The sequence below is a fragment of the Myotis lucifugus genome, unplaced genomic scaffold (assembly GCF_000147115.1).
Source record: "Myotis lucifugus unplaced genomic scaffold, Myoluc2.0 scaffold_59, whole genome shotgun sequence".
Classification (NCBI taxonomy): domain Eukaryota; kingdom Metazoa; phylum Chordata; class Mammalia; order Chiroptera; family Vespertilionidae; genus Myotis; species Myotis lucifugus.
In genome coordinates this window covers 4726927-4979151 of record NW_005871107.1, presented here as the reverse complement: position 1 = coordinate 4979151, position 252225 = coordinate 4726927, and the positions used below count along the sequence as shown (strand labels likewise).

Genomic DNA, 252225 nt, shown 5'->3' with positions numbered 1-252225 from the left:
AGATCCAAGCGTGGTTATTTCCTAAACTTTCACAGCAAAAATATTCCCCAATCTCTTGCAACTCAACTCTGGGGTTGGTGTCATTAAAAAAGACTGAAGGAGTTGAAAACAACACAATTCTGTCTCATTTTTTAGTTTTTGCATATACACATGTTATTTACTGCTCATATAAGCAAATGACCAAAAGATAGTAAATTTTAAAAATATATATTTAAGCACTTTTTCCTTAGACTTACACAAAATTTGGAGGCAAAAATGTCCTCATAAATTATGCATTAAACATAATAATGGCGCGCGCGTGTGTGTGTGTTTTGTGTGTGTGTGTGTGTGTGTGTGTGTGTGTAAAAAACACATAATAATGAACGTGATAGTTGGAGTTGTACACTACTGCAAAAGTCCACTTATCCCTCTGAATGACACTTCTATCACCTGTCAAATTGCTGTATTAATTCCTCCTTCACAGTTATATTTCTGTGGATATTATATTTCTATGCTGAAAGTGGTAGAGTACTATATAAATATCATTTAACATCTATATATATAAAAGCCTAAGCAACTGAATGACCAAACAACCGAACGACTGGTCGACTGGTTGCTATGACGCACACTGACCACCAGGGGGCAGATGCTCAATGCAGGAGCTGCCCCCTGGTGGTCAGTGGGCTCACACAGTGGGAGTGCTGCTCAGCTGACTGATAGGCACCAGATGCTGGGCTCATGGCTGGCTAGTGCAGCTGCAGCTGCGCAAACCTCTCCCACCTCCACAGCAGCACTACCGAGTGGCAGCGGCAGTGGCAGCAGGCACAGCAGAGCCAGGATGAGCAGGAGCGGTATGGCCTGGCACCTGGCCTGGGCTCAGGCTCCTCCCCGGCCAGCCGCCTGTCACTTCACACACTACTACATCCCCTGAGGGGTCCCGGATTGTGAGAGGGTGCAGGCCAGGCTGAGGGACCCCACTGGTGCACAAATCCGTGCACCAGGCCTCTAGTCGAATCATAAAACAGTAAAGGAAAATAGTTCAATAATATGGAATTTTCTATATAGTCCCTCTGAGATAAACTAACTTTTAATAGAAAGGTGATGATAACACATCAGTTCAAATTATTCAATTAAAACAATTATAGTTAACCTAACAAAACCTAACATCCATGTGTGTGGTAAGCAGCCTCTAAAGTGGCTCCCAGTGATACCTGTCTCCTGGTATTCACACCCTTGTGTAGCCCCTTCCCTTATATGTGAGCTGGACCGAGTGACTCACTTTAACAACTAAAATATAACAAAAGTGATAGGATGTCACTTCCAAGATCAGGTTACAAAAAGACTCTTTTCCTGTCTTTTTCTCTCTCTCCTGCTCTGTTGAGTGCACACTCTGGTCGAAATCAGCTTTCATCTTGCAAGTTGCCTATGGAGAACTCCTAGCAGAAAGGAACTGAGGGGGGTCTCTGGACAACAGCCAACAAAGAACTAAATGTTGCCAATCGATAGCCATGAGTGAGCTCGAGAGTGAGTTTGGAAGCAGATCTTTCCCCAGCAACACCCTGATTGCAGCCAGGGCAAGACCCTGAGTTGCACCCACATTGTTGATCCACCAAAGCTGAGAGTTAATAAAAGTTTGTTGTTTTAAGCCATGAAGTTTTGGAGTAATTTATTACACAGCTACAGGTAACTAATGCAATCCATAATTAGCTGTGTCCAAGGAATAAAACTGAGAGTAATTAAAAAGATTTCAGTGTTTGCAACTGATATGTTATAGTTATCAATTTCCAAGTAATTTTGGTTGAGAGCCCATGTCCCATAGGAGTGCAGAAGCCAACAGAGCTCCATGGAATGGAAGCAGACCCTAAATGGGCTATCCTGCCTTTTTATTATTATTAAATAATTATAAGCATTTATTTAAGCAAAAGGAGCTGCAGCCCAAGTAACACAGATTCAGGTACTGACATAAACTGAGTTCCCTGAGCTATCCTGCTTTTGTCCAAGGAAATTTATCCCATCAATTTATGTTATACATGGTAATTCATAAATCTATGCCTGGTTTGTATAACAGCATCTATAGGGTCTTCTTTTACTTAGAAACACCCTTCTGTAAAACTTTTGCCAAGATTTCTGCCAACCTAATGTATATCACCAGGAAGACAAGACTTCCCAATAAACGAAGGGTGGTTACTTACTCCTCTCTTGGTGCAATTGTATGCTGCCTTCTGCCAAAAGAAAAAAAATAGAAGCTCATAATCATAATATATTATTTGCCTTTACTGCTAGAAAATTTAGAGTTAAATTTAGTATGGAAAAATAACAAAATGTCTGTCCTTTGTATTTCTAAAGTAGAATAAGTAGTAGATCATCTATACCCTGTCTTGGGCTAATGACAAACATTTTTAGAACTCCTAATTGGGTTTATCAAGAGGACATGAAAATACTATCCACTTATTTTGAAACAAATATCTTTCCTCTTTAGTACCAAAAAGAAATAATGCTAATCTTCTGTTCCCCAGTTGTAAAGGAAATGAACTCACAGAAAACTTCTCTCAAAATGAAAAGCAAAGTTGAGGAATCAATGAAAACAAGATAGACCATACACAAGTCTGGGACTAGAATCTGCTGCCATGCTGACTTTAGTCTCTCAGACAAAAGCTATCCAGGCAGTGACCAACATCCAATGATGACCATAGGGACCCAAATGGTATTTAAAAAGAGAGAAAAGTGTAACTGGCAGATGAAGAGTCTGCTTCAGGGAGTATCACACAACACTGAGCAATATAAACCAAAGCTTTAGGATTTCCATATAATTTCTAAAATATCTAAAATGTCTATATTTTTCTGAAGATCATAGGCTGATGTAAAGGAAATGTTTCATCATTAAGGGACTAGGGAATATCTAGAGACGATTCTTTCTAATGTGTTAATGAGGGTCCAGCTGACATGTAGATGCTACCAAAAAATGTGCCTTTCATCAAGGCTTTTCTAACCACACGCCCACCTCCCACTCCCTGAAACAGAACTTCTCTCCTATTTTCTCAGTATCTTTAGGCTTTGGGGTATCCTTGGAGACAGACTTAGCTGACAGGTCTTAGTAACACAAGTGACCACAGTTAATTCCTCTCTTCATTTCTATGATCAAAAGCAAGAGCTGTGAATTGATCTATTTTGTTAAGAACAGGTTAAGATCAAACTTTTGCCTTGATTTATTCATTAAAGGAGGATTTCTGCATTTCAAATACTATTTAAAGTTGAACATAGTTTGAAATCAGTGAACTGCCAGCACATTTGTCTCTGAGGCCAGCTTAAGTTGGGGAAACATAAGGATAACTAAGTATTAAAGAAGGATAAATTGTATTACCCCTGGATGGTTGCATTCTTCCTACCAAACTTATCACATATCCTAAGTTACACAAAAATTGTTGTCGTTTTGAACAAGGCAGTAATATTGACCTTGGTGGAGTACAATACAGGGGGCAGGATTCGTCATTGTAATCTGCCAACCGTCTAGGAAACTCCACAGTCAACACATATTCCAATGACTTAACTGAATGCCCATTCAGGTTGTATGAGTTTGCAAGAGCTGCCATAACGAAGTGCTACAAACTGAGCAGCTTAGATGACATAAACTTACTGTCTCACAGTTCTGAGTCCGGAAGTCCAAGATCAAGGCATCCGCAGGACCATGCTCATTCTGAAGGCACAGAGGGAGGATTTATTCCCAGTGTCTCTCCTGGCCTCTGATAGTTTCTTGGCTTCTGGCAGCATAACTTTAATCTTCACATGGCATTCTCCTGGTATGCATATTTGTGTCCAAATTTCCCTTTTTTTAAGGACACATGTCATAATGGATTAGGAGTCTGCTCTACTCCAGTATGACCTCATCCTAACTTAACTAATTACATCTGAAACTACCCTCTTTCCAAATAAAGTCACATTCTGAGGTGCTGGGTGTTAGGACTTCAACATACAAAGGGAGCACAATTCAACTTATAACAAGGGTCACTAGGCATTTTTGCTGATAAGCAATTATGTGAGCCTTGATAAGCCACAGTGACTACCTTGGGGAGGAGCGGGGAGAAGGAGAAGGTGACACTGCAAGAAACGTTCCTGGAAGAGAAGCCTGACCTTGTAGCCAAGACAGAAAGGTGAGATTTACCTACACGGAGGATATCCTGATTTCTCTTTAAAAGTCAGAGGTAAACCGTGGGGTAAAATTGAGTACTCAGTGGGCCCCAGGGGGAACGGGGCAGAAAAGAAGAACCAGCTGACTCATAGAATTTATAGAAGAAATATTAGAACCACTTACTTTTTCAGATGAGGAAACTGAATTAATGAGTGGTAGAACTAGGACTAGATTCCAGATCTGTTGATAGTCTATCCTGTGTCCTTTTCTCTACACTACAAAGATTAGAACTTCAAAATGAGTCCAGGATACCCAGACTCAAAAAAAGTGCCAACACATAATTACTTATCCTTGCATGTCTAGAACTCAGGGAGAAGTCAGATGCCCAACACATTCCCTGCTGTTTATTTCATTTGGCCTAGGACACCCACCGGTTTCAGGGCTGATGCGAAAGTTAACACTGCCCTCTAGTGGCCTTGTGCCAGCTGCCCACTTGCCTGTCTGCCATCACCAGGCTTAGCCTCAACTCAGAGCATGGCAGTCACCAGCAGCCCTTTCCTAAGTCTGGGTTTCTCCCAGCAGCACATTCTGTGCGTAATTAAATACACACAGTTCCCAGACTTGAAGGCAAAAGTATGTTTTCTCAACATGGGGGATGGTTATCCCTCATTTCACAGGAACTTTGCATAATTCATTTGAATGCTTTTATCTGGTCTTAGTTCCATAAACTGACAGAAAACAAAAGCCAACCCCTAAATTTGCAGGGGGAAAAAATCCATTTTAAGTATGCACAAAATTAAAAGGAGGTCAGAGTATTAAACTTAGAAAGAAAACAGGTTGCTATCAACACATCTCAGAGAAGAGAATGAGCTAAAATGTGGCCGAGTAGAACCCCTTCCAATGTGATGCTTCTCAGTTTCCTCAGCAGAATTTCATTAAAAGCACCTAAGAAATCAATACTTTAGCTATTGTTTTGCTCATTTAGTTTGAATCCTTTTCAGCATATGGCAAAAGGAGAATTAAACTGGCAATCAGGAGTCCTGGATTCTGCAACCATTTCTTCTGCTAAAAAGATGGGTGGCCTTAATCAACTCCTTTCACATCCTGAGTCTGAATTCCTTCAACTTTAAAACAAGGGGCTAGCCCTAACCGGTTTGGCTCAGTGGAGAGCGTCGGCCTGCGGACTCAAGGGTCCCAGGTTCGATTCCGGTCAAGGGCATGTACCTTGGTTGTGGGCACATACCCAGTAGGGGGTGTGCAGGAGGCAGCTGATCGATGTTTCTCTCTCATTGATGTTTCTAACTCTCTATTCCTCTTCTTCTCCCTTCCTCTCTGTAAAAACATCAATAAAATATATTTTTAAAAAATAAATAAAACAAGGGGCTGGTTTAAATGACCTCAAAGGAAATTTGCAGCTTTAACCCTCTAGAAGTCCCTAATGTCAAGTTCTGCTGGATACCAAGTCCTAAAGTCTGGCATACCCCATGGTCTGGGACATTCCTACTTGCACACCATATAGGGGCCTACAGTACAAATGGGGTTGCCTTGGCAATGAGCCAAAGAACTTGAGCAATCATAAATGATGACGCCTAAGTAATTATTTTAAATATTGAAAGCATTCCTTCTTTAAAATTTATATCATTTGGAATAAGAGCAGTTTCCCTAGGAATTTGCAAACACTCAAAAACATCTTGTGATGTTGCCCCATACCTTTTGACCTGACCAGTAAGCTGTTGGGCAGCAACTTCTTCAATGTAGCAAACTGCCACGTTCACAGTGAGCAGCTGTGACCACTAATGGGAATCCAAAGCTCCTGCTGGTCAAACTCATAAATATCACACACACACACACACACACACACACACCAAAAAAATCTGAGTTCATAAAGCAGAATCAAATACCTTTATTTCCACACAACTATTCCCAAATTGTTTCTAAATTATTAAATTAGTGACTGCTTCCCACAGTAGCATCTGCAAGCTACAAAATTATAGGCAGTAAATCTAATGTGCAATTCATCTTTGGGGTTATTTTTGGACAAATGAATTGAAGCCATTGAGGAATGACTCCATGTGTTACCAACAAGCAATTAATTAAATTCCCCACAAGCTCTGGCAGGGCAATTTGCTATGCACTTATTACCTATTAAAGACAAGAAAAATATGCAAGCATTTCTGGTGATGTGGTCAACTCCAGTTCTGAAATGTTTTGCTTCTAGAATACTTATATTCTCAGATTTCCCCGGGAAATATAGGTCAAACAACTAGAGACTCCACTCCAAACCCAAAAATGCCAGTAACATAAGAGCTCATTTTCCTGTTTGTCAAACAATGGTACCTTATGATTCATGTGGCAGAAAACCTAAGGTTTCGATGGTGGTCCCTAGGAAAAACTGAGCTGAAGGATGGGACTAGGAGCCTGAGTTATGAGTCAAACATGATCGGAAGTCCCAATTGCAAAGAAAAAGGACATATAAATCTTGTGCTCAGTCAAGACTGATGGCCAAAACCCAAAGATCAACATGATGAGAAAAGCCAATAGCAGAAGTCTGTGGGGTGCATCTGTACTTTTAGTCTGGCGAGTGAAAGCATCCTGGTCCATTGAAGCCCATCCCTGTGAAGTCAGATTTCAGACAGTGAGTGGAGATGTGGAGACTATAATCAGTATTTGTTGTGAATAGAGAAGTAGGGAGCTTACGATAGCTAGGTCAAAGGTCAAGTTCTTTTAGTTCTAGAGTAGAGAACTGTGGCATCCTCAAGAAGCAGAAGAGCCTAGGAATTGAAACTTATAAACCAGTATATCCAGAGCCTTCCACAAAACCAGCAGATTCTGGAATTAGGGAAGGAATACAGATCCCTCTCACCCACCTACCGACCCATCCTCACCCCCAGGATGGTGGGGATGGAGCTTTTGATGACTTTCCGGCTTGGCTTCCATTATCTCAAGAATTCCAAACAGCTGATGCTAGGAGAAAAACCTCTTGACACTAAGGCTTGAGATGGTGCCTGGCAGGCAGGAACTGACACTGCTTGTGAATAACCTATTAACAGTCCACTCCTTCCTCTCTAACCTGTAATCTGCCTTTTTCCCTCTGTCAAGTTCCTCTGATGAAGTAGGGGGAAGAGCTCAAGTGGAGAACAAAGAGGAAATGGAACTTGTTATTAACAACCATTCAATAGCACTAGCAAGAGTCCTCGACTGTTAAGCTGAAATGTTTTAAAAATTAAGGCGTCCCATCCATTTGTTTCTAAATGAGGAAACCAAAGCACAGAGAGCGACTTGTCTCACTCATATCCGAACACCCTGTGGGTCCCAGGACTAGACACAAGGTTTCCTGCCTCTTAATCCAATATACATCCCACCAGGACTTTTCCCTGGAGTTAGGGATTAACAGGACTAAGGAAGAGAATAACTTTGCTTCATTCACACACACACACACACACACACACTAACACACCCCACACACAACCACACACTCCTCTTTTGTACCCTCACTGCCGCCTTCTTCCTGCCTCTGTAGCTGGGGTGTAATTGACCCGTTCGTTAATGAAATTTCCTCTCCAGGTGTCTGGTTATGGGCTTGCTCTCTAGCACTTTAGCCAGGCAGGATAAAATTCACCTGAACAAGACATAACCCAAAGGGAACAAAGCATGAATGTACTCACGACACCGATAACTCCAATATCAGTGACCACCTGAGAAAAGAGAATTAGGGGAGAGGAAAGAGAGCACAAGTGATATCTAAGAGAGAGAAAGAAAAAAAAAGATAGGAGAGAAAAGAAAAAGGAAAATATCTATATAATAAGAATCATGGTGCCATAGATAGTTCTCGATGGTGTAGTTGAATATCCAACTCCAAAGTTTTAATCCCAACCCCAGAAGGCTGGGCTCTTCTCCATCTCGCAGTCCCCATGCCCAGGCCTCCGTCTCGACTTCTCACTCCTGAGTCTGCAGCCCATCGTCCTGGGGCCCAGTTCCATCCTCTCGTCGGTCCTCAGTGGTGACTCCTGATTAGCCTCCTCCCCGTACCACTCCAAGGGAGGCCTTCTTCTAGCCAATTCGTTCTTGGGTCCCCTCGAGGGGATATCAAGAGTCTAGGCTGGGACCCCTGCTCCCCACTTAAACTCCCATCACCACAGCCAGGAAAGCCTCAGTCAGGGGACCTGCTTCCTCGCCTGCTGCCTCCAACAGCCCCACTAAGGCCAGAGCCCGCTTCCGTGGGCACTGCCCCGGCCCCAGGATCCAGCGTGCACAGTGGGCAGCCAGCCGAGGCCGGCCCAGGCGGAATACCTCACCCACTGACTCTGGGCCACCTTGGGATCCCAGGTGGATACGGCCCACAGCCTCTTCCAGTTCCTCCTCCAGCCCAGGCAGCAGGAAACGGTCAGCAGCCTTCAGTGCCTCCTCCGCCTCTGAGCCCAGCAGGGGCTGGCCTGGCGTGGGAATGGGCCCCAGGGCTGCTCCACAGCCCCGGCAGCCATGCAGGTGATGCATGATAGGCCAGGCTGCGCTGGGTGATAGGTCTCGGAGAGGTACCAGGTCCATCTGGGCTTCAGCAAAGCTGCCAGCTAGCAGGGCCTGGAAGAAAGGGGAGGCAGTAGATGAGGCAGCTCGCTGGGCGGGGAGCCGGAGGCCTGAGTCCAGGAGGAAGTGCAGATCCGGGGCTGGGCTGGGAGCTGGGCCCAGCAGAGGTTCATAGTGGCAAGGGGAGGGCGCGTCTATGTCCAAGGGGCTTGCGGTTGGCGGGGCGGGGCTCACCGTGGAAGACACCAGGCTGTGGAGGCAGGAAAGGGAGTCTGTAACAAAGAAGAGGAAGAGCGGGTGCGGGGCGGGCCGCGTCAGCGCCGTGACGAGGAGTCGGAGGCCGCCCTGGTCCAGAAGTAGCCGGCGCCACAGAGAGGGCTTCCGACAAATGAAGGGCAAGGTCAGCGCACAGGCCACACGGTCCTCAGGACTCCCGGAGAGCAGCAGGTGAGTGAGGACCCCCACTCCGAAGGGCGACTCCGCCTGCACCGTCAGGTTCTGCAGCAGCATTTCACCCAGCTCCCGGTGCTGGCTGCGCTGACGGGAGGGCAGGGCACGCAGCGTGGGCCAGTCGTCCGGGGCTACACCCAGCACCAGCCAGGCTCGCAGCAGCGCGGCACCATAGCTGCACACGAAGGCCTCGAGGCAGGCAGGGTTGCAGGTGAGGCGCGCCAGGATGCTCAGTGCGCGCAGGCTCGGTGGGCCCGGCACCCTCGTCACGTAGGCCAGCAGGCCGCCCAGGACCGGGCCTGTCACCAGCACCCCGCTTGGGTCTGGCGCCTGGGAGAAGTGTGAAAGCAGCAGCAGCGCTGGCCCCTCACGGCCCCAAGACTCCTTGGTGGCAGGGCTGCGGCCTCGGGGCATCCGCACCAAGGCTGGGCCCCGGGCGGGACTGGCCACCTGGGCCTGCTCAGGGGGCGCAGGCGGTGGAGGAGCCCCTGGACAGCGCTCTGGAGACCGGTCCGGAGAGATGTCTTCCGGGCCTGCGGCGTAGCCCTCGGATATCAGCCGCGACCTGAGGCTTCCGGAGCTTCTGGCTTCTACCTGCTCAGGGGTCCGCTCCCCAGGAAAGTCCCAGGAAGCAGCTTCTTTTCCCTCTCCTTCCGCATCACCAAGCTCGCCACACAGCTGCCCGGCCAAGAGAGGTGCAAGCCCCAGAGCCTGCAGTTGGCCCAGGGCCCCTGGATCATAGAGGAAGCGCTCAAGGGCAGCCACGACATAAGGGTGCCAGGCGCTGGCATGAGGATCCCGCAAGAGTCCCATCAGCAGCTCCAAACCACCAGCATCCCGCAGCCGGGCTCGGTTGATGGCCTCCCGGCAAAGTAGGCACACAGCCTGCACCAGGGGCTGCTGGGAGGCTGGGCCCGCCCCACCGGGACCTCGGCGTTGCCTGAGCTCACCCAGTAGCACCTCCACACCACCAGCATTGCCCAGGGCAGGCCGTACCAGGCCCTGGGCACACAGGTTGGCAAGGATCAGGACAGCTGACTCGCGGACTGTCCCTTTGGGATGGGAGGCTAGACTGACCAGTGGGCCTAGTCCTCCACCCAGACTTAGCTGCTCAGCACAGGCACGGGAGCAGCCTCGACTCAGCTCTAGGAGGGCACGGACTAGGGCCAAGGTCAGCGCAGGGTCCGGGGCAGCAGCCAGAAGCTCAGCCAGTGGGCGCACTGCTCCCTGCTGTGCCAGGGCCAGGCGGTGCTGGGGGGAGTCCGCCAGGTTGCCGAGGGCGCGAATCACGCTCTGCAAGCAAGGTGAGTCCTGGTAGGCCGTCAGGCTCTCAATGAGGAGGGGAACAGCACCAGCAGAATGGATGTCCGCACAGCTCTCAGCTTCCATGGCTAAGTTGCCCAGAGCATGGGCCGCTCGGTTCTGGATGCTGTCTGTCTTCACACACTCCAGAAGAGTCACCAAAGACAGAATGCCTCCGAGTCTGCGCACTTCAGTCCGGCACGCCCTTTCGGTACAGCAGTCGGCTAGGATGCTAAGCACCAAGTCCAGGGTGGACAGGGATGCAGAGGAGGGGGAGGGGCCAGCCGAAGCCGCCGACTGGATCGACGAAGGAGCGGAGCCGGGGCCAGCCAGGGACCGGGCGGGACCGCTGCGGCTGGAGATGCTCGCCGCAGCAGCACCAGAAGGGGGTGGAGCCCGCCGCGTGCCCGGAAGCGCTCGATTCCTCCCGCTGCCTTGACGTGGCGGGTGCGGAGAGCTAAGAGCGCACGGCCCAAGGGTGTCTCGTTGGTAGCTGTGTCCTTTGTCCAACCTAGACCCTCCCTGGCCGCCGCCGTCAGCTGCGCGAGGCAGGAAGAGAGCGAGTCCGAGTCCGTAGGGGTTGGTTTCGCAGATGCCATCTTGGCTCAGGCCTAAGGCTGCGCCCCCTGTCTGGCCTCTGTTCTGAGGGATCGGAACTGGAACAGAGGGATGTAGCCAAGCACCTCCTCTCTGAGGCTTTTTCAATAGCGCCACCGCAGTTAGTAAGCAAGCCGGAAGTTGTAGTTCTCGGTCCCGGAACTCTTGACTCTTGCACAGTTGCGAAAAGCACTTCGAGGGCAGGAGTTATCTAATGGTTGCGCGAGCCCAGGTGGCGAGTGCGGTGCATGCTCGGATGGGCAGTCCACGCCAGTTTACACGCCCGGTCTTGCTGGTGCGTCTGGAGTTCCCAGACAGGCGACCATGGAGTCTCAGTATCCTGCTGCACCTGGTGATGTGGGTAGGCCGCCCCCAGGGTGTCTTCGCAGCAACCACCTTCTCCTTCGGGCTTGTCTCGCTGGTACCGAAGTCGGCTCTGAAGCAGAGAATCCCCAGCCGGGACCAAAGTGTTAAATACTTGACGGCGGCGCCTGATTGGTCAGTCGAATGAGAGGATTAAACCAATAGAAACCATTGGCTGCCACGTCCTAGAGCAGGGGTGGACAACCTTTTGGTGAGTGCGTGCCAAAACCAGCAAAATCTCTGACTCAAAATTCTTCTACGTGCCATCCCAGGGACTGTGGCTACTTGTCCCACTTGACAATGAATTTATTGGAGCTGAGTGTATTGTTTTCTAATTATTGCTGTGCCAAAAATATCTTATAGTTTTTTAAAAACACATCAGTCCTAACACTACATTTCATGAAACCTAGAAACAAACAAACAAAATAACAGATGGACTTGGATCTGCTGCCTACAGAACACCCGGGAGGAAAATGACAGAATCTCGGAATGCAATGGCGTGCAGTCAGCCTAAGAAGCTCCGGGGGCCCAGACTTGTGTGTCAGAGATGACACGCTGCCAGGCACACCCTTAGAACATGTTCGGAGCTTGAAGGGCACCTTTGAAAGCCAGTCATCCAAAAGCATTTTTCACATAGAGCACTTACAAAGATTTGTTCCTAGAACAAGCTCACATTTTTCTAGTTCCCAAATGTGATGCCAAGACTTGAGGGGGGGGATTAGATGGCAGCAACATATTTTGGAGTGGACCTAGTATATTCAGGTCAACAAAGTAGGATCCCAGATGATTCCTCGCACAAATCCTAACGTAAGCGGTTGGATGGAGGAAACCTTGGTTTCCAGATGAAACACCAGCTTTACAAGCCAAACTGATTCTACATCCCAGATGGGATATGACGGGACACTATAGGCAATGGATGGAAAAGATATGTTTCCCCTTCTCCTGCCAGGTCCCTGTGGCCGAGTCAGGACACCCACTGTACATGCCCAGTCACCTCTGCTGCCTCTGAGGAGTTTCTGTCTTGCATCAACTGCTTGACCAGGACAAGACTTAAGCTCGTTGCTGTGTGAAATATACATCAGGAATCACCAGTTAAAAGTTCTTGGCAAAGTGCAGCAATGCTGAGCCTGTCCCCGGATTAATGATAACACATTGCTCCGCGATGATCAGGGAAAAACAGCTTCTTAGGAATATTGACAACTCGAAGGCAAATAGGAGGTTGAAGCCCTTATATAGGAAAGCTGGTGGTTGTTACGGTTGTTGTTGTTGTTGTTGTTGTTGTAAGAGAGTAGCTTCCCTGAGGAACCTAGATGCCTTGTTCAGAGAAGGGGAGAAATGGTAATACCAAGGGGCATTTTATCTCTCGGCTGTACATTCCTCACATCCTGAGAAGGGGCTTCCTGTGAATTCTTTTGATCGCCACTCTGGAACACAGAGCACCTGTCAGGTGGACCCAGCCACAAGTGAAAGCTACATAAAGGAAAGGCAAATAGGGGTAGAAGTAGTACTCACAACTTGCAACATATGTTGAGTAAGAGCTTTCTCTGTGGCCAGAGGCGATTCTACGCTCCATTCTAAGGAGTGCCCAACCCCTGTCTACTTGTAGTTTTTGCTCAGATGTCGGGGGAATTTGTTTTCTTTTTTCTTTTTCTTTTTTCCTGGCTGCACTCAACAAATATAGGGGAAATTTAATTTATTCACTGGTTCAAATATTGTAATCTGCTTCCTTCAACTTTATTCCTGCCAAATCTAGTACTAGCAGTGGAAAAATGTTTAGTAGGCACACAGAAACACGGTAAAATTTCAGTAATTGCTATGTAATGCTCTACCTGTCATTAAAGCACTTGATAGTTGAATGCAATGCAATCAACTTTCTATTATTCTAAAATGAGGATGATTCTCCTAAAACAGCAATTCTCAAACTTTAAAGTGTTTTGGACTCATCTGAAGGGCTTCCTAAAACATAGATTTCTGGTTCTTACCTCCAGAATTCTGATTCAGGAGGTCTGGGGTGGAACCCAAGAATTTGCATTTCTAGCAAGTTCCCACATGATGCTGATGCTCCTGGTCCAAGGACCACATTTGGAGACCTACTGTCCTATAATATCCTACCAGACTCTCAGGTTATATAAACAAATTCTAAGAAGTTTAAGTCTTGTTCAACTATTCTTTTCAATTTTTGGTGCAAATTGTGATTATGGCATAATAAGAACTATTATATTTTTTAAATTTATTTTTATTGATTTTAGAGAAGAAGGGAGAGAGAGAGAGAGAAACATCAATGATGAGAGAGAATCATTGATTGGCTGCCTCCTGCATGCCCCACACCAGGGATTGAGCCTGCAACCCTGGCATGTGCCCTGATGTAGAATCAAACAGTGACCTTCTGTTTCATAGATAGATGCTCAACCATGAGCCATGCTGGTTGGGCAGGACTATTATATTTTTAAATGCAGTGGGTGAACTTGGGCAGGGTTTCTCTCCTGTATATTGTATGTGTGTACGCACATAAGTATGTATGCTAAGGGACACTGGCACCCCAGACTTCAAAAGAGTGCAGAACTGAAACCTTGAACTGGGAAGTTTAGGATCATCCAATGGTGCCCCAAGGCATCCTTTGCCAGCAATCTACACCTCTGCTGTGGAATTCATCTCAGATCAGGAACCAAGTCTAAAAGGAAGATCCTCAGCAAGGGAAGTTGAATAAGGAAAGAGTCAGCTTACGGAAGTTGATATTTGCCTTAGATTGGATAAGATATCCAAAGTAAATATTTTCCAGATGCTAAGAAAACAAGATAAAACCGGAGGGCTGGGGGCGGGGGCGGGGGGGGGGGAGCTTCCCTATAAACAGACAAGGTATAGGCAAACATATGGCAGCCTATTTGGAGCTAGAATATAATCATTATCTTAGGGTAAGGGAATGTGGAGCACAGTCCAGTTTACTGCTGCTTTTATTGGAACACAAAACTGTGTTTTGAAAACTTGCTTATTTTTATGACATTTATCATTTTTGTGGTTATTGCTAGTCCCTCCTGGTTTTTCCTTTCTTTGGGTTTTTATTGCTCTTTGTATTATTTATTAGAAAATAATTCTAGTCTCTTTCAGCTGATGATAGTAGAAGCAAAGAATTCTTTTCCATATTTAGGACAAAGAGAAAAACTGAACTCTGAGGATCAAGAAGTGCGGTGGGAATCAAAGTGATAGATGCCCCAAGGAAAGGCAAGAACTCGGCAGGAATGTTGTAGAACACTTAAATCTCACTCTTGGCTATTTCCCCAGAGGGTTTTGTTTTGTTTTTTACTCAATCCCTGGAGGGGTTTTTTTAATTTTTATATAAGGAAGCCACTTATTTAGACCATAATGGTGCCCTAGGTTTCCTTGTTTCAGATCAGGGGTTTCCAGTAAGAAAGGGTGCATTTTATTTCCTCAGAGTCTTAATGTGCAGAAGATGTGGTGAGTAAATATTTGCTTAACAGCTACTTGTTCTATGTGCTGGGTAAACAGTATTGGAGAAGAGGGCATACAATTCCCCAGCCTTCAAAGAGCTTACAGTCTAGTGAGGTAGATAGCTCAGTGAACAGATTGTTATTATAGTCTGTTAAATTCTACAGTGAGAGAATAATAGGAGGGCTACAAACTAAACACATGGAATAGTAGGTAATTTTATAGAACAATTTCAATACATGCTGACACGTGAAGGGTAAATTGGAGAAATAGCAACTGGTCCAGCCAAAAGGGTGAGGCAGGAGAGAGTGCCAAAAGCCCAGAATTAATTGATACTATAATGAATAAAGGGAACTGGAAGGAATTTAATATAACCAGGGTGCAAAACAAGTGAGGTTTTATAAGTAGAGTGACCATGTAAATTACCAACAAAGCATTTGGAAATGGAATGGAGTTGCTATTAATAAACACACTGGAACAATAATGGCTTAAACTGAGATGTATGATCACTCTAATTATGGTTCACATTAGGGAGGTTGCACTTTATTTACAAGATATATCCTTAGGAGAATTATAAACAAGGACATGGCATGATCATAATGCTATTTTAGAAAGATAATGCGGGCATCTGAGTAGAGAATAAGTTGAATAATGGGAGAAGACAGAACAGTTAGAAAATGGTTTTAATATTTCAGGAAAAGATGATAGTTATCTGAACTAGAGAAGTGCCTTAAGGAATGGAGAGTAGTGGGTGAATTCCAGGGAGTTACCGAGGCTGACTGGGAGTCTATCCGAGAGCCACGGAAATTGCTAACTGGCCAGAGAGAGGGCTCTCTTGAAGATGCTTTGACTTGTTTTGCTTTCAAAATCTTTGCAGGCCATTCATGGTCATTGATTAATTTTGATCCAGCTTGTATTTTAAATGAGTGAGAATCAATCATGTCACATATTGAAAATAGATACAATTATATTGCTAACTCCTGAACTCTTACAGAAATTCAATTGATACTGAAATAAAATTACATATATATATCTCCTATCTAATAAAAGAGTAATATGCAAATTAACTGTCACTTCTCAATAAAGATGGTAGCACCCACAGCCAATAAGGAGGGAATATGCAAATTGACTCGACAAAGATGGCAGCGCCAGCCGGAGCCATGGAGCCGGCCATGGGGCGACCCAGCCATGGGGTGACCCAGGAATGGGGCTAAGGGCAATCAGGCCAGGAGGAGAGGGCAGTTAGGGGTGATCAGGCTGTAGTGGGGGACGTTAGGGGCGAGAAGGCCGGCAGGGGGGCCAGTTGGGGGCAAGCAGGCTGGGGGGGGGGCAGTTGGGGGTGATCAAGCTGGCGGGGGGAGCAGTTAGGGGCAATCATGCCAGCAAGGGGGGGTAGTTGGGGATGAGAACGCCAGTGGGGGGTCAGTTGGGGCAAGCAGGCTGGCAGGCAGAGTGGTTAGGGGCAATCAGGCAGGCAGGCAGGTGAGCAGTTAGGAGCCAGCGGTCCCGGATTGCGAGAGGGATGTCTGACTGCCGGTTTTGGAGAGAGTGCAGGCTGGGCTGAGGGACACCGAATTTCGTGCACCGGACCACTAGGATATATATATATATATATATATATATATATATATATATATATGTGTGTGTGTGTGTGTGTGTGTGTGTGTGTGTGTGTGTGTATTATGTTGGGATGACTAGATGTCTCAATTTTCTGAAACCATTTTTTATTTCATTTAAATTCACCCTGGTCAATCTTGGTTAAAAATCGTTACCCATCTTGGGTTAAGGATAGATTTCTTTGACACAATAAAATTTTTAAAAACATGCATAAAAGAAAAAAAAATGGTATGTTGGACTTCATCAAAATTAAGAATTTCCGTTCTTTAAAAGACATTGTTAAGCAACTGACAAGAAAAGTCACTGAGTGGGAGAAATGTTTTCATATGACATATCAAAGACTTCTGTTCCAAATACATATTTTTTAAAACCCTCAAAACTCAATAATAAGAAAACATACAATCCAATAAAAGATAGACAAAAGTTTTGAATAAAAACTTCACCAAAGATGATATATGAATGACAAGGGTATGAAAAGATGTTTGACATCATTAGTTGTTATGTAAATGTAAGTTAAAACCACAAAATTAAAATCACTCCAAATTTATTACAAAAGGACTGACTATGCCAAGTGTTGGCAAGGATGTAAAGCAACTAGAATTTTCATCATACACTGCTGATGGAAATGTAAACTGGTGCAGCTACTTTGGAAAAACAGTGTGGCAGTTGTTATTATTGATTTTAGTTTAAATTTTAATTCAATTTATTTAAACTAAAAAATTATCATTCATTTCTCTCACCCTCGACTACCTACCTCTGGCAACCATCAATTTGTTCTCTATATCTATGAGCTTGATATATATATATATATATATATATATATATATATATATATACACTAGAGGCCCGGTGCACAAAAATTTGTGCACTCAGGGGGGTCCCTCAGCCCAGCCTGTGCCCTCTTGCAGTCTGGGACCCCTTGGGGGATGTCCACCTGCTGGCTTAGGCCCGTTATCCCGGGGGATTGGGCCTAAGCTGGCAGTCAGACATCCCTCTGCATCCCGGTAGCCCTCAGGAGATGTCCACTTGCCAGCGGGGAGCAGGTGTAAGCTGCAGTCGGACATCCTTAGCGCTGCTGAGGAGGTGGGAGAGGCTCCCGCCACCACCGCTGTGCTGGCAGCCATCAGCCTGGCTTGTGGCTGAGCAGAGCTCGCCCTGTGAGAGTGCACTGACCACCAGGGGGCAGCTTCTGCATTGAGTGTCTGCCCCCTGGTGGTCAGTGTGTGTCATAGTGACCAGTCATTCCCAGTCTTTCTGCTGTTAGGGTCAATTTGCATATTACCCCTTTATTATATAGGATATTAGAGGCCCGGTGCACGAAATTCGTGCACTGGGGATGGGTGGGGGGTCCCTTAGCCCGGCCTGTGCCCTCTTGCAATCCAGGACCCCTCCCTCCTTACTGCTCACCTGCTTGCTGCTTCCTACCACTCGGCTTGCTGCTCCTTAGTGCTGCCACGAAGGCTCCCGCCACCGCCGCTGCACTCGCCAGCTGCCCTGGCCCCTGCTGTGGGTTGGAGCTCCTCTGCTACAGCAAAGGTTTGGGTTCCATTCTGCCAGGGCACCTACTTTGGTTTCGGGTTGATCCCCGGTAGGGGCTGACTGCTGCTCAGGAAGTGACTGAGGACCCTGTGCTCTAGTCATTTGGTGGGGAGTTGGGGTTCCATTGCCAACCTGGCTGACTCTGATCCCCGCTATCCCCGCTCCTACATCAAGGATGACTTCAACTATGGCAGCTGCGTGGCGGCCGCCAGTGTACACATCCGCATGGGTAGGTCACCCTCTCCGTGGCTCGCCAGGTGCGGCTGCTGCACAGTCGCCCCAGAGGCGGATTTCCGGGTTCCCAGGGAGAGCGCCCTCCATGCCGGACTCCTAGGGAGAGCTGGGTTGGAGGAAAAGCACTTCGCCTGGAGCAGAGCACCCGTCTTGTGCAGGGCTCGCAGGGTTTGTGTCTCTGATCCTGCCCTCAGCAGCCCCAGCACTGTGGTAGTGGGGCTTGGTGCTGCTGGGTTCAGGGCCCCCCTGCGGGTTTGTGCCTCTGATCCGGCCCCCAGCAGTCCTAGCGCCATGGTGGCAGGGCTTGGGTCTGCTGGGTGCAAGACCCTCCTGTGTGTTGTGTCTCTCATCCGGCCCCCAGCAGCCCCTGCAAGAATAGGGCTTCCTCAGGCCAATCGCGCCGCCAAGCCCCGCTGCCCAGGACGGTACACTGGGGTCCCACCCACCCAGGGTCGCACTCGGGGGCCTGCTGCCCAGGGCTGCACACGGGGTCCCGGCTGGGGGCGGGGCTTAGGCGGTGCATTCCAGAACAGAAAAATCACCCAAGTAACTTTTTTTAATGTCAAATTAGGCTTCAGAGCATCCAGGAAGAACTGTTAACCAGAATAAAGTTTGATTTCCAGAATACAAACAAGATAAAGAAAGCAAGATAAAACTGGACTTTAAATGAAATATCAAAATATTAACAAAAGGATCAACATTCATTTCAAGGATCAATGGCACTTTCATGCATTCATTTAGTGCCCATAAACTGTCAGGGACTGAGCTGAATACTGGGAGTACACAGTTTGAATGAGTAGCATGAGTAAAAAGGATGTCTATAAAGCAGACAATGTTTAAAAGAGGTACAGAGATTGGGCCAGCTAGTTTAACAGTGAGATTATTTCTAATGGTGTCAAAATGTCTTGAGGACAAGGGTAAAAATCTGTTGCAAGAATTTCGAGCCTTCCGTTTCTTTCAAAGAACTATTTTGTTTTGCCAATACTGGGCACTAACTCAATTTTTACTCAATATTTGGCAATATTGGGCACTAAGTAAATATTTATTGAAGAACAAATTAGTTAATTAATTTTCTTCCAATGACTCTTTAGGCTAAATTAACAGCTTTTGCCAAAGGTAAACATCTGTTGTTGCCAGGACAAAGCTTCTGTATTAGAGAGAGAGAAAATGGGAGAGAGAGAGAGAGAGAGAGAGAGAGAGAGAGAGAGAGAGAGAGAGAGAAACATCAATGTGAGCGAGAAACATTGATCAGTTACCTCTCATACATGCCCCGACTAGGGATCCAACTCTCAATCTAGGTATGTGCCCTGATCAGGAATTGAAGCCACAGCTTTTTGGTATATGAGATGACGCTCCAACCAACTGAGCCACCTGGCCAGGGCAATCTTTCATTTTCAACTAACTAAACCAGATATGGTTGCTAACATTGATGACCATAAATATGAATCTTGTAATTAACCCATCTACAATAATATCTATTAAATATAACATAAACTCTAGGGGATACATCTGAATGCCATAAATTAATTGGTGATTATTTAATTCACCTCAAGTCTCACTCATAATGATGGGGAATTCTATAATTCCAAAGAAACTATGGGAGTCAACATGGTTGAATTAGTTTTGTTCACTTCTCTTAATTTATAGGTACAAGTAGAGCTTTTCAATTCTACTATGAATCTTATTAGCATCTCTAGATGACCAACTACATATGAAAATAGAAAAAAATAAGCAGGTTGCAAGGAGCCTGATCAAGCCAATCAAAATGCACAAACAACAGCACAGCACACTTTTCTGACTACTCTGGGAGGTGAGCGCACCAGTGGAATTGAGAATTCTCCAACCGGATTTATAATCATCTCAAACATTCCCAGAACACGGGATTACAAACATCTCAAAGGAGACAATGTTCTCACAGCTCTCTCAAAGAGCTGGGAGACACTTGTAGACAAAACTGTATTTCACTCCACTGTTTTAAAAAATAATTCTTAAACTTTAAACTGCAGGGTTCACATAAATAAGTACTTGAGCAATTTCTCCATTTCTCTGAATAATACATTTCTGCTCATTATAATTTATGTTAATTCCCTGCTACGCTAGGACATCATTTATGGTGTAAGAAATTTGAGGGGAATGAAAGGTCAGTCTAGAGTTCGATGTGGTAGTGGAAAAATATCTGGCTGGTATATTTCATGGAATGTTTTGCAATCACTTTGAAAATCTCTGGAAAGCTAACGCTGAAGAACTTTATAGAAATTAGGGAGTTACTGGCAAGGCCTGTTCACTGAAACAGCTCAGTGGAAATATACCAATCCCCCAAAATCATCGTAATTCAAGTTCTCCCTCGTCTTTCTCCAGCGATCGCCTGCCATCTAGTGGATGTAATGCAGCCTAGTCATGAATTGCTTTCTCTACAATCTGCAGTACTCATGCAATAATGTGATAATGTTTTTTAAATAAGAACAGAGGCAGGAGCTTATATGACTACACATACCCGAAAATAAACAGAATATAGTAAAAAAAAGACTTAAGAACCATCATGGAGTCCTTTCTTACCAAGACTTTAAAAAAACAGATGATTTTTGTGCTTGACTAATCAAAAACTAATTCCCATTAAACCCAAGCAATATCAAAGTAAGTTTAAAAAGAGAACTGCTATTTTGCATACTACTCACTTTGAATGTCATTTTTGCGCTTATTCAATAAATGAATTTATCTTGTATCATTATACCATAATTTTAACATGTATGCTAAGAATTATATAATCAATAATTACATATTGAGCACCTCCAATGATAGATGCTGTGGAAAATACAAAAATGTAGGAGATGCAAGCCCATCTTTAGATTTACAATCTAGTCAGGGAGAAAAAAGTAATCCAAACGCAACCATTAGTAGTCATGCTAACTTATGTGGTCCAAAGGAAGGAGCAATCAGAAAAGACTTGAAAGAAGAAGGGAAAGTTTAATAATGACACTTTAAGTGTGTTTTAAATATAATTTTTAGACAAATGATCAAACCCCTGGACCTGGAGACAGTGAAGATGCTTTGTTTATGGCAATGGAAAATTTATATCTTAATGTAAAGGGAAGGAAAACTGGATCTGCAATGAAATAAAAGTGGCCATACTCTGTGAGTACACTGAACAAAATCACCTGAGCAAGATTTGCAATATTGTGAAGATCTTTATAAAAGAGTTAAATTATATTGCAACTACCATCTGAGTGAGTCATTAGACCCTTCCTTATTTGCCTGCAGTTGGGCAACTAGAGGCTAATTATAAATGAAATCAAATTCCTGTAATTGGACTCTAAATATACTCTTGTAAGCCTACCTATTAACCAAAGAGAACCTCCTGGTTGCCAGACTCTTAAAGTGTCTGGGAAAGGAAATATGAGTTTATAGAGCCAGGTGCATTGGAGGACTCCCCACTCATCCCTCCAGGTGTTCTCTTGGCCAAAGCATGGGGCCATCTGCCCTCTAGGGACCCAGACTGCTCCCTGGAGAGCCAGGATGAGCCTCTCACCCTAATCAAGGGCCAACAACTATTTTCCTTCATTCCCCCTCAAAAGGACTTTTGTTACTTTAAACAACTCCTTATCTCATATTAACATGAATTTTTACATTTTTTAAGTTTCTGTGTCTGTTTTTTTTTATTTTTCAATCATAGTTTGCACTCGATATTAGTTTGTATTAGTTTCAGTTGTATAGTATAGTGGTTAAATAATCATATACTTTACTAAGTGTTCCTGCCGATATTTCTAGCACCCACCTGGCACCATACACATAGTAACTACAATATTATTGACTATATTCCCTATGCTGTACTTTATATCCCTGTGATTATATTATAACTACCAATCCCTTCACCTTTTTTACCCAGTCCCCCAAACTCCATCCCCTCTGGCAACCATCAGTCTGTTCTCTGTATCTGTGAGTCTGTTTCAATTTTGTTTGTTCATTTACTTGGTCTTTAGATTCCACATATAAGTGAAGTCATATGGTATTTTGTCTTTCTCTGACTGACTTATTTCACTTAGTATAATAACTTCTAGGTCCACCCATGCTGACACAAATGTTAAGATTTCATTTTTCTTTATGGCCAAGTAATAGTCCATTGTATATATGTACCACTACTTTTTTACCCAATTTTCTATTGAGTTGCTTCCATAATTTGATTATTATAAATAACACTGCAATGAATACATGAGTGCATATATTCTTTCAAATTAGTGTTTCAGGTTTCCTCAAAATACACCCAGAAGTGCAATTGCTGGATCATAAGGCACTTCCACTTTTAATTTTTTTAGAAACCTTACATTTTTTAGAAACCATACTGTTTTCCATAATGGCTGCACCAATATGAATTCCCACCAACAGTGAATGAGCATTCCCTTTTCTCTACATCCTCAACACTTGTTTGTTGATTTATTGATGGTAACCATTCTGACAGGTATGGGGTGATGTCTCATTGTGATTTTAATTTGCACTTCTCTAAGGATTATTGACACTGAGCATTTTTTCATGTCTATTGGTCATCTGTATGTCCCGATTGGAGAAGTGTCTATTCAGTTCCTCTGCCCATTTTTAAATTGGATTGATGTTTTTTATGTTGAGTTGTATAAGTTCTTTATAAATTTTTCATATTAACCTCTTATTGGATATATCATTGGTGAGTATCTTCTATTCAGTATGTTGTCTTTTCATTTTGTTGATAGTTTCTTCGCTGTGCAAAAACTTTTTATCTTGATGTAGTTTCATATTTTCTCTTTCGTTTCCCTTGACTGAGGAGATATGTCAGAAAAAAAATATTGCTAAAAGAAATGTCAGAGATTTTACTGCCTATGTTTTCATCTGGGCATTTTATGGTTTTGAGTCTTACATTTAAGTCTTTAACCCACCTTAATCCATTCTTGTATATGGTGTAAGTTGGTGGTCTAGTTTCATTTTTTGGCATGTATCTGTCCAATTTTCCCAACACCATTTATTGAAGAGACTCTTTATCCATTGTATGTTCTTGCCTTCTGTGTCAAATAGTTGACCATATATGCATGGGTTTATTTCTGAACTCTCTATTCTGTTCCATTGCTCTATATGTCTGTTTTATTCTATTACTATGCTCTCTTGATTACTGTAGCCTTGTAGTATAATTTGATATCAGGTGGTAGTGTGATACCTACAACTTTGTTCTTCTTTCCCAAAATTAATGTCACTATTTGGGGACTTTTATGGTTTCATATAAATTTTCAGATTATTTGTTCTAGTTCTGTGAAAAATGCCATTGGTATTTTGATAGAAATTATGTTGAATCTATGGATTGCTTTGGGCAGTATGGACATTTTAATAACGTTTATTCTTCTCATCCATGAGTACAGTAGTATATGCTTCCATTTATTTGTATCTTTTCCCATTTTTTTCTTCAGAGTCTTATAATTTTCTGAGTATAGGTATTTTACCTCCTTGTTTAAATTTATTCCTAAGTATATTTTGAGACTATTGTGAATGGGGTGTGTGCCTTACATTTTAAAATAATTGATCCTAGAATTATATTTTTCTGTTCTCATCTACTTATTCATTGACTTTGTTGCCTCTTCCTATTTATAGGATCCAAATTCCAATAATTATAATTACCATTTGTTTTCACTATACACCCTCTTACACTTACAGTTTTATTCATATGCTCTTCTATTTAACATTAATAAAAGCACTAGTAGGTTATTATTGTCTCACTTTTTAAATAAGAGAGGTAATGCAAATTGTAAAACATTTCACAGATATAAACAAGGTAGGGACTTGATTTTAGATCTTTCTAGCTTCAAATCTTATGCTTGTGTATTGTTTGTTTTACTGGACTCTCCTGCTTTCTGCTGAAAAATATGTGTTACAGAAGTATTTGATCTTCTTTGACCTTCTCCTGCTGGAGATTATTATCTGAGTACATTCCCTTGCAGTTCACAAACCTTGATTTAATCAGATGAATTCGATATGGGAAAAGACCTCTTAGGTCAGGGAATACAGCTTCCTGCCAAAAATAGAATTCTTCCTTTAAAAGCATTTATTGCTCCAAACACAGTTATAATAAATATCATATTTTCCTATTGCATGGCCCCTACGAAGCCATCCTGCCAATATCCAGGATTGCCATGTAAATACTATCAACTATTTCCCACCTTCCATCACAAGCCTCCTGCAGCTACAGTACCCCACTCTCCAACTGCTCTGCTTACCAGATGGAAATATTCTGCCATTTCTATTTAGAAGGATTGTTCCTTCAGTGGCTGAGCTGACATTTGATTCCAGTGGAACAACAAGGTTAATAGAAACTTTCTATCAGCAAAAGACTTTGACAAAGAAAAAAGAGGCCTGACTCCTCACCTGATGAGAGGCTAGGTACTCTCAGGAGCCCTGTTAGCAATCACATTTCTGGCAAGCACTTGCTCCTAAAGGTCTTTCGGAAAGAGGTGTGGGGAAAGGGCCCATGTAAGTCCCCTGGTCCTCATGGCATCACTGGCTAGCCCCTTGAAACAGTGTAAGTCAGTGAAGGGTTCCTATGGAGAAGAAAGTTCTAGCTCCCTTTGATTGTCTCCCAAATGTTACAAGAACTATTTCACTGGGCCATAACCACACAAATTACACTGAGAACCAGTTTGTATTGTGTCCCAAGCAACTTCTTCCAGGATGAGGGTAGCTCAAGCTTGTGCTAGGAAATGATCTCAAAGTCAAAATAGCAGAATCCACCACTAGGATCTCTTAATTAAGCAAGACATTTACAAAAAGGTACTGGAGATTTAGAAGACTTTTTAAAACTTGCAGTAATGTTAAATACACACTCTAGCTTAGCTCGCTGAACTTGACAGGAATACTAAGTCAACTTGGTGGGGGTGAATCACTTTGGTGATGCTGATCTGCATGGAGATAGCAGCAAAGATCATGGAAAGCAAAAGCCAGAATTGGAGCACAGAAGGCAAGGTTGCTACCTCTCTATTAGTGCAACTAACAAAAGTTAAAGACTTTTCAGGAACATAACTGAGGTGAGGTGCAGGGGGTGATCTGGGGAGAACCCACACTTGAAAGTTGCCATACTGGGAGCTACGAAGAATCTGTTAGGAAATAGCTTGATGATAGCTAAGAGTACACAGAGTCAGACAGCCCTGCGTTCAAATTCTAAATCTGGTATTTACCACCCAAGGAAAGTAACTTGACCTCTCAGAGCCTCAATTTCACTCCCTGAAAATTGAGATGTTGTGGGGATTAAGTAAAATAAAGTCTGGAAGCACTTGGCACACCACTTGGTACATTCTACCTCCTCCTAAATGAAACTTACAGAACTACAAGGGGCTATAAGTGTTGTGGCCACCACTCACTGTCCACTGACCAAACAGAAGCAGATCTAAAAATTTAAGCCAGTAAAGCAAAGCCTTGCTCCATCTTTACCAACCAAACCACCCTCTCATGACACTCTAGAAGGTTGCTTGCTATCTCACTCACCTATTGCCCCCAGAATCACATCAAGTAGGTCCTTTCTGTACACTCATGCACAAAGTCAGCTTCAAATCTCTAAAAAGTACTGCAGGTCCCATCAGAATCTCTTACTTATAAAAGTTGCTAAAACCTCATCTGGCAAAGATCATCTGAGACAAAGTCAAATTTATTGACTAGATGCAGCAAGGGAGGGTGCCTCAGAGCGACCATGGAGTGCTGGCGACATGGCGAGAGGGAGGAGAGAAGGGTCCTATCTAAAGTTTGGTTTTTGTGAAAGATTCTATGGCATATCTAAGAAAAGTAAGGGCCAGTTCTCTATTGGTTGATGTTTCTGGGGAAAGATGAGGGAAAACAGGGATTAACAAGGACTGAATGCTGTCATGAGGTGAGGTGGGTTTAACAACTGGATAGTCCCAGTAATAATAGATGGGTATAAAAAGCCGACCCAGGGACATTATTTAGAAAAATGCTGTCACTCAAAGACCGCATTTGACAGCTGTTGTATGACCTATTAATGTTGCAGCTGGCTTATCTGGGGGTGTCCTCCCAGCATGGTGAACAACAGGTTGCATTTTCCTTTGTCACTGAGTTGATTTCACTTTTTCTGTCCTGAATAGATGTTTTCCTCTTTCTAAGTGGCCCCCTAAAAACTGGGCGTGGGGTTCAAAGTACCTCTGCAACTTTTCTGCAACTCTAAAACTATTCTAAAATAAACTGTTTTCATGTTATGGAAACAGTCAAAACAATCCATAGGACAATTTTTTAACTGTATTGTTGAAAGTATTACATAGGTCACCTGTTTTTCCCCATTGACCCCTTCTAGCCCACCCCTACCCTGGACCTCCAGTACACTATTGTCTGTGTCCATGAGTTATACATATATGCAAACAAGTTTAGTTTTAAAGTGGTCCCCTACACAACTCCTGACAAATGCTCACAAGTACTACTTTACAGGGAAGTAACTCCATTCCATGTTTTAATGCCTAAAATTTTTAATTTTTCCTCATTTCGGCCAAAATCTGCTTTGTCCAAAGTTTCCATTCAAGGATCCCACATAGATGTCTGTGAAGATACATGAACTAAGTTCACCTCCTTTTCCAAAATAGTTGTTTTTTATTATTATGATCGTATCCCTAAGAATCTTCACCTCACCCCCCTATTCTCTGGTTTCACAAGTTTCCAATGACCCTCAGTAAACGAGGCACTCTATTGGACCAAACACCCCTGGTTTGGGGCATTCCCCCGTGGTAGTAAGGCCACGCCCACAGCACCCTTTTCAGCAATCAGTTATGCTGTTGGCTCCTATTGCTTGAGCAACAAAATAGAAGAGAACTAAGATTCAAATTCCAAGTGCAAATTCTCGCTTTCTGACTACTTGCATAATTAAGCAAGTTAGTTGATTCCTCTGGGTCTCATTTCTCCATTTGTAAAATAAGCGTGTTGCTATTAGACCGTCTCTAAGATCTCTTCATCTTTCCCCAGGAGTACTAGGAGTCATTCTATTGTACTATGTTGCATATTCGTTTTACTGATGAAGAAACTGATTCAGGGCGGTCATTTAATCTGCCCAACATCATAGAGTTCTAGGATTCTAGCAAGCACCGTTTTGAGTTGCTTTTCCCCAACTCAAAACAGCATCCCCTTGACCTTGTTCAGTTCCCTTGCATCATCCATCTCTCCTCTGCTTCTGCACACAAGGCTACTGAGAACCTTCTTAGCCTAGAAAATGTCTGCCCCTGGGGAACCTCCACTAGCTACTCCATTCTGTTCCTTCTCTTGCCCATCTGCTCCTCTATTTGCATCTCACCATTCACTTGTCTCTTTGTCCCCTGACAATCAGGCTTGTTTTCCTGCACTTTACTGAAGCGGGTCTCTCAGCCAGTAGACTCAAGAGCCTTATCAGACTCATTCTCATCATTGACCTCTCTGACCCCATTTCCTTCTCCTCTGGGTTTTCCTCAGGTTTTGATTTGAATTCCCCTCCTATTTAGAAAGCTTCCACTCTCATCTCTACACAAATGGTTCCCAAATCTCATAATTTCCCCTAATGTTCAGACATATATTATAGGATTACTCATTGTGATACTAACTCAGATGGACAATCCTTGCATTTTTCTCTTTATTTTATTCCAAACAGATAGCTTGGCCCTTGGAAATCCCATGGAGAATTCTGCTGTATGGAAATCTGAAGGCCCTTCAGCCCCTGCTCAAGTCTAACCTCATTTGCCAATACACCCTACTAGACAGAAATTCCATCCAAAGGCTGTAGGCAGGCCTGTGGTAACCTTTGTCCAAAGCACTATTAACAGCTAAAAAACTATAAATCAGGTAAATGTCCACCATGATATTTAGCAAGAGGTCAGAGAGCTAACAGGCATTTTGCCAATCTCTCATAAAAGTACAAAAATATTCCCTTTTCATCTAGAAGATGAAGTGATAAAGTTTAAGAGGAGGTCTGGTTACCTAGAGGTGTAAATAAATACTGTATGGTTTGTTTTAGAGCTGAGAACATTTTTTAGAATCCTTATCCATTTGCATGTTATGGAAATAGTCAAAACAATCCATATGACAATTTTTAGTGCAAACAAGAATGTGCTGTACACATTGCTGAAGGAAAACAGAAACACACCAAGAATAAAATGGGAGGAGGGCTCAACTGAGGACTCAACACTTGTAAATAAAGAAGAAAAACCCTCTTCACTCAATGATGCACTTGTGAACACTGGTTAAATGTCCTTCAATGTTCTGGGAAATAGATGGAAACTTTGTTTTGTGTAAAGATTTAGAAATAATACAAAACTGAAAAACAAAGCATAGAAACCCAGAAACTCCACCATCACCACATAACCCAACCCCCAAAGTTGATATTCAATAAAAACTAAATCTTGGTCTTCGCGGAGAGTGGCTGTGGTTTCCTGCTTCAACAGTGCTTGGATGGAACCGGTGCTCACCACCCCAGCCGGCGAACCAGGCCAGCCTTCCGCGCCTCCTCATAGCACCCTCAGATCCTGCAGACACCCCAAGGCCCCCACTTCCCCTCTGCACAGCCGCCTCTCCTTAGCTGCCCACCATGACCATGACCGGGTCCACCTCCAGGTGCGCCAGAACTACCACCAGGACTCGGAGGCCTCCATCACCCGCTGGATCAACCTGGACCTCTAGCTTCCTATGTCTACCTGTCCATGTCTTACTATTTTGACCTTAATGATGTGGCTTTGAGGAACTCTGCCAACTATTTTCTTCACCGATCTCATGAGGAGAAGGAACATGCTGAGAAACGGATGAAGCTGCAGAACCAATGAGATGGCCCAATCTTCCTTCAGAACATCAAGCAACCAGACCGTGACGACTGGGAGAATGGGCTGAATGCAATGGGGTGTGCATTACACTTAGAAAAAAGTGTGAATCAGTCACTAACTGGACTTGTACAAACTGGCCACTGACAAAAATGACCCTTATTTGTGTGACTTCATTGAGACTCACTACCTGAATGAGCAGGTGAAATCCTTCAAAGAATTGGGTGACCACATAACCAACTTGCACAGGTTGGGGGGGTGGGGGTGCTGAAACTGGCATGGCAGGGCATCTCTTTGACAAGCACACCCTGGGAGACAGTGATAAGAGCTAAGCCTTGGCTGGTTTCCCATAGCCCCGGGGGAGACTTCCTGGTCACCAAAGCAGGACCTGCATGTTGGAATTACCTTTACCTTTTCTATAACTTGTACCAAATCATCCATTCATGTCTTTCACTTGTACCATTCCTTCACATAAACTAATTTGGTACAAAACACACACACGAAACTAAATCTTAGAATATTTCCTGAAATTTTTTTCATTTATATTTTCTAGAATATTCATGCCTGGGTGAAGACAGTAGTTTAAAATCTGTACCACATGTGATAGTTTTTTTTTTACTTTTTTAAGTATAGATTTTTAAGGTCAGATTAATTTTTTATTTCTCTTGAATTCATTTTTTCATTAAGAAAATATATTCATGCCCTAGCTGGTTTGGCTCAGTGGATAGAGTGTCAGCCTATGGACTGAAGGGACCCGGGTTTGATTCCAGTCAAAGGCACATGCCTGGGTTTTGGTCTCGATCCCCAGTAGGGGGTGTGCAAGAGGCAGTCAATCAATGATTCTCTCTCATCATTGATGTTTCTATCTCTCTCTACCTCTCCCTTCCTCGCTGAAATCAATAAAAATATATTTTAAAAGAAAGAAAGAAAACATATTCATGGTAATAGCACCATACTAATGAAGAACTTCCCATGTCACTTGCTGAGTTAGAAATCTTACTACCTGAGGTGGGCCTAGTTTGTCAGTCATGGAGTACATTTCAAATGGGGAAGTTGAAAGTGTTATGTATATGAAAATATTTTAAAACTAACCAAATAGCATCAGTCCTAGTAGAAATTACAAAATATGGATCTGGCCCTCCTGGGGACAGAAAACATGTGAAAGAAAAGTGGTAAATTTGGGTTAGAAAAGTAAGAAAGAATTTGTAATGTATTAAAGCAGAGACATGAAGAAAGAAGGCTGGTGGGAACATTCAGAGAATGTAAGTGGTCCCTAAGATCATCTTTCCCCTTCTTTCAGGATAATTCACGTTCTAGCTGTGCACATGGTCACAGAGAACAGACACTACATTTCCAAGAAGCTGGAGGCAGCTAGCTATGTGACCTTTAAGTTCTACCCAATGAGACTGAAGTAGAAGTGTCTGTGACGGCTTTCAGGAATCTTCCTTATGAAACTTTTGGTATTAGCCCCAACCTGCTGTTGGAACACAGATGTCATGGTTTTAATCCCCACGTCAAACTATGAGGACAAGGAGTACATCCTCAGGTTGGCAGAACAAAAGGCTAGAGGTCTCAGTCATGAGGACTTAGCGGAACAGAGCTGCCATGTGAGCCCTGGATTGCTGCATTCGTTCCCAAGCACTGCCATACAAATTGCTAAAAACTGAGTGGCTTAAAACAACAGGAAGTTATTCTCTCACAGTTCTGAGGCTAAAAGCTCAAAATCAATGTGTCATCAGGGCCATGTTCCCTCCAGGGCCTCTAGGGGAGGAACCTTCCTTGCCTCTTCCTAGTTTCTGGTGGTTGCTGGCACTGGGGAAATGTAATCAAAACAAAATATCCTCCCACCCCCAGAAAACCTCTCCATAAAGGTAGAAGAGAAAGGAACAATTTCATTATTGAATGAGCATTAAACCAAAACATGATGCCCACCACAGACAATCTACTAAGAGATTGCGAAGACATAAAGAATCTCACCCTTTATGTAACCAAGGAGCTACAACCCATTGCATACATGCTCTTGAGATCAAGAATGACTAGTCCTCAAGTAAGAGGACTTGAAACTTCATTTGTCACACACAGGTCATCTAGATTCACCTGGTAACTGGTCTGTGTTTGCTAATTGGCTTTATCCAAAGGGAAAATAAACTTCTCATGTCTTTATGATAGGAGGTAGTTTTGGAGCAAGGTGCCTGCTGAAGTTAAGCACCTGCCCTCCCAAAGAAACAAAGAAATGGGGAGACTGAAATGCTATTTTCCTTAATGATTGAATTTCAAAGTGATGGCTCACAGGTCCTTGAGAAAGACATTCCTGGTGGGCAGAAAGCTGGCAAGAAGCTTATTACGCTTTTAAAGAGACTTACATACATTTCAAAAAAGTAGAGAAATACGTTATAATTCAAAGTCTTCTAAAGTAAATGCCTTAAAGTAGGGGGAGTCTTATTTTCAGATGAAGCCTCTTATTTTCAATCTGTATTTGCATGTACATCAGCAATCCTTGGCATTCCTTGGCTAATAGTTGCATTACTCCCAACTCTGCCTCCGTCCTCACATGGCACTCTCCCTGTGTGTCTCTGTGTCCAAACTTCCTTCTTCTTATGAGTACAGTAGTCATTGGATTAGGACACAATCTCATCCAGTGTGACCTCATCTTAACTGATTATGTCTGCAAAGACCCTGTTTCCAAGTAAGGTTATATTTATAGGTAACCAGGGTAGGGTGAGGGGGAGTTAAGACTTCAACATATTTTCTTGGGGGACACAATTCAACCCACAACAATAACCTACCTACAAAACTGTATGATGGAGAAAAAAATCTAACTTGGTTAAGGCAGCATTATTTGGGGTCACTGCCAAGTAGTTCTGGAAGTATCTGGTGACAAATTAAAGATTCCCCACTTCCCCCCTCCACCCCAAAAAAAGAATCCCATCATCCTGTATTACATCAGATGAGCTCCTCTCCCTTGGAGTGCAGGGAACACTCTGGAAAAGATGCCCTGGGCCATCTCTTGTGTCACTTACCCAATCCCCATCCCAGTTCCCCTTAAAGTACCAAATTAGTTGTAACCTTAAGATGTTGCCTACATTTTTATCTCCTCATCTAGCTGATACCCTGACATTGCTTTAACAAGAAAAATAAAACCTTTTAATTTCTTAATTAGAGTGAAAGTTCTAAAAGACGTATGCTAATTGTGGTAAGGCTTTAAAGAGAATGAGTTTCAGTCAAACAGTAATCAAGCTATCATTTAACAGAGATAAATTAATGAAGTTAAATTCTTGGCTCTTTTTTTAGGGAGAAGCAAGTGTTGAGAACAAGAAAGTTTTGTTTTTCAAAGGTCATATCCAGAATAATATGATTAAAGTAAAAGCAATTTTTGAAAAGGTAAAATGGAAAATAGACTCAAACTCCTAAAATATTTAAATATTTAGAATTTATTACTAGACCAACTACTGAAATCCTGAACATGCCATAACAACAACACAAAAAGCCCCTTTGTTTGGGCCCCCGTGATTCCAAAGGGCCTGAGGCAGACCTACTCCTGTCATTGCTATAAGGTTATAGAACACAATGCATGCCAGGGCAGAAAAGTAAAGGACTCAAAGTGAAAGCAGATCAGCAGAGGTAAAATGTGCGTGCAAGTCGTCCAGAAGGAGGTCATCTACTGCAAACAATGGGAGATGAGCATCTGAGTTGAGCTCCTATTGCTTAAGGAAACACTTTTGAAAGGCCCAAAGGTTTAAATACAAATGATCTCAGATTTCTAGAATTGTACTGTAAGATCCAAAGAGATACAAATAATAAAAATTGACTGTTCCTCTAGAAATCATATATCCCAAATGCACAGAGGGGTTAGAGAGCAGCTGGATGGTCAAAAAACCATGAGCAATGACACACAACACACAGCTGTGGCAGAGATGGTGAAACTAAATATATCCCAGGTCATCTTAATCTATCTATGCATTTCCCACCAAAGCTCCTGACTTTTTCAGGATTCCCACAACATCAAGCCATTTTCCAACTAACCACATTAAAAGGCATCTCCATTTATATAATAGATGTGGTCTTGAAAAAAAGTTGTTTTGAATTCAATGTATTATCAAGTTGCATTCCATTTTTAATGTACTAAATTTGTTTGCTTTCACATAGTAGTATGCTAAATCATTTTGGAATGCAAACAACACTACTGTAAAAAATATAATTATCTCCTTCCTTTGCTGTATAGGTTCGAACTGTCATATTTGCATTTTGCTTAGCAGACAAGAGACACAAAAGGGCCTCTCCAAGAGGGTTTTTTTCACATAAAGAAATTAAAAACTCTTTGTGGCAAAAATAATAAAATTGGTACTACACAATAGGGATTTGGGATCCTGTAACTCTTGCATTTCACTTGGATTAAAGTCTCCAGGTGTCTTATTGTAGTGACCCAGTGGACTGCCATTCTTAAGTGCCATGCTAAAATCTCTCTGAATGAAAACAAACAAAAAGGCAGATGGAATTTTAGTGGTTAGAGTAAAAAAGGTCTTGTTTACTTATGAATACAATTGTTCTCAACACGTTAGATTAATTCCAGGAGCTTGTTGGAAATGAGAGTTGGAAATCCTGACCTTCACAGTTTCTGATTCACAAGGTATGGAATAAGACCTGAGAATCTACATTTTAACAAGCACCCCAAGTAATCTGCTACAGGTGATCATTAAACCGTACTTTAAGAAATAGTGCTTTAAACTTGAAAAATTTGAGGTTGCAGTTTACTTGTAATGAATGTGTAGCCCTAATACTATGTCCCACCACCATCCCAGGAGTCAGGTTATCTTTCACTTCCCACCACACACACACACATACACACACACACACACAGTGATTCTGAGTTTATCCACTAGTTCATAACCTTTCTGCCATGAACTGGCACAATCTGCTATCAGGTGGTAAAAATAATCTGGTGAGTTCTTGTCTCTAATAATTCACTATTTAATAAATGTCCTTAAAATCTAATTCACTTAATGTCAATATCTTGCTTTAAGAATTTAACTAATTAATTCAATCAATAATTTACCCAATCAAAGGAGTACCTATGTATACAGTGGTTCAAGTAATAGTCTTACCCACAGAAACTCTTTGGTGATGAAGAAGATTAGCAGCTGATGTTAATACACTCATACACTCTCCTTTAAGTCCTTGATTCCTGACCTTGAACTTTAATTGGAAATTATTATCAGCTTTTGGGGTTTTTAATCAAAAGATCATCTCAGAATCCTGCAGGACTTGGAATGGTATTTCCAAACTGCCTTGTGATACCAAAATTTAAAGTAGGTATATTGGAGAAAGTAGGTGGCAATTTTCCTTCATAAATCTGTCTTAAGCAAAACTTTATCTGCACAATCAATTAGTTATATTGAAAGAGTTTAACAACAAAATCAAAATCAAAAATACTATCAAACAGACTAACTTTTGGCATCAGAACATGAGAAAATCAACATGTGCTAAAATTCCACAAAGTAATAAAGCATATTCAAAAGTTTAAATTCATGAATAAATAATCTTTAGCATCCAAAAAAATCACCCTAACTGAGTTTTCAGACTCATAATTCATTTTGGTAGGATGAACAAAACCGCGTCCCTACACATTTCTGTTGAGAAGACACATAAGACAATTTTAACCCTCCAATATGGGAGTAGCAAAGTAATAGAATGTCTAGATATTTAATCTTTGAATGTGTATTTTTATATTGCCTTAATCATCATCACATTATTACCAAAATATAGATTAAAATGCTGCTCATAGAATGGCTATAAAAGATAAAAATGATACACAATAAATCTAAAGCTTCTAACATGATTTCAAACATCTTAATAATATTGGTTAAGGTCCCCAAGACAAAAAGAGATTCCTGAAATATAAAGTAAGAGTAAGTAATATGCATGGATATGAAAGAAATTACTTTTACATTTTCATAACTTGCAGAAAATTTGTATGGAGGCCCCAAAACAAAATGTTATCATCTAGAAAATGAAGTGTTTTTTAAAAGATAGAATTGACTGAATGACTTTATTTATGCCATTAAAATGTCTTCTGGTCTTTAATTTAGGGAATAGCATTAACAGAAATTATGTTTATTTAAAGCATCTCTAAAAAATACAGGTAACTATTTTGACAGAAAAAGTTATTAACATTCTATTAGAATGCCTCATGCTGTTTGTATTGCTACAAATCTTTAATGAGAAAAAAAATCTATATATATAAAAGGCTAAGTGTCTGTCTGACCGGTAGCTATGATGCGCACTGACCACCAAGGAGCAGATGCTCAACACAGGAGCTGCCATGATGTGCACTGGTCATTAAAAATAAACGGGCACCACGGAGCTGGAGCCAACAAACCAACACTCGGCTTCCCCCAAGTGGGACACGGGCCCCACCACCACCCTGGAGCAACAGCTACCAAATCACAGCCAACGCTGCCAAGACCCTATGGCACAAAATGCGACCCACAGCCCAGCCCAGCCCAGAAACGGTCGCTGTGGGCACCGGGTAATGATGTCACATAGCAACGCCTGGCTTCCTCTCTCTAGTGACTAGCCTCCTTGCAGTTTCTTCTGCCCAGGAACACGACTTGCTTTATAGCCAGGTGCAAACATTTTACACTTTAACCAAATGTCTGTGAAGCATTTTCACGTGCCTCATCTCATTTGATCCTCCCAGAAGTCCTGGAGTAGGTAGATAGGAGACTCGGTAGGGTCCTATTTTCTTTTCATTAGCCAGAAAACGGAGATTTAGAAAGTTTAGAAACTTGACCTGACTGAAAAGAAGTAAGAAATGGTGGAACTTGAAAATGACTTCAGGTTTTCTAACTGCACAGAATATAGTCAAACACTGCTACAGTTAAATATTTTACCCTTTGTTCTCCTTGTGTGATCTACAATAATAATGTGTTTCATGTTGATATTTACTGCTGTGTTGCTGACAATCCTGAAAGAGAAGTTGGGGTGCTTCACTGGGCTGGAAAAAGTTTAGCTAAATCAGAAAGCAGGTCTAATTAAGCAAGTTTATCAATATATATAAAACTCGCGCTGAGGCCAATCGCACGTGTGTGTTTCAATCTGTCATTGTTGATTGTGACTTTGGTTGACACTTCTGTTATAGAGAAAGGGCGAATAGCAATATTAAAATATTTCTTCTAATTAATTTCCTTTCAATGTGCATGATTCCGTGCACCAGGACACTAATCCTATCTAATAATAGACAAACATGGTAATTGACCATACCTTCGCTACACCTCCCATTGGCTAATCAGTGTGATATGCAAATTAACCCAACCAAGATGGCGGCCAGCAGCCACGCAGCTGAAGCAAGCAGGAGGCTTCCTTGCTCCAGTGATGGAGAAAGCCAAAGTTCCCCGCCTGTCACGGCCCAGCTCTGAGCTCCGAAAGCAACAAAGTTTCAATTATAGAAGCTAAACAAACCCCAGATACCTGCTTTCAGCAGGCCATGGCCTCAGAGCTGGAGTGAGCAGGAGCCGGCTCTCAGCTCCAGTGATGGCAACAAAGTTTCAATTATAGAAGGTAAATAAATCCCAGAATAAAAAAAAGAAAAAAGAAAAAAAGGAGAGGCTGGGAGCTTCAGTCGCCTGCCAGCCTGAAAATGGCCCTCAGCCCCTCATCCAGGCTGGCCAGGCACCCCAGTGGGGACCCCCACCCTGAAGGGGGTGTGACCAGCTGCAAACAGCCATCATCCCCTTACCCAGAATGGCCAGGCACCCAAGTGGGACCCCCACCCTGATCCAGGACACCCTTCAGGGCAAACCAGCCGGCCCCCACCCGTGCACCAGGCCTCTATTCTATATAGTAAAAGGGTAATATGAAAACTGACCCTAACAGCAGAAAGACTGGGAATGACTGGTCACTATGACATACACTGACCACCAGGGGTCAGACGCTCAATGCAGGAGCTGCCCTCTGGTGGTCAGTGCACTCCCGCATGGGGGAGCTCTGCTCAGCCACAAGCCAGGCTGATGGCTGCCAGTACAGCGGTGGTGGTGGGAGCCTCTCCTGCCTCCTCAGCAGCGCTAAGGATGTCCAACTGCAGCTTAGGTCTGCTCCCAGCTGGCAAGTGGACATCCCCCAAGGCTGCCGGGCTGCCAGAGGGATGTCTGATTGCCAGCTTAGGCCCAATCCCCCGGGGAGCAGGCCTAAGCCAGCAGGTGGTCATCCCCTGAGGGGTCCCAGACTTCGAGAGGGCACAGGCCGGGCTGAGGGACACCCCCCCCCCACCAAGTGCACAAATTTTTGTACACCGGGCCTCTAGTCCTATTATAAAAGACTATGGCAAAAATAGTAAAAGCACTATAGAATGCATTTTCATTTACAAAAAGAGCAGGTACTATTAAACATGAGGCACAGCCGAACAAGCAAATATCATGTTATATACCTTTCAGTCTGATTCTCCTTTCTGAACCACAAGACTTTAAACATAAACTAAGATTTACTCATTTTACCCATCTGTGGACCTCTCCCTGGATGTCTACCGGTATACTTGTAATTCAAAGCCTTATAAAGAAAACAAAAGATTGCTGGAGAATTATAGAACCTGCACTACTAAGTGCATTGTGGATGCTTTCCAAATACTTGTTATTTAAGCAAATACTACAAAAGACAACAAAAGCAATATAAGTTATATATACCTATTAAAGTCTGGTGTTACTACCAATTCTTTATAACTGGAATATCAATAAAATCTTCATAATAAAATAAGTAAAGTATCCCCTGAACCTGTTCAGATCCTCTTCTCACAGCATTCATGCCATTACCATTCCCAAAGGATAGATTATTGGAAACACATTTGTCAAAAAAGAATGAGCCAAATGTCAAAAACTGAGAAAGCCAAGGAAATTGCAAGCTAGAGGAACTAATGCAAGGCAAGACAAAATAACAACAGGAGGTCAAGTGCAAGGGAAGCCAAAAGTTAGAGAAAGTCAGGATTGGAAATGAAGACAGACTGGTTGGTGGCAGCTCTGGGAATGCCAATTGTACGATTAGCATGTGTGAGTCAGCATGTGGCACTGGAATAAAGCTTGACTAGTGAAGGAGTTAAATGTGCCCAGGCACCACCTTTGCCCTCAGGCTTCCTACCACCATCCAAACAGCTAGCAGCTAGACAGACAACAGGGAGAGGCAGCTCTTTTCCCAGTTGCATCTTTTGAAAAGCCCCTCTATAGTGGCGGGCTCCTTTAAGTTCAGCCAGAGAATCCCACATATAATTCGTCCTGCATCTCTGAAGGCCCACAAGTCCTACTGGACCAGTTCTCTTTAAGCTACAGCTCCCAACCAGCTCACTTCCTCTAACCCTGTGGAATCCTTTGGCCCACAGGCCACTCCTGGCAGTTCCTGTTCTGGCATCTCTACCCTGATGACTGGAGTGGATGGAAGAATGGACTGGAACCTGCTCATTGGGCCTGGCTGAAAGCAGTGAACACATGGATAAGGAAGCGGAACATCATAGAAGCAAGCGTAGGAATTGTCCTTTCAACCATAAAGGGCTGGGGGACACAGTTATGACACAGAAAAGACACCTAATCTGGCTCTCCTCCCAATCACTGCCCTATGTTTCCAGGTGTTAATGGCCACGGCCTAATGCCAAAAATGCTTCACAGAAAATGTAAATTTTACACAGGTTGTCTTAGTTTAAAAATTTTTTATTATAAGTTTATGCACAGCAATCAATAATGGTGACAACCACAAATACTTGAGCCATGATCACAAACCTCTCTATAAAATATCCTCATACCTTCTGCACATTTTAAGTTTTATTTACTTTTTATTCCTTTCTTGGGTGGCCAACAAGGAATACCATTTGCTTTGTCTCATATGAGAAATAAATGGGTTGAAAGAACGTAAAGTTTCCTATCACCTCTAGGTCATTTATATTCAACAAAGATTTATCGAAAACTAATAATGGCCCAGGCAATATGCTGGGGATTAAATCCTCAATCTTTAGAGATTCAAAACATGACTAAGTCACAAACTTTTGTTTTGATTGGCCAATACTTGAGAAACAGCTGTCTTAATCCTCTGGGCAAGAAGCAAGGCTATCTGGCATCCTGGTGGTTATTATGCTGAAGGAATTCAGTACCATGTGGGCCCTCCCAACCTCTCTTTTCCATGACCTCTTCCTTTTTTCATAACTTTCACTTCCACCTTTCTTCCTCCATTTCCTCCCTGTCACTGGCTGGCATCCTGTCCTCAACTAGCTACCACTGAAGAGTTATGTTATTATGAGAAAAAAATAAATAAAATAAAATAAAACAGAAGAAGAGGCAGGGAAATTTTAGAAGAGTGTCCAAAGTGTGAAGGGCTTGTTCCTGTTACCACTAATCATCTTCAGTGCGCACTTCTGAAGCTGAGTGAGAGGTGGGAGAGTCAGCGAGCCACATGCAGCTCTTTGGCCCCTTGAGTGTGGCTCTTCCACAAAATACCGACTTCTGCACATGGGCCACGAAGTTTCAATCACACTGTACGTGCACGCCCACACGTGATATTTTGTGGAAGAGCCACACTCAAGGGGCCAAAGAGCTGCATGTGGCTCGTGAGCAGCAGTTTGCCGACCACTGGCCTAGTAGATCCCATGAATTGAAATGTAACTAAGAAAATAATCCGTAATTTCAATGAAAAATCACTGAATTGAACTGCATTTTCTTGGAAGAGTCTGAATAAGTTTTCCACGAGCAGTGGAAATTTAGCTCAGCATCTATATAATTGCATTCCAGAAGTCTTGTACTCAAATTTAACTTAATATATTAAATGTATATCTGTTAAATAAGAAAATCATGTGTCAAATTAAATTCCTTACAGAGGAAACTGAGAAGATCAATCAAAGCCTGTGACTCTACCAGAGTGGGATTTCAAGTCATGAAGTTACAAATCAAGTATTTTACTATAAATATTAGTGTATTAATTTCATTAACAATTAGATTACTAAAGTTTTTTTACACCAGAGTCATTAAAATTGATTACACTGTAAGAAGAAAACAAAATTTAAAAAATTAATTCACGACCTGCTGGTGTGGCTCAGTGGTTGAGCGTCAACATATGAACCAGGAGGTCATGGTTCGATTCCCAATCAGGGCACATGCCCAGGTTGTGGGCTCAATCCCATTGTGGGGCATGCAGGAGGCAGCCAATCAATGATTCTCATCATTGGTCTCTCTCTCTCTCTCTCTCTCTCTCTCTCTCTCTCTCCCTTCCTCTCTGAAATCAATAAAAATATATTTTTCTTATAATTCGCCAACCCATCCAACGCATTGATTGGGTTGATTTATTGTATAGCTCATTGACAGGGATGGACATGACAAAGTCCCTAAATTCCAGTAGGTCATTTTCCACTTTATAGCACAAGCATGCATTAAAATTGTAAATAAGAATAAATACTGCCAACATTAGGAATGATACATGAGGGGAAAGAAGGGACATCTGTAATACTTTCAAAAATAAAGATTTTTTTAAAAGAAAAGGAAACGATTAATAACATCTAAAAGCAAGGCAAAACTTCATGAAGGACTCAGGAACCAAACTGAATCTTGAAGGAGAGATTTAGGATAGTTCTGGAACAACCAATACACTATAGAGAAAGAATTAAAATCAAGGATGTTATATCTCTACTTTTAACTTTATCATGTATGGCAATTTTCATAAAAATAAATGAAAACTAATGAGTACAATTGGGTATATTTTATATTTTAGCACCTACCACAGATCTACAGATTAAATAAAAATAAAAGAAAAAATAAAGAGGGAAAAGCAGGTAGTTGCATGTAAGACAGAAAAGTTCTAATTTTAAGAGAATTTTTAGAAGAGAGTTTATTCCATTTTGAAGTCCTAGAATCTTAAAATAGGAATCACGTCAAAACATTACTCATATATGTCTATTTTTAAGTTTTCTTGTGGGGATTAACTACATCTATAATCGGAAAAGAAGAAAACTCCCCTAAATAAAGCCCCTTATTCTGTGTATCATACCCCAAGGGAATAGTATAAATGCTAGTGCTTGAAACTTCTTGAATGAACCAAGATTATCACTGGTGAAAGCATTGCAGGGACCGCTCTTGCATGAGGCAGGAGAATGAAACCAGATGATATAATGGTGGGTCTTCTCCTCATCTAAAAATGATGAGTCTGTAAAGTGGGTGAATCGTTTTTTAATGACCTTTTTTTAAAAAATTGAGACAAGAAGAATGAAAGTAACTGTTGTGCTATTAGAATGCAGCTGAATTTGAAATGCACACAAGGGAGAATTATATTCCAATAAAAGGCAAGAAGCCATCATTATTTTTTTCTCCTTTTGCCTGGGAAAGAGGAAATGGAAAGAAAGAAAAAATGGAAATAGCCAAAAGCAGTTCTGGTTTACATGCTGTCTGCTAACGTTTCAGCTGGGATGGAGACAGGAGGGATGTGGGTTTGGGAAAGATTACATCATGAAGAATGCAGGAAACAAAAGTAAAATTAGATGTTTCCATTGTCTATAACTGCTTAGATAAGTAGATTTAACAGAAAGCGAAAGTTCTAAAACTTGTACAAATGAATAAAGTACAATAAATGTAAGTTAACCTTTTTGTATTTGAACCAGGTTCTTATAAATATTTGTTTGAACTACATATTCTAAAGATAGCATTCTAGCAACAGAAGCGGTGCTAAGATTGCATGGGACAAGGCTCAGGGGATACTGTACCACTTAGCCTGAAAATGACCCTAAGATCCAGAGTTTTTGTTTGATTTTTCACTACTTGCCTCTTTCTCAGGAAGATAGTATAAAGTGTGTGTAGCAATGTCACTTTTGAAGCATAACTCATCTGGAATCTGTACGCTATCAAATATGATACTCAATTTTTTTATTACGTGACCCTGAGTCAGCTTTGTCTCTCACCACTCCCCTACTTGAGTATTTAACACCAGCAGGGCTGTCCATCCTTGCCAGTGGAAGCAGCTTGTTCTCTCAGGTCTAAGGTGACTAGCCATGTCCTTCTTGAAACTCATTTAATGCCTCACCTAGGGCAGATGTCTTACAAGAAGTGCACATTCTCATCCAGACCCACCCCAACTATTCCTTGTTTTTATCAGTCCAGGGAGGGAAGGACAAAGTTTGATATAGGAAGAAAGAGCTTATATACCAAAGGATTGCAAGACTATGTATAGCCTTAACTGGTTTGGCTCAGTGGATAGAGCGTCGGCCTGCGGACTGAGGGGTCCCAGGTTCGATTCCAGTCAAGGGCATGTACCTTGGTTGCGGGCACATTCCCAGTAGGGGGTGTGCAGGAGGCAGCTGATCAATGTTTCTCTCTCTCTCATCGATGTTTCTAACTTTCTATCCCTCTCCCTTCCTCTCTGTAAGAAATCATTAAAATAAAATAAAAAATTATCTCTTTAAAAAAAAAAAGACTATGTTTAAACTTGAGCCCAAAGGGAACAGACTAAACTGGGATCAGGCTAAATGTATTGATTTGGGCATACTAATCTGAGATTTTGGGTTTAATGCTGTAGCCTATGCAGCAGGAAGTGGTTCCAACACTTTACTTGGTTGTTGGCTAGAATCCTCTCCTCCAGCAATCACAGTCACAAGGTCAAGCAAGCCACAAGGCTGAAATCTCAGGCATCTTCATGGACAGAGTCTAAAGATTCTTCTGAATCACTTCTGAACCATCAGTTATGCATAGCAGCACGGGTGACCTCTCCTCTTTCGTACCCATGCTGACAATTTTGACTTTATAGCATCATTAGGGCCAAACAATGGAATCAATATTAAAGATATGGACTCCATTTCCTGTTTATTTTTCCCTTAGTTGACTTTCCCATCAAGTGAAGTTAAACGGCCTTTCCTGAAAGGTAGACAAGTTTTTGACAGAGAAATGTTGCCTATCTGTGCAAAAAGCCCTCAAAATACATGAAAAGAGTATAGCAATCTATTTTAGCTTGGAAATTTCTATGATCTATTCTGACATACTTGGCAATTGCTACTATTTCTCATTGCATTGCCTATAAAATGACATTCATTCTTTCCCAGAAACATTTTTTTTACTGCTACATGATGGTATAATCTTTTTTTAAAGACATTTTATGTGATAATTAAGGATCCAGATTTAAAACTCAACCATGTGTGTACTTAACAATGGCATCATTATACTGAGGTGGTAACCATAAGAAATGATTACATCTGTGCATAGCATGGCTCTTGCATGTACAATGATAACTAGGTCATAAGTTTTTCCTACATCTGGCAGACAATTTTTTCCACATTGCACTCTAGTTGCAGATACATATTTAGAAGAGAAAAATGTACATCTTAGAACTGTGGGAACTTGATATCAATATATTTTTTTAACCTAGATAAAATCATATTCCTTTTTCAGTTAATAGATACTCATCTTTATTTCAGTATACATAGCTCTACATATTCTTTCCAAAGGATAATTTTATAAAATGTATATAACATATTTCCTTAACAATTTTTCAATTTATCCACATATGAGGGATTTCTTACATTGTTAGTTTCAATTACAGGTAATTTTAAAATGAATATCCTTGTAGAAATACTGTAGAATAAATTTCTAGAAAGGAAATTATTGGTTTCAATGTTTTTAATGTGTTAATGAGAAAAAAGGGGGACATATAAATTGGTATCACCAATTTGCCCACCAAAAATGCTGTATTAATTTACTCATCATCCAAGTCTGTGAGAGTGTATATTTCTACATATGCTTGCCTCCTAGCAATATTGTCAAGCTTTAAGATGTTTACCAATTTTATGAGCAAAAAATATTACCTCATTTTCCTTTATTTTACATGTATTTAAAGGTTGTTGTTTTTATTTTATTTTTTGGCCAGTTTTATTTTATCTGAATTGCCTATTCATATCTTTTATACATTTTTCTGTTAAATTGACAACCTCTTTCTTTATTGATAACTATGACATCTTTATATTTTTGCATATTAAGTCTTTGCTTTATGCTACAAATACGCAAACTTGAATCTGTCAATTGTTTCTTAACATTGATTATAGTGTCATTTGCCATGTTAAAGTTTTATATTTTATGTGAGTAAATCTGTCAATATTTTTCTCTGAGGCTTTCAGTTATCTAGATTTCATAAGTTGTCCTTATCCCAAAACCATAAAAATAATCATTTCCTAATAAATGGTTCTAAGACTAAAATATTTAGTTCTATTTATGGAAATCTTACATGCTTATTGTGTTATTAAATGGTCTAATTTTTATTTATTCCTAGTAGATAATTATTTTAATTTTTATTTAACTCTTTAGTAAAGAAAGCTTCAAGAGAAATATTTTTTTAAATTTCCAAATGTACAGGTTGGGATTTTCATTAGTTTTTATTCTCCTTCATGTGTTCAGAAATGTAGTATGTATGATTTTCACTTTATGGAAATCACTGAGATTTTTGTGTGACTAACACATGGTCAAATCTGTTCTCTAACCTAACATTATGCAGGGCATGATTTTCAAAATACTTTTTAATTTGCATTAAAATATTTATAGCAGTGCCTTCCTTAGTCTCCAGGATCTGTCTCTTGATTCAACAGGTTTTTTTTAATAGAACAGATCCAGGGATGCCCCTTCTTCCTACTTCCACCACCTTCCAACCTCTTTTCCAGTCACAACCCTTGGAACCATCTCAACCATCCTTAGCCTCTGAGACCACCCAACCCCGTATTTTAAACTTAACTCCTTATTGCCAAGCTACCATGAGCTCCTAAATTCATCAGAATTATTTCACCGAGGTGGAGGCCACTGTCAACTGCCTGGTCAGCCTGCCATGACACAGTAGCTCTGAGGGGTGTGGGCTACATCTTCCCAGAGCTGGCCAAGGAGAAGCCAAAGGTGCCAAGCTCTCTTGAAGACACACAATGAGCACTGCCTGCCGAAGCTTTCCCAAGATGAATGGGTAAAACTCAGGATACCTGGGAAGCCACTGAGGTCCTGGAGAAGAACCTGAATGAGGCCCTTTGGATCTGCATGCCCTTGGGTTCTTCTCGAACAGACCCTTAGCTCTGTGGCTTCCTGGAGAACCACTTCCTGGAAGAGGAAGTGAAACTCAGCAAGAAGATGGGGGACACTGACTCACCTCCACAGGCTGGCCGGCCCCCAAGCTGGGTGGGGTGAGTATCGCTTAGAAAGGCTCACCCTCAAGCATAACTAGGAGCCTTTGGCGCTCAGAGGCCTTTGAAGGGCATCCTGCATCCCCCTGGTGTCTGGCTTCTGCCTGCAAACATTAGGCTTCCTTTTAACCACCCTGGAGCCTTCTCACATGCCCTGGGCCAAATGAAAAACATAAAGCTTTTTTTTTTTTTTTCAGAAGGAAGAAAGGACCATACATATTCTCCCGATGTTCCCATTTTAATAATTAATGGCTGAAAGTCATATCAGCCATTTTTGTTTTAAGAAATAAGGTGAATGTGCTGAAACCAGTTTGGCTCAGTGGACAGAGCGTCGGCCTGCGGACTGAAAGGTCCCAGGTTCGATTCCGGTCAAGGGCATGTACCTGGGTTGCAGGCACATCCCCAGTAGATGTGCAGGAGGCAGCTGATCGATGTTTCTCTCTCATCGATGTTTCTAACTCTCTATCTCTCTCCCTTCTTCTCTGTAAAAAATCAATAAAATATATTTTTTTAAAAAAAGAAATAAGGTGAATGTGACAAAAAATATTTTATCAAATACATAAAATACTTTTTGTAAGTCATTTATATTATCATATTTATCAAATCCTTTACACCCCTCTTTGCCCACACCCCAACAGGTTTCATGAAATCACGTGATCTTGTGAAATAAGATGAATACACGCAGAAGAATAGGGTTTGAGCCCTAGTTTGCCACAAATAATTGCATGACTCTTGGCAAATCATTTAATCCCTTTGAGCCTTGGTTTTCTCACCAAAAAAAAAGGGAGGAGGGGAATACCCACCGAGAATGTCTGTGGTGATGATCAGTGAGAAATTATATTATTGTACTATTTAATGTACACCATGTTAAATAATAATCAGTGACAGCTTAATACTACTGGATAATAATGAAGACCACCCATTAGACTGGTAATCAAGATTCTTACTTATTTAAGTCAACCCAGAGAAGGCGCCTGGCTGTTTCCTTCTGAGGTTGTCAAAGTAGCATCCTGCCACTCCCTTAGCATATTATTTTAGCAATTAATGAGCAAGACGGATAAGGAATAAACCATGGGTGACATATTATACCATTTCTAGATTAATTTTTATGTGGGCAAAAAGTCATCAAAATTATCAATCTTCATTCACCTAGATGTTGCTTTGTGATTGGTATTTGGTTCCTTGACCTGTCAGTAGGTCTGTGTTATGAGGAAGCAGCACACTTCAGATTACAAATTTCTTTAAATATTGTATCTAAAATACCATCTCGCCGAAACCGGTTTGGCTCGGTGGATAGAGCGTCAGCCTGCGGACTGAAAGGTCCCAGGTTTGATTCCGGTCAAGGGCATGTACCTGGGTTGCGGGCACATCCCCAGTGGGAGATGTGCAGGAGGCAGCTGATAGATGTTTCTAACTCTCTATCTCTCTCCCTTCCTCTCTGTAAAAAATCAATAAAATATATTTTAAAAAAAATAAATAAGTATCTAAAATACCATCTCACACCTGTCAGAATGGCTATCATCAACAAATCAACAAACAACAAGTGCTGGCGAGGATGTAGAGAAAAGGGAACCCTGTGCACTGCTGGTGGGAATGCAGACTGGTGCAGCCACTGTGGAAAACAGTATGGAGTTTCCCCAAAAAACTAAAAATGGAACTCCCATTTGACCCAGTGATCCCACTTCTAGGATTATATCCTAAGAAACCAGAACACCAATCAGAAAGAATATATGCACCCCTATGTTCATAGCAGCACAATTTGAAAACAACCTAAGTGCGCATCAGCAGATGAGTGGAATAAAAAACAATGGTACAGGAGAACCAAGATGGTAGCATAGGCAAATGCCTGCACTCGCTGCCTCCCACAACCTCATCAAAATTACAACTAAAATACAGAACAACCATAGAACCACTGGAAAGCTGGCTGAAGGGAAGTACTGCAACTAGAAAAGTAAAGAAGAAATCACATCGAGACTGGTAGGAAGTGCGGAGGCGAAGAATGGGCTGGGTCGGCACCCAGGTGTGCCACTTTGTTAATCAGGAGGGAGATTGTATCTGTGGAGGCCTCCTGGAGGAGCAAGGGGCCCAGTCCCACACCAGATGCCCATCCCAGAGTCCCAGAGCTGGGAAACGAAGTCCCTACGGGCAGTAAGAACTACAGGCTGTAAAAACCAGTGGGGATTGGGGCTCAGTGAAACACAGGCTGCTGGAGACCCAGCTGCTCCTCTTAAAAGGTCGGCACCATGAACTAAACTTACAAGCTCCTGCTTCCTCTGAGCTCCAGTGCCAGGCAAGACTCTGGAGGACCCAGACACATTCGAGGAGAAACTGGACTGTATGGCATGGGGCAGAAACTCAGGGGCAGCTTTCTTCCAGATGGAGATGCTCACAGCAGTCATTGTTCCCATGCTGGGACCTCCCCAGTTGCAGGACTGACTGGCAGCCATTTCTATTTGCTCCACCCTGTTGATTCCCTGAGACCCCACCCCACCCAATTTACAACCCCACCCAAGCTATGGGCAGCAGCTTTTGTATATGATGGCCTGTCCTTTCTCAGGCTAAAAACCTGTCAAACAAGCTGCAGCTGGGTCAGGGAGCCACAAACCTATCAATAAAAGGCACCGAAACCCAGCACCAGCACCAGCCCGCCTTGCTTCACAGCTGGGCCTCATCTGGGCACTTCCAAACATCATACAAAGAGGAGGAATTTACAGATCTCTCTGTAGTTCCTGCTGGGTGGCCCCAGGCAGTGGCTGACTTTGCACCTCCCTGGAGACTCAGGAGCCAGTGTACCCAGTAGTCAGTGTGAGACCACACCAGATTACAACTCTTCACATCCATAAGCGATACACTCAAGGGGCAGACTCAGTGAGCACCAAAGCCCTACTAAAACAAGTCCTGCTCCACAAGGGTGTCTCCTGCACAGCAGCTCTCCCACTATAGGCGCAGTTGGTCCCCACAGACAATTCCTCCCAGTGACACCAACAGCAATCAAGGCTCAACTAAAACAAGACAGTGCACACAGCCCACAAAGGGGTGCACCTAGAGTGTCCACCTCAGGTGACTGGGGAGACTGAGCCACTGGGCCCTAAAGGACACCTACTACACAAGGCCACTCTATCAACTCAAGGAGACTTAGCAGCTACCCAATACAAAGAAACAAACACAGGGAAGCAGCCAAAATGTGGAGACAAAGAAACATGTCACAAATGAAAGAAATGGAAGAAAGCAAACTACTGGATATAGAGTTCAAAACCACCGTTATAAGGTTACTCAAGAATCTTCTAGAAACCTCCAAGGGACTTAGTGAGATTTTCAAGAATCTTAGTGAGAATGCCAAAAAAAAAATGGAAAAGGACCAGTCAGAAATTAAGCACACATTGACTGAAATAAAGAATAATATACAGGGATTCAACAGTAGACTAGAGGATCCTGAGAATCAAATCAATGATTTGAAATATGAGGAAGCAAAAAACACCCAACCAGAAGAGCAAAAAGAAAAAAGAATCCAAAAAATATGAAGATAGTGTAAGGAGCCTCTGGGACAACTTCAAGCGTATCAACGTCCAAATTATAGGGGTGCCAGAAGAAGAGAGAGAGCAAGATATTAAAAACCTATTTGAAGAAATAATGACAGAAAACTTCCCCTACCTGGTGAAAGAAATAGACTTACAAGTCTAGGAAGCACAGAGAACCCCAAACAAGAGGAACCCAAAGAGGACCACACCAAGACACATCATAATTAAAATCCCAAGGGCAAAAGACAAAGAGAGAATCTTAGAAGCAGCAAGATAAAAGCAGTTAGTTACCTACAAGGGAGTGCCCATACAGACTGTCAGCTGATTTCTCAACAGAAACTATGCAGGCCAGAAGGGAGTGGCAAGAAATATTCAAAGTGGTGAATAGCAAGAACCTACAACCAAGATTACTCTACTCAACAAAGCTATCATTTAGAATTGAAGGTCAGATAAACAGCTTCACAGACAAGAAAAGCCAAAGGAGTTCATCACCACCAAACCAGTATTATATTAAATGCTGAAAGGTATTCTTTAAAAAGAGGAAGAAGAAGAAAAAGGTAAAGGTAAAAAAAATATGAACAACAAAATGGCAACAAATACATGTCTATCAACAATTGAATCTAAAAATCAAGTGAATAAAAAATCTGATGAACAGAGTAATCTGGTGAAATAAATAGAATCAAGGGCATGGAAATGGAACAGACTGATGATTCTCAAAGAGAAAGGGGTGTGGAGTGCGGGAAGAGATTAGACAAAGATCTTATATGCATATATGCATTACCTATGGACACAGACAATAGGATGGTGAGGGCCTGGGGCAGGGTAGGAACAGGGTGGAAGGGAGCTATGGGGCAGGGGGGGGGGGTGACATCTGTAATAATCTCAACTATAAAAATTAACTTTAAGAAATAAAATAAATTAAAAACAGTGGTACATCTACACAATGGAATACTACACTGCTGTAAAAAAAAAAAGGGAATTCTTACCATTTGCAACAGCATGGGTGGATCTGGAGAGCATTATGCTAAGCAAAACAAGCTGGTCAGAGAAAGAAATATCACATGCTCTCACTCATTTGTGGAATATAATGAACAACATAAACTGATGAACTAAAGTGGATCCAGAGACATAGAAGCATTGAACAGACCATCCAACCTCAGAGAGAAGGCATGTTTGTGTTTCGGGGGGCGAGGGGGGTGTTGAAAGATCAACCAAAGGACTTGTATGCATGCATATAAGCATAACCCATGGACATAGTCAGTGGGGGGCATGTGCTGGGGGGTAGAAAGACCAGGGAGGGGTCAATGGGGGGGGGAGGAGACATATGTAATATTTTAAACAATAAAGAATTAAATTTTTAAAATAAAATAATAAAAAATAGTCTACCATGCAAATTAAAGTACAATCTTATTCTTGTACCGTCTTCTCTTCTTGGATTCTTTTTCAGTAGTCTGCATAAACTATACTGACTCCAAACAAACCCATTAAATTCAGGAACCATGCCTCACTCATTTTTTTCTTTCCATACCTAAGCAGAATATTTAGCACATAGTGGAATTCAGTGGAACTGAGCAACAGTATAGCAGCATTTAACTTACATGAGTTTCAAGCATATGGTCTCTGGAAAAAGAGAAAGAATGAAAAGGAGAAGGATGAGGATAGAATTAGCAATTATATAATATAGGTAATTCTTCCACCCATTCTACTGCATATCTATGTATCTACCTACCTATCTAGAGAGAGAGAGAGAGAGAGAGAGAGAATAAGAGAGAGACTCTGAGTGTGAAATGGAAGGTGTAAAACTAATTGTACCCCTGTTCTTAGTTTCTGGCAACCTCTCAAGGTATGAGCATGTCACTGAACTGAGTGATTTTAGCCTTGAAATATTCATATTTTCCATATAGGATGACCCCAGAGCAAAGCCAAATATGTTATCTATTGCTTTAAAAAAAAGAGAGAGAGAGAGAATTTTCTGTTTCAACACCAGAGGTAAAACTGGCTGAGCTCACCTTCATAAGGGATGTGAGCTCATACGTAAAGTGGCATTTTCTTAAGGGCTTTGACTCTTCACAACCTGGCTTTCCCTATTTTTTTTTTTTTTTTTAGTTTTAGAAGCTATGCCATATGGCTCCTCTTTTGCTCCTGTGTCCATCCTACCCCCATCTCCTCCTCTGTTCTGTATTTCAGGGAACTACAGTTACCAAGGTCCCTTGCTCTCTGCCTTTATTAGAGAGAAATGCACTCTTCTGCCTTCCAGGTAGGTCTGGCCAGTGGGAGGCACTGACATAGACTGCAGAGCTAAAGTAGCTAAGGCCAAGTCTGTCTCCCCTACTCTCTGTTTTTGATGGTGCTAATGGCAATAGCTAGGCCTCTTCTGTGATTCCAGCTCTCACTAGACATCCTCCATGAGGTTTCTAGATCCTTCCACAATGCCCCAAATTTTAGGATCCTAAACAACACTTCCCCCACTGTCCCTCTGACGTGATGGCTGGAGCAGCATGCTGCACTCGCTATTCTCTGGATTGCCTCCCCATTCCTCTTGCTGCTGAGCTCTTTCTTCACGTATGTGACCAAGTCCCTTTACTAAATTTCCTCTGCTAAGAAGCCTAGAGTGATTGCATTGTTCCCTAGCTGGATTCTAACGGATAAAGAACCTGCTCCACACACACATGAGACTACCCTGCATAATGAGACTACCTCATTATGATTATTTTTTAAGTAGGAAAAAATAGATGCTGAGCAGAGGAATAAAGGGAAAAATATGAGCAATAACATAGCAGAGGAAACAACTCTATCTTTTCACTTTTGAATATCTTACAAACAATTTTAAGACCCTCATCTGGGAATAAACAACCCCATATGGAATCCAGATTCTCTTCCAAATTTGAATAACCAAATATGGAGAAATATTATTTTTTAAGTTGTTGGTTTAATGCCACATGATTAATTTGAATTGGATCGAACGAAAAATGTTAAGATTTTATTATTTTTAAAAGTCATTCAGGTTCTCAGGGATTCAGTTTCCTCACTATGTAAGCTAGGAAAGTTAGGCTAGATCAATGGTTCTTAAACTTTTGGGGGCTATCAACTCATTTGAGAACTTGTTCAGAGCTATAGATTCTGTTCCCAGAAAAATGAATTTAGTCACAAAATTTTTCATACCACTTCAGGGATTCTCGGCCCTTTGAAGCACACCCATGGTCCTTCATATGGTCCATGGACTGGCGTTTTGGGCCTGTGGACTACATTCTAGATAAATCCAAAGGTCTATTTAATTGTTAAGTTTTGTGAGTTTTCCTATATCAGGTCAGGAAAACAAGACAGAAGGAAAATGACTTGAGAATACTGCCATGGTTATCTTTGCTATTTCCCAATAGACTGTGCTGACAAAGATTTTCCCAGTCCTAGGACACACACGCTTTCCCAAGTGCCTGAGATGAGATCAGCTTTTTGGAGTTATCAACTCGCTGGCAGGCACACAGAGCGTGAGGGCCTCCCTGGGACTGACAATGGAGCAAGGCTGCTTGCCATTGCCTCCCCAGTCTGTGAAAAAGCAAGAGTAAACCCCTAGGGGAAGTGCAGAATGCTAATATTTCCAAACTCAGGACAGAAACAGGAAACTTTAATAAAGCTCAGGTTTGACTCAGCTGTTCCTACATCATTCTTTTGGAAGGCTCTTTCTCCATCTCCCACTCCTCCACTTTCCTCACTCCCATCCATAGACCTTCTGGTCCACATCTGTTTCTGAATTGCTTTCTTCATGGGCAGATAATGCTAAAATCTAATGGCAACACTTTACTGCCATGAAAAGCAGGCATGGTTCTGATAAAAAAGAAAATGCTAACAATTTTAAAGAGTATTATTCAGATAACAGCAAGAAGATAGAGCATCAATTTTGTAGTTCATTTAAACTTGAAAAATACAGGCTAATTCCTTTGTTTTGACATAATAAAAGTATGTGTTTTTTAAAAGCTCTGTTTTCAACATGTAAGTTCAACAAAATGTTTGAGAGTAACTCTGTTGGGTTTCAGAAGACCTGAGCTTTTCTTTTTTAATCCTCATCTAAGGGTATGTTTTTATTGATTTTAAAGAAAGAGGAAGGGGGAGAGAGAAACATTGATCAGTTGCCTCCCATACACGCCCTGACCAGGGGCTGAAACTGTAACCTAGATATGTTCCCTGACCAGGAATCAAACCTGAGACCTTTCAGTGTATCAGATGATGCTCCAACCAACTGAACCACCTGGCCAAGACCAGAAGACCTGAGCTGTACGTCTCAGGTCTACCACTAATTATCTGTGTGCCTTTAGACATTTTAAAGTCTCAAGATTGGGATAAATCTTCTCTCGACTATATTCCAGCTCTAAAAATGTTATGATTCAACCAGCATTTCTCAAAATATGCTTTAGAGAACAGTGGCCCTCAAGATGTTTCTTCAGAATAAAAAGTGTAAGTATGTAAATAACTTTGGGAGACCCTACAAATGTCTCCCCATCTCCCTCCTATACCCCAGTGGTTCTCAACCTTCTGGCCGAGACCGAGCTCGTTAAGGAGGACGTTAAGAAGCTCGTTAACTCAAATTACTCTGTCAACTCAATGCAAAAAATCAGCCAAGAGACAGCTGGTATATCAAAAAACTCGTTAGTCAGGATACTCATAAGTCAAGGCCCCACTGTATTAACAAAAATGTTGCTGTTTGCAAATTATGCTCAAGCAAGTGGAGTTATTAAAAATTGGAAGGAAGTGGAGGTTTCTAGATAATGTGTAATTAAATGGGAAAAGATCTAGTATTTTGTGACCCAGTCAATGCTAATCCAATTAAAGGGCATTGAGTAGATCCCTCAATGAAACATTAAACTGCTAATCAGGGTCACACTCTCTTGAAACTGAGAGGATTGGCTGGTAGGGCTGGGGTGAGGGGACATTTCTAAGAGATAACCCTGCCACCTTCCACTTTGCAGTTAGCAGTGAGCCAAGCTGTGGTATTATTCCCTGCACAAATACTTCCTGGCCACATAATGCCAGATGCAAGTGGGTCAGACATTCTTAACTTGGTAAAGGCCTTCGCAGGTGTTTTCATTTGCTAGGGCTACTGTAACAAGATGCCACAGACTGGTGGATTAAAACAACAGAACCTATTGTCTCATCATTCCAGATGGTGGGAGTCTGAAATCCAGGTGTGGGCAGGGCCATGCTCCCTCTGAAACCTGTGGGGGGAGCCATTCATGCCTCTCCCTGGCCTCTGGGGGTTTGACATCAATCTTTCGGATTTCTTGGCTTGTAGCTCTATCCCTCCAATCCTCCATCTTTATTTTTTCTCATTTTAAGTTTTTAATGAAAGTTGTATGTAAGATTATTTTATTCCTGTAATTTTAAAGAAAGGGGATGGGAGAGGGAGGAGATAGAATCATTGATGAGAGAGAAGCATCAACATCAACAACTACTGCCTCCTACACGCCCCCCACTGGAGATCCAGGATTTGAACTGGGACCTCCTGGTGCATGGGCCAATGCTCAACCACTGAATCACACCAGCTGGCTCCAATTCTTCATCTTCACATGGCGTTTTCCCTGTGTTATCACTTCACATGGCTGTCTTATATTCATCCTACTCAGTGTGACCTCATTTTAACCAATTATGTTTACAAAACAGCTCTATTTCCAAACGAGTTTACATTCTAGGGCATTGATGGCGAACCTTTTGAGCTCAGTGTGTCAGCATTTTGAAAAACCCTAACTTAACTCTGGTGCCGTGTCACATACAGAAATTTTTTGATATTTGCAACCATAGTAAAACAAAGACATATTTTTGATATTTATTTTATATATTTAAATGCCATTTAACAAAAAAATCAACCAAAAAAATGAGTTCGCGTGTAACTTCTGACACACGTGTCATAGGTTCGCCATCACTGTTCTAGGGTATTGGGGATTAGGACTTTCACATATATTTTGGGGCACACAATTCAATCTGTAACAGCAAGACTTTAGGACTAGCTCATAAAACTCTTAAATCTTTTTATGGAAGGCTTTCCCATGACCTCTAGTCTTTTATTTGTGATATTTATTGTCTTCTCAGCCTATTTCTATATGATAATACTGCAAATTATTGACTTTGGACTCTCATCTTAGAATATACACCCTAAATTTTACCAGTTGTGAAAGCAACTAAGTTTATCACCTTTTTGTTCACTTAGCTATTCACTTAGCAATGAAATATCTTAGGTTTTCTATATTGACTTTCTCCACCTAGAAGTTTTGAAGAGGCGTGAGGAGCAAGAAAGGGCATGAATTGCATTTGCTTTTGTTATGCACCTAAATAACCTTCTTTTTCATTATATTCAATTGGGAATGTTTGGGTGGGAGGTGAGGGGGGTGAGGTTTGTGCTGCCTCAATGAGGATCCAAAGATAACAGAAAACTCCAAACACCTTTCTAAACCTGTGTTTTTATGCTTAGTCATGGGATGTAGACATCTAGCCAATATGAGCCAACACTACTGAAATTAACCTTGTGAGCATCAGGATACATACCACTATCACAGAGCGAATGCAGAACTGTCATTGCCTATTTGTTTTGAATGCCCTTTTCCTATTTATATTCGTTTTCTATTGTTGCATAACAAATTGCCACAAACTTTGTGACTTAAAACAACACAAATTTTATTATCTCACAGTTGCTGTAGGTCAAGAATTCGGGAATGGTGTCACTATCCTCTTTGCCCAGGGTTTCACTAGGTTGAAATCAAGGTGTCAGCCAGGGCTACAGTTCTCTCTGTGTAAGTTCTCTCTCCAAGAGCCTCTTCTAAGCTCATTAGGTTTGAGCAGAATTCATCTCCTTGTAGTTGTAGGATTGAGGTCCCCAATTTCCTGATAGCTGTTAGCCAGGGTCCATTCTTGGAAGTCACCCCTAGTTCCTTACCATGTGACCACCACAAGGCAGTCACAGCATAGATATTTACTTCCTTCCAAACCATCCAAAGCATGTCTCTCTAACTTATTTTTTAGCCAGTCCAACACACACACACACACACATACACACACACACACACACCAAAAAAAAACCTCACACACACACACACAACCTTCTGCATTTAAGGGGCTCACATGATTAGGTCAGACCCATTCAGGATAATCTCCCTGTTGCTGTATAATGTAACATAATCATGCAAGTGATAGCTCATCATAGTCATAGGTTCCAATAACAAATAAACAAAATGCAGAATAAAAAATGGAAACTATAGAAACTTTGGAACTTTTTAAAATAAAATTTTATGAATAATTATATATTAATATTTTGAAACCTAGATAAAAGTGTTTAATTGCTAGAAATTTTTAATATGTCAAAATAGGTATGAGAAGAAATAGAAAACTGAAATAAACCAAAACGCATCAAAGAATCTGAAGAGTATTCAAAGATGTCCTCTCCTCCACGGCGAGTGCTGCTATGAACACAGGGGTGCATATATACTTTCTGATTGGTGTTTCTGTTTCTTGGGATATATTCCTAGAAGTGGGATCACTGGGTCAAATGGGAGTTCCATTTTTAATTATTTGAGGAAAGGCCATACTGTTTTCCACAGTGGCTGCACCAGTCTGCATTCCCACCAGCAGTGCAAGAGGGTTCCTTTTTCTCCGCATCCTCGCCAGCACTTGTCCTTTGTTGATTTGTTGACGATAGCCATTCTGACAGGTGTGAGATGGTACTTCATTGTTGTTTTGATTTGGATCTCTCAGATGATTAGTGATTTTGAGCATGTTTTGCCCAATTTGCATTTCCACCAACAATCACAAGGACTTACTTTTGTCCACATCCTCACCAACACTTGTTTGCTGTTTTATTGATGTTAGCCAATCTAACAGGTGTGGGGTGATATCTCATTGTGGTTTTGAGTTCCATTACCCTGGTGATCAGTGATATTGAGCACCTTTCCATGCATCTGTTGGCCATTTTGATGTTCTCTTTGGAGAAATTGTCTATTTAGTTCTTTAACTCATTTTTAATCGGATTATTTTGGGTTTGTTTCTATTGAGCTATAGTTCTTTACATATTTTGTATATTAACCCCTTATTAAATATATGGTTTGCAAATATTATCTCTCATTCTGCAGGTTGCTTTTTCTTTTCTTTTTTTATTGTTTTGCTATGCAGAAGCATTTTATATTGATGGAGTCTCATTTGTTTATTTTTTGCTTTTGTTGTTTGTGCTTTTGGTGTCACATTCAATAAATCACTGCCAAGATCAAATTCAAATAGCTTCTTCCCATTTTTCCTCTAAGAGTTATACAGAATCATGCCTTATGTTTAAGTCTTTAATCATCTCAAGTTAATTTTTGTGAGTGATGTAAAATAGGGGTCCAATTTAGTTTTTCTTCATAAGATCATCCATTTTTCTTAGCAATCAAACAGGGATGTAGACTAGGCTCTGCAGCCAGGCTTTGTTCTAAGGCTGCCCCGGGTCACTGTTTAATTTCCCTGCACAGATAACATATATGAAAAAAAAAGATTGATTTATCTCCAGCTGGGTGGCTCAGGTGGTTGGAGTTCATGGTACACATAAAAAGGTTACAGTTTTTATTCCGGGTCAGGGAGCATACCCAGGTTGCGGGTTCGATCCCTGATCAGGGTGTGATTGGGGTGTGTATGGGAGGAAACCAATGAATGTTTCTCTTTCACATTAATGTTTCTCCCTCCTTTCCTCTCTCTCTCTAAAATCAATAAACATATCCACAGGTAAAGATTTTAAAAAAAAGATTGGTTTATCACACTCATTCTGCTTATCCCAATACTATCCATTTTCCATGGGGTAAGATCCAAGGAAATTAAAAATGAAAGGGCACTGAGTGGTGATGTAGGCTTTGTTCCCAGCAAGACCGGATGCTGCATTGAGGTCAGGAGTCCTGCACTGGATCCCTGGAGTGACAACCCCGCTGACTGTGCTATACACTGACCCTGCTCACCTTCCAGAAGAATTGAACCACTAAAACACATTTATCACCTTCTACCCAAATGGCTTCTGGGGACCAAGAAGTGCTTAAATGCTATGACTGGGTTTTGGCTTTTTTTTTTTTTTTACTCTAGTCTGTCTGAGTAATTCCAGTTTTTAAGGAGGAAAGAAAGCAATTTTCTAAGAAGTCATTCCATAAGAAAGAAGCATTATATGTCCTTTTCCATATCCAGAAAAAAGTGGAGCCTGTACTTAGATTAAATATCAGACCACATCCTGTGTCACGTGGAACAGTATAGAGTCCTGCCTGATCCCTGGCACTGAATGGTAACTCTTTGGAAAAGAGTCTTGTTCATTCATCCTTTTAAAATGAAAAGGGGTCATTACTTTTAAAATTTAATGAAGCTAATTCTTCAAGAAAGAGGGCCAAAACAAATCTAGCCTGCCAGGCAGACAAAGCTGAATTTCTCAAATCCCCACCCCACACACACAAAGACACACGTGAACGTACAAACACCCACCCCAGACCAGAGAGACTATACCAGAGCATTCTCCTGGCACAGCCCCCAAGCCACACAGCACAGAGGAGACCAGAAGGCACCAAGGTTTGAGGCTGCCAAACCACATCTCAGGATTGTCTAGTTTATTCTCCAGTTTCTTTCTGCCTTTCAGGTGGAGGCCAAGGGAAGAATGATCTTTAGTTAGATGATGTTTCTAACCAGGAGTACCTTTGCCAGGACAAATCAACTCTACTCACCTGAGTAGAAAAAATCTCCCTCCTCCACCCCTCCCGCAAAGCTTACAGGGAGTCTGTTCCCTTGTAAAAAAAAAAAAAAAGGCAAGAACAGGAAATCCTAATAAAAAGAATCAATGGCAAGTTTAAGACCATTTAATATTGATTTCATTCTCATTTCCTCAAACTCTTTTTACAAAGATCAATACAATTTTTACATAAATTATACCATCCATAGGATTGTATGGCATGAAGAAGTCCAAATCAAGACATCTTGCAAATAAGGAAGTTATAGAAAGGCTCATAAAAGTTCCCCGTTGGGATGGAGGAGGGTAGGCAGGGCCAGAACTTAAACCCACATATTCTGACTACCAATCTAGAATTTTTTTCTCTACTCTGTTGCTTTTCTAATAATGATGTGTATACATATTTATGAAGATACTAGAGGCCCAGTGCACAAATTTGTGCACCAGTGGGGTCTCTCAGCCTGGCCTGTGGGATTGGACCAAAACCTGCTCTCTGACATCCCCCAAGATGTCCCAGATTGCAAGAGGGTGCAGGCCAGGCCGAGGGACCCCACCAGTGCACAATCAGGGCCGGGGAGTGATGCGGGAGGTTGGCCAGCTGGGAAGGGACTGTGGGAGGTCTCCAGGGCATGTCCAGCCCATCTCACTCAGTCCCAATCGGCTGGACCCCAGCAGCAAGCTAACCTACCGGTCGGAGTGTCTTCCCCCTGGTGGTCAGTGCATGTCATAGTAACTGGTTGACCAGTCAATTGTCTGCCCACTGGTGGTCAGTGCACATCATAGCGAGCAGTTGAGCAGCCTTAGCATATCATTAGCATATTATGCTTTGATTGATTGAATGGATGACCGGACACTTAGCATATTAGGCTTTTATTATATAGGATATTTTTAAAGGAAATATCTTTAAAATCATCATGCTTTAATGCACCAAATAATTTTTTGAATGATTAAAACACTTCTATGTCTCCCTATTAAATCATCAATGGTACTTAAAGCTTTACTTAAATAAACACGGCAGGAGTAAACGATATTTAACTAATCAGGTTTTCCTACCTGGGATAAGCCTTTTTTTTTCATTTATTTAGAGAAAAATTGACTTAATTTTTTTAGCATTTAGAAACATAAATTAAAAATTAATTCTTCAATATTGAATATAATATGTTACAGAGAAAGTAGGAAGGATCTAGTGTCTAATAAGAGTGAATTACACCTGTTCGGAGACCCTCCATTAAAGTTAAACATCATTTCACATCTTCATTTGTCATGTAGCTGTCCCAATCCACCACCACATCACTGAAAATGCTCTTTCAACTACTGTAGTCACTGAACATCGTCATTATTTTGTTTATTCATTTCTGATAGATTTTAAAAGGGAAGGTGGGCTAAATTGCCTTCATCTATAAATGAAGTATTAGCCTTCTACTATCTTCTACTTCAAACTCTTCTGTTAGCACACTTATCAAACCTAGTGTCAGGGCCAAGATAATAAGCAGATAACACTGAAAGCAATGACCTGCAGCTGGAAAGGAAAGCAGCAGCAACTTATTCTTTTGACTTAAAGGCATAAGTTCTGATTAAAACAAGTGATAAAAAAAAAAAGCAATCTTCAAATTTGGCTACAAATTTCCCAGTTTGCTTGGACTAGCCAACTTATGTCATCAACTAGGGCCTAAATGAAAGGAAAACTCCTGTACCGACTAGACAGCTGTCTATTCAACAAGAAAGTTTTTGGAAATTGTCTCCTATCTCATATTCCCTCTAAGCTCTTCCTATAAGACTGAGCCCTAATCAGTTCATCAACTGTCTTGAAAGGATGTCCTATTTTCTTCTAAAGAAATGTTTTAGGCAGGGAGAGGGTAGTGGGTGGGAAGAGATGAATCAAAGAACTTATATGCATATATGCATAACCCATGGACACAGACAAATAGGCCTGGGGTTGGGGGTTGGGGGGTGAAAGCGGGTTAGAAGAGGTCAATGGGGGGAAGAGGGGACATATATAATACTTTCAACGATAAAGATTTTAAAAATAAATAAAGACATTTTTTGGAAATCATAAAAAAAAGAAATGTTTTGACATGTTTGCTTATTTCTGCTCCTTTTTATTTGCTCTTACAAAGAGACCATCAGTACTCCAACTATGACTCCTGGCAGTAAAGGAAACTGAGATAAAGAGAGCCTTACACCAGGTCCATTGCTTGTTTCCCAACATTATGTCATTTTTTTCCCATTTTTAGGACTTACCACAATAATTTATGGTTAACTGGTAGCAACATGCTATAACAAAACTAGCTCAAGTTTCACTACCCTACAAAAAATATGTGTAAGCAGTTTCCACTCTTATCCAAATGGTCCAATTTTAAAATATGTAATAATAACATTTTAAGTCAAGAAAATATTTGGTGTCTCCTTATAACTAATTGTGAATGCGTGTAATTGATTCAACTACCACTTTATGAGTACCAGGCACTGTGCTAGGAGTTGGCAACCTACTACAAACAAGAGAGTAGACCACCAAGATGTTAGGTGAATTTATAAAGGAATTTATATCGCTCTGACTAATGACAAGAAGCACTGAAAAACAAATTAATGCAACAGAAGGTGATTGCTTCAGGGCTATGGATGATGGGTAAACAGAGAAGGCCTTTCAGAGGAATGACATTTAAGCCCAAACTTGAACAACAAGATGCAGGCATGATGAGCATTTCAGCAGAAGCAGCAGGGTAGGGTTTGACCCGTGCGATGGCGCAAATGCTCTTCTCTCCAAGGGGTTCTTCTCCTATGGACATAAGGCAAACTCTGCACCTCCAGGCCTGCTTCTGGGCAAAATTGAATGAAAGTGACATTTGTCCTGCAGGTCTGAAGTCCTTTCACCCATCCTTTTCTTCCCTCTGTACCCTTCATTGATGCCTAAGCTGATATCCCCAAATTACTCATCATCTTCTTCTTCTTTCCACCACCCATCTAGTCCTACATGTCAGTTACACTATGATACAGTGATTTTCAAACTATTCTACTGAAAACCCTACTGCCGAAGGACTTGAACCCATGCACATGGCCTGATCTGTTCTGTGAGCTGCTAGACAAACTTGGAGTGTATGGCCTAATTGGGAAGAATCACAAATAACTGTCAGAGCAACCTCAAGAAGATATGCATTTACCATGTGGTAGAGACCAGCCACATGGTTAAGTCACGTTAATAGGGGTTCCTGAAGAGGAAACATCACCATGGGTAGATAATGGCTGTATGAACCTAGACACATTATTTTGACCATGTGTTTTTTTAAGTTTTGTCTTCCTTCCTCAAAGATGGAAATCACATCTAATAATTCTAACTTTGAGCCCCACTTAGCATTTTCAACATCATGGAGGCTCTTATTTTTTTTAACTAAATAATGTTGAATAAAACTATCTTGCTATTAGAACAGCTTACCCAAGAGTTGCAGCAGTTTCACATAAAAGCCATACTTGATCTTAAAGAATGAGGAGGCCTGGCTGATGTTGCTCAGTGGTGAAGCGTCCACCCATGAACCAACCCATGGTTCGATTCCCAGTCAGGGCACATGACCAGGTTTCAGGCTCAATCTCCAGTAGGGGGCATGCAGGAAGCAGCCAATTGATGATGTTTCTCTCTTGTGGATTTTTCTATCTCTCTATCTTTCTCCCTTCCTCTTTCGCTAAAATAAATAAAAACATTTTTTAAAAAAATAATGAGGAAGAAAAACAATGGCATTAGGACATCATGTAGTCACAATGTAAGCATTGGCTTACACATACCCTGTTATAATTGCCTTATTTATCTTTACAGAAACTCTTAGGTAGTTATTACCATCCCATTTCATAGAGAGAGGAACTGAAGCTTAGAGAAATCCTATGACTGCCCAAGATAAAGGCAAACTCAAGCCTTGAGTTTGTTCTTTTCATGGGTATTGAATCATACTTATTGTAATTTATTTTTCTAGAGTCAGTGTAACATCAGATAACCATAAAAAGTAGTTAATGATGGATAAGAAAAATGCATTATAAGACATAACCAATAAAAGTTAGGATGAAACCTCAGAGGCAGAGAGTCAGAGCTACAAAGACTGGCAGACAGCACACACAGCTCCTAACAGCCTGAAGAGGCAGATTTTATAATTTTCCAAACTTACTTTAAAGTAACGTTGAAATTATCACCTGCACAAATTGAAGCGTTACCACTAGAGTAGTGACCGCAAGACTCTTAAAGGTCTCCAAAGAGTTTTATTACAGAATGAGCGAGGTGAATGGATCAATCACTGAAATCAATTTTAGCTCCATAATTGCATGATTAATTTAGCTCAACTGAATGCAAGAATATTCCCTTTGAAAAGGAAATATCTGGAAACTGTCTTCCAAATGCTTTAAATGTACTGTAAGTCAATAAACAAATGAGTGAGCCATAAGTATCTATGGATGCAGGGATTATTTTTCTGCTATGGAAAACTGCGAGCTGCAGTTTGCTGAGCCGCAGTTTGCCGACCACTGGTCTAGAGGTTTTATTTGGAGACCCAGTCAAAAGAGCACTTCCATCCTCCAGTTTTGATTGTCACAAGATAGTGGTGTTTCTATAGGCATAGCAGAAAAGAACTGTGCACAGGATCTACTTTTCTTTCCCTTTCTTCTTACTCTTTCTCTTCCTGATTGTCTTTACTTTCTATATTTTAATAATGTGCATTTATTACCTTTATAATACAAAACACCTCTTAAAAATATAAAAGCTTTGTTGATGAGTATGTGTGGCAATAATGGTAAGACACTCAGTATTACCTGTTCTCTGTCCCTCATGACAACTCAAAGCATCAGAGAGTCCCAGGTATACCAGGAAGGCTTCTCTCAAGTCCAATGTTCTCTCTGGCATTTAAGACAAGCTCACTACATGCAGCATTTCTAAGTTATTTGAGGTATTTCTGTTAAAATAAATATATTGAAATATGCAAGAAGTAATAAGCATAGTGGTAAACTACACGGAGAACATTAAGTGGAACTATCAAAAGCGGTTGGTTGGGAAGGGAGTTGAGGACAAGTAGCTGACTGTGTAGTCTATTCCCACTGGAAGAAGTCAAGGGCTCTGGATCCTAAAGGCCTGGATGCAAACCATTCACTCCAAGAAGAGCATTTAAGCTTGTTTACAAGTGCCTGGTCAGGAACTGAACTCTGAAAGAGCCTTTGATGAAACTTGGCTCGGCTTTCTCAGGTCTAAGAGAGTGGCATCTGGGGCTGTTTAAACAGATTGGGATAAGGAGCTATTTACATTTCAAATACATATTTGCTTTTGAAAGAATCAACTTCAGATGGTCTAGAGCCGTGGTTGGCAAACTGCGGCTCGTGGGCCACATGCGGCTCTTTGGCCCCTTGAGTGTGGCTCTTCCACAAAATGGGGGCGCACGTACAGTGCGATTGAAACTTCATGGCCCATGTGCAGAAGTCAGTATTTTGTGGAAGAGCCACACTGAAGGGGCCAAGAGCCGCAGTTTGCCGAGCCACAGTTTGCCGACCACTGGTCTAGAGGTTTTATTTGGAGACCCAGTCAAAAGAGCACTACCATCCTCCAGTTTTTTTTGTGTGTTTTTTGTTTTTTATTATTTTTTTATTTTTTAAATAATTTTTATTTCTTGAAGTATTACAAAGAGTATTACATTTGTCTCCTTTCCCCCCTACCTTGACATTCCTCGGCCTCCCCTATCCCCTAGTGTCTTGTGTCCATTGGTTATTCTTATATGCATGCATATAAGTCCTTCGGTTGATCTCTTAACACCCCCCCAAACCCTCCCCAGGCTTCCCACTGTAGTTTGACAGTCTGTTCAATGCTGCTCTGCCTCTGCATCTACCCCTGTTCATCAGTCTATACTGATCCCCATTATACGTTTCAACCTCACCAGGGCCGTCCCAACTCACCGGGGCCATCCTGACCTCACCGGGGCTGTCCCTACCTCACCGGGGCCATCCTCCAGTTTTGATTGTCACAAGATAGTGGTGTTTCCATAGGCATCCAGTGTCCTGTTGCACACAACCAAGAATTGTCCCACCCAAAATGCTCGTGACTAAGTAAAATAAGCCAGTCAAAAAAAGACAAATATTATTCCACTTATATGAGATACCTAGACTAGTTAAATTCAGAGAGACTGAAAGTAGAATGGTGGTTGCCAGGGGGTGGCAATAGAGAAGAATTGGAAGTTACTATTTAATGGGTACAGAGTTTGAGTTTTGCAGGATAAAAGGAGTTCTAGAGATTGATGGGGTGACGGTTCCAAATGAATGCATATAATACCACTGAACTGTGCACTTAGCCCCAGATGCCACTCTCTTGGACCTGAGAAAGCCGAGCCAACTTTCATGTGCACTTAGAAATTATCAAGATGATAAATTTATGTGTATTTTACCATAATTAAAAATATTTTTAAATGTTACAGTGCTTCTATTTGAGATACATTAAATCACAGTCCAACCCTGAATCTGCCAAATTGAACATCAGAACCAAGAACAGGCTCTATTCTCTTGATCACTTAGCACTAACCAGGGGTAGAGTGCTAACAGTAGTGGTCATACAAGGCCCAGTGCCAAATAGGCTAACGTCCCACGAAATATAAACAATAACAAGCTAGTACAATTCAAATCCTTGTGAGATATATGAAGAGACTTCCTTGCTTCTGGTCTAAGAACTCAGAGAACACCTCATTTGGTTCCAAATGTAATTGTGTGCATAAAAGATCTTTTTATATTGTAAAATAATATATAAATAAGGTATATTTATTTATTACTTCTTATTCAATACAGATTTTTCATTCTGTTCCTTTAAATTAAAACATTCTATCACAAGCCGAATTGGGGGGGGGGGGCGGTGGGGGAGAGGAAGGCTTTATCTTGCCTAAGTTTCTCGGAACACAATAGTTACTATACATTAGGAAGGGGGGGGAACACAATAATTTTGCATGATAGCATGCACTATCTAATTTGGTGTTTAGACTCATAAATCAGTAAGAAAAATGTGACAGGCCTATTGGGAAATGGGAAGGGACCTGAACAAGCAATTTTCTAAAGATATACAAAGGGACAGACAAATTTACAGAAAACTGTTCAATTTCATTAGTAATAAAAAACGTAATAATTAAATAATTAAGATATTTAGGCTTAGTGGCAAGATTAGAAGTGAAGTGACTGGATTAGTGGCTTTCCCGTGACCTTTCTCCAGAGGAAAATAAACTCATTGACTCAGAAAATCCTTGCTACAACTCTCACCACACAGATTGCCTTTGTATATGCGAAGAGTCAGAAAAGAGTTAGATCCTTCCCTATTCCTGCAGTCCCTAAGGTGTGTTATCTGGCAACAGGAAGAATAAGGTTACTAACTTGCACAGAGAGAGAGAAACAGCTTGCAAACTTTTTAAAATTTTATTTTATGTTTTTAGCTTGCAAATTTTAAGACAAGAAACCAATTTCATCTCCTTTAGGAGTTCAGACTATGCAGTGCCTGAGAATTAAAGCTTGATCTTGGGAGATATGTGAGTACTTGCTGTGTGTGTTTCACAGGAGTGAAGGTCTCCAGCTCACTCACCTTCCTCACCTTCCAGGCTCCAGAGAGGGCCCCTCACCCATTCTGGACCCACGGAGAGATATGTGCTCCCAAATTCCTAAGAAGGAAAAGGCTTAACTTCTTTTACTTGCTCTTTGGACTTTGGAGAAAATCTTAATAAATACATTGTTTTTCTCTCCCCTTCCTGTGTTTAAATTCCCCTTTTAGAAATGGACTGGGCCCTTTAATAAAGAATATTAAAAACACCTGAACAACCGAGTTGGTGTTTGGGGGGAGTCTGTGGCACAGGATATATATGAGAGGTCTCCCTGAAGCCCATGGGGTAGGGATGTCAGTCAGTAGTCTATCAAAGGACTCATGACTAAAGATTCCATTCAGAAAGCAACAGGAGGGAGGCCCCATCTATATTTGCCAATTTCCTACTGGCAGCAATTAAATCTTATTTTTATACCTTGTTCAGCATTAGACCCAATGCCTTTTCCCTAAGCAATGCTCAATTCTTCCTCAGGCCCACATTGGTGGTAACTATCGGGTGGCATTTTCCTTTAAATAACACAAAAAGCGACTCTTTTCCTCCAGATGTTTCCCTTCTTACTAGGAGTTTAGTAAATCGTGTTACTAACGAAAATATCTCAGTGACAGGCTACAAATGGCCCTGGAGACAGAACTGGGAAAGTCCCCTGAGACAGAAGCATCGCATCCCCATTTCTTCTGGGTTGAATTTCCTGGGGCCCAGTTTTGGTGGGACACCTTACACCACTTATGGATTGTAAGGCTGCATTTCATTAGGAGAAGGCTGGATGCTGGTCAGGTTCTGGAAGCCAAGTGCTGACAGTGGGTGAGACGCTTTATGCCCAGCTCTCCTGGGATGAAAGAAAACAGCTGTGTTTGTAGAATGCAGGTGGACATCATTAACATGATGGCCAAATAGTCATTGGATAAAAAGTAATTCTCTCCCTTTGCGGGAGGCAAAGAGATGAGTCTGTAAGGGAATGCTCCTTAAATTAGGGCCTAGAAATTTGGAGAAATTGCAAAATTTTCTTCAATACTACTGCCTCCCTAGAGTCTACAGGACTTAACAATGACACACCAAGTGGCTTCGATGCCATATGGCTTTGAGAAAGAAGTGGAATCCCCTGATGTAATATTTTCCTTTATTTAAAATGTTAGCCATTTGTCAAGGTCACTGTCTTAGCAACAGATGTCTAGAACTACATTCAGGATGGGTCATAACTCAGCCTAGGAGAGCATCTTTCAACTACCTGAGAGAGAAAAACAGATGCACATTCCAATGCTGTACATCAGAGTAACTCAAAGCATGCAAAGAATTTTCCATGACATCTATTACAACCATTCCACTGTCCCCTACATGATGCACCCTTCCCCCTCAAGAACCATTAGGGCAAAGAGAGAAGAGTGGGAAATACTCCTAAGTCTACAGATGTTGTCACCTATTCATTCTAATTCTTGGAAATGTTTCAAAAAATATGCTCTTTGTCCCTGCCACCTCCCTGCCTGGATTACTGGAAGAGCCTGCAAAAAAACCTACATCAAATCCAATCCAACTCTTCTGTGCACTCCAAATCAACTCACATACCACATTTGCTTTTATTTTTTTTAAAGGTTATGAAGTTCATTTTGACACTCCCCAATTCAATAATAAATAACTTATTAACTGAATGATTAAATAAATAACAACAAAATAACATTGCTTATAAAGTCCAAATGCACCACCACAACATACAATCTCACCCCACCCTTCCTTTCCTAAACGCCTGACCACAGATCTTAGGGTTGGATCCCTAGACAGAACTCACCTGAGTGCAGCTGAATAGACACAGTTTGGCCTGGAGTGGGATTGGATCTCTTTGAGCATTGATGTTCTAGTAAAGGTGAGTGTCTTCAATAAGCCTGGCCTTGCGTATTGAGGGATAGCTATGTGAAGGTGGGAGCAGGACTGCCCTGAAAGATAGCAAATTGTCTCACTCCAAGGGAATAACTATGCCCCCAATTGACCTTGAGCTTAATGGTTAAGCCCAATGATCGAGAGAACACAAAGCAAGGGAAAATTAAGGGGAACAACACTCTTTTTGTTTTTTTCCAGATGGAGGGAGCTCCAGTAGGGTGACACTTCTGACTTCCTGTGGCCACTTCCTTCTCTCAAAGCAGGTGAGATGCAGTGACTTCTATGATTAGCAAAATTAGGGAGCATGCCCAGCTCAGCTCATTCTTCCTCTTAGGAATGATCCATTGTGCTACTCTTCGAGGGGTCAGTTAGTAGGTCTTTCAGCTCTCACACTAAACTAGAACTAGAGATGAAGATGCTGTTTCTCATCTGCTACTCTCTTGTTTTATTTCTGCATGTTCAGCACTGAGGGAGGAAGGGGGCAACACTATTTATTGAGACTCCCACTACTCCTCTAACATTACTTGTCTGCCAGAGCCATGCCCATTGTTGATTCTAAGCCTTTTATTAGGTGACTAGAGGCCCGGTGCACAGGTTCAGATTCATGCACATTGAAAGGAAAGTAATTAGAAGAAATATTTACGGGAAGGGACCGTAAGAGGTTGGCTCCTGGGTGTGTCTGGCCCGTCTCACCCAGTCTCCAATGGGCTGGACCCCAGCAGCAAGCTAACCTATTGGTTGGAGCATCTGCCCTCTAGTGGTCAGTGCACATCATAGTGACTGGTCAAACGGTCAAACAAATGGTCGGACACTTAGCATATTAGGCTTTTATTATATAGGATTGTACTTTCCTCTAAATATTTCCCTCTCATTTGCTAATTCCTCAAGATTTACCAATTCCACAAATCCCTTCATAAACATTCCTACTCCTACCCCCCATCCCATCCAATTTCCACTCCAGAATTCATATTAATACAGAGCTATTTTATATGTCTTTGTCTTATTTTTCCAGGATACCTAGTTCCTAAGTACTGAAATCTTGCTTACATTTATTTGTACTTCTGTAATTCCTCCACCTTTGTGACACCCAACAAAATGTACTTGATATATTATTTTTTAATAAATGAGTACTTTCTCTGCATTTCTCTGCCATCTAAAAAATGCTAAATGGTTTCCTTTCTATTTAACACAATGATAATAATTTCAGAAATCTGAATGTTTGAACCACAAAAGACAAAATTTCTTAGGAGTGTATTGCTTTTTGCAATATGTATAAAGGAAGGGGGTGAAGTCCAAGGAATAATATATTTCTACAAACAAAACCTCATAAAATTTTTGGCTTTATTATGTACTTGTCTACTGAGTGCCTACTATCTACCTAGCCTCATTCTAAGAAAAGAGCATAAAAAAGAAGAAAATTAGAGCCCGGCTCACAGGGAAATGACCCTCCCGATGAGTGATATCTCAAAGTGCGGCCCAGAGACCATCTCATCAGAATTACCAGCCATTAAACATTCCAACTCCAGGTCCCAGGACCTACTGAACCAGAATCTCTGGGGGTGGTCCCAGTAAATGGATTCCCAGGTGTTCTTAGGCACACTGAGAGCCACTGCTGAGGAGCAAGATGGAGACAAGCAAGTGTTGTGATCGAGTTATGAACACAACACCGAAGAAGCACGAGGCGGAGCACCAGATCTTGGCTGCTCTAGAAGGGAAGCAGAGAATCTTCTGGAGGAAGAGATGTCCGAGCAGAGGTTGATGATGAGTAGGGTTAGCCAACTGACAAAAAAAGCAATAGCAAGCAATAGAGTTTTTATTTTAATCTACAATGGTTCTTACTCAAAATAAATTCATCCAACAGGATGTGGTGGTGGTGGTTGTTAACACCGTCTGACTGGGTAACACACCATTCCATTTAATCCTCACAACACCCCTCTAAGACAAGCAGAGCTGATAGTTTTTAACTTATTTTATAGATAAAAGAAACTGAGGTGAATAGTTTGTCTAATGTCATACACCTGGCAAATGCCAAAGCCAGGATCAGAAAAACTAGTGTTCTACTCCCAATACTGGTGATTTTTATTTCACCAGGATATGCTAACACTTAAAGAATTTGTACCAACTTCAAAATACATTCTATCACCCAATATTCCTCTTCCAATCAAGGATTCAAAAGGATTTATGCAAGCTAGATTACCTTTGATATCTACCCAAGCATTAACACTCCACATATCTGTGAAAAAATTTTAACCTTGTTAAAATAAGAGTTAAGGTCACCACTAGTAGACTCATGCACGAGATATTGCCCTTAGTTTCCAAACATGTGTTTATTTTCAGGCAAAGCCATGGTCAAATTGGGAAACACCAGCTGGAAAAAACATCAGAAATTAATGTTATGATTCAAGTAAGAGTGCAAAGATAAAAGAAAAAGGCCACCATGACTGACTATTGTGACATGACATGATGTCATACGAATATTATTCAAATACCAGTAAATTTTTACAAGGAAAATGTTTAGTTTAGATACTCATAGAATTAGTTTTGGTTTTGGAATCATTTGTTGGAATTAAGACACAGTTTTATTATTTTGACCTATTTCAATCTGACAAATGAGTAGTGAAAGACATACCCAAGTTTGTCTTTCAAAGAGCATTAGTGTTCATTTAAAGTGTGAATATTTTTACATTTTAATTCGTGTTAATTTTTAATTTCCAATAATGTAATGTGTCTCAATAAACTGATCTTTAAGATGAGAGATGGGAGAAAGAAAGCAGGATAAGGCTTATTATTTAATAAGCTTTTAACTTAACCAAAAACTTTGGCTCAATTGATTCAATCAATAAAGAATTTATTATCTCACATAGTAAGAAGTCAAAGAGAAAATAGTTCCAGGACTAATTGATTTACCAGCTCAATCCACTGGCACCATTAAGGATTGGTTTTTTTCCCTTTTTTTGCTCAGCTCTCTTTAACAAACTCACCTCATCCACAAGCTAATGGAAATCAGTTTCAAGACATCATATTTTTATTACAGACACAGACACAAAACTGTTTCTTCTCATGTTATCAATGGGTTAAGCTTTTCCCAGAAGCACTTCAGTAGACTTTCCCTCTCATCTCATTGGTCAAAATTGTGTCAGCTCCCCATGCCGGCACCAATCACGGGCAAGAGGAAAGGGGCCTCTGTGATTGCTCCTAGACTAATGGTTTTCATGTGGAACTAAGACTGGTGCCCCTTCAGCATGCTCTCTGACACTCCTCCCCTTGCTAACATGGGCATCTAGAAATGCTGGAGAACAATTTTAATTGTCACAGTGATGGGAAATGCTTTGGAATTTAGACAGTGAAGATCAGGGATGTCTAATGTCCCGCCATGCATGAAATAGTCCCACACAGCAAAGAATTCACCTGCCAGAAATGCCTACAGAATCCTCCTTGCAACTTTGAACATCACCAGCATTGCCCCCTGGGGCTGAATACAGGGCCTACCTCCCTTAAAGCACATAGTCCATGGACAGTGGGTTCTGGAAGGAAACGAGGGCTCTTCTGGGTGGGCGGCACCATTAGTACCTGCTGTGGCGTGCAAGCCAGTGAGAACATTAAAAGAGTGAGAATTCTGGAAGCGAATTCAAGCTATTCTTTCTTCCTGAACTTCGCATATCATGTCTTACACAATTTTTATACAATTTTATAACAATCAGCACTTCAAACATGATACATAATGAAAGTCAATGTTCTAATTGAATGAAAGGATGGACTTAATGACTGTCACATTTGGTCCATACTATTTTGACAAGCATGATAACTATCAGCGCCCTGCTTAGTTAATGCTACAAGGAAAGTATGTATTTTATTTATCCACAAGTGCCCACTTTCTTCCTTAGAAACAACAAAGTACCCTGAGGGTTGGCTATGGAATTTGGAGTGCATCTGCACTAGGCTGCCTGACAATAGGGGCTGCACAGAAGGGGGAGAGGGTGGGGAGAGCTACACCTGGCTGGTAGAACTAGCAAATCTTGTTCTGATTTATGGCAATTCCCTTTGTTTTCTTCCGCATCTGTTCTGCCTCTTGGATTGAGCCCTGGGCTACACTGATGAAAGATTCCACTTTATGTAAATAAGATCATATTGTCTTTAAATATTTAAAGGCTGGTTATATGGAAAGGAGATAAGTTACTTCTCTATGGCTCCAATGAAACCGGCCAGTATAAGTGGGTGAAAGCTATAAGGAGATAGTTTTCTAGCAGCCAGAGTTTTCTAAAGATGCAATGACTAGCCTTAAGTAGAATGAGGGTGTGGGTTTGGCAATGTCGGTAAGGCAAAGTTAAAGAATTTTGGACTAGATGATCTTTAAAGTGTCAAGTGACTTCTAGCCCAGAGATTAAGTGACCTTAATGAAAAAAAAATTGCTTTGGGAAACTACTACCTGGTCCCATATTTAATGGTAAACTTCATCATATCACTTCAGTTCAAATGCAAAAGATAGTGCTAATTTATATCACTTAAAAGAACTAGTACATTGCAGTAGAAATGAAAAGTTTAGCTACATGAAGAGAAAGGTGGTGGTTAGAATGTCCTGCTCATATTTAACTGGTGTTCAAGCAACTTTTACTATTACATAATAAATACAGGTGGGACAAAAGTAGGTTTACAATTGTAAGTACAAAAAAACACAGTTTATTCTTGTATTATTATTTATTAATTATTGTATTGCTTTCTAGATGAATGACTGTAAACCTACATTCGCCCCACCCTATACTGTACATAACTGTATAGTATGTTAAGGAAATTTTTCACAAATCAAATCCAAATTTGTTCAAATATTCTGCCTAAGACAGACCTTGGGAACCCATCCCAAAATCTCCTGAATCACATGCAGTTCCAAAGTGTCCACTTTTTATAGCCTCCAGTAATTTTTGGCATCTCTGGTCAGTTTTTAAAAGCATGACCTCATATATTTGAAACACTCCCTTAAAAAAGTTAGATACTTCACATTTCAATATCCAAGTTCTTCAAAGAGGACTGAGCACTAGGAAGTCACAAGCTTAGTTCAATACTCTGCCGAGTGTGCCCTTAACATGTGTATGTCAGGGTTTCTCCCAAACATTATTTGTTGTGTACAACTGGCCTTTATGTTGTTTAGCAGATGCCAGAAGCACATGCCCTTTACTCTGCTCTTCCCCTGTCATGAAAACCAAAACTATCTCCAGGCATTGTCAATTGTCACCTGGAAGGAAGGTAAAAATTTAAGAACCAATGGTATAGACAGAGAGAGAGAGAGAGAGAGAGAGAGAGAGAGAGAGAGAGAGAAATGTTTATTCATTGATTCTCTACAATTTTTTGTTTTTTCCTGTTAAATATCCGATTTTTTAAAATTTCAGAACATAATATATTATAAAGTTTGCCAAGAGACTAAGTTTCAAGGATTCTCACTACACACAAAAAATGGTAACTTATGATTTCACTTATATGTGGAATTTAAAAAACAAACAAAATGGAATCAAACTCATAGAGAACAAATTGATGGTTGCCAGATGGGAGGGGGGTTGGGGGAATGAGTGAAAAGGTGGAAATAATTAAGAAGTAAAAATTGCTAATTATAAAAATAGTCACAGGAAATATAGTCAATAATATTGTACATAATAACTGTACATATGGTGTCAGAGGATACTACAGAAGGTATGCAATGTGAATGATTATATTATTCACCTGAAACTAGTATAATATTATATATGAACTATAAGTGGAAAATAAATTCATTTTTAATGGTAACTATGTGAGATGATGGATATGTTAATTATCTTGGTTGTGATAATCATTTCACAATGTATACATGTATCAAAACATCACCTTAGCCCTAGCCGGTTTGGCTCAGTAGATAGAGTGTCAGCTTGTGGACTGAAGGGTTCAGGTTCAATTCCAGTCAAGGGCATGTACCTTGGTTGCAGGCTCCTCCCTGGCCCTGGCCCTGGTTGGGGCCCATGCAGGAGGCAACCAATCAAACATCGATGTTTCTCTCAATCTTTCCCTCTCTCTTCCACTCTCCCTAAGACTCAATGGAACAAATATCCTCAGGTGAGGATTAACAAAAACAAAATCACCTTAAATATACACAAATATATACATTAAGTATATACACTTATGCATCTTAAATATATACAATTTTTATTTGTCATTCATATTTCAATAAAGCTGGGGGAATTTTTTTAAAAGAAGTCAGATCTCTACAATTATTCAAAGTAGAATTTGTGCATAAAAGTAAATGAAAATAATAGGAAACTTTATTAATCTTCATAAAGCCCAGCCCTCATTCTGTACTTCCCCTACTCAAATGTCAGCAATCATTCCTACCAAAATTAGTTCAAATTTCTAGCCTGGCATTTGAGACTCAACACAATTTCATAACAACCTACCTTCTAGGCTGATCCTGAAAATCACCTGCTTGAATCAAGTCATCCTAAATAAAAGGTGCACTTAGGTGTCAGAGTCTATCCTCAGATCTCTAAACCAGTAACTTTGCAGCCTGAAGTGATAATTCTTCTTCTCTTGGCTGTGTAGGTAGCCTTGCAACTCCAGCAAAGGAGAAAGATAATTAGAGAGATTACAAAAAAGTTAATCACACAGTATTAAATCTGGGGGGAGGGGTGGCTTAAGTACTAAAGTTTGTAAGTTTTGTGATCATCGTACTACTCTGTGTATATTTTATTTTTTAAAGATTGTTTCAAACACTAAATATGATTTGATATACAAGTAATTGAAATTTAAAGCTTGATTTATAACATTTATGAGATACTAATAAACCTACTGTAAATGTATAAGATTGAGCAAAAAAGGGATTAGGATTCAAATTCAGGAGGAACTATGGTAGTGAAGGACTCAGAACATGCAAAATTCCTTAAGTAAAAATTTATTAACTTTAAATAATTGTGCCTATGTTACACATAATTTTTTTAAACTCTTTACACTTTTTGCAAAAAAATAGTAGATAGATGGATATATGTTACACATGAATGTAGTGTGTTATGTTAAAGCACATGTGTGCTATAATGTACAAATAAAATGTATTTTTAATATTACACATGTTTTTCTAATTATTTCATAACATTTAACAATACTTAATAATAGAGATTCATCTCATTATATTCACTTTATTCTTTAAGTCACAGCCCAGATTTTTAGTATTAATAGTTACACTACAAATGCTTAATGAAAATGTCAACTTTGATCAAGAACTGCATCTAATCAATCTAAAAAGCTAGCAGGCATCAAGTCCTAAAAATGTATCAAACCCATTCAAAGGCAGATGATTTGCACAAAGATATTTGCCAAGTTTAGCACTCGATCAGAACTCATTGAACTGAGCTTAATTCTGTGATGTTATAATTTGGCAACCCTTGACTAAGTTAGGACTTTTTAACTTCTGAATCACACTCCAAAATGGCCAAATTTAAACAATCAGGAAGAAGCCCATCACTCCTAGATCAAGTAGCTTAGAAAAGTAACCTTTGAAGATTTTAAGTGAAAACTAGGCCTTGACAACTCTATGATTCTGTTAGATGAATGAAAAATATAGGGATTCCATTTCTCCTTTAGGAGGAAGAGAACTTGGTTAGAACTTTGGATTTTATTTCATCTTAAACATTCGAAAAATTGAACTAATCCTCTAGAATCTGGGTTCATCATCAAACTCTTGTGTCCTGTACTATTTAGAAAGGGATATCGCATTTGGGAAATGGGACTGAAAGATTTCCTTTCCTATATAACAGGATGGAAAATTTGTTCTAAAGATAGGAGACAGTCTTTAATTTTAGTTTAGTTTACCATAGAGTTTCTCATAGTTGAATGTATATAGCCATTCTATTCCTTCTTGTTCCACATAAAAAGTAGAGAAATTTTACAGATTAGATAGGTAATAAAATTAGAATTAATGTGCTCCAGGCCAAAAAAATGCACCTTTGTTTTACTTATTGGTAGCACTAATTTTATTTTTAGATATCTTTCAGAGAATATGACAACATATTACTTCATTTAAAAAACATGTGTATAATTTATCATTTAATTATTCTGATATAACTGATTTTCCTCATTTAGAATGTGCATCATGGTCAGCACCCTAACCTGAGATTAAAATTCCTCTTTATAAAAAAATTAAATAATTTAATATAGAATTTGGAGAATATGCACTTGGCTATGTTTGCTTGATCACCATTATATACACCTTTATTTTCTCCTTAATGTATGGACATATTATTCATCTCTAGAAAAAATGTTTTAATATAATTACTATGGTATTGTAACCATGTGTAAAGGGGGACTTTAAAAAGATAATTATCCTATTTCTAGTATTCCAAAGGCTAGCCTTATGACTTTGGTTGAATAACTTTTATATTCTGTGTAATATTAAGGAGTGTACATGGCTTACAATAGGGCCATCTCTGCAGGTGTGAGCTCACTAACTTCTTCACTTATCTCCCACACCTCACACTTTTATACAAGGCAAAATGAACACCTGAGGCAGATTTGAAAGGGAAAAGGAATCACAAGAATCATAAAAGAAGAGCAGAGTTGAAAAAGGAAAGGGGAAGTTCCATTATTATTTTTTTTGAGAATGTTTTTTTTTGTATTCTATGCCAACATCTGGAAGACCCAGTGCTTCAGTGAATCTCTGCCAGCCACTCCTCCTCACCGCAGCACTTTGGTATTACTTGTCAGTGCATTTTATGGAGCACTTTGTCCTAAACAATATTCCTGAAGGTGCCAACTATAAAGGAAACAAACCCTTATCTATGCCTCTCTGTCTCACCGCCTCCCTGCAGAGGTCATTCTTTGGCTAGTCAAGCACTACTGTTATCTAAATAGTCCTGAGCTCACATGGAATACATAACCTTTCTTATTCACACCTGATTCCAACTTTTGCTCATATCCTAAATTTAAGGTACAAGCATAAATTTCTTATCTCTTCTTTATAATTTCAGTTACTCTATAATTCTAGCCTTAATGGAAATAAAGACTAACTGTCCTCCTGGCACATTCACATTACCTTTAAAGCCCAGTCTGCTAAGCAGATGCTTGTTGATTTGCAGGAGGTGGAAGAAAGGAAGCGTCAATGGACTAGGCAAGTCCAATAAAAGTCACAGGGAAGAATATGAACAGCATTTGAGCCAGGATAGTTAGAGATGGAAACCCCAAATGACAATATTAGATTCAAAAACAAATTCTGAGAAATAAGCCTAAGCCTAGAGCAGAGATCTCCAGAGCACCCCACAGATGCCTGTTCTGCATTCCATATGTTGTCACTCATGCCGGTCAAGCAGGTGTCTTCACTTAGCTAGAATTCACCATAAAGAAAATGTTTGGTATTCTGTTTTTATCCATTCTCCTCACATTTCTTGCTCATGAACATCAACTTGCTATGATTGTTATTTCAATTAGCTCAAGCTCTTACCTCCCATATTTACTGTTGGGAACTATAATACTGCTGTCTTCTTCGGGAAATCACCCAAAAGCAATGAAGAGAATGAGAAATAGAAAGTTAAGCTCCAGTTTTAATAAAATTCAGAGGCTTTTCTAATTCTAAAACATAATACATGAGGATGGGCTGCCAAAGGCACTAAAGGTCAAACAGAGGGAGAAAGGACACCCAAAGAAGAAATATTTAGCTAAGATCTCAAGCAAAGCTGTCAGAGCACGAGTCTCCAGGGCAACCGAAGAGGTGTGTAGGCTGTATCAAGAAAGAACAGGAAAGGTAGAAGTAAACCAGGATTCACTGTACTAGTATATACACTATATTTTAGGAAGGTTTTAGGAAGTAAGGCAGAATAGAGTACATTATGGACAGTGCTGTGGCTGACAATCTCAGGTGTCTGGGAAGAAATAAAGTTAAAACAATGTACCCATACAACCCTGTACCATAGGTCACAAGAATTTCACTTGTTAACAGTCATTTTCTACAAGCTTGAAAAATTCCCTCACCCCTCTTTTATATAACCCTCCTATAATATGTGTTGCAGAAAAGACTCTACCCATTTAAGAGTAAAGAAAAATAAAAAGCAACCACTGAATAAACATCAGCACAATACCACCAAAAAATGAGAGAGAGAGAGAGAGAGAGAGAGAGAGAGAGAGAGAGAGAGAATATGGAGAGATGGAAAACAAATGGCAAAGAATACTCACAAGAAAAATATTACCAAAGCAAAGTTTAAAACTTAAACTGCTTCTGTAAAACACAATCTCAAAGTGAGATTCAAGAGTTCAAGCAAGAGTTCAATCCATATCAAAATCTCAATGATTTTTTGGCAGAAATTGAAAAATCCATCCTAAAAATCATATGGACTCTCAAGGGACCCTGGAAAAAGAGGAACAAAGTTGGAGGTCACACATTTCCTGATTTTAAAACCTACTACAAAGCTATGGTACTAGAATAGAGACATATAGATCACTAGAAAAGAAAAGAGACCAGGAATATATCCTCACATATTTAATCAAATGATTTCAACAAATGTGCCAAGACCATTCAATAAGGAAAGGTGTCTTTTCAACAAATGGTGTTGGAAAACTAGGTATCCACATAGAAAAGAATAAATTTGAACTCTTCCCTAACACCGCATTCCAAAAAACTCAAAATGAATCAAATATTTAAATGTAAGAACTAAAATTCTTAGAAGAAAAAAAAATAAGGGATATAACACCAAAAGCACAGGCAACAAAAGCAAAAAATAAATAATATGGACATCAAAAGTAAAAATTTTGTGCATCGAACAACACTATCGACAGTGTAAAAAGGAAACACATAGAATGGGAGAAAATGTTTACAAATCAAATATCTAATAAGGGATTGATGCACAGAATACATAAAAAACACTACAACTCAACAATAGCAACAACAACAAAAAAATTTTTTAAATCAATAAATGAATAGACATTTCTCCCAAGAAGATATAACAAGTGGCCAATGACCTCATAAAAAGATGCTTAACATCATTAATCATTAGGGAAATGCAAATCAAAACCACAATATTATTTTACTTCACACCTATTTAGATGGCTGTTATGAAAGTAACAGAAAATAGCATGTGTTGGCAAGGAAATAGAGATATTGGAACCCTTGAGCATTGCTGGTGGAAATGTAAAATGCTAAAGCCACAGTGGAAAATAGTAATATGGCAATTTCTCAAAATATTAAACATAGGATTTTCATATGATCCAGCAATTTCACTTCTGGTTATATACCAAAAGAATAGAAAGCAAGGACTCAAAAAGATATTCGTACACCCATGTTCATAGCAGAATCATTAACAATAGCCAAATGTGGAAGCAATTCAAGTGTTTATCGACAGATAAACAAGTAAACCAACTGTGGTGTGTGCATTCAAGGAAATACTATTCAGCCTGTAGGTGAAGGAAATTCGGACTATGAAAACCTTACGCTAAGTGGAATAAGCAAGTCACAAAAGGACAAATACTATTGATTCCATAAATATGAGGTATCTAGAGCAGACAAACTCATATAGACAGAAAGAACAGTGGCTGCCAGAGGCTGAGGGGAAGAAGGGAGAGCTCTGGTATCATAGGTACAGAGTTTCAGTTTAGAAAGATGAAAAAAGTTCTGGAGAGGGATGGCGGTGATGGTCACACTACAGTGTAAATTACTTAATACCACTGAGCTTCACACTTTAAAAATGGTTAAAATGGCAAATTTTGTGTTATAAAAAAAGTAATTCGTTATAAAAAAAGTGATTCGTTATAAATAAGAAGTTCAATAAATTAAGCAAGGATAGAGTTATAAATGGTCTTAGAAAATGGATTAGAAAAGACAGTGGCTGCCCTAGCTGGTTTGGTTTAGCAGATAGAGTGTTGGCCTATGGACTGAAGAGTTTGATTCCAGTGAAGGGCACATGCCTGGGTTGTCAATCCACAGTAGGGGGCATGCAGGAGGCAACCGATCAATGATTCTCTCTCATCATTGATGTTTCTCTCTCTCCCTCTCCCTTCTTCTCTAAAATCAATAAAAATATATTTAAGAAATGAAAAGGCAGTGGCTGATACAATGGAAAGAACTCAGAAACTCTATTTCTCATCTCTACCCCTCTCCATCCTCTGCTTCCTTCTTCTCTCTCACTTAAGTCCTGGTTTGTAAAAGGGTGTCCCAGAATTCACGCAAGAAGTAATTTTGATAGAAAACACAGGTTTGTAAATAAAAATTGTAAATATTTTATTGATTCATAAAGTATACAGTATAGGGTTATGTATGGAATAGGATATCAGGTAAATGGCCTCCACAGCTTTGCTGGCACATACACATTCTTTTGTTGAAATTTTCCATGACCGCTTTTACATAAATGTGGCTGAATTTCAATGAGGCTCATTTTCATTTTGATGGCTTGGTTAATCGACAAAATTGTCGCATTTGGGGTTCAGAAAATCCACGAGTGATTGTTGAGAAACAAATTTATCCACAACGTATCACTGTTTGGTGTGGATTTTGGGCTGGAGGCATCATCAGACCATTCTTTGAAAATGCAGCTGCTCAGGCAATAACAAAAGAGTGCATACGTGCCAGCAAAGCCGTGGAGGCCATTAACCTGATATGCTATTCCATACATAATCCTATACTATATACTTTATGAATCAATAAAAATTTACAATTTTTAATTATAAACCTGTGTTTTCTATCAAAATCAATTCTTGCGTGAATTTTGGGACACCCTTTATCTTCTCAATTTGGGAGAATAGCCAACTGTCCAAAATCTCTTGGTCTCAGAGATTTTACAAGGGACATATTGGCCCATATTGGCCCAATTGGCTGTGAAGGCAAAGACATGTTGTATGAACTTGGCTGTTCCCACTATAATCACAAGGAGGTGGGGAGCAGGGAAAATGGATTGAAGGTTACCAAAGAAGGAGAAATGTGAGCTGGGTAGACAACTGCATAGCTATTCACTGCAAGGACACTTACATAGTTAGCTTTTCTTACTTTTCCAAATTTCTGTTTTTCTCTCCCCACCCCTTGCTTTTAGTAGCCTATTTTATTGAAGATTCTCATACCCTCCAAGCTCACCGGCCCACTCACACATGCCTAAAGTAAAATGCTCTGTACTGGTGATGAATTTACCTGTCTCAGTCCCTTTTCAACAAGGGTTTACCCCATTTTCTGCAACTCAAAGCAGCTCATTTGGCTAATGCAGCACTCGTAAGTTGATACATGGTCCTCCTGGGATGACCCTATTTGCATTTCCAGAGGACTGTCTGGGTATGATACTTTATTTCTCTGTGCCATTGACAAGTATTTTAAGGCCGGCGCTTCTCTGCCCCCTTCAAATCCTGGCACGCAGAAAAACTGACATTGGCAACTGAGTTTGGATCAGTTGTGTTTCCTGAACAATTCGTAAAGATAATTGTAGGACCAAAATTTTGTAAATTTATAATTACGTATGTGTATATACTTTTTAATGAAAATGTCTATCTTAATGCTCTATAAATTCCATTATTATAGCGAAAGAATAAGACTTAAAGGAGTAAAACATATATTATTAAATTAACTACCATAAAAAATGGTTTCCATAGAAAAAGAAACTCAAACAATGCAAATAGCATAGAGGAAAGAGTTTGAGCAAATCAAATCCAGATGATGAAAGCTGAATACCAAAGGAAGAAAGGATGGTACACAGATGGTCGAAGAGCAGAATAGAAGCAGCAAAATAAAATGCAGGACCACAGAGGCCAAATTTTTACTGCTCACAATTTTTCAGGGAAGCCAACTGATTGGAAAGACGTCTGTCCTAAACAAGAAAATAGCCAACTAGGGTGCTGACGTAACTCAGTGGTTAAGAATGTGGTCACTGGAGTCATAGTGTTGGGTACAAATAAGTGCTTACCTCATTTGGTTGCTGCATGTATTAAGAAGTAATACATGTAAATCATCTGCATTACATTTCGTTAAGTACTATTTCAGCAAGTAGTAGCTATATTCCTTGAAAGTAACATTGAGTCAAATATAGAAAATGACATCCTAAACCACATTCTTAAGTTGGTACCAGAGTGATTTTTATCATCAAACTACAGTGTTTACTCTGGATTGCTCTCCCCAAACTTCTATGTATGTGGTCATATCAGAACCTAAGGAATTGTGGACAAAATCTGCAAGATTTAATCTAGGTCCATAGGATTCTATGGAAGTCAGGTGAAAGCTAACAGGTCATAGGGTGGAGTGGTAGCTAGGATCACACACCATGGAATCAGACTGCTAGGATTTCAGTCCAGGTTCTCCACCTACTATTAGGTGATCTGTATTCTTAACTTCCTTTTGTCAGCATCTTCACCTGTAATATTGCACCTGTCAAGGCATTTGGAAGGCTTACCCAGCATAAAGCATGTAAAAAACATAGAACAATGCTGCACGCATAGTAGGCAAGCAACCAATGTTAGCTGCTGCCACAAATGACACATGCTGGCCACAGAGAGCTGCCATATGGGAGAGAGGACTGGATGGATGTTACGGAAGAACCACTGACAATGCCGTACAGTGATTTCTCTTTAACAAAGGAACAGAGTCAATAACCTGTGATTATTAAGTAACTGTCATCAGCATCTTGGGGTTCCTTTCCCAGGAGATAAACTGCACTGAGGAAAATAAAATGGAACGCCTGTTCAATGCCCTTTGTTTGGAGTTGAGATGGCTTGTTTCTTTCATGTCTAATTAAAAACAGAGCCCTGCCGGCATGGCTCAGTGTCGACCTATGAACCAGGAGGTCACAGTTCAATTCCTGGTCAGGGCACATGCTGGGTTGTGGGCTCCAATCCCAGTAGGGGGTGTGCAGGAGGCAGCCAATCAATGATTCTCTCTCATCATTGATGTTTCTATCTCTCTCTCCCTCTTTGAAATCAATAAGAACATTTTTTTAAAAAAACAACAGAATTTTGCCCTTCTGGGTACTGGATGAAGGAAAGGGTAATGATTTTATGTCCCCTGGCCCACCATTTCTTTCCTAAAGATGCAATAAAAAGAGACACAATCACACACACACGCACACACACTCCTCTGAAGCACTCATCTTGTCACACCCTCAGGGCTTAGCCATGGGGTGCAAGAGACCCTTTCTGTGTCTACCCCTTTAACCAATGAGCCACACATCTCTGGGTTCCAGTGTCCCTGAAAGAATTTCACTTTCAACACAGGGCTGAAGACTATACAATTAATATCTAATATTGTCTTGGTAGAAAATAAAGAACTAGTAGAAACCTTTTTTTTCTTTTTTTTCTTGAATTTATTGGGGCAAAGTCCTATATAATAAAAGCCCAATATGCTAAGTGTCCAGTCATCTGGTCATCCGTTCAACCAATCAAAGCATAATATGCTAATGATATGCTAAGGCCGCTCAACCTCTCTCTATGATGTGCACTGACCACCAGGGGGCAGATGCTCCGACTGGTAGGTTAGCTTGCTGCTGGGGTCCAGCAGATCGGGACTGAGCAAGACAGGCTGAACACGCCCTGGAGCCCTCCCGTGGTCCCTCCCTGGCTGGCCAACCTCCCATGTTCCTCCCCAGCCCCGGTCGTGCACTGGTGGGGTCCCTCGGCCTGGCCTGCGCCCTCTCACAATCCGGGACCCCTTGGGGGATGTCAGAGAGCTGGTTTCAGCCCAATCCCGAAGGCCAGGCCAAGGGACCCCACTGGTGCACGAATTCATGCACCATGCCTCTAGTTGGTTAATAAAATTATATAGGTTTGAGGTGCTCAATTCTATAATAATACATCATCTGTAGGCTGCATTGTTTGTTCACCACCCTAAGTCAAGTCTTTTTCCATCATCATTTATCTCCCCTGTACCCTCTTCTACCTCCCCCCACCACTCTCCCCTCTTGTAATCACCATACTGTTGTCTGTCTATGAGTTTGTTTGTTTGTTGCTAATCCCTTCACCTTTTCACCCAGCATCTAACCCCTTCCCCTCTGACAGCTGTCAGTCTGTTCTCTGTATCTATGAGTCTATTTCTATTTAGTTTGTTACTTTATTTTGTTCATTACATTACACATATAAGTGTCTTTCTCTGACTGGCTTATTTCACTTAACATAATCTCTCCAGGTCCATCCATGCTGTCACAAAAGGTAAGATTTCCTTCTTTTTTATGGCCTAGTAGTATTTCACTCTGTAAATGTACCGCAGCTTTTTTTAATCTACATCAAAATAAAAAGGTTTGCCTGGCAAAGGAAACCATCAACAAAATGAAAAGACAACCCACTAAATGGGAGAACATCTTCGTCAATGACACATCTAATAAGGAGCTAATATCTAAAATATGTAAAGAACTGCCCTAGCTGGTTTGGCTCAGTGGATAGAGCATTGGTTTGCAGATTGAAGGGTCCCAGGTTCGATTTCAGTCAAGGGTACATGCCCAGGTTTGTGGGCTCAATCCCCAGTAGGGGGCATGCAGGAGTCAGCTGATCAATGATTCTCTCTCATCATTGATGTTTCTATCTATCTCTCTTTCCCTCTCCCTCTCTGAAATCAATAAAAATATATTTTTAAAAATAAATAAAAATTTTAAAAATGTATAAAGAACTTACACAATTCAACACCAAAAACACAAACAATACAATTAAAAATGGACAAAGGACCTGAATAGTCATTTCTCCAAAGAGGACATACAGATGGCCAATAGACATATAAAAAGATGTTCAACATTACTAATCATCAGAGAGATGCAAATTCAACCCACAAGGAGATGTCACCTCACACCTGTCAGAATGGCTACCAAGAGTAAATCAACAAACAAGTGCTGGAGAGGATGTGGAGAAAAGGGAACCCTCATGCACTGTTGGTGGGGATGCAGATTGGTGCAGCCACTTTGGAAAGCAGTATGGAGTTACCTCAAAAAATTAAAGATTGAACTGCCTTATGACCTAGCAATTCCACCTCTAGGAATATATCTGAAGAAACTCGAAACACTAATTCGAAAGAACATATGCACCCCTATGTTCATTGCAGCGTTATTTACAATAGCCAAGATTTGGAAGCAGCCTAAGTGCCCATCAGTAGATGAGAGGATAGAAACCTTTTTTGACTGGTCTTTGACTCTCGGAGCCCTGAAACTCCTAACTCATTACGAAGTAAGCCTTGGCCAAGAACATGCCTATCTGAGGAAGTGTCAAACCACTTGAACACAGGAAACCTGAGTTTTGGCTCCTCACCCCAACTTTAACTCTGTAACTTCGGGTAAGTCACTTACGCTCTCAGAACTAGTTTTTTGTTACCGCACTTGAAAAGAGTTGGGTAAAGGAGTCAATTCTGAGTTGATATTAAATATAGATAAATCACTTATTAAAACTTCTCATCCTAGTAATCTATAGATTTGAAAGAACTTTGTCAAGGGCAAAGCTTAGGCAGCAGCCCTCTGTAGCACTTTGTGGGGGAAGAAATCCCCACCATGCCTCTGTCCACGTGTCCTGTTCTGCGTATCTGAGAGGACTCCCTCGCCCTTCAAGGTGACGATGAATGAGGGTGTCATGGAGAGGGAGGCCTGGGCCTTTGACTGACATCCAAATTCCTGCTTTCAATATCTCCTCTGCTAAAGCTTTCACACTGGCCTCACAGGAAGGCATGGTTCTCACCTAACAATTTCAAGTCTCCCTGAAATTCCCTTCTGTGAAACTGAAAAGAGCCAAAACGTTTAGAAATCACTGACATCTAAGAGGTAACAGGAAGAGAATAAGTGGCCAACTATATAATCAGTTTATGTGATATAATTTATTCATCTGCAGACTCCTCCCTCTGTCCCAGTCTTCCTCTGCTTGGCAGCAGCTGTCCTGAACCCCTCCTATCTGGGAACATCCTCAATGATGTCTAAATATCCAAAGTCCAGACCCAAGAGAGCCCATCCAGAGAAAGGCAAGAGTTCCCTCTCCCCCTTCTGATTCCCATTTTCCTGTCTAAAGACCCACAACTTCCCCAGATTATGCGCCCCCTCCAGGGAAATGCAACTCCCACCCAAGGACCTTCCTCGGCAGCAAAATTATACCACAAACAAGCATTCACTTTAGGGAAGGAGGAGGAGAAGAGGTGGGGCCCATGTGGGTAGGTCCCTTCTTAATGCATCAAATGCAAGAATGTACTTTTCTGTTAGGGACTTTCTAGAGAGATCTTCCAAAGGAGATTCTCATAAAACATTTTTATTCAGTTCACCATAAAAAGAACATGTGGGCGGCTGGTATATAGTGAAGACGGCCTCTAAGAAGCTCACAAGCTAACAAGTACATTTTGCTACCTTTTCAGTTATGTTTGTTCTAATTATAAAAAATAAAGTAAAATAAAACTATTAAAGAGGAAGGAAAGTACTTCAAGCACAAAACAAAAGTAGGAGGAAAAGAAGATAGTAATAAATACATGTTAGAGGCTTTATGGAGACTCTTTGATTCCATTAGGAGATTAAAATTCCACAAATTCTAGGTCAAACTTTACTTGCCATAACTTATTCCCTAACCAAAACAGGCTACAGAATGTCAGTAGAGTATGGCAATAGGATTGCTTTCTAAATTGTACAAAGGCTAATGATTTCTTAGGTTTTGAAAATCAGGATTTACTTTTATAAAATCAAAAAGCAGCTCCCACTCTGGATATGTTTTTTACTCTAAAAATAACAAATTAATATGTATAAATTACATGCTGAAGATAAGAATGCATACTAAAGAGTATATGGTAATAGGAGTAAGCACGATATTTTAATAACCTTATTATCTGTTTTCACAGAAAGAAGAAAAAGTGCTCAGATCTCATTTCATTTTTAGTACACAACAGGAATTTTTAAGTTCTGGCAATAATTTACAGGAAGTTTCTTTGCTCTAATCTTCTCCTGCCCCCTAGTGGCAGCATATTTTATGTAACATTTTCCCAAGCTTTATTGAAGTATTGACAAATAAAAATTGTATATATTTAAGGTATACAATGTGATTAGTTGATATAGGTATACATTATGAAATGATTGCCACAATCAAGTAAATATATCACCTCACATAGTTACCTTTTTTTTCTTGGTGTGGTGAGAACACTTAAGATCTACTCTTTTAGCAAATTTCAAGTATACAATATTATTAACTACTAGAGGCCCGGAGCATGAAAATTCATGCACTGGAGGAGGGGTACCTCGGCCTGGCTTACCCCCTCTCACAGTCCGGGAGCCCTCAGGGGCGGGAGGTGACCCAGCAATCAGGGGAAGGCAAAGCCCCTATCACACCTCTGCTGCTGCCACTGCTGGCAGTGCAAGCCTCGGCCGGCCCTGGTTACCTGAGCCTCGGGCGGCCCTGGGCAGCTGGGCAGCCAACATCCAAGGCTTGCCTGCGCCTTGGGCTGGCCCTGGGCGGCTGGGGGGCTGAGGGGACTGGGGGACTCCAGAGGCAGGCACGTGGAGCAGTTGGACGCGCCCCCAGGCAGGCCCAGGCTTGCCGCACACCTGCCACCCCAGTGGGGCTGAGGGGACTGGACGCTGCCATCTTGTGGCTGTGGGCACTGCCATCTTTGAGGGTGGGACAGTCAATTAGCATATTCCCTCCTTATTGGCTGTGGCACCGCCATCTTTGAGAACGGCATAAGGGTCAATTAGCATATTCCCTCTTTATTAGATAGGATAGTCACTATGATGTATATTAGGACCCCAGAAGTTATTTACCTTACAACTGAAAGGTTGCACCCTTTGACCAACATCTCCCCATTTTCCCCACACCTAAACCCTGGCAACCCCATTCTACTCAATCGTTCTATGAGTTTGACTTTTGTGCCTTTAGGAATATTTGGTTGTTATTTTTCCATCATAGAGTACTCTATTATATTTATGCCTACTATACACCTTAAAATCAACTTAATAGAACTCTTACCATTTGCAACAGCATGGATGGAACTGGAGAGCATTATGCTAAGCAAAATAAGCCAGTCAGAGAAAGATAAATTTCACATGATCTCTCATTTGTGGAATATAATGAACAACATAAACTAATGAACAAAAATAGAACCAGAGTCATAGAAGCATCAAATATACTGTCCAACCTATGAGGGAAGATGCGGGGTGAGGGGGTAAGAGATCAACCAAAGGACTTGTATGCATGCATATGAGCATAACCAATGGACACAGATGGGCGGGGGGTGAGGGGGAAAGGGCATATGCTGGGGGGTGGGAGCGGTTGGTAAGAGGTCAATGGGAGAAAAGGGAGACTTATGTAATACTTTAAACAATAAAGAATTTAAATTAAAAAAATAAATAAAATGAAATGAAAAAAACAACTTAATAAGCACATGTGACTGTATAAAAAAACATCATGATTACTTTATAACTTAATATGGTCTATTAAAATACAACATCTTTACCCAAAATATTTTTCCTGGAAAACTCAGAGAGAAATACTCTGAGAAAAGAACATGAATGTGCCTGGCTAAAGATTTGGAAAGCACAGAATATCATATCCTCTTAAAATTCAAAACATACAATACCATATTAAAAATAAATCCTCTAGCAGTGACCCTTTTGGTTGAGATAGTGGTTATTCAAATCTACATGTCTTAGTCAATTCGGGCTGCTCTAATAATCTACTATAGATTAGGCGGCTTAGAGACAATAGATTTTTTTCACAGTTCTGGAGACTGGGAGGTCCAGGATCAAGGTGCCAGCAGAGGTCTAGTAAAGGCCTGCTTCCTGGTTCCGAGGTGGCATTTTTCCTCTGTAACCCCAAATGGGGAAAGAAGGTAAGGGAGTTCTCTTGAGCCTCCTTGATAAGGGGACTAATCCCATTCATAACGCTATGCCCTTATGATCTAATCACCTCCCAAAGACCCCCACCTTAGGAGTTAGGTTTCAACATAAGTATTTTATCAGGACACATTCAGACCATAGCACTTAGAACATATCCTAGAATTATACACAAAGACATAAGAAAATGAATGCATGTAAAAAAAAAAAACATCATGAAAATGGAGTAAGATCTGTAGTTTAGTTAATTGTATGGTACCAATCAATGACCTGGCTTCCACAGTGTACTATAGTTATTTAAGATATCACCATTGAGGGAGCTGAATGAAGGGCATATAGAACCTCTGTGTAGCATTTTACAACTTGTTATAGTTTATAATTATTGCAAAATAAAACGTTTTTTAAATCAAATCCTAAGGTCGACACCAATTATTTTTTATATGAATTCCTTTGGATTTTTCTAAATTCCTCTAGATTACAAAAATATAGGCATTGTAGAGGAGTAATTAAATAGAGTATTGTAGCGGAATAATTAGTTAATATAGTGTTGTTACTTTTCACATTGACAGATTACTCAAGGTTCATAACTATATGCTGTTCTTCACAAGGAATGGAATGAGGTAAAATGACCCAAAATGGAATTCTTCACACACACACACACACACACACACACACACACACACACACACTTCCTCTTTCTCCGGTCTTCCTTCCTCTCAATAAATGCCTCTCCCCCATCACCTAGTTGCTAAGGCCAGACTTTTTGACTCCTCTTTTCCTCGGTTTCTACATCTAATCTATTCTGCAGCCTTCCTGATTAATACCTCCAAACTACCTCAAGTCTACGTTTCCAACATATATAAAGGGAAATGAGAATTCAAAGGAGACTGAGACAATACATCCTGACAGATGGGAGAAAAATCAAGAGAGTCTGCAAACATAGAAAAAAAGAAAGAAAGAAGATTCAGGGATTCAGGAAAAAGATTGGTCAATAGTGTCAAGTGCTACTAGAATATGGAGAAAAGAAGGAAGGACCCTGTCCCTTGGATGCAGAGAAAAAGAAGAGGTGATCCTTTATTTAGATGATCTTTTATAGAGTAAGTCCAGACTTCAGTGGTCTGAAGAATGGATTAGAAGTAAGAAAGTGTAGATAAAAAAAATATAGCTCTAGCTGGTATGGCTCAGTGGATAGATGATGTTTCTCTGTCTCTCCCCCTCCCTTCCACTCTCTCTAAAAATCAATGGGAAAATGTCCTCAGGTGAGGATTAACAACAACAAAATAATAATAATAAAGATAATAAATGTAAAAAGTTCTATGAGCCCTGGCTGGTTTGGCTCAGTGGATAGAGCATCGGCCTGAGGACTAAAAGGTTCCAGGTTCGATTCCGGTCAAGGCATGTGCCTGGGTTGTGGGCTCGATCCCCAGTCGGGAGCATGCAGGAGGCAGCCAATCAATGATTCTCTCTCATCATTGATGTTTCTCTCTCTCCCTCTCCCTTCCTCTCTGAAATCAATAAAAATATATATTTTTTAAATCCTATCAAAAAGTTTGGCTGTGAAAGAAGAGATAGACTTTAAGATTTTAAAAATTATCCTAGTAAGAAGTCATATTGCTATTCTTTCATAATATCACTCATTTTGTAATTAATTTAGTACTCTAAAAGCATATTTAGTAACTCAGAACAATGGTATTTTGTGCCACGCCAGCACAACCAAGCGTGATCCCGAGTGGGAGGGTGAAAGGATTAAGGAAAGACAGACAAGAGAATGAAAGCTGGGTCGGGTGGGACGCTGCTCCCTGATGAGGAGACAACGACAGCACCCACAAGCCGTGTCTTTATTTTATAGCAGATGCCACGAGACAAAGTAGTGGCGTGATCACGTTGTTTACAGCATTCTTGTGAGTTTCATCCTCACTTAACTACATGCACCCAAACTCTATCACAAGGCACGTGGGGCTCCGTGTTCGGACCATAGGTTCAAGCTTACAACCACAGCCGTTGGCTATAATTGTGCTGGGAGGGCCCTGCCCTCCAGCTGGGACTTGCACGTGGCAATGAGAGGACCCTGTCCTTTCATTAGTCCGAGGTTTGAACCTGGCCAAAACACCTGCGTGCCCCACAGTATTTATTACCAAAATTAGTTAAAACTAAGAAAAATCAAAACCTTCCTCCTGCAGACTTGAGCAAGGGCAGCAAGAAATTAGAGAATGCAGTAACAGAGAGCTGCATTTACTGATAACTTTATAAATTAAGATTAACTTTTTATTTAGCATTTAAAATACATGACTTAAATATCCATGGTGTTTGGGAATCAGCCAAAATTCTCCAAACCCCCATAATTAAAATTTAATAGGTCACATAATGGTTATTCTTGGAACTATTTCATATTTCTCTATCTCCTGCTTTTTTCCCCTTCCACCCTACCCTCCCTTCCACTATCTCTAGTCCTATATTTTCTTTTTTATTTATTCATGTGGAAAAGTTCTTAATTGCAGGTACTTCAAATTCTATTATTCAGCTAAATATTTCTGAATATCTACAGTGTTAAAAGTATTGTTTGTTTGGCTCAGTGGATAGAGCATCAGCCTGCAGACTGAAGGGTCCTAGTTTCGATTCTGGTCAAGGGCACTGTCCCAATTATGCCCCAACTAATTAATTATCTGTCTAGACTTAGTGGGACAAACGCAGGTGACCAGGAGTCAGCAATAATGGCCTGGTACTTCAATGTCCAGACAGCTGAGCCAAACCGGAACACATGAACACCCAAGACAGAATTATTATGCAATCACACAAGGTTTATTTACCTATTCCTAGTGGTCCTAGGCTCCAGCAAAGGACACCCAGCGATGCACACCAAAAGATGGATGACGAAGATGGAGACAGACAGGCGGCCGCAGTTGGTTCAGGCTCACACAGCAGAGCAGTCAATCAGGGGCTTGTCTCAGGGAGCGACGTGGAGTCCTCCTCTCATCAGGCAGGAGACGTCCACTGAAGAAAATCTGGTGCTTATATAGCCAGTAGTAAACAACTGGTGTCTTATCAGTGTGGGCCAGACCATGTGCCTTATGCTAGGAGCAGGGTGTTTATGCTTTAAGGGCTTAGGGCATTCACATCAAGATAGTGGGGTGTTCACCACATTTTGGAAGTTACATAGTATTGGGGTCTTCACACAGCAAACATTTCACACATTAATCATTTCACACAATAATTATTTCCACACATTAGAGGGGTTTCCTTATGACCATAGCATTATTATAACAGGCACATACCTCAGTTGCAGGCTCAATACCTAGCCTTGGTCCAGGCACGTGCAGGAAGCAACCAATCAATGTGTCTCTCTCACGCTGATGTTTCTTTCTCTGTCTCTCCCTGTCCCTCCCACTCTTTCTAAAAAACAATGGAAAACTATCCTCAGGTGAGGATTAACAAACAAAAAAAGTCCTGTTTGGTGCTATGAAAGCTAAAGCATGAGTGTGATATCATATGCCCCTTGTAACTAATATTTGAAATATTGTCATTTATAAGAAAAAGGTATATTTGGTCATTCAGATGACCAAAACATATTTCTCATATATGTTCGTTTTTTGTCCATGGCTCCTGCCTCACAGCTTCCAAAACCCTTGGAATTTCCCAAATGATGAGAGCGATAAAGGTGTCTTTTGTTATGTTAACGAAGTGACCTTTGGAAAGCACCTAGAGTAGTGGTTCTCAACCTTGGCTGCACATTAGAATCACCTGGGAGTCTTTTTAAAATCCTGATTTCTGGGCCTCATCCTCTGGAAATTCTGTTTCTTTGTTGCTAATATTTTGGCCCCACCCCATAACAAAGAAACAGAATTTCCGGAGGATGAGGGCCAGAAATCAGGATTTTACAAAGATTCCCAGGTGATTCTAATGTGCAGCCAAGATTAAGAACCACTGACCTAGAGTCAGGGGCTGGTTTCCAGGGGAGCCAACGACAGGATTAGAGGGTTGGAAGTTATAGCCCACTAGGAGGAGGGGCTGGAGATTGTGTTCAGTCACCAATGGTCAATGATTTAATCAATCATGCGTTTGTAATGAAGCCTCCATCAAAACCCCAAGGAAAGGTTCAGAGAGCTTCCAGGTTGGTGACTCCACGGAGGTGCAGAAGTAGCTCACTGGAGAGGGCATGGGAGCTCCACACACTTTCCCCATATCTTCCCCTGTGAATCTATACATGGGACTGTTCCTGAGTTATTTTCTTTTATAATAGACCAATAATTTACAGTTTCCTGAGTTCTGTGAGCTGCTCTAGCAAATTGATCTAACCCAAGAGGGGTCTAGGGAACCTCTGATTTATAGCCAGTCAGAGTCATAGGTAACAGCCTGGGCTTTTGACTGAGGTCTGAAGTGGGGTATGAAAGTGAGGAGGGCAGTCTTGTAGGACTGAACCCCTTAGCCTGTGGGATGTGATGCCATTTCCGAGAAAATGGAGCCAGAATTGAATTGAATTGTAAGACACCCAGCTGGTGTCTGAGAATTGCTTGGTGGTGGGGAACCCCACACACACATTGGCAAACAGAACAGTTAGGATCTAAATAAATTAACTGAAGTTCTGGAGGGAACCTGACAATGGACCTAAAATATAAATATTCTTTTCATTCAAAAAATAATTTTGGAATCTGCCAGATCATCTACTCTATGCCAAGCTCTACAGATACTGAAAATTAAAAAGGACAAAATCCCTGTCTTTCAGGAACCTGTTTCTCATTGCTTCTGATAAGCAGAGTAGAGAAAAAAAAAAAAAGGGCAGGGGTGATATTAGAAGTGAGCATGGGACTCTCAGAAGCTAATGAGAAAAATGACACAAACCTAGTCTGAATTCCCCAAGAACAGAGAAGATATCCTTTCCAGTGTGCTTCTTTAAAATGAAAGTGAAAAATAAAAACCTTCGAAACATGAGATGTACTTGCCAGTTTACCAAATTATCTTATATGCGTTAATAACTTCTCCTGTTCCTTATTATCTGTTAACCAGTTCCTAAGACAACAAAATGTATGATAACCTGCAGAGAAGAAAATTACACTAAAACTGGAAAGTCAACCCCTTTAAGAAAAAAAATGTTTTCACTCATTTGGAATGCCAATACTCTTAATGCACAACTTCATTATTTATTATTAACAATAATAAATATATAGTTAAGAGCCTATACAATACACTAGGTACATTAGTCGGATAGCATTTATCATAAATATGGAGGTAGATGATTGAGATAGATGATAAATAGATATCAAATACAGAAAAAGAGAGTCTAACAGCGGTTCTCAACCTGTGGGTCGTGAACAATGAAAATACATCCTGCATATCAGATATTTACATTACGATTCATAACAGTAGCAAAATTACAGTTATGAAGTAGCAACAAAAATAATTTTATGGTTGGGGGTCACCACAACATGAGGAACTGTATTAAAGGGTCGCGGCATCAGGAAGGTTGCGAACCACTGGATGGTATAGGGTAGAAATTTTCATAAATGTACGTTGATGATATAGTAAGTCAAGACCAACAATAAAAGCAATTGGTTCATAGTGCAAGCTAATATAACAAAATACTAAATTGTGTATGGTAGACTCTAAGTCAGGAATGGAAAATTCCCAGCTCAAGTGCCACCACCTGGCCCCGCCTCAGCCATGCACACATTCACAGCTGATCCCAGCTTTGTTCCCATTAGGTCCAAAAAGTGGCCTCAAAAATCCCTGGCAGAATCTCTCCAGCCATCATTATCAGGTGATTTTAGCCGGTATTCAAGAGGAGCTCTATTTGCCATCACTGCTATAATAGAGTTTATTAAAACAAACAAAAAACAGTGAGTGAATTAGCCTAGAATGGATGGTAATCCAGTCCTCCCACCTGTAAATGAAGGCCCAGAGGCAGGAATGCTGAGAGTGGAGGGTAAATGTTGGTGGCTTAGCCATTCACACTGGGCTCACAGGACAGGAAGCAGGAGCTGGGAAAGCCATCAACATGCTAGACTTCAAACACCAGGTAAAGCAGTGAATTTATTCATTCCGCAATATTTATTGAGTGTGTGCTACCACCACTGGCAAAAGTCCCAATTTTGCTCCTAAGAAGTTGTGAAGAAGTGGTTGGGGAGATGTTGTAAAACTTGGCAAGGCACTTAATGTCCCTGGGTCTTAGTAAAATTGTGCCAGAATTGAATCGAATTGTGTTGGCTTCTTAAGACTGCTGCAATCAAGTACCACAAATTGGGTAGCTTAAAACAGCAGACATTCATTGTCTCATAGTTCTGAAGCCTACAAGTCGGAAATCAAGGCTTTAACGAGGCCATGCTCACCTCTGAAACCTGTAGAAGACTCCGTCCTTGCCTCTTTCCAGCTTCTGGTGGTTTGCTGGTGATCTTTGGCATTCCTTGGCTTGCGGCTGCCTAAATCCAATCTCTGCCTTGGTTGTCACATGGCATTCCCTTGTGTGTCTCTGTCTTCACATGGACATCTTCTTATAATCTTATAAGGACACCATTCTTACTGCATTAGTAGTCCATCCTACTCTAGTATGACATTATTTAACTAGTTACACCTGCAAAAATTCTATTTCCAAATAGGGTCACATTCACAGGTACTGAGGGTGTTAGGACTTCAATATATCTTTTGGGAAACACAATTAAATCTGTAACAGGATCTCACCTAGAAAACCTTTTATCTCCACTACTAGAGGCCTGGTGCACGAAATTCATGCACTGGGAGGAGTGGGGGTCCCTCACCCCAGCCTGTGCCCTCTCACAGTCCGGGAGCCCTCGGGGGATCTCTGACTGATGGCTTAGGAGCAGGCCTAAGCCGGTAGTCGGACAGCCTTAGCACTGCCACAGAGGCAGAGAGGCTTCCGCCACCACCGCTATGCTCTCCAGCCATGAGCCCGGCTTCACCAGTATGGCTACTCTGCCCCATAGGAACTCCAGTTGGTCTACTTTCTTAAACTGTGACATTAATAGCCCAGTGTAACATCCTGAAACATGCAGGCTATACTAGAACTAACCCTCCCTTGTTCAGAAACTGGGAGTATTTGCTCTCTTGTCACTCACTCATACTTGTTTAACCATCAGGTCTTTTTCATGTATTTTGCCACTTAAAGTCTCTCTCATCCTGAACTCATGCAGTTTTCTGATCTTTCAGAGTATTGGGATAACATCAAAGAGAATAAAGGCCAACTACCAGTCAGAGTGGAGAATCATCCAAAGTTCTCTCATCACTCCTCCACCTTAGAGACATGACCTACCAGCAGAACCGGCAGAAGAGAGAAAGTTTTGAGTCACAGTTTATGTGAGACCAAGAGAAAACTGAAGGCAAAAGGGGAGACTTGGCACTTGCTGAATTCTAAGAGAAAGTAACTGATAGGAAAAGTGAAGATGGTAGGAATTTTAGAATGAAGAACAAAGGTAAAAGATGGAGGGGGAGGGGGCAGAGAAAAGGGAGATGGCCTAAAGAAAGCCATGAGAATCCACCCACGAGTTTCTCTGCTAACACAGGGAAGGTCCTTGTGGGGACACTGCAAAGGTCTGGGAGGTGATGCCTCATGTTCCTGTACAGCCAGATAAGACAATGTAATTAGATCAATGGGGACACAAAACCCTCACTTCTGAATCCCTATAATCTGGGTTTATCAGCAGTAACTTTGAATAAATTATTACTTGGCCCTAACCAGTTTGGCTCAGTGGATAGAGTGTTGGCCTGCAGACCAAAGGGTCTCAGGTTCGATTCTGGTCAAGGGCACATACCTTGGTTGCAGGCTCCTCCCCGGCCCGCACCCTGGTAGAGGCTCATGCAGGAGGCAACCAATCGATATGTTTTCTCTCACATCAATGTTTCTCTCTGTCTTTCCCTCTCCCTTCTACTCTCCCTAAAAATCAATGGAAAAATATCCTCGGGTGATGATTTAAAAATAAATAAAATAAAAATATTTCCTTTAAAAAAAATTATTACTTGAACCTTCTTCAAGGTCCCATTTGTGAATCACCTTAGCAGATACGATGAACCAAGCAGTAGCAGGAAGGAGAAGAAAAGTCATCCCCCTAAGCCAGTGGTCGGCAAACTGTGGCTCGTGAGCCACAATGTGGCTCTTTGGCCCCTTGAGTGTGACTCTTCCACAAAATACCAACTTCTGCGCATGGGCCACGAAGTTTCAATCACACTGTACATGCGCGCCCGCATGTGGCCAAAGAGCCGCATGTGGCTCGAGAGCCGCAGTTTGCCAACCACTGCCCTAAGCCAAGCACCATCTCTGGTCCATTGTGAGCATGAGAGGTAACGTCAGAACAGGCTCTGGACATCAAAGGGCCCAACCAGAGGCAACAACTCAGCAGGAGGGTAGGAGAGTTCCCTTCCTTCCCACCCCAAGGTATGCATACACGATACATAAAGAACTTAGACAATATCCACTCACATACACAGATATAAAGTTGCAGCCATAATTTAAGTACCTAATGTGTACAAGATTTTGCAAACCTGCCCAAGGTCACACTCTTGGTAGAGGTGTTGGGATCTCTGCAGGGAATGCAATAAGTAGTATCCTTCATCCTCACCCGGTATACAAAGTCAACAGATGAAGGAACCAAAATATTCACTCTATTGCTCCAAAAGACTGAGTTGGAGGGCACGGCCTGGTGTGAGAACACAGAGTGCCTGCCCACTGAAGCCCGGACTTCCTCACCCATCCCAGGCAGCACTGGGCCCAGCAACACCTAGGTCAGCACAAGAGAGCGGAGGAGGGTGGCAGTGTGGGACCAAGAAGGATAAGCAGAGAGATGCATTCACTGTCACCAGTTCATTCTTCATAACTTGACAATTCAGAAAAGGACTCTGCCCTGGCTGGTGTTGCTCAGTGGTAGAGTGTCAGCCCGCACATCGAAGGGGTGCAGGTCGATCCCAGGTCCTGGTCAGGGTGCATGTGGGAGGCAACTGATTGATGTGTCGCTCTCACATTGATGTTTCTCTCTCTCCCTCCCCCTCCCCCCTTCCACTCTCTCAGAAAAAAATAAATAAGTGGAAAATATATCTTCAGGCAAGGATTAACCAAAAAAAAAAAAGCGGGGGGCAGGAGGGGACCCTGTCTCCTTTGGGGTGGAGTGCGTTAAGGGAAAGAGAGAACCTAAGAACATTTAGGGGAAATTCCACCTCACATACACCAGAGGGGAAGAGGCTCTCCCCTCTGATAAGAGGCAGAGCCAAGATTTGAGCCCAGGCCTGCCTGGCACCAAAGCCCACACTCTTAACCACCATGGTATCTGTATACAAAATGTGTCTAGTGAGCTATTGGCAGGGTAGACTAGCAGGAGTCCATTATTCTTGAGGACTTTGAAAAAATTAAGAGAAAGAGAGAGAGATTGATGGTGTATGTCAGGAAAATAAGTATATTGGAAAGGCAGGATCTGTACCCCCACGGCATGGGCCCGGCCTCCTGGACTTGGGTCTGACCAGAGAGAGAATGAGAGACACAGCCAGAGACAGACTGTAAACAGAAATGGAAAGAAGAGTTTCTATTAAAAACTCTGTGAGTCCCCCAGCCGGTTTGGCGCAGTGGATAGAGCGTTGGCCTTTGGACCCTTTCGATTTCAGTCAACGGTACATACCGCAGTTGCAGGCTCAACCCCCGACCCTGGTCATCCCAACAGGAGGCAACCAACGATCTCTCTGTCTCTCTCTCTCTCTCTCTCTCTCTCTCTCTCTCTCTCTCTCCCCCTTCCCCTCCCTCCCCTCCCTTCCACTTTTTCTAAAAAATGAAAACAAAAACAAACAATAAAACCTCTGTGAGACCCAAGGCACAAGAAGCCACACTCGATCTAAGGCATAAAGTCTAGCATGGAGTCCGGGAGAGAAAACTCCCCACTTCAGTGTGGAAATCAGTGTGGAAATCAGTGTGGCTCTGGAGCAATGAGGACTCCAGAGAATGCAGCTCTTCCTTGGTCCCCTGACACCGTGGCAGTGGCAGTGGAGGGAGAGCTGGGCACAGGACTAATGCGAACGTGTGTACAGGCCGCTCAGCTACAGAGGAGATGGCAACGCCAGGTGTATCCGTTAGGAATAAGGTAGCTGCATGTAACATAATTTTTTTAAATCGGTGTATTAGTTTTCTCTGGCTGTGTAACAAGTCACCACAAACTTTGTGGTTTCAAATAACACACATTGCTGATTTCACAGTTCCTGTGGCTCAAGAGCCTGAGCGCCTAGCGGGTTCTCTGCTTAGGATCTCCTGTGGCTCTAATCAAAGCACCAGCTGGGCTGCAGCCTCACTGAGGACCCACTTTCGTGGGCAGAACTCAGTTCCTTACCGCTACAGGGCTTCTTGCTGGCTGTCAACTAGCAGCTGCCTTCAGCTTCTAAAGGCTGGTCTCAGGTCCTTGCTGCATAAGCCTCCCAACATAGCAGCCACGACATGGCAGTTCGTGTCTTCAAAGCCAGAGAAGGCAGGAGAGACGCCAGCAGGAGGGGCACTATAATCTTACATAGGTCCCGTCACCTTTGCCATACTCTGCCGGCTACACGCAAGTCACATGTCACACCCACAGTCAAGGGTGAGGATCCATAATAGCATGAAAACCATTACATATTCCAGTGGTTCCAAGACTGAAATGATCTTCAGAATCACCTAGAAACTTAAAATCTCAGATTCAGAACCCACTCCTACACCTGCTAAATTAGACTTTCTGGAAGTACACCCAAGGTTTTTTTTTGTTAAACCAAGTTCTTTATGAGAGTCTGATGGTGAACCAAGTTTAGAAGCTACCATTATAGACATTTTCAGTAAGTAATTACTACATCTTTTCCCAGTCTCCAAACTACGTTTCCTAGAGTTGAGATATAGATTTATTTTTTAATCTAAATATCTGTCCAGTGACTCTAATGACTCTATTATTGTGTAAAAATGGCATTAAATTAATCATATTAAATTAATTGATATTATTAGGTGATTACAAACCCCACTCCAACACCAAACACAAAGAATGAGGAAGGAAGTGAAGGGGGTTCATGATCAAGTCTCCTTCACCTCACTCAGGTCAAACTCTTGTCACACAATAATGCCAACTCTAACCTATCCTCAGACAACCCACTTCTCACAACGAAACATGTTTACAGATGTGCTATAGACATGATTTAAGGTAAAATAAAAAGAACACTGATAATAGATGGGCATTTTAATTTTTTACTGATAAACCATGATTTTTATTGTATACATAGTAGAGTACCATTAACAATAACATAACATTTAAAATTTAAACTTTCAGTATTACCTTGATCGATATATAAAGCTTTAGTTTTGGGGAAAAGAATGCTTCACTTCAACAGTATGTGTCACATATGCAAAACAGCTTCTCAAAATAGATTTATGGACAAAATTTTATAAACCTTCCTGTGTTCATAAGAAATTGACTCTACCACATCAACTGCAACCTCCTAAAAATCCAAAACATAAAGGCTTGAGGGACCAGGATAGAGCCATATTTTATTGAAGCTATTAAAGCTAAATCTCAAAGAAGAGTGGTAAACTGTGGCCTCATGACAACATGAAATAGAAATCTTCTTAAATATGTGGCTACATATATCAATATCATCCCTATTCCAGAGACATACACACACACACCCAGCATCCCTTGACGTGAGAAACTCAGAAATCATCTAGAAAATATCTATTTTCCTGTGTTAGAATAATAATGGGCATCAAAATGACAACATTCTATGGAATGATGCAGTGTGGCACTGTCTTTGGATGAGGCACACGAAAACAAAACTCATTGGCTAGAAATAATTTTGAAACAAGCCTACTCCCACTGGTATGGACTTAATAAAAAATGTATAGTTAATATTTAGTTTCCTGAAGTAAAACAACAGACCTCTATTCAAACTAGTGGTAAAAATAATTGCAACTCCAATTACTCCCAATGTAACAAGATACTTAACATAAATATCATTCGAATAGAAAATAGAAAAATTTTAAGTTCCTATAAGTATTATGCTTTACTAGAAGTTGAAAACAAAGGAAAGTGAAGACTATGCTCTTCTGTTTAACAGAAGCCTCTATGGAGAGTATAAAAGGTTCTGAAGCTTATCCAAGAGTGAATCCACTTACTATAAGTGTCTCAGATTTACAATGTGCAAGAAAATGATGCACCCAAGGATAAATATACAATGGCACCTGGACCCATAGTAGCCACTTGGCAAGCTCAAAATATCTATTGTTCTTATGTTAAGAAACCTTGTCAAGGCGATTTTTACAACATATTTTTATAGAAATCAGTATTAAACTTCAATAACTCAAATTATAAAAAGTAAGGCTGTTACAAATAACTCCAGATTATATACCAACAGTTTAATAAGATGGCTTCTTTTTTAAAGATGGCCCAAGGAAATCATAGCTCCAATTTTTTTTTAAAAAATGTCATAGGACAGCCAGAAATGTTTAATGAAATAAATGAATTATATCAAAATAAAGATAATTGATGTTATATTGCCAGACTATTTATAACTATATTTAACATAAACAGAAATTAGGGCTAAACATAACTTTAAAAAAAATAACTATACCCAGGTTTTAAAGAATGGGATCAGGGAGAATTATGTTATCTGCAATTCTGAAAATTTCCACATGTAGGATATGGTATTGCATATAGAAGTAACAAACTGTTAGGTAACAGATACATATCTGGATTTTATATTAGCACAATACTCCTTGAATTTTACTATAATCAACATACTAAAACAAAGATATTATTGTTAGAACATATGGAAAACATAAAGTACAATAGGTAGTAAGATGGTGAAAACAAATATAAAAGCATTGTTCTGTTCTTGAATTGTTTTGCTACTAGTTTTCCCAACATTCAGTCTCTGGCACCATTGTCCACTCCAAACTGGAAGTGAGGAATGCTGGTGTTACTTAATAAGGCTCCCAGTTGATGGAAAAAGAGGGGAGGGGGCAGCTTTAAATTAGTTCCTATCAGTAAATGAAATTGATGGCATCCTAAATGGAATTTAAGTCAGCATAAGCAAACTTACACATAAAGTGATTTTTTAATATTACTCGTAGCATGTGAAGAAAATAGTCTATACCATTAATGTTCACTACTAGATATCCTCCTTTCTCCTTATTTCTGTGGCTTTTTAATCACTTTTCATCCAAACCCATGGCCTGTAGCAGGCAAGTCTTCTGAGACATGAAGGAGGAAGTCCTAATTTTTAAATGAGGAAATATGGTCTAAAAAATATTCAAAGCCCGGCCCCATGGCTAAGTTGGTTGGAGCATCATCCCATGCACCAAAAAGTTGCAGGTTATGGAAGGCAATGGATCAATGTTTCTCTCACACATCAATGTCTCTCTCTCTCTCTCTCTCTCTCTCTCTCTCTCTCTCCCCCTCCATTTCCCTCCCCCTCCTTTCTTCCCTCCCTTCCTTTCTCCCTTCCTCTCTAGAATTAATAAAAAATATCCTCGGGTGAGGATAAAATAAGAAAAAGGTTCAAACTATCTTCCACTGGCCTATCCATTCTAGGGTTTTCTACTATATTACACTCAAAGTTCAGTATAAATTATTCACCAAAGAATATAAGGTATTGGTGGTCAGCAGGGCAGGGTAGGAGGTACCTTTGTCCCCCCCTACCCCCCATCGCCAGCTTCATTACACCATACAGGAGGCCCACACATGTGATATCCAATTACATATAACAATGCTTATTCTAGATCAGAGTGTTCAACAGTGTGACAGAACTTTTCCCCACTTGGAAACAAACACAGGAAAATTATTTGTTTGATATTTAACTGCTCTGTCTCCATAGACCTCTCAAACTTTAAAGCACTGAATGCTGGTGATTTCTACTTTGGTATCCAAAATATCCATAAACAATAATACATGAACATCCACTCGACTACACTTTCTTAAAGTTAACAAAAAATAAAATTGTCTTTAAAATTCATTTTAAAAGATATATTTGCGTACTTTATTTTTGACAGCTTTATTTTTAAACAGTTGAAAATATTGTAATGCAGACTCTCTGGAGCCCATGGCAATTATTTTTCCCAGGTCCTTGAGAGGTATGCCATGGACTTAAGGAGTAACATTAAAACATTCCTTAGAGTTAGTAAAAGTTCTTTCATTTGTTTTTTATATAGCTAATATATTTAGAAGGGGAAGTAGGAAAAAAGAAGGAAAGGGAAGGAAGACAGAGGGAGGAGAGAAAAGAGAAAGAACAGGAAAGGAATTCTTCTTTAAAGATTTCACCCAGATAAATGAATATTATGACCCAGGTGCTCACAATTCAGGAAATTTTTAAGCATTCGCAGCAAGCATCAGATGGCCCCAGATGGCCCACAGTGTGGTGCTCAGACGCTGGAGCCTAGAAGCGCTTCGGCAGGTCCCCGGCAATGCCCTACATACTTCACTTCAGCCATCACGTCACGACTCTGGTCCCTGGCAAACCTCAGCTGCTTTTGCAGACCAGAGAGGTCACTCAGCCATGACTTATTGAAGATTTTGTCATAGCCCTGGCTTATCACACCCTATTCCTAACAAAACGTGTGCCTCCTGGCCTAGGGCCTTCTAGTCTAAGTCACGTAAGGCAAGTATTGCAACGCGCTCCAACCCTCCCCCTGAAACAGAGCCAGCGTGTGGGCTGAGGACGGACGTGAGAAGAACAGCACACCCAGGACCCTTTCAGGTAGTTTTCTGGACACACCTCAACCGCTGCCCCCACCAGCAAAGCACAGGAAAACACATTCCCTTTCCCATTCTTCTCTCCAGAAGAAAAACAGAGGAAATGTAAAGGTATGTGGTATATGATTACATTTGGAGTGGAAAACCACATTTTGATTTTAAAAAAATTCACCATCTACATTGGAAAAAGGGGGATGTGATATGCAATGGCAAAGGAGGTACAGAGACCACGGCGGTGGGCTGGGCTGGGGAGTAGTGTTAAGGTGGATGTGGGAAGGGGACAGAACAAGCTCCTCCTTCTGGCTGTTTTCTCCCAGTTCTCCGGGAATTTGTCTTTAACACTAAAAACTAATATGACTGAAGCTATTTTAAAATGGAGTCAGAGCTGCCATCCCAAAGGAGCTGCCTTGCGAGCCTGAGGCCTCACACCTTCGGGAGGTTAACACAGGGCAAAATAACCTACAGCGGCTCTGTGTCTGCAAGGACAGCAAGGAAGCAGCTATTGTGACTACCACACTGATGGCTACGGGGCTGAAAATGAAACACATCGTTCAGAATTAAACATCGCTAGGTTAGCTCATCTGCACCAATAGGAGCATCTTCCTTCTAATGATGTCATTGCTTTCCTTCCCTTTCTCATAAATACCCCTTGTCTCTGTCTCCTAACCCGAACACTATCTGGGCTTCTGCCTGAATCAGTGCTTTCCGAGTAACGATTCCTTTTTATCTCAAATAAATGCTGATGCCTCTAGCCTTGGCCTTTTATTTTTAGGTTATCAATACTAAAGGAAAGACTGATGTTTAACAAGTCTGAAGAACCTCATTTCCTCTGGAAAATGAAAAGAAGAATGGATCTAAAATAACACATTTATTCTGGAGAAAACAACACCTCCTCCAAAATCCTAAAATATTTTAAAGAGGGGAAAAATAAAGATATACAGCTGCAATAATTCGACATTTTGTTGCACACGGAAGTCAGGTGAAGAAATCTATGCAGCCATACCTACTAGGACCTGTGGTACAGCATCCCCCTCAACCCCACAAAAAGAAGGAAAAAAAATTGTTTTTCAAAATAGTCAGAAGCAACATTGGATTATGAAAATAAGACAATCACGTGTGACTCTGGAAATGGGTTCCACGGAGCCCTTAAAAAGTCAGTCACAGCCAACGCTGCAAGGAGAACAGAAGCATGAAACAGAAAACAAAAACAACTGGGGAGTGATGGAGGGAGGCCGGCGCGCCGCTCTCGCTCTCGTAGGGGCAGCTACAGAGGTCACAGGAGGACAGCTTCACTTTGGAGTTGTAACTTCTCACCGCTCGTCTCCCTGTTCAAAGAGGAGGACATCAGTTTACACGTCTCCCTTGTTTAGAAACTTAAACTTTGCCAAAACTTAAAAGCATTTCAATACACTTTCCTGAGTTTTCCATTCTCCATACAATTTTATTTTTCTTTACAAGAAACAAGTGAAATGCTCCAGAGGGGCCCACACTGCTAACCAAATCCAAGTGGGAAACAGCGCTTTCGGTCCAATCTGTGCACCACCCACAGTTGCCGGCATGAACAGAGAAAACGGGCTGCAGCTGCCTGCTTTGGGGCAAGCCCACCCTGGAGCCTCCTGGAACGGGAAAGACTTTCAATTAAGGGTTGTTTCACTTCCTCCAGAGTTTCTTTTAGGGCGATATTGTCTGTGCATTCGAGTAAAGTTCTGATCATGAGAACTACTGAAAAGAGATACTTACATTGTATGTTAACTATAATTGAAAAATAAATTAATTTTTTTAAAAAACAGAAAGAAGATTTTACAAAGGGCTTTATTTAAAAGTACAAAAATATGAAGAAAACTCCGCTTATGCAATGCCTTGTTTCAATGCTGTAAAACGGTGATTTTCCAACTGGTGTGTCGCAAGAATTTTTAAACCATGCAATACCTCTCGATTGAGTCAGGGGCACTGACCTCCTTTCCCTTAGATTGCCAAGTAAAAAAAGGACAACAGTCAATACAACCATAGCTGTCCAATGTGAATGAATCAAAATTATACCTATTTTTTGTCAGATCAGCAAAAAATTATATTTTGGGGGGGGTGCAGCAGAATTTTAGTAATTAGTTTATGTGTGCCATGAGATGAAAAGGATTGAAAATTGCTGCTTTAAAACATTGAGAACATAATCTCTAAAAAGTACTCAGCTTTGGTAAATTTTATAGGATAAGCTAATATGAAACAAACTATATAAAGCACTTCTAACACTCTAATGAACTCATTATAAAACAAATTACTTTAATTTTTACAATTTTCAAAAATATCCTATCTTCAAATTCCTTCCTATTTAATTTTTTTAATGTTATAAATACGTTTTCTAACTTTAGGATTTTCAAAAATGAGATGGTGGGCTTTTAAAACTCTGATCTTTCCCACGTGTTCATTTAAAAATGTGCCTCTCATAAATAAGTTGTTTTCCACACACAAAAGTAAATTTACATAGACTGAACCTCTTTGGTTTCTTAAAGGTTGAAAATGTTCTCTGTAACACCTAAGGAACAGCACTTGGGAAATTCTGCAGCGAGGTCAAATAACAAAGTTGGATAACTAGGCACTATCCTTGCGTCTCCACAGCATATCCGGTCCTTCTGGCAGAAACAAGGTACAGCATCAGTGGTTCCCCAACATGTCCCCAAGGACCTTGCAAATGATCAGTTGTCTTCATTTAAATGAAAAGCTTACCTCCTGCTCCCCTACCCTCCTACACTTCCCCTAACAATACCCCCCACCACAAAACCAATCCAGTGGTGACCACTTTGAATAAATGAATTAATGAGTGAGTGAATGAATGAAGGGATGGATGGGTGGATGCCTAGCTTAACTCCTAAAGTAACAGGAAGTCAGAACGCACTTACTTGGTTCATAGTAATCCACTATGGACACAGAAGCATCTTGTGCATTTGAAACTTTAAAGTTTCTCACAGCGGGGATATCAACACAGAATTGGGTTTCATTTACCTTGAAAAATACAGAAGACTTTTAAGAAAATGGCAGACTATGTGTTCATGAAAAAGTAAAAGATATTTCTTTTTCTTATCATTTTAGGAGACAGATACAGAAACTAACACTTAGGGAGCACTTCTACATGCCCTGTACTGTGGTAAGCACTTTATATAAATTATCTCATTTAAGCATAAACTACCCTTACAGGACAGGTATTGTTCTTACTTCCATTTTACTGAGAGGGATAGATACTGAGTGGTCAAGCAGCAATCCCAAGGGCAAATGCTCCGAGGCCCTGGTGCCTCACCCAGACCCCCTGCCTCGGGCAGTGTTCCTGCTAATAGCTCACAGCAGCCCCTTATCTGGAGAAAGGCCCTCAGTTCACAGGAGCCACTTCTCCCAGTGAGTGAGGTAACCCTGGGGTGGACGGGTACACCGCGTAGGTGGGAGCACCCCGCAGCCAATGACTGATATGAAGTACAAAAGGCCAGCCTCCTTGCTTCTAAGAGGGGCAGCTTATGCCAAGTTGGCAAACAAAACTGGTTAAGGAATCTAAAATTGACAAATGCCTTCAAACATTCTATCATATACCAATTAGCAGTAAATAAAAGTTCAAATTAATCTGTCAAAACATAATGGACACTCAAATTAAGATAACTATTAACAAGCACATCTCGGGTATAGGACAAACTTCAAAACCAATTATGTTATTAAATAAAAACTCTAAATTTGTTCTTCAAGTTCTAAATCAGGCCTGTGGCTTTCAAGCAGTTATTTAGTATATGAAAATTCCTGAACAGCAAAAGAATCCTAGAGACCCTGAATTAATTTTAACAGGTTTTTAACCAGAGTGACTTTTGAAGTCTTAAAACAATGAGAACATTCAAGAACTAGCTTTTTAAAAGTAGATATATTGCTAAAGCAATATATTTCTGATTCATATTTGGCAAAACTGGAATAAAAAAACATACATATTCCCCCCATGTAACATGAAATCTAAAACACTTAGAACTCAAATTTCAATTCAACCTATGAATTTCATATAGATGTTAGAAGAAAAGAATAAACTTACAGACCAGCGGTTTTAAGACATAAGTAGAGTCTTGAATTCTTCACTTACATTATTCTCACATATTTTATGCACTTTATTCTTGGACCAATAATTTTCATACAGCAATGGGAAGTATGTATGAAAATTATGTAATAATTACATATAAAGACCAAACCTCTGAAAATATTCTGCTATGATGTAAGCACCTGACATCAATGCAGGAATATTGACCCACTTTGGGATTTATTTAAAGCTTCATAAAAGCATTTTAAAACATGTAATTAAAGCTTTCATCATCAGCATTTAAACAAATATGTTTAGCAATTCCCTGAGGCGAGGGAGGGGTTCTCAAAGTGAGATCTGGACTTGATTTTTAAAATTCTAATGTGGCAGTTTCTATATATTTATTTTACATCTGGCATGAAATAATGATTTGGTTATCAAGACTTTCATCGGGGTCATCATTAATAGCAATGCTCTTTAATTAAACTAATTCTATAATGATGTCTTTTTAATGAGAACAAATATAAGGTTGCTGTGTTAAAGTCACTCAGGGACACAAAACGCTGAAATAACAACTTAAAGAAAACATGCGTAAAGTAAGGGAGACTTTGAACACAAGAAATGGAGGCTCTGTCAATGGTCACCATGATGAAACGGGTTTCACTACTTACAGAATCCAAGTATAGGTTGAGTTTCCCCTGATTGGACTCCACTTTCTTCACTGTCTCGCTCAGAGGAATTGCATTTGACGGCACAGTGAAACCGCTGAGCAGGTTCACTTCCATGAGGGCCATGCCACTTCTTTCTGGGCCCAAAAACCTACATCGAAAGGAAAGGATGGAAGAAAAACCAAAAGCTGCTGGCAAACTATCTTCATAGAAAAGTTAAAACGGCCAAGTGTCATTTCAAATATTACTATATCGTTCCAATAAAAATCACCGCAGAAAACTGTAAAACAGGTCATCCCTTCCTTCCAGGGGTGAACGCCTTATCACTTTCAACCACAGGAGGAATAATGGTAGAAAATGTGTTCACTTCGCAGACAGTGTGAAATGCCTGCCATGCAACGGGCCTGGGTAGGTTGTGACAGGTACAACCTAGGTGCCCGTTCAGCAGGCAACTCTGTTTTCGAGTGGTGACTCCAAACTGAATTGCATTTTCTCAAAAGCTGACAGCCCGAAAGGTTCCCGCAGGAAGCCAGGACTGACACAGAGGCATCGTTTACCACCACTTTGCAGCAGAGCTAGGCCAAGTCTTTAGCAACCTTGCCTTCATCTGGTTTTACGTCCTTCCCTTTGTTCTCCCGCATACTTGGAGCACATCTTGTGTTTTCTTTGGCCACCCGGGGACAGGGACAAGCCTCGGAAAGTTTTATCACACCTCCTCGTTCCCTCACACTGCTGTACACAATGTCAGCATCAAAGCACCTGGGCACCAACAACATTTTGTCTCCTTTAAAGTAAATATTTTTCTAAAATGAAGAGCTGGCAAGAGCTTTCTGTTTGGAGCAGAAGGAGCCCAGCGTGGTTACGGGAAGGAGTGTGTCTCCAACATGAAAGGATCATAGCATTGTTAAGTGAATTCCTGGTGTCCTTTCCCGCAGCAAACCCCAGCAGGGCTGGCAGAAAATCTTGCTTTTTAGAGCAATGAACCGATGACCGATGGAAAAGCCATACAGTACAACTGCTGACTGCAGCTGCCTCAGCAATCCCAACTGTAAAGTCTCTTGATTCAAAAACTTTCTGCCTGGCCGGTGTGGCTCAGTGGTTGAGCAGTGGCCAATGAATTAGGAGGTTACTGGTTCGATTCCTGGTCGAGGCACATGCCCAGGTCATGGGCTTGATCCCCAGTAGGGGGCAAGCAGGAGGCAGCCAGTCGATGATTCTCTCTCATCACTGGTGTTTCTCTCTCTCTCTCTCCCTCTCCCTTCCTCCTGAAATCCATAAACAATGCTTTTTTAAAAAAGAACTTTCTAAAGGAGTGTTAGAAAGAGCAGAAAGCTGAGGACCACAACTTCACAGACTCGCTCCACTATACCTTTGAGTGGAGCCTTTTTTCCTTATGATTTAACAAGATCCTCGGATGCACTGGATACAAACCAAATTTACAAACACCTTACATGTACTCCCAGAAGCTATAACTGCCTAATTATCTACAGTGAGACTTTCTAAATTGGAATATTTTTACTACCTAAAAAAAGAAAATGAAACTATTCTCTTCATTGAACTTGCCTGCTCTTATGAAATTTTGAGTTAAAAATATAACATTCACCCTAACTGGTTTGGTTCAGTGAATAGAGTGTCAGCCTTTGGACCAAAAGGGTCTTGGGTTTCATTCCGGTCAAGGACACGCACCTTGGTTGCAGGCTCCTCCCCGGCCCAGACCCTGGTCAGGGCTCGTGCAAGAGGCAACCAATCGATATGTTTTCTCTCACATCAATGTTTCTCTCTGTCTTTCCCTCTCTCTTCCACTCTCTCTAAAAGTGAATGGAAAAATATCCTCAGGTGAGGATTAACAAATAAAATTTTTTTAAAAAATAACACTGAATACTAAATATGAACCTGGAATAATTGCTTAACATAAAACTGACATAAAAACAACCAGAAATAACCAATTTGGGTGTATTAAATGTGATTGGTTAATTTCCAGTTTTCATCCATTAGACCTGAGTTTTAGTAAATTTTTCCATGCAAAGTTCTTATAAGTACAAAGAAAACTTGTAAATAATGTTGGACACATTGAGAAATGCTTAAATATTATTAGCAGGTCACACATTTCTAGTTGAAGTCTAAAGTATAATGCATAACAAATCTTTGTTCAATGTAACTCCTTCTGTATTGATATAGTTAGATATATATAAATAATTAAATCTTCAAATCTTCTTTTGTAAAAGGGAATGAGGAGAGTTAAACAGATACCAACCTTGTGCATACATTCAAATTCAAATGATTGATATCATCTTCATTATCTTTTACAGCAACATCTAAGTCAAAGACTTTTTGACTTTGGATTGATTTTTGGTTTTTGGAAGACTCTGAATCTTTCACATTATAAAAAACATTTAGCTGCGAAAATAACAAATTAGCATTAATAACAAATTAGCAATAAATTGTTAGCAATAAATTACCATCATTATGTTTTCTAAATGTTAGGTAATGATTATCAACTACATTCACAAACTCCAACCTAGAAAAAAAATTAGTTTTACTAGCTAACAAAGTATCATTAGTAACAAACATTGTTATGAAAGTTTATAAGTAATGATTTTTAAAACTGAGAAAAGTTTGCTAACATTCCAAAACAAGTGTCATAGATTATCATGAATGATAGTCATGGGTATTGTTTTCTTCCAAAGAATGTAAAACATTCCCTATTGGGAAAAAGTGAAACTATTGCCAACTTTCTTTCTTTATTATTATTTTTTTCTTAATCCTCACTTTAGGGTATTTTTCCCCTTGAGTTTCAGAGAGTGAAAAGGGTTGGGGGAGGAGAGAGAGAAACATCTATTGCCAACTTTCTTAAGAGTGTCCACTAATTTCTGAACTCTGCTGCCCAACTGAAGTCATCTTTCACACACTGGAACCTTAGAAACTCTAAGATAAAACAAAGCTAAAACATCTAAGAGCCTTGGTGGGACAGAAACCTATTCAACTGCTCAGGATTCTTTTTTTATCATATATCTTTCAGAGATGATAAAATAAATAACGGTTTTCAAGTCAACTGTGTCTTTTCCAGCATATACATACTCTGCGTCCACCAATAATGTGAGGTGCTGTGTGGACACTGGGGAGTGTGAGAACCAGTGTTTTACTCAAATGAATCCTAAGATCAGAAGCTTGGGAAAATTCTCTAGGCCTGCCTCATGCCACGTTGAACTGGAATCTAAATTTTTTACCTCTTCCACATTTTTTGATCCAAGGTTCATAAGCCTTCCTATTGCTATGTAAGTTGTATTTTTTTTCTGCTTTATACTTAAATCACACACAGAGAGAACTAAACTCTAATACCCATTGTGGATTTACATACTATTAAAAATCCTTTCTCTGAGCCTTCATCTTTTAAACCTAAGATTTCCAACTTTTCATTCTGCCACTCCTAGCTCAAATCCTTCATCCCCTTGATCATTCTTGTTTTCTCACCCTGGAAATTCTCCAACTCTTCTTTAACTACAACTAAAATTATATAGAGTATTTTTGGAGCAGTTGAAGGAATGGTTTCATAAATTTGGAGAGATGATCGCTATTACTTTCATCATCCCTCTTCCAGTGGCATGCAATTGTCCTTTAAGAACCAACACCATCAGGACACAAACAAGGACTATTAAATTTGTCCTCTGGGACATAAGTAATGTTATCTATAACTAAGTATTAGGGTTTATGTTTGGCCCACAATAAAGTTCAACTGCTCACTCAGAGAACTTCAAAGGATCTTGCAGCTTATTTCCAACAGCTTAGCATTTTATTACTCAAAAGAAGTTAACATTTACTGTAAAACGGAGAGTTTTCTTTGCCATTCTTTTTCCAGGGCCCTTAGAAAAATATCAACTAGAGGAAATCTCAAGATTTATTCCAGCATGACCTTCTTTCTGCAGTGTTTTTCCCCATCATGCACAGTGCCTATTAGTCCCTACCTTTTGTTTTCTGCACGTTGATAAACACATAGGACTGATGAACATTCTGACCAGTAGGTGCCATATTTACCTCTGTGCCCTTCAAACCTCAAGTAAAAATCACTTGGCTTAAGGAATTTGTCTACATTTGGTTTATCGAGAATGAGTGCCAACCAATTTGGTGACTCAAATATACTTATATAATTTTCCAATTGTATCTAAAATATCCTGTGAATTTACTTTCAGATTTACTGTTTGCATTGAAAGATGGTTTAGGAATGAGAATTTTCACCCGGTCTTTGTTAGTAAAGACCAATACAAACTCTTCACTCTTTTTTCTTTCAATCTTTTTCATTGAATGCCATTCCTTTTAACTGTGATCATTTTTCCTTGATTTTTAAAAAACATTCACTTGTTCTGAGTATCAGAAAAATTAATCTTAGAATTATTTGGAAGTTCCCAAATTATACCTAAGCTTCTGCCTTACTTAGCAAGTGTTTCTGCTCTCTTGTCTAGAACAACTGTCCTGGTGTTTTAAAAAAGTCCATTTTCTGTATAATAGCCTCTCTTTTTTTACTTTCTCAGTAAATCTTTCAGGGTTTGTTTGGTTTGTTTTTTCTAATCAAGCACATAATCATTGTTGGTCCTATCACATATTATATTGGGTTTCTAATGAAATGATTTTTAGTTCCTATGATTTTAATGTATTATTTAGTATAATAATTATTTCATCCTATATTTCATCCTGTATTTTTCATGCTACTTTCATTTTATTCTAATCCCTATTGCATGATAAAAGGTAGATTTCTTTGGATTTTCTTCCTGTACCAGAACATTAACCATATCATGCTCTAGTACAGGACACATTTCCTATCTTTAGGTCAATTACTTGTAATACCATGTTGACCTTTATATTGTTTGATGAATATTAAGTTGTAAGTAAAATGCATATTTATTTATTAAGTCATAGCATTAAAATTCAGGGCTCTATTTTCATAAAATAATGTGGGAGTTCCCAACAAGTCACAGGAATAGTGTTGGAGGATTTTCGTCCTCACTTCAAGCTGTATATAATAACCAAGAAATATTTATCCAATAGATTATCAATCCATAGAGTTGCTGTCTATTCTCCAGCTAATAACGTCTCTAATAGTGATTTATCTTGCCTAACTCATATAAATAAATCATTAAGGATTCTATACATTGTCTAACTTAAAGATTTAGCAGTGCCCCAAACCAAAGAATTGTTATAACCAGTCATATTTAACCAAATATTATTACATACCTGACAAACAGCAAATCCATAACCATCTGCAGAAATATTAACTTCAATTGGCACTGCCACAGCAAGCTGAATAAAGGTGGGGGAAAGTGAATAAGGCGAATTTTCCATATCTAGGTCCTTCCAAGTAGCACAAGAGGTCAGTGTGATTCCTCATTAGGGATACAGTGTGAGCAATCTGTGGAAAGCTCTAAGAACTTTACAGGGCCTCACATATCAAAAGCTCTGGGTCAACCATGACAGAAGTGAAGTCAGAGAAAATAGCGCCCACTCTTCACACGCCCTCACCTCTGCCCTTTAGAAAAGCACATTAGCGCTAGGGGTAGGCCTGCCCTTCTTTAGGGGCTGATGAAAGACAAGAAACACGCCAGCTCTCTCCACTGACCTCCCTTAGTCAGTGCCTAATCCCTTGGTCATGCTGGGCACCCAGTGACACATCATCATTGCCTATGACTAAGGTTATTCGTTCTTTTCCTTTGCCATAGCCCCTCTTCCTCAGTTTCCAGCCTTGAAATTATTACTTTCATCCATTACCCTCAAGTTCCCACAAGGTTACCCAGGGAGATAAGGTTAGGGTCTAGCATAGGCCTTTATTCCATATCAAAGTAAGAATTCTATTACTGGTTTTATCAATTCTCTAATGAGGGCAGGTGGGGCAGCTGAAAAGAACATGGTCTTTGAAACCATGGGTTCAAGTCAGAGCTCTACTGTTGTTAGTAGCATGATCTTGAGCAAGTTCTTAACCTCTCTCAGCCTCAGTTTTATCATGAGTACAATAGGGATAAAAGTAAGAAAATATCTGCTGGATGGAACTTACTTCTTAGTGCTGGTTTGAGAAATAAGTGCAGTAGCACATGTAAAGAAATTGAGCACGATTCCTGCAAAGAATAGTATCTCAATGGGTGTTCATTCTGGTCCCAATATGTCAGTGCCCACGTTTTCTCCTTTTCAAAATTCCCATCCCCTCCTCCCTTCCCCAGCTCAGCAAATTCAACCAAAGGAGTGTGCTCCTTCCTCCCAGTCGCTACAGGGCTCTGGGAACAAGTCTTTGTTGAAGTCAATAGAACGGAGTTAAAACCATTTTCTACCCTACGGAGTCACCTGCACAGAATTTTAAATAACCACCCCTTGTCCACACCTCTGCCGACTGGAGGATAAAGCGGTTCTGTGTGTCAATCAGAAACTTTACAGGACTTGGTGCCACAGGCCCCGTTATGGTCACTTGCATATGTGTCCCTTCTGTGTTCATCAGGGCTGCAAATTCAGACAGGGCCTTCAAGGCCACAATGGTGTCCTGTTGAGAAAAGAAAACCATGTGTGTATATAAGTATACATCAAGGTCTTCCAAGGGTAAATACAGTAATGTTTAGGAACCCCGCTATACAGTCATCCCCCTTCCCTGAGAGTGGAAGTCTCCTTTATTCATCTTTGAATCTCCTTGAGAGGCTCAGAAAATATCGGCTGGACAGAACTCACCATCTACAATATCAGTTACCACAGATGGGAAAATGGCTAATACAGACGGGGAACTAATTTATTCCCTATAAATATCAGAGGCGATGTTTACATCCATGATGAGAAAAAGTTAAAATGAGTAATTTAAACCTTTGGCTTAAGTTACTTAACTTTTAAACTGCTAAGTAATTTGATGAAGTCATGAAAAAAAAGCAACTACATACTTCCTAAAGCTATGGATGGGTGGATGGATGGATGGATGGATGGATAATAAATTTAAAACTGTCATGACTGCCCTAGCTGGTTTTGCTCAATGGATAGCGCGTCGGCTGCGGACTGAAGGGTCCCAGGTTCGATTCCGGCCAAGGGCACATGCCTGGGTTGCAGGCTCGATCCCCAGTAGGGGGCGTGCAGGAGGCAGCCTAGCAATGATTCTCTCATCATTGATGTTTCTATCTCTCTCTCCCTCCCCCTTCCTCTCTAAAATCAATAAAATATATTGAAAAAAATAAATAAATAAAAACTGTCATGACTCACCTGGGTAGATACAAAACCTCCCAAGCTGTTTCTTTGCCTGCTCAGCCACCTCATAATTGCGATTCCATCAGAAATCCGATTCTGCAGGAAGTGTGAGTGCAGCGCATAGGCTGCGACTTCGATATCGAGGGATCTGGGCTGCCAGGACTCAGAAAGTCCAGACGCTGATGACACCCAGAATAGCATGTCTCCTGCAAGAGAAAAGTAATGCCAGAATGACCAATGACAGAAAACCTACATTTTATACCATTAAATATCCTTACACTGGTCCAAGTTCTAGTTGGCTAACATAAAATGACTTCTATTGCTTTATATGTATATATGTATGCCAAATAAAACATGTATATTTAAACACACACATGCATGCACAGATATAAACATGTACTTATACGTCACTTTTTAAACTATTGAAACATAAATTTTCATTCTTTCCCTATTGGTTATATGTGAGGATGTTTTGATGAAAATATTTTCCCAAAAGATATCCATATGTTTGGCTCTAGACTCAATAGCTATAAATAAAAGGAAAAAAACATACTATATTCCAGAAAATAATGTACATAACTTTTCTGAACAGGCCATCACAAAAATATTTTAGAATACATTGGAAAGAACCCTGCTCTGGGAATCAGCCATTAACCAGCTCTAATGTTCTGGGAAACCTCTCCTTCATTATCTGAAAGTTGGTGTTATAAGTTCAAAATCCAAGCCCCCAAGAAAAAAATGAGGGACCCTGGCCAACTCAACAATCTTCCTAGAGATATTCCTACGAGCCCCTGGAGGAGCATCCTATTTGGTGCCCCCCCCTCAAATATTACTGTTTAGATGATGATTACACTTGGGTGGAATGTGTAATAACTGCCAAGCAGAGAAGAAGAAACGTCAAGGACTGCTTCAGCCTCTGTGCAATAATCTTTATCCCCAGCACAACAATAGGTGATAAGGATTCAATCTGTTACAGCCTCAGAAGTCTCAAAATACTTTCTACAGTTATCCCTTCTTGAATCGACAGAGCTTTGAAACAGCTCTGTTTCAGCTCACTCATCCCCATATCTATCTATCTAACTACACATTCACAACCGCCTGCACACACACACACACACACACACCCTGAATCCCTGACTGTAGAGGCCATTTGGGAAGTGACAACATCTGTAGGTTTTGCCCTGCTGTAGCCCCTAAATCAGCGGTTCTCAACCTGCGGGTTGCGACCCCTTTGGGGGTCAAACAACCCTTTCACAGGGGTCGCCTAAGACCATCAGGAAAACACATATATAATCACATACTGTTTTTGTGATTAATCACCATGCTTTAATTATGTTCAATTTGTAACAATGAAAGTACATCCTGCATATCAGATATTTACATTACGATTCATAACAGTAGCAAAATTACAGTTATGAAGTAGCAACGAAAATAATTTTATGGTTGGGGGTCACCACAACATGAGGAACTGTATTAAAGGGTCGTGGCATTAGGAAGGTTGAGAACCACTGCTCTAAATAGTCCCCATTCAAAAATATGTATATTTTTGAATGGGGACTATATATACTAAAAAATACATATATATTCAAAAATATATATATCACTAACAGCATTTTTCTGGCATTTGTGTTTCTATTAATTACCATTGTGGTTCCCATTTTTAAACATGGACCATGCAGCAAGCACTGTGCATTATCTCATTTAATCTTCACAGCAACCCTTAAGTTGGTGTCACTCCAATTTTACAGTTCAGAATACTGCAGCTCACAAAGGGGAGTAGCAGAGGCAGAATTTGAACCCAAATCTCTCATAAACCAAGGTCTTAAAAACCACTCAAGGCCACCAAACCAGAAATGGTATCAGAAAACTACAAGGGTAACTGACATCTGGTAGAATGTATCCTAAAGAAGAAACTACCCACGCCCTGAAATTCTCTGAAACACTCTTGGGGAGAGTAGAAGCAACATGACCATGTCATAATCCTCTGTGCTTCATGCTTCATCCCATTTAGAAGATGTAAATTAATCAACTTCATATCTGGCTTACAAAACTCTCTCACATAATTTATATATCTCCTAGTGCCCAACAGTCTAACAACCTCCAATAGGACCTGCGTGTTACCCCCTTGTTTGAAATATATTTTTATTGTTGATAGTATTATAGATATCTCCCATCCCACCCCCTCCCTGTACTCCCCTCCACCTAGGCCCTGCTCACCCCACCCCCAGGGTCTTCAGTACCCCACTGCTCGTGTCCATGGGCTACGCATATACCTTCTAGTTCTGCTCTCTGAGTCAGGATATCCAAAGCTTCCGCGGCTTTAGGGCTCCCCAGGATGGACAGCGCATACGTCGTAAGAGCCAGAGTATAATTGTCTGGGATTCCTCTGAGGAACTCAGACTCCAAAAACTTGATAGAGTTTTTCACATCAAGATGAGGCTTGAAAGAAAAAAATATATATTTTACCATTCAAAAGAACCCCAAAAGTATTTTCAAGCATTTATTCAAAAAATAATTTCAGCGTCCAGGAAGCACCTGACTTTTGACCTAGGCAATGGGAATCAACAATGATCATTGACATTCATTGATTTGCCATGTGTTTAAACCATAACACTACTTTTCCGTTTTTGAAAGTAAACAGGCACCGTGCCTTACAGGAAATAAAAAGTAGAACTTTTTGCCAGGGTTTCTCCCGTTGGATATCATGAATTCAGATTCAAGCATACAATATAGTTAAAGAAAGATACTTCTCATATGTAATCTCAGGGGTTGAAGCTCTAAATTCAGGGGAAAGTTTCTCTTCTGCACACCTAGACCTGGGCTAGGAAAATAGTAGGAGCTTAATATAGAGAATGGCTGGTTTTGATCAGGTGAAATGCAGTCGGCATTAAGCAGTAAAGGCATCAATCATTGAGACAGTTCTGGAGCGAAATTAAGCTCATTAGCATAACTTTCCACGTACACTCATTCTCAACCAGACATCCATGCCCATTTAACACGCTTTTTAGAGTGTGGGTGTACTTTGTACTAAATGAGCAGACACTGTAATTGCTCCATAATATTTTAGAAATAAAAAAACCCTTCACAACCTAAATTTAATAAAAAGCACTCCCAAATTCTGAAGAATTGTCTGTCCCCTAAGAAATTAACCTTTCCAACAATAAAATAGGAATTGACTTAGCTTACCAACAGCAAGTACAACAACATTTATACTGGAAAGCATTTTTAGAATTCTCCTAGTTACTCTGAGAAAGTGGGTCAATATTTTTATTTTCAGATTTTGGAATGTGGTCACAAATGCAAAGCAAAAGGATGCCCAAATTCATACTTCAAATGTGATATAAAATACAAAATTCCCTAAGTTTCCAGACACATATTGGACCCATCCAAACCTACCTCTCCTGTGATTCCCCACCCATCATTTATGAAATCAAAGATGAAATACCTGATACTTTCTATAACCCAGGAGAGAAGTCACAATATAAGCTGTAAGCGTTACTGGACTTTTATTGCCACCTTGAAGCTCACTGTGGATCACTCTTCCTGGCTCCCAAAATTCACCATTGGATTTCTGACGTCCTTTGAGCCATGTATATATTCTGCGTAACACATTCTGATCAATATCTATGTAATGATCAGCTTCAAGGAAACATCGTAAAACAAAGGCTGACAACCTTGGGGAAAAGGGGTGGAGGGAAATGACATAAAATACAATTAATAAAGTCCTCCAAATAACGCTGAGCGAGAAAACACCAACAATAGCAACACTTTTTTCCCCATCAGAAGAGTCACCCCAGGGAGACTCCCCGAAGAAGAAACAAAGGGAAGGACACAACAAGGAGGTAACACGAACAACGCCGCCTCCCTGGTAGACCTAGTTCCCACTTGAGTGTGATCAAGAAATTTCAGGTCAACTCACATCATCTCAGACTTAGAAAGGAATTTAGAAATCATCTAATACAGACTCATTATTTGATAGATTGAGAATTTGACATTCCAAGAGAGTTAAATAAATTGTCCAAGATTACTCATCTTTGGACTGTTCTGGGTATTTACCAAGGATGAACTTATTACATACTTCTCTCAGCCCTAAAGATATGAATAAAGTATATATAGGTCACAAACTGCCATACTTTTAAGTAGAGAAAATTGATATTTTCTTTCCCATAGGACAGGAGGCAGCAAATTAAAGTCTATGGGCTAAATCTGTTGGGCTAGGTCTGGTCCTTGGGCCAAATACAGCAGAGTCTGTTTTGGGTGTTGTTGGGTTTTTTTACCTCTCCCCACTCCATCCTCCATCTAAAAATTTGTTTTAAAGATATAAAAGGAAAAAGAGAGGAATGAGAGGAGAGGGAAGAATATACTGCAGAGACACCATGTGGCCTATAATGCCTAACATACTTACTCTCTGAACCTTTACAGAAAAAGCTGGCTGATCCCCGCTACAGAACACTAAGTATTGAGGTGAAAAGAATGTCAAGCAATAAAACACTGAAACCTTTCTATTTTTGGATCTATATCCTGACTCATGCCAAAAGAAAATTTGAACCAGATCTGTTTCATCCTATAAAAGATTTAGTGTGGTAAATATTATTAATATTCAATAATATCCAGTTCCCTTTTACTTTCAGGATACAGAGGAATTCACTTTCTTGCCTCCCTGAAGTGAAACATGACCATGTGACCAGCTTTGATAATGATAAAGTGAAAAGAAATGGTACACCCAGGCTGAAGCATCCAATTGCCAGAGCTGCATATTAAAGCCTGAAGCTTCCCGGTGAGGTGAGATGGTGGCAGCTGAAGCATAGACTGCAGTGCCCCCTGCTGGCCCATAGTGGAAATGCAGCATGTGAAAGAAAACCTCTTGTAAATACTGTAAGCTACTGAGATTTAAGGGGTGGTTACCATAGCGTGCCCTGTCCAACCCAACTGATACAGTCAGTCTTTTTCTGAGTGAAATATAGAATTGAAGATAGTAAGGAAAGAGCAAGGAGAGAGAGCAATCATCCAAAATCAGCCATGCAGAGATTCCATTCTGGAAGAAACTCTAGATACTCATTACTTAATCCCACACACATAAAAATAACGTTAAACAAACTACACTGACTGCCTTAACAAAAAATTCATGTTGATCATATAAATTAAAGAAAAAATTATGTCATAATCACCCGGTATTTCTAACTGAATTTTCTTGTCAGCCCTACCATCATCGTGTGGTATTTTTATTTTTTGCTTTTTCCAAAAGAGGACTTATGACCTATCTTTTCTACACAAAAACACTTGCTTTGTTAGTGTTTTAAAATCATATTTAAAAGGAGAATCTCTTTTAAAGCCAGGCTATGGGGAAAACAGCCTCAGAGCCTATATATACAACACATCTACCAATTTCATGGCCATCGTGACCTAGTGAGGGCCCATTCCATGACAAGGATTTGCTCTGTTAGCAAGAACACTTACCAAGTGCTCCCAGAAGGGTCATCGTTCCCAAAGGCACTGAAAGAGCCATCTTCCCTTTGATAGAGAAGTTCTCTCTGGTAACCTGAAGACACCAAAATAGATCATCAATGTAATCAACTTGCAATGATTGGCAGTTTCTAATCATGTTTTCATACCGAGGAAACACGGGTAGAGAATAGGAAAGAAGACGAATTCAAATCAGCAACTAATATAAAATATTTTCCACGTTAAGTCCTGTGGAAAATGTAAAACACCAGCATTTTTTCAGCAGAATGCAAAAAATAACAACTGTGATATCCCCAAATTAAAGTAAATTCAGAAGAATACTATAACATAGACAATAATTCTAGCCATTCAAAAGCAAGCTAACTGAAGGCAGAGTTTTCTTTAACTCTGCAGTTTCCAGTACAATGCTTTCAATACTGAGTCATCAAAAACTGCTGGATAGCTAAGAAAAAAGTCTTAAAGTTTAAAGCTAAAACAGAAAATAAAAATGCTTTCTAGTTTTAGACCAGCAACAGAGGGATTTGGAGAAAGGGAGAATTATTAAATAATCGAAGACAATGCCTCTAAAATTTTTTTGCCGTGGCCAACTGAGGTAAATCAGAGACCAATTGGTCTGCTCAATCCTAAGTTCTCACTTAAGAAAAAACAACTTGATGGTGGTAATGAAGTCTCACTATAGAAGTAAATTGGGGAGGGGGTTAAGGTTCATGTGTCTGTTTTAATTAAAACAGATGTTTCATGTTTGCAAATAAATGGTTGCAAAAAAGAGGCACATGTTTCATAGCTGCCGAGCGAAATCATAGGCCCAAAACTAAAGACCCACCAAACAACCACAACAGACTAACTTGCTAAACATGAAATTAAAATAGCAATAATTTATCATTAAATATCAAGCATGAGCAACAGCCAAAAACATTTCCAACTCCAGGCATTATCAATGATTCTCTAATAACCAAGAATTCTTCCTGGAAATGGCAGGATTCCACCACAGGCAGGGGAGGGCACGCACTATGACCTTGCAGCGTCCATGTAGAGCCCAGCAACCATGAACATTTGTAATAAGTTGATCTTAATCCCTAGTGAAGTCTAGTAATAAAAATTTTTACTTTATAAACACCACATTTTAGAAGCATCAATAATTATAGTTATTCATATCTGAGTAACAAAACATAAGCATTAATGTTTTTAAAGTACAGTTAACCTGCTCTCGCCATGTCCCAAATTTTTCTCCATGAGTCTTTCCACAAGAAACCCTAGATCTGAGCAGCTGATTTAAACTACCGTAAGACAAAGCATTCAGAAAACAAGACACTGTCTCATGGTGATCTTTAAGACCTATGGTAAAAGAAATAAAGATACCATTTAAATGATGGCAGAATTTTGCTTAATCTGAAGAAGGGGATATTGGGTTATAATTTATATGTTTAAAACTAAAATATTGTGGCACGGTAATTAAAGAGCCAACCTTTATCCAACACTGATTATGTGTCAGGAACTGCTCAAAGCCCTTTCAGGACCAAGACAATCCTCAGGACAACCCGATGAGGTAGATGCCATTAGTATCCCTTTTCAAAGATGATAAAACTGGAACTTGGATACACCATGTGCAAGGTCACACAGCTGGTGGGTATTGGAGATAGGCCTTAGCCAAGATCTCTTTGTGCAACTGCTGTTTCCTATTAATTCAGAGACCTCTTTCAATGACTGATGTATGAAAAGTCCTTAGCACAGCACTTTTTCCAGGGCGAGCTCTCAATAAGCAACAGATATCATTTCAACCGCCCAGTTATTTTTCAAAATTGGTCAATCTGACTACAAAACACTTTATTTTAAATTTTTCATGGCAAACACACTATTAGCAAAGTTAAAAGACAGGTGATGAACTAGAAGAAAATATTTGCAGCCTGTAAGAGAAACAAATGGCTAATATCCCTAATAACAAATTTTATGTATATGTTTATATATAATTACAATGTATTTATTTATATGTATATATAGAACATTTTTAAATTTAAAAGGGAAAATTTTTAGATCCCTTATAGGGAAAAAAATGAATAAAAGACAAGAACAGACATTTTATAAAAAACAAAGAAAGATGGACCTTAATATGTGAAAAATATTCATCTTCATAATAAGCGAAATGCAAATTAAAGCTACACTGAGGTACCATTTCTCATCCATCACATTAGCAAAGATTCAAAAGCTTGACCATTCATTCTGTCCGGGAGGCTGTAAGGAGACCAGGGTCCTCATCATTGCTGGGGGGGGATTCAAAATGGTACAACTCCTGTGTAGGAAAACGTCTATACTTTGTAACCCAATAATCCTACTTCTAAGAACCCATCCTAAAGATACACCTCCAACAATATAGACATATTCATACAAAAGTTTATTCATTGAAGCTTTATTTGTAATTGCAAATATATTGGAAATGACCTAAATGCCCCCAAATTAGACTCTGGTTAAACACAATGCAGTACATCCTCACAATGCAGTACTATGCAGCTGTGAAAAAAGAACGGGGGCTATTTCTCTGAACTTATGTGTAGTAATTTGCCGGATATATTATTAAGTGAAAAAGGCGAAGTCTAAAATAGCATGTATAGCATATAACTTTTTGTGTAAGAAAAAGAACCAAGAAAACATATGCGTAGATGTTCATTTCTGCAGAAAGAGAAAGAAACTAGAAACTAATGAAGTAAGTTACCTACAAGGATAGGGAGAAGGGATACAAGAGTTACATATACCTTTGCATATACCTTTTAGAACAGGTTTGACTTTTGGAAGAATTGTTCTACATATTCAAAAAATCAAATAAGAATGAAAAAAAGTTAAATTTTTGGGGAAAAAAACACAGCAAAAAATCTCTTCCTTTTTCAGAGCTAGTCAGGGATCACAGAGAAGCAGAATAATGGTCTAATATTCACAAAAGAAATTAGCAAAAGAGTCCAAGACATTCTCCCTCGATTTCCAATTCAAGACTAAATCTACCAGACTGTGAGTGAACTCAGTCTGGCAGAGGAGAAGGGAGGGGAGAGGAGGAGAGGGAGGAGAGGAGAGGAGAAAGAAGAGGAAAAGAGAAGAGGACAAAGAAAAGGAAAGGTACAGGGCCCTCCATCACTACAGGAGCTGCTCCTGTGAAAGGAAGGACCCACATGGAGAAGAAGACCATGTGACTCCAAGCCCCAAATCACATCAACAACTGCAGTTCCAAGTCTGAGTTATTGTAAAACCAGTCAGAGAGATGAGCTCATGGAGATGAGATCAGTGCTTATGGAAATTACCCCTCAGGTGGCTGACCTCCAGCAGTCCCCATTAATATCAACAACTAGCACCATTCTTCCACCAGGGGCAGCCAGCCCAGAGGAGGGGGGTGGGGGCGGTGAGGACTCGCGGACAATCTCCTTTTGGGGAGTGCATTTCTTGAGCTGGTTTAGATAAAACAGAAAAGCTAAACCACCAGCCCTGCTCCCAATGGTAAAATAGAGCAGAGAATCAGAACCTAAAGAGAGCAGCTCACATGGCTCTCCTGGTAGGAGTCTCCTGTGATGTTCCCTTCCTCTTCCTAAACCCTCTCTGCATCCTTAAAGAGCCCTCGGCTCCTCCTCCTCCAAATCACCCATCCCAGAAGCAGAAATGACATTGTTGGCTCAGCTGTAATGTCTATCAATGCAATTCAATGTTCTGTGTAGTCACCTAGGTTGGAGACGTTTCATCATGATAGGTGAGAAAGGCAAAAGCATGGTGTTCTCCAAAAGTTTATGAGGAAATAAGAGTACAGCCTTTAAGTTCATAGTTTTATGACTAGTCCTTGAGTTAGAAAGTAATAGTACCGTATAACCAGAATTACCAGACACTCTGACAATTAAAATACAGAAGAAGTCCAGAGGTCCACATGAACGGTTCCTTATTAAGGGCCAGAAAAGATACTTATTGGGCCATGACTTTTCTTTGAAATAGCCACAAATGTAAAATATTTACAATTTATCATGATAAATATGAAAGCACTGTGCATAGAAACACACAGAAAAGCAACGTTCTAACCATAATTTAATGTGGTTTACCTCAAGTGTCAAAATTGCATACAAAAATTAAAAGGGGTAAAATCCGCTCCCTGTGACTGTATCAATCACTTCCTGTGGTTTAAAAAAAAAAAAGAGCTGGTGAAAATATCCTCTGTACTAAAAGATAAGTAGTCATAATCAACTCCCTTCCTCTCTGTGACATGAAATGGAAGATGAGAACTTTACCAGGTTTTTCAGTAACATCTCCACCATTGCCCCTGGCCATTCTTGTGATGACCAAATGCAGCATCAGACTTCTGAAACCTACTTTCCCCCTGTTTTTATTTCAACAGAGAAAACATAATGTGTTTTCAACTAAGCCCAGTCTGAGTCTCACTTGAAAATCGAGCTGCAGGCACCAGGATTTAAATATTTGAGGAAAACAAGTGTCTTCAATCTCTAATTAACAGATTCAGGTCCTTATCAAAAACAGCTTTCATTTTACGGTTCTATTTTTCTTTTGACAGCAAAAGACACTTCATTCAATGATGTAGCTGTTGTTTTGGATAAAAAACAATGGGTCAGGTTACAGGGCTCTTGGGCCAAGCATGATTTAAGTAAAACAATGCGCTGTTCATAAATGACATTTAAGTAATATAATCATGACTCATGCCAAAGCCACTTTAATTTCGTAAAAAATAAAAACAACAACGGTATATTTAAAGAACTTTGGCAAATGTGATGGCAAAAGAAAAAACAGAGTCTCTGAAATGAGACGCTGATTTCATAATGAAAATCATTATACCAAGAAGTTTCTGTCCTCCACTTTGAAATGTGATTCAGTTCAGCGTGTGAAATGGTGCATGTAGGGGCGCTCCACTGTACCGACTTCCATCAGCCACTTCACCAGCTCAAAAGGCGAAACACTGAAACCATTGGTCCCAATTCCTAGCTGACGGGAACCTGCCTGCAGTGTTGACAAATAACTACTGCATTGTGGGAGAACTTGAGAGATCGTCTAGATCCAGTCTCCACATTAGGATGGTGAACCTAAGGCCCAAAAAAGTCAATATTGATAGTAATGTGTTCATCCATCCTGCATTTATTGAAGTGCCAAGATAGGGCTACAGTGGAGAAGATACTAAACATGGTCCCCACTGCCAGGGAGCTTACCTTCTAGTGCAGGAGACAGTTGGATTATAAAAAGAATGAAAATTGCAGGGAGAGGAACTGCGAAAGCATTTCCCTGTGTTTGGAGGGTCCACCCATGTCCCTTTCAAACCCTGGTGCTTTCGGACATTTAAAAAAAGAATAAAAATTAAAAATAAAAAGGGGGGGTGGGAGATATCTGTAATACTATCAACAATAAAAATATATTAAAAATAAAAATAAATAAAGCCAGCCAACGTAGCTCAGTGGCTGAGCACTGACCCATGAACCAGGAGGTCACCGTTTGATTAACAGTCAGGGTACATGCCCGGTTTGCAGGCTCGATCTCCAGCAGGGGGCATGCAGGAGGCAGCCGAGCGATGATTCTCATCATTGATGTTTATCTCTCTCTCTCCCTCTTCCTTCTTCTCTGAAATCAATAAAAATGTATTTAAATATGTTTTAAAATAAAAAAGCAAGATAATTTTAAATGTTATGCGGTGAATAAAATGAAATGGGATAATGTAAGTGAGAATTAATAAATGGTCAGGAAAGGCCACTCGGAGGAAAACACTACATGAGTGATGAGAAGGAGCCGGCCACAGGAGGATCGGGAGGAAGAGCCTCCCAGAAGGAGAACAAGTTTGAAGGCTCTGAAGCTCCAGGCGGGGAGCCAGACGGGGCAGCATCAGACAAGGTGGAAGGTGGAGGCCAGGCCGTTCAGTCGGGGCCTTGTAGGATGAGGCCGGGAACCCACTGGAGAATTTTAAGCAAGTCAGTGACATGATTTTGACAATTTCAAAAGTTCCCTTTTATAATATGTGGAGACGGTGAGCACAGAAGCAGAGAATCTATGAGCCCCTGGAGTGGTCCATGGTGGCATATGAATGGGAGAACTAGCCATGGGATGGACAGAGGGGAAGAAGCTCCCATTTGTTTTTAGAGGGAGAATGGACCAGATTTACTTGTGGACTTTAAACCCTAACTCCCTAGCTAGATGCAACTGACTGCTGCTACAATATATCATGTCGTCTTCACAACAGTCTAGTTCCCACATACTTTCCTCTCGGAACCAACAAATTAAATTTTGAATACAAGTCAGAATCTTGTGTTCTCAAGGTTAAATTATGACCATTTCAAATACATTTTACTCATCTCCTTAAATATAACCATTATTGCAATGTGCAAAGATCTCCTTTGTTTTTAGCCTGGCACACACTATTATACCACAGAGAGCACTTGGAGTTCAAATCCCAGCTCTGCCACTCACTTGCTATAGGACCCTGGGCAAGTCAGTTAACTTTTCTGTGCCTCAGTTTCCTCATCTGTAAAAACAGGAGGATACTACTAATTATGAGCATTAACTGAGATATTAGATGTAAAGTGTTTAGAACACTGCCTGCCACATAGTAAGCACTCAACTAATGGTCGCGGTTGGTATTAGCAAGTGGCAGACACAAAGCATCTGGTGTCTACAAACAGTATGAGCCTCTCAAGGAGTCAGGGTAGAGTCACCACTGGTGTGCCCTTTGCTGGGGGTCAAGCAGGGCCTCCCCGGACAAAGATTTCTCTCCTCACCATCTGCTCGACATTTTATTTGCACTGAGAAGGTCCCCACCTGGGACACCACCTGTGTGTATGTCCAGACTCTTCACTGAACAGGGAATTCCATGAGCAGAAAGGCCCTGACTTCCTCTGTCCCCAGCACTAGGAAGGACTAAATGTTTAATGAATAAGTGAACATTCATTCCTTTACCCAGCTTTAAATTCCATGTCCCTTATTAAAATACAAACCCCTCCCAAAACCAAACCTTTAACAAACAACTGAGCAGCAATCAGAAAAACAATGAGCTGAAGACTCATACTCCCAGCACATTTCAGCACCATCTACTGAGTCCCACGATCACATAGCAAAGACACAATCTGTCTATTTTGAAAAATGGTCTAGAGTGAACTCTGCCTTAAAAAAATAATAATAAAAATAAAAGTATGGCCATAGCTGGTTTGGCTCAGTGGATAGAGCGTCGGCCTGCGGACTGAAGGGTCCCAGGTTCGATTCCGGTCAAGAGCACATGCCTGGGTTGCAGGCTTGATCCCTGGTGGGGGACATGCAGGAGGCAGCCAATCAATGATTCTCTCTCATCATTGATGTTTCTATCTCTCTTTCCCTCTCCCTTTCTCTCTGAAATCAATAAAGATATATTTAAAAATAAATAAATAAATAAAATAAAAGTATGTTTCTAAAATGCTTACCTTGAACGGGGACATGTGTAATACTTTCAACAATAAAGATTTAAAAATAAAATAAAATGAAATGATTTAAAAATAAAATAAAATGAAATGCTTACCTTGTCTCATAAATGAAAGGGCTTTTTCTTTTAAACTCTCCAAAACATAAATATTTGGAGCAAAATTTATCATGTTCTGTTCACCACAGCCATAAGGCATCTGAATCAATGAGGCTAAGCCACTGATGGAAGAGCCAAGAATATCTCCTGAAAGCACAAGATGGAAACACATTCAGCAAATACTCCATACCTGCACCTGTTGGCGGCGAACAGACTTCCACATCTGGTGCTCAGAACAGAGTAGAAAATTTACATCAAGTGTTTAGGATGACTGCTCAAATACGTGATAATACAGTGATACTGAACTTGCAGATTACATGACAGATTAGGACACCTTTATCTCAGCTAAAGATATAGGCATACATTAGGCAACAAAATAAGTTTAAAAATAATTGTTGAACAAAAAAGGCAAGAATTAACCATAGCAAACCATCATTCTTCTATAGGAAAGAAATGATTTTTTAATTAATATTCTTTACATAAATAGAACTCCATTCTGATTTCTTACTAATACACTACAAATACTAGAGAAATAATTTTTTAAAAGATAGAAATTGTAATATTTTTCAATGTGCTTTATTTAAGTAACAACAAAGTAGAACAAATAGAAGCATTTCCATGACTTTCAGGATCAAAAAGGTTAGAAATACTCTTTAAAGATAGTAATAGAAAATTAAACAAAATGTAATTAAAAGACTTCTCTACCCACATTCTAACACCATGACTCAGAAAAATAAGTAGAAATTCAGAAATATAGAGGTTGAGTTCTAATTCTGCCCCCACTGAGGTTGAGCTATATGGAGAAGAATATTCTTCTGTGTAGTTTAGAAACTTATACCATTTCAAGTCCAAATACTTAGTGAAAATCCGATCCTTTAAAAAAATGAATCCTAAAAGAGAGGAAGAACTCTTTCATATGAGTAGGCTGCAGTCACACTACCATATGATATCAAACTTCATATGTTAACTCAAATATCTAAATAAAGGTTATATTATTACCACTGCAGGTTCTGTTTCTAATATTCAGAGTGAACATAAACTTAGACTCTCAAAATTCAAAGAGCAAGCTGATATTCAAACTTTCTGGGCTACCAAATAGTCTTTTTAAAATAAAAACCATATAAAAATAAAACTTGAGCCCTGACCGGTTTGGCTCAGTGGATAGAGCATTGGCCTGCAGACTGAAGGGTCCCAGGTTTGATTCCAGTCAAGGGCATGTACCTTGGTTGCGGGCACATCCCCAGTAGGGGGTGTTCAGGGGACAGCTGATCGAGGTTTCTCTCTCATCGATGTTTCTAACTATCTCTCTCCCTTCCTCTCTATAAAAAATCAATAAAATATATTTTAAAAATAAATAAATAAAATAAAACTTGAAAGACCATTCTTTACCACAAGCTTAAAAAGTAAATTTCAGAGCACTTCAATGACCCTAGATAGATTCATTCCAATGTAAGGGGTGATGATATACATTTAAAATTCAAGGCTCTTGCCCTAGCTGGTTTGGCTCAGTGGATAGAGCATCTGCCTGTGGACAGAAGGGTCCCAAGTTTGATTCTTGGTCAAGGGCACATGCAGGAGGCAGCCAATCAATGATTCTCTGCCATCATTGATGTGTCTATCTCTCTCTCCTTCTCCCTTCCTCTCTGGAATCAATGCAAATATATTTTTAAAATAAAAATAGATAAAATAAATAAAATTCAAGGCTCTTCCCTTTGTGTGCATATGTGGACTGCATCCTCCCTGCATCCCCACACTGCAGGAGATGCCTATGCAGAACTTATTCCCCTAAACAAAGAGTTTATTTAATTCTTTTTAAAGAGTTATATCTGCCCTAGCCAGTTTGGCTCAGTGGATAGAGTGTCGGCCTGGTAACTGAAGGGTCCCAGGTTCAACTCCAGTCAAGGGCATAAGCCTGGGTTGCGGGCTCAATCCCCAGTAGGGGGTATGCAGGAGGCAGCCGATCAATGGTTCTCTCTCATCATTGATGTTTCCATCTCTCTCTCCCTCTCCCTTCCTCTCTGAAATCAATAAAAATATTTTTTAAAAAAAGAGTTATATCTAAGGCTCCAAAGAAAGTCCTCTATAAAGGAATTGGTTACTTGGGGTTATAAAAAAAAGCATTACACCTGCAGATGAGATGTAAAAGAACCTCTGAGAAAGTGCCTCAGGTCCTAACACCTTGAAAACTGAACCATTTTGATGTCATTAATCTAAACATTTCCTTCAATTTGTTAGAAAGCACAACTATATAAACAAAGTACAAAAGTCAGTACAAAAGTACTTTTCGGGCACCAGCAGGAGATGAGGAGAGGATGCCTACAGTCAGTGGGTAGCTTCCTACTATAAAGGTGGCTTGTGTCCTGCACAGACAGCTCCCCTAAGCAGTAGCCCTCAACCTCTGGTGGTCAGAATATACCTACCCTAGCCTTAGCCCAAGAGATTCTGACTGAGGAGGTTGGGAGTAGAGCCCAGAGATTTGTGTTTTTACAACACGCCATAGAAGATTCTGCTATTTGTTGGGACTTGGGAGCCACAGAAGCCAGAAGTTCTGTTCGTAGAAATAGCCACCCCCTGCAGCCACATTATAATGGGGACTTACTGCTCAAAAGTAATCTGCACATCAGATGTATCAGCATTAGCTGGGAGCTTGTCAGAAATGCGGAATCCCAGGTCCAGCCCAAGCCCACTAAGCCAGAATCTGCCCTTAAGCGAGAACCCCCAGGTGATTCCTGTGCACATTGAACACTGAGAAGAACTGGTCTAGGACACATAGCTTGCTAGTCTGCCTTTCTATTGTAATCTTGCTAGCCTTTCTATTTGGTACCAACTGAAAACTTTTTGCAACCTCTTTGCATTTTGACTAAATAAGAAAATGTGGTATGTCTACAAAGAGATGAAAACATATATTATCATGTACAAATAAACCAGTAGTGATGATGATACACTCTGTTCTTACCAACCACAGTGATCTGAACTCTTTCACTGCCATTCACTGTATTGGGAGGAAAGGAGAAAGTCAATGCTTTCTGCGTAGTTTTCAGCCTCTTGTTCAAGTCCAACAAGACGGATTGTGAATAGAATTTCTCTATTCCTTCTGCCTGTCGAAACAAAAGCAATATAATTCATGTGGTCCCTACTCGTCAGTTTACCAAGAACTGTATGCAAATCATAAGACAAACATTTGCCCTGTTGTGTCTACAGTGTGTGTACCGTTAATGCCTACCATTTCTTGATTCTTGCTTCAAATCTGTTAATAAGTGTTTATTTTCTAGTTTAGGCAAAACATTTCATAGAATGGTAATGGAAATGACAATGCAAAAAATGAAAAGGTGATAAAAAAAAAAAACCTCTCTGAGGTAGGTTCTATTATTACCCAAGAGAGAAATACCTTATCCAAAGTCACACTTGACCGAGCCGGGATTTGAACCCAGGGCTGCCTCACCTCAGAGTACAAGTGCTTATCCACTATACTGAGTTGTGTTTTTGTGCATAATATGTTCTCTAAAAAAAATCTATAAAATCTCTTCTACTTGTGCTGAGGAATTTCAAAATTTAAAATCTACATGTCCACTTAGCATGATTTAACAGGATCCCATTGTAACACAATTGGTAAATGTAATTGACTTTATCTTTTATTTATTTTAATCCTTACCCAAGGAAATGTTTTTCATTGATTGGAGGGAGAGAGAGAGAGAGAGAGAGAGAGATTGGAGGGAGAGAGAGAGAGAAAGAGAGAAACATCAATGTGAGAGAGAAACATTGATGTGAGGGAGAAATATGCTTGGACCAGGAATCAAAACCGAAACCTGGGTATGTGCCCTGACTCAGCATAGTGGATAAGCACTTGTACTCTGAGGTGAGGCAGCCCTGGGCTCAAATGCCAGCTCTGTCAAGTGAGACTTTGGATAAGCATTTAATTTCTCTCTTGGGTAATAATAGAACCTACCTCAGAGAGGTTTTCTTATCACCTTTTCATTTTCTGCTTTGTCATTTCCATTACCATTCCATGAAATGTTTTGCCTAAACCCAAGACCCCTCAGTGAACTGGACAACACTCTAACCAACTGAGCCACACTGGCTAGGGCATTCATACTCTAAATTAAAGAGGAGCCTTAGCCAATTTGGCTCAATGGATAGAATGTCGGCCTGTGGACTGAAGGGTGGCAGGTTCGATTCCTTCAAGGGCATATACCTCGGTTGCAGGCTCGATCCCAAGCCCTGGCAGGGACGCGTGTGGGAGGCAACCAATCGATGTGTCTCTCTCACATTGATGTTTCTCTCTCTCTGTATCTCCCCCTTCCCTTCCACTATCTCTAAAAATCAATGGAAAAATATCCTCTGGTGAGGATTAACAAAAAATAAAATAATAAATTAATATAATATAGTATAATATAATAACATAATATAAATTTAAAGAGGAAACTGGCAAGTACTTCCAAAGTGTAATATATTTTTACATATAGATGGGAAAAAATCATTAGACATTACCAGAAGGATAGAGGAGGTGAGCTTGCAGGTCTTGCCAACAAATCTAAACAAGAAAAACCATCTCCTCTTTCCTTTTCAACTATGTATTTCCATTTCATTTATTTGAAACTCCAACCACTTACCTTCACTAAAAGCCTCTGGGTGATAGCATCAGAAGCAGCAGGTGAAATAGCTGTGATTGTGATATAAATTTCCCCCAGATGTGTTGGTTTGACTGGGAAAATAACCATCACCCCATCCTCATTAGGGACCAGAACGATCTGCATGTGCCCTGTGTCATTGACTTCATTTGAAGCCATTAGAATTTCAAATTTGTCACTTTCCTCAATGATCACCTTAACCTGGAAGAAAAAAATATTATCAAAGATTTTGTATAATAAATGCTCCTCTGTAAAGTGTTAACATTATTACTATTTTAAGTCCTATTAACCTGTGAGGCCCAAAACTAGAGAAAGATGAGATAGATTCAGTCAAGAAGAGGATGAAAGGGTACCATGGAAAACTTCATTGCTTTCTTATGCTTTCCATCTACTTCAATATATGTGGGGAAGGGCGTTCTTCAGAACATGAATTTCTCTTGTTATCTGATGCCTCTGAGTGATAAGGAGGGGCCCAGAAAGGTTATTCGTATCATGGTATTGCCATCAGCTGGTTTAACCATCATTCTGGGACATTGGTCTTACTAGAAAAACCTGAGACCAAAGGATGAAATGTTGTGACATTCACTGGGAGTCTCTGCTAAAATTAGTCCAAGGAAAGTCTGACCCCGACGTTAGCTCTGAAGCATATACTGGTGGTCAACGTTGTAACGTGCACCAAAGTTGCAGTCCCATCAAAACGAGCATTTCTCTAGGCCTTGCACATTATGACTTGTTTCCCCATTTATTTTCTCAAAATATTTTCTGTAAAGACAGTAATTGTTATTCCCATTTCACAGATGAGGAGACTACAACTAAGTTATTTGCTGGTAAGTGGTAGAGTGGGATGCTGAATCCCGGCCTTGGACTCCAGAGCTTAGGAGTCCATGCTGATTAGATGAAAAACTAAATTTTTATAATAAGAAACAATGTGCCTGGCCAGCATGGCTCAGTGGTTGAGCGTCAACCTAAGAACCGGGAGGTCACAGTTCGCTTCCCGGTCAGGGCACATGCCCAGGTTGCGGGCTCAATCCCCAGTGTGGGGCTTGTATGAGGCAGCCAATCAATGGTTCTCATCATTGATGTTTCTATCTCTCTCCCCCTCTCCTTTCCTCTCTGATATCAATAAAAATATATTTTAAAAACTAATAAAATAAGAAACAATTTACTCTATGGACCTAGTGCTTAAAGAGATGACAGCATTTTCATGAAGTACGGCTAATAAGGTTAATTACAAATCCCCACTTACTCTGGGGGGAAAAAACAACCAATCATTTGGTTAACATTCCTATGGACACAACACAAACAGTGAGCCTAATCCTGCCTTCCAGGGAACTGACTCGCTGAGGAGACACAAGGCACATGGCTCAAAACACCAAGCCTTGGAAACAGACACCCTGTCTAAATGTGAGGACAACACACGGAACAGAATGGTGAGGAAAGGCATCTTAGTTTCAAGCCAGGTCTTGAATGGAATAAATTCTTGCCAACCACACTGGGCAAAGAATGGCAGTGACAAGCGGCAACACATTCTAGATGTGAGTCAGACTAGGAAAAAACTGCAGACGGCAGGAAAGAGGAAGACCTGTCCCAGAGACAATAGGGAAGTTATGTGGCTACACTGGGGAAAATGTGCTGGAAAGGACAGAGGAGAGAGAGAGTGCTTATACGTGTGAATAATATCCCTAGACGTTAATAAGCAGAAGAAATCGCTGCCCAAGGATGTTTCTGCTCATTCCTCCAGAATGTATAAAAGGCTTAGATACCCAGAGCCTCAACACTAACCAAACCAGGCCCTGCACGTTTTCTCCATTTCTTCCTGTAGTATAAGTGGTGAACAAAATCTCTCATACATTACCTCAGTGTCAACTTTCAGATAATTGAATATGGTTATTTCCAAAGCAAATTCTTCACCTCTGATCACAGAGTTGGGAAGATTCGGAGAAATGAAAAATGGCTGAAAGACTTCTAGCTGGAAAAAACACAATGAATACATATTTTGTTCAAATCAAAATGCTTCACGTTTTATTGAATTAAAAGCAAATCTCACAAAACCTATGAAGCTTAACCTCACATAGAAATGTCCACTTGCCTATCAACATACAGCAAATGGCAACTCATCACAAATGAATATTTATGTTAGTTAACACTAGACTTTATTAAGGGCCACTAGGAACCAGGTACTTTACCCAAATTAATTCATTTAATCATTACAACCTTAAGAGGCAGTATTATCCTCATATTTTACAGAGATAAATAGGAAGTTCAGAGACCCCCCTGTAACTAGTATAAGATCACATTGCCAGTAAGTGAAGGAGCCAGAACTGGATCCCAGTGTGTGTGACGTCAAAGTCTGCTACTATGTTCTACTGACTCCACCATTCTGCTTTAAAAGCCACCAACCAAATCAAAGACTATTTCAGACTCATGTGCAAAGTCTAAATAATGGTCTGCTTACTGCTCTTAGCCTACATATGCAGACACCTGTACTTCCTTGTTGGTGACTCAACTCTGAGACTGTTGGCCAAGTCCTGCAGGAGAAACTGAACCTTCCCCTGCCTCTAAGGATAAACCTCAATTCCTTTAAGCCAATCGTTCCCACTGGCTGCACGAATTCTCTCTGGCGGTTTATTTGGGCATCTGTGGAAGTGTCTTAGGTTGCCACAACGTTTGAAGGAACTATTGGCACTTAGCAGGTGAAGGCCTGTAAGACTCAGGAGTCCCAGACAACGAAAAATTGTCCCCTATCCCTCATGAGTCTTGAATGTCTTTTCAGGCATCCAGGTAGACAAAGTACCTGCTTATAAGAACCGGAACTTACAACGTAATTCCAACATAATATAATGTAAACCCAAAACATTTTTCAACACACACTGAATTTCTCATGAATACAACTATTTTGGAAATCAAAAGGAGACTTTGTTTGTAATGTTACTAAAAGTTGTTCATGATTTCAGGAATTTATATCACCACAGGCAACTAAAACAATACAAGTATGTCAACTGCATATCTGTGCATGGTGTAAATATTTAAATATGTTATGATGTCTTCAAATGCAGCTATGCCTGCTCATATATATCCTGAAATATGTATTATTTTATTATACATTACCATCCTTTTATTTCTGCTTAATATTTCACTTAGTGTATCATATTGATTTTTAATTGAATATGTAGGTATTGTATATATTCTATGAATTTCATTTTTATTGGTAGAGAGACAAAACAAAATATCTGTTATATAAAGGGGCTTCAGGTATGACCAAGGATAGTTATTATACTCCTCTTGCCAGTGACTGGTTTAGGAAGTGACATGTGATGCAATTAAACCCAGATGTGAAGGAATGTCTGCTTGGGGACATTTTGAGAAGTTCTGTTTGTCCTTGAAAGAGGGACACACAGAAATATTCTCTGTCTTTTGACCTTTGGAAGTGGTTGGATTTGGTAAATAATAAACTTTCTATCCAAATCTTAATATGGACCCAGCACATTTAATAGCTTAATACAACTCACATTCTAAAATATAAAACAGATGAAACACAGACATACACAAAAAAACACCTAGGAATCTCTAAACCGTGATCAAAATCAAAAGCAATCTTTTTTTAATCTATTGAGGAGTTGACACTTTCTTCACTTCATGATATGGTAACATTTATAAGCAGCACTTTAATATGCTACCTCCGCTGGAGTAGTTGTTAGTCCAAAACCCAAGTCCTCAGAGACCACAAAAGCAGTAGCTATCCAAGAAGTGATAGAATCAGGTACAGTAACTTCAAATTCTTGGTAAATCCCGGAACTGAAGTCAAGATAAATATAAAAATTACAAAACCAAGAACTGATACATTTCAAAATAAGTCAACATAACCTAAAACCATTTTTGGAAGAATATTAATTTTCTAAAACATTTACATATCTAAAATTTTTTAAGACTTACACATAAAACAATAAGGAATAGGCCATAATAAGATACTGATCCATATTTAAATAAAAGCTTTCTACAATGTTTATATCTTAAGGATGAACATTATTTTCATAAATTTTGTATAATTAATAAATATATTTTTTCAAATAACTTTAATTTCATCTTTCAATTTGCATAAAAGTTTCTCTCTATATCCCAATCAATGCTACTATTTGTTGGGTATTTTTTAGGTTTGACTTGTGTCTTATTTCAAGTTTCCGTAAATAGGAGACTATAAAATACATATAGATCTCATGATTTACCTGCTCGGTCATCAGACAGGTAGCACAGGGTTTGTCACCTAAGTGAATTCCTTACACCACCCACACCCCTTTTCCTGTGGCTCAGGGGAATGTATTATGAGGAGCCACAAAGTAGAGGGAGTAACCATGAGTGCTCCCCATCCCAAGGCAACAAATATACTCAGCAATTTTTCTATAATGAACCAAAAGACTTCAAAGAAGTTAAAAATCACCCCTCATTAGTGATGACTGCCACAATTCACATGTGGCTTTACTAAATACTATATTTAGATGCAATCAACATCACTTTGACATAAAAACCTCTTGGTCTATTTAGTTCTTAATCACACTATGTTTGTACTTACACAACAAAAAGAGGGCAAAACTTCTTTAAAACTAACACTAAACAAAATATATATGGACAAATAACTTTTTTACCCCGTGTTGGTGTCTAGCCAAATCCAAGTCTCTGGAAAATGTTTTCTGACATGTGGATTCTCAACTGAAGAAAAGTCATAGAAATCTCCAAAGTTTCCATCATTTTCCTCCATGTACTCCACATCAAGTGATTGACTGTCATCTAAAAATAAACATTGGCAACTATTAGGAAAATTGTCACTCTTCTAGACAATGATTATAAACAATCCACAGAATCACAGCACCTTTCAGCTGAATGGGACTTTAGAGTTTATCTTGTCCAATCCTCTCATTTTGCAGATGAGCAATATGAGAAATTAAATGACTTACCCTAGACCAAGTGGCCAGTTACAGCCAAGAGAGAAATAAAAAAAAAAACCTTTCCTGCCCCTATGGCCAATACCCCAAAAACTACTTACAGTTCCGTTGCTAAAGATTCAGTTAAATCACATTTTTAAAGCCACCTCCTTTTTTGCTATTCTCCTCTTTTTAGCTCTCTAATGCTGATCACCATTGCCTACACTGGCCATAAGATGTCCCTAACTTTATTCTTATTTTAAAAACCATATTGCCATACAGACTCTAAATCACCTATCTCTATTTTTACAACTCATCCAGAAGTCCAAAATTCTTTCAAAATAAAATGTTAAAAAAAAGTATACTATAATAGGTACCAAGGATACAAAGATGAATGTAATGAGCTCCACTATATGGAGGAGGTAGACAAATAGAAGACTGTAGCAAACAAGAATAGTTGATTTTACACAGAATCTGGATCATGAAAAAAAGTATGCCTATGGGGGAAAATCCATTTTACATTGTTTTGGACGTTCCATTTTCCTTCCGTCTCCAAAGAAAGAGTATCCCATGGGGGGAGGGGGAGTAAACTAAGCACAAAGGCATGTCCAGAATGTGACAATTAGTACTAGGTAAAAGTGTCATACAATGAGGGGGGAAAAGAATGGCTGGGTCCATATTTTAAAATATCAAATACCCCATGCTAAAGGGTTTGCACATAATCCTTTAAGCCAGTAGTCGGCAAACTGCAGCTCGCAGGCCACATGCGGCTCTTTGGCCCCTTGAGTGTGGCTCTTCCTAAGCCTTAAGAGTATCCTAATTAAGTTAATAACAATTTACTTACCTATATAGTTTAAGTTTAAAAAATTTGGCTCTCAAAAGAAATTTCAATCGTTGTACTGTTGATATTTGGCTCTGTTGACTAATGAGTTTGCCGACCACTGCTTTAAGCAATGATGACCTATTGAAGGTTTTAAATGAATTAGAAACATGCTCTAACCCATGTTTTATAGGCTAACTCTACCCTCAGTGTAAGCCATGGTTTAGAGCTGGGGGAACATGGAGGTGGGCAGAACTGTTAGTTAGGAAGCTACAGCAATGGTCAAGGAGGCACTGCTAGGAGTCTGAAACCAAAGAGAGGAGAGGGAAGATAATGTCAATAATTCTGTTCTATCTCTTGCACCACATGATTGGATGAGCTCTGTGTGTGCCCAAGGCACCCTGCACTTCCCCATCAGCACACTCTTCTACCTATGTGTTGCTTTGCCCCACTAGACCAAGTTGGAAGCTCCGTTGCCTTGCACATGCTAAGCATGCAATTAATATCATCACTATCTTTTGAATAATGAATGAGCAAACTGTATTTGAGGGATAATAAAATAGGTAATTGCAGACTTAGAAGTGTCAAACAAGCGTTAAACATTTATATGCTTTTGAATTTAACCTCACAACAACCCTTTAATAGAAGTAATATTATTAGTCCCATACTTCAGGGAGAAAACTGAGGCTTAGAGAACTTAATTGATTTTCTCGGTCATAAGGTCAGAATTCAAAGCCAGAAGTATGTGGTGGAAAATTCCTTTCTTAACCACTATGCTGGTCCATGTCTGACGGGAAGAGAGGGTGAGTTCTGAGGTTTTTATTTGGACATCTGAGTAAATAACGATTTCATTAATAGAGATATGAAATCATATCAATTCAAGGAATCAATCAAAACCTATTAAGGAACAGTGAGGTTGTAAGAAGAGACCAATCATAAATTTGGTTTGTGATATATTGGATTTAAGGTATTTGTGGGGCATCAGAGGGGTGCATAAACAGAGGGGTAAGACAAACAGTTGAGTTGTTCCAAAGTTGACTTTAAGGAGGATGATGTCATGGAAGGGTCTGGGGAAGTATTCAACCAAATTGAGTCACCATGTACTGGTAGTCCAGGTCAGCAATGGGAGGAAAACAGAGGCAGAGGAGCCAATAACTCAGAATAACAAGAAGACCAACTAGGACATTTAATAGATTTTGAGGGGATTGAGGGAATATACAAGGCAGAAGGATAGGCATTTGAAATGTTAGGAGTAGAGCCGTGTTCAGGTGATAATATGACCTTGGGTGACTATTATTTCCACAATGGTGATCACAGGACAGCACACATTAGATGGATTGACCACATGGACATTCAAATCTCCCAGGATGACAACAGGAGTAAGACTTTGAATCTTTTTTGAGAGCATCGAGGTAGAAAAAGGGAATGGAAAAGTTGTTGACCTGAATTTTGATTAAAGGAGTTATAATTAAAACTTTATGAGCTTCAAATAACAAGGAGCTCTTAAGTGAAGATTGTTGAACAGTGGGTCTTAAAGTAACTAAGAAAAGATAGCTGAAAAATACCTTGTGTACCTACTGATCCTGATCCCAAGGAGAGAAAGATAAATAAATGCTCATTTGAGAAGGTTTCTCACGATACAATACACTAGTAAGAGTATCAGGTTTCTTTTGTTACTATAAAAAGGTAGCAGAAGATTCTCAGAAAAAGGTAAAGGATACAGGAAGTATTACTAACAAAGGTGAGTATTACAGTGGGCAACAGGAATTGATAAGATGAACAAAGATGGGTTAAAGCTGAGACTGACAAAGAGTGAATGAAAAAAGATATGATTGCTTAGAAGGCTGTCAGGATAAATAATTATATGAAGGGAGCTAAACGTTCCATATGTCTTTAATGTCATAATGACTCCCAAAATCTTTAACACTATAAAATTTTCCTTTTAGTTTCAGGAAAGAGGCTCAGGTATGTAGCAAGAATGCCAAAGAGCTTGGTGTGGAGAAACTCAACATCTGACAGAAACAGGAATTTAGGGATAGAAACTGTGACAGTTCTGAAGCCTTTCAAGATGATATTAGTATAACTTGAAAGAAAACAGAACAAGTTCTAGAATTATTTATTCTCATTTATACATTTCCTCAGTCAAAACATTTTATGATTTCTTCCTAAAAGTACACTTATTACTAGCTGAGTGACCAACTGTATGTAGCAGTCTAGGGAACTAGATGTGACCCCACCAGGAAGAACTCAGAATGATATGATGATGACTGTGTGTGTGTGTGTGCACACATGCTTACGTGTGTGTGTGTGTGTGTGCGCGTGCGTGTTTGTGTGTGCACACCATATACTTTACTAGAGGCTCAATGCACAAAATTCGTGCAAGAGTAGGTCTTCCTTCTCCCGGCTGCTGGCACTGGCTTCCCTCTGGCACCCAGGACTTGGGCTTCCCTCTAGCTGCCGGCAGGCACCCAGGACCCAGGCTTCCCTCACAACCCTGGCTTTATCTGGAAGGATGTCTGGAAGGACATCCGGTCTAATTAGCATATTATGCTTTTATTATTATAGGTGGTGAACATTCTAGGTGGACATCAAAAAGCTAGAGAACAAAAATGTTTCAAAAACATATTGCTCCTTTTATCTAATTCCAAAATAACATCACAGTTTGCAATACAAATTGGAAGCACAGGATCTTCCAATATGTCCAAAAATGTCATCACCTGAAAGAATTACAGAGAGCAAATGGAAAGCATTAATTTCAGAGAATCCCAGTTGAACATTCCATGTCATGTCCAGATGTACTCCTAAATACATTAAACTCCAAACATTTTAGGATAAGAGACAGAAAATAAATATCACAATATCCATGTTCAATATAAATAATGTTAAATAGCTGAGATGAAAGACTTAAATACTTGAAAATCACTTTACCAGGTTTTACTTACAAACACCATCAATGTCATCCTTCATAAGGCTGGCATCCGTCAATACCCAGAGGCCACATTCCTAGAAAGAATAATTAAAATTTTCTCTTAAAGATTAATGCTACTAAATTGTCACAGCACTCTCCCTCATTTTTGCTCATTTTTTATGCAGAATGTCAAAGTCATTTTTTTCACTCTTGCTCATTTTTGAGTGTTTAGATATGTACATGTGTATACATTCTCATTCTCTCCTCTCTCTCCTTCTCTCTCTCTCATATACAGACAGATACACAAACACACACACACAAACACACATACACACACACACACACACACACACAACAAGTCAAGGAAAGTGATACGAAGGAAAAAAGTATTTGTTTAATGACAATTCCTTTAATTTCTCTAAGTGAATTTTTCCATTTGCTTTTAAAACTGGAAGGATAACTGTCTTTCCACTTCAACTTACACTTATATAACACTCTGCACTTCATCAATGCATTTAATAAAAGATTAACACTTCATAAATTCAAATCATTACTTCTAAAAGTGGTTGCAAGAGTAAAAATATTAATCTCTTTTCAAATAAACATACCTGAAAGACTGCAAAAGAATTCACGAACACGCCTAAATAATATCCCATGTTATAAAGTCCCAACTCTTGGACCACCTAAGGAGAAGATAAAATATATGGAATGGATCAATTCATACCAACATGTTCTGTGCTGGGCAATATTTCTTAAATATACTAGTAATTTAGATTAGACACAGCCCACATACTTATCAAATTTGAAAATGACACAAATGGAGAAATAATGAGTATGTAGATGTCTTGCTCATGATTCATTCAGTCAAAATTACATTTCTTATTTAAATTTGTTTTTATTCTGTTTAGCAATCAAGAGTTCCTAAGAATTATGGACTTGAGTTTTGCCCAAGAGGAATTGAAATGTCTACTGGTTGACAAGACCAACACATAGAGGTCAGCATTAAAATGACCAATATGTTTGGCAGAGATAAGCTAAATTCAATGGTTAAACTAACTTCTGCAAAATATCAGTTAAATTTTTTAAAAATAATACAAAGAGAAAATTCACAAATGATGAAATACAAATTATTAATAAGCAGAAAACATAGTCAACTTCATTGATAATCAAAGCAATGCAAATTACAACATATATGAGATAGTTTTTGCAGAGATATTTGCATGTATCACATTCGCAATGTTAATTTTTAAGAGCAGTATTCATTGCTAGCAAGAGTGAGTAAAATTGGCAGTTTCTAAAATAGTTAAACACAGAATTAGACTATGGCCTGGCAATTACACTCCTATGTATATACGCAAAAGAACTGAAAACAGAGATTCAAAGAGATCCTTGTATGCCAGTGTTCATTGCAGCATTTAGTTACAATAGCCAAAAGGTACAAACAACCTAAGCATCCATCAACAGAAGAATACATGAACAAGATGTGGTATATGCATACAACAGAGTATTATTCAGCCGACAAAACATAGTTTTGATACAAGCTACAATATGGAGGAACCTTGAAGACATTATGTTAAGTGAAATAAGGTAGACTGAAAAGGACAAATATTAAATGACTAAGTGGCCCGGTGCACGAAGTTGTGCACATTGAAAGGAAATTAATTAGAAGAAATATTTTAATATCGCTATTCGCCCTTTCTCAATAATAGACATGTCAACCAAATTCACGATTGACAATGACAGATCAAAACACATGCATGCGATTGGAGCCAGCAAGACCTCGCATGTGCAAGTCAACTTAGCCATATATATATATATATACATACATACATACATACATAATAAACTTGCTTAGACCTGCTTTCTGATTTAGCTAAACTTTTTCCAACCCAGTGAAGCACCCCAACATCTCTTTCAGGTAATTGCCAGCAACACAGCAGTCAATATCAACATGAAGCAGATTATTATTGTAGATCATGCATGGAGAACAAAGTGTAAAATATTTAACTGTAGCAATGTTTGACTATATTCTGCACAGTGAGAAAACCTGAAGTCATCTTCTTTTTTTTTTTAAATAAGTCTTTATTGTTCAGACTATTACAATTGTTCCTCTTTTTTCTCCCCATAGCTCCCCTCCACCCGGTTCCCACCCCACCCCATGCCCTCACCCCACACATTGTCCTCGTCCATAGGCGTTCGATTTTTGTCCAGTCTCTTCCCGCACCCCCCACATCCCCTTTTCCCCCAAAAAAGTCCAGTCCACTCCCTTTCTATGCCTCTGATTCTATTATATTCACCAGTTTATTCTGTTCATTATATTTTTTATTCACTTGATTTTTAGATTCATTTGTTGATAGATATGTGTTTGTTGTTCATAGTTTTTATTTTTACTTTCTTCTTCTTCTTCCTCTTCTTAAAGGATACCTTTCAGCATTTCATATAATAGTTGTTTGGTGGTGATGAACTCCTTTAGCTTTTTCTTATCTGTGAAGCTCTTTATCTGACCTTCAATTCTAAATGATAGCTTTGCTGGGTAAAGTAATCTTGGTTGTAGGTTCTTGCTATTTATCACTTTGAATATTTCTTGCCACTCCCTCTGGCCTGCATAGTTTCTGTTGAGAAATCAGCTGACAGTCGTATGGGTACTCCCTTGTAGGTAACTAACTGTTTTTCTCTTGCTGCTTTTAATATTCTCTTTGTCTTTTGCCCTTGGCATTTTAATTATGATGTGTCTTGGTGTGGTCCTCTTTGGATTCCTTTTGTTTGGGGTTCTATGCGCTTCCTAGACTTGTAAGTCTATTTCTTTCACCAGGTAGGGGAAGTTTTCTGTCATTATTTCTTTAAATAGGTTTTCAATATCTTGCGCTCTCTCTCCTGGCACCCCTATAATTCGGATGTTGGTACGCTTGAAGTTGTCCCACAGGCTCCTTGCACTATCTTCATATTTTTGTATTCTTTTTTCCTTTTGCTTTTCCGGTTGCATGTTTATTGCTTCTTCATATTTCAAATCTTTGACTTGGTTCTTGGGATCCTCTAGTCTGCTGTTGGATCTCTGTATAATATTCTTTATTTCAGTCAGTGTTTGCTTAATTTCTAATTGGTCCTTTTCATATCCTTGAGGGTCTCACTAAATTTCTTGGAGCTTTCTAGTAGATTCTTGAGTAACCTTATAACCGTGGTTTTGAACTCTATATCCAGTAGTTTGCTTTCCTCCATTTCTGTCATTTGTGACCTGTTTGTCTCCGCATTTTCGCTGCTTCCCTGTGTTGATAGAATGGCTTTGTGTGCTAGGTGTCCTATAGGGCCCAGTGGCTCAGCCTCCCCAGTCACTTGAGGTGGACGCTGTTGGTGCACCCCTGTGTTGGCTGTGTGTCTTGTTGTAGTTAAGCCTTGATTGCTGTTGGTATCACTGGGAGAAATTGACCTCCAGACCAATTGGTTGTGAGGACCAATTGTGTCTGCAATGGGAGAACTGCTGTGCTGGAAACACCCTTATGGGGCAGGACTTGCTTCAGTGGGGCTTTGGTGCTCAGTCTGCCCCCTGAGTGTGTCTCATATGGATCTGAAGAGTTGTAATCTGGTGTGGTCTCACTTTGACCACCTCTTGGATCTCCAAGGAGGTGCAAAGTCAACCACTGCCTGAGGCCACCCAGCAGGAGCTACAGAAAGATCTTCAGATTCCTCCTCTTTTTTGGAGGTTTGGGGGTGCCCAGATGAGGCACAGCTGTGAAGCAATGCAGTCTGCTGACCAGCCTTAGGCCTTCTTTTGAAAGCTCTGGGGTTTGACCCAGCTGCAGTTTGTTAGGTTAGGTTGCAAAAGGCCAGGCCATTCATATGCAAAAGCCTCTGTGCACAGCTTGGGTGGGGTTGTAAATTGGGTGGGGAGTGATCTCAGGGAATCACGGATCCGTGCAAACAGCAATGGTTGCCTGTCAGCCCTGCCCCAATAGGTCCTTGGGTCTCTGTGTCCTGTGGGCCCATGTAGGAACAATGATCGCTGCAAGCACCTCTGAGAGAAAGCTACCCTCACATTCCGGCCCGATGCCAGACAGTCCAGTTTCTCCCCGTATGAGTCTGGGTCCCCAGAGTCTCACCCGGAACTGGATTTCAGAGCAGTCGGGAGTTTGTATCTCCCTCCCGATTGAAAAAGATCACAGCATACCCAGTTGCCAGCCCGTTTTGCGCACCTCAGTACCTCCACTCTTCCACACCTCTGCACCTCCTACCAGTCTAGATGCACTTTTCTCTTTCCCTCTAGTTGTCGGATTTCCTCTCAGCCAGCCTTCCCGTGGTTCTGGATGATATCTGTTTTGTCTTTTAGTTATAGTTTTGATAAGGTTGTGGGAGGCAGCAAGTACAGGTGTTTACCTATGCCACCATCTTGGTTCTCCTCCTCCCTATTATTCTTTTTTTTAATACATATTTTATTGATTTTTTTACAGAGAGGAAGGGATAGGGATAGAGAATTAGAAACATCGATGAGAGAGAAACATCAATCAGCTGCCTCCTGCACACTCCCCACTGGGTATGTGCCTACAACCAAGGTACATGCCCTTGACTGGAATTGAACCTGGGACCCTTGAGTCTGCAGGTCGACGCTCTATCCGCTGAGCCAAACCAGTTAGGGCTCCCTTATTATTCTTTTTTTTAAATTAAATCTTTATTGTTCAGATTATTACAGTTGTTCCTCTTTTTCCCCCCATAGCTCCCCTACACCTGTTTCCCATCCCACCCTCCGCCCTCACCGCCCCCCACCACTGTCCTCATCCATAGGTGCATGATTTTTGTTCAGTCTCTTCCCGCATCCCCCACACCCCTTTCCCCCCCAAGACTAGTCAGTCCACTCCCTTTCTATGCCCCTGATTCTATTATAATCACCAGTTTATTCTGTTCATCAGATTATTTATTCACTTGATTTTTAGATTCACTTGTTGATAGATGTGTATTTGTTGTTCATAATTTGTATCTTTACCTTTTTCTTCTTCTTCCTCTTCTTAAAGGATACCTTTCAGCATTTCATATAATACTGGTTTAGTGGTGATGAACTCCTTTAGCTTTTTCTTATCTGTGAAGTTCTTTATTTGACCTTCAATTCTGAATGATAGCTTTGCTGGATAAAGTAACCTTGGTTGTAGGTTCTTGGTATTCATCACTTTGAATATTTCTTGCCACTCCATTCTGGCCTGCAAGGTTTCTGTTGAGAAATCTGCTGACAGTCATATGGGTACTCCCTTGTAGGTAACTGACTGTCTTTCTCTTGCTGCTTTTAAGATTCTCTCTTTGTCTTTTGCTCTTGGCATTTTAATTATGATGTGTCTTGGTGTGGTCCTCTCTGGATTCCTTTTGTTTGGGGTTCTCTGTGCTTCCTGGACTTGTAAGTCTATTTCTTTCACCAGGTAGGGGAAGTTTTCTGTCATTATTTCTTTAAATAGGTTTTCAATATCTTGCTCTCTCTCTTCTGGCACCCCTATAATTTGGATGTTGGTATGCTTGAAGCTGTCCCAGAGGCTCCTTACACTATCTTCGTATTTTTTGATTCTTTTTTCATTTTGCTTTTCCGGTTGGGTGTTTTTTGCTTCTTCATATTTCAAATCTTTGACTTGATTCTTGCGATCCTCTAGTCTGCTGTTGGGAGTTTGTATAATATTCTTTATTTCAGACAGTGTATGCTTAAGTTCTAGTTGGTCCTTATCACAACCTCGAGGGTCTCACTAGATTTCTTGAGGGTCTCATTAAGTTTATGGGCGGTTTCTAGAAAATTCTTGAAAAACCTTAAAAGTGTGGTTTTGAACTCTATATCCAGTAGTTTGCTTTCCTCCATTTCTGTCATTTGTGTCCTGTTTCTTTGTCTCCGCATTTTTTTATGCTTAGCTGTGTCAGTAGAGTGGCTTTCTGTGCTAGGTGTCCTGTAGGGCCCAGTGGCTCAGCCTCCCCAACTACCTGAGGTAGACACTCTTGGTGCACCCCCTTGTGGGCTTTGTGCACAGTCTTGTTGTAGTTAAGCCTTGATTGTTGTAGGTAACACTGGGAGGGATTGACCTCCAGGCCAATTGGCTGTGAGAATCAGCTGTGTCTGCAGTAGAACTTCTGTGCTGGAGACACCCCTCTGGGGCAAGTCTTGCTTCAATGGGGCTTTGGTGCTCACTGAGTCTGCCCCCTGAGTGTGTCCTTTAGGGATCGGAGGAGCTGCAATCTGGATGGTCCCACTCTGACCACCGGGCACATTGGCTCCTGGATCTCTAAGGAGGTGCTAATCTAGCCTCTGCCTGAGGCTATCCAGCAGGAGCCAGCTGTGATGCAATGCAAGTTGCCCTGGGGCCTTGGGCCAGCTGCAGTTTGTTAGGTAATTATCAGATTGCAAAGGGCCAGGCCTTTCATATGCAAAAGCCTCCGTGCAGGGCTTGGATGGGGCGGGGGTCCCAGAGGATCAACAGGGCGGAGTGAGCAGTTATGGCTGCTCTCAGTCCCGCCCTCAGAGGCCCTGCTTCTCAGTGTCCCGGCAATCACTGCAAGCACCCCCGAGAGAAAGCTGCCCTCGAGTTCCAACCAATGCCAGACAGTCCAGTTTTTCCCATATGAGTCTGGGTCCCCAGAGACTCGCCCGGAACTGGAGCTCAGAGCTTGAGACTCCCTCCTGATTGAAAAAGACAACCATGTCCTCAGCCACCAGCCCTCTCATGTGCTTCTGTACCTCTGTATTTTACTTCCGCACCGCACCTCCTCTGGGTCTCGGTATGCTTTTCTCTTTCCTTCTAGTTGTAGAATTTCCACTCAGCCAGCCTTCCTGTGGTTCTGGATGATGTCCATTCCGTCTTTTAGTTGTATTTTTGAAGTGGTTGTGCGAGGCAGCAATCTCCGGTGTTTCTGAAGTCATTTTCAAGGTCCACTATTTCTTACTTCTTTTCAGTTGGGTCAAGTTTCTAAACTTTCTAAATCTCCATTCTCTGGCTAATGAAAAGAAAATAGGATTCCCCCGAGTCTCCTATCCCTACTCCAGGACTTCTGTGAGGATTAAATGAGATGAGGCACGGGAAAATGCTTCACAGACATTTGGTTACAGTGTAAAATGTTTGCACCTGGCTATAAAGCAAGTCTTGTTTCTGGGCTGAAGAAACTCCAAGGAGGCTAGTCACTAGGGAGAGGAAGCCGGGTATTGTTATGTGACATCATTGCTCGGCGCCCACAGCCACCGTTTCAGGATTGGCTGGGCTGTGGGGTGCATTTTGCACCATAGGGTCTCAGCAGCTTAAGCTGCAATTTGGTGGGTCGTTCTGGGGTGGTGGCGGGGCCTGTGTTCCACTTGGGGGAAGCCAAGTGTTGCTTTGTGGGTGCCAGGTCCACGGTGCCGTTTATTGTTAAATGGCCTGTCGCTAGGGAGAGGAGGCTGGGCATTGCTATGTGACTTCATTACCCAGCACCCACAGACACCGTTTCCAGGCTGGGCTGGGCTGTGGGCCACATTTCACGCCATGGCAGTGTCAGCTGCGATTTGGTGGGCTGTTGCTCCAGGGTGGTGGTGGGGCCTGTGTCCCATTTGGGGGAAGCTGAGTGTTGCTTTGTTGGCGCCAAGTCCATGCTGCCATTTCTCTATAAATGGCGAGTGCCCGTCACTGCAGCTCCTGCATTGAGTGTCTGCCCCGTAGTTGTCAGTGCGTGTCATAGTGACCACTCAATGGGTGGAGGGACACTTAGCATATTGGCCTTTTATATATATAGATGCCACTTATATGAAATAACTGAAATAGGCAAATTCATAAAGACGGAAGTAATTAGAGGTTTCCAAGGGCTGGAGGAAGGGAGGAATGGGGAATTATTCCTCAGTGGTTACAGAGTCTCTGTTTGGAGTGATGAAATGTTTTGGAAAAATACTGGTGGTAGTTGTACAGCATTATGAATGTAAATGAATGAATGAATTGTACTTTTAAAAATTGTACTTTTATTATATATATATATATATATATATATATATATATATATATATATTACTACAATAAAAGAGTTAAAATATTATATACCCTTTTAGTAACTATTTTGATACATCTCCCTTGCTTACATTAGCATTAACCAGAAAAATTAACACAAAGGCAGGAATAAAAATCATAAAAGATTATAAGTAGAAGTTCAAAAAACCAAACCAAGTTTAAAGTTAAACACCCATAACCAATGTTTCTGCTATGCTAACAACAACCACTATCGCATCCATGGTAAACAAACAGGGTGCTAGACTAGGCACCAAGAAGACAAAAACCAAATGAGAAAACAAAATGTCATATTACCTCAACAAGCTGGAAAATAGAGTTATTAGCCCAATACAGACATTGGAGACAGAGCCAGACATAATGGAGAGAAAAAGGTTTCAGTGCCACAGAACATAAAGGCATGCAAGATCACCTTCTGCTGACACACAGGCGTGAACTGATGCAATTCCCTAGGAAACAGCATCTAACTCATATAGATATCCCTCTTTCCTCACTGACTCAATAAAAAGACACTGCCAAGCTACAGCAAAGGCTAATGAAGGAAAGGATGGTGTCTAAAAATTATTCCTGAAGGATCTCTTACACTTACTACTCCTCAACAGACTTATCAGAGTAGTTGCCAAATCAACTAGCCATTCAAAGAGTATAACTTCTATAAAAGACATCCAACTTGACAACACAGCACATGAAGCAGAACACTGGAAAAGCCAGCTCAAGATTTAAAATAAACCCAGTAAATAATAATGAGACAGGGAAAATATTATCAATAAAAAAACAAGAACAAAAGATAACCAAAGGAAAATAATAGATATTAAAAATGTAACAGTTGACATAACAAACCCAATGTAAGAGATCAAAGTAGGATACAGCTGATGAATGATCAGAGAGCTGAAAAGTCAAATGAGGAATTCTCCCAAAGAAATACAGAAAAGACAAAGAGATGAAAAACGTAAAAACAAAAAGCTAAGAGATGCGAAGGAATAGAAATGGCAATCTCTAAATAATGAGAGTCCCAGAAAAGAGAAAAATTAAAATGGAGAAGAGTAAACATATGAAGAAATAATTGGTGTCAGTTTCCAGAACTAAAAAATGTAGGGAAAAATTTAAAAAGCAATCAATAATAACACAGAACTAAAATTATATACAATACCAACATGATCTGGGCAGAAGTGGGGAAGTTAAAATCTAATGAGAGACAAAAAGAATGTACAAGAATATTATTAGAGTGCACTAAAATGATTGTCTTGTTAGATGAAGACACAAATGTTGATAATCTTAAGAAATCAGTATGGATATTAATATGAGTATAGTTCGTGAGTTAAGGGCATCTGTCATAGGAATAAAAATAGAATGTATAACTTGCAAAATCAGCAGAACAAAATTTGATCTATCCCATAAAAAGAAGAAAACAGAAACAAAAAAGAGTAGTATAAATTTTAAAATATAAAATAATAACTATAGTTGCAAATGAGGGGAGAGGGTGGGTGGGAGGAAGGTAATCAACCAAGGACCTTGTATGCATATATGCATGGCCCATGGACACAGACAATAGGGCACTGAGATCCTAAGGTAGGGGAAGAGGGGAGGGGACAGGCTGGAGGAAAATGGGGGGAGGAGAAATATGTAATACTTTCAACAATAAAGAATTATTTTTAAAAATTAAATATACAAATAAAATAAAATAAAAAAGCAGAAATTTTCTAATTAAAACAAGAATTACCATATGTGTAAGTGGGTTAAATAAGCTTATCCTATATAATAAAAGCCTAATATGCTAAGTGTCCAGTCATCCAGTGACCGGTCAACTGTTCAACCATCAAAGTGTAATATGCTAACGATATGCTAAGGCCGCTCATCCGCTCGTTATGACATGCACTGTCCACCAGGGGGTAGACAGTCAACTGGTCGAACAGTCGCTATGATGTGCACTGACCACGAGGGGGCAGACGCTCCGACCAGTAGGTTAGCTTGCTGCTGGGATCTGGCTGATCAGGACTAAGCGAGATGGGCCAGACATGCCCTGGAGCCCTCCTACGGTCCTTTCCACAATCCCTCTCCAGCTGGCCAACCTCCCGTATCCCTCTCCCGACGGCCCCAATCGGGACTGGGCAAGATGGGGCCAAACACACTCTAGAGCCCTCCTGTAGTCCCTCCCCGGCCCCAGTCATGCACTGGTGGGGTCCCTCAGCCTGGCCTGCACCCTCTTATAATCCGGGACCCCTCAGGGTATGTCGGAGAGCTAGTTTTGGCCCAATCCCGCAGGCCACTTGCTGGCGAGCACTGCTGTGGCAACACGAGTCTCTCCCAATCAGGACTGATTAGGCACAAGCCCAGGGCAGGCGCAGTGGGGCCGGGATAAGTAGGAATGGCAGGTAGGAGCTGCAGGCAGCATTGGACTGCAGGTTTCATTCCAATCCTCGCAGGCTACCCCGAGGGACCCCACCCATGCACGAATTCATGCACCAGGCCTCTAGTTAAAAGATATTGACTATCAGATTATATTAAAAAAAAAAACAAGTGCAAATTATAGTTAAGTGCTAGCTGTACAATATACTTAAAACCAAAACTCACAAAAGGTTTAAAATAAAATGATAGGGCCCCAGCTGGTTTGGCTCAGTGGATAGAGCGTCGGCCTGTGGACTGATTCTATTCAAGGGCACATGCCTGGGTTGTGGACTCGATCCCCAATACGGAGCGAGCAGGAGGCAGCTGATCAATGATTCTTTCTTATCATTGATGTTTCTATCTCTTTCTCCCTCTCCCTTCCTCTCTGAAATCAATAAAAATACATTTAAAAAATAATTAATTAATTAATTAGTTAAATGATGGGAAAACACACCAGGCAGGTATAAGCCTAAAGAAAGCTGAAGTAGCAATTTTAGTTATGGCAATATTTAATGTAAATATAAAGAGAGATAGACAGCGATAGAGACAGAGAAACACAGAGAGCATGAGCACCAGATAAAAGTATGTGTGTTCGCGTGTGTGTGCGCATGCGCGCACACCCGCGCACATATAGGGATGAAAAAATAAAAATATTTAAGATATTTATAAAGTTATAAAATGATAGCTATTCTATATTCAGTTAAATCAATTGCAAGATGCTATATACTTTTTAGAATAATGCAAATTTTAGAAAAGGCAAGAGAATAATATGACCAATGGGCTATAAATGAGTTGTGTTTGTTTTTTAAAGGATTGAAAAAAATTAGCTGTATAGGCCGAAAAAAAGTATAATTTTCCTCAAGAGTATTAATTTTACAATAAGATGACCAAATTAGTATAAGCATATATATCTTTCTTCCTGCCATTGTTAATCACTGTACATAATCAATTAACAGGCCTAAGTTATACAATCTAGATTTCAACTGGCACTGGTACACAAGGATAAATCAAGAACTTACAAATAAAACTGAAAGGACTAATAAATAGGGGATTCGTTTGTGTAACACTAGACATTCACATACTTCTTGCTTTGTAAATTTTCTGAAGTTTCACATGATTTCACTCCCTCAATACACTGCACATTTCTGACTCAATGTGGACTGTAATTGTTTCTAGCCATATGTGTAGCCAAATAGGAGGTATTTCAAAACTATCAAAAGCTCTCTGGTCCGATGTCACCCAGAATTGGGCAAGTCAATTTCCCAGTACTGCCTCGAGAGTCTTAAATTAAAATATAGTATGAAAATGAGGGAAAACTGCAGGTGGCATTTCTCGTGTAAGACAGCAACAACAATGAAACACATAAGTCTCTTCCTAACATAAAGACTGAAATGCAGATCCTAGTTTATTTGGAAGCTTTCCTGGGTATTAACTTCACCTGAAGAGGAACTAATGAAATTTCTTTTAGATATCTGAAGTCCTGCAATAGTTTCTCTTTCACGTGTATTTTTGGAATGAGACACAGCTAAACTCACATTTTCCATGGTAATATCATTTGAGGCGTTCATCAGGTACACACTTTTGTCAACAGCTAAAATCCCCACTAGCGAGTGGGGCTGTGTCACAGCGACCCTCAGAGAGACGTTCTCAGATGGCTCAGCATGAGGTTTACTCCAAAATAGGTTTACCTAAGAAAGGGGAGAAAACTGGATTGATTTCACTGGTTAAAGCATTACTTACCAATAACAGAGCAACACTTCAAAATCTAGCAAAAATGCCACAGTTGCCTTGGCTCAGAGATCATTCTGAAACCATACATAAGCCTTCTCTAGGAAAAGGAATTTTAAAAAGTAAAAAACTTTACTGCCACAGTGTTTGCAAGTGATGGAACGTCTCACAGTGACATAAATCTAAATTACCCTTCACTCTCTATCTTTCCTCTTCCCTTCCTCCATCCCTCACAACTCAGCTCCCAGCCAGTACTGGAGAGAAAACAGCAGTACTACACATGTAGTAACTAAATATGAAGAGATTTAAGCATAGTTCTAGAAATGAATATAAATTTCTAACCAGTTTGGTTTAGTGATACTTTTCCAAAGAACTATCACATTTCTCAGACTTCACAAATGTAAAGTTTTCTTTTAAACATCATTACCTGAAACCTTACCTTATTTTCAAAATCAACCTGAATATGAATTTTTAGAACATCATTTATAATTTCCCCATCATCTTCAATATAATACACCATGACACGGGCTTTTGGAGCCCAAGAATTTTCTGGTATTAAAGAGAAGGTTGTTGAATTTTGCTTGCCCACAGCCATCAACTGTCCCCTGGATATTACCTGAAAAACATAGTAGTTGAGTTTCATTTTATGTTAAAGCTAGTGAGAATTTCAACCACAGCTACATTTATCATGATTTTAACTACAGACACAAATTTTTTTACTTAAACCAACTTCAAAGTCGATTTGAATGCCAGAAAGCCGCCCTGACCAACACAGAGAGTATATGTAGGTTGGGAAATAGGAAAGGATAAGACAGAGCAACACTGACTGAGGCAACAGTAGTAGTTTCACCAAGACTCTATTTTTTGCATTATTTACAATAGCCAAGATCTGGAAGTTGCCATGCTCACTGATAGACAATGGATAAAGAGGATGTAGTGGATATATACAATGGATATTAGCCAAAAAATAATGAAATCTTGCCATCTACGACAACATGGATGGTCTTAGAGGGCATTATGCTAAGTGAAATAAGTCAGACAGAGAAAGAAAAACACCACATGATTTCATATACATGTGGAATCTAAAGAGCAAAACAAATAAACAAAACAAAAAGAAACAAACTCATAGATACAGAGAACAAACTGATGATTGCCAGATAGAAGGAGGATGGGGGATGGGCAAAAAGATGAAAGGGGTTAAGAAGTACAAACTGCCAGGTATAAAAATAGTCATGGGGCTATAAAGTGCAGCATAGAAAATATAGTCAATAATATTGTAATAACTAGGTATGGTGTCAGATGGGTGCTAGCCTTATCAGGGTGATCACTTCATAAGGCATATAGATGTCTAATCACTCTTTGTACACTTGAAACTAATATAATAGTATATGCCAACTATAATTTAAAATAAATAAATAATTTTTAAGAAATTTTTTAAAAGTCTATTTTTGAATGGAAGGAATACAGAGCGTCTTTGGGAGACCTGGATTAGCAAAACTACAAGGCTAAGGGTAACAATTTTACTTTCTTTTTTGTTTTTCTTATATTTTATAATTTTCTGCAATGAAGATATGGGGCATATCTAATATAAATTTAAATTTTAAAAGTTAAATTTTAAATGTAATGCAACATTTCATTACCCATCTTAAATTGGAAATGCAAATATAGGCAAGGAAAGAAGACAGGTTATATTGTGATTACAGTATAAAAAAGACAGGCTAAAAAGTGTGAGGCTGAATTTTAAAAATAAGTAAGTTTAGCCTGGCCATTGTGAATCAGTGGTTGAGCATCAACCTATGAACTAGAAGGTCACGGTTTGATTCCCAGTCAGGGCACATGCCTGAGTTGTGGACTCAATCCCCAGTTTGGGGTGTACAGGAGGCAGCTGATCAATGATTTTCTCTCATCGTTGATGTTTCTATCTCTCTCTCCCCCTCTTCCTTCCTCTCTGAAATTATTAAAAATATATTTTTTAAGTAGTATGTTTAGTCTAGACATAAGGTAGACACCATTTAAGATGATTCCATAATAGATCATAAATTTAGATTCTATAACAGATTACCATGTAGTTGAACTCCTTAAATTGCTTGTTGCCTCTAACCACCAACTCAAAAGGTGATCCCACCTAGAAAAAAACATCTTAATTAATATGTACATATTAATAGCATAAGAGTATATTACAATTATCAAGTGATTGTAAGCATTACCTTTATATTTTCATCTCTTGTTTTTAGCTGGATGTATGTTTTACTAGGAGACTTAAATACACCATAAGCTGCCATGCTATTCATACTTTTACGAAAAAAGGCCTATAACAAAAGAAAAGGGAGCTATAAAATTTTATTTTTAGCAGCACCTTGAGAAAAGATTTACCCTGATGCACAATTACTGAAAAGCAAATACACTTTTACTTTTTTTTTATGTAGGAAAAATACATCCCCCAGACACTAGATCTTTATCATTTCATAGCGTATACTATAAACAAAGTGATAGCTGTAAAACACAGAAGAGTGTCTTCATCATCATGATCTAAGAGGAATAAAAGCATAGTCCTAACTTATTTCAGAAACAAAGGTATTATATTATTGGGAAACATTGTGAGAAGGAAAAATAATATGAAAAAGGATTCTTTTCCTTTTCTCCACAACACAGAGCTCATTTACAAGCAAGAAATTATATTTGGCTCCTGCCAAAACACAATTTCAAGTGATTGAGAATCAACCTAGACTTGGAGTTTGGGGAGCTTCTCCATCATATTTTCAGTTTGCTATATTTTACCGTGCTTCAAAATGAATGAATGAGGAAGCATTCAGTATAACCTTGAGAGACTGTCATTATATTACTTTTAATACTTTCCCCCATTTTTAGAAATAGAAACATGTCCACTTCCTGTGCACTTTGACCTCCAGCAGATTGAATGCCTACCACAAGGTTACAATTTTAATGATGTTACTGCAGTACCATAATGATGGAAAACAGATGGTACCTTTAATTGTAGCTGAGTGGAATTGTCCAGGATTGGGAATTCAATCTTTAAGATTCCATTCTGGGGGACAGAATAGTTTAGGACCTGGAAAGCTTCTATTTCCTGATTTCTACTATTCCATCCTCTCCCGTACTCTGTAGAGTTCCTCTGTATCATCATTATTGTTATATTATTCATTCTTTCTTCAAGAGTCAGTTGCCTGCCATCAGGATGTGCTACCTTCACCTAATAATCAAAACACAACATTTTAAAAACAGGTTACAAGAGAAGCCAAGGAGCCTGGCTGGCATGGCTCAGTGGTTGAGCATCGACCCATGAACCAGGAGGTAACGGTTCGATTCCTGGTCAGGGCACATGCCCAGGTTGCTGGCACAATCCCCAGTAGGGAGGGGGGGTGCAGGAGTCAGCTGGTCAATGATTCTCTCTCATCCTTGATGTTTCTATCTCTCTCTCTCCCTCTCTCTTCCTCTCTGAAATCAATAAAAATGTATTGAAAAAAGAGAAAGAGAAGTCAAGGATTTAAGTTCAGTTGAACCTAGTTTCCATCAATAAAACCAAACTATCAAAATTATTAGTGGCACCCTAACTTCCTGAAGATTCCACTGATGACTCCCTTCTTGATATTATAGCTTCTCTTGCTTTCAGTGGCTCCCCAACAACCTCCTTCACTTCACATCCCTCTTCCTCCATCCTCTCGGTGCCCTTCTTGGTTCCTTTCCCCACCCCCTAAATGTGGAGATTTGTCAAGACCAAATTATCAAAGATCTGTTCTTCTGTCTTCCTACTGCCATCCATACCTCACTCTGGAGCTCATGCTCAACACCTCTAATACCCTGCAGGATATTTCTACTTGTATAACCTTGTCATCTCAAATTCAACACATTTAAAACTGAGTAACCATCTCACCAGTCCTCTTTTTACTAACACCGCAATTCTGCCATACTTGTCTCTGAATTTTCCCTCCCTTTGCCCACCCCCCAAACCTAATGTACACCGAGTCTTATACTGTACTTCTCTCTTTCATCCTCTCCACTCCCACATCCACCACCACGAGGCTGCCATTCTCCTGCACAGGCCCTTGATCAGTCTCCCTGGAACACTGCTTCCACCATACCCCTCCCACGTTCACAGGCTCCTAGGCTCTTCACTGCCTGGAACATAAAGTTCAAACACATACGTGAGCCATTTAGGATTCTCTACAACTCCTCAAGATCTGCCTCCTGTTTTCTTCTTGACGATTCCCACACACAAGTTCTCTGCTGCAATTGCGCTGGTCAAGTTGCGTCTCAGCTCATCTTGCCCTCCATCTCCCAACCCCACACCCAGACATTTAAAATCCTTGTTTGATCTTCTAACAAATAGCTTAAAGTTTCCCCTTCCACAGAGCATCTCTTTAATGACCCTCCTCCCTATCCCAAAGCCAAGTCTTCCTCCCTGAGCTCATGTATATATTTCAGAGAGGAGGGGAGAGGGAGGGAGAGATAGAAACATCAATAATGAGAGATAACCATTGAACGGCTGCCTCCTGCATGCCCCCCACTGGGGATTGAGCCCGAAACCCGGGCATGTGCCCTGACCAGGAATCAAACCCTGGATCCTTCAGTCCACAGGCTGGCGCTCTATCACTGAGCCAAATCAGCTAGGGCTCTCATTGTTTCACTCAACTCATTTGGAAGTTACTATATTTTTTGGTTTTTGGTGTTTGGTTTTACTTACTTACCTTTTCAAACTGTCAATTATAAGGTCACTGAAATCAGAAACTATCTAAAATTTCTCTTGAGTCATTCAACAAGAAGGGACGCCTCCTTTCTTTAAAGGAAGGATCAACAAACTGCTACAGGTTGGGAGGCCAAGTCCAGTCTCTGTAAATAAAGTTTTACTGGAACAGAGCCACCCACGCCAGTTACAAAGTGACTGTGGCTGCTTTTATGCTATCAAGGCAGAGTCAAGTAGCTCTGACAGAGACCATATGGCCCACAATGCTGAAAATATCTGCTATTATCTAGCCCTTTGCAGAAAAAGGTTGTTGACACCTATTTTAAATCCCTGTATTCATGACACTTAGCCTGCCTTGAATTCTAGTTGTGTGTGTGTGTATTTTCTTGTCACCATCACAAAAACTGTGAATCCAGGGCAGGGACTGCGTCTTTCTCATCTCTCCAGCCCAATAGATCACCATGTCTTACACAGTGTCACCATTCACTCAATTAACAAGTGATAGTTCAACATTCTCTTAAAAAAGGAAAAAAATGAGTAGATTTGTTGATCATTTTTTAATGCTACCTCTTTGCTAGAACTAAAATTAGTCACTATAAAAATCTAATTAAAATTGAATAATTTTGATCAGCATCTAATTCCTTCAATGACTTTATAAAGACTTCATTGTAACAACCCAAATCTAACTTAAATGGGTTATTAAATAAATTTCAAAAAATACCTTTGTTGGAAACAACCTTTTTAGAAAAATTAGACAAAAGTCATTTGGAAACAATTCTATATACCCCATAAATCTAAATAGGAAAAGTAATCTGTCCACTTTTAGCTTAAATTTTTTGAAAAGCACTGAAAAAAATATTACTTTGCATTTTATTTCATTTAATTGAACTTAATGCTTTTAGGTCACTGATAAATATCCCAACTTACAGTGACTGTGAAGTTGAGAGATGGCTTCAAGACAGTAGCGTAATCAAAGAAATCAATGGTGTACTTCTGCTGCTTGAAAAATACATTGGAGCTTGCACTTCTTGAGATACCTGTTTTGGAAATTACATCATTTAGAAAGCCAAAGTTATAGTTCACCAACAGCTTCTAGCCACCAAACTTCTCCATCTGAGCTAATTCCCCAAGGGGTTAAGATATCAGGGCACAGAAACCTCATTCCCACATTGGCTTCTGTGGCTATTCTGTCGTCCATGGGTCCCTTCTAAGCACCATTACTGCCACCCCAACAGATTAAGGTCATTGACAGAATAGTCTTTTGCTCTTTGGGGGATTGTTGAAAGCTATTGAAATAGCAACAGAAAGATCCACATAATTAACCTTTAATTTTTTATTAAGAGAAAACTGTCTGGGGGCAGATTTCAGAAGATGTTAAGTGATTTTAAAAAAAATAAAGATGGTCAGTCAGCTAAAAAGGTATGCCTTTTCACATAGTTCTCATGCTGAAAATAAAGAACAGAAATGGAAAAAATTACGACTATCTATCACATGTGGTTGAAGTACAGACTTTTATAGGAAATAAATTTCCCCTTCATGATGAAAACATTCTGCACACTGGACTAATGAACAGTTGTGACAATTTCAGCATTTAACAGCATCTTTAGAAAGGCAGTGATGTTCCCAAACAAACATGCTAGTTATTATAATAAGAAAGATGACAGAGCAGCCCTGGCCAGCATAGCTCTCTCACATCAATCTTTCTCTCTCTCTCTCTCTCTCTCTCCTCTCTCCCCCTCCCCCTTCCTTTCCTAAAATCAATGGAAGAAATATCCCCCAATTAGTATTAACAAAACAAAACAAACAAAAAATTAAGAAAGATGACAGAGCAGCACCACATATATAACTGTACCTTCATTTCAAAGTCTACAAACCTGTAAGTGATTCTGTCACCGTGGCTAAAATTTCTACCGGCCCAGGGGATGATGGAGACATGTGTTCAGAAAGCTGATTTGAAAAATTCATTAACTCTCTCACCTCTTCGCCATTAAAAGAGAAGTTTGCAGATCCATTTATCTGTTTTGTTTAAAAAAATTCAGTTTTATTCTTCACTTTAGCAATCCAAATTTTATAAAACTAAAACTCAAATTAAGTCACATTAAACAATGTGATGGCTCAGGTTTGACTCTAATCACTATAAAAGGGTAAATTCTCATTTGTCCAATGTCAGAAAGCTCTTTTTTTCTTACACTCAGTTATTGTGTTAATTCAGTACAAATCTTATTTCTAGAAAAAGAATGCTCATAGTTATCCCCATTACTAGTTGTAAGACATCTATAAAAGTTACCTTAAATTTTTTTGTAATATTTTTCTTAATGCCCCAAAAAGATAAAGGTGAAATTGTAAGTGTTACATCTCCTTTCACAGGCTTCCCATAGGTATACCTGAAAAATAATAAATGGGTGGGGTGTTTTTTTACATTTTCAATTTGATATTATCAAACTAACACAATTAAAAATGTTACTTTCAATAGCATATACTGGCAACCCAACTTAAAAGGATTACATTAAAATATACTCTTACTACAAATTTTCAAAACTAAGCATAGCTAAGTGTCCTTAATAAATAGTGACCTTTGAAATTAAGTCTCCAAAATAGGAAGACTTTCAACTACACCACCTCAAAGCAGTTCCTAGAACACACTTTACCCAGACTCTGATCATTTCGGAGACCCCAGAGACAATACATAAGTGGAAGTGACAGTTTTCTGCTCAAAGATTTTTAAAAGATTATGAAAACCTTATCTTCCAGAAATCTGGCCTGACTGGCCCATTAACCAAATGCATGCCTAGGAGACTTCACAGTGTTTGAACATTTTAACATGTTCGTTGAAACTGCAATCACCATGGTTCATTGCTGCATGTTTCAATATTAATCAGGAGGACTTATTAGACCAAACATGCTAGGGCACCGAATGGGCTCATGGCTCTCAAAGATTTTTTTTTCAGGAAATTTTAAAATAAGAGTACATGGGGTTTTTTTTTAATCCATAGTACCAAAATTAACTTCTTGAATTAAATCTCATCTCTGCTCCTTACATTCTATGTATTAATTTTACCCCCTCTCATGATGAGAAAGTCTCTTCATGTGAAGGAAAGGCAATCTTTAGTAAATCATTGTCTTGCCAGAAAGCCTTTTTTAAATGTGTTTCCTGGGTTCCATCCATGCCTATGTGAAATGTTGAGCCAAACTTGGATGTCGATTTTCCTCTGCACTATAGAAATCAAACAGCGGCTCCTGCTCCCTGAATCCATTAGTTGAACACAGAAACTGTCTAAATTAACTCAACTCAAAAGTCAATGGTAAAATGTAGCAAATTCAAAATTAAGAATAAAATAAATCAGTCTTCAAATGATAACAGTGAAGTTAGTGGAAACCTGGGTTAGCAATTTCAGTATCAAATTCATTTATTCAAAAGAGAGTTCTCAAAACCTAACCTTGCTATATCTTATTAAAGTTTAAATAAATGCATATCTATAATATCATAATATTATATTTTAAAAGAATTATATCACATGAGTCGTAGAGGGAACTTTAAAAGCCAGACATAATTTAAAGTATTCTCAGACACAAATATTTTTTAATTTTGATTTAAATATGAAGCAGATTTAGCTTCCCAAGCCCCAAGTTGATTATAATAACTGTAAAACAAGGGTACTGGCAGTTATTGTCCTAAATAGAAGCTGGAAGCATTTGGGATACACTAATTTTTCAGAAAGTAGTAGTTTGACAACATTTTAAAAAGCAAATCAAAGATATTTTCTTTTTTTTCTTTTTTTTAAATGTATTTTATTGATTTTTTACAGAGAGGAAGGGAGAGGGATAGAAAGTTAGAAACATCGATGAGAGAGAAACATCAATCAGCTGCCTCCTGCATACTCCCCACTGGGGATGTGCCCGCAACCAAGGTACATGCCCTTGACCGGAATCGAAGATGGGACCCTTGAGTCCGCAGGCCGACGCTCTATCCACTGAGCCAAACTGGTTAGGGCAGATATTCTCTTTATAATTCTCTAGAACTGTGGTTAGTGGGAAAGAATCTATTATTTATTTTAATAAGGTGGGAATAGTGAGCAGATGTTCAAGTTATAGATTTCAAAACTAAAAAGAGATTGTTAACCTTCTTCTTTAGGCATTAACTATGCCTAGATGAGACAGATGGTTGCTAGCAAAAAAGCAACCTAAACCCGGCTGGTATGGCTGAGTGGATGGAGTGCTGTCCCATGGACCAAGAGATTCTGGGTTTGATTAATGGTCAGGGCACATGCCCAGTTTTTGGGCTCAATTACACAGTAGGGGGCATGCAGGAGGCAGCTGATCAATGTGTCTCTCTCATCAATGTTTCTATCTCTCTCCATCTCCCTTCCTCTCTATCTAAAAATCAATAAAAACGTAACCTAAATTGTTTATCATTTACTCATAGAGATGACTATAATAGCTATTATGAAACATTTTAAAATCATCTCTCTAACTTAATAACAACCATCCAAGTGGTAAGACAACAGAACTCATCTTTCACCAAAATACACCCAAAGAACAACTGGATTTCCAACCCCACTCTCTACCCTCTAATTCTGTGACAAGACCAAACCCATCACCCATACAACTCAATTTGGTTCATTCCAAATAGCAGGCTTTTGATTGGGTATGAAGCTCTTTGCTGTGCTACATAGAGCTTGGAACTGAAACCTTATGGACCATATTGTTTATCCACTTGTTCTTTCAATAGTACTTATTAGATACCTACTCCATGACTAGCACTGTACTAGGCACAAAGATGCAGTGATAAGCAAGAAATAGACCCACCTTCAAAGAGGTGGACTAGCAAACAGCAGCACTATGTGACTAGAGCTATGAGAGGTATAAAGATAGATGGTTGGGGGAAGTAGCCAAGCCTTGAAACAGCCTATTGTAAAGGCTTATTGGTCAGAAAAAGCATTTTGCATTCTTGAAAGCACAAGTAACATTTGGAAATAGAGTTTGGGAGGTTAGAGAAGGGTTTGGGTGAGATATTTCAAAGGACATAAAACTAGAAAAGAGCCCAGCTGGCATAGCTCAGAGGTTGAGTGTCAACCTATGAACCAGGAGGTCATGGTTCGATTCCCAGGCAGGGCACATGCCCGGGTTGCCATCTCGATTCCTGGTGGTGGGCATGCAGGAGGCAGCCAATCGATGATTCTCTCTCATCATTGATGTCTCTCTCTCTCTCTCTGTCTATCCCTCTCCCTCCCTCTCTGAAATCAATAAAAATATATTTTTACAACAACTAGAAAAGAACTTTGTAAGATATCCTAAAAATTTTGAACTTTGTCCTCAAGGCAATGGCCTGAAAATTTTCATGCAAAAGAGTCAAAATTGATTTGTCTTTAGCCTAAAATAGAGAAGAAGAGGGAGGGGAGGAGGAGGAGAGGGAGGAAGGGAAGGGAGACGAGGATGGGGAGTGGGGAAAGGCGAACAGCAGCAAGAACTCTGGATGATTCAGCGCAGAGAAAAGATTGAAGGAAAAAAACCGAAGTCAGAAAAAACTTTTCAGAAACTACAACAGTAACTAAGGAGAGAAAAGTGATGTTGGCCTGAATCAAAACAGTGGCAATGGAGATGGATTTGAAAGAAATTATGGAGTTAAAACAAATAGCATTGGATATTGATTAGATGTGGAGATTGAAGGAGTGGGAAGAGTGCAGTTGACTTGGGCAGCTAAACAGATAGTGGTGCAGTCCACCAAGATAGGACACAGAAAAGAATCAGATTTAGGGGAAGATGACTAGTTAAAGAATCTGTGGGATACCCAGCGAGAGAAGACATGAGGATCTGAATCTCAATACAGAAATATGGACTAGAGATATAGATTTGGGTGTCACGACTTACAAACAGTAGCAGAAGCCCTGGCCATGGAGAAGATAATTCAAATGAGTAAAGAAAGAAGACAGCCAAAGATGGAACTCTGAGAAATAAGAACTTTTCAAAGATAGGCAGAAGGGAGTTGCCTTCAAAGGGTCTCAAAGGAGTAGCCAAGAAGAAAGAAGGCGGGGGGGGGGGGGATGAAAAGAAATAGAGAGGACAACAATGTCAGATCTACAAAGCGGGGAAAGGTAAAAGGAGTTTCAGTGGCATGACTCAGGGTGAAAGGCAGATTGTAGGGGGCTGAAGAATGACTGGAATGTAAAGAAGTGACAAATGCAACTCTAAGTAGGCTGAGAAGATAGGGCGGTATTGGGAAGGAGACAGGAGATTCAAGGGAAGGTTTGTTTCTTTTAATGATAGATATGTTTAAACACATAGTGAAGAAGCCACTAAAGGACAAAATAGAAGAAATCAAGGCACAGGTAAGAGAAGAATCTCCTCTGAAGGGAGAACAGATGTGGCTTTCATTATGACAGACATAAGATCATCATCTTCGTCATCATTTCAATCTTTTCTGGGACACAGTATTTATAGAATATGTCTATGCCAACTTTTTTAAAAATATATTCTATTGATTTCTTAAAGAGAGGAAGGGAGAGGGATAGAAAGTTAGAAACATCGATGAGAAAGAAACATCAATCAGCTGCCTCCTGCACACCCCCTACTGGGGATGTGCCCGCAACCAAGGTACATGCCCTTGACTGGAATCGAACCTGGGACCCTTTAGTCCGCAGGCCGACGCTCTATCCACTAAGCCAAACCAGTTAGGGCTATGCCAATTTTTTAAAATATATTTTTATTGATTTCAGAGAGGAAATGAGAGGGAGAGAGAGCGATAGAAATATCAACGATGAGAGAGAATCATTGATTGACTGCCTCCTGCATGCCTCTCACTGGGTATCGAGCCCCAAACCCAGGCATGTGCCCTGACTGGGAATCGAACCATGACCTCCTGGTTCGTAGGTTGATGTTCAACCACTGAGCCACGCTGGTGGGCGGTCTATGCCAATTTTAATAGACTTAAAGAAGACACTGCTGGTCAGAAGGTTCCATTAGCCTGTTGCAAAGTTGTAAATTATATCCTCAGTCTGAATGAAAGCAGACCTTCCTGAAACTGCATTGGTAAGCCTGAAACTCATGATAGCTGTAACAGGGGGAAAGTTTATTCCTATGGGAAAAGGGGCCTAGGCCTTTGGATGATGACACAGAAGATCGCACTGCCCTGGGACAGAACTACCTTCCTTTGCCATAACCACAGACATCATCCTTAGGCAACTGAAGCTTGAAGAAAGGAGTCCTGGAATGGATTATTATCAGAACTAGCCAGATCTGAGAATTTCCAATGGCAAAAAGAGGCTCACTATCTACAACAGACAAAGCACACATACTGAAAAGGTCTTGATGTGTGAATGTCACTAGTTTAGAGTTCCCAGTCACTCAATCAAACATTAATCTACGTGTTGAGTTGAAGGTATTTTCTAGTTGTGTTTAAATTCCATATCAGCTGGCTTTAAGGAGATTATCCTAGATCATCTGGGTGCACCTGACTCAATCAGTAGAAAGGCCTTAAAAGCAGACCTTGGACTTCCCTAAAGAGGAAGAAATTCTGCATGTGGACAACTTCAGCCTATGCCGGAGAGTTCCAGCCTACCCCTCCTGACGGCCTCCTCTACAGATTTTGAATGTGCCTAGCCAGCCCCCACATTCGCATAAGCTAATTCCTTGCAACAAATCTTACTATGTATCCCCTACTCATTCTACTTCTATGATAGAACCTTGACTGCTACACACACTAAGGAAAATGATGAAAATACAATGTGGTGAACACTAAAGAAATGCCAGAGAGCCATCACAATTATCATGTCACTCTCAGCCATTCGTATTTCAAAGAGGCTCAACAAATGAGAATCAGGATGAAACTACAAGGTTTGTTACTGGGCTAGGAGGAGGAGGGTGTGGCATCATGAGATATACACCCCCTAAAATTGTATATAAAGTTTTCTGAAGTTACCAGCGTTTAAGAGCCACTGTTTTAACTAATTGTATTAAATCCCTAGCAAAACACTGAAAAACAAAAGCAAAGATTATATCCACCCTCAACTTAACCTATGCAAACACTGATGGATGAGCTGTGTGAATTTGCACTAAGTTTTATAAGCATTAGTCAAAGAACTCAAAATAAAACCCAGATGGAGGCTTAACCTTCAGCCAAGATCAAGGGCAAGATAAAAATTATGTAAAATGCAGGCATTAATATGTTTTCTAAACCATAAATCCATCCACAATACTCAAGTTCACTTTGGAAGCTACTTCTTAGTTGAACATGGCAGAAAACCAACTTGGTGTATAAATCGGAGACATGTTTTTGCCATGTATTGCATGGGCTTCAGGTGATTTGAGCCAGATAGAATCTAAAGCAGGAGTCCTCAGAAAGTTTTGGTCTGTGGACTGCTTCTGCCAGGAGACTCACAGCCCATCCCTTGCCACTGACACAAACCCTCACCAAGAGAGGAACATGGCGCTGAGACAGCAGTGAGATGAGGTCCAGTTTTATCAGCTACTACAAATAAATTCTGAAACTAAATAAATTTCAGGAAAAAAGCACAGATATTGATGCATCAAAAAATAAAAGCTATAAGAGATCAGTCCTAGAATTACTTGAGGGCAAACCCAGGCTGTACTTTTGAGAACCACTAATTTAAACCTATTCTGTGTTGTTGTTTTTTAATGTTAAGTCTAGATATGTCAGGTTCTTTTTTTTTCTTTTTTGTTAAATGTATTGGGGTGACATTGGTTAATAAAATTATATAGGTTTCAAATGTACAAGCTATAATACATCATCTGTACACTGCATTCTGTGGCCACCATCCAAAGTCAAATCTTTGTTGATCACCAAACACTCAACTTCCTCTACCCTTCGCTACCTCCCTTTTCCTTTGGTAACCACCATACTATTGTCTGCGTCTTGAGTTTGAGAAATGCTAGTCTGGAACTCTGAGGATGCTTTTTGTCTCAGCAAAGCCAGATGCTTTGCTGTTCAATCCAATAGATCAAAATCACGGGAGTCACTATACATCTGTGTACCTATGCTGAAATGATGAGTGTGAATTATTTACTCATATGCTCATTGCAATCAGACAACCAAATCCCTCCCCCAAGAGTCAACCTCCATCATTAACAGAGAAAAAAAATTAAGAAGAGGTAAATCACCTCCATCCATGCCTTAAGAATGAGGAATAACAGTACTTTTTTAAAAAAACAAATCTGGCATAATCTATCATGTAAATCCCTTGATTAGTCTTGGAAGGACACTAGTGTGTGGAAAATATTTCAGGACCAACTTGGAAGCAGAGAGATGTGTACAAAGATCTGTGCAGACGTGTTCCATGTTTAATTGTTTATTGTAGATATTTGTTTCCTGCCCATTGAGGTATCTTAATAAGCAGAACATTGGACTACTATTCTGTGGTATATGATGAGTTCTCTGTCATACAGTTTTATAACAGTTTATAGTCATGAAAAAGGATACTCACTTTGCTGTGACAATACCATTTAAACTCCTAGCCTTCAAACAATGATATAATGGTGTCTGCAGAGCAACTTCAAACTTCGGTAATACTGGGAAAAAAAGAGTAAATATTTTAAAGAATCTATTTTACTATCATTTACAGCTTGACAAAAATCACAAACAGAATTGCTCTAAAGGAGTTTATAATTAGTACTATTTGAAATTAGATTCATTATGATCCAAATGAATACACATTAAGGCTTAGATGAAAAGCACTTTACCCAAAGTCAGAAATCCAATGAAGCTAGTGACTAGACAGTGATAGTGGGGGCCAGTGGGAACTTCTGTTGGTAGAACTTACATTGTATCCAGAACACTAAATGGAAATATATCTGAGTGCTATAAGACCAGCTGTCACCCATTAGTGTGGGCTTACTACTTGATAAAACACTTCCATATTGTTTGGTAAACAGCTGCTTCTAGAGCAGTCCCTTCCCTCAGACCTTTCACCAATTTGACTACTAACGCACATCCTGGGGCCCCAAGCCTCTCCTTCTTCTGGATGATGCCACATAAGCAGTCAGACTCCTTGTCCTTTGAGGCAAAAGCAAATCTAGTGACAGTCTAATGTAATCAAAGACAAAGCTGTATAGTAGAATTTCTAGTTAATAGGTAAGATATGGCTACAAAATATTTTCTTCTTGTCACAGGTACTGATAGGTAATTCCAAAATTAGAAACCTCTACTTTAGTCAGCTTTATATAATTAAGATAAAACATATTTTATCAATATTAATACTATCTGATATAGAGAACTCCCCCAGAATATACAATTTTTGTTTTCTTTCAGTCTACAGAAATATTTCTTTCTCTAACTTCACTGGCCAAAGAAGTAGATCAATCTCATAAAAAGGCATCTCCCCATTCAATTAACACAAGAGTAGTAGCAAGAAGGCCAACGGCTCAACAACATAGGGCAGACCTCCAGCTCCCAACCAGGCTAAAGGCCCTTGGTGTGCCAAGACCCTCCTGGACTCGAGACCCATCTAGGACTGGATAGTCCACAAAGCCATAGGGGTCAACTGTGACCTTCCTCCAAGGCTCTCCACCAACACAGAAGTTAGGGGACACTCAGAGGGAGAGTTTCCTTAGAACAAGGAAATTCAAATGTCCCCTCCTCAAATATCATAGGTTGGCAGTTCATTCCCGACCTCCACTAGCCCCCATTCAGCAACATACCACAACCCAGCACCACCTCTAGGTGAAGTGAAAATAGCCTATAAAAACCCTGGCCACCCAGACTTACTCTTTCAAGGCTGTCAAGAAGAAATAAAATGTGAGCCATACAGTGTAATTTTACATTTCTAGTAGCCACATTTAAAAAGAAAAAAAAACCAGTGAAATTAATTTTTGCAATGTTTTATTGAACCCCACATATCCAAAATATAATCAGTATAAAAATGTGTTATTAATGAATTATTTTTCTTTTTTCTTTGTGTACTGTCCTCAAAATCTTGCTTTACACACTTAGAGAACATCTCCATTTGGACTGGCCACATTTCAACTGTTCAACAGCCACACGTGGTGAGTGACCCCACACTGGACAACAGAATTCCAGGTCAGGGGTCAGTAAATAATGACCAGCAGGAACTAAGAGTGATTTTTGCACTTTTAATTGTTTGAGAAAAATCAAAAGAAGAATATTTCACAACGTAAAAGTTATTAAAATTCATATTTCCATGTCCACAAACAAAATATTGGATCATAGTCACATCCACCTTACATAGTTTTTGTGGCTGCTTCGTGGCAAAGTTGAGTGGTTAGGACAGAGACATATGGCCCATAGAGCCTAAAATATTACTGTCTGGCCCTATATAAAAAATATTTGCTGTTCCCAGTTCTAGTTGATCATGAGACTTAGATGTGGTATGAGCTACGCGGAGGCTGAGCCACAAAAGTATAAGCAAACTATCTCCAGAATTTCTAAAGCTGAATGAAACACAATCTCAAAAAAAGTGACACAAATCATATAAAAAAGCTTGTGTATAACCTCAAAATTGCTATTAAAATTAAAACTAATACTAGATCCTATGCTTTCACTCTCATCTCTCCTTTCTCTTACTCCACCAACAAAATGCTTGGCTCACACTGTTTTTATCTATGTGTGTCTAAGTGCAATATTCACAAAATTTTAAATATGTATATTATGATCAAGACAAAGTAGAAAAACAATAATTGAGCACAAGAAATAGATTAGCATAATGGAACTATAGGTGATCTTTTTCCTCCTTTATTCTTTATAATGACCTTTTATAACTTTCACTTTTACAAAGGAAAAAATTATTAGATCTATAAGAACCATCTGGATTTTACCTCCATTGGGATTTTTACTTTAAATTACACATCTTTTAGAAATTTCTCTTATCTCTGTGGAAAGTAATAAATGTGTTTTCCTTCCAAATAAATTGAAAAACCCTTACCATATTCTGCAACCTCGAATAATTGATAATATGTCTGCTCCTATTGGGAGGAAGAAAAAAAAAGAAATATATGAGTTCTTATTTGATTGTTTTGCTTGCTTACTTACCTCACAAAAAGATTTTGGGAGAATTTAATGCATTTATAATGATTTAATGAAGAAAACAGTTTATTTTCATTTGCAGAAGTTTATTTTTAGTCATCTACACATGAAGTCTGTGGGATTTTATGAGTTTTTCTTGCCAATTCACTAACATAAAAAATTGACCTGACTCTAAGTATAATTTACTGTAGGTCACTTAAACAAACTGCTTCATCTGACTTCTCTCATTTGTGAAATGAGGCAAGGACAATATGCCAAACTAACAGGAAAGGACTTCAAATTGATTTTGGAGATCATTATTTAAAAAAATGGAGAAAATTAAATTACACATAATTCAAATACTTATAAATAATCAAGGATACAAAATCATTATGGACCAACATCCTCTACCTTCCCAATTACTGAAATTATTTTCTAGTGTATCCCTTAAATCAATACATTCTACCTGATTTTAATAGATATTGTTAATTATTTCCTTTTCCACAAAAGAAAAAAATGTGGCCTATCTCTTTCCTAACTCTTCATATTTCTATCTGTCCATTCTAAATCATAGGTAACACATTAAATAGAACTACTTCAAAATAGTTAAGTAATTCCATTAATAAAATCGGTATTCTAATTCTGATTCCCTAAGTTATCAAATAAAATACAGAGATGCAGCTATAAAAAAAATTTAGCTTTTTAAAACATCATCCTTGGTTAATCTAAAGCAACTGTACACATTTCTTTTTAATCCTAAAAGAAGGATATAGTTCATTTCAAAGTATGAAACAAATGTAACTACTTATACACTAACAAAATATTTGTCTATAAACATTCAGTCTATAAACATTTTCAAGACTTCTTCCTTGTTTCCTTAATGGTCTCTCTTTCTGATCCTGAAATGCTGGCCCTTCCCATCCTAAGCTCAATGTTCTTCCCACTCTCCAGATCCTTAATGAGCTCATCAACTCTTACGGTTTTAACTGCCATCTCTATATGACCCCTACATAGTTATGTCTAGCCCAGACCTCAACCCAGAGATTCTCACTCAACTCCACCTTCTAGGCATCCCCACCTGAATGGCCTACAGAATATCCTGGACTTCTTTATCTGGATTTAGCCTCCACCGGGCACCCTTCCTTGATTGCCTCTCCCCATGTTGTTAGATGGACCTTCTCTCTCATAATCTCATTTTACTTAACACAATGTATTATCTTTATCTGCTTTGTGTCCATCTCCTGTAATAGAATACGAAGCCATTAAAGGCACAGCACCTAATTCAGCATGCCTTCAATGTCTGTTGGATTGAATGCATGTGCAAATGAATGAACAAATTGGTTCCTGTCCCCACACTGGTTTTTACAGTGTTCATCAGATTAGTTAGTATACAGTATCCCCTGCAAGAAATTAAAATAACCTTATCACGAGCAGAATCAGACTACCCTGAAGAGGCATAGCCATCTGTCAAATGACCCATAGAATAACCTCAACTCCCTGCCCTGCATTTGGAAGGAATAAGGATGCCAAGGAGTGAAAGAAGCCAGCCATCGTGGAAAACTGAAGAAAAGGCAGAAGGAACGTGCTTCTTTTCAATGTCATTTTTAATTGTTCCAATAAATCAAAAAATCATTTTGTAACTGAGTGCTGACAGTGTGCTTTGTCCCAGGCAAGTTTTTCCCAGGCTGTTTATAAGTGGTGAAATGCAATTCAAAAAAATAAATTATTTGGCTGTCCAAAAGGCTTGAGAGGCAGAACTGGATTTTGTAATTTTCAACATATCGTCTATTAGGCAACCAGGCCATACCAATTTTCACGAGTTCAGTTACTTTTATAAAATATTTTTACAAAACATATAATCAAGAATGGTAGAAAGTTACTAAAACATTTAAATTAATAATAATTCAGAGAATAAGTAGCAATGTATGCCACTTATAACCACAAAAACCCTGATACTGAGAAGTTTCATTAGTCCAGAACAGGGATTTGCAAGCTCTTTCTATAAAGGACCAGACGGTAAATATTTTAGGCTTTGCAAGTGAAGGGGTTCAGAACAGCCCTCGCCAAGGTGTGCCACTTTGGCATGAGAATTATTTTGAGCTAAAGGCAATTGAGACCCCGCGGGCTCATGAGAAACTTTTACCTCTCCCTTAAAGAATTTAAATTTGGGGCCATAATAAGAGTTATTACCAGAAATAGCTTTCTATGACCGATCCATAGGGCAGGGAAAACTTCTAGTTACTGAACATTGGCTCTTCTTAGCATCCAGCAAATGACCTTCCTCACCTCCGTAGCCCCAAAGTACTTTACCTCTTAGCTCAGAGGTCACAGGCACCTCATTTTAATTTTCTGTCTCTGGACTTCTCATGTGTGTGGGGTTCCCATAGGTACATATGTAATTCAATTTTATTATTTTTTCTTGTTAATCTGCCTCATGTCAACTTGATTATTAGACCAACTGGAAGAACTTAGAAGTATAGAAGGAAGTTCTTCCTCCCCCCATAAGCTATATGGTTGCTGTCACAACTACTGTTCTTTGCCATTGGAGTGCAAAAGCAACCAGAGACAATGGGTACACAAATGAGACTGTCCGTATTCCAAAAGTTTATTTACAAAAACAGCTACTAGGCTGAATTTGGCCTATAGGCCAGGGTCAGCAAACCCTGACCTAAAAAGTAAAATTTAGTCCAGACAGCATGGCTCAGTGGTTGAGCATCGACCTATGAACCAAGAGGGCACATGCCTAGGTTGTGGGCTCAATCCCTGGTGGGGGAGAGGGGGAAAGGGGGTCGCAGGAGGCAGTCGATCAATGATTCTCTCTCATCATTCATGTTTCCATCTCTCCCTTTCCCTTCCTCTCTGAAATCAATAAAAATATATATATATTTTTATATAAGTAAAATTTATTTCCAAATTGTTCTATGTCAATTCTAACTGAACTAAATTAAATTTGACTAACCGTGACTAAAAACATGCAGCAAAACCAACCCGAGGCCTTTAGAAGGAAGTGTGAGTTTCACTTACTGAACAATTTTCCTTCAGTTTTAAAGAAACAATCTGCTTCAAAATGAGTTTTATGTTTACTCTAGCTCATCAAATCCAGCTTGTGCTCATTCACTCTGCCAACAGCTGGAGAGAGAGGCTGACCTGAAGGCATAAATACTTGGGCAGCATGTCTTTTAAGCAAACACCTTTCCAGGAGAGAGAATATGTAACTCATCAATGTCTTCTGAGTTCTTTCCCCAATATGGTCACTGTTCCATGGGGAAAGCGCTCCCTTAGAAAACCAGCTCTTGGAACAGACTGAAGGTTGCCAGATGGGAGGGGGTTTGGGGGTAGGGTGAAAGGTGAAGGGCCTGAAAAGTACAGATTGGTAGTTACAAAATCGTCATGGGGATGTAAAGGACAGCATGGGGAATACAGTCAATCATATTGTAATAACTATTCAGGATGCCAGGTGGGTACTAGAATTAACCGGGGGGGATCACTTTGTAAATGTCTACGACTATGCTGCATACCTGAAACGAATATAAAATAATACCGATTGTCAACTATAATTAAAAAATAAAATTCTAAAAAAGCATTAAAAATAAAAAATAAACAATATATTAAAATCTTCAACAAGAAGAGAAAAAAAGAAAACCTGCTCTTCGGCACTTGTATTCACTTTCCATGTGTAGTAGATGTGAGCCTATTTCAATTAGATTTTCTAAACAACTTCTAAAGCAGGAATGGAAAAGAAGAACCAGGAGGTGCTCTCAGTCATCTCTGAAATTTCTTTGTCTCTTTATCCCTAAGTCAATAGTGGATTGTGAGAGTGTAAGTATGGAAACCAATCAGATGAAGGGGGAAAGAGAGAAGACACACTGTTTTTACCATCCTCCCAAGAAATATGCTCTGACTAGAGTACAAATTGGAGATGTGAATTACATCTATTCCAGTTACAGAATTTCCCTTCTCTAACCATGAAGCCATCCAACTTGAGAGGGTTTCTATTTTTAACAAACTTAAAGAAATACGGCACACTTTGTGACCATTAAAATAGATGTTTTTTTTAAATGCAGGGAAGCTTCTTTCAACTCTTGCTTCTGGAGTTATAAAAAAATGCCAGAATAGAACTGAGGTGCAGGATGGATGATTTCTGTTTACATATTTAGAATCATTTCAATTTCCCAAAGTCTGCTTTAGCATTAATCTCCACTGTCTAGATTTATTTTTATTTAAAGATGAACAAAGGGACTGAATTTTTTACATTCACACATAACAGAATGTTAAAATAGAAGTATTTCAGACTCAGTGTTGGCTTTGTCCCCCAAGACAACAGATGGCAAGGATATCTACATTCCAAAGTGAGGTAAGACTAGCATGCAGGACTTGTGAAGGAGGTTTTCAAACACTAGTTTTGCAACTCTCAGCCAAAAGCACCAAGATTAAAATAAATTAGAAAGGAATTTTAGGAGAAAGCTTGTGATGGGGTAGGAGTCACACACACCCCACCCCCAGGGATTAGGTGGACATTGCTCTTTCGCCTTCAATCATAGGACAGCCCAGAGAGCTGGATGCATGTCCCTTGAGCATCCTCAAGTTGCCAGCGGGCAGGCATTGTTCATGCCTGAACAACCTCAAGAGCAAATCCTCCTACTGACCAGCTGCAGGGGCAGCTGAGCTATGGGAGCGCTGAGTGGGGTGGTCTGCGCATGCTGACTTTCAAAGAGCAAAGAAAGTATGAGCATTTCTCCCCAGCTAGACAGGCAAAAAAAAGAGAGAGCCAGCAGGGGGCTGCCTTCTCTCATAATCAAAACCAGTCTCTCTCAGGGTAAGGCAACCTCAGGAGACGGAAGCTGGAGGTGAAGTGTAGATGCCCAGAAGCTGAAGGTGGAGCTATGAGCTGCCAGTTGAAGGTGACAGATTCAAAAACATCAAAGACTTTGAGTGAGAGACCTCCCAGCAATGGAGTGGTGCTCCAAAGAACCCACAATAGAGTTCTAAGAAGGAAAGGTGTTAGTTTTAAAGGCCTGCAGGCCTTGTGAGGCAGTATCATGTTGAACTATATCAATTTGCCATTTCTGTAGGACAAATATTGGCAAATTCATATGACTCATTCTTATAGACCAAGTAACAATTTTTACCCCTCGCCTGTCTTCCCTCCACCCAATTCAATCCTGGGCAGGTCGCAACTTAGCCCAGGGAGTCAGGGACAAGCAGCCAGACCAGTGAAGACCCAATCTGAGAGAAGGAGGCACTCAATTTGATTGACTGGACATATTAGGTACTGAATGTAGACTGGTTTGTGTGGGCATGTAATAAAAAACGGCAGGGTCATTTATTCCCAAAGAAGAACCAGAGAAAAATGGTGGGATTTGCCCTACATTTCATTCAAGGATTAGAGTAGAATTGCTCCCAAATAACAGGACTAAATGAGCAAAGAATAATGTGGTATTTTATTGTACCTGTTGAGTAATATACGTTCCACCTCACAGTCACACAGAAATAATGAAGTACACCAAACTGGGTAGCCATTCATGTTAAGGCTAGAGATACAGAGTCACCTTTGTTAAAAGAAAAACTGAAGCATATTAAAAATTTTTACAAGTTTACTTAAGCAAAAATCCATTGGAATCATGCAGTGCCAAACTAGAAGTGGTTAGGAGCTCTAACCCAGCAAACTCAGAGGGACTTTTATAGAGAAAATACGGAAGCAAAGTAAGGAAATTATTGATTGGCTATCCCTTACAGCCTAGTTAGCTGTTTGTAATTGGTTGTCTTTTGCATTTTGATATCATTAGCTTGAGGCATTTATTTGCTTACTTCAGCCACCACAGCATTAGTGCCCCATCAGTCTAATGGCCTCCTTGTGTAATTAATTTAACACCTTTTACTCCTCCTCCTTTCTCTCCAATCACAATCCAATCAGTCACTAAACCTAATGATTCTTCCTTTAAAGTGTCTCTTGAAGTCATCCATTCCTCTTTGGTTTTTGCTGCTCCCCTACAGCAGTCCCCTATTACCCTCAGACTGTACTATTCTAACCCAACATAAAAGGTAGTCATACATTTGCTAAACAAGGATACTAATCTCCTGGTTGTCTCCCTGACTTCAGTTCCTCTTCCTTTAATCACCCCACATGCTATAATCTTCCTAAATTCCTACTTTAACCATGTCATACTATTGCCTAAAACTTCCTACAAAAATCAATAAGACAATAAATATTGGTGACTTCTTTTGTTTGGGTGTTTATCATAAGTCTGTCATTCTTCTTTTTGGATAATGTTTGGGTGTTTTTACACTGAGCATGCCTTATTTTTATAATCAGAGGAAAACAATAAAATAAAAGTGTAAATTTTATATCTTTTATAATTCAAGAAGTTCATTCATGCACATTTTTGTTTTCTTTGTCCTCTAATATGAAATTTATAACATTGAAACTCAAAGCACAGTAAAAGTTTTGGAGCCCCCTACTGCCTATGAAATGAAATCTAAAACTTTAGCCTGATATCCAGTACCCTACAGAGTTTGACTCAGAAACTATTCTTTCTCGTGGATTCCTCCTCTCTACAAGGCCTCCACACAGGCGAGTACCTGCTCCCAACACCACAGCTCTGTCACTAAGCTTTGAGCCTCATTTCACCTCCTCCGACCCCCCACCCCCCATGGTCCCCATTCAAGTGCTACAGTGTCTTCTACCTCCATTTAGTCAAAGCATGGCATTTTAAAGGTATGAAGAGGCTGACAAGTTCTCTGATCCAAGCCCCTTATTTTACTGCTGGGGAAATTGAGATCCAGGGCTGAAATGATTTGTCCATAGTCCCTCAACAGACACTGGGTCTTGTAACTCCCAACCTAATGCTCTTTGCATTTATTACACGAAGCCTTCCCTAACTGTGAACTTATTAAAAGCAGGATCTGTGTCTTATTATCTTCAGATGTTTGCTGACTGGTGTTTCTTTCCACTTGACATATGATAGCTCCCATTTTTAGCTTTATTCAGATTCCTACTAATATTTTCATGCTTAACCCTAATACTTACAGAATAGTCATCATATAATACCCTATTTTATTTTTACCATAAGATTAGCAAAGAATTTTAAAATTAACAAGAAATCACAATGAAAATATCATCTAGTAAAAGTGTCAGTAGATGTGTACTGACCAACTTGGAGAAAGGGTAGATGTGCAAAATGACTGAAAATGTTTGTTGATCTTTACATTGTCCTTTCCTTTCCTCTTTAGAATCTAAACATCTGTCACTTTAACTGCAGTTGGAACATAATTCTCTAGAAATTTCAACCCAAAGTGAACATCAGGATCAACTGTGGTAGGTGCAATAAGTGGAGATGCCCAGTTCCCACCGCAGAGCTACTGAATCAGAATTAACAGGGATGAAACCCAAATAAAATACATGCATTCATTCATCCATCCCTTCAACAGGGAATTATTGCATCTACATGCAGGCATTGTACTAGGTGATGGGGATACACTTTCCTGTCTTGGAGCTTTTGATCTAGTGGAAAGGAAGATATTTGTCAAATAACCACACACATAAATATATAAATAGAAATAAAATAATAATGAAATGAATTAATGTGAATTAAACTCATGGGGAATTATGAAATCTGAAGATGAGGCTGGAAAGGTAGACTCAGATGAGGCAGGACCTGGTGTGGGCCCTAGTAAAACATCTGGATCTTTTCCTGAGGGCAATGGAAAGCCATTGGAGAGTTTTTGGGTTTTGTTTTTATTTTGTTTCTTTATTGATTTTTAGAGAAAGAGGAAGGAGAGGGAGAGAGAAAGAGAAACACTGATGTGAGAGCAAAACATCGATTGGCTGCCTCCTGCATGCCCCCTACTGAGGATCAAGCCTGCAACCTGGGTATGTGCCTTGACTGGGAATCAAACCAGCAACCTTTTGGTGCACAGGATGATGCCCAACCAACTGAATCATAATGGCCAGGCCGGGCTTTTGGAGAGCTTTAAGCTGAGGAATACTGTGATCCAATTTTAATGCTTAAATTATTTTTGCTGCTGTGTAGAGAAATTGCAAAGGGAAAGATCCATTAAGAGATATTGCAAATATCTCGGGAAACTATGATGGTGGCTTAGACAAAAAAGTTAGAGTTGGCAAATTTCATGGTATGTGTATCTTGCCACAATTTTTTTAAAAAGGAAAATAATTACACTGATCGATAAGTGCTGCAGAAGAGGTGTGTGCCATGACCCATGGAAGAACAGAGAACGAAGTACTGACCTCTGCCAGCTGACACTCTGAGAAATAAAATTCTACAACCGATTCCCCCCTCCTTCCTCGCTGCACATGGAAGGAAGAACCTGAGGTATTTCCCAAGAAAAGCAGTCTTTTAGGCGGAGGCTAACGAAAGTGTTCTGGAAGCCACATCCACATTCCGGAGAGGATGCCACTGTTCTCTGACCTGTCACAATTTGCTCCATGCTTTCTGTTAGGCTGTCATCGCGAGCCAGGAGGGCTGACCAGATGCTACGTGTCGAGTGCTTCAAGGACAAGCACTGTCCAAACAAAGATGTGCTCTTCTGCAAAGGACAACTGGCTCCAGACAAGCCTGACAGCAGAAGCAACCTGACCCAGGCAGCAGCCGGGCAGCAAGGCCGGAACGATAAGGAGCATTCTGAAAGGCCAAAAAAAGTCTTGACGGCTGGCACCCCAGCCCAACCTTTCCACAGCTAACTCAAGTGGACATGACTGTCATACACAAAGGAACCACCCAAATGACCGCTTCTGAATTACATCATAACGTGACACCCACCGTGTGTAATTCAGGCTCCCAAAGAGGGCTCTCAAGCCTGGGAGCTGTGGAGTTTTCTACCTTCTATTTCTTGCCCCCCATCCCCAGCACTGGCTCCAGGGTGAGATAAGGACTGAGAAACTGTAGTCCATTACAGCTAGCTGAGACCACAAGATTATCTTTAGAGTTCAGTGGTTCCCAAGCTGGCTATGTGCCTGACTTACCAGAGAAGCTGTTATAAAAATTCAGATTATCCCCCAAGAATTGATTGAGTAAGTCTAGAGTGTCAAGGGGCTACATGGAGCTACTCATCTGGAGAGGTAAAGTAGCTTGGAATTTCACCTTACGAGTAGCTAGGGAGTCCAATGAATAAATCAGGACCTGCCCCCAGTTCTGTACCTTTTCCACTACCCATCACTGCCTCTCAGCGGAATAGAGGGAAACTAAGAGGCCTGGCTGTGGGCACATATTCAGTACTCGTCAAAATGGGGTCCAGAAAACAAACAGAGGGCTGGTGTGGCCAGATCCCTCCATGCTGCCAACAACATTAGCCTGTCTTTTAAAGAACCTCTAAAATTGCCTTCTAATAATCTGGAATACACTTTTTAAGATCAGAGATGCAAGAACATTTGCAACTAAATCTGGTACATACCTATAAGGGAATATTATTCAGTCTGAAAAAGGAAGGAAATTCTGACATACGCTACAATATGAATGAACCTTGATGATTTTATGCAAAGTGAAATGAGTCGATCACAAAGAGGCAAATACTGTTTGATTCCACTATATTAGGTACTTAGACTAGTCAAAATCATAGCGACAGAAAGTCAAATGGTAGTTGCCAGAGACTGGGGGCAGGAGAAATGGGCAGTTATTGTTTAATGGGTACAGAGTTTCAGTTTTGCAAGACGAAAACAGTTCTGGAGATGGATGGTGGTGATGGTTGCACAAGAATGCGAATGTATTTAATATCACTGAACTGTACGCTTAAAAATAGTTAAGAGAATAAAGCTTATGTGTATTTTACCATAATTTTAAAATTTGGGGGGACAAACATTTGCAACTATTTGGAAGAACCAAGGATACCAGTCAAGAAATAGATACCCCCCAAAAAAAGATAGATTGATGTGTCTATCTATCCCTCTCCCTTCCTCTCTCTGAAATCAATTTTAAAAAATGTAAAGAAAGAGCTGGGAGAGGTAGAAGAACAAGTACAATCCCCAAAGCAGCGAAGAACTATTCACATTCAATGCAGGTATGCAAATTAAGTATATGCATAAGTAGCACCCCAAAAAAGTCAGCGTTCTCATTAAATTTTACTAATTTTAAGAGGGCTTAAAAATAATATAAAGAGTTGCTCTGCAATTTAATTAAACTAGCATCTTTAAAAAATACATGTCTATGAAGATATAATATATAAAGAACTTACTATGCTCTACCATCAGAGACTACATAATAAAGGAAATTTTTTTAAAAAGAATAAAAGCCTGAAAATTTTACTAGCTGAAATAATTATTCATCATTACAAATCCTAACGGTGAAAAGGAATACTTGAAGGTCAAAAGCAATTTAAGTAATCTAGAAAGGTTATCAGTAAATGAAATGACTCATTCATCCTTACTGTGTAAATGTTACATTGTAGAAATGCCAACCTAAGAATGCCACTCTGATTATCTGCATAATCACTACAAATCAAAGCTCTGACAAGTCCTGTATTTTTTACTAAACTGTCCTTCAGTAGTAATAGTAGGATCATTCCATATTTTGTCCGGAAACAAAATGTGATTTCAAAACACTCATCTGAAAGTATTTTCCTCTCCCTGAGATTAATACTAAGAATTGTCACTGCCTTAGGAAAACAAAAAAAGAGAGGCTATAGTGTTGTACTGCTTAAATAATAAAAATAGTTCCACCATTATTAATGGCTAAAAGAAAAGAAGTTCAATAATAAGCAATATACAGTGCTTTAATGCTGTGCAGAAACCAAGAGAAGATAAAAACCAGAGACAAAGGCTAAGTTGGGTTTTGCTTCGCATAACATTTCTTTGATTATACTGACCCCTGGTGGCTCTTGAAGACTTTTTTTTCTTTTTTAATAAAGGGCTTATTTTTTCTTAGTTGTATGCACTAATATTAAACCTGGCGGAGAAATCCTTTCACAATGTATACAAATCACATTGTACATTTTAAAATCCTACAGTCTTATTTTTCAATTATACCTCAGAAGTTGGAGGGGATGGGGGGATATTATATCACCAATAATGAGTACTTGATCTACATGCTGTCTTCAAAAGAATAAGGATGATTATAGAATGTGGAAAAGAGAAAATTATATTTAGTTCAAGACATATGACTACTCTAAAGCTTTCGTATATTCATTTAATAAATATTGATTTCTATGTTCAAAGCACTAGGTCCCAGGGGTACAGGGATAAAAAAGCCCCCAAAGACTATAATCTGTAATGTACCATCAATTCAAAGTGACCTGAATGAACCAAGACAAGCACAGAGTGCTATGGAAATGTCTAGAGAGGTTCATTCATTTTACGATGACTGGAGGGCAAAATCAAGTTGCGTGAAAAACAGTGTTCCAGGGAACAGCACAGAAAGGCTCTGAGATAAGACAGACTGGTAAGTCTAAGAAACTTAAGGGATATGTGTCTAACGCATGGAGTTCAAGGATAAAGGTAGCACTTAACTGAAGAGGAAGGCTAAAGAGGTGGGCAAAGGCCAAATTTTGCGAATGTTTTTAATTGTTTTAGTATCTAAATTTTCTTTTTTTTCCCCGCCTACCTAAGCCATATGATAGGTCAAGTCCACAAACCAGAAATCCTATAAATCTTCCCACCTACAATCTCATATCTTCTAGAAGTCTTTCTCCACTATTTTATCCTCTTCTCTCCTCTGGTACTTATTCTGTTCACCATTCACTGAACAAATGAATCTCTCAGAGGCCACCACTTACCTGAGACTTCCCTGCCTGGTCATTGTGCTGTGTGCTTTCCGAATGGACCAGTGATGGACACCTGACCCAGGGAAGCCCATCTACCCATGAAGATGCTTGCTTGTAAGGCTTTAAGGACAGTGGGTATTTAGCTGAGGCAATGTGACCGTGAAAGATTTGGACCAGAGAACACCTTAAGGGTTGTCAGAAGTGTTTGAAGAAAATGGAGCAGACCATAAGAGACAGGGAATCCTGGTCCCAAAAACACTGGTGCTCATCCTTACAATAAATCCTCTTTATCTCAAGGTGGTCTCAATGAGACTCCATCCTTGGAGGCACAGGATGGACCTCGCTAACTCAGCACCTTACCATTCTACTGCCTTCTGTTTCTCTGTCACCACGGTGTCATATAACTTTCATCATATTATTCTCACCATAGGAATGGTCTTTGAAAACAGAGATCACATGTTTAGCTTCCTTGTATTCATCACAGCACTATAAGCCCTCAACACATATTGGATGGATGGATGGATGGATGGATGGATGGATGGATGGATGGTGGATGAACAAACAAAAACGAATTCCAAAAGACTTTATAGTGAAATCAAAAAGTGGAAACTGAGAATAAAACCTAACTCCTTAAACTCACAATATGCTTCCTAATCCTCGAACCCCATCATTCTCCATACACTCCAAACCTCTCCCAAATCCCAGACACATGAGGCTCTCTGCCTCTACACAAATCCTCTCTCCTAAGTCTCACAAATGTCTGCTCTTTCCTCCTTCTCTACAAGTTTAGTTGTCTACTCCCCCAGGGTCCATCACCCCTGCTCCAGGTGTCCATAACTCCTTGTACATGCCTCTACACATTCTCATTTCCCATCTGTCTCCCTTTCCTGGTACAACCTCCCCACAAGCCCAGCGTGCTCTTCATCTTTATGCAGATGCTCAAAAAACAGGTGCTAACTAAGGTGACAAGTTCTGTTTTTAGGATGTGGTTCCAGAAAATGTTAACCAAAAAAAAACTGTTTACTTTTCTATGTATTAAGTACTTGGTACTTTTATCTTACCTCAGGTCTAATGCTAATGAATGCTTATTCCTTCTAATACAGTGGTTCTCAATGGAGGAGGGGAGGGCATTCTCCCCCAGGACACATTGGTGGAGTCTGGAGACATTTTTGATTGTCACAACTTGGAGAGAGGGGAGCCCACCACTGGCATCCAGTGGTTAGAGGCCAGAGATACTGTTAAATGTCCTTCAGTGCACAGGACAGCACCAGCAACAAAGAATTTTTATCCCAAATGTCAATAGTGAGAAGCCCTGTTCCAACAGAAGGTCTTATTCACAAATTTATGTTAATAAATTCCAAAGGGAAAAAAATGAGGAAACATTCAATGGATATTCAAACATCACACGGTGATGCACAGGAGAACACCTGAAGCACAGATGGTATTCTAATGCCCCTGCCTGGTTAGATCCCAGAGCTACAGGAGTTAGCAGCAAATAAAGGAAGCAGGTGGAAGAGTTGGGGGGAAAGAAGGACCGGGGAACAGAAGATTGATGTGGCTGTTTAAAGTCATTGTGTTTTATGGAAGCATGGAACAGAGTGCAGAATCTCGGAGGGAAGGCGGGGGAGGGTAGGTGGGTGGGAAATAATCAACGAAAGGCCTTGTATGCATATATGCATAATCCATGGACACAGAGGCTAGGGTGGAAAAGGTCTGGGGCAGGGGGTGGTGGTGGGGGGTGGGCTGGAGGTGGTCAATAGGGGGGGGAAAGGGGCCATATGTAATACCTTCAACAAAAAAGATTTAAAATAATAATAAAGCCCAGCCGGGTGTAACTCAGCAGTTGAGCGTCGACCCAGGAACCAAGAGGTTGCCGGTTGATTCCTGGTCAGGGCATATGCCCAGGTTGCGGGCTCGATCCCCAGTGGGGGGCGTGCAGGAGGCAGCCAATCAATAATTCTCTCTCATCATTGATGTTTCTATCTCTCTTTCCCTCTCCCTTCCTGACATCAATAAAAATATATTTTTTAAAAAAAGAAAATAAATAGCTATATTTTTTAAAAAATAAAATTAAAAATAAAGTCACTGTGTTTTAAAACAAAATAAATAGGAGTCATCATTCTGAGACATAAAATTTGCTAAATAATACCTATGTACTCATTACTTAGGTTTAAAATACTCAATATATGCAATAAATAAGTAAAATAAACATCATTTAATCAGTTTTATACTAAAAGGTGAAATGTTTTAACCTTGAAACATTATAGAAAAAGACAACAATGATTAAAACTCATACATTATAATTAAGTTAACCCATTTAAAAACATAGTAAATTAAAAACAAACCACTTAAATTGTCTGGATGTTCAGATTAATGTTTTTCTGTTCATTAAGTAAATGACTTTGGATATATTGCCCCACCTGACCTATTTAAATCAGTTTAATGCTCCCCCTAATAATATATTTATACTCACATTCACTTGAACTTGAATGGACCATTCACCAAGTATTGGATGGGAAGATAATTGAAAAGTTTTGGAAATGACTCCAAAGTCACTTTTTTCTGACAACCACTGTTGGATCAAATTTGACTTGGGGTCCTACAATGAAAGCCATACATATTAATTATATAAAAGCTGCCTGTGTACATACATACACTATCTACTTATGAACAATCCCATCAGCATTGATGTATTGTTTGTTCCAAAATATGGCACAGATATCATTTTTGAAAAAGATGTCAGCTCTATACCACTAAATAAGACAAATCAAAGTTTCTTCTTTGCTTATATTCTCTGAGGATATCTTGATTCTTCTCACCCTTTTAATTCCAGGCATCATGTTTCTTCTACATGAAACACTACAACATGTACATCAGCAAACCTGTGTTGTTGTTGTTGTTTAAAAAGATTCCACTGTACAGATAACAGGCTCCATGTATTAAACTCCCACTATGTGTCAGACACTCTGCTTGATCATTACCATTCATACACCATTCAGTCACTAAAATTCTCCTTTGGGGTAGGATTATCTAAAAATATAGTTGAGAAAACTGATGCCTAGAGATGTTAGGTAAGTACTCAACTATAAGTGATTAGCATGGTCCAATATTCAGCACTATTACATGGTGGAATTCATGATTCAAGCCCATTGTCTTTTAATTCAATAATAGAATAACCAAGGGGATGTATGAAAAACATTTGCTTTATTCCTATACTCTCCCAGACAACAATCCCCTCTCACACCATTCATCTAGCCAAAGCAGCAGTCATCCCTGATTCCTCTGACATTCCCAGCCCTGTCCTCTCTGTCTCTTTACTGTCTCCCTAACTTGTCTGCTTTTCATCCCCCATACAGCCACCAGGTTCTCATTTTCTAACTACTGCAAATAATCTCTCTCTTCCATTACATCTTCCCCACTACTAACTGTGTTATCCCAAAACACAAATCTGAGACTGAGGCTAAGTGGCAGAAATAGTCGGCACAACTCCTGGCATATAATCAGCAGTGAATAAACAGTGGCTATCATTCTCTTAGACCACTAGGTAACTATAGCTTTTGTTTACCTACAGAATGAGTTCTACGCTGCTTTGCAGCATATACGAGGCTTAGTAAACTGACCCCCTTTCCATTTCTAGACTCATCTTCCTCCAAGCCTACAGATTTGTTTGCATTTTACCCCAAAAGCTCATGCATCTAGGTCTCTACAATTGCTGCGTGGGATGCCCTCCCTTCCTTGTCCAACAAGTGAAATAAGCTCACATCTTGCCTCCAACAGGCAGAAATGACCACCTCCTGGAAAGCCCCTAGGAAACCTGGAGTTTATCTCTCTTGAATACATATTACTCTTTAAAGTATTCAATAGTCATCTGGAAGGGGGGGTGGTGTTTTGTTTGTTCCGGACTAGACTGTGAACTCCTGAGAGCAGGGATCAAACCTTTTCCCTAATTCTTATTCCCTGTCCTTTGATTTGAGGCACTGGGTTGATCGAGATATTAGAAGCCAGAAGAAATCTCTCTCCCCAAGTGAGGGAGAAGGTGAAAGTCAGGAGCAAGCACAATGCTGAGAACTGAGTAGCCAGAAACTAATTGTTAAAACCAAAGACCAAAAGCCCGTCAAGAATAAGCAGGTCACCGTCCTTGGCCAACTCGTGGGGCGGGCATTGTGACCAGCAGCTGGCTCTCCTCTGCCTGCCCCAGCATGATGCATGGGAGGACCACGGAGTTAAAGGCTCAAAAACAAAGGAAGAAACACAAATAGCTAATAAATATGTGCTGTCTAATAATTCTAAAAAATGCAACTGAAAACAATGCGATACCATTTTTCTTCTGTCAGACTGACAAAGATAAACAAGCAATAACGATAACTCCCAGTGCTCTTGAAAGCGTAGGGAAAGGAGTGTACGTTCTCTGCTGATGTGTCACTTTGGTGAGGCTGCACATTTCTCCCAGGTGGTGTCATGGCCCTACGAACCAAGGAAGTCCGAACTGAAGTCTTTGATGACTTTGCACATGGAGGATCTGGAAGGCTGGGAGTGAATGAGATAATCCCTCTGGTTTCTCAAGCCTGTGTTGGACCTACCCCTATCACCAACAGGAAGACATAGAGAATGCAGAAACACCAGTAGTCTTTGCACAGCACATCGGGATTTCAACAGGCCATGCATGGTGGCATCACAGCAGAACCCACCATTTGCAAGGGGTCACTTCCTGCTGGGACCCACACAGCCAGTGCCCCTGTCACCGCTAGAACAGCTGCATGAGGAGAAGCTGGAAACGCCGCCCCTCATGCCCTTTAAGTAACGTCTGGATGGCTCTGGCTCTCCGTCAGCTGCTCCCACAGCACAGTGCCAGCTGCCTGTGCCAGGCTATCTTGAGCAGTGCACTCCCTGGCTGAAATATGTATCCGCAGGGAGTATTTCTGCCACTCCCTGGAGTCCTGGGATATGCACGCACTGACTGTCCAGCATGTGGAATTAGAGAAGTCAAATCACTTAAACAAGGTGCCCTCACCTGGCCAGGAATGAGGTTCTGGTTTAACCACTGCTGCTCCAGGCCAGAATGTCACGGCACAGTGAGGATGTGTCCCCATGCCAACACCTCTTCCCACATAAGGTCATTCACCTGTGCCAGGAGGAACAACTCCTTCAAGAACGGAGGTCAAGGTAGAAACCAGCTGTGCCAGCTTCCATCACAGTGTCCAAGGCACTTACTGCAATAGTATTAGGCCAGATTGGCTGGAAGAGGCCAATATTAGGGCAGAATTGGACATGCTTTTCCCGCTGCTGAAAGGCCTCTAAAACCCCTTTCCTTCCTGAAAAGATCTGTTACTGGATCAGAAAAAAATGAATAAGACCCAGTGATTTAAAAAAACAACAACACTGACTATTCTGTGACATGCAATATAGCTACATCCTATGGTCAGTCATTCTTAGCTGAGCAAGATGGGCCACAAAAAGTCAGCCGGCAGAGAGAACCAAGATGGTGGTGTAAGCAAATGCCTGTACTCGCTGCCTCCCACAACCACATCAAAATTACAACTAAAATACAGAACAACCATCATCCAGAACCACTGGAAAGCTGGCTGAGTAGAAGTGCTACAACTAGAGAAGTAAAGAAGAAAGCACACTGAAACTGGTAGAAGGTGCAGAATGGGCTGGTCCAGCACCCAGGTGTGCCACTTTTTTAATCAGGAGGAAGATCACCAGGTGTGCCAGGAGGAGCAAGGGGTCTCAGCCCCACACCAGATGCCCAGCCCAGGATCCCAGAGCTGGGAAAAAGAAGTCACTACAGGCAGTAAGAGCTACGGGCTGTAAAAACCAGTGCAGATTGGGGCTGAGTGACACACAGGCTGCTGGAGACCCAGCTGCTCCTCTTAAAAGGCCAGCACCACAAACTGAAGTTACAAGCTCCAGCTTCCTCTGAGTTCCAGTGTCGGTCAAGGCTCTGGGGGACCCAGACACATTCGAGGAGAAACCAGACTGTCTGGCATCGGGGCAGGAACTCGGGGGTGGCTTTCTTCCAGACAGAGGTGCTCGCAGAAGTCATGTTCCCATGCTGGGACCACCCTACTGCAGGGCTGACTGGCAGTCATTTCTGTTTGCCCTGGTGATTCCCTGAGACCCCACCCCACCCAATTTACAACCCCAACCAAGCTGTGGGCAATGGCTTTTGCATATGAATGGCCTGTCCTTTCTCAGGCTAAAAATCTGTCAAACAAGCTGCAGCTGGGTCAAGGAGCCCCAAAACTATCAATAAAAGGCCCAAGACCCGGCACCAGCACCAGCCTGCCTTGCTTCACAGCTGGGTCTTGTCTGGGCACTTTCAAACCAAATACAAAGAGGACTAATCTGCAGATCTCTCTGTAGCTCTTGTTGGGTGGCCCTAGGCAATGGCTGACTTTGCACCTCCCTGGAGACTCAAGAGCCAGTGTACCCAGTGGTCAATGTGAGACCATACCAGATTACAATTCTGCACATCCATAAGCAACACTCTCAAGGGGCAGACTCAGTGAGCACCAAAGCCCCACTGAAGCAAGTCCTGCTCCATAAGGGTGTCTCCTGCACAGCAGCTCTCCCACTGTAGTCGCAGCTGGTCCTCTCAGCCAATTGGCCTTGAGGTCAATTCCTCCCAGTAACACCAACAACAATCAAGGCTCAACTACAACAAGACTGTGCACACAGCCCACAAAGGGATGCACCAAGAGTGTCCACCTCAGGTAATTAGGGAGGCTGAGCCACTGGGCCCTATAGGACACCTAGTACACAAAGCCACTCTATCAACACAGGGAAGCAGCCAAAATGTCACAAATGAAAGAAATGGAGGAGAGAAACTACTGGATATAGAGTTCAAAACCATGGTTATAAGGTTACTCAAGAATCTTCTCGAAACCTCCGAGAAATTTAGTGAGACCCTCAAGGATTTGAAAAAGGACCAATTAGAAATTAAGCATACACTGACTGAAATAAAGAATAATATACAAAGATCCAACAGCAGACTAGAGGATCCCAAGAATCAAGTCAAAGATTTGAAATACAAAGAAGAAAAAACACCCAACCAGAAGAGCAAAAAGAAAAAAGAATCCAAAAATATGAAGATAGTTGCAAGGATCCTCTGGGACAACTTCAAGCGTACCAACATCCAAATTATGGGGGTGCCAGAAGAAGAGAGAGAGCAAGATATTAAAAACCTATTTGAAGAAATAATGACAGAAAACTTGCCCTACCCGATGAGAGAAATAGACTTAAAAGTCCAGGAAGCACAGAGAACCCCAAACAAGAGGAACCCAAAAGAGGACCACACCAAGACACATCATAATTAAAATGCCAAGAGCAAAAGACAGAGAGAGAATCTTAAAAGCAGCAAGAGAAAAGCAGTTAGTTACCTGCAAGGGAGTGCCCATACGACTGTCAGCTGATTTCTCAACAGAAACTATGCAGGCAGAAGGGACTAGCAAGAAACATTCAAAGTGATGAATAGCAAGAACCTACAACCAAGATTACTCAGCAAAGCTATCATTTAGAATTGAAGGTCAGAACAGCTTCACAGACAAGAAAAAGCTAAAAAAGTTCATCACCACCAAACCAGTATTATATGAAATGCTGAAGGGTATTCTTTACGAAGAGGAAGAAGAAAAAGGGTATTCTTTAGGAAGAGGAAGAAGAAAAAGTAAAGGTAAAAAAAAAATATGAACAACAAAATGGCAACAAGTACATATCTATCAACAATTGAATCTAAAAATCAAGTGAATAAAAAAATCTGATTAACAGAATATACTGGTGAATAGAATAGAATCAGGGGCATGGAAATGGAACAGACAGGATTCTCAGAGGGAAGGGGAGGTGGGAGGTGTGAGAAGAGATTAGACGAAGATCTTATATGCATGTATGCATTACCTATGGACACAGACAATAGAGTGGTGACGCCCTGGGGCAGGATGGGAATCTGGTGAAGGGGAGCTGTGGGGGGAAAAAAGAGGGAACTCTGTAATAATCTCAACAATAATGATTAATTAAAAAAAAAAAAAAGTCAGCCGGTAGCCATCAGATGCACTTCTCTATTTAGCCTGCAGGTGGTGCTGTGTAAGGGGAATACAACTGTCCAAGTCAGGGGCTCTTGTTAAATTAAGTCCCACTTTTTTCTGGGAAATTTTTCCAAGAAACCAACTCAACTATTCCTCACTGAACGATGTAGAAAGCATCACTGTCTGTTGAAGCCCAGCCCAAATGACTGTTTTCAGATGGAGGAGTACAGGGTGTGGGCATCCGCATCAATGCTATGACCTGGCCTCTGCCAGTTACAAGGAAGGAGGCAGTAGACTTGAGCTCCTGTCTCAGCCTCACTGCCTGGATGCAGAGAGCAGAGGATAGCCACCTCCCCTTCACTGTTCCCAAATACTTTGCGTTCCAGGTGGAATTTTAGTCTAAACTCCACTCCCCCGGGACCAAGAGGGCCACACATGAGCCAAGCCAGTAGGATTCCTCGGGACCAGAGGCAGCAAGAGGAAGGTCTCTCTAACTGCTTCTGGAAAAGCTGAATGTGGCAGGCGATGCTCAAAATTAGAGATAAGAGCAGAAAGAATCTGCAGATCAAAGGTTTCAAAGGCAGGTGCTAGAGCAGAATAGAGAGGCAAAATTATAAAAATGCACCAAGCAGCTGTCCAGAATGAGCAGGGTTAGCTCTGGTTAATGGCTCAAAGGTTAATGGCACTTTATTCAATGCTGACTTTAAGGTAGAAGGAGGCAAATTGGATGTAAGCAGCCAAAGATAAGCAGGCATTTACTTCTACCCATAGTTTCTGGCATAGAGTAAGTTCTCAGTATATGTGGATAAATGATAAAGGATGGTATGAATGGAATCCATAAAGCCCTGCTCAGAGAGTCACGTGAATTTAGAAATGCTATTCACTATGACAACCTACTTTATAGACACTCCAATACACAGCAGGGGCAGAAATACACGGAGCCGCCAGCTCTGAAGTAATCCTAGTTTAATCCAGTAAGTATGCATTGAGCACCATGCCAACCAACATGGTATTTACTACAAACACACCGTGGCTCCAAGTCTTGTGTACACGTCTATTTGTTTGATTTTTGTTTGTTCAATTAATAACAAATAAACTAAATATAGGAAGACACTGAACTAAAAGCCTGACTTTACCTCCCATTCTGTTATTCATCAGAACATTGAGAGCAACCAATGTCCCGGACTGAACGGATTCCTGGGACCAGGGACTTTCAGTTTTAAAATCAAGAGAATCCCGGACAAACTGGGACTGGAAATTGGTTGCCTTATTTCCATGTTACGATTTAATGTCTAGCATTCTCCTCGGCTTAAATGTAGAAACCACATCCAGCTGGGTCTCAACTGTCTTCAACTTGGTTCTCACAGGAAAGCACTCAGTCTGCTAACCACGCTGCCTCCAGATGATCGGAGTGTTCAAGCAGCAAGGCCCAGTGACTCCCTGCCAAAGGAGGCTCCCACAGTAATAACAGCTGACGTTTAGTGAGCATGTACTATGTGCCAGGCACAGTTCTAAAGCCTTTACTTGAATTCTCTCACAAAAAGCTTCTGAGATATTATTATACATTTTACAGATGAGGAAACTGAGGGTCAGAGAGCTTAATTAATTCCCTCAAGGTCCCACAACCAGAGCTATTCTTAGAGCGGATCCTTTTCAGATTTACGTCATATCACATTATGCCTCTCCTCAGAATTCTCCAGTGAATTCTCATTTCACCTAGAATAAAATGCAAAGTGCATATAAATGGACAAGACCCTGTAAGACCCCTCCTCCAACAAGACCCTGTAAGACCCCTCCTCCGACCCACTTACCTGTATCTCCTAAAATGGGTTCCCTCATTCCCTGGGCTCCAGCACACTGTCAGCGTGTGGTTCCCCCAAAGCTCCTAACAAGCTCCCACCTCAGGGCCTACGCGTGTGCTGTTCCCTATGTTTGCATGAGCTCATTCTTTTATTTCCTTTAGGCCTCTGCTCAAATAGTATTTCCCTTACAACCCAATAAGAAATAGCAATCTCTCTCTTTCCCTCTTGCTCTCTCTCTCTCTCTCTCTCTCTCTCTCTCTCACACACACACACACACACACACATAAATATATACATATCTACCTATCTATATGTGTATGTGTGTATGTGTTTTTCTATTGTCTGTCTTCCCACTGAAATATAAGCTCAATGTGATCAGGAACCTAATCTGTTATGTTCACTGCCCTATCCCAGCACCTGGGACAGAAATTCAATAAATGGTTAACAAATGAATAAATCCGTGAAGAAGCCAGGACTGGAACCCCAGCTCCCCTCCTAGAGAGAGTATCCCATGTTGGGAGGGAAGCTTGTCCATGGGGAATTCTAAGATAACGTGTACGAAACTTACAAGAGAGCTTCAGTAAGATGGCTCGAACTCCTCTCTTCATTTCTGTCTGGCACTTACCTTAATTAGAATGTTTACAGGGGCTTTGGAAGGTTTAAAATCTGAGCGGAGTGTAACAACACGAAACTTCACTTCTTGCTTTGGCTTGTACACGGTTTTGTCTGTTTGAGTGAAGACCGTCATTCTCTTGGCGTCAAATGATAAGCGTGTGCTATTAGAGAATAAAAGCTCATCCTGTGCACGTCCAGTTACACGGAGCTCATAAATCCCATATGCACTGTGCAGAGGTAACTAGGGGAAAAAGAGATCAGACATGTCAAGGTCTCATTAGTTTACATCAAAAACGTTTTTAATTATAAGTAGGATAAAAAACGCAAATACATAGTATTATCGAAAGTAACTGCAAGGTTTACCAGAAAAAGTAATTGCCACGTTGGAACATTTCCTCCTAGGCACCTAAGTTAAACAATTTGCTTTCCTTTTTTTAACATCCTGTACTTTGCTCTCCAATTAAATCACAGGGCTCCTGGAATGTGAGACACATCCCACAGCTCACTCTCAGCTGCCAGTCACCTTGTCATTTCCTATTCCAAGTGCAAATTTTCCCTCACTGACAGTCACTGTGGGGCAGAAAATCTAATATCCTTCAACATTCCTTCCCATGCCATCCCCCACCTGAAGGCACATTTGCACAAGATTCGGGTTTTGCTATCCTCTCTCAAGCTCCGTCGTACACATTCTCTTCCTACACCTTGTGCAGTATGTGTCACAGTCCTTTTACTATTTCTAGTAACAGAAGCCTCCCCTTCCAGCATGAACAGACCAGAACAGTTTGCACATGCTGTGTCATTTAACCTCACAGCAGCCCTCCGGGTGGGTGCTCTCACTAATACCATTTTCCACACAAGGAAACTGAGGCCTGGAGGAGTGGAGGAAGTCGTTCCAGGTCAGTAGCTGAGATTCCAACCCAAGAGGAGCTATGCTGCTCTTAAGAGCCTTTCATGTAGTGGTTTTAAAATATGTCCAAAACTCCTCTGATCTCCCCCCTCCCTTGGAAAGATAGAGCCGAGTTCCCCAGATTTAGTGGCTTGCTTCTCAGGAACAGAATGAGTCTGCATCATGAAAATGATGGTTTCTGCCTGGTTCTCTCTTTCTTTGATGCCTCGCTCTGGCAGGAGGCAGACACCAGATGCTGCGGACACTCAACACGCCCACATGCGATGGAACTGAGGCCTCCCCCCAACACCCACCCCCAACCTGCCAGCTGTGCAGAAGAGCCAGCCCTAGTGAAGCCATCAGATGACGGCAGCTCTGGGTGACATACTGACTGCATCTTTGTGAGAGCCCAAATCAGGACCGCCCTACTATGAGGTTCCCAGATTCCTAACCCACAGAAACTGTGAGAAGCAATAAGAGTGTTGTTGCATTACACCGAAGTTTTGGGATAATAGATTACACAACACAGATAATTAGTACACCTGACTTTTCCTTTCCAGATTAAAAAACCTGAAGTTCTAAAACTACATTCTGACTCCTTTTTGCAAATCAGTTTTACCCACAGAAAGCTCAGGGGAATTTTCCAGTAACAGCAGCTGCCATAAAGCTAGGAATATGGGTAAGAATATGAAGGAAATGTATCAAACCACCAATAAAATGGTCAGCAGGAAATTTTAAGGAGAAAATACTTGGAAATGCATTTAAAAAATAAGATAAATAAATGGATGGAGAGATAGGTAGATGGAGAAATATGTGATGAAGCAAATGTGATAAAATGTGAATGGCAGATTCTAACTGGTGGGTATATGAAATTCTTTCAAGTTTTTTTGTACATTTAAATATCTCATAATAAAATATTAGGAAAAAGAATCAGTAATATCGCCTTCAAATGACTTCTAGTATTGATTTTTCTGCTTTCCTTCAATAAATAAGTATTTATTGAGCACCTTCTAGCTCCAGGATGTTCTAAGTGCTCGGGATACATCATGATGAAGCAAAGATGTGTGCCCTGGTGGGGCTGAGAGTCTAGCCTGAAACCTGCATTCTTATATTCTGTTTTCTCAAGTGCCATTTCAGTCCTCAGATTTTTTTAAACAGATTCCTTAATACTATACTCAGGAAAATGTACATGCCAAGGAACCATTATATCATATGCTTATATATGGAAAAGATTTAGAAGTATTAAAAATTAGATACTTGATGAGATTTCTCTTTATAATTTGGACTAGTTTGATCATTTTTAGTGGCACAGAGGCTCCAGAACAAAAAGTAGATTAAAGACTTCTGTCAAATTAATGATGCAGAGGCCTGGAGCTAAAAAGGCCTATTAGCCACAGGAGGTCAAAGAATTAGAGAATTCGAATAAACACGAATGTGTCCAAAAACATTCACTCTGTTCCCTCCTCCACCCTCCTTCAGGGAGCTGACACAGCCTCAGGAGGGGATGGCACTGACTGTCTTTCTGCTCCTTCCAGTTGCCCTAATTTTCTTTCTCAACTCTCCCCTGTTAGAAACCCCGCTGCCCCATATGTAACATTTAGGTTGTTTGGGATCCTCCAAGCCTAGGCGCGGATCCCAGTGCTGGAAAGTCAGAGAAGACAACACGCACTTGGCGCATCAGTAGACCTTCCTAGAGTGTCTCTGTGGATCTGAGCATCGTCACACAGCTTGCGGTGGCCCGTGGGCTCCGGATGGCACAACAGATCCTGAATGTAGGCACAGAACTTGGCCCTTCACTGTTAACAGTAGAGGGACATCCTGAGAAGGAGACTGAAGAAGATATGCTGGGTTCTAAACACTTTTTATGAAAGTTTCTCTCTGCACCACATCTGGAGCGGGTGTAATCTGCTTCCCACTGTGGAGAGAACCCCAGAGGTAATACAGGCTCCTGAATCTCTGCTGATCAAATGCCTTCTGCCTTCTTAGGGCCACAGCTACTAAAAAGGGTTCCCAGAATTGGTAAAAAAGAGGATCTTTCACAAGAGGTTCCTCCATATCTCTTACACAAAAGCCAATTATTTACCCACAGAGATTTGGGACTCCTTCGTGTTGAGTTGAGGGCACAGGGCTGGAGAGAGATGCAGTTCCCACAACTGGGCACTGTCTGGCTGCAGGACAAGAGCCTGGAGTATACAGTATCGAGGGGCTTTGATCAACCAAACAGCAATCAGCATCTGAGCTGGGCATGGTTGATTCTCAGTTATGCGAGGTCTGTTTTGTGTGTATGTAAATATACCCTCTAAGTAAAAGATAGCTCTCTGGCCAAGGTACAAAAGGAAGGCACACTCAAAAAGGTCTTTGATGAACAATAAATGGATTTCTTATTCTAATCTGGGCTGTCTAAAGCCTTCTCACCTTCTCTGAAAGATCAATTGTCTATGGAAATGAGACATGATAGTGTTTCTCCTACTTCAGTTCATTAGTAATAGCAGTTACTAAGAGCAATGGAAATTTCAAATAATTTTCCGGATACAGTGAGAACATTTTTTAAAGATGATAGTCTCTATCAAAAATGTATTAGTAATTTTACCTAACATAAACTTTAAAAACATTTCTAATTTTAAAAATCACTCCCTCATGTGATGTAACTTAACTTTACTGACAAAGAGAATAAGATAATAAAGAAATTTTTTCTAGCATATTTTGTACAAAAAATAATCTTTGTATTAAACATTAACTTTTCATTTACTCCTTATTAAAGGCTAACTGGAGTGTATCAAAAAGTAAAAACAATAAGTAACCAGATGTTAAAAACACATTTGTTTTAATGCATCCAAATATGAATAGGAATATATGAATATGAATATATGAATATTTTACAGCAAAAAATTCATGAAGGCCTTAATTTAAAATAATATATTTACAAACATCAGAATGCAAGTACACTTTGAAAGTTGGGCCTATTTTAATTGAAAACTCATAAAAATGCAGAACCTTCTATTTTTGCCTAATTATCAAATTTTCCCGGACATTTTATGACTAAGTCTTTAAAATAGGTTTACTAAAAAGGGATAAATCCTAAATATAATTTCTAGTAAAGCTTTCAATACATATTGCTATAGCTGCATACAATAGAAATAGCATTATATTAAAGACACATATAGGATGTCAGGCTTAGTATTTCATATAGTTAAGACTTAAAAGAATAATAGTAGCCAAATTCCAGCTAATGAGAGCTCGGATGAGTGCAATTTATACTAACATTATTGGAACAAGTCCAAGTGCCCTTATCCTGTCTAAATGCCTTCTCTTCTCAGCCTTTCTGCTCTTCCGGTCGATGCAATTGCAGACTTCTTTGAGGAAACCGGAAAGTTATTGTGCTTTAAGCTGTGATTCCTGAACTTAAATCCCACCCCTTTCTGCTATAGGACAATTCTATTACACAAAATTTATTTCAGTCTTCTCACTGGAATGCTCTTTCAACAGTGTGACATACACAGGCACTGGTGGCCAGCATCTAATGTTTTAGGTTTCATTAACACAATCTAATGTTTTATTGTCACCAAGACTTTTGCCTGCTATATCCTCCCCCACCCCTCCACTTTATTTAATAATAGAAAATAAGTATATTTCTTCATAAGAAAAACACAAGCATAAATAGCTAAGAAACTTTATAGCTATGGAATATAAGTAACTTTTATAAAACTGTTGGGGAGCACTAAATCCTCAAAGAGTCCTCCAAAATGAATGTGTTTCTGAATGTGCTTGACAAGTAACCTTCAGGAGGTAATGGGGGAACCCAGCTCATCAAGTAATGCTGAGCCTACGTAAGTATGTAATGTGTCAGGGTCAACGTCATTAGTCATCTATTCTCAGAAAAGTATACCAAAGCGTACCTCCTATTGGATGCTGTGCTTTACTGCACATTAGTGTGAAGCTCCAAGACAAAACACAGTAATAATGATGATAGTCTCTATCAAAACTCTGGGAAGTAGGATTCGTTCACAAACAACATTTATTAATCAGATTCTATGACTCTCTCGACAAAATAACAACCCCTTTGCACTTCTGTATCAAAGGTTACAGCACTGTGACATCTGATTTCACCTCCAGGGTACCGGCACCATTATGAAATAAAGACAGTGTCTTATCCCCTTTTCCAGGGCCGGGTCTAGGGTGAGGTGAGTGAGGTACTCGGCTCAGGTATAAAATGTAAGGGGGTACCAAAAAAGTCGGTAGTAAAGATAAATAACATGATTTTAAATAGTTTAACATATCCAAAATAATACAAATAATTCAATTATGAACTAAAATAAAATTTTAAACTAAGACAGGATCAGTATTACTGATGTTTCCTTTTGCCTCAGACTCCAATAGGCTCAGCATGGCTCTGCCCTGTTCCAGGATGAGGAGACTAAGGGATGGAGCGTTAATTACATATTCGAGACTGTAGGGCTCATTAAGGCAGAGTAGGACCAAACCAGCCCAGGTTCCTGTGCTATTAGTCGGCCAATTTCCTTCAGTGAAGTTCTCTATTTTACAAGAAGAAAATCTCTGCTACAAGTTTGAAAGGCCTAATAACCAATCTCCCTGAAGGAATATTATTCTTAAATAGTCTGATAGTCTGAAGGTGCAACTGAACTCAAGCCAACTTCACAAGGAATTTAACGATACAAAAACCAACAAAATATTAATGTATTCAGTTCACTGATGAAATGCACATTTCTGAAACAAAAAATGTTAATGGATACTTACTGCTGGAAGAGTAAGTCTCTCGAAAGAGCCTAAAAGGGAAATGAGGGGGGGAAAAAGAGTCATAATTTGAATCTGATGATATAACACAGAACTGGCAAGACTCCCCTAAAATTCTTGATGTGGAAGGAATCATAAACTTATTTGGTCAAACCAACTCCATGTTGTTAATGCCCAGAACACCTGAGAGATTATTACTTATCTTTGTGCCAAAGAATTAAGGAAAACTGGGCCAGACTTAAAAGGCTATTATTACTGGGTGAACCTCCCCAAAAAATTAGTAAGTTTTACTTCCCTTTTCCATTATCATTTCTGTTGGCATGGTTGCTGCTGCTCCTGGTGCTGTTTTAATATACACATTTGAGCAACACTTCAGAGAATCTACAGAAGGAATCTGAGGTTCAGTTCTTATGTTCTCATCCCCTCGTGATAAAGCAAGAAAAGGAAGGCATTAGTCATGTCAGTGGTGAGCTGGGACTCATAACTGGCTCATTAGTATTAGAGTAATGCAGACTTTTTTCATGTAAAGTTTCTAAACATAGGACTGCTAATTCAACTCATGTCTTTTTTTTTTCATCAGATCCATTTATTTCAAGGGAAAAAGTGTTTTGTGTTAAAAATAAAAAATTATTTACCCAAAGTTCCCATTTAAGTGGCATGAATTTAGAGATGGTGACAGACCCTCAGTCCCTTCATTCACTTAAGAAATATTTATTAAGGGAACCACAATGAACAAGACAAACACAGTCCCTCTCCTCCTGAAGGCCACATGTGTCTAGCCCATGGGAACAGACGGGCAGGCAGCCCATACGGAACAAGGGTTAAGCAAGTGGCCTCTAGAATCTATCCTGAACCAGTCACATACTACCACCGTCCCTGACCAAGTTATCTGAGTCTCCAGGGTCAGTTATTTCATTTATAAAATGAGGGTGCTAACAATCATACCAACCTCATAACATGGTTTTAAGCAATAAGTATGTCCATGTCTGTGAAGTATATAGAACAACACCTGGCACATAGGTAACACTTGATAAATATAAGCCATTATAGTGCAAGGAAGCTGGAAGAGTTACCCACTGGGAATGTCTGCGTGACTCTGTAACAGTGGTCTTCAAATTTCTGTGATGGAGCATTCAATCAATAAACTATTCAGGCCCGGCTGGTGTGATGCAGCAGTTGAGCATCAACCCAGGAACCAAGAGGTCACTGGCTCAATTCCCAGTCAGGGCATGTGCCCAGGTTGCAGGATCAATCCCCAATAGGGGACATGCAAGAGGCAGCCGATCGATGATGTACCTCTCATCGATGTTCCTATCTCTCTATTCCTCTCTCTAAAAACCAATAAAAACATATTGAATAATAATAATAAAATAAGCTATTTAGTACACACTACCAATGTCAACTTAGATTTATAAAGTTTATAGATGCCTTTCTCAAATAAAATATTAAATATTAGAAAACCTTAATTTCTTAGTTTTGCTCAGTAAAATTATAGCAATAAAAGCACATGTTCTACCTACACCCTTATAAATGGGCTTACCCACTCCCTGATGTGTGCACACCCACACTGAAAACCACTGCCTCAGTGAAAATCAAATATGTTTTCAGGAGCAGATAAGCAATTCAGTAAAATCACTTATCCTACCTAGCACAGATCAGTTTATCCAATAACTGCCACCCTAGGAAGCAAAGAGCAGGAGTCTTAAGTAACAGGACATTGGACTAAAAACGTTTTGAAAAGGTGAAGAAGGGGAAACAATTAAACAAGGGCTGCAATAGAGGTAGGGCAGGGAGCACATCAGAGGATCAAGGGAAAGTGCCTAGAGAAACTGATGCCACAGTCTTGGGTTGTAGGATAAAGAGAAATTAGCCAGGTGAGGAAGGAGACGAAGTGTTTCCAGGCAGAGTAGCAGGAAATGCAGGGGTAGAACATGAGCCTAGCAAAGCAAAGATCTGGGTGAGACAGGCAGGGAGAGGGTCCTAAGGATGAGGAACGGATCATGAGAGGCCTTTTAGACATGGTGAACCCTCTCCAGGACTGTCCCAGGTTACACTGTTATCCTAGCACCTGGGGCTAGCATTTCTGCTGGACCTTTTTTTGTTTAGCCAAATATTGACATGAGATGGCTTTAATTTGAACAAGATTTAACTTTGAAATGTAATCATGCTTTGGAAATATTTCAACTTAAGGGAAGAACTTCTACTCATTAGTTCTTATTTGTAATGAAATAGACACCTTTTTTGAAATGACATAGTCTATACTAAACTGAAGCTCAGAAATAGACCACCTTAAATATAGTCAGTTGATCTTTGACAAGCAGCAAAGGTAATACAATGGAGTAAAGATAGTCTCTTCAACAAATGATACTGAAACAACTGGACATCCACATGCAACAAAAATGAATCTAGACACAGCCCTTACAACCTTTACAAAATTTAACTCAAAATGGATCATAGACTTAAAGGTAAAATGCAATACTATAAAATTCCTAGAGGATAACATAAGGAAAAGACCTAGATGGCCTTGGGTATGATGATGCCTTTTTAGATACAACAGGAAAGACCTGATGTATGAAATAATTGATAAGCTAGACTTCATTCCAATTAAAAACTTCTCTACAAAAAACAGTGTCAAGAGAATAAAAAGAAAAGCCTGACTGGGAGAAAATATTTGCAAAAGACACATTTGATAAAGGATTGCTAGCCAAAACATACAAAGTACTCTCAAAACTCAACAAATTAAAAAAATATATTGATTAAAAAATAGATCAGCCCAGCTGGTGTGGCTCAGTGGTTGAGCATCAACCCATGAAGCTAGAAGTGACCCATTCAGTTCCCGGTCAGGGAACATGCCGGGTTGCTGGCTGGATCCCCAGTAGGGGACATGCAGGAGGCAGAGATCCATGTTTCTCTCTCATGGATGTTTCTATCTCTCTATCCTGCTTCCTTCCTCTAAGATCAATAAAGACATACTAAAAATATAAAACTAGACTTAAAAAAAAATAGGTCAAGGACCTGAACAGACACTTCACTACAGAAAATAAACGGATGGCAAATAAGCATAAAAGATGCTCCACATCACAAGGAAATGCAAGTTAAAACAAGACACCACTATATACCTATTGAAAGAGACAAAGTCCAAAATACAACACCAAATGCTGACCAGGATGTGGAGCAAGAGGAACTCTCATTCACTGTTGGTGGGAATGCAAAATGGTACAGCCACTTTGGAAGACAGTTTGGTAGTTTCTTACAAAATAAAATTTACTCATACCATATACTCCAGCAATCATGTTCCTTGGTAATTCACTCAAAGGAGTTGAAAAATGTATGTGCACACAAAAATCTGCATACAGGTGTTTATAGAAGCTTTGATAATTACCAAAACTTATTTTTTAATTGATTTCAGAGAGGAAGGGAAACAGAGAAAGCGAGAGAAACATCAATGTGAGAGATCGGTTGCCTCCCACACACACCCCGACTGGGGATTGAATCCACAACCCAGGCATGTACCCTGACGATGCTCCAACCAACCCAGCCATACCAATCAGGGCAATAATTGACAAAACTTAGAAGCAACCAAGTTGTCCTTCAATAGGTGATTAGATAAATAAACTATGGTACAGCCAGACAATGGCTTATTATGCAACATTAAAAAGAAAAGAGCTATTAAGCCATTACAAGAAAAGAAGGAAACTTAAATGCATATTACTAAGTGAAAGAAGCCAATCGGAAAAGGCTACATACTATATAATTTCAACCCTATAAAACTGTGTAAAAGGCAAAGCTATAAAGAAAATAAAAAGATCAGTGGTGGCCGGGGGGGAGGCAGGGAGAGATGAACAGGCAGAGCACAGAGTACTTTTAGGGCAGTGAAAATACTTTGTATGATATTATAATGATGGGTACATTATTATGCATTTGTCCAAACCCAGAGGATGTATAAGCCAAGAGTGAAACCTAAGGTAAACTATGGATTTTGGGTGATTATGATGTTATGATGAGTCAATATAGGTTCATTTTTGGTTTTAAAAAACATGTACCATTATGGTGAGTGATGTTGATACTGGTGGAAGCTATACATGTGTATGGGCAGGGGTAATATGGAAAATCTGCAAAAAATATATAAAATCATGAATATATGACTATATCTATATAATGATATATAATGGTAAGACAATTCGAGCATTCAAATAAATAATGGATTATAACCTACTGAAAAAAACAAGAGTCTATGAGTTCGTGCTGCTATATAATTAAGTAAAAGACTAAATGAGGGAGAAGTTCTTCTTTACCATAGAATTCCAACTAATAAATGTAGAAGGAATCATGGAATTAGAAAATGTCACAACTATCATGGTAAGAAATAGGTCAGCCAATAATCACCAATCTTGTGTGTACAAGGCTGGGTGAGTGAGACTCGTGAAAATTAATAAACCATTGTTGTTTTAAGCCACTAAGTTTTGGAGTTGGTTCATTCACAGTGATAGGTAACTGGGACACTTTTGACATTGAAAAAGGTTAACTAGCAAACCTCTGAAGCTGCACACAGTCCAATACAGTAGCTTCTAGCCACAAGTGGCTATTAAGAAACTGAAACACGCTTCATGTGTAAAATGCAACCCATATTTCTAAGACTTAAAACAAAAAAAAGAATGTAAACTATCTCAGTAATTTTTATAGTGACAGCATGTTGAACTGATAATATTTATGAATTATTGGGTTAAATAAAATATATCATCAAAATTAATTTCATCTGTTTCTTTTTACTTTTTTAATGTGGTTACTAGAAAATGTTATATTAGAAACTTTAGACAATTAAGTAAATAAATAAAAGAAAACGTTACATTACATAGGTGGTACCATTATACTCCTATTGAACAGTGCTGGTCTAGAGGATGGAAGCATGAAGATTCTGCTCAGAAGCAATAAAACAACCAACAGCTCTGACTGTGTGTAATATTTTTGATCTTGTGAATACAATAACAATATAGACACTGTTTAGAGTGCTCTACAGCTATTACATACATTAACTGGTTTAATCCTCACCATGATGCTGTTAAGCATTATTATCCTTATTTTACAAATGAGAACCCTGAGTCACACAAACACTAAGTGACTTGCCCAGGGTCACACAGAAAAAGGAAGGGAGCCAAGATTCTAACCCGGCAGCCTGGCTCTTGGGCCCTATCTCGAAACCACTACTCTCCTCTCAGTATGAAAAGAGCAGTTGTAGTTTTGTCCTTTTATTCTCTTATCTTTGACTATTGTAAAAGTTCCACAGCCCGGAGAGCCTGCTGGTGTATGTTGATGTCACCCCGGTTTCTGTCACTGAGGTTCAAAATCTCAGTCATCTCGGATTCCTTTCTCCCCTCAACTTTATGTCTGTTGTCCCCAGAACCTAAGGTTTCTTCTTCCATAATGTTTCTCCCAAACCTTATAGTTACATTAAGCACTGCAGCAGTGAAACTAACTTTAAAATAACTCATGCTATACCACAATTTCTGAAAAGGATATATGAAAACTAGAAAATTTCCCAACTCTTATATCGGTTCTTCACATTACACAGTTACGATACATTTGAAGTTAATTTCAAGATCTGAAAAATCCCTCTTCAAAGCAAAGTAAAACAATAACCACATCTAAGGCTGAGTTCCAACTCTGAGATGATGACTAAAGTGCAAGAGGTTTTGTAGGGAGTGTCTTAGGATGGGCACCTAGAGACCAGAAGAGAAGGAGACAGGACTAGGGAGAGGAAGGGGAGAGAGCTGCAGGCTCAAGAGACGTCCACTAGGGGCGCTGAGAAGCAGCCATAGCCCTTGAGAGTTGTCCTGAGTTGGCTGGACCCCCACCCAAGGAGGGGTTGACCTCCACCCAGGGAGGGGTGTCCCTCTGGCAAGGGGGCCTTGTTTAGCTGATGTAATCCCCAAAGGGCGCTGGCCCTGAGAGCCTGTGGCAACACTCCCAGAGCTTGAGGCAATGAGTCCTTATCCCTGAAGGGCTGTATCTGGGTGGTACAGCAAGCATCCACCACAAAGTCCCAGACTGGAGTAAAACCAAAAAAATTAAACTGCAGCCCTAACCGGTTTGGCTCAGTGGATAGAGCATTGGCCTGCAGACTCAAGGGTCCTGGGTTCGATTCCGGTCAAGGGCATGTACCTTGGTTTCGGGCACATCCCCAGTGGGGAGTGTGCAGGAGGCAGCTGATTGATGTTTCTCTCTCATCGATGTTTCTAACTCTCTATCCCTCTCCCTTTCTCTCTGTAAAAAATCAATAAAATATATTTTTTTAAAAAAATTAAACTGCAGCGAGCTGAGCGCCCCAGCAAACCTGCACCCTCGATTATTGAGAGTTACTTATTTTTCATTACTTTAGGACATATCATCGGGGTTGACTATTTTGTCAGCCTAGTGACCAGAGGAAACAATATGCTTCCTTTCTCTCAAGGCCTAACACACCGCCAACCTCCCACCACTGGCAAATTTACAAAGACTAAGTAGGAGGCAAGGAGGGGTGGGGTGGGACGTGCGAGGGGAAGGGAGGGATAATTTCTGTTTATCTAAGTGACACCTGGCAAGGCGAAAGTAAAAAACAGCTATGGGTCTACAAACTAAATAAATAGTAGTTTGATTAATTGGACGGCAAGCATTTTAGCAATCAAAATCAGCTCCCTAGATTTGAAGTGCAGGAGACACCATTTCATAGAACTTTTCTTTTTAATGCAGCTCTTAATAGAGTCAAACCTTTGATGGGTTTCATTAGCAAGAAATTGGAACTACATGCCTGGGTCCCCCTGCTCTGACATGTGACCATGTCCATTCACAGACCCAGGAAAGACAGAGGCGGAAACAGAAGCTGCCCCCAAAAGCTAGAGCGTAGAGGCAGAGATGCCCACCCACCCCGGACTCTTGCTGGCTTCAGTGACTCAAGGATGAGGAGAGAGATCCCATTGAAGGCCCACGCACTGCTCTTATGTGTCCTTATTAAAAGGTCAACTGGGAGTACTTGACATTTTTTCGACTTGTTGTCTTCCCTCTAAATTTACAAACGCAGCTTGGAATCGCCTAGGCAATTATTAAGTCTCATTTGAAAGTCCTAACATCCTAGCAATAACGTACACCACCAAAACATAAACGTGGGGGTGGTGCAGTGGGCGTGTAGATGAGGGATAGTCATCTCTTTCTCTGCTGTTGCTAGGTTGAGGATGAAATACACAGTATTTACAAGCTGTTGTGAAGTTTCCTCTCTCTTTTGGCAAGGATCCACTCAGACACGGGAAATCGTCACCACCTCACTAAACCATGCACCGAGAAAATCACCGAGAAAAGATGCCCTCTGCCACATGAAGTCCTTCTTACCCTTACTGTGTAAAGCTCGGGCCATTTTTGTGTATAACCAGAAAAAGTCCATCTAAACCCTTCAGAAGCTTCCTCCTTCCCAGTGTCACCAAGCCACTCAAAAGAAACCTTGTCTTAAAGCTTCACGCTTGGCACAGCCTGAGAGCTGGCCTTTTGACTTACAAATAGAGTCAAAGCTATTTTTAAATTGTGTAATAAGCATACACAAAAACTAACCTTTCCTTAACTTTTTAAACACACTCTATAACACCATCTGCCGCCTCTTCTGACATCTGTGCTCACAAAATAGCTCTGTAGAGAAGCGCTGGAAGGAAGGAGTAGTGTGTAATTGGAAATCCACTAGGTCCAGAAATATCTTCTATGGAAAAAAAAAAGATTTTCTACTATACGCCTGACTCAGTATTTACTGTTTAATTCTTTTTGGCAGCTCTCTGCTATTCAGTAGTGTACCGTATAGTAATAAACTTAGGTATATTACTTTTAAGCTAAAAATTTTGACCACTTTTACCAAGTTATTAAATATTCTCTCATTATTCAACAATTTCTTTGATAGTAATGGACAAAGTGAAAAATGGAGTTTTCCACCAAAATCCGTGGAGGATAAAACCTTAAAATACAATGTTTCTGCTTCACAATTTAATGTCACTTTAAGAGGTTAATAACTCATCAGTGAATACAACCTATACAGAAAACACAAGTATTTCAAGCAAAACGAACCAAAAATATCTCCTTTGGTCCCTTACATACTCTAATTTCTTTCTATCCTGCCTCCCTTGTTTACAAATACCTCAATAAATATGAGTTTCATAAATAACCTTTTGTCCCATTTAGACTGCTGAGTGTAAATTAGGTCAAACAAAAACCCACTAAAAGTAAAATAAATAAAAGGATACAGTATAAAACTAGATGTTAGGTCCAGTACAAATGAGAAACCAAGAGTCGAGCAAGGCTGTGGGCTGCTAAATGCATACGGTATTTATTACGACAGGGGCAGCAATCTATGGCCCCTGGGCCAAATCTGGCCATGACTGCTGTTTGTATATTTCATGAACTACTGATGATCTTGCATTTTTAAATAGCTGGAAAAAATGAAAAGAACAATATTTCGTGACACACGGAAGTTATATGAACTCCGAATTCAAGTTCCATAGGTAAAGTTCCGATGGTCCACAAGCACACTCATTTGCTGTGCGCTCTCCATGGCTGCCTTCACCACCAAGGGGAAGCTGACTGGCTGCCACAAAGACCATAAGGCCACCAAAACCTGCAGCGTTTACCCTCTGGCCCTTTACACCCTTATAGGAGGGTTCTCTTTTGAAGGAGACTTCTTCCTTCCTCAGGGAACATAGAATAAGGTTGAAGGCCCACTCAAATCAGAGTCAAACAACCATCAAGAGAGACCTGACCCATGCTCCAGGCTTGAGGGAGACGTCAGTGCTAATATCTAATACAGTGGGGCCTTGACTTACGAGTTTAATTCGTTCCATGACGGAGCTCGTAACTCAAATTACTCGTATGTCAAATCAAAAAGTGAACGAGTGAGACACGTGATGCTGGGCTGATGTTGTGGCGTTCACTGTGACGTTCGCTGCGCCAACTAGCAGTGGGGTATCTGAAGCTGGCTCGTAACCCGAATTTTAGCTCGCAACTCAAAGCAAAAAATCGGCCGAGAGACAGCTCGTATCTCGAAAAACTCATTAGTCAGGACACTCGTAAGTCAAGGCCTCACTGTACTGGGAAACGTCAGATACAACACAGCTACACTCTCAGTTCTTCAATGTGCCAGGCACTATGATAACATTGTAAGGCAGTACATTAAAAAAGAAAAGAGAAATGGGTGAAGCTATTTTTAATAACACATTTTATCTAACCCAATATATCTCAAATCTAACCACTGAACATGTAATCAATATAAAAATTATTGAGTTTCGGTGAATTTTTGGTACTATGTATTCAAAATCCAGTCTGTAGTTCACACACACAGCCCATCTCAATTTGTACGAGCCACATTTCAAGTGCTCAAAACTACCTGTGGCTAGTGGTTGCTGTATCGGACAGTGCAGTTTTCTGTTGTTGTTTTCTAAAGATTTTTTATTGATTTTTAGAGAGAGGAAGGGAGAGGGAGAGATAAACATCAATATGATATCATTCAGCTGCCTCCTGCACACCCCCTACCAGGGATGGAGCCCATAACCTGGGCATGTGCCCTGAACCAGCAACCCTTTGGTGCACGGGGATGAAGTCCAACCAACTGAGCCACACTGGTCACGGCCTGGGCACTTTAAAGTCTCTCTTAAGTCTCACAACAATGCTCTGAGGTAGGTACCATTGTTATTATTATTATAGAAGTAAATAAACTGAGACTAAATGAGATGAAGTGACTTGCCCCAAGTCCTCATAGGTAGTAGCAGGTAGTGCTAAGGGTTCAATTCCAATGTGCCTCCAGGGCCCCCATTCTAATCCACTGTGTCCCCCAAACTGTACACGACAGACCCAGCTAATTCTTCTAAAATATTAGTCCAAACAAAATCTCATAATCTCCCCCTGTCCCTCCCCTGTAGCTTAGTGCAATCTGGGGTTAGTATTTGGATGCATCCACTCTTCCATCCTTTCTCTCTTATCCATGTTGTTATTACTTCTATCCCCTATGTAACCCTGTAGGCAATCATTTCTCCTCAACCCAATAGGCTCCCTTGCAGGCTTCATACCACAGTCCCCATTCTCATGTCCATGGAAGACACAGCTAATCTGTCTATTTCAGTAAACCCAGACTTGATCTTGAAACTCATCAGCACAGCACTCCAGGCAACCCCCTACCATCAACTCAAGTTGCCACATGAAATGAAACCTATCTTTCTTCCCTAAGAGGAGCATAAGGACAAGAACTTCGTGTGATCACCAAACATTTATGCCACCCAGTATTGTGCCATATACAGTTTGCGCCTAAGAAATGTTGAGAATTCTCAAAATAGTAAATGCCCTGTCTAACTAACTATATTCTTGAGGAGACTTAACACATATTTCAGTGGAATTTAATTTATAATACTAAATCAATTCTGCCAGTTACATTTTCATAAATGTAAATTCTTAGCACTGCCCTACCAAAAGGAAGTTACCAGGTGATCAAAAACAAAAAACAAAAAAAAACCCACAATCCTTCTCCTCGTTTATTTCCAAGCTCTTTACCAGTCTGGTTTTCAGATTTTAATTCTTTGAGAACTAAGACCCACAGACCTTCCCACTACCTCCCTCCACCAAATCTTTGATCAATTCCATCCCCACCCTTGCAAGAAAAGAAAGTCAAATCATGGAATTTTCCTAAGGGAAGTAAAGAATAGATGAGACAGAGCAAGACCAGGACCCAGTATAATTATTTCCTTCTCAAGTTTTGTCACTGCACCTTTGGTGTGATGGTCATCTTAGCCCAGACCAAGATGATGATGAGTTACAAATCCACTTCCTATTCACACTGACAACAATGGAAGTATTAAATACCTCCCCACCCCAATCCCTCAAGCTTCAAGTGAGGCAAATACTGAGGGGAAGCATAATTTGTCACCCAAAATATGCCTTTTGGTATACTGATTATTTTAAGCTGGTTATTTTTAAGAAACAAAAGACTCAGATAGAAACTTCAACCTTCCCCCTAACTGCCTAAAAGAATTTAGACAGAGGAGCTGCTCCATGAAGGGAACTACCGTCACAGGTAACTAACTATACTTTATTATGAACTTGGTGTGACAGACAGGGAGGTAGCTGCAAGGCCCATTTGATCCTATTGTTAAAGATGGCTCAGCAAACATTTATTTACCAATCATATTCTATCTCTATGTGAATGGACCCTTTGCCCTATGAAGTCCTCCCACACTTCTCCTTAGTTCAAGATGGTATATAAGACTTAACTGCCTGATCTGTCTGCAGGTCTCATATTCTTATGGGATCCTCATATGTACATATGTAATAAATTCCATATTTTCTCCTGTTAATCTGTTTCATGCCAATTTAATTACTAGTCCAGCCAGAAGAATTTAGAAAGGTAGGAAGGAAAATTATTTTTCCTCCCCCACACTGCCACTATAAACAGCCCCTTTCTCTTCTGTCATCTGTGCTCCTTCCCCCACACCAATTCAAGTATCAACCTTTGCATTCCCATATCCCAGAGTCCAGCAGGGAGCCAGGTTAGGGCACCACCAGGAAATATCTCCAATCTGTGCTTCTCTCTCCAATGGGACACTACATTTAATGTTTATTCCTGCTTCCAATAAAGAGATGGCCAATCTGTACAATGTAGAGGCGGATAGATTAACTATGGCAAAGTTTTCCTAAAACATATTTCAACTTGATTCTTCATCTCAAGTTCATATCTCAAAATATCTCTTCCCTTTCTCACTCTCTTCTATTTCTTTCTTGATCAAAGAAAAAGTACATTTTTAAGGATAATCTACTCACCTGAGTTCCTGATCTTGATCTCACTATCTCTTACACATAAATTATCCACCCCTCACTTTTGCATCAACAAGTTTACCTCTCTACTATGCCTTTTTTTAAAAATATATTTTATTGATTTTTTTACAAAGAGGAAGGGAGAGCGATAGAGAGTTAGAAACATCGATGAGCGAGGAACATCGACCAGCCACCTCCTGCACACCCCCCACTGGGGATGTGCCCGCAACCAAGGTACATGCCTTGACCGGAATCGAACCTGGACCCTTCAGTCTGCAGGCTGATGCTCTATCCACTGAGCCAAACCGGTTAGGGCTCTACTATGCCTTTTAACAGACCTCTCTCCTTTCAATTGTCAAACTTCTGCAAAGAGTGATTTATACTTTCTGATTATATTTTCTCACCACCCATTTATTAGTTAAAACTCAGCTTTTCCTCCCAACACTTGACTTAAAACCAATGCCCTTTTCTTTGTCTTCCTCTTCTCTGGCCTCCTGGGACACTTGGCACTATTAAAACCTTTGTAACTCTTTCTCCCCTTGGTTTTTGAGACATCTTACCATCTTCAATCTATCCCTGTTTCTGGCTGCTCACTGTCTATCCATTTCATTGAGTTCCTTTCCTCTTCCCAAGTTTCTGTCATCAGAAGCTTGTTCTTTCCATAAGCACTGTCTCTCTTGTGCCTCTCATGCATTCCCACCAAGACTTCTAATATTGTCTGCTTCTATGAAACAATGCCTTAAACTCTCTCCCTAGCTACAATTTCAAAACTATCCATTAGACACTGCCTCCTGGATGTCTCCCCAAACTTATATCTAAAGCAGAATGTAAGTAACATCTTTTCAGAAAACACACACACAAATCTCTATCTCCTTCTCACAACTCCACTCCCAGCCATCGGCTCTTTCCTCTGGCACACCCTTCCCTTCTCTAGTCTGGGAAATAACTGTTCCCACTAAATGCCAAAGATGTCAGCAGAGGTGGAACATTTATGAACGGACATTTGTATAGCTCTAATGTAAAAAGTAAAACAGTACTATGCACAGGGTACACGTAAGCAGCACTATTTACAAACCACATTGAATTTTTTATACAAACAAAAAATAAAAGCTCTCCAGCCTTCTGCATTTTAAATATTATATGTTAACCTTCTAAAACCTCTGAACTTCCTCAGATGCCTTCCTTCCTTTTATTCCCCACCCCTCATTCATTCATGTTTCACATACAGCACGTAATAAATACTAAATTAATGGGGAGAAATGTCCTTGGGGAAACAAGTAGTTTCAGCATTGCAAAGTCCTCTTAACAACATAAAGCAGTGATTTTCAACCAGTGTGCCACAGAATTTATAAAACATATAAACCTGACTATTTAGTCAGAGGCACTGACCTCTTTTCCCTTAGGCTGTCAAATAAAAAAATGACAACAGCCAATACAATAGCCGTCGATATGAATGAATCAAAGTTATACTTTTTTTTGTGAGAGCAGCAAAAAATATATTTGTGTGTGTGCTGCAGAATTTTGGTAATTAGTTTATGTGTGTCATGAGATTTAAAAAAAATAGGAAATCACTGACATAAAGAATCAAACAGTAACTCAGCCCAAATTCGTAGGATCTAATTTCTATTTCCACCAAAACCCTCAGTGAGTCACTGGTACAGTGACTCATTCCGTGTTAGAAGAGGAGCTGCAAATGTTTAACTTGGAGTTTGAAGAATCAGTATGTTCACTTTCAACTTCACCCAATCACTGATTCATAATCAAACCCACGTTTCTCTACCGCTTAAAATTAACACCAATGTTTAGGTTCAGGGGCTGCTTGAAAGGCAAATTGGGAAATCTGGGAGGGGCCTGCTCTCAGCTGCCTTGAATCATCATCCACTTGCAAAGGCATGCCTCACTCTCAGGCTTTCAGGTCAAGAACAGATACACAATGTTTATTGCCTTGGAGGACATTAACCAGCTTTGTGTCAAACTAGCAATCTTATTTCTAATATTCCTTTTTTTTTTCAAGTTGCCTACAAATAGTTCCTCCAAGTGACCTTTTTTTCTTTCTTACTTTTTTTTTTCTTTTTATCTCCCTTGATTTTACAATCTTCTCCCTACACTCTCAGGTTTCAGTCACGGTAGGATTCAGATTCTGCCTATGTTTGCTTGACTTAGACTTTACTTCACTTATTCAGTTTTCCTTTGCAATGAAGTTCCATCTTACACACACATTCATGCAAGCTCCGAGCTATATTTCAAGGAGTGGAAAAAAACAAACTTGTCTTCCTTTCAAAGTTTCTTTTTGAAACAATTTTATGTTCTACTTCATTAATTAATGTTGAATAAATTTTGCACATGTTTTAAAAAAAGAACAATTCTTTAGATACTAAAGGACAGCTGTTCTCATTTTGAGGTTTCTAAGAATCACTTGTGGTGAGTGCATAAAATAAAGTTTAGATGCCTAGACCTTACCCATGCCTTGAAGGGGTGGCCACAAATCTATATTTTTAATAAGTACTTCTCGAACTTTGAGAAACACAGCCACAGAATTTAATGTTAGAAAGGCTCCCACCCCTGATGCAGAGCCATTAGTCCATAAAGAGCAACTCCCCCTTGAACTGAAATAAGAAACTTGCACAAAAATGCAGGTAAGCATTTTAAAACTCCTTAGTTAGCTTTATTTCCTTCCATATTTTAAAAAAAAAAAATCAACGTTTGCAAATATATCCTCAGTCTTACACACAGTCCTCCAGATGTTAGGAAAGTTTCCTAGAGTATGATGGAAATAGCATTGGGCTGCCAGTTTGGGGACCTGCACTCGGCTTCCACCCATGAGCGATTTCACCTTGGGCAAGTCACCCGACACCACACCTCAGCCTCCTCAGCCATAAATCAGGTGACTGGATTGCCTTATCTCTGAGGTCCCATCCAACTTGAAAATTTAACAGGAGAGCTAGCACTGTGACTTGCGATTCTTTGGATTCAAATTATATTTCATTAGATCTAGGACTAAACTCCTACCAGCAAAATGAAAATGATTTCAGAGGAAGATGACTGATACAACACTGCATTGATATCGCAAAGTAAAGCAAACAAAAGCATGAAACAAATTTCATGCTTTTCCAGGCAGTAGAAAAACCTTCTGAAAAATTCAGAACCAACAGAACCAACTTCTAATTCAGGCTTTATCATTTACTATATTAAGTCAGGAAAATTAATTGCTCTCTCTTAGCCTCAGTGTAGTGACTTTTTCATAGGGTTATTGAAATGAAATATTGTGCAGAAAGTCCTGGCACAACGGGGAACTCAAAAATTAACACATTAAATCCCTTCTCCTTCTCTCCTAGTGATGTGCCTTTTCTAGAGTTCCCAGTTCAAGATCGTCGCAATAGGCGATTAATAATTGCCTCGGACATAATTGTTGCAATTCTCTTCTAATAACAACAGCTACCGTTTTTCTTAAATAATTCCTATGTGTTAAGTGCTTTAAAGATGTTAGCTCACTTAATCCTCACACTAACTTTAATTGTAAAAGACAGGAACTACCATTCTTCAGATGATAAAACTGAAGCCTGTTGAGATCATGACTGCCCAATGCCACACAACCACTAACGAAGGGGCATTCATGTCACCTGGCTTCAGAGCCCAAGCACATCAGGCACCCCTACCTATTCATACAGATCACACACAATAGCAAAGGCATGTGAATGAAGAGCCCACACTCTTTTAACAATAATTCTCACGTAACTACAAGTTTAGACTGAGTTCTACTAGCAAAGCTGCCTGTGAAAACCTGTCCTGGGAGATCTGCCCACACACTATACTCATTAATCTACTCTCATAAAAACCATGGGACTGATATTGATCTATGAGTTATGAAATGTATGATCAAGAGCTTTGTTTCCACCAGAAAGCCATCCAAACTGAATTCGATGAATTTTTTTTAAGTTTTCAGTTAATATCTCAATTTAAGAACTATTGATTTCCTACCTTTACTGGATCAAGATGGAAAATAACATACCCCATAGTCAATGTGGAAAAGATAGAAACAATAAAGGAAAAAGAAGAATTTTTAATTCTTAAAAAATAGAAGGTAAACACCCCATTAACTCTCCAAGATTTTAGGGCAAAAAGAAAAAGCAAGTTATTAAAGGATACGGACACACTCAGAGAATACACCTCACCCCAATACATCAATGAGAAGATGGAAGAAGTCTTGGCACCACAAATAAATGGTGCCTCCAGACCAGAAGGCACTCACCAGGAGATGTCCTATTCTTTTATACAATAGAAGAGTAAATCATGAGCCTAGTTCTATTCATTACAGAGATGATAATGATGAGATTGATAATGAAGGTGAGATGAGGTTGGTGGTGGTGATAATGACAAGTACACCTGAATGTCTGAATATCACCACTAAAGAGGCATTAATACATCTTTAGAGAACTGTTTAGTAGAAACACTTTTTCCAACAGGCTTGGTTGCTCAAAAAAAACCCATAATTGATCCTCAATAAATGTAGAATGCATTAAAAATGAATCAATGAACTGTAAGTAATCAACGCTGCTAGCCCCAAGGATAAAAATGCAAGCAAAATTTTCCCTATGTCTGTCAAAAAAATAAATGAACTCTTCCTTGAGGACAAGCCATGCTTTTTTGCCCTTATTCTACAATAGGAATCCTTCAGCTATTACTTTTTCTGACACAAATTAAGCAAGAAATGCATTCTAGTTATGGTGAAACACTGCCCTGCTCCAGGAATTTCTAAGACTAGGACCGCTAGAAACAGCCACTCAGAAACAGTTCCCACCCTTACTCAGCTCTACTAGAAGATGAATCTTTATTAAAATCAACCTTTTCTTGGAAGGCCTAAGAAAGTGATGAAATAATCAGACCTAAAATGTATTTATTTGTGTTTATGTAGTTAAGAATAAAAATGAATCCTAGGAAGATCCAGACCCCATTCGTTTAGAAGTCCTCTTTTATCTAGTGTAGTTACAACTGGAGAAATCAGATAAAGCAAAGGATGTGAAAACAAGAAGGGAGAAATGTCTTGATCCTTAACTCCTCACATTCCAGGAAGCATCTGTTCTGAGAACAATGACTCGAAGCCTCTGATAACAGAATAACATTCTCTTGTCAAAGAGGGACCACGCTCCCAGCGATGGTGTTTTCAATGAAACTGTGTATTAACAGAGTCAAAAACAGCCCCTGAAAGAGCAAATTTTCTCTTTTTCAAAAACTCATTCTGCAACAAGGATAGCGTTTTCCCACCCAGTCTTGAGCACTTTAGCCTTCCCAGAGTCATGTGACAGACTCTCCTCCCAAAAGAAAAATCTAAGAATAAAGTTAAAAACTAAGCCACAATAACATGCACCCCCAGCAAGGAGACTGATCATAGAAATTGCAGAAAAGACAATGAAGGGGAAATTCCAGAATAAAAGTATGCAAGCATCCAAGCAAAGCCCAAGTATTTGTCAAAATCATCCAAATTTACAATACAGAAAAACTGTCACACATGTAGAGCCAAAATAATAATTGTTAATAAATAATAATAAATGTGGAATTACCTTAAATATTGTCTACTGTGACTTAGTATTTCAATATTTTCTTTAGCCATTATTATAAAACAAGGATTCATTCATTTTTAGAAATAATGGTTCAATAATGAAAATAGAGGTCTGCCTCCATGTAAAAAAGAAATGATGCTTCCTGCATCTTCTTCTTCAGTATTATTACATTATATATTACTTATAATATTAACAGCTGGTGTTTACTGAGTGCCTAACAGGTGCTAGATACTGATTTTAACTTGATACATGCCCTGAGAATTAAATTTCATTATCCCCATGTTACAGACAAGGAAATTAAAGCTCAGAACAGTAAAGTAACCTGCCCAAGATCACACAACTAGTGCTAAGGCTCAAACTCGGAACTTAAGCTCTAATCGACATTTCCAGGGAAACAAGACTTCCCTTTTTCCTGATATTCTCCTATGAAAGACAAAGTGGCCTAGTCCCTGCACACATTACCTCTTCCTGACTCCCATCCCAAACATATACACCTAGTCAATCAACTTCCAGTGGAGAAAGAGCCACAAATATAGGTCAACTTTGATTTTATCTCATTTCCTAATGCTGTTAATTCCTCTATGCTGGTAGAGGATAAATATTTATACAATGAATTATGGTAGGATCCCATCCACCCTTCATTATGTGCCCTACATAATTTTTTTAAATATAACTCTTAACATTTATAGGCATTTGTGCCTCAATTTCTGGCCACTGACTAAATCTAAACATGCTTCTGGTTAACAGTGTTTATATTTGGGTGGTAGATTATGGGTGATTTTGGTTTATTTCCTTTACTTCCAGTGTTTATCAGGTTGTAAGTACTGACCATATATTACTCTTTCAATTAGAAAAATATACAATAAATGTTATTTTGATGAAAAAAATATTTAAGTATTTACTCCCTAAAAAAAATTATTTTTCCCTTACTATTGAAAAAGAAGACATTCATAGACCCAATTTAATCCTGGGCCAGGTAAGAACATAAACTTGAAACAAGAGATGTAGGTTCTTTTATAAATGGCTCCCACTTTTACATTATCTTTTTGTTACTTTAAAAATTAAGAAATATTTCATAAAACTGGATTTTAGCTCTTGTGTTGCTCTTCTTTTCCTTCCCAGAGGCCTACTTAGTAAAGTACTCTACACACACTAAATACGGGTTAGTGTCAGACTGTTAACTATATCCATTTCTTCTTCAGGGCACATATTTGCCTACATTCCCCAATCTCCTTTGTAAATGTGGCCATTGAAAGAGGAGCAGAAGTTATATGAGCCAATTCTAGATCTAGCCCATAAAAACCTCCCCACATGAGAAAATCCATGTTCTTCCCCTGCAGACTTGGAAGCTACTTGTTAATGATGATGGAGCCACAAGATGGAAGGAATCTGGGTCTCTGAATCGCCACTTGGAAGAACACCCAAAAACACCATTTTGGAATTTATGAAGTAACAATTAAAAATATATTACGTGAGCCATTCCAAATTTGAGGTTTCACGGGGCTTTATTAACATATTCCAATTACCACAGAAGAAGGGTAAAACTCGATGCTTTTTATCTTACCTTTTTCAAAGACTCCTTCTGCTCCCGTAATAAAGGCAGTGCGGTTTCCTGTCAACTTGACCACCTCTGCCTTCACAGTGACCGGTGAGGGGCTGTGCTCCAGGAGATGCACCCCAATAGTAACATTTCCTCCAGGCCTGACGGTTCCTGGAGCTGTCACCAGAAACCTGGGTCTAAAGAATTCCCAACAAGGAAAAATACAAAGTTTTTTATCCTCCCCTCACCATTCTTTTGTGATCCTCAAATTTTATAGACAGTGAGACAGACCCCCTATATTGTGCCAAATGCAAGTGTTCCAATTAATACTGCCCTGCTGCTCCATTTAGCAGCTGCACTGAAATGCCATTGAAACAATAATTCCCAGAAATTAATTTTAATGCAGTAATTCATGTACCACTAGAGTAGAACCTGTGTTATTACTTCCAAACTACAAACAGCACAGGATGAGCCTCCATGTAGATGGCTTACACTGGGGGCGTGCAGAAGTTATTGGCAATGTGCAAGCCTCTAAACTTCTATTTTACAGATGACCTCATCCCAGGGTGACTTTTTTTTTCTTGGCTTAAACACACACACACACACACACACACACACACTCACACACACGCAAGTACATACACACAGATTTTGCCTGTTTCTTATTCTAACCTTTTTGTTTGGGCATTTGCCCAAGAAAAGATCATCTAACCAATACTACTGATTGAAATATACCATCAGACATTAAACTATCAGTGGTAAAATTTCCAGGTGTAGCAGGGCATAAACAGCACTTTCTCTGCCTAAGCTAGGGGTTAGGGCTCAACTACAAAAACCGTGAGGAGTGGGGCACTTTCCAGTATTTGGGTGCCTCCGTAGTTACCTTTCTACAGCGTCTGCATCTGAACCACACATCAGCCACCCAAGACACACTTTGCCCATGCCAGAGGTTGAGAAAAACTAGCACCATTTGTCTTTGAGAGAAGAAGGCAGGCACATTATTTGGGAGCAAACGGCTGAGAAAATGCAGAGGCAACGTGGACTAAAAATGATTCTCTTTAGAAAGTAGTTATGGCCAGAAAAACTCTTAAACAACTTCAAGGGTGAAGAAAATAACTATCTCATGGAAAACCAAGCTGAAGGGACACATGGTAAAACCACCAGGCCAGTGCCTGGCTGAGGGCTGCCGCCGCGGGGCACTTCCCACCCGCTGCTGCACAACTGCTGCTCCTCCCGCAGCCCGGGCCCAGGACAGCGCTGCCCGCCCCGCGCACCCCGCGCGCCCCGCGCGCCCGCGCTCCTACCCGGGGGCTGCGGCCAGCGCGGCGGTCCACACGGTCCACACGCAGACGAGGTGGGCGGCGGTCAGGAGCTGTGGGCCCCGCATCTCCGCAGCGTCTGCCTGGACAACCCTGGGCTCCTGGGGAAATTCGCGGGCACTGCGGGGTGTGGCTTCCACCTCCTCCCTGATTTTTGCCCCCCTGCCTGGAGTTGAACAGTCTGAAATGGGCGCGCCTAAAAGCGGAGTGAGAGATCTAAATTGAGACCGGACTTGGTGGCTCCACCCCTCCCACCCGCACCACAATGGCGCTTCTCGCCGCTCTGGCAAACACCGCAAATCCAGGAGGGTCAGAAAGCGGTCTCTAAATGAGGTCAGCCCGACCTGGGCCCAGCATCCCTGCTTCCCACGGAGCGCACCGGGCGCCCACTCCCCCAGCCCTCCGGGTTCCCCTGGCAGTTTACACTAGCGCTCCACCAACGCTGCCAGGAGTGAGTAAACAGGCCCATCCTTGTGAGGAGAAATTCATAGCAGCTATGTGAAATGGAAAAAAATTAATCATTGTCCTCAGACTATGAGTCAGAATTTTAGAGAAACGACAAACACACAAACACACAAAAGAGGGGTGTATTTACTGGGTAGTTGTTTCATGTATATGAATGTGCACCAGAGAAAACTTTATAACCTTAAAACAAAAATCGAGGTGTATATATATGCCTCACCAGGAAAATGTGGTTTCTCAGCTTATAAAAGAAGAATCCTGGCACATGCAAGAATTAGGTGTTGCTACTTGGAACTCTGAGAAACAACTGGGGAGATGCTTTATACTTTGGGCTGTGTCTAAACACACTTGCCAGAGGCAAGTATTCATTAGAACTGTAAAGCTTGCAGCAATTTGTATTTAACTAGGACGGGGGTAGCTCTCCTGTGCAAAAGAAGACTAATGGCCCCCATGCCCAAGGTTACTGATCTCCAGTTCCTCACTGTCCTGGCTTGTCAGCAGCTCCTTCCCCAGCAATTTGGCACTGCCACCATCTTCAGATGACTCAGGATTCACCATGACTACACCATAAAGGCAAGGAACTGCCAGAAACTGTGCAAAAACAGGCACATTCAGTCCCAGACAACTTAAAGTTTCTAATTTATGGAGAAAAGTTTTAGATGGTGACTTTTTAATATGGGGCAAAATGCAAAAGGAAAAGAGGCAGCAAACGGATGTCTCATGACAAACTATGTGCTAAAAGGGGGAAAGTAGCACCTAGACACACTGTGGTTTTTGAAATCCAGGAACTTACTTTCCTCCCTTTCCTGTCCCACCCATTTTCACCCTGCTGAACAACTTTTGGAGGTCCCTCATGTCCTTAAGTCTCCTACAGGCAGCCTATCTATAGTGGCCGACTTCCTGTGCAGGCAGGGCTTGGGTATGGGGATAAGTATATAAGTGGATCCTTGGGTACAGATCCTGTTTCTGAAACAGCTGTTACCGCTAGTCTGGTCTCCTTATCTCTGTTGTTCAGAAAGAAGGACCAGGGACAAGTGTGAACCAAGTATCAAAGTCTAAATCAATGCTTCTCAAACTCTACTGTGTATGAGAATCACATTAAAATGCAGCCAGATGCAGCAGGTCTGAGATGGGGATTGAGAATCTGCTTTACTTCACCTTTCAATGAGCCACAGAATATCTACAGGTAGAGGTAATTTGGGGACACTTTGATGAGAAAAGGAAGCTGGGGAAAATTCTTTTCAAGCTTCATTTTATAAGATGGATCAATAAATTCAGGTGTATTCTAGAGTCAGGCAAATGTAAGAGAGACTCCAAAAAATTAATTGATAATGTTGCATTCCAAGAAGACTTCTAGAAAGGCTTAGAACCACCTAGTTGTTTTGTAAAATTAAATCCATACAGATTTTAAATTTATGCAACACACTTATTGAAAAGCTTAACCATGCAGAAATTTGGCCATGTGGATTTTCACAGAGATGAAGCTATTACATGCTTTGCACAGAATAGCTACTCATTAAAAATTAGTTAAAAGAATTAATGATCTTGCCCTAGCTGGTTTGGCTCAGTGGATAGAGCATTGGCCTGCGGATAAGAAAATAGCTAAAGGAGTTCATCACTACAAAAAAAATGTTAGAGGGACTTGAGAAGGAGAAGGAAAAGAAGAAGAAGAGGAAGAAAAAGAAGAAGAAACCAAAATATTAATACTAAAATGGCAATAACTACATACCTATCAATAATTACTTTAAATGTAAATTGATTAAATTCTCCAAATGAAACACATAGGGTGGCTGAATGGATAAGAAAATAAGACCCATACATATGGTGCCTAGAAGAGACCCACCTCAGATCAAAAGACATACATAGACTGAAAGTAAAGGGATGGAAAAAGATATTTTGTGCAAATGGAAATGGGAAAAAATGCTGGGGTAGCAATACATCAGACAAAATAGACTTTAAAACAAAGGCTATACAATAAGAGACAAAGAAGGGCCCACTTTGGGGTATTCATCTGAAGAAACCCAAAACACTAATTCAAAAGACATATGCATCCATATGTTCATTGCAGCATTATTTATAATAATAAAAGCATAATATGCTAATTGGACTGGACAGCCGAACAACCTTCCGGACGACCTTCCAGATGAAGCTCGGGCTGCAAGGGCCGAGGCAAGCTGCTGCGGCTGCAAGGGCCGAGCCCCTTGCACGAATTTTATGCATTGGGCCTCTAGTCTATATATATAAAACCCTAATATGCAAATACACCAAACGGTGGAACAACCGAATAACCAGTCGTTGACGTGTGCTGACCACCAGGGGGTGCGCACAAAACATGGTGGGTGTCGGCAGCAGGTGGCAGAGTGCAGAACGTGGCGGGCATTGGCTGCAGTGGGATGCTGGAGCAGGTGAGCAGGGATGCCAGACCAAGGCAGGGTGCCGGTTGCTGTCATCGGGGCAAGCCTCTGGTGGTTACTGAAAATTCTTTGCTCCCATGCACAGCAGTCCCACTGGGCACTTGCACCTGCTACCGGCGCCGGCCCCAATCGCTCAGTGCTGTCAGCAGGTGCAAGCGGCAGCTGCTGGCCACAATCGCCCCGCAGGGCTTCTCCACCTCCCCCTGTTACCAAGGGGCGACCCAGGGCCGGCAGCGGCCTCTCACACCTGCTGACAGTGCTGGCCCCAATCACTCTGTACCATCAGCGGGTGTGAGCGGGGCCAGCACCATCAGCGCATGGGAGTGGCAGTGGCGGAAGCAGGGCTGCTGGTAGACAGGGGACCAGGGGCCATGGTGGGAGGGCCTGGGCAGGGGCATGGAGGATGGGCCGAGACCCACCTCTGTGCCCACTGCAGCCTGGTGGCCCACAGTTCCTTTCTTTCTTTTTTTTAAATATATTTTATTGATTTTTTTACAGAGAGGAAGGGAGAGGGATAGAGACTTAGAAACATCGATGAGAGAGAAACATCGATCAGCTGTCTCCTGCACACTCCCTACTGGGGATGTGCCCACAACCAAGGCACATGCCCTTGACCGGAATCAAACCTGGGACCCTTCAGTCCACAGGCTGACACTCTATCCACTGAGCCAAGCCGGTTAGGGTCACAGTTCCTTTTAAGGTGCACAAATTCGTGCACTGGGCCCCTAGTTTATAATGAAGATATGGAAGCAACCTAAGTGTCCATCAATAGACAAGTGGATAAAGACAAATGGTACAGCCCTGGCTTGTTTGGCAAAGTGGATAAGGCATTGGCCTGTGGACTGAAGGGTCCCAAGTTCAATTCCAGTCAAGAGCACAGACTCTCAGGCCAGACCTAAGCCTTCACCTCAGGAGGTGAAAAGGAGAGAGCCAGAGGCACACGATGGAGAAATTCTGCTCTATCTGGAAGCACACATGTTGGGATGGGGTCGGTGATGACTTGCACTACAAAATCATCGGGGGAAGCCAGAAGTTAACATGGCTCTCCAGTTCCAAAACCCCCTCCCAGCGCAGGTGGCTGACGGTGGTGCTGCAGGGTGCCGAGGGCATGGGGAAAACCACGCTGGCCAAGAAGTGGATGCTGGACTGGGCACAGGACCACCTCCCGGGGACATTCCACTCCACCTTCTACCTCAGCTGCAAGAAGCTGGGCCACCAGGGCCCCTGCACTTTCGAGGAGCTCCTGGCTAAGAAGTGTCCAGATGCACAGGAGGCCGGCCCCCAGTTCCTGGCCCAGGGGCAGAAGATCCTGGTGGTCATCGATGGCTTGGACGAGCTCAGAGTGCCTTGGGGTCCATGACATCTGTGGTGACTGGGAGAAGCCGAAGCCCGTGCCCATCCTGCTGGGCAGTTTGCTGAAGAGAAAACTGCTGCCCAAGGCCACGCTGCTGGTCGCCACGCGCCCAGAGGCCCTGGGGGAGCTGCGGCTCCTGGTGGTCCAGCCGCTGTTCATCGAGGTGGAGGGCTTCCTGGAGGCGGACCGCAGGGGCTACTTCCTGAAGCACTTTGAGCAACAGGACCAGGCCCTGCGCGCCTTCGAGGGCATGAAGGGCAGCCCGGCGCTGTTCCACATGGGCACGGCACCCGCCGTGTGCTGGGTCGTGTGCACGTGTCTGAAGGGGCACCTGGAGAAGGGAGAGGACCCGGCCCCCACCTGCCGGATCCCCACCTCGCTGTTCCTGCGCTTCCTGTGCGGCCAGTGCTCCCCAGCTGCCCCCCGGCAGCAGCCCTGCCCCCACCTCCCCACTGTGCTCCAGGCTCTGAGCCTCTTGGCGGCCTGGGGCGTCTGGGCGCAGACGTCCCTGTTCGATGGCGAAGACCTCGGGCAGCTGGGGGTCAGCGAGTCCAACCTGCGACCTTTCCTGGACGGCAAGGTCCTGCAGGCGGACGTGGACTGCGAGGGCTGCTACGCCTTCCTACACCTCAGCGTCCAGCAGTTCCTGGCCGCCCTCTTCTACCTGCTGGACGGCGCAGAGCGAGAGGACGCGGGCGGCTGGGCACCGGACATCGGGAACCTGCGCGGGCTGCTGTCCAAGGAGGAGCGGCTGCACAACCCCAGCCTGACCCGCGTGGGCTACTTCCTGTTCGGCCTAGCCAACCAGGAGAGGGCCCGGGAGCTGGAGGCCACCTTCGGCTGCCGCGTGTCCTTGGACGTCAGGCAGGAGCTGCTGAGAGTGACGCCCAGCAGGGACTGGCCCTTCTCCTCCAGGGCGGACACCCGGGAGCTGATGCGCTGCCTCTATGAGTCTCAAGAGGAGGCGCTGGTGAGGGAGGCCCTGGGGCCATCACGGAGCTGGCCCTGCACCTGCAGAGTGAGAGGGACCTCGTGCACGCGTCCTTCTGCCTCAGGCACGGCCAGGCCCTGCGCAGGCTCTGGCTGCAGGTGGAGAAGGGGATCTTCCTGGAGAATGACGGGGCCTCGGAGCCAGGCACGTGGGCGGAGCGTTCCCAGCAAGACCATCATGCTCTTTGTCGCTGGACGGAGCTCTGCTCTGTGCTGAGCTCTAACGAGAACCTGACGTTTCTGGAAGTGAGTCAGAGCTTCCTGAGTCACTCCTCGGTGAGGATTCTGTGTGAGCAGATAACCCACGTCACCTGTAACGTCCAGAAGATGGTGATTAAAAACGTCTCCCGGGTCCACGCCTATCGGGACTTCTGTCTGGCTTTGGTTGGTAAGAAGACCCTGACGCACCTGATCCTGGGAGGCAACGTCCCCTGTGACAACGTGCTGCTGCTGCTGCTGTGTGAGGCCCTAAAGCACCGGAGGTGCAACTTGCAGTATCTCAGGTTGGGATCTTGTTCTGATATCACTCAGCATTTGAACGACTTCTCCTTGGCCCTCAAAGTCAACCAGTCCCTGCAATCTCTGGACCTCACAGCCAGTGAGCTCGGGGATGAGGGGGTCAAGTTGCTGTGTGGGAGTCTGAGGCACCCAAATTGTTTCCTACAGTGGTTGTCGTTGGAAAACTGTCACCTGACGGAAGTCTGTTGCAAGGAGCTCGCCTCCACTTTGATTGTCAACCAGAGGCTGACACACCTGTGCTTGGCCAAGAACAACCTTGGAGATGGTGGGGTGAGACTGCTGAGCGAGGGTTTGAGTTACCCGGAATGTCAGCTACAGACCCTGGTGTTGTGCCAGTGCAGCATAACCAGACGCGGCTGCAAGCACATCTCCAACTTTCTCCAAGGAGACTCCTGCCTGACCCTCTCGGACCTGAGTCTCAACCCCATAGCGACTGGGTTGTGGTTTCTCTGTGAGGCATTGAAGAAGCCGGGTTGCAACCTCAAATGCCTGGGGCTCTGTGGCTGCTCCCTCCCGTCTTTCTGCTGGCAGGACCTGGCGTCTGCCCTGACCAGCAACCAGAGGCTGGAGGTCCTGGACCTGGGCCAGAACTCCTTGGGGCAGAGCGGGATCACCATGCTCTTCGAGGCCCTGAAGTAGAGATCCAGCCCTTTGAAGAGGCTCCGGCTGAGGACCGAGGAGTCCAGCGCCCAGACCCAGAAGCTGCTGAAGGAAGTGAAGGACAGCAACCCCAAGCTGAACATCAACTGCAAGGCTGCCAGAGCAGCCAGCTCCTTCTGCGAATTCCCTTTCTTTACGCCCCGAGATAACTTTCCCGTTATTTACTAGTCTCTCTGGCGGAGACCTGACGGACTAATGGTAATTACTGGGTCAAAGTGGTGAAGGGAGCTTCCGAGCTCCGCTCTCCGGTGTATAGCATGGAGTCACCTGCTCACTTTATGTCAAATGTCTGTGTTGTTTTTTCACAAGGATTCGGGATAATAAAAGGCAAAAAAAAAAAAAAGCACATGCCTGGGTTGCAGGCTCTATCTCCAGTGGGGGGCCTGCAGGAAGCAGCCAATCAATGATTCTTTCTCATCATTGATGTTTCTATCTCTCTCTCTCCCTTCCTCTCTGAAATCAATAAAGATTTTTTTTTAAAGATGTGGTACATATATACAATGGAACATTCCTCGGCCATAAAAAAGAGTGTAATCTTGTCATTTGCAACAACATGGACAGACCTAAAGGTACTACGTTAAGTGAAATAACTCATACAGAGGAAGACAAATGCCATATGATTTCACTTATATGTGGAGTCTAAAAAACAGAATAAATGAACAAGCAAAACAGAAACAAACTAATAAGTAACAGAGAACAACTGATGGTTGCCAGATGGGAGGAGAGTTGAGAAGATGGGTGAAAAGGGGGAAGGGATTAAAAAGTACAAATGTGTAACTAAAGAGTAGTTACAAGGATGTAAAGTACAGTATAGTGAATATTATAATATAGTAAGTTATATGAATATCTAATCACTATTCTGTACACCCAAAACTAATATAATGTAGTGTGTCAACTGTAATTGAAAAATAGAAAATTATTTGAAAAAGTAAAAGATTTTTTAAGGGATTACAAATTAATTAAGAAAAGCCGAAAATAGTCTGAGAGTAACAATAAAAGATTGGGTTAAATAATTATGTAATATTATAAAGTAATGTAAAAGTATGTTCTTGAATTGGAGACTTTCATTATTTAGAAATAAATATTTATGATAAACTGATGGGAAAGTCTGTTTTATAAAACAGAATTTATATATGATTCCATTTTTATAAAACTAAACTATGTTTATGTGTACATACATATTATTAACATATGCATTGAAGAAAGGCATGAAGGATAGTCACCAAAATGTCATCAGTATCCTGGTGATTATCTATATCAGCCAATTTTCTGTATGTATATATTATTTTGTCTTTAAGAAGGAAACAACAAAAATGGTATTGTCTTGGTAAGTAGTCTTTAAGGGAGCATCTTGTAATAAAATTCATGAATTCTGATACCAAAAAACATATGTATCTGCCTCCCATGAACACCTTTGGCATAAGAACCCCACTCTGCTCCCATGTCCCTTCTGACCTGTCTTTAGAGTGTGGTTGGGTGAGAAAAGCAGAACTACTGTGAGACCTATGCAGTTATGGGAGCTGTGGAGCAGCCATTGCCCCTGCATCTAGTGTTGAGCCTAAAGTCACCCTAAGTCAGCCAGGGGGAAAAGCTGAATGTGAAGGAGAGCAAGAAAACATGAGGGAGAATTGGAACCCATGTCTCTACCTCCAGCTTTGATGTCACAGTAACCTGCAGAAGAAATTACTATCTTTCACCCAGTGCTGGGCCCAAAATTCAGAAAGCTCAAGGAGGAGATTCTCTGAGAACTAGAAGAGCTACAGGCCCCATTGCCACCCCACATCCACCAAATCAACTAGCAGATCAATAGCAATATGGGCAAAAGGCCAATCTGCCTCACACATTGCACCGACCTTCAGAGAGTAAAAAATATAGCTCTGCTATACTGCTCGCTCACAAATTCACATAAATATCTCTTGCAGACAACACCAATTCAGAACCACATAGAGAGAGAAATTCTGACAAATTTAGCTCCATCTTAGATAAGTCAGCATAGTACAAAGCTACCAAAGTCTATGCCTCATCAACTTGGCATCTCTATATACCCCATTAAGCCATACTTAGCTTCAAAAAAAGACAATGGAAAAATAATGCTTTTACTTAACATGATGCAATCATCCCTCATACAACCAAAAACAACATAACCCTCTCTCCAAGAGGATACAAATTCCCTTTAAACATCTTTGGATGTTGTTCGTGTCTCTTCTAGCTCTTCTAGCTGAATTTTCCTTTCATATCCTGTAACTTCAGTACTAAAATATAAGGTTAACTACTATTCACTCATGTTAGAGGGTAGAGGAATGAGTGGGAGAAGGGAAAACATTGGTTAATATATAAACAAATATACTTATACCAAAACAAGAAGGAAATACAAATAACTATTACAGTTCTTATTTCTGCTACTGGTGGCATGGTAGTAGATGGTATTTATAATGACCTTCTCCCTCTACTTATTTCTGTGCTCTCAGTAAGCACCTAAGCCAGTCTTCACACAGCGGGGTGATCCAAATCTTTATTTCTGAAGGGTCTGAGCCATTAGCAGTCCTCCTGGTATTGTTTTCTATTTATTTGAATCACAGGACCTGGGAAGAGTAAGAGGTGTCCCAGTATATCTTCTGCATTCCAGAAATACTCCTTACTTCCTCTGTATAGTGGCAACTCCTTGACAATCAGGATCATTCAATCATCCAGACAACAGCCTTCTTTGGCTGTTGATTCACTGGCATGCACGGAGCCCAAGTAGCCAAGTAGCAACTTCAACTGCCAGTTTAACTGAACCATCTCCAGTGGAAGAGTTCCTCTCTTGAGAGCTGAAACCTCTACACCAGTGGAGCCCGATGTTGCAGGAAAGGGAAGCAAAATTTTTAGTGGGTCGCTGCGGGTAATAGAGGAACCACTCTTACTTCTACTGCCTTATTCTCAGACCAGTGCAGCTGGCTTTGGGAGAAACACTGAGAGAAACATCTGTTACTGATTTAGAACATATACCACATTTTAATTTTTAATTAAATTCAGATTTTGTAACATTTCAGAAATATTATGTATGAAATTAATGTCTGCTTACATTCATCTCTATTATAGAACTATTTAGATAAAATCCTGCACAAAACACCAGAATATTCCCTGAGAATCTTTTCTACCTTACCCAAAGGCAGAGGAGGAAATCCCTGTCCACTGAAAGATAAGGAATGATGTTGAAATTAACAAGGAGTAATAATAATGAGGCTTGCTCTTAACTTTCTTCATAAGAGTCCGGATTTAAAATTGGAATTATCTGTCCAACCAAACTATCAAGTTAGTGAATATAGAATAAAAACACTTTCAGAAATGGAATGGCTCAAAAACTTTGCCTTCCACAATCTCTTTATAGGAAATGATTTTAGAAGGACATAGTTAGCAAACCAATGAAATAAGCTAAGAAAAAAGGAAGATATAAGATTCAGGGAAATGAAAAGAGAAGTTCTAACAGTAAGAAGAATTCAAGGAATATGCCTCAAGGGGTAAAAAGAATCATAACAGAATAAATGTGATCTAGAACAGGGAGAAAAAATTGAGACTATAATAATGTAAAATTGATACTATAATAATTGAGACTATAGTGCAATGAAAGGGAAGGAAATTTAGAACCTGGGGGGAGGGGGAGGTATAGCCATAATTCATTAGTTGACTCTGCAGTGAACAATAATTATATAATTGCATTGATGTTAGCATGGTTTGTCAGTTTATAACTTATAGAATCAATCTCATTAAAGGAAAGAATTAAGCTCCATCCTGACTTTCCAACATGAATTGTATCACTGGTAACCAAATAGTGGATATGGGGAAATTTCCCTTTATAGAAGTTTTCCAGCTAGTTAACGTAAAATCAATGTTAGAACTAGAATAGCACCATATCCCAACCCTTAATGAATTAATAGATCTAGACCAGTATGGTCCAATAGAACTTTCTGTGCCGATGGAAATGTTCTATATCTGCCCTAACACAGGAGCCATGAGCAACATGAAGTTATTGAGGATTTGACATGTGGCTAGTGCAACTGAGCAACTGAATCTTTAATTTTATTTAATTTGAAAAGACCACTTAAGTGGTGCTTTGTTCTATCAGGAGACTTACAGTATCTGGATGTCTCTTTTTGTGATACTAGCAGTCATTATAATCATTGTTTTATTTAATTTATCTAGCAACATGTGACTCTTAGTTACCATATTGAGTCATATGTATCTAAACAATGAACATAAATGACTGCTTCTATCACAAGAAGAGACATCCAGATACTATAAGTCTCCTGATAGAAGAACACAGCACCACCTAAGTGGTCTTGTCAAAAAATTAAACCTGAATCTGATCAAGTCTCTAGATTCAACTATTAATTTGCAAAGAAATATAGTGGAACATATTAAATACCATGCAGAGATATTACCAAAATCGAGACTGTAGGATACTTTCTTAAGCAATACAATTTCTTCAACAAATTAATTGCAAGGAAAAGTAAAGAAAACTGAAAGAAACTATAGATATAAAGATATGTAAATGACAACAAATAATAACAATGTGTAAATATTACTTGGCTGCAGATTCAAACAGAAAACTTAAAAAAGAATTATTACATTCTGAAATAGTTGAAATTGTGACTACTGACTGGATATTTGATATAAAGAATTTTTTTAATCGTCTAGATTGGAGTTATATTTTTTAAAGGGTCTTTATCTTTTAGTAATACATACTGAAATATTTTTGGGTGAAATGTTACGATGTCTGAGATTTGCTTCAAAAATAATACAGGGCCCTGATCCATGTGGCTCAATTGGTTGAGCTTCGTTCCATGCACCAAGAGATCGCAGATTTAATTCCCAGTCAGGGCACATGCCCAGGTTTCAGGCTTGATCCCCATTAGGGAGCGTGCAGGAGGCAGCAGATCATTGTTTCTCTCTCACATTGATGTTTCTCTCTCTTTTCCTCTCCCTCTAAAATCAATAAAAATATATTTTTTAATAATACAGGAACTGGCTTTGGCTGGGTAACTCAGTTGGTTAGAGCATTAACCCAATACACCAAGGTCTCTGGTTCAATCCCCGGTCAAGGCATATATACAGGACTCAGTCAATGAATGCCATAATTAAGTGGAACAACAAATTGATGTTTCTCTCTCTCCCTCCCTTCCTCTCTCTCTCTAAAATCAATCAATTAAAAAAATTTAAGATTCTTATTTAAACTATAATAATAATACAGGAACCAATTTAGACCTATTAGAATGGCTATTTAAAAAAATACAAAATAAGTGTTGGAGAGGATATGGAAAAAATGAAACTCGTGCATTGCTGATAGGAATGTTAAATAGTGCAGCCACTATGGAAAATAGTATGGCAGTTCCTCAAAAAATTAAACATAGAACTACCATATGATCCAGCAATTCCACTTCTGGATATATACCCAAAAGAATTAAAAGCAGAGACTCAAACAGAGATTTATATACTTATGTTCATAAAAACATTATTCACAATCCAAAAGGTGAAAGTGACCTACGTGTCCCTTGACAAATGAATAGATAAACAAAGTGTGGCATATACATACAATGGGATATTAATTGGCCTTAAAAAGGAAAGAAATTTTGATACATGCTGCAACATGTTTGAACCTTGAAGACATTATGCTAAGTAATATAAGCAAGTCACAAAAGGACAAATATTGTCTGATTCCATTTATATGAGGTGCCTAGAGTAGTCAAACTCATAGGGGTAGAAAATACATTTTACTAGTGGTTCCCAGGGGCTGGGGAGAAGCTTGAATAGAGTTATTGTTTAATGGGTAGGGAATTTCAGTTTGGGAAGATTAAAAAGTTCTTGAGATAGATGATGGCGATGATTATACAAGAATGAGAATATGTTTAATTCCACAGAATTGTACACTTAAAAATGGTTAAAATAGCCCTAGCTGGTTTGGCTCAGTGGATAGAGCATCAGCCTGCGGATGGAAGGGTCTTGGGTTCAACCCCAGTCAAAGGCATGTACCTTGGTTGCAGGTTTGCCTGGTCAGGGCCAGAGATCAATATGTCTTTCTCACATTGATGTTTCTCTCTCTGTCTCTCCCCCTCCCTTCCACTCTCACTAAAAATCAATGGAAAAAATATCCTTGGGTGAGGATTAACAAAACATTTAAGAAATGGTTAAAATAGTAAATTTTATTTTATGTATCTTTTACTATTAAAATAATAATAATAATAATAATAATAATAATACAGGAGGGGACAAGCAGGTGGGGCAGAGATGGAACAATATAGCCATGAGTTGATGATTGTTGAAGCTGAGTGATGGGGGTTATATGGAAATTTATTGTACTTTTCTCTCTACTTCTGTATATATTTGAAATGCTCCATAATAAAAATATTTTTGTACCAAAACAAGATTTAACAAAGATACAAGCAAATTCTGTTCAAAAGAAAAAAAAACTAAAACACAAAAATGGCTAATAATACTCACCATAAAAATGTTATCACAGAGATGAAAATTAATTGACCAAAAATTTTGTCCCAAATCACCACAGCCTAAGTAAGATATCTAGTTGAAATCTCAATGAAGAGATGGAGAGCTAATGGAAAAAATAAATCTTGAACCAGAAATGCCAAAGAAGAAAAATCTCAGTTTAAAAGGAAACAGACAATTGAAGGTTAAGGGAACTGTTGGTTTTTGATTTTCTACTAAGTCTTGTAGAATTAGTTGAGTTTTTAAACTATGTTTATATGGAATTTTTTAAACACTAAATTTAAATTTTAAATGTGTGCTTTTTAAAGGAGGCAGAGCCAAGGCTGTGTCAAGATTTCAAAACCTGGCCAATGTTATGTAGACACCAAAAGTTAATTGTCACATTGACCTAATACTTTTGCTTTGCTCTGTTGCCCACATTTTAACTTCTTGGTTTCTCTTTGCTTTACACTTTAAGTGTTCACTTTTGGTTTGGGGTCACCTGTGGAGCCACCTACTTACCTTAGAAATGAATGCTGTAGGTTGGCTACCAAAAAGCTATCTACTGCCTCCTGCTGCTGTATATTCCTTTGTCAGAGAGGCTGGAAAGCTAAAATATACCTTTTCAGGCTCAATCCATTGAGCCGTGGCAATGTGACATAATTCTGCACAATGAGACTTTAAGGAAAGCATTCTCTTCTTAAGTAAAAAGGCAACACCTCAAGAGAGAGGGTTCTTGCCTCTTCCACTTCCATTCTGCCCAACACAGGCATCAGAACTTGCAACGCAGAGGATGAAAGCCACTGGAGGAGGCAGAATAGAAAGGTTGAGAGCACCCGGGTCCCTGAGTGTACATGTAAGAAGCAGCTGGAGCAGCCCTGGAATGCTCCGGGTGCCGCCCTTCCCCACTGATCCACCTCTTTGAGTCAGTGCCATACTCTCAGGTCCTCCTAACCTGGGACTCTCCCCTGGGGGAAGCCTAGCAAGTCACTATTCCTCAAAGCTGTCCTCTGCCACTTCCCTCTCACAGACATCCTTGAAAGCTGATCTTTCAAGGATGTCTGCTTCCACAAAATACAACACACCCTTGAGGTCAGTGATTTCCACCAAGGTTAAGCCTTCTGGGCATTAGAAAGCAATTTTCCCACCATTCTTCAGTATTTTTTCTTTTGAGTACAGCGTACTCTTCCACTGTCATATTTTAGCCACAAGTACTATCCAGTCAAGCTTCAGGGGCTGTTATAAGAGTATATTTACCTCCAGGTAGTAAAATGTGTTTGCTTGTTGAACTTCTATCAAGGTACAGATTTTTGCAAATAGAAATTATATAAGGGAAAAGGAATAAAAACAATCTATACTATTAAGAGCATAATATGCTAATTAGACCAGATGTCCTTCCGGACGTCATTCCTTCCAGACAAAGCCGCAGCAGGCAGGGGCCATGGCAGAGGCAGCAGAGGCCCCCAGCTGTGGCAGGCAGAGGCCGAGGCCAAAGCCCTTGCACGAATTTCATGTATCAGGCCTCTAGTATACACATAATTAAATAAGTCTGTATATATTGTTTTTATATATTATCTATATATATAAAAGCCTAATATGCCAAATGTCCCCTCGGGAGTTCAACCGACTAGGAGTTCGATCGCTTGCTATCGACCACCACGGGGCAGCACAGAATGAAGAAAGGCCCCGGCCGGCAGTCGGCAGCCGCTAAGGACCCTACCCGTTCACAAATTTCGTGCACTGGGCCTCTAGTATCTGTAGAATATGTTTAGAATATAAGTCAAATAGTCAATGTATAAAAATAAAAAGGACTTGAAACAGAAATAAAATAGAAATGAATCATGAACACACCCAAATCCCTGGGTTTGTGGTCCCCAGTTTTACTCTCTTTGGTCAACTGCCTCCAGACCTTAGACTTAATTCTGATATCTTATCCAACCTGGTTTCATGTACTTTTCCATGCAGTCCCACCTCAATACTCACCCTGAGCCTGTGTTCATTCATTCACATTTAGCTCATTTTGGCTTCTGCTCCCCTCCCAGGGTGAGCTCATCCCAGCCACACAGTTGCTTTTCTCAGCTCCTTGCTTTCACAGGCACCAAATATACAATTTGGCTTCCGGAGGGCCTGTCACCCCACCACCAAACTAGTCTTCTGTGTGGTTCCTCAATGAGAGAGACGATATTTTTTCATTTTAGATATGTTAAGAATCAGATATTAATGAGGACTTCATTTCAGATGCATCTTTTAATTACTGAAATAATTTATTGCTGCATACTGCCCTTTTCTCTTTTTAAAAAAATATATTTTTATTGGTTTTAGAGAGGAAGGGAGAGGGATAGAGAGCTAGAAACATCAATGATGAGAGAGAATCATTGAGCGGCTGCCTCCTGCATGACCTCTAGAGATCAAGCCCACAATCCAGGCGTGTGCCCTTGGCCAGAATCAAACCCAGGACCCTTCAGTCCGCAGGCCGACACTCTATCCACTGAGCCAAAACCGGCTAGCACTCCTTTTCCTTTTTACACCCCCCCCCTTTTATCTTTTAAAATTACCTAGGTATGACCTATGGATTAAGGGCCATCAGAATTATATCTGATGACCATCTTTATCAAGAATTCCTAGCATAGGGAGCAGGAGCAGGCAGGGAGAGGAAAGGAGACATACGTAATACTTTCAACAATAAAGAATTTAAATTTTTTAAAAATCCAAAAAAAGAATTCCTGGCACAAACAATAGGGTGATGAAGTCCTGTGGTTGGGGGTGGAGTGGGAGAGCTAGAAAGGATCAATAAGGGGGAAAAGGGGACATATGTAATACTTTCAACAATAAAGATTTTTTTAAAAAATAAAAAAGTTAAAAACAGCCTGCCACCTAGTGGTCACAGCAATTGATGCAATATGTTACTTGGAGTCTCCAGTCTCCACAGGATCCATACACCGTCATGTGCCACTTAAGAAATGTTCTGAGAAATGCCTGGTAAGGGGATTTCAGCCTTGAGTGAACATCATAGAGTGCACTTACACAAACCTAGATGGTATCATGGTAGGCAGTTAGACAGACATGAGCAGAGCAAGGACGATGGGCCAGGTACCGAAGGTCACCAGAGTAGGATCTCATTCCCAGGGTGACCTTTCCTCCTGTAGCAAGTTGCTGGTCATGGGGTTCAGACCCCCTGACTTTTCACCCCTAGAGATAACATCTAGGCCTCAGTTGTATTTTAGCTCCAGGCCAGAAAAGCAGCAAAACCAGACAAGTAAAACCATGACTGACCTCAAGACCAGCTGCATTGAATAATGACGCCCTGCTCTGGCACTGACCAATCAGTGGAGACCCTAAAAGGACAAACCTAGAAAACTGATGGATATTCTACTGAAATCTTCAGCTGGAACCTCCCCTAAAATCTCCACCCTAAAAGCCCTAGGAAGGAGGACTCAGCGTGCTCTCCCTCCTGGGAGCATGCCCATGCCTGTCCTTTCCCCCTATTAGAATGACTAAACTCCAAAACACTCCAAATGCTGGTGAGCTCCCAGGTATTTACCCAAATGAGTTGAAAACTTATGTCCACACAAAGACCTGTGAACAAATGTTCCTAACAGCTTTATTCATAATGGCCAAAATTTGGAAGCAAGCAAGATGTCCTTCAGTAGGTAAATGTATAAATAAATTGTGGTACACCCGTGCATTGGAATAATGTTCAACCATAAAAAGAAATGAGTTATCAAGCCACAAAAAGACACAGAGAAAATTTAAATGCTCTTTTTAAAAAATATATATGTTTTATTGATTTTAGAAAGAGATAAAGGAGGAGAAAGAGAGAGAAACATCAATCAGTTGCCTCCAGGGAATCAAACCCTGGTATGTGCCCTGACTGGGAATTGAACTGGCAACCTTTTGAAACAGGAATTTTAGGGATAAAATAGGACAGGTTTAGGAAATTTTAAAAATTAAGAGGACAATGGAAGAAGCACAGGACTGAAGAGCAGCAAAAGGTACATTTCCATAGAATAGGGAAGCTGAAAAGCTGCAACAGGTGCATTTCCATAGAATAGGGAAGCTGAAAAGCTGCAACGGGTGCATTTCCACAGAATAAGGGAGCTGGGAACAGCAAAAGGTCTATATTTACAAAATACAACCTTTGAGACCAGGAGTTACTATAGTAACCAGTCCAAGGGAATAGTGACCAACCAGAGGGGATATCAAGGCACCAAGAACTGCAGCCTTTATAAGCCATAGGGAAAAGGAACTCAGTGGGACCCTTTCCTCCTCCCCACGTGGGAGTCCATTCTGTGGGACTCTTTCCCTCTCCCCATGTGGGACTCTGTACTTGTTCTTCAATAAATCTCCACCTTTGCTATATGACTCTCTGTCTGTGGATTCATTCTTCAACTCCAGCGGACAAAGAATCTGGGTTCCAGTCCAAAAATTCCGTTTCAAATTGGTGCGTTGGCCAGGAATTTCTCCGTAAGTCAGTCAACCCTCTTCACGTAGCCACGGAGTCTGTCCCTCTGTCCCTTTTCTGTCTCTTGTATGATTTTGGAGGCTGACAGCTGTCCGCCAATCACTTAAACTTGGCTGCCATCTAAAAAGCGTGTCTCTCTCTCTCTCTCTCTCTCTCTCTCTCTCTCTCTCGCTTTCCTACTTTCTGGATGTATTCTCCAGGGCCAAAACCAAAGCGGCCATGGGTCAGTCAAGTAAAGGTCACTATGGCAACTGCGGCTGCAAAAAAAAAGTCTCCCATGGAAGGATAAACTGGTGCCAGGTCAGGTAAGAGCGTTAGGCTTCCGCCAGTCGCAAGTCAAAGCCCAGCCATCAACTAAATGAGTGCTTGGGTCCCTGCCCAGCTCCGAAGATCAAAGAGGCAATTCCTCCCCCTGGTTTGAGTATCTCAAATGTCCTTATGTGAGTACAGGACCTCGCAGGGGTGTCTGGGTTGTTGAACCCTAAAAGACGTGCAGGGGCCTCACAGAAACAACACATGTAATTAAATTCTGACCTGTCCAGGGGATGCAAATAAGGTTGGTCACCCCACATTCTGGGTCCTCCTGGTTGTCTTAGACAGCCGGGAGAGAAACTGAGACACGGTTCCAAGAAAACAGCACGTTGCTGATCCACTACATATGCCCACTCCCCTAGCCCAGATCCCAAGCAGGTTTTAATTGGAGAATCACCTGCCTTTTTCTTCTGCTCTCTGTCTCAGTCAGGTCAAATAGTATCCAGCCAAAACCGTTGCCTCCTCGGTCCAGGTCCCACTAAGCTTAACTCAGTATACATTTGTGCAGGCCTTTATAGTAAGGCTCCTAAGGAAAAACTTCTAGGCAAGAGTTAAGAAAGGGAGGGCCAGCTAACTGTTTTCCACTTCTGGCATATGAACATGGCCCTAGATCAGGGGTGGGCAAACTTTTTGACTCAAGTGCCACAATGGGTTCTTAAACTGGACCGGAGGGCCGGAACAAAAGCATGGATGGAGTGTTTGTGTGAACTAATATAAATTCAAAGTAAACATCATTACATAAAAGGGTACAGTCTTTTTTTTTTTTTAGTTTTATTCATTTCAAACGGCCGGATCCGGCCCGCGGGCCGTAGTTTGCCCACGGTTGCCCTAGATCTTCCCATCAGGCATAACAGGAGTTAACCACAGCCCTTAGTCCAGTGGTTCTCAACCTTCCTAATGCCACGACCCTTTAATACAGTTCCTCATGTTGTGGTGACCCCCAACCATAAAATTATTTTCGTTGCTACTTCATAACTGTAATTTTGCTACTGCTATGAATCGTAATGTAAATATCTGGTATGCAGGATGCATTTTCATTGTTACAAATTGAACATAATTAAAGCATAGTGATTAATCACAAAAACAATATGTAATTATATATGTGTTTTCCGATGGTCTTAGGCGACCCCTGTGAAAGGGTCGTTCGACCCCCAAAGGGGTCGCGACCCACAGGTTGAAAACCGCTGCTAGCTGCTTCTGCTGCCACCCCTGTAGAGGTTTTAGCCTTTCAGAGAATTCAGCATTACAGCCAGACACAGCTGTTAAGTTAGCCCATTAATTACTAGGTAACTTGCCTCTCGTCTTTATTGTGATTCTGTAAAATGGTCGCACACTCTTGGGAGTGTTCTTAAAAGCCTCATTTTCGCCATGTTTTTATTTCCCAGTCCGTCATTTGAAATTTGGATAGGTGAGACATTGCTCACAATTTAGGGAAGCTTCCGGGACTTCTGTAACCGAGGGAAAGGCTAGTTCAAGGGGAGGCGCCCCACCCAATTTTGGGTGACCTCTTGGCCTGAGCCCCATCTCTTCTCGGGTGCTATAGAATAGGCCCCAGACGGTTTTTCTTTAGAAAATGGTGAAAATGAAGCAAAGGGAATATACGTGAGGCAAGCCACATGGCCAAAATAGTCCACTGGAAGAATGCTGAGGTTCTGGGAAGGGTCAGTCCCCCAAACCTGGGACGAGAGACATTGCTTTTTTAATGGAGTGCTTTCTGGAGTGTCTGTGGACTGTGCGCACTTGTAAATATCGTGTATAAGAGTGTTTCTACTGATGTTTCCTGTTGATGTCTGAATCAATCTGTTTAAAGATAGGGAACGTCCCACTTTGCTGGGGCCCAGCTGCTTGTGGACAGGCGGAACATGTGGCAGGGTTTGAATCTTGAGAGTCGTTTTGTCTGCAATGTACCTTGGTTACTGATTCTTTACTAGCTTAGTTTGCTCTTCGCTGTTTTTATGAACATAGAAAGCCTTCTGTCTCTGCTCTGTGTAGGCTTTGTGCCACTCAGAACCAAAGGTTATTTTACTGTGCTGGATTAAGATTTTAAGATTCTAAGACTAATTTGAAAGTGTAAAATTTGTGAAGGTTACATATATATTAACCCCAGGAAGTTTAAACAAAGACCACTAGCTAAAGTTGTAGCCTTCCTGTGGTTGACAAACCATTGTCATCCCCGCCTGGGGCGAAGCGGGAGGGGGAAGGGGAAAAAAAAAAGAGCAGTTTTACTCAGACAAGTGGCTTTTGGTTCCCAAAGCGGCAGAATAAGAGGTGGCACTGGCCGAACCTGTGTGGGTGCTTAGAAAAGAAGCAGGGTGGGAGAAATTTACAAAGCCCTGTCCAGCATCGCATCCATTAAACATCCGGTAGGCAGCTTAGGTATTAATAGGGACGGGGGACCAGGTGGTCCTCGCCTGCCTCTGACATCACAAATCCGCGCAGGCTGGCTAAGGGGCAGCCACTTCTGTGCCCTTGGGGGCACGGCAGCAAGGGAATGGGCAGACGGTAGGCTTGTCCACCCTGCATTTTCTCTGTGACATTCAAAGTATATCGTATCTGTGATGTTACTAAGATATAAAAATTTAATGGCCAAATTGAAAATAATTCTGTGGTCAAGACCAAATCTTTAATATTAAGAGTGGTTTAAGTTTTAATAATCTTTAAATTAGGTATATTTGACAGCTTTTCCGAATCTAATATTTCAAGAATTTAACTGAGAGACAGTTTTGTGACACCCTGAGGGCCCTGACGTGACATATTTATTCTCTCTCCCTAAAAAGAAATATTTTGAACTAAATTAGACCAATGCAATATACTTGAGATTGCATGAGGAAACTCTGCTAAACAAAAATTAATAGCAATGTTCTATTTGAAATACATATACTTTGAATGTTATAGAAATTTCAATCTGCTTCAGGAAAAATAAAAACTTACACAGATTCAAAGCCAAGTTCAAACAGGAAACTTTCAGTCAGGGGAAAAGGGCAAGTGTGATAATTCTCTGTCTGCCAGTGACATTCTGGGGGGTTTACGTTTCTTTTATGAGGATTTATAAACGGTTTTCAATGCTTTAATGCACTGTCTGCAATAAGCCATGTGTCACATGTTATATATACAAATTGTTGTACTAGAAGGTTGTTGTCTCAGAATATTATAAAGCAAAGGTTTTATCAATTGCATTTTAAATAAATCTATAACCATGCCACTATTAAATTTTTTCATTGGACAGCCATTGCCTTACTTTGGTGCATTTAAGTCTTTAAAAAAAAAAAAAACCCAAGGAAAGGACTCTGACTTACTCTAAATTGCAGGCTTCTAAGCAGGTCATATGTTTGAACTAAAAGGTGTTTATAAAACTTCAGGAAAGTATTAATTAGAAATAATAACTAAAATATATATATAGAAGGTGGCACCCCTTTCCTAGCATACCTTAATAAAATAAGCTTTAAAAAAAAAGTTTAAAAATCTCTTCCACCAATATTCACCATTAATAAAAACTAAAAAGGTGTGTCTTTTAGTTTCCTGTAAAGTCAACTAGCATATCCCTCTCTCAGTGGGGAAGCAACCAAGTTGGTTGCCCAGTTTAAAAGAAGGTGACATTTTTAAGGTTTGAAAATAAACAGCAGAAATTAAGGGTCAGTAAAAACTAAAAGTTAAGCCAGTGAGCAGGGAGTTTAAAATATAAAATCAGTCAGAGGATGAATCCTTTAATGACGAGGGCATACGAGGGTGGGGATCAGAGCTGTTTATACTTTTCCTTGAATCCCTGGATATTGGCCAAACCAGGGCTCAGGGTACTGTGTAAACTCTCTTAAGTCCTCATCCTAGAGTAGACCCCTCGGAAATTCAGTTCAGCAGGCACTCCAACCCACCCAGTTCAGTGGGTACTTCAAAACATTACAGCCACTCGGGCCCTTTTAAATCACAGACGAGGGACCTGAGAGTAAGACAGGGGGTGTGCACGCTTCCCCCACGAGATAGGGAGGCAAGCAGATAGCCTCTGCCTGAGCTCGGGTCGTCACTGCGGTGATCAGTGCGGGAAGTCCACCCGGCAACCTTGTTTGCGGCCGTATGTGGGCAAAGAACCCCTCACTCCTAGTTTGAGAGTGGGGACTCCCTGTAGCCTTGTCCAGGTGGGGGACGCCTCACTGGCAAGGATGTCTTTGTAAGCACAATGGATACAGGGAACATCCTTGTGCACTTCTTTTTCTTCTTTCTTTCAGATGGAAAGCGTGTTCTCTACACTATAAAAAGACAGTCCATTAGGATGTATCCTCAAGAATTGGGATAAGTTTGACCCACAGACCTTGAAAAGAAAGCGCCTGATTTTTTTCTGCACTCAGGTTTGGCCTCCATGCCAACTAGCAAATGGGGAGAGTTGGCCCTCAGAGGGAAGCCTCAGGTATAACACCATCCTACAATTAGATCTTTTTTGTAGGAAAAATAGGAAATGGCCAGAAGTCCCATATGTCCAAACTTTCTTTACCCTAAGGGACAAGCCAGATTTATATAAAAAATGTGAAGTAAATCCCTCACTCCTGGCAATAACAACCCAGAGTCCACCGAGGGAGAAGGGGGAGGCCGCGCCCCCGCCCAGGGCTGAGCCAACCTCAGCTTGCCCCAAGACAGATGAAGGGTCTGGCCATACTTTAGCCCAGATCCCCTTCTCATCTGGGGATATGAGACAAATGAAAAGTGATCTAGGACAGTTCTCAGAAGACCCTGACAAATATATTGAGGTCTTCCAAAACCTCATTCAAGTATTTGATCTCTCATATAGAGACATCATGCTCATATTAAACCTGACCCTCTCAGCCACTAAAAAGCAAAATATACTAGAAAAAGAAAGAGAATCTGGAAATGACCATTTTCTTACTTATGCTGGGGGAATAGAGGACTCTGAGGAAAGAAACAGGGATTTTTTTTTTTTTTTACAGGACAAGAGGCAGTTCCCCCCGTGGCCCCTCAATGGAATCCTGAAACTGAGAGGTGGAAAATGAAGCACTGCCAGTTTTGTATTATAGAAGGCCTCAGACGTAGTAAAATAAGCCTGTAAACTACTCTCAATTAACCACCATTAATCAAGGGGCTGATGGAAACCCCTCGGCTTTTCCAGAAAGGCTCACGGAGGCGTTGGCTAAGTATACTAACATTACCCCAGATTCAGAATTCGGACAACTAATTTTAAAGAACAAATTTATCACTCAGGCTGTCCCAGACATCAGGAGAAAATTGCAGAAATTGGCTATTAGTCCCAAGAATACTTTAGAGAATCTCCTGGAGATTGCCACCTCTGTGTTCTATAATAGAGACCAGGAGGAGGAAAAGAGGAGAAACAAGAGAGACCAGACTAAGGCTACAGAAATAGAGAAGATCATAGTAGCCAGGCTTCGGGAAAGCAGAAGCCCCTAGTCAGAGCCCGGAGGCAAACAGTCAGTCCCAGTCACCTGCTACAACTGTAGACCGGGTGGACTTATGCACCGCAATTGCCCCAAGAGGCATATTAGACCCCTGAAGCCCTGTCCTGTCTGCCAAGGAAACCACTGGAAGTTGGACTGCCCCCAGAGACTGAGGTCCCTTGGGGTGGGGCTGGCGACCAGTTGGCCCAATAGGACTAATGGGGCCTGGGGTCTCCCAACCTGGCTCCTCAGAGGACTGCCATCTCCACCCAGGAGCCCGGGGTAAGCCTGACAGTGGAGGGCAAGGAAATTAATTCCCTCCCTGATGCTGAAGCCACCTTCTCTGTACTCCTCCCAAACCTTGGTAAATCATCCTCAGAGGCTGTAGCCATTACAGGCAGGTCTGGGAAGCCAATAAGGAGATATTTTTCTCAGCCTTTAGGGCGTAGCTGGGGTAAGTCGTTCCTTTCCCATGCCTTCCTGCAAAAAGCCTCATATTCACATCAGAAACAATGTCCTCTCAACCCTGAGGCTCTAGAAGGATTCAATACTCTAATAAGTCATCTGTTTTAGAAGCCCAAGGTTTACTGAAACCTTTTTATAGTCCTTACAATACCCCCATCTGAGGGATACAAGCACCTAATAAAGGGGGAGGACTATCCTATATAATAAAAGGATAATATGCAAATTGACCCTAACAGCACAATGACCAGGAATGACTGGTCTCTATGACACACACTGACCACCAGGGGGCAGACGCTCAACACAGGAGCTGCTTCTTGGTGGTCAGTGAGCTTCCACGTGGGGAGCACTGCTCAGCCAGAAGCTGGCTCATGGCTGGCCAGCACAGCAGCGGTGGCGGGAGCCTCTCCCGCCTCCGCGGCAGCACTAAGGATGTTCAAGTGGGCCTAAGCTGTTAGTTGGATATCGCCCAAGGGCTCCTGGGCTGCCAGAGGGATGTCTGACTGCCAGCTTAGGCCCGGTCCCCCAGGGAGCAGGCCTAAGCCTGCAGGTGGACATCCCCCAAGGGGTCCCAGACTGTGAAGAAGGCACAGATCAGGCTGAAGGCCCTCCCCTCCCCCTGTGCATGAATTTTCATGCACTGGGCTTCTAGTTTCTTATAACTAGTAAATAAGACAGTGATTCCTATCCAGCCAATTGTTCCTAACCCAGACTCCAGAGGACACCAAGTAGTTTACAATACTAGACCTCAAGGATACCTTCTTCTGTATATCCCTACATCCTAACTCACAGTCCCTGATTGTCTTTAAAAGATCTAATAATTAAAGCAGTCAGCTAATATGGTCAGTACTGCCCCAGGGTTTGGGGGAATAGCCCTCACCTATTTAGGCAGGCCTTTAAACAGCCCCAAAGGCCCTTTTATAGTCACCGGCTTTAAGTCTCCCAACAGGTCGGCAGCATCGACTCCTGGATACATCTGTCTCGAGTAAAGCTTTGGACACCAGCTCAGGAGGAGGATGAAGCTGCATTACCCTCAACTGAGTCACCAAATTGCTATTCGTGTGAACCTCTAGAGGACCTGAAACTTCTCTTCCAAAGGGATCCTGAAGAGTCAATAAGTACCAAATAAGTAACAGTATACTTATCTGGTATTTCTAGATAAACAATGTTTTCATTTTTTTTAATAATTCTTATTCTGTCTTTTTATAAGTGTCATCTAAACCCTAGGCTGGTACCTGGAGGAGACCTTCCCTGTCCTTACTGAGACCCAGAAACACCACAAGATACTCTTACTTACAGCCCCTCTCTGTAACCCTGGTACAGTAAATTTCTCAAGCCATACTGGCTCCCCGAATCCCTAACTACTAAGTATGTTATAAGCAGCCTAATTCAGGGTCAAATAATCTCAAATAGATATGTATCTCCCACATCTCTTTCAGAGTAAAATGTGCTAAACCTTAGTCTACAGAACAATGTATGCTACCACTACCACCAACCAGAACCACTTCTCAAGCCTCTATAGATTTTCACTCACAGAAAAGCCCTTGATTGAGCAGGGCAAAGTCTGTGCCATGAATAACACTTCTTGCTGCAAGCAGCTTAGCTAAAAGGAAGGCCTCATAGCCTCTTGCCCCAGAAGTCTGGGCACCAATTAAAGATATAATGCCATCCCTATTAGCTAACTCCCTTCCTCAGACCTTGGTTTATACTGTTTTATTATTACTCATCTTTAATCATTGCCTGTTATGTTTCATATCCCCCCATTTAGAAGCCCTAAAGCTACAAATGGTCCTCCACATGAAACCGCAGACGAAGGCCACTGCATCCATCATCCGTGGACCCTGAGTTAGCCCACTTCTGATGGGATCCTGACTGCCGCCCCCCCCCCAAACTACGATCCCTTTGCCAGCAGGAAGCAGCCAGACAGATCAGTGTCCATTGTCCCCAACAGCAGTTGGGGTTTCCTAATCAGAGGGGGGACTGAAACAGGAATTTTAGGGGTAAAATAGGACAGGTTTAGGAAATTTTAGAAATTAAGAGGACCATGGAAGAAGCACAGGGCTGAAGAGCAGCAGAAAGTACATTTCCATAGAATAGGGGAGCTAAAAAGCTGCAACAGGTGCATTTCCACAGAATAAGGGAGCTGGGAACAGCAAAAGGTCTATATTTACAAAATACAACCTTTGAGACCAGGAGTTACTATAGTAACCAGCAAGGGAATAGTGACCAACCAGAGGGGATATCAAGGCAACAGGATCTACAGCCTTTATAAGCCATAGGGAAAAGGAACTCAGTGGGACCCTTTCCTCCTCCCCACGTGGGAGTTCATTCTGTGAGACTCTTTCCCTCTCCCCACATGGGAGTCTGTACTTGTTCTTCAGTAAATCTCCACCTTTGCTATACTACCCTCTGTCCTTGGATTCATTCTTCAACTCCGGTGGACAAAGAATCTGGGTTCCAGTCCAAAAATTCTGTTTCACTTTCAGTGTATGGGAGGATGCTCAACCAACTGAGTCACACCAGCCACGATTTAAATGCTTATTCTTAAGTGAAAGGAGCCATTGTGAAAAGCTACATACTATATAATTCCAAATATATGGCAAAGGCAAAACTAGAAAGACAGTAAAAAGATCATTGGTTGCCAGGGTGGAAGGACTAGATAGGTGCATAGGGAATTTTTACAGCAGAGAAACTATTCTGTATGATGATGTAATGGTAGATACATGACATCATGCTTTTGGCAAAACCCATAAAATTATACAGTATAAAGAGTGTGATGTAAGCTATGGACTTTAGTTGTTTGTAACAGATCCATATTGATTTATCAGTTATAAGAAATGTACCACACAGATGTGCCAATGCAAGATGTTAATAACAGGTGAAACTGGGGGGGGGGGGGGGGACTGGGCAGAGACAGATAATATAGGAACTGTCTATACTTTCTGTTCAATTTTTCTGTAAACCTAAAACTGCTCTAAGAAATACAATCTATTAATGTTTTTTAAAAAGAGAGACATATCAACCAATTTAAATTGAACCTATTTTGGATCCTGATTCTAACAAATTAACTGTAAAAAGATATCTTTGAGCCCAGGCCAGTATAGCTCAATTGGTTGGGTGTTGTCCTGGGGCACTGACAGGTTGTTGGCTCAATTCCAAGTCAGGGCATATGCCCGGACTGCGGGCTTGATCCCCAGCAGGAGGCAGCCGACTGATGTTTCTCTCTATCTTTCCCTCTCTCCCTTTCTTTCTCTCTAAAAAAAAATCAATAAAAAATATTTTTTTAAAAATCGCTTTGAGACAACTGGGGAAATTTGAATATGGATAAGTAATAGGTAATATTAAAAAATTATTGTGGACCAGTTCCAGCTGGGAGTGGGGGAGTTATGGGGTTCTTTTGGGACTGGGTGTTGGCGTCCCTTCTTGAGGTTCCCAGGGTATACCCTCTTAGGTGAGCAGTGCTGGGAGCAGAATTTTTGTGAGTTTATTTGAGCCAAACTGTTGACAATTGCCAAGAAGCAGAATCTCAAATTATTGGGATAATGCTCCAGAGAATGGCAGTTTTTCACCTTGTTTTATACATTACAATTAAAGGAGACATAAGTGGGTTGCATGAAATCCACTGGTGATAGATTAGGGAGGTGGGAAAAAGCCAAACGGGGGGACATCTGGGATTTGATAAAACAATAAAATGATAGACACATACTTCTTTTACTTAGGTGGGTACAGGATAGTTAACACTCCACAATCAATAAGAACAATGAAGGAATTTATGGCATCAGTCCCAGGGCCCACGTGCATTTGGTTGTGCCCTGAGAGGTCCAGAAAAAGGGAAGTTACAAGTTACCCTGACATTTCACAGGGATGTTATCTTAGATGCAAAAAGACAACAGGCTCAGTTAAGGTAAAGATTGACCTTTGTCAGGGAAGATACTGTCCTAGGACATGACTACCCACTATAAACTGCTTTTACTTAAAGTTTTAATTTCAGACCATCCTTTGTGGTTACTTTAGGACTTTGAGTTTGTAAGACTGCCATGCAGGCCTTCCCTGAGCTTGTCAGGTGAGCATGTGGCCCCTTTTTTTCCATCCACAGGAGTAATGGGGTTTAATGCAGCATTCATACTAGTTGGTTCTCCAAATGTGGCCCCCTTACCAGCAGCATAATCATCCCCTGGTCATGTATTACAAATGCAAATTTTCAACACACACACACACACACACACACACACACACCCTGCAGACTTGAATCAGAGACCTGCTTTAACAAGCCTTCCTGGTGAAACCAATGTCTGCTCAAGTTTGAGAACCATTTCTTTTTATAATAATAAAAATCTTAGTAGTAGCAACAAAAAACTAATTAAATTGTGGCAGAACCTATTGGAGATGTATTTATTTAAAACCTATTTTGTTAGGTCTGGCTGGTGTGTCTCAGTGGTTGAGCGTCGGTCGGCCCATGAACCAGGAGGTCATGGTTCAATTATTGGTCAGTGCACATGCTCCGGCTTGATTCCCAGTAGCGGGCATGCAGGAGGCAGCCGATCAATAATTCTCTGTCATCACTGCTGTTTCTCTTCCTCTCTCTGCAATCAATAAAAACATATTTTTTTAAAAAAATAGAAAGGCCCTGGCTGATGCTGCTTAGTGATTAGTGATGGCCCAGGCACCAAAGGGTTGTGAGTTCGATTCTGGTCAAAGGCAGGTACCTGGGCGGCAGGTTTGATCCCTGGCCCTGGTTTGGGCACATTCAGGAGGCAACCAATCGATATGTCTCTCTCATATCAATGTTTCTCTCTCTCTCTCCCCTGTCCCACCCTCCCTGCCACGCTCTCTAAAAATCAATGGAAAAAATCTCTTCAAGTGAGGATTAACAACAACAACAACAAAAATAGAAAGCAAATTCTGACCAAAAAGGATTTTTCAGGAATGACTGACTCAACAGCACTATAGCATCACATATTAGTTAGAAGAACAGATTTGGACAGATTAGTTCTAACTAACAGATTAGTTAGAGCAGATCTTCTAATCCGCCTGAGTCATTCAATTTTGAGTTGGTGTACATGCACTTTTAGCTTATTTCTGAAGGTCATTCTGTTTCTTGTGTGATTTTCTTAGCTGATTTGCTATCTACTCTACTGATATTTCACAACATTTGCAAAAAATTGATTTATTTTAAACTCCCTAAAGTTGAAGAGATAAAACTATATATGACATCTTAAATTTTTCAGTGTATTTAAATTTTACATATCAGACTTTTTCAGACTTTACACAGAGGCAACATTACTTATGCCTTTTTTTAATGTGGCTACTTTTTCAGCTCCCTTATAACAAGTAAATAAAAGAAAATTAGCCCTGGAGGGATAGCTCAGTTGGTTAGAGCATCATCTTTTTTTAATATGTCTTTATTGATTTCAGAGAGAGGAAGGGAGAGGAGAGAGATAGAAACATCAATGATGAGAGAGAATCATCGATCGGCTGCCTCCTGAACACCCCTCATTGGGGATCAAGCCCGCAACTCCGGGCATGTGCCCTGACAGGGAATCAAACCGTGACCTGCTGGTTCTTGGGTCAATGCTCAACCACTAAGCTAGGCCGGCAGTGCTAGAGCACCATCTTAATATGCCAAGTTTACAGTTCTATCCCTGATCAGGGTACATGCAAAAATCAACCAATGACTGCATAAATAAGTGGCACAATAAATTTTTTCTCTCCCTTCTCTCTAAAATCAATGAATTAAAAATAAAATAAAATTGACCAAAAAAAGACTTAATTTTTAATTAGCAATTGACTTCAAATATTATATACTTATCATTGAAATGACTTCCAAGACTAAACAAAACTATACTAAAAAGTTTTAAGATGCAAACTAAGGAAACTTAAACTTTACTATTAAAATATTGAATGCATATAAACAAAAGAAAACTATACACATTTACCTATCTTATTTTGTTTATATTTTAATCACTGAGAACATCTGACAGTATAGCTGCCTGAAGGAAACAGGATATGGGAAAGTATGTCTAGACTATCCATATTTGAAATACTTTTCTAAAAATATTATTGCTCTTCCTCTGGAATACATTAATCATATATCACTTGCTGTCTAGAAAATATAAATTAAAAAACATTTCCATGCCCTCTATCTTTCATAATTGTCAGGAAAAATATTTATGCTTCCCATAGACAGTAATTAAGAAATATTTCCTGCCCTAGCTGGTTTGGCTCAGTGGATAGAGAGTGGGCCTCCAGACTGAAGGGTCCAGGGTTCGATTCTGGTCAAGGGCACATGCCCGGGTTGTGGGCTCGATCCTCAGTAGGGAGCGTGCAGGAACCAGCTGATTAATGATTCTTGCTCATCATTGATGTTTCTATCTCTCACTTCCTCTCTGAAATCAATAAAGATTTTTTAAAAAAAAAAAAGGCCTGTAGGTATTGAATTTAAAAAAAATTTTTTTTTAATCATAAAGTAAAATAAAATATTTGGTATATCGGGTTAAATAACGTAGTATATTATAAAATTCATTTCACCTTTTTGGGGTTTGGTGTTGTGAGTGTTTTTAATTTTTTATATGGCTACTAGAAAATTTAAAATTATACCAGTATATGTGGCTACTCAACAGCACTGATTTAGAATATTGGTAAAGGAAGGAATTGTCAACTGAAAAACAAATAATGTCAACAACTTTCTACAGTAGTGAGTGGTCAGGAAGTAAAGGCCAGATATAAGAAAGAAAATGGCCCTACTTGGTTTGGTTCAGTGGATAGAGCGTTGGCCCGAGGTTCAATTCTGGCTAAGGGCACATGCCTGGGTTGTGGGCTTGATCCCCAGTAGGGAGTGTGCAGGAGGCAGCTGATCAATGATTCTCTCTCATCATTGATGTTACTATCTCTCTCACCCTCTCCCTTCCTCTTTGAAATAAAAAGACTAGAAACACCAATCAGAAAGGATATATGCACCCCTATATTCATAGCAGCACAATTTACAATAGCTAAGATTTGGAAACAGCCTAAGTGCCCATCAGTAGATGAGTGGATTAAAAACTGTGGTACATCTACACAATGGAATACTATGCTGCTGTAAAAAGGACAGAACTCCTACCATTTGCAACAGCATGGATGGAACTAGAGAGCATTATGCTAAGTGAAATAAGTCAGTCAGAGAAAGACAAATATCACATGATCTCACTCATTTGTGGAATATAATGAACAACATAAACTGATGAACAAAAATAGAACCAGAGTCATAGAAGCATCGATCAGACTGTCAAACCTCAGAAGGGAGGAAGGGGGAAAGATCAACCAAAGGATTTGTATGCATGCATATAAGCATAACCAATGGACACAGCCACTAGGGGGATGAGGGCATGAGCGGAGTAGGGTGGGGGGAGGGGATTGAGAGGGCAATGGGGGTTTAAGGACACATATGTAATACCTTAATCAATAAAGAAAAGGAAGGAAGGAAGGAAGGAAGGAAGGAAGGAAGGAAGGAAGGAAGGAAGGAAGGAAGAAAGAAAGAAAGAAAGAAAGAAAGAAAGAAAGAAAGAAAGAAAGAAAGAAAGAAAGAAAGAAAGAAAGAAAATGGTGTCATCTTATACTTAAAAAAAAATCTTGGGAAAATTATAAAACAAAAAAGGAAGTCCCTCCTCTAGGCCTAGAATCAATGACAAAGCAGTAGCAGAAAGTATATCAAGCATCCATCTTGGTTTCTAATATCATTCACCTTGAAGAAATGGCAGGAGCAGAAACCATATAGGATAAACTTGGAGCATCTGAACATACCATACCAGAGACCTGGTGCACGAATTCGTGCACCAGTGGGGTCCCTCGGCCTGGCACGCAGAATTAGGCCAAAACCAGCTCTCTGACATTCCCCAAGGGCTCCTGGATTTCGAGAGGGTGCAGGCCAGGGAGGGACAGTGAGAGGGCTCGAGGGCATGTCTGGCCTGTCTCGCTCAGTCCCAATCAGCCAGACCCAAGCAGCAAGCTAACCTACCGGTTGGAGCTTCTGCCCCCTGGTGGTCATTGCATGTCATAGCGACTGGTCGACCGGTCAACTGTCTGCCCCCTGGTGGTCAGTGCACGTCATAGTGAGCAGTTGAGTGGCCTTAGCATATCATTAGCATATTATGCTTTGATTGGTTGAATGGCCGACCAGAGAACCAGACACTTAACATATTAGGCTTTTATAATATAGGATAGTACGGTACTACTCAAAAAACACAATAGGGGCATTTAAAAGGGACACAGAAGTCAACTGAAAGAGCTCCCCATCACCTAACTGGAACAAGTTGAGCAAGAAAATAAAAGCATAGTGTTGGATTATAACCAAAGTATAGAATAAATAACCGTGAGTCCATACCAATATTAATAAATGATTGAACAAATAAATAAATTGGGGAGAATAGACAAATCTCCCATACAAAAGAATTCTGCTCCTCGGAGAAGTGGATCATAACTCCCTACCCCTTAAGTAAAGGCAACACATACTCACTTCTTCAAAAGAGAAAAGTATGGAAAGGGTGGGGAAGAAAATAGTAACTTTACAGAAGGGAATACCTGGTAAACACTATCTCAGGCATGTGATAAAATTTAATGTCAACAGGGATAATCATCAGTGATAAGTTATATGGACTGCACATTCCCTGCAATTATATAATGAGAATGACACCACCTCTGCAGTCTTCTTCCCTCAAGAAACATAACCCCAGTCTACTTATAATTTAAAAAATCAAACAAACCCAAATTGAGAGACTTTCTACAAAACCTACCAGTACAGTACAAAATTGTCATGGTCAACAAAACAGGGAAAGTCTGAGAAACTATCACAGAGGAGCCTGAGAAGACACAAGTGCTAAATGTAATGTAACATCCTGAATGAGATCCTAGGACAAAAAAAAGTAAAAATTTAAAAAGTCTGAATAAAGCATGAACTTCAGTTAATAATAATCTATCAATATGTGCTAATTAGTTACGACCAATACCAATGTAAGAGCATATCAGGTCAGACTAGGCAAGGAGTATGAGAATTCTCTATCCTATTTCTGCAACATTTCTGTAAACCTAAAACTTTTAAATAAAAAGTGTATTTTTGAAAAAGGATCTTCCCTAGTTTGAAATGTTTCAAATCTCTTGGAATCTTTATCCCCTGGTCCAAGTCCTCTATAACCTAACTATTTGAAGTGTGGTCATCAGTGAACTCAGAATCTCAGCCCACCCCAGATGCACCAGTCAGGGTCTCCAGAGAAACAGAACCAACTGGATGTAGGTGTGTGAAAAGAATTGTTATAAGAAATTGGCTCGCCCTAACTGGTTTGGCTCAGTGGATAGAACGTCGGCCTGCGGACTCAAGGGTCCCAGGTTCAATTCCGGTAAAGGGCATATACCTTGGTTGTGGGCACATACCCAGTGGGGAGTGTGCAGGAGGCAGCTGATCAATGTTTCTCTCTCATTGATGTTTCTAACTCTCTATCCCTTCCCTTCCTCTCTGTAAAAAATCAATAAAATATATTTTTTTTTAAAAAGAAATTGGCTCATGCAATTATTAAAGCTGGCAAATCCAAGTCTACAACGCAGGTCACCAGCCTGGAGGTCCAGGAGATGTGCAGTCCAGATAACTTATCACTGATGATTATCACTGGTGACATTAAACTTCATCACATGCCTGAGATAGTGTTTGCCAGGCGTTCCCCCCTGTAAAGTTACTCTTTTCTTCCCCTCCCTTTCCATACTTTTCTCTTTGGAAGGAAGTATGTGCAAAAGATGTCTGAAAGCAGTCTGTTAGGAAATGCCCCCTCGCTCAGAGTTGGCCTTTTTGTTCCGCTCGGCCCTTTGATTGCATCAAGTCTACCCAAGTTAAAGAAAGCAATCTGCTTTACCCACAACTTGCTCTTTTCAATCCAAAAACACCCTCCAAGTGGACACACAAAACTTACTGTCACACCAGACCTGATCAATCTGAATCTGCATTTTAAAAGGATCTGCCGGGGGATTTCATGCCTATTCAAGTTGAGCAGCATTGCTCTACAAGGCTCCCAAAAAGCTGGAATCCCTTCCCTCAGAGTTTCAGACCCACATGGTAATAACTCAGAAACAAGGCTTGATTTGTTGTTTTCAACTTGATAACGTTCCTAGCATTTACTGATCTGGAGGTTAGGGGTATCTTCATAAATCCCAGCCCTCCCTGTGGGGCAAGGGTGACCTTCCCATTGTTCTCCACATGGGCCTCACCAAACCTCTGATCTGGTTTATTCAATGACTGGCTTGCAAGTCTTCCCTGGCCACAATGAACTCCCCAAGGTCATCTACCACGTATTTTTTCCTTTTCCTTGCATATCTTTATTGCCCACAATAACCGATGGTCAGGACAGAGGCCCCAGGTCTGTTCCACCCTCACCCCTACCCGCCCCCCAAGACAAGCTGGTTCCTCTTGTTCCTCTTTCTGCGTCAGCAAATACCAGGGGAGGCGCTTGGAACCTCAGACCTGCAGGGGGCACACCACCCCATCCCATCAGCGGGATTTCTAGGGGGGGGAATCCTAGGAAACTGCCGATATTGGGTTACTTTTGACCTACCCAATCGGCAAATTTCAGGGGATCAACAAGGTTCTTGCTGCCTTTTTTCTTCTCCAAAGCTACTTT

At 40.6% G+C, this 252225-nt stretch overlaps 1 protein-coding gene, 1 non-coding gene and 3 pseudogenes across 4 annotated transcripts; 3 read left to right on the top strand and 2 right to left on the bottom strand.

Moving 5' to 3' along the window:
* Positions 1–8224: 8224 nt before the first annotated feature.
* LOC102420225 lies at positions 8225–10980 on the bottom strand (annotated as a pseudogene).
* A 14901-nt stretch (positions 10981–25881) lies between these two features.
* LOC106697275 lies at positions 25882–29285 on the top strand (annotated as a pseudogene).
* A 73167-nt stretch (positions 29286–102452) lies between these two features.
* CD109 (CD109 molecule) lies at positions 102453–218508 on the bottom strand. Of its 3 annotated transcripts, none has more exons than XM_006089333.2 (33): positions 218084–218507; positions 216804–216976; positions 197883–197911; positions 192252–192482; positions 184277–184402; positions 170015–170054; positions 167561–167645; positions 160411–160507; positions 159998–160139; positions 159051–159160; positions 156408–156632; positions 155629–155730; positions 155484–155546; positions 153861–154037; positions 153229–153381; positions 141938–142012; positions 141364–141424; positions 137326–137467; positions 136363–136480; positions 134541–134654; positions 132668–132886; positions 131014–131155; positions 128058–128204; positions 120551–120632; positions 118539–118767; positions 117367–117532; positions 115109–115299; positions 114255–114410; positions 113120–113185; positions 110148–110290; positions 107897–108044; positions 106084–106186; positions 102453–104514 (listed from the first exon to the last, which is right to left on the bottom strand). In XM_006089333.2, the coding sequence occupies exons 1-33, from the start codon at positions 218164–218166 to the stop codon at positions 104348–104350; spliced, it is 4305 nt and encodes a 1434-aa protein (XP_006089395.1). In that variant the 5' UTR covers positions 218167–218507; the 3' UTR covers positions 102453–104347. The 3 variants fall into 3 exon arrangements, with proteins under 3 accessions (XP_006089395.1, XP_014311846.1, XP_023610050.1); XM_023754282.1 differs by lacking the exon at positions 102453–104514 and adding an exon at positions 104984–105153 and having other exon boundaries at positions 218084–218508; XM_014456360.2 differs by lacking the exon at positions 106084–106186 and having other exon boundaries at positions 218084–218508.
* Positions 125733–125859, top strand: LOC111826172. Its single transcript, XR_002829435.1, has one exon. It is a non-coding gene; the product is annotated as a small nucleolar RNA SNORA71 (small nucleolar RNA).
* Positions 218509–221917: 3409 nt separating the features above from the next.
* LOC102429798 lies at positions 221918–224665 on the top strand (annotated as a pseudogene).
* Positions 224666–252225: the final 27560 nt, after the last annotated feature.

What these genes read in the sequence shown, in the direction of transcription:
- CD109 (XM_006089333.2), bottom strand. Translation starts at nt 218,166, where the DNA reads ATGCGGGGCCCACAGCTCCTGACCGCCGCCCACCTCGTCTGCGTGTGG. An exon ending in ATATTACAAAAAAATTTAAG is followed by an intron (nt 160,140 to 160,410) that starts GTAACTTTTATA and finishes TAAACAAAACAG; the next exon opens with ATAAATGGATCTGCAAACTT. An exon ending in ATGATATTACCATGGAAAAT is followed by an intron (nt 142,013 to 153,228) that starts GTGAGTTTAGCT and finishes TCTTCTCCTTAG; the next exon opens with GTGGTCCAAGAGTTGGGACT.